Raw genomic sequence first — 243,793 nt, forward strand, 5'->3', positions numbered from 1 at the left:
ATATTAATTAACAGCTTAGATTGTAGCTTTTTCTACCATTTTCTCAATGTAGGGGTGTTAAAGTTTGACATTGACAATAATTAACTCTACTTTCTACTCAAGTGCAGGATTTGTGGACTTTTGAACCACTGTTCTGGTTTGAAGGTTCAGGCTAGAAAAAATTATGTATTACTAATGTATTGCTTTAAGGCATTATTGGTTTGTCAGCATTGACAGCACTACGGATATGATAATGATATGCCAATGTTAGAAACCTGACAATAGACTAACAAGCAATTAGCCACTATGTTACTATGCAATTTATGTGGTTTCCAGACTGTGTTAATGTTTATATGTTAATGTAATATATAACATTTTCATATGATTTATATAGTTTGTTCAGTTTCCTAGCGGTACTGACGATACTAATATACTCGGATAACCCTCTTGTAATGCATTTTGTGCCATAACGATGTCAGTGAGGATATTTCCCATCCTTTCCAAAGCAGCTTGCGCTCTAAACACAAAGCAGCTATTTCTACCTGGACCTTTAATTCGCCAGCTTATAACACACAGCATATCGGATTTCTATGCATTTTAAACGATCCTTTCTGACCAGCACATTGTCACAGCACTGATTTACCGCACAAGGAGGACGAAATGTTTGAATGATAGATTTTGATGTCAGACTGTTTCAGACTGCAATAAGGGATTTGGCCTCATTATCCTATAAGTGAGCCATGTTCCTCCATATCTCTGCACAAGTGTAGAGAAAATGAATACATGTGCATACCTCACATAATAGTCGTGCTTCTGAAGGCATATTTCACATACGCACTGTGGTAATTGCCAGTGCTCTTGAGCTGGAATGCTTCCATGTGTTTCAGATCTATGCATGTCTTTGTACATATAAGAGAGGGTAAAGAAAGAGGTATGTGTGGAGCAGCATTGTACATTGTGGAAATTCTACCTGAATGTGTTCAGATAAGTGTGTCTAAGTGTGTGTGTGTTGCAGCAGGTCTTGGAGACCTTGCACCAGTATAGAAAAACACTTACTGCTAATGCAAATAGCAGGGCAGTATAAATCAGTGGTCAGGCGTGGTCAGGAGAATATGGTGTAATAGTTATTGCGAAATGAAGTGGCGTTCAGATCAATATGCCACTATATCTCACTCTGCTGGAGAGGTGTAAGGGGCTACAGAGGGCTAGTGGAGGCAAGGGTTCTCATAGTAGCCTCCACAGGGCACCATAAATCTGCTCATGTGTGCGGGTGTGTGAATGTGTGTGCGTGTGTAATTTCTCTCAGCATCTGTAATTATCTTAAAACCCCAAAGATGCTTAGAAGCAAGCATGCAGTCTAACATGATATGTAGAGTGTGTGTGGGTGAGAAGGTGTTTTTGGTTATATGGTTTATAAGGGTTCTGGGTCTGATATTTGTCATGTACACATCTGCCGATGCCGATAAAATGTTGATATTTTAGCATAGCAGCGCAATTGCATACTATTTAGAATAAATAAACACATGATTTTCCATGTGATTTAGTGGTCATATCAAAACAGCTGTCTGATGCTGTCATTTTTTAAAGCAAATATTTCCTTTAAAATATTTCCTAGCCTACACAAAGACCTAACAATGTCAGCACCTGCACTTTTTTGGAACATACATAGTAAATCAATTTATAAAATTGTAGACCTAAAATAAAGTTTAGGTCTACAACCCACAATGATAAAGTAACTGATTACAGAGCGTTTTTAGTTCTGTTTCTCAGTTTGATCAACAATACATATTGACTAAAAAAAGTAAATGTGCTGCAGCTGAAATTGATTTGAATTTATGATCTCCTTACACTTGATGTGCGGTGTTAGACCATTGTGCCACTCCAGAGCTGTGAACGTAAAAACAGTTTTAAGTACATTTACCTTACTGTTCTTATCTTACAGATAGTTTCACAGCTCTAGAGTGGCACAACTGTCTAACTGCTCCACAGCTCTGCAGTAGGCTTAGTAGTCTGTGAATATGAAGGCCTCCCCACAATGTGAGGGGGAGTCCTAACCTGTAGATGGGAATAAACAGTAAACAAACACTCACAAGCTCACAACGTTACCATTCCTGCATTGTCTGACCCCTCATGACATAGTATAAAGCCAAATCTGTCTTTGTGGTTACACCACTGTATCGCACTTGCCATAAAGAGAATAACATTCTTTCATGTTGTGATAATATGCCCTTCAGGTGCGATGATAAACTGTTCAGCAGAGCAGTGGTGGAACCAGAATCCCGATACCTAATTAAGACTTCTTATTGTTGATCCTGAAGCCGATGAGTTTTTACCAAGCCTGTGTAATTGCATCTACCCGTTCGATACATTTTATGGTCTTAAAGGTTGCCAATTCAATATGCTCTCAATATCATTCATACATATAAGCTGTCTGTCAAGTGTGAAATAAAATGCATTGGATTTTGCACATAATCAGCGCTAAATGTCAGTCTGCAATGTCTAATGTAGTCTAATTTATCAGCTACTTTACTGCTGTATATGGGTGCGGAAAAAAGTGGACGACCATTGTTACAGTCACCGGATACACCGTCCACAATTGGCATGTGTTCGGCGAAAGGGGCCTCTTGGTATTGTATGCACCTAGTGTGTGTTTGGCTTGTTCATGTATGAATGCTTATGTTGCTCATTGCCAGGGATGTACAAAAGGAATGCAACCATGTGGTCTGCTGGCATCTGCTGCCACACGTGTTAAAGAGAATGGAATAGACTGATTGAAGGTTCCTCCATTTCTGTTTTGTGTGTCCATCAGGTCTGCGAGGAAAAGAGGAAGAGGACTCGCAGGCGGCGCTTCCGAGGCAGCTGGTAAGTCTGTGTGTGCGCGTGTGCACAAAATCCTACGAAAATGAGTTTTTCATCATTGGGTGTGAATTTCAGAAATGGGCCATCCAGAACCTTTCATTGCTTTCTTTCTTTCTTCACAGGCAGTTCTAGTCTTTTTTTTATTATTGTCCTGAGTGCATTTGGCTAGGGCAGTGAATTATCAGTACGGTATAGCGAGACTTGGGCTGGTTCAGGCCTGACAGTAGATCTAGAGGAACTCATTACGGTATTGATCTCTCACACTGCAGCCATCTGCCATATGCTTTTCCTGGGCCCTGTCACTTACTGTGAACTATGGGTAAAAAATGGGGTGTCACCGCAGGACAAAATGTCACATCTCCGCAACAAGTGAAGGAGAGAGTAGCGTCAGGGAACATTTATGGCCCAATCTGTTAGACTTGCACTGTCAACAGGATAGAGGCGTCCTAAAATACCATTCAGCGGTGCGAGCATTCTGAACTTTTGTTTTAGTTACGGAAAGCAGTTGCCACGCCTGAATGGAGCATCTTCATATAAATAAAAAGTTTCTCGCCATGCTTAAAAATACTGTGGAAAAGTTCTCCAAGACCCATATTAAGCCTAATCTAGACTTTCTAATCTACTGGCATTACTGTTTACTTCAGTAACCTGCTTAATCCAGACCTTGGGACCTGTATACACCTGTTATTAGCACCTGTCTCAAGTGGTTGTAAGTGTAAATGAGATCATATGCATCTTTAAAAATACATTTATGATCTGATAACTCACAGTTTAATTTGGAGATGATCAGAGATTATCATTGTTCATCATTGAATAACCTGGCCACTGGTTCTTCACTGGTTTTTCGCTACCTGTCTCAACTTTTAGCACAAATCCATAGCACCTGATGGGATCTTGGGGCTGTAACTCAGGCAGCTGCTAGCTGCTATCCTTAAAGAAGATTGTATTAGTGGTGTTATGAAATAACAAAAAAAGTCTTACGTCCTATAAATACCCTCTCTGCCCAGTTCATATGTCCATCTCTCATTCCTGCCTCCACTTATCAGAGAGGGAGCACTGGCTTCCTACCACAAGTAGAAGCCGCCTGAACTCCAGCCCAAAGTTCTCTAAGTTCTCTCCCCTCTCTGCATTCCCCTATCTAATCATCATATGCTGATGGCAAGGTCCGATCCAGCAAAGCTGCCTTTATCAATTTGTTCTAAGCATTTGGAAATACCTGTACTGGTAGTCGGCAAAGAGTTTGCAGAATATGCTGTCTGATATCAGAGATACTGGTATAGTAAAGCCAGCAAAGACACTGATCATGCAACAGAAGTGACTGTCCACTGCCACTTGTAAGGCTTTCCCTGTATTTAGAACATATAGAAATAGAGGCGACATCTACCTGGATAAGCATTATAGATAATAAAATGCAGATATTGTAGTGCTGTAGTCCAACACCATCTAAACTCTGCTCTATTGCAGTGAATACGTTGTTTTGTTTTAAATATCTGTTAAATGTACTATATGCAATATTGTATGTAAAAATATTTTTGCAATGTGTAGAACATTTCGAGATTCTTTCCTGAACAGCAGCATGCTATTCAGATCTATTGAATTTGATTTGAAGGATTACATTCAAGTGAAAAATCCTTCATCGAGCATTCTAACGCTGCTCAATGATCTGGCTTCACACTTGCCTTAAAAGCATATGATCCCTAAAATACAGCTGCTTTTTAATAGTTTATATCGATGCCCCACTGTTTTAATGCGTGCAAGTAATTATCGTATAAATACAAGACCTTCTTTTATGAGCATTTTCAAGACACTTTTAATGCAACAAACAGATGTTGAGGTAATCTGGCATAATTAGATATCTACATTATGTGGTTTTGCTAATCAACACCAATGAAGTGGCGTGCTATTCTTTTTTTTAATTCATTAATCCGCTCGAGTGGAGTTTTATAGCTCTGAAGTGGTATACTTGTAAACCAAAAGGCCTGCTCTCTCAAAGGAGAGCCAGATGGAGAGGGAAAAGTGTGTTGGCAGCGTGTTTCTGGAAAATGTACACACACACACACATTCGCTGAGCTGTGTGTCTTCTTGTTAAACAAATATCATCTGCATGTCTTTTTTCTTTCAGACACGCCTGTGTTTACACGCCATCATTCCTTCTTCATTAGTAGTCATTGATGCTTGGCGTCTGCAGCCATATGGCTGGTCCTGTATGGCCCTGCATGGCCTAGCCTTGAACTCTGAGCTGCTGGCTGGAGGTCAGGAGGTCGCAGGTCAGTCTGAGTGGCTGAGGTCAGCGTGGTGGCTTGGATTAAGGAGCACAGGCTTGTTTGCACCTCCAGCTAAAGAGCTCTGTTCCACTGCCCCGGCAAAGCCCTCAGCCTGTGGTGATGGTTTTACTCGGCATGTAAACCTAGTGTCTGAGGGCCACAGTTTCTGACCTCTGACCCGCATTAGTGCAGACTGTGTGACCAGTGACCGGTTCCCTAATCCCCTCCTCAAAGATTGGACAATACACACAGCTATTGATCAGGTCTGTGGCGCAACGCTGAATATCTGGGCCCCCGGGGGATAAATGATCAGACCTGCTCACCACAGGTAGAACAGTGACCTGCAAGTATGTGTGTATGGCCATTTTGGCGACCTCTGCATAATTGTCCTGCAGTCATAATCTGGTCAGAATTACATTTTCACGTACATTTTTATGTAAATTGACACATATTCTGATACAAAAAACACGAGCAAGTAATAAGCAGTGCTTGTGATAGATGCTTTTTATATTATACACACTGTTATGGTTAAACTGGCAATTAATTTACAGCCTACATGCTTCCAGAACAGGTTTTCTCATTTTGAAGAAATAAGATCCTATAAGCAAGTTTGCAGAAAAAGCTTGGTTCCAGAAAAAGCTTTATTCAGCACATGGATGTGTTCAATTCCGTCACCAGCTCACCTGATTTAGCATCTTACATCAAGCAAAAAACATTCACACAGTACAATGGAAACATCCAAGGGTGCAGTGCTGATCTGAGAAGTACCCTAGAATGAAACCAGTCTGGAATGTCTCTTGGAGCCATTGGAAGAAGACCCAAATGGTCACCCTCAGCTTAGAGGAAATTGATTTGGATGGTCGAGAACAATGCAAGAACTACCGAGGCACTGGCCAGTTATTAACTGGACGCCGCTGAAACTACAGCCATGGTTTTATATTGCCATGAGCCGAGAGGCTGCCATCCAAGAAAGAAACCCCTCCTTCACAAGTTGTTTGGCAGCAAATACCAGAGGTATGTTTGGAGGGGAGACATCAAACCCCAAGAACACTAGACCAATTGTTAAGCATGGTAAGAGTGGCATCATGCTTTGGGCTGGGTGGAGTGAATAAAAATATGAAGAAGGAAGACTACCCCAGAATTCTCCAGCATAACCTTAGATTTAGTTATAGTTTCTTTTACAATCAAGGGTATCTAAAACATTTATCCTGCTGTTGTTGGAGTAACCTTCTCATATGATTGCATTCAACAACAAGAGATTGAAGTCAGGATGGTGGACACCACCCTGCATTATGCCCAACTTCCCAATTCATCCCAAAGTATTGGATGCAGCACTATCGATATTTTATTGCCAGTACTTCTCTACACAGGCTTGACAAGCTGTGTGTGTGCATTTGCACATCTGTGTCAGCAATGGATACAACTTTAAGTAGCTGAAAGCCTTCATTAGAAGGGATATCCACAAACATTTGGACATTAAGTGCATATACCACACAATTTTCACAATAACCTCCTAAACACAGGGGTTTGACCCCACATCCTTCTGCGAGTGACTTGCACGTGGGGGCTTGGCGTCAGCTCCTGCCTTGAGACCCCTTTACACCAGCTTACACTGCTGCTGTTTCTCTGCTTCAACTAGAATTACAATAAAACTATGTGTAAAACACTGCAAGAATAACACATTAGAGCTTGTATTACTGAGTCAGGAAACAGCCTCCCTTTTCCCCCTTAAGACAGCACAAATTGCTAAAAAGTCAAGCTACGTGCTGTGCTGAATGACACTGTGGAAGGGGAGGGCTCATGCCTGTGGCTGACCAAGGTGCAGGCCTTGTCTAAGCCAGCCTGACCAAACTTAGCTTGCCCTCCGTTTCTCTTTCTCTCTCTTAAGATCTTGTTGTAGCGGTCAGAGGTACAGCAACATCTGGAGCAAGCTTTTTTTCATGTTCGTTTTTCTTCGCGTTCTTCCTCCCCCTTGCCGGGTCTCTTTTTTTGGGGGAGATCCAAGCCTGCGATAATCCCTCTCTCTCCTCATTAAAGAGAGCTGAATAAACACAGGCCTCTTCCAGTTGTTCCTGCGAATTTCCTCGTCGGCCGTCGGGAGACTGGAGTGCGGGTCTGAGCTTCAAAGGCCTGCAGGGCCAAAGAGGGGAGTGCAGAGGGGCCTGGGGCAGAACATAACACCGCCACTGAGGACGGCGAGCCAGGACCAACACTCACTCAAAGCGCTCAGGCACAGAGGGGGAGAGAGAGAGAGAGCGAGAGACACACAGCAAATGATTTTTTTTTTAAATAAATGTAAAATAATAATAATAAGTTAATGTTTTATTCCTATTATTACACAAATATGCATATGTGTATGATTTTATTCAGTAGCATGCAATTTTAAATAACATGCAAAATAAATAAAAAATAAAAGAAATACAAATTTGTAGAAGATTTTATAAGTACAGATATTCCATGTATGTATTTCGGTGCTTTTAAAACTTTTAAAAAAAGGTGCTCAGAAGAGATTCCATAAAAGAGACACACTGCAAATCCATGTAAATTAGCATAAATAATAATAAAATATAAGATTTAGTTTCCATCATATTTTTGGCTTTCATCAAGTTTTTGGTTGCAGGTTTAGGGTTAATGCTTAATTCAACTAATGCCTAATTCAGCTTTTAGAAGTGTCATTAAGAATGCAGACTGGTAAACCTATATATATATATCATCACTGTTGCACAGAAACCCGCAGTAATACGCTAAACACTGTATTTTTCTCATAATGCAAATAAGATAAGATAAGATAGTCCTTTATTAGTCCCGCAGTGGGGAAATTCACAAATATAACAGTTATTCTTTACATTGTTTCACAATTTCATGATGAACAGACCAATAGAAATGTCCTGTAATTTAGAGATACAAGATTTGGAGATACAAGGCTTTTGTTCAGCAGTGATGATCTCCACAAAAATTATTCCATCCTAATCTTTATAACTAAAAATGATAACCCGAACTTTAAGAAAGGAGCTGATTAAAACCCAATTCTTTCATCATTTCTGTCAGTTTGGGTATTTAATAAGTGGGACAAGGGAACTCTTGTAACCAGAGGCCTTATGGATGCTTCTATAAAGGATCGTATTTTTGTAAGTGAGATGTGTTAATGTGAATCACTGCTTTTAAAGTTTAAAGAACCTCTACATAATGTAAGCGATGTGTACCATTTAACGGGTTTCCTAGAAACCTTAAGTCCAAGCCAAGAACCTTAATTTTAAGGAGTGTAGAGGGCAGCACCTATCAGGCATGTTAATTTACTGTCCCTGGCATTCATATTCTTTTCCCTGCACTTCCTGCCTGTCAGCCATGAGGGGCAGTGCTTCGCTGGAGTTTTTTTTTTTGTGGAGGCAATTAAGGAAAGCTAAAATAACAAGAGCAACTTCAGAGAGAGGGAGCGAAGGAACCTGCTCTGGGATATAATTGCTTACTCGATAACTCTGTGAGATGACTAAATTGATCAAATTGTATCCCAGGGTACGGAGAACAATGTCCAATGTTATCTATTACCTCAGTTTACTGAAGGTAAATTAGCGCTGGTTGCTACATATTGCCCATGTAAGAGGATTTAAAAGGGTGTTTTTTGGAGATGTTTTGTTGAATCTGTGTTGCAACTGTATGTGTGTATATGTGTGTGTGTGTGTATGTGTGTGTGTGTGTGTCTGTGGCTCTGTGGCCATCATCAGACTCCCATCAGGTGCTCTATTAGTGGTGGAGCTGGGGGTCAGAAGCAGAGTCCACCTGCCTAGAATACTGATTAGTAGAGCGGTGGTAAAGATGGACAACACACACACACACTCACACACACACATACACACGATGCACATGCTGCAATTGACTTCTTGCGTTCTCTTCGTCTTCCATATTGTAGCCGGGCAGAAAAGATGGCGCCACACAGAGCTGGGTGTTACTCATTCTGTGTACGCAGACACAGATGCTTCACTTCACTTCATGAGGAGCGTGGACAGCTCATAGCTTACACATGCTGAACTAACGTCACACTCTGCAGAGTACACACTCGCCTGCCCACCGCACTAAGGCAAATACGGCCTCTTACTTTGCGATGTAGTCTGTAACACACACACACACACTCATTCACTCGTGCTGGGAAATATGGGGGTGGCCATTACAGCGCCCAGAGCAAACACACAGTAGCCATGCTGGGGAGAACGAAGATTTAATGTGTGCATGCTCCATGTGACACTCCATATTTAGCGGGACAGCTTATAGAGAGTACTGCAGAAATGTGTATAGACAAAAAAGATCCACCAATAAAATACAGATCATTAGCAGCTCGTTTTTAATACTGAAACTGGGCTCAGTACATAAATACATAATACATAAAGCTCAAATGCTAATACTTATATAAAGGCCATAAAAAATCATTTGTTGTTTACTTGTATTATTGTTATTAGTATTTTTTGCCCCTTTGTTATTTAAAATGTGACTATTTAGGCACCACAGAAATAGTGATTCCTGATTATGTCACATTTAATATCAGTGTTTATCCCCTGTCATAAATGCTTAATAAAAATCATCAGTCAGTCAATCATTTAAACCACCTGCTCATTGAATTATATATTACAGACTGACATAGTAAATAATTCTGGAAACATTATGGAACAAATCATGTTCTCATTGTGACCATGTATTCATACCCAGTTTAGTTTTGGAGTGACTTCATAGTTTAGGTTTTTAGATTCTGAGAGTGTTAGCAGTGCTTGATTAGCACTATGCTATGCTAGTTTCATGGAACCAAAAAAAAGCTTCATTGACTTGTAATAGCAGTGATGGAACTCGATCTGCTCTTTGGAACCCTTTTTACATGGTTCTATAAGAACCATTTTTGTTCATTTTGCCACGCAAAGAATCAATTAAATGCCCAATGTGTGTTGGCTTGTACATGTGTGTGTCTATGGAGTGTACATGGTTCTATTTGCAGTCATTGCTTTCACATGCACAAGTGTGCACTCTTAGCAAACAGGGTTCTATATGGTTTGAGGTTAAAAAAGACAATTGTAACAAAACTGGAGGCCCTACTGGTGCTAAAAGTAACCGTTTCTCAAAAGATTCTTCTCTGTCCAATGTAAAACATGTATCTCCAAAATGGGGACTTTACAGCAGAAGGCAAAAATGTTCTTAACTTTCAATGGACGTCAATGTAAAGTAATTTAGAGCATTTCTGTTGGTCCATTCATCCAGAATTATTTACACAGTGTTCAAAAAGCAGCTCCAGGCTTCCAACAATAGAGAAAACTAAAAGCGGACTAAAATGGTGGTGCATGTTTTTCATTGGACACCAGCGTAATACAGCAGGTGCTCAATCATGGTGAAGATCTGTTTCAGCATGCAAGGAATTCTGTATTCGGCATCTTTGAATATCTTCATTTTCATTATTAAGAAACCTCCTCAAAGTGGCAGTTGGAAACAGCTGGAAGTCATTGTAATAAGAGTGTGTTTCTTATATTAGTCATTTTGGAGCATTTTTATTTGTTTAGTCATCATGAAATTATGGCAGAATATAAAGGACTGATTAAAATTATGTCAACAAGTGAAAAACAGCCGAAGTAGAAATCCAAGATTTTTGCACGAGAGCAACACTATAAAAAATTGTCTGTAGGTTTAAGATTTTTTATAAAGGCACCTTCATTCCCTGACTTGACATAAGGAGTAAATGTTGACATCATTAATTTATTATTTCTTGAAAACAAATGAACAAAATTATTTTTCTCTGATTTTGTTTTGGCTAATTTTTCAGTGGACATTTTAGGTTAAGTGTTTTTTTGGCTTTGATTTTTTTTAAAAACATAAAAAAAAATATTTTGTTCCACTTGATGAGTTTATGGACCACGTTAAACTAGGTATTGGCTGATGTTGTTAGCGTTTAGATTTGTAACTCCTTAAAATCTCTATCAGTTATGATCACAAATGTGATCATGTCTTTCAGACTGCTTTGGCCTTATATACTCTTGCTTTTAACATGTAAGGAGACTGTAAGGCCTGCTGTTATGGCCTGCTGATTGGAGGACGCCTTACATCTTCCAAATGAGAACTAATTAATGAACTCAAACATATTGATTAGCTCTGTGGTCTAGCTGCTTTATAATGAGGGACTGGACTCTTGCTGAAAATGTCAAAGCCAAAAGGTTCAGTGGACGCTGCGATTATGATGGGGAAGGAGACATGGGGGAGGTGTTTGGAGGTTGAGTTCAAGGCCAGAAAGAGGTACGGTGACCCCAGAGGTCAGAAAGGAGCGTCGTCTGGCAGGAGAGAAAGGGTGAGAAGGTTCACAGGAGGAGGACAGCGGATGGTGTGATGTCCAGCTTAAAGCCAGCCTCGATGGGACTCTGGGGAGAAAAGGGTCACTAGAGCCCCCCCAGTCCCCCTGCAACTCTCCCTCCCCCTGCACATTACTGTGCCATTCAAAGCCACCCAGCACCTATTTCCTCCAATAAAAACTAATAACCTTCTCTGTCAAAAATCACGCCAGCCCTCGAGTGCTGAGCCAAAGGAAGGGGAGGGGGGGGGGAGTGGACTGTAATTGCAGAACACAAGTCCCTCCACTCTTCCCACCACCACCACTGCCTACCCCCAATCGCCACACACACGCTTTTTCGGATTTGTGTGTATTTGTTCTGTATTTTCCTCACTTTGCTGTTGATTGCTTGTGCTGCTCACCCCACACTCAGCAATCAGCCGAGACTCAAGGACATTTTATAATTGTAAGGGTTTTTTTTTCTAGATGGAAGAGGTTAGCCTTGTACTTTGGGCTCAAGCCTGAAAGGGCGTGGTCATGCGGCCATGGATGCGCGCAGTGTTGCTGACCGACTTAAGGCCCAGGCAGGCGTAATATATACGGGCCTTGAGCTCTAAGACCTCAATATGTCTTGGTAAAGTCTAGGACCTAGCACTTTCGGACCTGGCTTTAGAGGAGATCTCCACACTGATCCACATTCTGTTACGAATGTCAGACACATTACTGATGTTACGGATATTACACACATACGACCTGACCAGTTCTGTACTCAGGGCTTTGCACTCTTTTTTAACACCTCACTTCTTCATTTCATCATTTCAGAATCATTTTGAAGCATTTGGTCAAAAAGTCAGAATTTCAGTTTCTGTGCCAATTGCATTTAAAGGCTATTTTGAGGCTTTTAAAAACTTTTTGAACATTTTTCTGATCTGCATCCTAAATTACTGCTTTAAATACTTCAATGTACTGAATATTCAATACAGTGTTCTGACTGTATTCAGGCATGTATTCCCTTACAATACATAAATAGGTAACACGTTCAGAATACTTAATCTTTACTTAATTTCGGCTCATGCCAGCGGCGGCAGCTTGCTGAGCCCAGGTATTGAACCCACAACCTTGTCTTCAATAGTCACCACTGCCCCACACTCCTAATCATGTTCTAGTGCTTTTATACAACACTTTTTACAAAATAAAGAAATGGTTTTACTGTGAAAAAGCAATGCTGTTATCACAAATATCAGCACGGTTAGAACACTTCTTAACCAATCAGATTGAGGTCAGAACTAATCAAAAAAGTCATCATGCTGCCATAATTGTTGCTTAATTCACTGTCCCTCATTTTTACTGGCTGTGTTGTTTGTTTTTTTTGTCTTTTTCATACAATGTCTCTTTTAATCAGTTTAGTAAAGAATTACCTTGTCAGTTCGTCTTATCCTAATAATGCAAATTTGACTAAATGTCAAGTGGTTAGCTCACAGCACCTGGCTTTCTGTTAATGTCAGAGATAGTATGTGGCATCATGACATGACATGAATGCACATGTTCAGTAGAGTTCATACTAGGCGTATTGCTCATGAACATGTCCACTACTAAGGAGACTTCAGTTGTTGCACAACATGGTTTTTTTTAAGTAATTAAAAATTTTGTTGTTTTTGCTAGATTTCTAAGCTAACAGTAGTTTTGAGGATTACCTTTTTAAAATGCAACATGGACTGCTTCCCACTGCTTGTATTCTGTTACATCCCAACCTTCTAAGACACATCACAGATATTACATGTCTTCAGCCTGATTCATCACTGTATGTTTTTTTTTTTTTTCTTTCATTTAAAGCTTTGGCCACTGCATTGAGTTTTTCCTTGCCCTTGACTTGCTCAAAAGAGGCTCGGACCCTAATCCCTGTAAAGTTACTTTGTGACAACATTGGTTGTGAAAAGCACTGTATAAATAACATCAAATTTGACTTTGAATTTGAATGCATTTAAATAGCCACATTGCATCATTCCCTGCTTCACATGCAGGAACAGTATTTGGAAGTATGTTTCCACCTGAGTTTTAAAATGTAAACCTGTGCTCTCTGTTATTTGAGGAAAAACATCATTTACAGTAATTAAATCAGTAATGGCTAGACTAACGGGAAATGGGGAGTATTACTGTTGAAATACATGCTAATAGCTCTTGAACTCACAAAACAGAAATAGCTAATAGAATTATTTGTGTTCTGTCTTGTGGTGTTTTTTTTTTTTTTTTTTTGATTAAGGCAGGAGGAACATTGCCTGACTCTGTAACTATTTAGAGTCTACATGTACATGGGCTTCCAAGCATATAAACACTCTTAGAAAAAAGGGTTCTAAATAGTACCTAAAAAGGTTCTTTAAGATGTAGCAATAGCCATTTTCACTTGCTGGTCAACCATAACAATGAAACCACTGGCCAGTGATGTGAAAAGTATTGACTGTCTGGAAACAATGCTACTTGTCAAGGGGTGTGTTATACATATTGGGCAGCAAGTGAACAGTCAGTTTATGAAGTTGATGTGTTGAAGCAGGACAAATGGACAGGAATACGAATTTGAGACACTTTGTCAAGGTTCCTGGAATGCATTGTTCAGTACCTACCAACAGTGGTAAGGTAAAGAAAATAAGGAAGAACAGTGAACCTAGATACCCATAGCTCATTATTATGATCCATGGAGGCCCCACCTCACAACTTGCAGTTCTTTTTTAAATATATATGTAAACATAGAATTGTGTGTAGAATTATATGTATTTATATGTTTCAATACTGAACAAGCTGCTTTTTACCAGCTTTACCATGCTCACATCCTCTCCTTTTTTTATCATGTCCCCTCATCGTATCTCTCCATCTCCATCTCTCTCTCTTTCTCTCTCTCTTTCTTCCAGCTTCCTTCCTCATTTTTAATGGCAGATGAAAGAGACAAATGGCAGTGCGCTGCTGGTAGCACTCGGGGCCTAGATCAATCGGAGACCCAGCAGTAATTAACTATTTGCTAAACTTACACCATTGATTTCCATTTAATGCTGAGCGCTATGCTCTAAATGAAGACCGATACCTGGGTGTGGGGGTGTGTAAGGATGTTGCAAGCGTGGGGGCAGCTCCGGGGCGGTGGGCAAGGGGCTTGGGTGTCTGATAAATTGGGCCCTCTTTAATTGGGAGTGAAGCAGGCTGAACAGGGCCTGGTTGGGGAGAAAGGCCCAGCTGGGGCTTAATTGGGGTGGGCTGTGAGCACCGGAGGGGTCCGTGTCATTGTCTTTACCAACTGCTTTATGGCTCTGCGTGGAACAGGCCACCAGCCTGCAAAGCCGACTGGACTGATTGTGCTTGGGCACGGTGGGGATGGTCACGTGACCTAGGCACCAAGACTGTCAACGTACAGTCGGCAATGCATGATGCAAAGCCTACATGTGTTCTCTCTCTCTCTCTCTCTCTCTCTCTCTCTCTTTCACTCTCTCTCTTATCTCAGTCTGAGTGTCTCTCGCTCCAGTCTCCTTCTCTCAAAGTCTGTCTCTCCTGATCTGTATCTCTACCACCTCAGTCTTTGCATAACCGTGCTGAAGGACTTATTAAATTCTTGAGAGAGTTAATGAATAGGATGCTGTCATAGGCCTCGCCGAGCCTTTGTATTATGGCGGTCCGTCGAGGGCTGCCATTGTTTGCATGTTCTAATTGAATCTGTACAAACACTCGATCTCTTCCCCAAACTGCGCTCTCTCTCTCTCTCTCTCTCTCTCTCTCTCTGTCTCTCTCTCCCACACTGCCATACTCTTCTTCGGAGCCAGGGTGCGGCGGAAGAGAGGGAAAGAACTTCTATTTGTAGTTATTTATTTCATTTTTCCACACTGAGAACGTCAGAACTTATAGCGAAGCGAGGCACTTGATCGAACGCAGAGGGCTTGGTCGATGCATCCAGTCTGGTTCTGGGCTCTAGTCTTATTTATCTCAGATTGTGATATAGTAATAGATTATGCCCAATTTTAGTGCAGGATTCTTCAAAGATCTGCTTGTGAACTTAATCACATTTTGCATTGTGTTAAATTATCATTACTACCGTCCCTTATACTGTCTTTTTTTGTAGACACTTCATTATTCTACACTGTCGTATTGCTTTAGCGGGGGGGTGCAATGGCTGACTTAAAGTGCTGTCACATGCAAGCCAGTGAACTTGACTTTAAACTTAGGTAAACCCAATTGGAGCCTAATACACCATAATAGGCAGATCAATACCAATTATGGGGCCTCGTCGAACAAAAGATACCACAGTGCGCTCACTCTTTGGTATGTCTGATGCATGACTGGGACAGAATGAGTGAGTGTGTTTGTGTGTGCGTGTGTGTGTGCACGTGTGTGTTGGAAGTAATGTAGTCAGATTTTGGAACTTCCCAACACCCTTCCTTTAAGACTCTCCCATTACACTCCAAAAAATCTGTTTAGGACCTATAATGCAGATTCTTTAAACTTGAAAAAAAGGTTTTACCCCAGAAAGCTTTGCCCCAAGAAGGCTTTTTTTGCACCTGGATTTTTAAGAGTGTAAAGGGCTCTTTAGTATAGAAATGCCAACACTTTAGGACTGTTTGAAAGCATAATGGTTCAACAGTTAAATTGTATATGGTTCTTAAGAAATAAAATAAAGGTTGACTATAGCACAGAGAAAGGTTCCACTATTAAAGTCAGAGAACAAATAATTATTAATGGACCATGGATTCTATACAGTATACTCTATATCTTTGTTTCATTTTCAAGTGCTAAGGACCCCTGTAGCTCTCTCTTTCACACACACTTTCTCTTTGCTAATTAATACATTGCTGAGGCCTGTTCGGGTGGGATAGCAGCTTGCTAAAGCTTTTTCCTGGCTGTATGCCTGAGTGCGATGGGATGCCCCCTCGGCACACCCAAACGAATCTCCAGGAAAAATCGTCCCAGCTGAGAGGCGGGCAGAACTGGCAGAGGAACTGGGAAAGATGATGAGAAGGGGTTGGGGGGTGGGGGGGGTGGTTAAAGTTGCCTATGATGTCTCAGCCCATGAGCCAGCGGCCATCCACATGTTAAATTGGTTTAAAGAGTGTGGAGGCAGCGCATTTTTTAATGAGGCTGCCCCTGCTTCTAATTGATCGGCGAGCGCCAGTAATTGTGGATGTTGGAGTCTTTGGGCAAGAACATGGGCTGATCCAAAGCTTACAATTAATGGAGCCTCTGACTGCCCATCAGGACTTAGCAGCTTAATTTGTACGTGTTTAATGATTTTTTTTTTTCTTTTTTAATTGTGGCTTATTTACAACACTGTGAAACTGTTACTTCACGTTAGCAGTCCAGTAAAGATATGATATCAGCTGAGAATGAATGTAACAGTATGACAGTATGTTGAATAGAATGTATGCATCAAATTGTATGAGTGTTAGGATTAGCATGCTAGCTTGTTGCTAGTAGGTTAGCTTGAGGCTAACATATGAACTTGTGGCTATTATCAAACAGGGCTTTGTCATTAATGAACTACTTTGACAGTAGCTTTTCAAAGTAACTGGTCAATAAAATCAAAATAAACCCCACCAAATGGTTGTTTTTAGTCAGAGTGTCAGATTCTGAAAATTATGCTACTAAAAGTGAAGAATTCATTAGTATTTATAGCCATAAAACATTGTACTTAAACCTGATTGTTTTGCATTGTCTGTGCTGTTGCATTATCTACAAGAGTGCAAACACTGTAACCCGTAACCAGTGATACTCTGACTTGGATTGGATTGGGGCAAAAAGGCTGATTCTGGAAATCCGTAGTGGGATTTATTTTGCGGTTGCATGTGGCTACCCGCTGATGAATCCACCTCTTGTTCTGTCCTAAGTTGGATCAGGCCAGGGGTACATGTTGCCATACAAACTAACCTTTTCCGCTTTCTCTGTACCACGCTGGAGAGTGTGTATGTGTGTGTGCTCGGCTCCGTAATTTCGTTATGAGGATGACGCACTTTCTTACCCTGTTTAAGCTCACTATAATTGGCAGTGAATGGTGAGCCAGTGGACCTCAGTGTAGCGGAGAAGGCATGAAGCAGTCAGGGACATCAGTGAGACATCTTTCATAAAGCTTGGATACACCAGACTGACGGAGAAGATCCCGAATCCGCCTGGAATTCCAATCCATGTTCGGCTTTCAAGCGCTTTATTTCATAACAACTGCTAAAAGGTTGGACATGCACTGACAGAATGAGACAAACATTTGACCTCAGAAATTTAGGTTGGAGTTTAGATTCACTAATCCTGAAATTGCACTACAGAGCTGGACTTTTTGTTGTAGCTAATTAAAACTAGGCATGTCAATAAATATTTGTCAAATTATATCTGAAGAACCCCCCCCCCCCCCCCTCGCCCCCCTTAGCAAACAACAGTACAGGATTTATTGTGTATTCCTGTGATAGCGCAAATGAACTGAAATCAGCCACGAACAATAGTTAGAAACCCAGTAAAAAATAGTATGTTTCGTATAGGCCAAGCATCAGTATTCTTAACATATTTGATTGTTTCGAAACATATGATTCATCAAATTTGTTATCCCTTCAATTTCCTATCGCTAATTTTGCTCATTTGAAGTTCTCCCACATGTGATTTCTTCATTGTTTACCTTCAGTGTCTACAATGAAAGTGGTACAGTTATTGCTCTCTGAGGTGATGTGGCATGAATTTATGATGCATTTAACAAAAACAACTAAATTTGATTCATTTTTAACATTTTCCATAGCTTGACAATAACACTTTTATCTAAAGGCCTTTGCTAAGACAATATAGTGAAGCTTATGCCACTTTTTTGTAGCTTAAAACAAGCGACTTGTGTTCTACAGTATCTCATTAGGAGGAATGGATTGTTTCCAGTGTTCTGTATAGCGTAGTAGCTTATAGTCCAACCCTGCAATGAAAGAGCGCACTTGTGGGCGGAGCATAGCGAAGTTTGAAAGAAAATTGGCGCTGTCTGTTTGGAAGCTTGAGTTTCATCCATGCTCCATGCCTTTAATACCGGAGAGAAAGACACTCAGTCAGAGACAATAGCTGAGGAGGGGAACGGGCACATGGGATGAGAGAGTGAGAGAGTGATGAGAGGTAGAAAAGGAGATAAGAACAAAGGACAGAGGGAGGTAGACTAATTTGGAAAGGGAGAGACAGGAGGAGAGAGTGAAGGAGAGAAATAGAAAGACGGGGGATACCCTGGTGAATTGACACACAGTTCAGGGAAAGTGCACTGGCGAGGTGGTGTATATGTGTGTACGTGTGTGTGTGTGTGTGTGTGTGCATGCCAGTCTGCTAAGGTTGTTACTGTAGTGTGAAATTACAGAGCTTTCTGCACACAGCCCTCGGTCCAGACAAATGGAGAGGAATGGCTCGTGCATGTTTGCATAAACACCATCTATTAACCCACAGCCATGGACACAGCAGCATTATGTAAAAGGGATGTTCTCTGTGGTTCCCCCAGTTACTGCATGCATTAGGTGCCACATTTTGAAATCGCCTCGTGCTCTGGGCTCCCTTTATAAGATCAGATCTGATGATTACACCCATAGGACGAATGGAATAGGCTATGTTGTCAGTATATTCCAAAATGTAATGGACTGTAATGGAGTATAGTAAAATGTGGTATATTCGTAATCCCAGTGGCTCAAGACGCCATAAAATGCTTGAAACTTTATAAATACTCAATTCCTCATTTTGTATTGGAGGTGTATGTCGAGTATCCTGGCAGTAATAACCCAAGGAGCTCTTAAAATGGAGATTACGTTGCTCTTCTTCCTGTAGCAGCATAGCTGCATTGTTCAGGGGTACACACTTCTATGCGCCGGTCATAAAGCACATGACGTCATGCATTAGCTTAATGGTATTGTTGCGACACATTTCGGCAGAATACAATGCATAGGTAGCCCAGGCGATCCTGGTGATGTTTCTCTTCTCTCCATTGTGTCTTTTTTTTTTGTCCATACACCCCCCCCCCAACACACACACACACATACCACCCCCTTCCCCATATTCATTTTTCTTTGCCATTTCCCCCCTTCTGACTCTCCCATATGCCTTCCGTCCCTGCACCGTCTTGGACAGTAGTCTCTCTGCCCCTCTCTCTCTCTCTCACGCGCTCGCTAGCTCCCCCTCATCATTTTAATAGTGGACCTCAGAGCGGTTGCCATGTCGACCAGGCAGCATATTACTATGGCAACGGGTCTGTGCGCGGCGAGCCTGCTGATTAGGAAGAGATGTCTAGTGTAGCCTGGCCAACGGATGGATGCAGAGAGAGAGAGAAAGAGAGAGCGAAGGAAAGAAGGGGATTGGGGATAGGTGAAGTGGGGGTAGGGGGGCTATGGATGTCTGGTCATTGTGTGTGTGTGCCTGTTTATTAAAAGTGTGTGAAAGCTCCTGTTCTTGCTATAATTAGAACTGAGGATTTTTTTTACCAGCCCCCCAAAATCGCATTCTTCTAAAGCCACATATAATAATGAGCCAATGTGGTCTATTCAGTTTCATATCCCGAACGCAGATGATGCTGGTGCAAACGCCGCCTAGTCTGCCATGTTCACCTGAGGCACTCGAGCACTCCATCAGTCTGTCTGTCTGACTCTTTGTCTGTCTGATGCCTCCTTTGTGCATCCCTGTTTTATGTTTGGAAGAGTACATGCGTCTGGGCTACGCGTCTCTGTTTTTTTGATTCGCTTGGTCCGTCTTACTCGTCCTCACTCATTGTTAGGCCCTAGGCCGAACGGATAGTGCTGTAGCAGTAAGCATAGCATCTCTGTAGTAAGAAACCCTGGTAACTTCGTAGGAAAAGCATTTTTGGACAGTTTCTGATAGTCTGTGGTCATTTTAGACCACTTGTCTTGGTCCATTTATCACAGATTATTTATGCAGCAAAAAGAGCAGGTGGCATTTTAAACCATACGTAAAAAATTAAAATAATTAAAAATAGTAAAAATTCAAAATAATTCATAGTAGCTACTGCATTAATGACACGAATAATAACAAAATAATAGACTAGATCTATACCTTGTAACTTTATTATAAAAAAAAAACATTACAAATTACATTAGTGCTGGCTTAAAGTTAACAGTATGTTTTCCTTCTCTTGAGATACAAACTTTGATTATTTCATGATTAATTCATATTTAATATCAACACAGTGTCACTGATGCAAAGCACCAAACACTAATAGTACTAATAGTGGCACATTGTGGAGAATCTTTAGCTTTAGCGAAAGAAAATGTTCTAGTGTGAATTATGAAAGACAGCAGCAGCATAACTAACCAAAACTCTGACTAACCAAACTCCTCCCTGAGGATGCAGAGAGTCAACTAGCTACTGCTAATGTTGCCCTTACTAAAATCACTGAAGGTCACCATATTAAACTGATAATGATAGTCCCTGGAATATATTCTAAGCCATGACTGTTTCTGAAGCATTTAGCAAAACTAGCTAATGGCCCTACTCATACAGAGCTTGTATATTGAAATAAAAAAAAATAAAAAAACTACTAATATGTTAATATGTTAACCAGTTTTGTTTTGTTTTTTTTAGATGTGAACTTGTAACTTACTTAGTCGCTTGTGTAGCTAGATTATCCATAAGGGGCGCTGGTAACCACTGGTGCTACGCAACAATGACACTGTGTCCTCATTAAGCTAGTAGTTTGATAGACTGCTTACTCCCACACTAAATAGTATGTAAATCATAACACACTACTTTTAAAATTTACTAGTACATTTACTTGTGTAGTGTATTGAGTATAGAAGTGTGCGGATTGGGACGCAGCCTAGCTTTTTATGTTAGATTTAACATTCGTTTTATTTTAATTAAACAACAGTATGTCTTTTATTTGGTTGCAGCTCTTCACAGACCTTGCTTAAACCGATCATTTCACAATTGACATTTAGCAGTCAGGCGTCCCAACAGTGACGTATTGTTTCAAACAGAGCCACCCATGTAAGCCTTAGGTGCATGGCCACGTCGGGTGCAAGCAAGAAGGGCCGGACTGACTCCTTTGAGGTGTCCACGGCTTTCAAAGGAGCTGCGCCCAATAGCAAAGCACACTAATGAACCCCAGCACGGGGGGTCTACACAAAGTTGTCTCACCTCAAACACAGGCACACGCACTTACCAGGCCCCCCAGACCGTCCGAATCCACCAGAAAAGCTAATTACAAGATTTAATTAGAGTGAGAGAGAGAGAGGCACAGAAAGAGTAAAAGAGAGAGCGAAAGAGAGAAAGAGTGACCCATCCAGTCCATCAGCTCGTTTAGGACAGTAATTACAGCCTATTTATTATTCATCCCACAGCTAAATAAGAGCCTGACATTTCAATAACAATAATAAGGACGGAGGGGTAAAAAACCCTCCGCTAACTACCAGCTTCCTAATTGCCCGGCTCACGGATTAAACGACATAGGGAGAGAAAGAAAGAAGGTTATTTACTCGTCTGCACTTTTCATATGGGTGCGGGTTAGTGTCACCCCAGCCAAAAAAAAAAATGGAGTGCAGCAGGCGACTCGCAAACGAGGCCTGACCCTCGTCACTCTTCGCCCATTATTTTTTAGTGTCTATGCGTTTATTAGCCAGCTAGCTTTTAATGGCGTCCTCTCTTTGTTTGCACCAGTGCCTTAGAAGGAGCGGCTCTTCAGCTTGGCCTCTGCTCTCCAGCTCTTGACTGGTTTTTCAGGTGCTTTTATTTCGCACCAGTCGAGCATCACCCTCTCGGAGGGCGAGATGAAAAAAAAAGACTAATAATGTAGCCGGAAACTATGACGGATAATGTTTGGCAGTATTTATCATCTTCACGTCTTGGGCTTTATAGTTTGGTGGCCTGCCCTGAAGCTGTCCCAGTGTCCCTTCTTTTACCCCTTCGGTCGTATTCACTCTCCCTGTCTTTCCCTCTCTTTCTCTCTCGGTGTCTCTCGCCCCCTCCCTCTTCATGCCCCTCCATCCTGAACTCTATAGCACCTCATTAGGGGCCGTGTGTGGCTGCTGGTCTCATTGGCTGAGCTGGAGGTGGAGGAATAGCACATAATTATGAAGTGGAGATGGCATTACACTCATCAGGAATTATGGATGAGTCTCTGGACGCCAACCTCAGTGCAAGCTAAAGCGCAGGCCCAGGCGGCCTGGACCAGACAGGAGGGGGGGTTGGGGGCGGGGTAGGGTTACAGGTAGAGAGGTCACTCAGAGGAGCAGTGCCCCATATCAATCAGTCCACTCACATGCAGAGCTAGGTGAATGTGCTATACAGCTAACTGCTGCTCATAGCTTACCCCAGGCCTTTAATGTTGGACACTGCTGCTGAGGAAACCACCACCATCTTGCTTCAGCCGTGGCTTGGATTGACATCTCTGAAGCAGATGGTTGGAGCTGATCTATATACATGCTCTGCCAACAACTGCATGTTTCGTAATGAGTTTTTCTAGCAAGCTTTATAAACATGTAGCTTTATAAATAGCTTAAATAGCATTAGACTTGTTTGTATCCCACCAAGTAAACTCACAATCATGTTTTAGAGATCACAAAAGCATGATATAGATGTCATGTAAATAAAAAAAAAAATGATTGTAATATAAAAATATATAATTGTACTGTTGTAAGTTCTTCAGCTCTGTGAAATAAAAAAATAAGCAATTAGGTTGCAAAGTTTGACTGTTTCAAACCAGATAGAATTATAATTCAATAGATTTTTAAAATAATTTTACCAACCTGTATAGTGGCTGTTACTACTTGCCCCTGTGTGTGTTTCATTCAGCTAAATTGATCCTAAATGGTAGGTGCTAGAAACAAAGTCTACATTTTCATTTGAAGAAGACATGTATAGGTTGATTTTGTAAAAAATGATCAAGTACAATATTGTGTTATAATATAATGTTATGTGGACTTTATAGATACTTAAACACTGCAAAAAACTATATCTTGGCTAGTGAAAACATCTTAAATCTTGTCAATATCTCTAATGTTTCTCTCTTTTTCCCTGAATCCTCTCTCTCTGCATTTTAGTCATTTCCAATATCCACTAGTTAGGATTCACACAGTGATTCCAGTACTGGAGGTGGTGAAGGCTAGTACAATTTCTCATGAAGCCAGCCAACCGCAACATTTTGTCTTGCTGCTAAAGCTATGCCATTGAACAGCGGAACATGCTTGGAGGAGAGTGATAACTGTCCAATTCTTTTTTCTGGCTGGCATCAGAAAGGGAGGGCCATCCTACCCACCTAGAGAAAGTGAGGTCAATGCTCTCTAGGGCGTCTGGCAAGGAATGGTTGTAGCGATCTCCCCATGATAGGGCTAACACAGCCATTGCTATTAAATGACAGATTTGTGGACGTCACATCAATGGACCCGTTTACACCAGGTCACTTCATGTGACTAGTATCTGGATTATATGCTGATAAGATTTGAGCCACATGCATTTACTCTCGGAAGTCAAACGCGACTCCAGTTAGGCAGGCTGGAATCCGACTGCTTTGTGGGACGGAATACGCAAATCCAGGCGTTATATGGCAACCAGTTGTTTATCCCTTCAGACTCTTCCTGTGCTCTGCTAAACGATTGCTGTCTTGAAAGTCACAGTTTTACATGGAGAGGTGTTTCGATTGTACTGGGAGGAGTTTGGGTTGTCAGGTTGTCTCTTGGAGAGATGTGTTTACACTGCTGTAACGTGGCTTAAATGTGCCTAAAAATGTGTATGATCCAGATGTTATCCTGATACTCAAGACACATGAAATGACCTGGTGTAAATGAGATCACCAAGACACAGACCAATTAAATGTGTAGTAACAGTTAGTTCCACCCTGCCCAACACAGGGGAAAAAACTGTGTGACAGAAAAAATAACCAAGCAGGTGTGGTTATTATTTATTATAATAATACTTTTCAGTGGGTCATTATTAATTTGTTAAAATAAATGAATTCAGACATTTGTAGAGCACATTGCAGTTAGTGGATTGCATTGACAGTGGGATTGATTACACAGTCATTAATGTTTAATCATGACTTAATCTTCTTTGGATTTGTTTGGGTGGACAGTCTAGGGTCATGTAAACGTGTGAATTTGGCCATGAGTGGCGAAAATGACTTCCTGTAATCTGTGATTAAGAACACAGGCTCTTGTAGGAGCTCACAAGACGGGTCTCATCAGAGAGGACGGACAGAGGGAAAGAATGGAAGAAAATAAGGGCAGAAATTGCAATCAGTGTCCTGTGCTTGATTCAGCCCATTTGCAGCATGTGGCCCACTCCAGCTAGCCAAGAACCCTCACTGAGCCCACACAGTAAACATGTCCAATTAGAAACATGTCCCACCAGTGCGTGTGAACACATATACACACACATACACACATGCCCCTCTTGCTGCCTGCCACCGTACTTGGAGTAGCCCGGCTAAAGTAGCTTGATTAGATGAGTCAAGCGGATGCAGACAGCTCAGCCAGGCTGCAGCAAATGAATAGTCAATACTTGGCATTTGGGCCTTAAGTGTGCCTGTGTAAAGGGGCATTTTACTATCAGAGGACAGTGTGGGGTTGTCTGTTTGTAAGAGTAAATTTTGGGTTCTGTCACATTGTGTCAATTTTTCTTAAAAAAAACAACAACAACAGATTGATGTGTAACATCAGTCATGTTTGTAGTGTTTTAAACAGATGTCAGACGCTCATAGTTTTTAAATGAATTACTTTTGGTGCTTTCCTGCCTGTTTCAACATGTCAAACCTTAACACTAAATAATGTGATGCATATTATGTGCTGTGATATGTTTGCAATATTGGCCCCAACTAATATATCGGTTAGACATAAAAGTCTTATAAATATAAACTAAGGTAACACTTTCTTGAGGAGGTGGAAAAGGTGGGAAATGTGAGTGTTAACAGGAATATATGAAGCTATAGAGAATAAAAATCTGTTTCTGTGAATAGTTAAGTGGGTAAAAGGTCAACTGATCTCCAAAATATATCAATTAAACAAAATGGAAAGATCATGAGCATGATTATTGTATTGTTTTTATCTTGAACAGTTTTTACCTGAAAAAAGCACCAATAAAACAAAAGTTTCGGCACCCCAACAGATCAGAGCTCACACATAACTTTTACCTAGGCCCAATGACTTAAGACTCAAACCTCTCAAACAGTCTGAGCCGCCCCTTGGAGCTTTGAAAATTAAAAGAATTGATGCCCACTATGCAAGAAAAGCCTATAAGAAGATAGCAAAGCATTTCAGGTAGCTTCCCGACTTCCTCAGTTTTTAATGTAGTTAAGTAATGGCAGTTAACAGGAACGGTGGGAGTCAAGTTGAAGTGTTCAAACTTTCAGAAAAAAATGCTCATAGAATTGCTAGAAAGGCAAATAGGGCCCCTTGTTAGCCTGTAGAACCTCTATACCAAGCAATATTAGTCGATAAAAAAGCCAGTATTGGTTAGAAAATGTCTGTCTCTGTCTGTCAGTCTATCTATCCCTCTATACTAACAGAAAGCATGTATGGCAAAAAGCTTGTCACGTGAACATGCACTGAATACATGCTTGTATGCAGCATGGTCAGTGTTGTACATTAGAAGATGCACTGGTGTGCATAAAGGTGACATACATTTTACTGCATGAACTGATTCTGGAACGCTTTATGATTACTCCTCTCCTCTCCTGTGCGTATACCCACGTATAAACATACACACACACACACACACACGAACAAATTCGCACTCCAAGGAACTTGGCTGTTGACCTTGTGGATGTGAGAGGAAGGCCTGTAGCTCAGTGACCCGTAAAGACTGGAGGCCTTTTTTTCCTCTCCTTCCCCTTTATCCCTCCATTTCTCCATCCTTCCACCCCCCCCCCCCCCCCCCACCTCTCTGCAGACACCTTTCTTTCCAGTCCACTTATCAGCCTGAATGATGGTGCCGTCAGGCTGCGATTGATGGCTGTCACTGTGTGTCACCTTATTGCATTATTTAAAGAGAGATTCCTTTTTAACATCTACCATTCGCACGCCTTTGCTTTTAGGGCCGTTACACACTGGACACAATGAATAAACCGTGTCTAAATACAAAATATGCAGAAATACTCTCACAATAAAGTACACAGGCTAACACTGGGTGCATCCTATAAAAAAGCCAACAGATAAATCTTTATAAAAAGTGGTTCTGAAGTCTTGGTCTCAAGATTAAAAATTAATTAATGTAAATTAATGCTCTTGCTCTTGAGGAAGACTAGGACAATTGTGTAAGTTGTGAGGTAGGACCACATTTGTAAGCCTTGGGTACCTAGGACTCTGCTGGTTCACTGGTTGTCCTTTCTTGGATCACTTTTGGTAGGTACTGACCACTGCATAGCAGAAAAAGCCTAGTGTTTTGGAGAAGCTCTGACATCTGGCCATCACAAATTGGCCCTTGTCATAGTGGCTGACTGTTCACTTGCTGCCTAATATATCCCACACCTTGAAGATTCAATTCAATTCAAATTTATTTCTATAGCGCTTTTCACAACGAATGTTGTCACAAAGTGGCTTTACAGATATCCGGATCTGAGTCTCTTTTGAGCAAGCCAGTGGCAACAGCGTCAAGGACAAAACCCTCAGATCAAGAGAAAGAAACCTTGAGAGGAACCAAGACTCAAAAGGGGAACCCATTTTCCTCAGGTTGACACCGAATAGCACAATATAAAAGCAAAACAGGAATAAAACAATAAAACAATACTGAATTAAGAGAATATGGCAAATGTGGCGTCAAGCCATAAAAGATGGGGTGAGAATAAAATCAATCTAAAGCCCCAGAGCAGGACAGCAGGCAGCAGGGTAGTGAAGAGCCAGATCTGGCTGTACCGGGATGGAACAGCTGGAACTGGGCATCTCAATACATGGAAAGATGCCACTTTAGTTATAGATAGTCAACGTTTTTCACTTCACCTGTCAGTGGTGCTAATGTTTTAGCTGATCAGTGTAAGCTTGAATAATAATAACATAGATCACCAAATCATTCGTACGAGTAGATCCATGTTCAGTGTGTAAAGGCCTTTAGTCGTGAGGTTTTTGCTTTGATACCATGGCTGGCCCTTATTGTGTAGGTCAGGCCCACTAGCTGCTCCCCAGAGCGGAGCTGCGCCAGAGAGCTCACACACGTCTGGCAACGCACAGAGCACCAGAGAGTTATTTCTAGACGCCTCTGTGAAGCTTCTTCTTCAGCCGAGTCTATCTCCAAGGGTGTATAGCGAAAAAGGAAAGGAAACAGTTATCCTTTGACATTTGGCTACACTTTTGTTTCACAGACACCCCCAGCCATGCCTTTGAACAGACACACTCACAAGGTCTGCACATAAGCAGTGGAAAGACAGATGCACAGAGAGAGAGAGAGAGAGAGAGAGAGAGAGAGAGAGAGAAAAAGAGAGAGAAAGAGAGAGAGAGAGAGAGAGAGTCGGCTCCTCACCTCGGGGCTATGGGGCAGTACTTGAGCGATGTCTCCCTAGGGGGGTGATATTTTATAGTTTGTGTCCATCAGTGGCGTGGCCCGGGGCGCTGGGGTTGACAGTAAGTGCTCTCAACATCGCTGACACTGATTCATCTGAGCCATGACATATATGAGAGAGAGAGGAGGTGGGGTGAAGGTGGAGGAGAGCGAGAACAGAAGGAAAAAGAAAGAACAACAGAATGAGAAAGAGTGATAGAAAGAATGGAAGAATTAAAAGAACTGAAACTGAAAGAAAGGTTGACCTGTATGACAGTCCATTACTACGGATGGTCTTGGTAGACCAGAAGGCCTGACTGACAAAATCACAGTAAAACAGCAGGAAGATTTTCTTTTGGTTACTGAGGTTTGTTTTTAAATTGGGTTAAGTGAAAAGCAATGCGGAACAACATGCATTCATATGCAAAAGTTTGGGCACCCCATGGCGAATTGCATGTACTGGTATTGTTAATTCTTTAGAAAATATATAAGATTATATTATTAAATAACACAATGGCTGCCACAGTGACCCATGGATCGCTTATTCGAATCCCGGTTCGTGCTGTCTGCCATCAGCAGCCAGAGCCTGAGAGAGCACAACTGGCGTTGCTCTCTCCAGGTGGGTAGATGGCTCGCACTCTCTCTACATCACTTCAGTATGATGCTGGCCGACACGGTCGTCAGCTAGCCAATGCATCAGAGCTGGGGTCCTGCAGCTTTCGAAAAGAGGCAGTGGCTGGTGTCGGAAAAGGCTTGTGGTGGAGAGTACTCACGAGTGGGTTGGTTAATTGGCTAAAATCTGACACTGGGGAGGAAATGTGGGTAAAAATGAAAATGAATAAATAAATAAAAAATAAAAGCATACTGTAATAAAGCACATCAGTTAACACCATATGGTCACAATTCACAAAAATTCACAAAAGATGTAGCTAGCTAATTATGTGATGTTGACAGCAGTAGACAATGGACCACTGGAGTGAAGAATACATTTTTAGGGCAGCTAAAGACAAAATATGAAAGAAACCTATTACTGCATATAAATAATACAATATTCCTTTAATTATATATTTATATATAGTTAACTGTCCAAGAATGACAGTCTTTTTTTCCATCATCTCACAATGAACACGCCACAAAACCTCAGGGACCCTAACTTTAACCTCCACCTGCACATCATAGGTTAGTCCAGCCCTTACCTGGTGTGTGTGTCTGTTTGAGTATGCTTATGTGTGTGTCTGGCCTGAGAAGGGGGCCCCCCAATATAATGTGGCATTTCAATTTCTCATCTTCTCTCTACCTGCTCTGCCGCCCTGCTCCTCTTCTACATATATATAGAGGAGGAAGAGTGTGGCGGGCCGGTCGTCGGGATGCGCATACTAAACAATCAATGTGTCACCTCTTCCTGACAATGCTGCTGCTTTTTTTCCTCTCCATATGGGGACCTCGCTCATTTTTTCTTGTCAGCAGAAGGTAATTTGCTGTATTGTAATTCAGTCCGAAAGCAGCGCTGTGACGAGAAGACTTGATAGCCGCCCCCCAAGACCCCAGGACCACCCCTACCACCCCCCTCCCTCCCTCCACACCATACACACATACACAAACGCGTGCCATGTAAATTCTGCTTTGCCCCTCCCACTTTGGGCCGCAGCCCCATCTTCATCCGAGGCTAGCTGTTAAATGCGATAAGCGTGGAGTGTGGCGCCGGGGCCCCTGATTAATAAAAGATGGGGGCCGCTCCCAACTCCCATGGGGGTGGCCTTCCTTTCTAAGCACCCCCCCCCACACCTCTATCAGCCAGAGACGCTGCACACAATGGCTTCTGCACCAGCACAATGGACAGGAAATGGGGAGAAAGAAGCAATCATGGAAATATAACATTTAAAACAGCCAGTGTCCTGTGCCCTCTCGCTAGCACAACATGTGCATTATAATAGACAACAGCGGGCCGGGAGCAGGGAGGGATATGACATACTAATGTGTTTGTGAATATTGAAGGTATAGGAGCATATGCGAAGCAGGGCTTCTGGTGTCCTGCTGTTTCATAAGGATGTGAATTGGACGTTTTCGCGCAGGACACACGCTCTTAAAATGACGTGTTAATTGACAGCACACTTTTTGGGTTCTCGCTATTTTAAAGCATTTTGTGTCGGGCCACGAGAATACAAACTGTGTTAGTAGAGCACATCTTTTGGTTAGGAAACTGAACAGGCACCTCACGATTCGATTACAATTCCACTCCAATTCAGAGGGCTGTTTTTTTACCATACAGTATTTCCTTTTTTGCACTGTGTGTATCGGCCTGATACCTGATAACGTATTTGTAATGATCCATTCTGAATTTATTTCCAGTATATTTTATTAATAAAACAAATGGAAGCAATGTGGCAGGTCAACTGGAAGGGTCTTGCAGTGAGGCTTCGGTGTAAAAAAGCGTAGTAATATGTCTTACCCTCCCTAGTAGCCTAGACATTATGTCATCACTATAAGTCTTTAAATAGCCATCTTGTCTTTAACTAACATTCCGCTTAATCTCTGTACAATGTCATTGAATGTTTAGCTGAATGTAGTAAATTCTATCTAATATCTAAACCTAAGACTATCTTCAGCCTGATCTACTTCTGCAATGAGGTTTACTGGACTGTTTGCTAATCGTTTGGTGATCAATAGATTTGAAATAAAATGTGGACAAATGTAGAGGTTAGAACACATTAGAATGTTTTGAATGCATCTGTTTTGGAAATGGAATGACGTGCAGAAATGCTGAATTCGTTTAATACCAAGCTAATGAATGAGAAGAATGCGTGGGCAGGTTTTTCAGCTTAAAATGTCTGTATGCTGGGACTTTATAATAGGGATATGGTATGGATATATATTGCACATGCCTTGCATTACATTAAAAATGCATTGGTGAATCAGTAATTCGACATGGTTAAAGATTGGCCTGCATTACTTTGACCGAAATAATTTTATTGGAATACATGAATACTGTGATTAAATAAATAAATAAATAAATCACAAACACCCACACAAACACTAATCTATAACTGTGATTGGTCAAGATGCTCACAGCATACTAAATGCAATTGTGATTGGTTCTCATTCGCATTTTGAAACCTTATGTATATCAGTATTGTTATCTGTCTATCAGAATTGCCAGTGTTGCAAAGGCCAATATCATGACAACAATTAAGAAACCGTATATTGTGTGGCCCTACTGTGTGCATAGGTGTTTATGGGAGAAAGAGAGAGAGGGAGAGAGAGTGTGTGTGTGTGTTTGTGTGTGTGTGTATGTGAGAGAGACTGAGCAGTGTAGTCTGTTCCAGGAAACCCCCATGCAGACAGTCATCACCCAGACCACTCATTGCTATGTAATGGCTTTGTTACCATCAAGAGATTCTGCCATCTTCTTGTGTTTACACGAAGCGACAGCATAGCCCTGGTTTTCCTATGGAGATCAGACAGAGGATATCTCTCTCTCGCTCACTCTTTCACTCACACAGGCACCGTCTGTCTGTAACATATTTAATTTCATTTATGATTTAATTGTCATGGATAAATAAGTGCATGAAAATGAGTCTCTTTTCTAAATCAAACACAGAAAAACAAATGCTGTGTAAATGCTGGGCCATCCTTTTTGAATGCTTTTATATTTACACACACACACACACACACACACACACACACACACACACACACACACTCATATTCAGTCAGACCCCTTTGTGATTGCTGTCCTATAAAAGGACACTGTAGCATTTATTTTTCTAAAACCAATGACAGGGATTGCAAGATGTACAGATATTTGTTTGGGTGGCTGAAATGACCTGTGTTTGCTCCATCCTCAAATAGGGATAGGGTTAGGGTTAGGGTTGGACAATACACCATGAAACACAATGAGAAACGCAAAAAAATACGTATAATGCCATATTTAGCATACATTTGAAATACTGTCAGTGTTTTACCGGAGATTTCTAAGAGATTTAGATCACCTCATGAATTTCACAAGCGCCCATCGTGCACTCCCTGTGATTTCAGGCTTTAGTTTTAGGCTTTTTGTTTTTTTAGTTTTATTGTGTGATTGGTCCGAATACATCTTGTAGTAAAGGTTGTAGTGCTGTATTTCATATAAAGTCTAAAGCACTAAGGGTTCAAGAGCTATCCACAGACATAATGGCCATTAAAGGTAAAACTGTATTTACATTGGCTTAGTTGATTAATGAGAGTTCACTACATGGAAGAGACATATTGTAACCTCAAACACTGGTGTGTCCTCCTTCATAAGCAAAAAACACTTAATAATAAAAAAAGATCTGTAAAACAGCTTTATTTTTGAAGAGTTTTGTGCATTTAGATTTACGGCCCAAATTTTCATACACGGCTCTCCCTCCCGGCCATTGCATAGAAACCTGCAGTAGCTCTCCTAGTATTGCTTCACCCAGTCTGCTAGCAGTAGCTTTGATCCTTTTTAGCTTTTTATCAACCTTTTTGCCCTAAAGATGACAATGCATGTAGCCTCAAAAGGCTTTGTCAGATAGACTGGGTCTATGTAAATTTAGGGGAGAAAGCCTGCGTTTTGCACAGAAGCTGATGAATCAGGTGCTAGGTGAGTAGGTGCTAGGCTAAAAGCTAAGCCTACCAGTCACTAGCTAACCACGCACAGTGCTGACTGGACATCTGGGGAAGAATAAGGTTGTCTGAGCATTTTATCACATAGAAAATCCAATGTTCCAGCGTTCCAATGGCACCCAGCATTAAATCATGGCATTCATGTATAGAAATTGAGATACCTCTGTATCGCACCTAATCAAATTCTAAATGTATTATGTGATTAAAGGTAGGGTAATTAGGTTATATATTGTTAGTTTGGCACGTTTAGTTGCTTCATAGTAGCTCACTAAAACTAGGCTGATAAGAAACGACAGCAACAAACAATGAGGCTAATGTTAGCTTAGTTACAGGATAAAAAAAAACTACACCTAAACTATCTTAACCTGGCTGCAATCTTCCACACTCAACTAATGAACTCCTCTTTAGGTTGTATGGGATTTTTGTTAAAGCCACTGTTAGACTGAGCTAGTATGCATAGTGTACCTGCACTTACTCTGTATGTAGGCTACACACATACACACACTCATGTACTCACAGGGCCTCAGTCAGACACCTTTGTAAGGTGTTGAGTGCTGTGCCTCAGTTGGACTCTCATGTGGAGTCTGATTGCTGCTCTCTGCACGGACACTGGAGCATTTATCTTTAAATAACCTCCGCCCCCCCAGCGGGGCCAGACAATAGCGGGACGCTTCTAATTTTCAGCAGCATAATGGCAGTCATATTGAGATGAAACAGGTCAAAGGTGAGCTTGGGGGCCCGTGATTGGCTGGGGCCTCAGCTCCTCTCTTCCAGATAAAAATTGAGGCGCAGCAGCCGCCTTAATTCGATTCCCTCTGAATGCCGCCCTTTTTCTCCCAAATCAACCAGGCAGCTGAAGAATTTTCCAGTTTGTGTAATTGCTTATGAATATGGAATCACAATATCGAAGGAGACCAAAATCAAATTCGTCTCCTTGTAATTGCAGCCGATGAAATATGCATTTTCCATACAATGTGCAATATCTATATATAGCTTTATAAAATATATAGACATTTTAACCCATGATAATATTCATATAAGATTCATATTGTATATTCTTTGTATTGCCTCTGTCCCTTTTGACCCTTTAACTGGTCTCCTCCCACTTGGTCTGGACGAAATAGATTGATGTGCTTGCTGCATGAATATTAATGCTATATGCACATGGGCTTGAACTTGCCTTTGACCTTGTTTTCATAAGCAGTAAAGCACATATACACTGGAGCAGCCTGTGACATTTGTCCTGCTCTCGTCTTATTCAGTCACTGCAGCAGCGCTTCGAAACACATACATGCTAAACTGCATGCATGCTAAATTTTATTTTTGTCACACTGCGTATTAACACTGCGTATTATATGCACCGATTGTAAGGCTGCATAGGACAGGCATTTGTTTGGATGTCTGAATTGATCATCCCATGCTCTGCCTTTCATAGTAACCTTGATGAGGTTGTTCAAGCTGGCAAAAACCCAAGTTCAAGTTCTTCGAAAGTCGTAGCGCATAGGCAACCCCGTTGTAGTCAAATTGGGCAACTGCAGTGTTTGTATAGGGTCACTGCATAACATTAGGTGTCCAGTTTAAAATGCTGGTACAATATTTAAAATGACAATGACAGATTTGCCACCATGCCAACATTAGCTCAACAATGAAACGACACCCAATCTATCCTTTGACAAGCATACTTTTACAGAAGCTTTTACAGTAGCTACCAAAAAATGCTTTTGTGGGTGGAGCTTGGGCTGGTCGTTGCGTTTGATGTGTCATCGTAGCAGCACAGTACCAAACGATAAGCCTCGAGACTCCAATTCCCAGAGAGCATTGCGACAGGGGGTGTGGAGGCGGGGGTGCGGCCGCTCTGTCTCTAACAGCTGCCCTTTAAGGTCATTGCTCACAGTCATGCGAGGGGCCGGCGCAGCCCCCCTGAGCCCGATGACAAACAAGGCTGCAGTGCTGAGGTGTGTGTCAGGGGTGTTTTTCCACAAAGCATTTTCTATAAAAGTGTAACAGCCCTGTGTTTGCCCTTTCCTCCCCGTACGCGCGCACCGCTCAGCCAACAGGCCCCTAAAGATCTCTTAAAAAGTGCTGATCCATACACAAGCCAGTCCCGCCAGCGCCTCTCTAGTAATTCTCCCTTTTCTCTTCCTCTCTCTCTTTCTGTTTTTCTCCCCTCTATCCCTCCCTCCAGCACTGGAGCAGGCTTCTGCTGAATCACGCCCGGTCGTGACTGGCACGGAGCATGAGAGCGTAAGTGGGTGAGTGTGTGTGCATATGAGAGTGAGAGGGGGGCGGGGCTTGTTGTAGGCCTGGAGGTAATTATGGCGCATTAGAGCAGGACTAAATAAATCTGCAGTGCTGCTAATTGCGTGGCAGTGAAAACAATAACTCTCAGCATATGGCCTGGGGCATCTGGGTGGGGGGGCGTCAAAGGGCCCTGGCATAGGGCCAACGACAGGCACTGGCGCAATCAGTCCAACCTGCTGCGCCCCTAGTCAGCGGCGGGCAACACGTTGGTAGGTTTTACATGTCAGCTGTAGCCCTAGTAATTCACAAACACCAGCCAAGCAGGCAGTGGAGGAGTCTATGATTTGTGAAGTTAGCCCTGCAAACACCACCATAGAAAACAGTTCTTACAGGATGTTTATTTGTTTGCAGTATTTAAACATTTTTTTCAGTTTTGGATTCTAAATCCAGATTTCTTTTTAATTGGTTTGACAGATATGAATGATAACTTCTGACAGAATGTACATATATGTACATACATACATCAGCCAATAAGTCTAGGTGGGGCTTCGTAGTTAATCCAGTCTTCTCTCCTGCGATCTGGTCAGAGACTTCAGTGAGATGGCCCAGTAAACTCATTAAAATCTCCTGCCAGAAGAGTTACAGTATGTGCAAGTCCATGTTGGCTGTTAAATGTAAAATGTATTAGTGTGCAACATGCGTCACTGTGTTCCACTGTGTGTTGATTTTTTTTTGAGAAAGTGTGTGAGGCAACACTTCTTATTGGTTAGTTTAATCAGAGTAAGGATATTTTTGTGAATAAAAAATGAATGAATTATCTGGTTTGTTAGATTGCAGTCTCTTTATATGTCAAACTAATTCAACAACAGCCCAGAGATATCAGGTTATTACCACAGAAGAGCAGATATTGTGTCTGGGTTATGCAAGACAGAAACAAGTCTATGAGGACATATCTTCTCACAACCTGAGTATTATTTTGCAAGCATCTATGTTTGAATGAGTTTCAGCGTAATTCCTAGTCATCAAACTCCGCCCATTAACACGGCTAAGTGTGTGTGGCAACAGCCCCCTAACGTGACAGCAATGATCCGTCTCCATCACCTTCATACATCAGCGCGTTAATAAACATGAATTAATAATAGAGCAGTTAGACTTGGCATCAGGTAGAGTGGATGCTCGGCACGCATGCATGCTCCAGGTGAGGACCAATGACGAAAAGTTAGAAGATACACACACCCTCATAGACGAATGCAGCTCCACAGAGGCCTCTGCCACTCACATCCTAAAAGTGTATCACAGGAAACTCACTGACACGCTTCTTTCTTTCTCGATCTCTACCTCTTATGTCTGTCTGTATGTGTGTTTGTGTTTTCCAGGATCGGATCTGCTCTGTTCGAAGAGAAGTTTGAGTGGCGTGTGCTGTTGGATCTCTTGTGGCCTGCCGGTACGTACACACTCCCTCTGCACTGAGCTCACAGCAGCACATGCTGACTGAATGGGGCTAGTGTGCCTTTACACACCTCAAGCACTACAGATGAGTGACAGTGTCAAATCTAAGCTTCAGTCGAATACACGTCATATCAGAACCTGAGTTATGCTCGGGTTACATCTTGTTGATCCTCTAGAGGACAGCTCTACCAATTGAAGAACTAAGGTCATGACTGGATGAACAGCAGAGTCCTAGCATGAAATGAAAAACAGCTTGTTTTAAGAATGTGTAGAAAGTGCAAAAATGTAAAAATTTAATTTTTAATCAGCAGGGGTGAAGAACTGCAGATAATAAGCTGTGCTTTGTTAAAGTATTATGCAGATATTAGTTCTTGCTCAAAGATGTATTAGCAAAGCTGTCAGTATTTTTACACTTCTATGACTTTGGATATTCTAATCAAAACAATACATTGCAATACATCAAAATTCTACTGGTTGGCACACGAAACAGAGAATAATCACTTGGTGGTCTGTATGAAAATCTAATTTATTCAAGTATTTCATTTCATAAAAATCTTCCAAAATAATACAGTTAAGCAGGACAGTGGCTCATGTATTTTCCATTCCTTTTAATCATTGGCTTTAAAGTGACCCATCACTGTTCTGCCCACAAATGTGTTCTTTTGTAGTAGCTGTTGTGGACAACATTGGCAGTGATCACTTTGAACAAATAAGAAATTGTAACGTATTTTATTTAGATTTGCTCAACATTATATTGAGTGTCCAGCTAGACTATGCTGTGGTCGGTATGTGAAACAGGACTGATTGGAAACGACAGTGACAAATTTGCCACCATCAGTTACAGCCAACATTCAGCCGTTTCTAACATTGTGACCTTTTACACGCATACAAAATACATATAGATTAAATTTGATAACACATTCTAAACATTGCTATTTTTGGAAATCTAAGTTGTGCACGCTACGGTTTCTCATTAGGCTGAATGAGATGTTCTGTAAAGCTTGTCCAATCTCACAACAGCTGCTACAAAAGACTGCATCAGTGGGTGGAGCATGGAAAGGTCAATTGTAAGTACACTGTTTTGAGGGATGCACACATAATAATACAGACACACACACACACACACACACACACACACACACACACACATACACATTCAAACCTTTTTCAAACTCTTTCAAAATCCAGCACGTTACCAGAACACTTTCTGGTAATGTTCTGACTTTGCGTTATTCAAGCATTACAGCCCTTAACTGGTGTAGTACTGGCATGGTTGTGTTCTTAATTGCCATAATGTCCCGTAAAAGTCCTGGTAATTCCGGATAAGAGCTTCTTTATTTCTGAATTAAAATGTGTCTCCCACAAAAACAATTTGCTTTGCTAGTCATGCTGGCGGCTATGCAGGGTTGAGTGGCTACTTTTCTCAAAAAATCATGTACAAAGAACATGTTCACTTACTGAGGTTTTACTGACATAAAACAAAAATAGTCCTAAGCCCTATTCAACCGGATCAGTTTTACACAGGGAGGTGTGGTAATGTAAATTGAGTAGCCACTCCCATCTCAGTCATTTCTGCTGAGATTTCCTGCACCACACAAAATGTTTCTAGATTTTACAGACGCCCTGTAGTAAAATTACTTTATTCCATGTCCCCATGTACAACTTATCCCATCTGAATAGGGAACATTAGAAAATCCTAAATTGCTGGCTGTAATTGCTGGACTTCACTAACTTTTTCAGTGAGAGCTAGCCAGGTTAACTCTGTACAGCCTCCATATGGTGGAGAAACAATTGCCATTGCCCATAGGTCACCCAAGTAGCTTCATAATGAATTAATTAATGAATGAATAAATTGCCTGTTAATTTTCTGTTACAAACAGTCTTGGGATAGGTTGTAATGTTTGCGTACACAAACAGTCTGTACTGGAAACAAAGCTTTTTTGAAACTTTTTAGCAGAAATGTTCTGATTGGTTTATACCAAATATGTTTATGATTATTCAGAAAAACCCTAACAGTTGTACCCTGCTCTCCCCGACTGGTTATGTGCAGATAAAGGGCTGGGTTAGTCACAGTTAACCTTCTGGAGTCTACCAACGTGTCAAATTCAATGTTTCTCAGTGCTTCCATTAAAGTCTTTGCAATAACATGCAGTTCATGCATTTCCTAAATCTGCATGAACCCGCCCTTTCAACAGCATCAGATTTACCATTGCCCTTACAACTGCCAGATCATACGGGACTCACATCCTCAGTTACGAGGCTATGAAAACGAGTGGAGATACTCGTTCGGCCTCTCATCATGTCTAACGGGTGGATTTGTGTGTCCTTCATCGCCCTCTCATCTGTAATTGGTGGATCTGAACTGTCGAATGGACACCTTGTGTCCTGCCTTTCCCAAATTATGTATTATTTTATTTATACTCATCCACATGAGTAAAGGCTTTTTTTTTAAGAAATATGAAGAATTTACTTCTTTAGAAACTTTAGAACTTTTTTAGGTTTAGGATCAAGGTGCTCTGGGTCACATGGGGTCTCATTAAAGTGAGAGCTGATATTGTTCTGAACCTGTTAATATAAAATATGGGTATTATCTTATATGCAAGTGTCTTTAACAGTGAGTTTAAGGAAGAAATGCAAGGGGTAACAGTACCCGGCTTCTCAACAACTTTAAACACCGAGACTCTAAATGTTCCTTTCTAGCTATGTTTACTATACCACAGGCCAGCGCTGCGGGTCCAAATAAGAATTATAAAGCAGATGTGAGTTCAGATTATGATGGAACACACACACTCTCACACACACACACACACTCTCACACGCAAACACAGGGTCAGCCCTGCTGTCCCTCAATAGAACGAATGTGAGGTAGTGTCAACAGTACATGCACACACAGAGACACACTCATTGCAGAGTGATCTCCAGCATGATCCAGTTAGGTCATTCACAGACTCGTCCTGCTACAGGCACTTATTGATCCCTTCTCTTAAGCCTCCATCCCTGAATACGCATACACACCCACACGCTCACATGGTAGAACACAGACCTGGTGTTATTGTTTGCTTTTCAAATGAAAACTGATTTCTTTGCCGGCAGTCTTTTTTATTTTCATACAATACTTTCTCCTCTCTTTGTTCCTTACCTTTCGTCAAACCTCTCTCTCTAATTCTCTTTCTATTATTCTCTACCGAGTGGTTGTGGCATGAGCCTAGCCTGCCAGCAGCCGCTGTGTTTTGAAGCGTTTATGCGCTCGTGTCTCGAGGGAGCCTTGTGTTGTCTTCTCCTTTTTGTTCCTACTAATTGCCCTAATTTATTGACTAGTTAAGGTTTATGAAACAATTAATTGATTTCCCTGCACTCATTATTTAGCCCTTTCATAATAAATCTGGCATGTTTCCTTTTGAGCAGCGATGTTAACGGCATATCAGGAAGGAGTGAATTTAACTGACTTAGACAGCAGGAAAAAAACACAATCAAACCATTGGGTTGTTTAAAAAAATTACATTGTTAGGTAGACAGCCCTCGGCTTTTGAGGGAAAAAGCAAGTCACAAATAATATTTCAGCAAAACATGGCTCATCTTCTGATATTGTTGACGTTTGACTGATTAAGATTTAATAGTTTCTGGCCACTGTCTACCACTGTCTGCCAGCTAATAGCCAGTAATTAAAATTTCCAGTGTGATATACTAAGCATGTAGCTCCAGCTGAATTTGTTTATTGCATGAAAATAATCATCTTAGCCGCAGCAGGCCTCGCCATCCTTAATGCAGTATAATGAGAAGAAGTTAATAGACCAGAGTGAACAACTGGTCAGTGTGGTCACCACTGTAGTTAGCTCAGAATGATATGCTCTATTAAAAAAAACACAACACATGACTTTCTCTTTCATTCTAATGTAGCAAAACAAACCACACTCAGCTGAGCTGCACAGCCTTGTATGGGTTTGTATGTATGTGCATTTGAGTTCGCAGCCATGGGCCTTAGCACTGCACTCTTGCTCAGCCTCCACTTGACTGGCCTAGCCAGCTAGATCCTTTTGTTGCGATTAGTGGTTCAAAGTCTTGCATCAATTTTCCTCATTATGGCCCTTGGACCAGGCCTGGTCCCAGACTGTCCCAGAACACTTGAACTCTGTGCAAAGCGCAGTGGAGCAGGACTACGCTGAGAGCGGAATCAATATAGGCCTCCCCTGGGCTCTCCAGCATGATCCCCTTCTGCTCAGCTCACGTGATCACCGGAGTGGCAGGCCGGGCCCGATCTCCGGTCAGTTCGTCCCCGCTCGCTACATCCATTGTTCTCCACCTTTTTTCTGCCCAGCAACCCCTGCAGCCGATAGGTATCCAGCATGTCCAAATGGCACCTTTCCCTCCACGTTTCCTTCAAATATCCAAGCACACGATATGGACCCCCCAGAGTACAATACTCCAAATGCTCAGTCCAGGACGTGCTGGAATGTCCACTTGTGTTGTTGGGATTGTTATCCACTTGTAAAGTTCCATTGTGGTCCAGAGGAATGCTTGTTGTGCAGAATCCTACAAGGTGTTGCGCATATCCACAGCGGTACCCGGCACGGCAGTCCTATTAACGTGTTAACGTGGCGATATTTCGTTTTCCATATTCAAAGCCATTATAGCGAGCAGGCCTTCCCGCACGGGAGCCGTCATCGTTTGACATTTTCTGGCACGAGGCTACGTCCTCGCCGTCTGCAGGCGTTTTCCTGGAGAGAATAGATTCTAATTAAAATTACCAAGCAATCAGAATTAATCGCACCGCACCATCTCCTGTCAGAGTCGTTCGTTACGCACTTGCACCTCCCCCCATGTACACACGTTCGCGCACACACACTTACACACATGCACATATGCACGTTAACTTACCAGGCCAAACCTGTGTGCGTTTCCGTTAAGTCATACGTTGGCTCTCTCGTCCACTCTCTCTCCCTCAATTACCTCCCATACTTACGGCGAGACTCATTAGCCACCCCTCCCTCTGTCTGCTTAACGAGAAAGCGATTAGAATGCGTTTCGGGCGCGATTCGCCGATGTCTCCGGCTCATGCTCCCCAGCGTTCACGCGCTCACCTTCAGCTTCTCTCTTTCCGTCTGGCTCTCCCCTTCTCTCCCCTCTACCTCTCTCTCTCTCTCTCTATCTGTGACTACAGCCTTTCTCTCTCTCCTTTCCTTTCTCTCTCTCTCTCACTCTTTCCCTTTCTTCGTCCTCTCTGCAGCCTCTCTCTCTCTCCCTCTCTCGCTCCTCCCTCTCTCTGAGCTGCAGGCTGCTTGGGGGGGGTTTAGACGGATCACTCTCACAATGGTTGATCAATACGGCTATTGATCCGCTGGCAAAATGTTTATAAAATCATCCCGGGCAGCTGCGGAACGGCGGCGGCGGGGAGAAAGATGGGGGGGTAGGCGAGAGAGAGAGCGAAAGGGAGAGCGAGGGGAGGGCCGGGGGGCGATGCCATTCAGCCCGGGTAGAAGAGCCAGCGCGCCCCTGATTGGCTGCCTGGCTGTGCCCGCCTTGCCAAGCAGCCAGCATCGCTCCGGCTCCGGAGCCACTACGGCTAACGTTCCCGCGCCAGCGAAACCCGCACCAAACACCACAGCGAAACCTTTCCTTCTTCGCCAAACACTGTTTGGCTGCCAGCCAAAATGTTACAACACCCGCCCTCCTCCGCCTTCCCAGGAGCATGAAGCCCTCATTTGCATAAATTAGCAAACGGCAGGCAGTGCCAGATTCTTAACGAGTGTCGTTTCCTTCCTCCTGTTATTGCTCGCTGCACTCACACACACATGCGCACACTTCGGCACCGCTGCTGGCATCAGCCCACGTGCCCCTCTAGGGTTCTGCACTACAACACCCAGCAGGCCCGCTCACATTTCCCCTGGCTCTCCTTCTGGTCCCTGGGAACCTGCTCTTGCTCCCATATTCATACTTAAACAATGCCTCCCTACAGAGATCTCTGTTCTGCTGCGTGTGTATGTGCCAGGTGGTTTGAGATGCACATGCACACTGGTGAACAGTCTGGGGACACTGCCTCCCCACACACTGGAATTCCAGGCACAGGAGCCTCTTCAGTATCATTCCCTAGCCTTCTTTCCCACTCTGAGTGATGCAAACTTTGGCAGATTGCCATTTAGGTCAGCTCTTTTGACCCTAAAGACTAAACTATTCAGCACTTTTGAGAACTTTAATGTTTTTAATGAACCACTTAACGGTACAAGGCTTTTTACACACAAAGGTGTATTATTCAGTAACTACAGGGACGTCTGTACAAACTGGTTGGACTATTCTGTGGTAATAGAAGTGTGCAATGAAACTTTTAACCGGTGGCAGGCCATTGGCCATTTAACTACTATTAAATATTTGGTAACTACTCTAAACCTAATGTGGTTTTAAGAGTGAGGGTTGAAAAGTGAGTCCACACACAGGCCCTCAGAGTTTAAATACCATTACAGACAGCTAGGACTCACATAGCTGTAGCACGTACTGCACACACTGCACTCTGATCATCTGAATGTGTTTGCATTCGCAAAACAAAGCCAAACTCCAGCTCTGTAGTGGCAAGGAAACCCATTTCTTTCAAAAAGCTGCATCGTTATATTCACTGGAACTTTCTTTTAGGGAAGACTGGCTGTTAACACTCCTCCACTCCAGCACTCCAGATTCATTCAGCCCTCTTCCAGCAGCAGCAGCAGCAACAGCAGCGGCAGCAGCAGCACAACAGTGCTCCAATGCCCCGCCGGTGACCCTCTCTCCGCACAGTGTGTGTGACTGCTGTTGTCTGGCCCCCTCTGGCTCACAGCACAGACAGTGACGCCAGCCCAAACCGCAGCGAGTTCGCCAGCCGCAGGCGCGTCATGCGTCCCGGGCCGCTCCAGAGCCCATCTGATTACTGCTGTGGTTTTAATTAAGCGAGGCAGCTCCTTATCTCCCAGCCGAATATAAATGGAGCCAGCGAGTGTGCATGTTCCACAGCACTGGCTTGTGGTGATGTTAGCATGTAGCATACATTCATTTTACATTATTGGCTCTTCCGCTGCTACAACATGGAGGCTTTGGGTTGTTATAGTAGGTTTGCTAGTCTTAAACTTTCAGAATTACTGTTTAAACAGTTTTTAACACAGATACAGTGGAATCACTGTTTTAGGAGCAGTTTTCTTTTCCTGCTGCAGATACATGAGTAACTATATAATGTAGTTACATGTATAAAGTCAAGTATACCAACAGTAACAGACCAGTACTGTACAATTTCATACTGTCCAAATGCGCTATGTCAGTCATTTTTACGGACTGTGCGCTCCTGCGTCAGTAAAGATTGCAGTGTCTTTTACATTTGGTAAAACAAGGCATAATAATATAATAAGGTTATATTAATCCTGTGCAAACTGACATGTTGGTAAATCATATCATCATATCCTGTTGGAAGTTATTATTTTGAGTTTTTTTCACAAATATTGAGCCACTTGAGGAGGCATTGGCACAGATACCTTGGGTCGTTCAGGTCTAAGGATGCCTCAGAGGTGCGATGCTTTTGGCAGCTTTAGGCAAGTCACGGTGTAATGTAGCCTGTAGCCTATGTATGTGTTATGAGCATGTAGCTGCTACATTTTTTATACTAAAATGTCATCATTATATATTGGGTTATAATGTTTTAACCATGTTTTTGGGGGTGACGGCAGTGCGTGAGTCGAGTAGCCACTCCCATTTCTTCCCATTTGAAGCGGACATAATATTGCTTTACCTCCCATGAACAGCTAATCCCATCTGAAAAGGGCTTTAGAGACCAATGAAGTGCATGTTTTTAATATTTCAATTATTGAGGACAGGGGCATAGTACCACATTCTGGGCCCTATGCACAAGCAGTGCCCATGGGACCCCCTAAAACAATAACTAAAAGTAGGCTAAGACACACAATTCAATCCATCAATCAATCAATCAATCAAGTCAATTCATGTACCAAAACATTAAATTAACCGTAGTTACTTACTTAACTACTTAAGTATCTTGCAGCAACTAATAATTGGACTAGTTCAAACAAAACAAACAGATTGCCTTAAAGAACTTTATTTAATAACAGTCTGTGCTTGATGAGCTGGAAGAGCAGTTGAATTGTCTCGTTGGCATATCAGGTCATTTTTTGTGGTTCCCCACCAAACAGGAAGAGACGGATCCCTATGAACACACCCAGAACAGCTGCTAAACATCTGTGTATGACGTGTATATCTGTCTAGTTCTTTTTGACCACCAGTCAAAATCTGAGAAAGCAGTATAACATCGGGAATGATTATAAATCAACAGTGCTTCATATTTGATAGCAGTTGTCAGGTCTCACAGCGATTAGGGAGACAAGAAAAGCTATTAAACAGACAATCAGTGTATATTATTGATCATTTCATTGGTCAACTTCCGATTGTCCCCATAAAACATGGAATACCAAAAAAATGCCTTTCTTTTCCTAGTTGATGATCATGACATGTTTAGATTTAGTATCTGAAGGACACTAGAGTGTAAAAAGGGGTCTGTGATAGTCTGCCTTTTTCTCCCTTTCATCTCTGTCAGCTTGTCTGTCTCAGTCAATTCACTTCTTTTATTCTACTTTCTTCTGGCGCTCTCTCTTGCCATCCTCCTCACTCCTCTCTTTTTTTATCCGTCTCTTCCTTTTTCCCTCTTTCCCTCTTTCATAGCTGTGTTTTATTTATTTTGTCAGAGTGATGCTGGAAACGCTGGAGATGCTGGAGGTGTGCGGGCGTTCCGTGCACAAATCAATTTGAGCTCAGTCGCCGGAGCCCAAGTGCAGCGCAGCCTAGCCTGCTCACTGCGCCACCTCTTCCCTCCTCCCTCCTCCTCGGGAGACATTTTGTTCTCACTCTCCGCCATTATTGCCAATCAGCGAACGCAAGTGCTGAGGTGTGAACACAGCTGGCAAATGAGTGACAGCCAAGTGCGTGTCATTAAGAACAAAATGGAGGCAGCTCGTCTCTGTACAGAGACAATCTCTGCTTGTCTCTGTCCGGATTCCTGTGTGATTAATAAGTCTTGCTATAGTTCTAGGTATATGTGTGTGTGAGTAAGAGAGAAAGCTTTAGATGAAACAGATGACAGTGAAGATAATGATATGGTACTCTAATTTCTGCAGTAGTGTGTCTGGAGGATTGGCAGGCATGCTTTATGTTTAACCCTACGTTTTAGTTTTTTTTTATGTTGCACAATGAATTCCACTTAGAGTTCATTTGCATTCTGTATTAGAAGGATTGAGTGTTCACTTCTGTGAAACGATATTGTGTGCACGCTAAAGAAGCTAGGGATTCACTGCACTACTTTCCTGTTTTTACCTCCGTTAGCTAAATTTCAATCGATTTTCCAGGTCGGGTGTCTGGTTGGTGCTTATTGATGGCATGGACAATCTGGTACTGTAATAAAGCAAAACAAATATTTTTTCCCCTTCCAATCTATCCTCTTAGTGATCAGATGCCTTCCAATATTAACAGTAACAGTACTTAACCGGGAACGGATTAAACAGTAAATGCCAGTTAATTCGCTTCGGAAATGTTGGAAAGATGACCTGTAATGACCTGTAAACCTATCCCAGCAATGCCAGGAGTGGGAAGTTGGGAGAGTCGGGAGAGTTCCCTGTGGGTCGACCGATAGATGAAGTGAATGACGTCGTTTTTACTGTAACAGTGGTGCCTGTCGAGGTCTGGGATGTGCTGTACGTAAGACAGTCACTGAATAGTTGGTCGGGATATTGGATGCAGGAGAAATGGTCAGGTGTGAAGACCTGAGCGACTTTGAGAAGGCCCTGATTGTTCTGGTCAGGCAAGGGTGCTTCTGGTCAGCTGTGGTCCTTTGAGGGACAATGGTGTTGGTTGCCCAAAGAAAATGTGTGGAGTAACAAAGGCTCATCCCACTAACAGAAAAGCTGTTGTGTAGCCGCAGACTAGTCAGAGTGCCCATGCCTGCCCCTGTCCACCGTCAGCAGTGCCTACAATGGACTTACAGGCGTGGATGGGCTACAGGTTACCTGTGCACAATTGACATATGGGATGTACTGGATGTTCAGGGGATCCACCTCTAACAGGAGTTAAAGGATTTAAAGCTAATGTCGGTGCCAGATACCACAGGACACTTTCCTAGGGGTAGATTGAGCTGTTTTGGTGGCATGCAACTGGCCCTTAACATATGTAGCAATTTGAAGGTAAAACAAGCAGCCCTGCAACCTCAAGTGGTATGGCATCAGTTGAGTCCAGTGAGTCTCCTGCATCGTGCATAGATTAGATGATGCTGAAGTTGGGTTCAAAACATAAAATGTAACTCCAAGTGAGCAGGATTAGGAAGGATGGAGTGAAATGATCCAAATATGGGACTAAGCATGTGTACAGTGAGAAATGTGGTGAAGCACTTGGTCAGTTTTTAGCAGTGTAAGTTTTCATTTCATCACCAGGTCAGTTATATTGTGACGTATAACAACGCCCTATTAAAAAAAGGATTCCTACTCCAGCCCTGCATCTCAGTGATGCTCTTGGCCCTTGGCTGTCATAAGGCTGCTTGCTGCATTTCTACACACGTTACACAGCATGTGCATACACGTTTTGTGCATACGCTTTGTTGCTCAGAGTTTTGTTAAGCAACATCCGTATTAGCAAGCAATGGCCGCTGGCAGCCACAGCTGAGCCCAGCGCAGGCCTTTAGACAGGCCGACGGGCTCTCTGGTTAATGCAGCTCCCGCTTCAGCCTCATTCCTCGCTCCACTGTTATTGATTTCAGTGAGAAAGAGAGGGAAGAAGAAAGAAAGGGCCTTTTCAGGAAGAAGTTAAATGGTCAAGTAGCGGGTGGAGGGTGGCTTTCACCACTTATTGACGAGGTGGAAAAATGTCACTATTATGGAGGGCCTTTCAGGAGATAGCAAACTGATTGGATGAGTGGCCCCGGGGTCAGGCCGGAGTGCATTCCTGCCGCAGCCAAACAAGCCTGTATAAAAGGCCAAAGGAATCAGTTGAACTTGTAGAGGTACCTCTCCACCGGTCGCCCAGTCTATTAGAAACTGTGCCCAGGATGTTCGACAGTCACCCTCTCGCTTTCACCCTCCCTCCCGCCTTTCACTCTCTCTCTCTCGCTCTTTCTGTCTTTCTCATACAATATCTATGTCTTTCTCACTGTCTCTCTCTTTCTCTCACTCACTTTGCTTTATCTGTCTATCGGCCCTGCTAATCTTCCTGATATTCTCCTCGCTATGATCATGCTTCTTTTTTTTTGGCCTGTCTTTCTGTGGCTGAAACTTCTCTGTCTAGGCAGCTAGAGGAGGAGGCCTCTTCTGCTTTAACCCTTTAAAATACTAAAATACTAAAATTATGTGCAAAATTAGTGGGAAATTACCATATTTAAGTTTGTTTCCTGTAGAAAAAATTAGATTGAAGATCAACAACACATATTATATGCACATCACACACATATACACCACTTTACCTAAAGTAATACGATCACGTATTTTAATATGTAGTCTGGCAAAATCAAAAGAAACAGCTTCACTATCTGATGTTGAACTCCTATTCCAAAAGCCTAGAAAGTGTAGAGGACGTGTGTGTCTGCACCACATGTAAGGTGGTGGATAAAGAGAGGGAAAATATTAGAGAAAAAGGAAGTACAGTTCATCCAGGAAAAAAAAAGTGGCAGAATATGTGAGCTAATAAAGTGATTGAGTTCGGTGGGTTGTCCGTGTTCTTCAGAGAGAGAGAGGACGAGAGAGCAGCCAGGGGTTCAGTCATAAGTCCCTCTGCCTTTTGTAGTGTGACGTCAAGGCCTTTAATTAGGCCGGACCATCAGCTAAAGGTAAACCACCCAGTAAAGGTCAGCATACCAGAGCACAGACAGAGGGTGGCTCAATCCGAGGTGAAATGGTTTCTTTTCAAAACTGATTCCAGTTTGCCACAGACAAGGGCAGTCTTGTGCTCTAATTGAGCCACTTAACGGCTCGCGGGGTGTGTGGACGGGTGGGGAGCGTGCTCTTTGAGGAAGGCTTCATAAAGCAGGACAAATGAGCAAACAAACCTACTCAGCTGACATCTGGAGCAAGACGACTTCAGAGGCCAGGCTATTAAAGTCTTAAAAATAAAGATGCCAAAACACATGTCCTTATTCACCCAACCCATAAATACAATATTTAACTTTTATGGGTCAGTCTGAACTAAGATAGCGTTAACAACACTTGAAAAGAAAGCCACGTTTTGTGAGCCTTGGAGTCTTTGTGGAGCTTCATAATATTCAGATTACTATCTTCTTATAATCTGTTCATCAAATATTTGCCCGTTTTCTCTCAATTTGGTACTGCCAGTTAACCCACACCTTTGTAGCTCCTCTTAGTATTGTTGATACTCCCGACACAAGAAGGTTAAGGACCTAACATGCAAAGCCAATCACCACTTCTTTGCGGCTTCGCCTGGCAGCCAACCTGCTCAAAGGAAAGCTTTGAATCCCCAGCTCCTTCGCACCAGCTAACAGACACCTGTGCTGGCCCACATCACTTAAGAGTAAAGAGGGTAGATAGCGCCATGCATCCACCTGCAGAAAGCACAAGCAAATATGCTCTCTCGAACTCCGGCCGCTGATGGCAAAGTGGCATTGCTTGGGATTCAGACTCACAACTCCCGGGCCATAGTGGAAGCCCATTAGATCAGTGAGCCTTGTGGAGCCCCCACAGATGCTAGTTTTTGGACGCAACTTGAATTTGCATAGTTTTTGCACTAAATTAGTGAACTTATTCTTCAGCAATCCCCTGTGTGTTCTGTATTTCAGTCTCAGACTGCAGCAGAGTTTTCACCTCTGCATAATTTCTAGCTTTTCTCCTAATGAAATGATACAGGGCTGATTTGATTTCTGTACTTGTTTGATTTCTGTACCTTTCTCACTGCTCATGAGTTTAATGTCTGTCTAAAGTGATGCCATAGAATAAGCATCTTTGGCTAAAGCATGGCAAAATCTGAACCTGACTATTGCCTAAAAAAAGGTTGTCCAAACCTGACCTGAACTTGCCCACCATCAACCGGTTCACATGGAACTCAGGGCTCTCAGTCAGTTTATTTAGGGCACTTTAGGGAACTCTAGGCAGTGTTCTCACTTGTTCTAATGAACCACACAAACAGAATAACCACATCCGGAAATAAGAAAACAAACCCACTCTTTGTTACATGCACTGAAACTTCCTAGCCTGGCAGTGTCCAATCTTTATGTAGTGTGGACCCTTTACTTGCTTATTCATGAGCGGGATTCGGTGGGTTCACACTATCTGAGGTTGTACTGTAATAGGCCATACACGTCTCTATTCTAGCTCCTGTCCCAGATGAACTGAATACATTTCTAGGACTTGTCTGTCTTTCTTTGGCATTGCAGCCTTAAAAAGAAAAAAAAAAAAGAAGAAATGATCTTGCCACATGCTTGCCAAAGCTTTGGACATAGATGGAGATACTGGCTCTCTCCCACACCCACACGCACATTCACACACAACCCATGCTGGCGCTCGCTTTCATGCTGAATGCATAATATATGTAATGAAATAATGTTTCTTGTGGGGATGGCTGTGTGTTGAATCTCAATGCAGTTCCCTCTGGACCCTCTGTTTCAATTGCAGTGATGACGGGGGGTAAATGATTATGTGTGCGAGTGTGTGTATGTGTGTGTGTGAGATGGTTGAGAGGGACTTAGCATATCGCCCTGGGCTAGGCTGCACAGTCCAGAGACATGTATGAAGACCACCTCCTAACCTCCATGACATGCACACACACGCACATGTACATGTGCACACACTCCGAGGCCCAGCCTCGCTCATTAGGGCTCCTAAGGATCTTGGTGGCTAATTTGACGACTTTCCTCTCTCTTCTCACATCCTGTGGCCGAGTAAAGCGTCGGGTGCCAGCCTGAAAACCTCTGGTCCTCAGCCTCTGCGGAGCGAAATTCCTAATTGGCCCAGCTCGACCCCCAGCCATTAAAGATTTAGAGGGAACAGGGCTTGTAAAACGCTGAATTTGCGGCGCTTAGCTGCGGCGATAGCTCTCACTCAGCTGTAATGATGGGGGATGGAGGGTTGGTTAAGGCTGGTCGAAGTGGCCTATACCCAGCCTTGCTAACTGAAGCCTGCTCTCTTGGAGACTACACGGGCTAGGCTCTTCAAGATTAGAGTGTCTTTTGAGCAATTTTATAAAAGAGAACTACTTATGGTTCCCTATAGAAATCCAAAGTGGCCTAGAGAACCAGGTTCTTCAAGCGGACTCTGCTCTGGAGGAAGCTAGTTGCCGTCTGCGTTGCATGCAAGGTTGCAAGATTGGTTCATTTTATCACATGATGACTTCGACGTATCCACTGCATGGCTAAAAACCTTCTCTTACAAGAACGGCTCCTTTTTTGCAGGTGTTCCTGCACTGTTCTTCATTGTTTGACTGTTTGTATCCAAGAAAAATAAGGAAAAGCAGTATACAGATGAACCTAGGTCCTACGAAATTGCACAATCAATGTTCTTTGTGAACCAGTGATAATGAGCCCTCCCCCAAAACGAGCCCAGAATCGGCCCTGGGTGAGGACTTGTGGTGAGGACTTCTGAGTGTGAATGCTGCCCAGTGTCTCACCACAATCCACTGTGGATCACCATTTATTGTTGGATGACCCCTAATTTATCAAGCAGTGCAAAGGCATAGTTCAGATCAGTGAGCATGCGTTTTCTTATTCAGAGCATTTTCTTTGCATTCTTATGTTCTATATGTATGCAATCAAGAGACCAACAGCACTGAGAAATGGCATTAATTAAAAGAGAAGAGCATTGGCCTTAAAAGGCTATTGGATTACTATTTGTTCTTAGTTGTTCTTAGTAGAGTTATGACATAAATTAAATTTGGAAGATGGTCCACCCCTAGAACTCCTCCCACTCAGCCCTATATAAACCCTCATTCTCACTCTGTCATTGCATCAAACAACCCTCTGCCTCCCCATCTCTTCCCTTCTTTACCTTTTTCTCACCTCTCATGGGTTGGTGGGGGGGGGGTTTGGCTTCACACACCTACCTACCAAGAAGCCACTTGTACTTCATCCCAAAAAGTCCTCCAAATTTGCCCCCTCGTTCCAGTCTTTCTTTGTTTTTGTATATATGAGCATTTAAATTGCTTTTTAGTTAGTATTTAAATCATTTTAGTGTTATTTATAGAGTGTCGTTAGACATGTGTAGCACCATCTTTAGGTTGTTGAGTATAGCGTCACCGGATTCATCAACATTGTTCCATTAGCTACAATATGGACACGAATTTATAAAGACTGATGTGACACATTTCAGTCATTTGGTAAAGTCTGATTTGCTGTAGTTACTCATGTTATTTGGCATCGAGACACAGGATGATGCATGGTGAAGTTCAGAGACTGCAGTTACTGCTGTTTTCACCCATCTAATGTAAAAACACTGGCCAATCTTAGGCTCACCATCGATGTGCAATTAGTACTGATGGCCATTTTAAAAAGATCCGTTTGCAGTCCAGGTGAAGCGATTTTACTGATGTAAATAAATAAATAAATAGAAAAAAAAGATTGAAGGACAGATATCTCTGGCCCTAGCATTCATCCCAATACTAATAAAGCAGGTAGGGCCTGAGATTGTCCAGCACGCTCATCACGCGTTCAATAGAAATGCCTGTGATTTGGTATGAGTGCTTATTTGCAGAGTAGCAGCACACAAACCAGGACTGCTTGATTTTTCACTAAGCATATAGCTTAAATGAAATGCAATAATTACAGCCTTTCATGATTATCATTCAGCAGGGGCCAATACAGCTGGAGCAGTACACTGCACTCCTTCTATGTAGTGTGTGTGTGTGAGAGAGAGAGTGTGTGCTTGCATAAGAATATGTGAGAGTGTATAATGTTAGCAGTATAGTGAGTGTGGCATTCAGCAGGGCTCGGACAACTAGCTGATTTATTGTTGCGAGGCGTCAGTGCCAAATTTCCTGACCCTGCTGAGTTCTTTTTCATTCTCACTCTTTTTCGCTTTCTTTCATTTTTTCCTCTTTTTTCTTTCTTAAAACCGAGCCTTCCAACTTTGGCCTTGAAATTTGCCCTCATATTTGTCTCATCATATTGCATGTCAGTTTGCAGCGAGGTCAGAGTTTTGGGTGGACCAGCTGCAACTGCCCGTGATTCATTTCTTTCTCCTTTCTTCCTCTCAGAGCTAGTGCTTTGAACATCGCAGTGACTTCTCATGCTATTACCGGCAAAAGTCCTGTTTTGTTTTTTGAAAGAGCCTCAACTTTCCTTGCTTTCGCGCGGACAAGGGCGCCGAAGCACGCTCTGATTCCGCTCTTCTAGGTCACGATGTTAGACCCTTCTCTGATTCAAACTTGTATCCTCTGCCGGAGTGAATTTCACAGCAGCAAAATGAACTTGGCCGGCATAAGCCCTGCTTGTTTATTCTGTGTGTGGCCGTGCAGTCATGAAGGTAGATAAACTGTGAGATTTCCTCAATGTCTCTGTTCGTGTACGGTGAGAAAAGTTCGAAACCAAAATATGACGTTATTTTTGTCCTCATGGCTCTCTTAACCCTGGCACGTAATCAGAAATCCCCCTGCTCTCTCTGTGCCGTGTTTGTGTCCCTTGCTCGTTGGGGCTGTGTGATCTGTAGATAGAGTGAGGAATGTGTGAAGCATCTTAAGAAACATGAGCTGCTATTTTCCCACAAGCATGAAAAAACAGAGGCCTGGCCTGCTGGATTCCTGCTGAGGCAATATGGCCAGTGAGAGAGAGAGATATAGGGAGAGAGAGAAAAATAGAGAGAGACATTGAGAAAGAGTGTGTGATACAGAAAGATAAAAAGGATGTGAAAAGACTGAGATACTGAGAGAGAGAGAGAGAGAGAGGGAGAAAAAAAGAGAAAGTGTGAGATAGAGAGATCTCATGAAAGAGAAGGAAATGGGAACAGGAAACTAAAGAGACTGAGATACTGAGACAGAGAGGACACCAGACAAAAAAAGGACAGTAAAAGAGAAAAGGAGAGAGAGAGAGAGAGAGAGAGTAAAAGAGAGAGTGGGAAAGAAAGAGGATAATTGAGAAAAAGATGTCAGGAAAGAGAGAGAGAGACTGAGGGTCTGTCAAAAAAAAGTGCATGAAAGCGAATTTGAGCGTGTGAGAAACAAAGGGACAGCATGAGAGAGAGAGAGAAAGAGACACCCTCTGTCCCAGTGCTGGAGGTGGATCCAGAGAGAGGAGAAAAAGTGGAAAAGCGATAAGAGTGACGTCAGGAGGGAGGAGTGTTTTGAGCAAGGGATGAGCAAGAGCAGCAGCAGCTGAAAGTTCATCGTCCTCTTCTCGGGGGACGTCTCCCTGGCCCCGGCTGCTTCATTCTTCTGCCGGAACATCTGTGGGCGCGGGCCATTAATTGTTTGTTAGCCAAGCGACCATTAGAAAAGCAGACGTGCTCCCTGTTGCCTTTTACCGAGATGTGAGGGTGTAGGCAGAGGAGAGGGAGAGGGAACGGAATGAGACCGACGTTGGCTGCACTCTCCCAAAGGCCCGGGTACTCGCCCAATCAGCGGCTCTGCTTTAGCCTTTGTAATTCCTCATACGACTCTTGCTTGAAAGAAATACCCCCCCCCCCCCAACACCAAAACAGAACAAACTTCAATCACTCCCCCCCCTCCCTCTTTTTTTATTCTCTAGTCCTCTCTCTCTTTTCCTGCTCTAATTATCGTTGCCTGTGTAATCGCTGTTATATTCATCATAGCTTTCGGTATTTATAGTGTCTGTTTTCATCATAGTAATAATGTCGCTATGGAATTCCCATGCAAGGGAGCACGAAAAAGAAATAGAAAAAATATGAGGGGGCGGCGGGGAGGGGCTGATGTTTTGGCTCCGGATCTGCTCCCTCTTTCAGACATCAGAAGCATTGGGGCGGGGGGGTCAGAGGTCACCGCTAAAGGCCCAGGCAGCACCGCAGTCGAGATCTAGCCCATGACGGTCCTAGCCTGGACCTTGCTTAGATGTTTTTTTTTTTCCTCTCTTTTTTTCTTTGAGGGAAACTAAAGTCAGGTCCAAATGTAGTGAGCCAGAGCGCTCCCAGCGGGACGGCCCTAGTTCAGCCGTACTCAGTGGAGCCATTCCCTCTTCTTCTCGGCTGGGCCAAGAGCGGCTGGACTAGGCCCGTCCTGCTGGGAGCACTCTGGACGCCGACCCGACTCACTGGAATACGGAACCTGGCGTTAGATTCCTCCAGCTGGAGAAGATGTCCTCTATTCTCCTCTTTTCTCTTCTTTTCCACTGTTTTAGTTCAAGATTTTTTATGTTCTAGCTTTTAAAGCCCTTAAAGCCTCTAAAGGTCTGTATCTGGCCATAATGCACATATTGGTTTTGTAGTGGTTACTAAGTAAATCATAGTAGTAAAGGTAGGAATTTAAGCCAATTTGAATCCTCACTGTTTTTACTTGATTTCCCTCCATCTTTCTCTTCTTTCACTCAGATTAGTAGGTGGCTCATTTTTACTCAGAGCGTCATGCTCTGTAGTTTGTTCACACACCTCCATTTTTCGCTCTCTACCTCACCTTCACTTATTCAGCCCTCTTTTTTTCTGTCTTCCTTTTAATCTTTTCCCCTTCTTCTCTCTCTGTCTTTATTTCCTGCTTATCTATCTCTCTTTCTCTCCCTGTCCCCCTCTCTCTCTTTCTGTTATCTCCAATCCCAGTCTCTCTCCCTCACACCTATTTCTCTCTCTCCTCCTGTTTCCCTTCTTCAGTCATCCGTCTTTATTTTACTCTTTCTCTCCCGTCTTTTTGTGTCTCTCACTCTGTTACGGTCTCACTCTCATTTTTCTTTCAGGCTCTCCCCCTTTTCTCCTTTCTCTCTCTCTTGCTTATTTCTCTTTTTTTATCGAATTTTGCCCTTTTCCCCCTCAGTTTGGTACTGTTAATTAACCTACCCTCCCACCCTCCAAGCACTACAACGCTCCTGACACTAAGAGGGCAAGGACTAGGGTAAGGGCCAGCTAATGCCTCTTTTGGAATTGCCATCGATGCAGCATCTTCAGGCAGCTGACACGCTCGGGGAAAAGCTACGCTGCATCAGCTGGCCAACATCACTACAAGAGCCATGAGGGGAAGGAGCGCCGTCTACTCACCCAGAGGGAGCATGGACAATTGTGCACTCCTGAACTCTAGCCGCATTCGAACTTGTGACCCCCCCAGACCATAGTGGTAGTGCATTAGACTGCTGAGCCACTCAGAGCCCCCTCTCTCCCTTTCTTTACCACTCACAGATCATAGTCTTCTCTCTCTTTTTTCATTTTCTGTATATCTCCCTCTGTTCCTTTTGCTATCCTTCTCTTTCTCTCCCTTTATTCTTATTCCCACCCTACCTCTGGATCTGAGTGAATGTATGCATATATATATATATATATATATATCCCCCCACCGCCTTGCTGGTGCAGCTCTTAGTGTTAGGGTATGTATTTACTTGCCCCTGTGTGTGTGTGTGGGGCCTGGCGAGAGCGCCAGGGGAATGGAAAAGAAAACAAAGCATGCCCTCTCTCTCGGCCCTTTGGAGCAGCGCTGCTATAAATACCTGCGGGTGGCGCGCCAGTCTCATCGTCCATGGCATGGGAACCTCTCTCTCTCTCTCTCTCTCCCGTAGCTCTACCCCGGGCTCGATTGCCCGCTCTGGGAAGATTCCGGCCAGGCCATGGAGGGTAGGAAGAATTAGAAGGCACACCAGGGAGGAAGAGGGCGGAGGGCATATCTATCTATGTGCCTCTTCCTCTCTGTCTGTCTGTCTCTCTGTCTCTCTCTCTCTCTGTCTCTCTCATTTTTTGTCTCTCTCCCTTTTCTCCCTATGAGACCGTAATTGTCTTCTTTGTTGCATCTCCGTAGAGAGTCTCTCCCTGTTTCATCCCGCTCCGCCTCAGCCTCCGTGGCGCATCCCCGCCTTTTCAAAAGAGTTTATGTACACTGCATTTAGTCTGTTTTTTTGCCTTATGAAGATTGTACGAATATGTGCTTTTTCAAAGTGCGAGGAATCCGCTTCGTGGAGCTCGCGCCGTAGCGTTTGTTTTTTTTTTTCTTTCTTTCTTTCTACCCCCCTGAAAATTGATTTCGACTTTCAAAGGTTCGTTCTTCATAGCGCTGTCTTCCTCCGTCCGCTCGAGACAGGTTGAGCTCACTTTTTTTTGGAATTTTGAAGTAATAGTTTTAAACTGACAGACTAAACATCACTCTCCTCGGCTCTTCTCCCACTTCTGAATAGTAAATACATACACACTCACACACACAAACACGGGCAGGCAAGGGGAGTAAATCTCACTGTTAGTCAATGATTCTAATGTTGCAAGGATTCTTGACATGTTGGACAGGAAAGCCACAGTTAACCACAAATGGATTCGTCGCAGACGGCGTCGTAAACATCCTAAAGTCATCTGCGGTCCCTCCTTTGTGTTGGAAGGACCACAACATGTGCGGAGAGAAGCCAAAGTCTTCCTCGCATGATTATAAATGACTGCAATTATGTGACGATGACAAGATTATGAATGGCTCAAAAAGAAAGCAACAGCAGCTATTCTCAAAGCATATTGGCGGGTGTTATTATTTTTTTTTTCACATTGTTTTATTGCCATGCCATCCTTTTTCTTAAACATGGACAAGTCTGAGATCCTGACTCTATCACACTCTGCTGGCTGCACTTTTTGACATCACGGCCCATTTGTGTAACAGATTCACTTCGAGTCTGCATTTTTCTCTCTCACCCACTTCCCTGTTTAATGTCTTGATAGATTTTCAGTGCTTTCCCCTCTTCCTCTGTTTTCTTTTTTTCCCCCCACACTCCCTTACCTTTCTCTCTTTCATTCCTCCCCCCCCTCCTTCGTTTCCCCTTTCTCCTTCTCCTACAAGGCACACTTGTTATTCCTTCGTACAAGGTCCCGTAATTAAGTTTGACATAAGCGTAGGGATTAAATATGTGGTTTGGGAGGGGGGAAATGGGGCTCTGTTACAATCTCAAGGCCAGCTGCAAAATGGAACCAGATTGCGACACTTGGAGCTGGAAAGTTTGGGAAAGGTGCCGAGACTGGAGCTGTGTGTTCAAACAGCTCTGGGATCTGAATCCCTCTGCAGCCAAAGGCCTGCTACTAGCCTCCGCCAAAAGACTACCGCCCCCCTCCCCTCCGTCGTCCTGGCCAAAGCACTACTGCCCCAGGCCCAAACGCTGGGCCTGCCCACAGCCAAAAATCTACCGCTACCTCAGTAACAGTAACAACTACTGTCATTCCTTGTCCCCTTCAGCCCCGTCAACCAAAACACTAGAAGCTGTCCCACTGACCTTCGGTGAAGCTTCCGCAGCTAAATAGTCCAATAGTTGTGCAAAGAAGGGTTCTTTACAGTCCTGACAGTCTTTCTAGCTACCTTAGGAACCTTTCAGTGGATCCGATAAAGAAGAACCGTGTGAAGAACCTTTTTAGTTTGTGGTGTGCGGATGGGAATTTCTTCTGAACATTGACTGAATTGCACAATTCCACACATTTTTGCTCTGTATAGGTTCATTCCTTTACTGACAGTTGTCCATAGGCTTGTGTTATTAGTATGCTTTTATGTTATGTTCCTTTGATAGACTACTGACTCTCAAAGTAGTTACTGGATATGTGGCATAGCCTTGTGGAGGAATCTACAAACAAGCAGGTGTTCTCTCTTAGGAAGACAGCACAAGCAAGTTCCAATACTTTCTTCTTCCTCCTTTACCATTACAAAACTCAAAACACAATCAACCAGTTACATTACTTGACATGCAGTTTCAGGAGCAGATGCCTTTTCCACGCACTGCAGACTGCACCAGGGTTTGCTCATAGTAAACCGTTTTCAGGAGGACCAAGCCCTGGTACCCTGGGCTGCACCAGGCTTTAAAAAGAGCTTTTACATTTGCCGAAAAGTACTGAATTTACAGAGCATATGGAGGAAAAAAAGGTAAAAGCACCCTCTACGTAATGTAAAAGCTCTATAGCAAAAGTTTTTAGATCCTCAACATCCAGGCCAACGACCATTTAGAAAACCTTTATTTTTTGGAGAGCGCAACTGTTCCAGTCGAAAGACCACTGCTTCCCTAAACCAAAAACACATCTTTCCACACTTTTACAGCCTCTGCCATTCTCGCCAGAAGATCATAACCTCTTTCGTTAGAAAAAAAAATACTCTAATTCCAACCAAAGATATTAGCCCCTATTAGCCAAATCAATGCATAGGCTGCCAGCGCCTGCTGCACACCCAGCTGGAAAAACATTTTTTCCCTGACCCTGAAAAACACCATTTCCCTTGCTGAGAAATTATCACACAGCCTGGAGACCTCTGCTATAGCCTTCCTCTAGCCAGAAGGCCCTTCCCCAGTCTAAAGGCCTCTTCTGTGGACGCCAATAGCCTTCTCCTCTTAGATGCCTTGTCTTTTCAACCTAAAGGCTACAGCTCTTGCCAAAAAAAAAGAAGATTTGAGTCTTTCATGCCAAAGTCCTCTCGCTTCTCCAGTCAGAGGGCCATAGCCTCACAAGCCAAAACCACCACTGCAGCTCTGTTGAAGAACCCCGCATTCCTAAACAAAACACAGCTTCTCCCAGCCAAAACTCTGACACCCACCCAGTCAAAACAATGGCATCCTGCATCTTCCAACCCCCTTGTTCTCAGCCGGTTTTACTCATACACAAGGCGCTCAAGCTCCATAGCTATTTCAATTATCACAATTGGGAATGTTCTTCACAATGTCACTGCCCTTGTTATTTTTCGCCTCGAACTGCATAACGCGACCCCCACCGTAACACGCACGGATTAGCGGCAGTCGTTCTTAATGAGCGCACTGCTCTGGGAGCCATTTCACAAGCTATCACTCAATCACTGACACCCAACATGGCGATATGGGGCAGCGGTGGCCCTGTTATAAAAGGGCAGAGCGTGTCTATGAGATTTCCTCTGTTGTGAAGTCGGGGAGGTCTCAGAAGGAACTTTGCATTCTTAAATAACTCCGACGCAGCGCTCTAATCTTAATGAGTCTGAACAGCAAATCTCTCATCTGCGGCAAAAAGGGATTAGGAAAGCAAGTGGGGGGAGGCAAGAAGGCAAGAAGAAGAAAAAAACACTGCCGTTCCACTTTGATGAATTGTGTTTAGTAAATCCCTGGGCATGAAGTTCCCCCCATCGAACAAAGCACCGGAAGAGCGCGGATGCTTTTTAAACAACACAACTTATCGGAGAGAAACAGAACATGCGTTTAAGTGAAAATACAAAGGCAAAGCAGATTCGTCACTTCAGCAAATGATAAAAGTGGCTAACTCTTTTCCACAATCCACTTAGCCTGTTTTCTTGGGGAAAAAAAATCAAACCCAAAGTAGCTTTGCACAAATTAAGTGCATTGTGTTCTCTAGCACCTCATCATGCGCGTGTTTATTTATTTTTGCGTGATGCCGAGTGCCATTGTTGGCCGTAAATAAATGAACTGATAATTTTGCTCCCTGTCGCTGAGGCGCTATAAATAGTTGTCACAGTGAAGAAAGAGTTAATGAATAGGCACAAACAGGCCCATTCAGCTTTAGTTTTCCAGGAAAGTTAGATTGCTTTCTGTGCAATTTTATTTTTTTTATTTGTTGTCGTTCTTTCCATCTCCATACTTTCCTGCAATCTTTCCCAAGCTTGGGCAAAATGCGCTGTGCTGAGCTAATTAAAATGTATTTATAACATAAAGGAGTTTGAATGTAATTAATACATCATTATTGATATGTTAATGTGATTTAAAATAAAGCACATTCTGCATTTCTCCCCACCCCTGTTAAGAGAGCTATTGTTTCTAATTTGGCTGAACTACGCTCCAGACATCATACTTCAAATGACTCCGATTCCAAGTACTCAACAGTTTCAATTATTACAATGCAGAGCGTTATTTGTGATGTTCCTGGTGTTATTTCTGTTCCAGATCTTTATATTTTGTATTGGGGGACCTGCCCTTGGCTGCCCCCCCCTTCCTCACTATCACCCCCCTCCCCCCCAACCATCAGCACCACCACCACCACCATTACCACAACCTCCCCCTCCATCCTCAGGACAGTCCTCAGGAGTGGTAGACTCTTTATTTGATTCTTTGTTTTCGCCCAAAACTTTCCATCCGCCTCTTATCCCCTTGAGTCCGCACAGATACAGTGAGAACGAAAGCGCCGGAAGATATATCTGCTGCACTAATGGGAGTGGATAACGTGCCAAGTCAGGTTCAGAGCGCAGTGTGTAATGATATCACGAAAGTGTGACTTTTGCCTCTCTGGATGCGCTTGTGTGTGTGTCCGAGAGATAAACATTTTGGTGCACTTGACCCCGCCATGATGTGAACGTATGGCGGAGAACGTGCTCCAAACTCTCTGAGCCCTAACATCTGGCCACCAGAGTCTTCTCCTGAGTGACAGATAACATCTGGGAAGTCTGTAGCTATCACAGGATACAAGGAGCCTACCCTCCCCACTCACCCTGTCTCTCTCTCTCTCTCTCTCTCTCTCTCTCTATAAGCTGTCCCTCAGTCCCTCAGTCCGTTCACAAGCATATCCCTCCATTATTGATTTCCCATTAACCCCTTCCAGACTGGGACGGTGTGTGTCCGTATGTGTAACGTGTACACACCCATCTCATTGATTAGCAATGCGTCACTCATTTTGGTCTTGGCTTTAGCCGCTGCACGACTGAAATGCTTTACTTTTAGATAGGTCTGTTCACTTGGCAAAGCCCTCAGGGAGTTCCACAGCCCCGAAATGGTTCTAGGGGGGAAAAAACAATGTCAGTTGATATGGAACTTCTAGAACGACACCTATCATTTACAACAGTAACGAACGATCCATCGACAGATGGAAAAAATGTCCACATTTGTCGCTTGTTTCGTCTTGTAAAATGACAAGTTTTTACGCTCAGAGGAAACACGACCTCTAGCGATGAAGAAAAGACTACAGGTGACTTCTGTCAGAGTCGACTCACTACTGAGAATTGACTCACAGTGGACAGTCAACCCTTCAAATAAACGTTCCTGGACAGGAGCGAAAACTACAGAACTGTAAAATATAATTTTATTATCTTTATCTACTCGTAGTCTGAAGCTAACCTTAACCCACACCTTAATCTACACCGAACCTAATCTTAACCCTTATTATAAACCCTTATTCTAACCTCAACAACACTAAAATGATTCATCCAAATTCTACTCAATTCTCAACAATTACGGAGCACACGAACGAAAATACAATCATTTGTGGCATTGGACCTTTATGGTATTTGTTTATATGTAGATACATATGGTCGCTGTCAGCCAGAAAATTTTCAACGTTTCTACCGGTCCATTTATTATGAAACCTCGACACAATGTAAAGAACAACTGCCAAATTCACAATATATCAAAATTGAAAAACAGACAAAAATGGAGCCAAAAGTTTTTGGGTGTGAGAGAGAAAATAGTACATTTATCTTGGCAGTGACGTCGGTTTTCCTGTATACCACCTAAATAATGCAAATATAGATAGAAATAATGATGGAGGCAGTAAAAGTAAGACCATCTTCATTCATCCAGTGCATGAATCTATTCGAATTCACCAGCAGCACACCTGATTTAACTTAATGGTTTTTCCGCACCAATACCATCACAATACCATTACATGTCACTGCATGTGCTATACATGCTTACATGTATGTGGGGGATGTGGGCAAGCATTTGTGCTGGTGGTGTCTGTGCAAGAGAGAGCGTTTGTGCAAGGGATTGCGCTGTATGTATACGAAAGAGTCGAGAAAAAGACTGTCTTCTGGTTGTGGAGTGTATTCTTGTGTCAGACAGAATGTCGTGTGTGTTTTGCGTGTGTATTTATGCCCGCTCCGTGTGCTTGCTTGCTTGCTTGTGTGTGGAGTAGAGTGAGTGTGTTTGTGCTTCTCTGTGTGTACTGGAAGCGAGTGGGGAGGAAAAAAAACAGGAATAAAAAAAAAAACAGAGAAAGAAGCGAGAGCACGAAGGAGAGAGCTTCTTATTGAGGCATGGCGCGCCAGCACCAGCCCCAGCCCCAGTGTCTGATGTACAAAGAGCCCAGAGGAAGGCGCTTCACAGCTGTTTGTAGACTATGGGAACAGGAAAGGTCAACACAGTAACGCGGCGTCTTTTTTTGTAACGCCGTTTTCATTGCGCTCCGTTCGGCAGCGAGACAGCAGCACTCCGGCTCCCCTCAGTAGTACTAGTGCATTTAAATTACTGCTCTAGCCTGCAGAAGAATGGTTCAAGCATAACCCCATTGTATTCTTTGATAAACTCTGGAAAATGTGCAGTATAAGCTAGGGAAAGAGACACGGTTTAAGGGCACAATTGGCGTGCAAATCTACCATGGAAAGTTTTCTACCACCCCTCCTCCTCCTCCTCCTCCTCCTCTTCCACAAGTGAGAGAGGGGTACAGGCACAGAGTGACTGGGTGAGAGAGCGAGAGAGAGAGAGAGATTGAGAGAACCGAGGAGTGGGTCTGGCCGTTATCTGTAGATGCAGGGCAAAGCAAGCGCGATTGCCTGTGTGTGTGTCATCTCCGTATGGGGGCTCAGTTCTGAGGGGGACAATAGCACCCTAATCCCAGCCCTGATGCCAGATTAATACCCAAGCCCACCAAAATATTAATTCCAGCCAAGAGCAGGGAAAGCCAAATAATGCGTCAAAACACTCCACCGAATAAAGAAAGACAACAACACGAGAAAGCGCTGCGCCAAACAACTTCAACCAGCACGTTTTTTTACTGCCGTATTATTTTCAACTGCGCTGTACACAAGCTCCCCTTTTTTCCTCGTCCCAGCACAGTTTTTCGCCATTAATCTTCATAATGATTTCTTCTTAAACCAGGCTAGTTGAGGAGGCCGACGTTGTTTTTTCGCAGATTCCCGTCGCTAAGCTGGAGGTTTTATTTGCGGATTTGAATATTTACAATACGCAATAATAGAGGTTGTAAAAATAACTCTCCGCGCTTTATATGGGGTAAGTTATGGGGCTAAGCGTTGCCTTCCCACTTCAAAGAGAGTGCCGCAGTTTTTGGTTACTAATAATATAATGGGTCTATGGAATTGTCTTGTAGCTGCAAGACGTATCCGGTGTCCACAAAGTTGAATCAACCGCTGCTGCTTTCGAAGGCTCTGATGTGATGGCACATGCGGCAGGGCTGTAGACTTAACTGCCCTGCCCTCGCAGTGGCCGTTTCACAGGGTGGTGCAGAGTTGGCAGGGACAGAGCTGCTCAGTTGGTGAGAAGTTGGCAGGGTACGGGTCCTTCCCGGCCTGCAATGTGTCAGTATAGCCTTGAAGGCTGTTTTGTAGTGCTGGAGATGCTGCGTAGGCAGCAGAAATGACAGGTAGAAGGGTGTCTATGTTGCCATGCTTTGATGGGTAGGATGATGAACGACTTCTCACTGCTTTGGCATGGATGTGAGAGTTGGGCCGGGTCTGCGTTCTGCTGCTTAGTCATTGAGATGTAACACTTCCTATGAATCCTCCAGTTATAAAGCAGTATAAATGCATATCAAATGAATTAATAGCATATGCATCACCTGTGTGATTATAATCGGTTTATAAAAACATTGTAAACACATGTGTGATGTTAGGAATGTATCATGAGTGCATATATAATGCATTATATAGCAAATGTAAGGCCTGACTAAGCCGGAATAATTGCTTGTAAGTAGTTATGCTAGTACAAAATATAAAGCCAACACCTTATGAAGCATGTGTTCATTATTCAGTCAGGTTCCATAGCACATTACAATCTGTCCATTGGATCATCGTAAACACTGATATTGTAAGGAACAGGCCTGTGTTGTTGGACAGCATGTGGTCCAGGACCTCCAAATTGCATGGCTTAAGGTATTAAGGCAGCATTTGGGGCCTTCTTCTGCTTTTATGTAAGGATAACCTGTCAATCATGGCTGCGGCCCATGTGCCCAGCCATCACACACATGCATTGGGTAAGCTAGCATCTCTCACACACTAATCCAGCAGCAGCAGGGGGTCGTGCCTGTGCTCCTTGGGATGGAGGCAGAGGTCCTCAGGCCGCTGATAAGGTCTAATATGATCCGAGCCAGTTACATTTATCTGTTACACATGGCACGCTAAATACGAAAGGTCAGCTTACTTTAATCCTCAAATCTCTGCCGTACAGATGCCGGCCTCTGTTTTTACGCACCTCTGAAATAATCTCGCTTTTTAATTCCTCGCCAAAAGCTTTCATTATCTTTTGAACCCAATCAAGAAGTATTGTTAGAATGCGTTTTTTTTTTTTGATGGACCTTGGCGGCGCGCTGCAAAAGCGACAGGGATTAATACCCCGGTCGGGCCGAATATGACTCATGGTTTGAAATCCCTCTAATTTTCATCCTGAAGTCCTCAGCATTACTACAATTACGAACAATGTCGTAAATTCGCCCAGGCTCTGCGGCACCGTGCCTCCTCGCAGCTGAGGCTTGGAACTTGAATGTCAGCGATAGGCTTAGATTTTCTTTAAGTGTTTTAACAGCCTTCTCCCCGCTATCAGCTCAGTGGCATCCAAATAAGCGCCAGCGAGGCTGCTTTGCAGATGGCTCTTTAAACCGCTGTTGATATCCAGCAACTGGCATGTGACGTGCCCTTTCAAGCGAACATCATAAGGGACGTGTCCAAACTTAATTGTGTCCCATTTTCCCCCCGCGGCTTATTTTTGGGCTGTTTTTCATGTTTGTTGTTCTGATTGATTTGTTCCATAACCGGTTTAAGTCGACAAACAACAAAGCAGAAGAAGTGCCCGGCTTTTTCTTTTTCTTTTTTTTTTTTGGACGAAGTCAAGACAAATTGAGGACATAGCGGCCGTGTGATTCCCAGCCTGAAATCTCCACCGAGCCGCATGCGCTCTGCCGGGGGTCATACGGGTTACCGTCTAAAACCAAGTCTGGTTAATTTGTTATTTTGAAAGCCTTTTGTTTCACTCTGGAAGTGTGTCAGATGTAGACAGATGCTGCAATATTTATTCAGAGACTGTAGATCGTATTAGAGTGCTTTTGTTTGCTTCGTTTTGTATTGTTTACCCCCTAATTTGCCGGTGGTACAGTTTTTCCTCCCAAACTCTAACCAACACATCAATTTGAACAAAGGTAGCCTCTATTCTGTAGCCTTAATTAGAAGGAAATTGTAAACAGACGCATGCCTTTCTTTAAGGGATTATCCATACTTTATGACGGCGCGTTTGAAGTCGGAAAGTTTTCTGAATCAGCACTGCTAAAGTGGGTCTCTTATAGGACATTGTTGTCTTCAATTATTTCCCCGTTATACGCGTGTCTGTATGAAGCCGGGGTATCATTTATTATTTAAAGACACAATCGTTGCTGTTTATCTGGGATTTTTAAAACCGGGTTAGCTTTGCGCGTCACTTTTTTGATTAAAAGGAACAAAGCGTAATAAAACAAGGGGGCTGGTGGGTATGGTGGATATGGTGGAGGGGGTGGGAGGGGGGGGGTGGGAGGCTTGAGATGGCTGCTCTACTCTCCTGCTCCGCGGTTCCATGGCCTTTATTGTCAGGAGGAGGAGATCTAACAAGAATCTGGCACTACGCTGCGCTAGGTTGCAGAGATGTGTGCTAACACAAGTCCCCTTAACACTCTCTGACACACATGCATACCCACACACACACACACACTCTGAGAGATGCTCTCTTTTAAAAGTGCTCCACCCAGCCATATGTCCTGGGCGGCAGCTGAGTTGACACACGGACTGACAGCTACTTGATTCCGTGTATGGATTAACCCTGTGGGACTCAGCGAGTAACTAATACAGATTTGTAGAAATATTGATCACTTCCATGCCCCCTTTAAACTTGACTGGTTTCACAGGGAGGGATGCTGATGCAGAGGGCTTAGGACAACATCGTTGTCTTAGATAAAACAGAAGGCAGTGTGGATTCACATTTCGTTGATTGTGCATATTTTTGTAGGTGAGAGGCAGTGGGGGAGTTCATATTTCTAGTGTTTTTATTTGTATGGTATTTATGGTTATGTTTGTTTTAATTATGTAGGTAAAATTTTATTATGATTTTAGATTTTGGTACCCATCATGCAATATTTTTAACCATTTTATTCAAGGCCACTGACATGCATACAAGTTGGCCAGCAGACCCTCGTCATGTTGTATGGGTTTATCAGGGCTAAGTGTTTAGATCTGCATTTAACTAAAACAGACAGTTCCAGTTCTGAAATCACAGCCACATTCAAAGCCTATGTACAGCAGAGTGCAAAAGTCTGGACACCTCAAATGACAGGAAATATTCCTCCCCCGTTTTAGATTTGCCTATTACCCAACCCACTCGTTAGTATGCCCCCATCACATGCAATTTTCTGACACTAGGAGGCTGGCGCCTCTTTTTCAAACTGCCGCCGATGCAAGGTCTCTGGGCAACAGATGCACTTGTAGGAAAGCACTGGGTACCCAGCTCCGACACATCGGCTTGCAGACGCCCGTGCTGGCCATCATCGCACTGAGGTGATGTGAGAAGAGAGCAAGGCCGATTGTGCTCTCTCTGGCTCCGGCTGCTGAATGAATATTTAAATGTGTACTGTGTAGAGGTGGTGCACTTATTTTCATTTTGGAGACCCGATTTACCAAAGCTTTTGCACGCATATGACCACACACATCACTCACATATTCACAAGTATCTTACGGTATCACAGTTGTACAGTAGTTCTGCTACATATACACACTGCCTCACAAATGCAGACATTCATACCTGTAGACTGTAGAGTTAAACCTCAGACAGAAAAAGGCAGCAAAATTTAAGAGAATATCAGAATAGAAAATATCAGTCTGTTTATTTACTTAAGTGCTTACCATTTGGGAGATCCAACAACCTCCCAAAAACTGGTTTTCTGTGCAATTGACATTCATTTTTAATTTAACAAAAATTCTAATCTAATCTAGTGATTTAGCTGTGTATTATTTGTGTTGTTTAGATTTGAGGTAGTGGATGAGCTTGTCCTATTAAGGCACTGAGCTTTTTGACACTTTTGAGACCTCTTGTACTCTTTCATTTCAGTGATTCTCCTCATGGCCACAGTTCTCCAGACCCCAGTCACTTCTCCACTGTCACTTCCCTGTCCTCCAGGTCCTGGAACCTGTGCTTTTGCGAGATTAGTCTAGCTTTAACTGAGGTAGACGACCGCGATCAATACCTGATGTAAGTGGTCTGCCAAGGTCGCCGACCCCGCTGTACGATGACCAGGAAGGAGCCAGTCTTCTTCTGACTGATAAATTCCGGCTGATTGACCTTCCCTGACCTGGGCTGTGTGGGTCAGACTGACCGGAGAGGCACGAGAGGGTGGGGTGGGTTGGCGGACTGGTCAGTAGGCTTGTATCGTAATGAAGTGGTCAGTATTGCTTTTCTGTCACTCAGCAATTACAGGGAGAGATATGGTGCCATAGATAGGTGGTGAATGGAGAGGCAGGTCATTGGCTGCAGAATGGTAGTGAGCAGGCAGGGGAGCAGTAAAGTGACATGTAAAATACTCCAATATGAACTGATAATGACCGCCAGGAAGATGGATCTTGGAGGGCCACTGGAGACCACGGACATACGTAGATGTAGGTCAACGGACGCATATCATGGCGTGTGTTGTTATCAAGGCTAAGTATTAAAGCCTTCTTTAGAAAACAGCTCCACTCTCCACTATAATTCTTGTTATTCATTAATATGATTATGTACATAAGTTTAGGTCTGTATGACTACACAGAGTTAGGTCCACACATCAGTTCTTCACCCTAATAATTGCGGTACTCTCGTAACATCAGTTTCATAGATGCTAAAACATAGCCCTGTGGGACTCCTTAAAATATGCTAAAAACACAATTATAAAATTCGAGTTCAAAAGGTTAACTATGTTTTTAACCCCAGCATTGTAACAATGATTTGTACCAGAAGTCATTTTGTAAATATAGATATATCATGTCTCCAATCTGCCCTGATCTACAAGACATAGTTTATACAGGTAGCGAAGTGTTTTAAACAGGGAGCCCTGTCACAAACCTAAAATCCAACCCAATCTCATTGGGCTGACGGTTTTCCATTGGAAGGTAAATGTAGTCTGCAACTAGGCCTCATTCCTGTACCTGTAGAGATAAACAGCTTATCCAACCTTCCAACAATTGTTTCAAAAAAAGCACATTTATGGACGGGGCCTGGAAAGGTCAGTGGTCCATAAATCTGTGTAGTTTGTATGTTTGCTTTAGACCCAGAACCGGTGTACCTATACACTCACACATACATACATACACAAACCGAGGACTTTTCCTGTACAGGTCAGTAGTGGCCCGGGGAACCCCCATCGCCCTTTTAGTCAGCGATCCCACCAGCCGCCACCACCTGAGACCCCTGCACATTCCTCCGTCCGCTAACTATTTAGTTGTCAGTGATTTGGTTAAGTGGAATTGACTTTTATCTGTGCTGTGCTGTGGGGCTGCTACCGGCGATACACATTACTCCCCCCCGCGCGTTTCCTCTCAGCCTGCTGCCTGCTTGCGGCCCCTGTGTCACATCCAGCACATTGCTATTGGCAGGCGAGGCGCGGCTGATCAATAGCGTGGGTCAGGGATGGCCCGCGGCCCTGCCGTGCAGCAGACTGAGCTATTGATCCGGACCCCAGCCTCTCTCTGCACTGCATAGGGCCCAGTGTGCAGTCGCGTCCTGCCGTCTCCTGGGCAGGGTGCGGAGAGGGACGAAGGAAGCCCTGTGAGTGTGTTTGATATTGGTAGTTACAATTTTCTGCTGTGAATTGTCCCAAAATCACGGCTCCAGCTGTTGGTTGCCTTTGCAAAAACTTCTGATTGATCACGTGGGCCGACTTTTTCTTTGGCCCCTTTGAAGTCTAGAGTTATTACTTTCACATAATTGTACATAGATGTGCATAATTACTTATTTAGTTACATAATATATTACTTTCTCACTACCTGACATTAGAGAAAAGCCACCCATTGCCACTTGAACATGAGCTTCTGTCGGGGTTTAATAGGGAGTTTAGAAGCTGAGAGTTATTGCTTTTGTTTATACTATTAAAAATATTTGTGAAATTACATACTTAATTCTTTTTCTTAATGAATTACCTTTATGTTTGATTTACACACTGCATCAACAGGTTTTAGTCTGTTTTTCTGCTTTCTTTTCGTTTGCTGTGATTTAAAGACGTGGTGAAAACATGGTAAAAATGTATTAATTCAAATTATGAAATATTGATTCCTTTACTCACAAACACAAAGTTGACTGAACTGAAAGTTTAGAATTCCCACTTACAGCAGTGTCTCTGCTTGTTTCAGTGAACTGTAAGTATAGATAGATAGAAATAACCAAAACATGCCTGTTATTGTTATTACCGTTGATAATTATACATTCTATGGTTGAAATGAATTCTAGGGGTTAAAGGGTATAAGAGGCTTTGATTTGAAAAAATGTTTTGCTTTGGAGCTTTATAAAAGTATAACGTGTTTCCTATTATTCAAACCATTATTTTTTAGAATGCTTATTTTCTTGTATTTTGTATTTTTTTTAACCCCCTTTACCTTTTAGATACCTTAGTTTTTTGGGGGGTTACCAAAAGATAATATGGGCCACACATCAGCACTGGCAGATCATTGCTTTATTTTATTCCTTTTTATCCCAAATGTGAAAAAACACTCAATGAATATTCCAAGAGTCCATTTAACACAGTTAACTTGATTTAACTACAAGACATCTACTTACGTCTTGCATGAGAACTGGCATAAAACTGTACAGACATACTGTATAACAGCTTTTTTTTATTCTGGCATCGGACACCATTACACTTGCTGCGGTCAAATGATTTCAAAATCTAAACCTGCAGTTTTATTATGGCTGACGGGTGTTTAAATAAGCTTATGTAGGGTTATGTCTGCTGTTATATAGGCTTTAAAAATACTGCTCTTCAGTAAAGTGTTGCCATAATAATTAATAAAAATACGCTATCATTGTTGATTGTATAAAGAGAGAGGGGTATTTATTTATTTATTTATTTATTTATTTATGTACTCTCATTTGGGTCAGTAATAATAATAATAATAATAATCATAATAATAATAGTCAGGTGGAATGCACTATGGCTTTATTTACTTTTGCAGGAAAAATCTTTAGGTCAGATTACCAGACTCAGGCTGTTGATATTTAATTTGTGAATCCCTGGTAAAACTTTTTTTTTAAAGAAAGCTAAAAAAATGTCCAGTATCTTCAGGGATACAAGAAATCAATGTAGTTATGTTTTACCTTGCAGGGAATTTTCAGGAGCTAGTTAAATGAGCTAAGTTAAACAAGGATTTCTTTTTCTCTAACAGCATTTATCATATAGCATATATCTAACAGTCCATGTCCGTGGGGCATTAACATCCTGTGTGGAATCAGGTCCAGATCCTTGGAGTCAACTCTGGATTCCCAAAGATCTGAAATTGAGGAACAACCTTTTTCTGGAATACCAGCCTTACTATCTGGTATAAAACGTTTAATCCTGTACCTGGTGTAAAAGTCAGGAACTGTGTGGGCGTGCATTCAGACCTATTAAGAGTTTAACTGTGCTCTACACTGTAGAAACCCTCATATTCACACTCCTTTATATATATATTTTTCCCTAAAGCATTGCAGTTTTACCCTTTATTATGTTTTACACTTGTTGTCTGTCATTTTTAGGTGCCTACTTTTCAAGCACATGAGTGAAACCTTAGCAGTTTTATTACAAAATGGAAAACAAAAGGCAGCTTTCTTAGTGACAGCAGGTCTAAATTGTCTTCAGTTTTGTCCATGCGGTGACATCCAGCATAACGCAGACTTCAGGACGCCTCTGCCCCGCACTCTACCCCAGCTACTAGGTGCCAATGACAGATCTCAGGCCTCCGTCCGCAGCTCTGGCCCCAGCAAGGCAGCTTTTCTGCAGGGAAAAACCCTTTTCCTCTTCATCTTTTACCTCTGTCCCCCTGCCAGCGCACTCTCTCGTCTGCCTGCCTGTTTGCTTGCCTGCCTGCCTGCCTGCTTGCCCGGGCTGCTTGTTTTTGTAGCTAGTTTTAAGTGCTTCTCCCTGGAGCTCCTCATCAGCAACTTAATAAGAGCTCTTGGGAACAATTAAACACCGTCTTTAACTCTGTTCTAACCACAGAGGTAAAAATAATCGTAAAAATGTTGCCAAATAGAAGGGGCTCCGGGGGGAGCGTTCAGAAATCACAGTCTCCTGCTCTGTCCTGTATTCCCCCAACTGGAGCGCAGGCAATAGCTGACAGAGCCGCAGCCTGTGACAGACACATTTACTCAGCTTTCTGCTGCAGCCCCCTGTGGCATCCGAGCTCACTTTACCACCACCCCCCACCACCCCACTACTTTCTTTTTTTTATTTCTCTTTCAATGCAAGAACTGACATGCAAATAAATATGTATTGTCTTTGTGACTTTGTTGTTGGCTTCGAGAGATGTTCAGCAGAACGCAGAAGTATGCGCATTATTACAGGAACATGTCTTGTTCTGGTTATGGAGGAAATTAAGTTTCTCCAGAAATTTCTTCATTATTTATTTATTTATTTATGCGTTTGCTCGTGCACAGGAGAGCCCACTATGGCGCATGAAGAGAAATGACTCTTCAGATCAGTGAATTTATTGCTTGATGCAGTCTGGAAAATGAGCTTTTGTCCTGCAGCTGTAAAACAAATAATTATATATTAATTTGGCGATCGTCAAGACAGCTTATTAGAGAACTCAAAAGGCCTGATAGAAGCCATATTGTGCTGTGTCTCCTCCTCCTCCTGTAAGAGATTTACTCTACGCTGTCTCGAGGGGAACTAGAACGCAATAGCAAAAAATCTGCACTCACTTATAACACATAACTGACTTTTTTGGCTTTAACTCGTCTCGTCTCAGCTCCTTTTGTGGAAACACTCACAAAGTTGTACTTGCTGACCTCTTTTTGCTTTTGCCTATAAATGACCATTCAGCTTTCTATTGGATAATGTGATTATTTTCTAACAGTTTGTTTCTTTCTTCTCCCCCCCTCCATAGGTGGCGCTATCACTTTGAGAAGCTTTGAACATCTCCACCGACTGTGGATACTCCAAACCAAACCCAGCCCCCGCTTCAGGGCCTCATAGCTTTGACAAGCCCTGGAAATACCTGGAATTCTAGGGCTGCATCATTTGAAGCCCTTGCCAAGGGACTTCCTTTTAGTGCCCAGGCACTGGATCTGAAAGCTTTATCTTCTTCTTTTAGACTTTCTGCATATACCAATAGAAAAAAAACACACACAAAAAAAACCCCAAACACAATAGCTTTAAAGATAGTGATAGCCTCCGCTGGCCTCCTGCACCAAAAACCCACCGCCACCACGAGGGTTGTGACCTTTTCTGGCGCCTGGCTTCAAACGGACACTTGAAACGAGGGACACGGTCAGAGAGGGGCTTCCGAGCAGCAGCGAATCGAACCGAAAACCACATCAGGTAAGGCTGCGAAATAACCTCTGCTCCCTGCTGGCTAGCTCTCCTACAAAGCCCTCTAGTTCCTCTGAGGCTTCTGAGGTCCAGCAGGGCTCCATGCTGGGCCCACTGTCGAGGCTGCAGATAAAGCGAGTGGGCTTCCAGGCTCCACAGTCTGTTTGTCCCTATGGGATTAGGGAGGTGTAATAGGTTGTTTGGTCAGTAGATGCTTGTGTAGGGCTGCTTTCAGAGACCCCACAGCTGCTGGCAATGTCTACAGAGATAGAGCGTGAAGATGAGCACTGGAATGTTCACGGCTGAGGACAGGACGTGACAGCATGTGTTGCACGTTCTTGCACATGCAGATGCACCTCTCTTAGGCCGTATGGTTCTAAAGCTTTTCATCCTTGGTGTGGACTCCAGATAGTAGCTTGCTGCATGATATTGTGTAGTAATGGCAAAGTAACAACACACTCTCAGCTCTCTTTATGCAACATTAGCTCATTCTCCTGTAATGCGCGATAAGCTGACATGCTATATTTTTGGTGTTTTTGCAACATGGCTGGCATGCTAGCACCCCCATCAACCCCTCACACCCCCCCCACCTTGAACCCTGTGTAATCCTGACTGAAAGTAAATGGTGTTTATGGAATTAAGCGAATAAAAAGAAAACAGGCAGAACGCAGGAGTGGCTCTGTATCAGGCGGGCTCTGAGGCGAGCTCGGGCCTTTTGTTTGAAAAGTTCAAAGTAATTTCGCCAAATTTAGGTCACTGCAAATTATAAGTACGCAGCGGGGCGCTGTCATTTTTTGCCAGGGAAGGAGAAAGCAAATAAATAAATAACCTAACAGGCTGGGTTCCAAGCTTTACCTCACATACATGAGGGCTGCGTTTGTTATTATTTTTATATATATATATATTTTTTTTTTTTACTTTTTTTTTTACTGCAGAAAAGAAAGTATTCGGAAGCATTAACCTAAAATGGTATGCATCACTGCTAATTGAGGGCATGGTCAGCAAAGAGCTCTGCGCGAAGTTTGTACAGTAAAAGGCTGGGCCCGAAGGGGCGGCCTGCGTACAATGGGCCAGAGATAATGCTCCAGGAGTCGTGGTCAGTGAACGCCCCCGTCAGGAGGACGAGTTGTCCCCCCACCTCCCCTCCTCTGTGCCTTTTCCTTTCCCTTTCCACCCTCCCTCCCTTGCTCCGTCCGGGAGTGCTAATGGAATAGTGCTCGTAGCCCTGGGCTCCGGCACCAGGCCCTGCTCTGCATGTGGGATGCACTTTGTGCTGCAGCCCGGGTCGCTCCCTTTGTGCCAGCCCTCTTTGGCCTGGCGGAAAAAAAGAGCCATGCATGATTTCATACATGAAAGATATATGTAATTGGACAGCAGCGCCTATACGCTGAATTTACAATTCTAAACAGATACGGTGGAAAGCAAATCTCTCTTACTCTCTCTCTTTTCCTCTTTTCCTCTCTCTCTCTCTCTCTCTCTCTCTCGGTCTTGGCTGCCCTTCTTGTTTGTTTTTTTTATATATGTATTTGCACAAATTTGGGTAGTGTTTAATGCACGGAAATGCACAAATCAGAGATTAGCACTTTTCTTTTTTTTTTATTTACATGCATTATGGATCTGCCTTTGAGCATCCCAAACGCTTGTTCGGATTCATTCGGATTTGTGCCCTCTGAGCTGTGGGCTGGTGGTTAAAAACAGCTCTCCCTTAGACCCCATGAGGTGCTATTGATGAAAACGTCTGCCTTTAATGGGGAATTGTGCGTGTTCATTAGTGGTCAGTTACTACTAGTGGTTGTTTTAGTGACCTTTATAGTCAAAGCACCAGTGTTTAAGTCATTTGCTAAGACAGTGATTGACTTGAACCTGCTCTGTTTTTTTCCCCTCGCTTAATATTACGGACAACCAGGTGATTAGGCATCCCGTCTTTGCCATCAGAGCATTAATATGTATGCAAAGCTGTGACCTGTGTTAACCTGGTCATTCTGTTAACCTGAAATGCTTCCAGCAGAATCCGTTCCGCTTGTTTGATGTTGGACTGTGTGCATGTGTGTGTGTGTGTGTACGAGCTGCTGATTGAAAGTGCGTGAGTGTGTGCAGGGTCGGACACACACACATACACACACAGGTCTCTTGTTTGGTGGCTTTTCCTTTGCGGCCCCTTCACACACACCCTCCTGCAGAGTTTATATAGTGCCAGGGTAAACACCTATCCTGTTAATTGCTGTAACGAGCTCACACTTTTGCTGGGCACTGCCTCTCTAACGGACTGCTTTTATGGGCACGCCAGACCTCAGACCAGCCTCTTCCGGTCTCTGCGGGGCCACAGACCACATGCCGGGGGGACCCGGCACGCTCCCCCAAACCCCCACCCCACTCCACACTCCCCCTCTATCCCTCTGCAGCCCACCTGCTTCGGAGCCCCAGAGGTCAAGGTTAAGCGTCCCATAACTCTGCTCCAGCCGCCCCAGTCCCCAGCAATTACGCCACAGCCACGTCACCCGTGCCGCTCGGTGCAGGACAAGGGCTTAGGGCCTGGCCGCAGTAGCCGGTCAGTGTGGGATAGGCGTGGGAAAAGGCTGTTCACCCCCGCAAAGCAGTTTCTGCTGTCTGGTAATAAGCAAGGTCGCTGTGCCTGAGCACAGTGCAAGCCAGTGAGTGACATAGCAGCTTTACACTTAGTGTCCACTCTGCTGTCCTCTTTAATACTGGTGTTCACCTTAGCAAGAGATTAAGAGCTACTGCTCATGTAAATAATGAGGTACTAACTATTATCATTAACAGCCCACTTCAATAGTCATCCATAAATAAGCTTTTAAATAGTTTGTTTCTTGGAAATTAGTCCCAAATAAATGCAGCTGGCTAAAACATCCAACATTAAATATCCTTTTCTGAGGTGGGTCATTAATAATTCATAATTAAAACTTCATTTAAAATGTCTGCATATATGTAATACGTATATGTACCTTTTAAATAGGGAATATATATGTTTAAATCAATATTTAGAGTTATACTTTTTATTTAAAAAATAATTCCATGTAATTCCATTATTTTATGGCTTAATCATTTGCATAATTTGTTTAAATGTTTCCTCTAAATTTGGATTGCAAAATATTATATATGAAATAATTATTTTTCATGTTAATAAACGCGGTACTTAATTAAAGCTTAATTATGTTATTACCTTAATTAATATCCTGGAATTGCATGGCTATCGTTTACAAGATAAATAACTGCAAATAATATCGGTGTATTAACAGTATAATCTAAAAGTAGATTATAATGTTTACCTAAATTAGAGCTTGTGGCATATATATATATATATATATATATTCATCTTTATTTCAGTACAGTATTCTTGTATTGTATTCCTTGTGCTTTAGCATGCCAGTATTATGTATATATACATGAATACGTCTGGAATTATTATTAGGATTTGTCGTGTGTGTGAGTGTGTGTCCCGTCCCTCTAACCTTCTCCACCCCGTCCAGGACATGTCTTTAAAAATCCCTAAAGCTCCTTAAACTAAATGCACCCTGTTCGCATAAAACGGCGCTGAACGCGTGAAAAACACAGACACACACAATACAAACAAAGCTGCGTTGCGTTTGTGTGTGTGTGTGTGTGTGTGTGTTTGTGTGTGTGTTTTATTGCTGCTTCTGGACACGCACGCACCTCTACAGTGTGTGGCGGGCTGTTTGGCCTCAGTGGGTGTGGTACTCAGGTCTGGTCTGGTCTGGATGGATTCTGCTGCTTTTTTTCTTGAACGCGCCTTTTAGCGCGCGCTGGTGTGGCTCAGAGCGCGCGCTGGTACCTGTGTGCGTCTGCAGCTGAGTTTAAACCCAAAGCAGCGCGCCTTTATTTCACCGCTGCACTCGTGGGACTTTTAAATTGTGTCTCTTTGTGTTCCTGTCTTACCTGAAGAGAGCTGGACTGCACACGCACATAGACACAAACCCGGGCGCGGGCGCGCGCGCACACACACACACACACACACACACATGCACGCACATTGCAGCGCGCTCTGGACTAAGGCTCGCTCCAGGCGGCTCTCCTCTCTCTCTGGTTTCCCCTCATCTTTCCTGCACAGGTTGAAATAAGCCCGTTGTGTTTAGTTGAGGCTGAGGCTCTGATCCGCGCTTTGGAGCCGCGCGGGAAATTCACTGTGTTTTAGGAGCGTTCATAAAGCAGTCATAGCAAAGGCGCGCGCCTGTAATAGAGCTGAATGACATGGCAGTAACGCACAGAGCCACAGGCTCAAGTACACAGTGCAGGGAGGTCACACACACACACACACACACACACACACACACACTGAAGTGACAGCATAGCAGGCGCATGCTAGCTGTGTCTATACACCATCAAATGTCATTCGTCAGTCGTGCTCGTTCTGAAGTCGTCTGATCGTCTCTCAGACTGGATACAACAGAGCCAAATCCAAAATCCACGTAGAAAAATGTAAAGAATCCAAGTGTAAATATTTAGCTTGGATTTTACCACACTGCTGAAATACATAAAATAATACCAAAAATATTTCATTCGTAAATTCTCCAGGCTGCCCGTTTCCGCAGCTGGCGTTTTTTCCCCTTTCATAAATTACGCCCGTGGGTTTTGGTGATTCTCCATATTCTTGTCTTTTATTCTGAATTAGAATCGTTTAGAATAAATCCAACAGGAAACAAACACACGCGAATATGATGGGTTTTCATTTTAGCGGCGTCAATAACAACAAGTACACTTCATTTGCATAATTAATTGAAGCGTAAAAAGCGTGCGTAATGAGCGGAATTTGGGGGGAAAAACGCCTCGTTAGGCTTTAATTAATTATTCACTAATTCATTCAGATTAAAATAGAGTTTACTGGATTTTGCTTTGAACGAATGTGTGAGATCGTCGTGTCACAAGACAGCACTTTGTTTAAAATCCTTAATTAATTTTAATTAATGAGGTTAATTAGCGAGTCAACAAAGGTGAGTTCGTCACAAAATGTATTTATTAAACAGATGCAAACATCACGGCACGTGCTTTTTATTTGTTAAAATAATAAATAAACATGAGACGACAATAAGAAAACGAGCAAAACAACATCATGAGCATAATCAGCACACCGTGGATATTAATAAGTCTTAATTTCGTCCTTAAATATTTAAACACATGTTATGTGTATACACGTATCTTCGTAAGCTTACGTTTAGGGGTCATCAAACAGGAAATATAGGAATATGTGCATAATTAGTGAAAAGTTCCATTTTCTGCTACAGTTTTTTAATGCACACCTTTACAATTAAGCATTAATCATACAGTATTCCCAAACATTACACAGAGCTCAGTGTAAAACAGCACCTTCCCACACACACCTACATTAACAAGGCAAATACACAGGGGTTTTTTTTTTTTTTTTTTTTGGCTGCACATTGGACAACAAGTACAGGTGTTTATAATCTGTAAATAAAATATTAATAAAGCAGGTTGATTAGTACAGTTTGGAAAACATGTTTTGTAGGGCAGATATTTCTCGTAAGCTTCGTAAAAATGGATCAAATAGACACACTGTTCAGCACGAGCACAGTCACTTTTCTCCTGCTTCCCTTTTCAGCATCATAAATAAAATACAGTCCATTTCGATTATTATTATTATTATTATTTATTTGAAGTATATTTCTAAAAGAGGACAAAAGTTTGCGAACTTCGTGATCATCAATTTCCGAAACATTTCACGAAGCATGTTCAGCTGCGCTCTTTATATCTATCTAACAGCATTTTAAGGCAGCCTGGTCGTGTCTGGAGTCTCTACATATGAAAGTTTGTATGGGAGCCTGTATTTGGCACGACATTTTGCAGGCTGGAAAATCTCATATTCCACTGAATGTACCTTTAGCGAAAAGCTCCAGATTTGCTGAAGGTGCAGATTGGTAAAGCATGACAACCCTGTATCTGCTATAACGAATTATGGTTATCTTAACGTGTAGACTGTCATTAGGTCTATCGGTTGGTGCGCGTTGGACCGAAGGGGGTCTAAAACTTGTGCACGTCTCTGTAAAGTGTTAGAAGTGAAGGAAGTGATCCTGAACCCGGAGCGTTGGCTTTTGGGTGAATTCGTGGATAAACGGGTTTGCGAACCGCGAGCTTGTGGAGAGTTTAGCCGCACGTTTGTGGCTGGCGTGAAGAGGTAGAGAGGTGTGCGTGTGTGTGAGAGAGAGGTACAGCTCATCGTGCAGGCAGCCCCCCGGGGCAGAGAGCAGCCCTTGGCCGGAGTGAACATAAGAGGGCGCTGCCATTGCACCTGGGAACCCGTCCTGCCCCAGCCAGCCCCGGGCCCACGGCCGGACAGTGCTGCTCCGCTGCCTGACAGAAGCTCCAACTGTTGCCCATCAGCGGCTGCCCGGCGCTGCCAGGCCCGTTCCTTATTAGCCCGGTGCTTCTTAACCAGCATCTATACCTCGCTTATCCTGCCATGTGCGTAAGATGCTAATTATGCCAGAGTTGCTTCACAGGTACTGAATAAAATAAGATTAAACAAATAAAACTAATAAAATCAGAAAAAAATCAATATACATTAAAACAGGTTGGAGGTTCATATTTTTATAGTACTGCCAGCGGTAGACTTGCGTGCTTTCTGTATTAACGCAGCTCCCCCTCAAATCCTTCGACCTAAAATGCTCGTCGCTTTAATAAAGTTAGGAGACTGTTGGCAGACAGCTGCTTTTTATCTTAAAATGCTTTCACCCGTTCTCATTTCCTCACCGGTCGCTTTTGGAGCTTTATTATTCAAGGATGGCACGCGCGGTGCACGAGGTTAAACACACACAGACACACACACACACACACACACAGAGACGCACACAAAGCATTGGATCCAACACTGGAAAGTCCGCGATCCTACAACACCATCGTAAAGCAGTGCATATGCACTTGTTTATTTTCTCTATTAAATCTAAGAAAATAAGAAAGGCCCCCTCACAGGGCTCGCTTAGTGAATGAATGAGTGCACTGATGTGTTGGTTTGTTTAGCATAGCTTCTGAGGCTAGCTCAGTATTTTTAACCAGTACGACTAAAGCCTTACAGATCCACACACATTCACTACTTCTGTTCAACATAGCGACCTAAAGTGCTGCCCCCGGCTGTATGCTGGCCCACTATGCTGTTCCATAAATCCACGGAAAAAAAAATGAAGTGCTCCACACAGGGATGATATCAGTCCAGAGTTAATGAGTGGATTTGATTTGTTTAACATACGAGTTTCTCAGACCTAGCTTAGATCCCACTAAAATAAAATATTCAAATAGTTTTCCCAGCTACATTAGTGACTAAGGACTAAGTGCTGCTGGTCCATTCTCATGTCAGACAACGAAAGGGGTAAAAATAATGACTTGTGAATGAACGCAGTGAACGAGTGCATTTGGGTTGTTGACTTGTTTAGCACACCAGCTTCTCAGACTAGCTTACAGCAGACTAGTCTAAACCAATATGGCTAGAGTCTTACAGATTTAATCTGTAAAAAAAAAACAACAACACAATTTTAACCACACACTGACCCAAAGTGCTGCTAATGGGTATATGTACAGGTGTGTGTGTGAGAGACACTACATGGACCCTCAGCTCCCATACACAGACTAGGCTATCAGTAGCATAGCACATAGCCTTCACGTTCCGAGAGCTCCACTGTTTTCACAGAAAGTGTCCCCATTGGGCCACGGTAGGTCTAGCTAACCTCAGCACGGTTAGCTCCAAAAAACCTCCACTGCGCTCCCACAGAAAGCCTCGGCGAGCACCCCGGTCTCGCTTTATTATCTCACCGACCTTCTCTTCTCTCCTCGTACTCTATTTTCTATCCATTCATTTTTACAATCTCTCCTTGTCTCCCACCCCTGCGTTTTCCCAAGAGAGCAGCACAGCAGCGCTCGCCCCAGCGTTTCCCCCCCGTCTGCCTCTCTCTCTCCCCCGGCCTCAGCCAGAGCATCTCCGCGCGCCTCGCGCGTTTACCGTCCGTCACTCCACCTTTTTTCTTTTCTTTTTCTTTCCTTCTTTCTCTCTTTTCGTTTTTTTTTTATTATTATATATCTCCTCTTACTGAGCCGTTACCGGTCCTCACGCTCGCGGATGACAGATGGCCCGTGCTAATGTATGTAAAGTCTATTATTTCGCGTAAATATGAACCAAAGCGCACTGCTAAATCGAATATGGTAGTGTAGCAATAAAAAAGCATGCGTTGTAATCACACACACACACACACATACACACGCCAGCTCGTGCCACTTTCAAGCTCTGGACGACTCTTTTGAGGGGTCAGAGTGTTGCATATTGTCATTGTTTGCATTATGGCTCTGGACCCCCCTCCCTTTCTCCTTTTTTTGTGGTCATAGACAAGCACGTGCATGTCTGGAAAAAGCTGCAAAAGTCCATCATGCATATGGAGATGCGTTTCTTTGTGTTTCTTTGCAACACGAGACTGCTGTCCCTTCATGCCATGGCATACCCCAAACGAAGACGGACACTGTTGTACACAAAGAATATATATATATTATACAGCAAACATACCATACAAATAATATTTAAAATAAATATAAAATTAAAATATACAACATGCGATTAAACGTGCACGCATTATATATGTATATATGTTATTTTACTTTTCACAGACATTGAGGTTGTATGCTTTTGTTTGGAGCCATGCAATAGCTGCAATACTATTGTTATTAATTGTTTATTAATAGAACTTCCAAGATGCGCAAAGAGATGAAACACATGCACTGTTTATTTATTGTTATATTTTTTGCTTTAATAAAATTGCATCAGTGCATTAACACATGCATTTAAAAACACAACACTCACATTCAGCATGCAGCACACAGTTTACAACATGGATATGCATATTCTTGTTGTACTTATAAGAGGAGAATATTTCTTAAAATTTGTGCTACTTTTCCAGTAAGCGTTATGTAATGAGTGGAGGTAAGCCGGTTAGCTGTGTTTGGGGGGATTAGGGCCCCTTGGAGCTGTTAGCAGGCAAAGTGTGCATATTGAGGGTAAAGGAACTGTGCTGTTTTTTGGGATTTTTTTTTAAGAGAATCCACAATGGTATTATCATGACAAAGGGCTCCGAGGTCCGGGGCCCTGGACGCACGCTTTGGTTTTAGCAAAGGAGGCGCTTTAAGTGACCATCAAGAGGAGGCGAGATGTTGAGGAGCGAAACCTGTGGAGGAGAAGTGCTCCCTTCAGTCGCTCCTACAGATGCTCCTATTGAGCACAGGGCACCTCTGAGCACAAAGTTACTGCACTACTGATCAGCCATTATTCTAGAAAACAAAGTCTCGAGATGTTCAATCCTGTAATGGTTTGATTCAAACTTTTAAACATGTAAACGATCTGCAGCCTGCTCTCAATCTCACGTGCATTTAAGCATGCATTAAAATATGAAGCTCATGCTGAAAACACACAGAAAAGGAGGGATGCAGGAGATTTTTCTGCCCAGGTCTAAGCTGATATAGGCTCGTGATAATAAACACGTTGAAACTTTCCGATTTCAGAACACACTGTTCTTCCTCTTGTCTCACTCTATCTGCTGATGGTGAATAAGTGTGTGTGTGTGCGCGCGCTATTTTTGGATACAACGTGCAATTTCACAAAATTAGCAAAATATACATTAACCTCTGTATTCTTTCGCGTATTCCGAATTTAGAGAAAATCCTCCATGAGGTTGCCTGACATCTGAACAAGTTTAAAGGAAGTGTTGCTTTGCTGGAACAACCCTAGACAGCTGTCGCGTCTCTGTTTTGGAGTTATTCGGATTGTATTCATTTATTTTTTCTTGTCAGGACGATTTTGCATTGAATCGGTTGTAATGGCTCCCGTTTTCTCCTCTCTATCATCTCCACATCAGCTCAAAAATCTACAGTCGCTCACATACAATCTGCTTTGACAATTTAGCCGGCTTTGACTCCACGGATGTCTACGACCCTGCAGTAAAAGCGATCTGTGTTACTACTGAAAAAGGGGAGATGTGTATCTCACGCACGCGGGCAGAGTTCAGACTAAAGACACAAGACGTGTAAAATAGTGGCAAAACTCGACAAAAGAGACAGCCTCTAATTTGAAGCATGCTTGATTAAAAGAGTAGAGAGCGAAAACGTGAGGGCTCCCCGCCTGTCACGCTCCCTGTTCTCTGTTCTCTTTACACAGCTGTACAAATCTCCCCCTGCTCTCGTTTCGCCGTCTCTGAAAAGTGCCCAAAGAGTTGAATATCTCGCACACGGTGCTCAGTCTTACATTCAGCCCCGCGCTGCTAACTCGCCCTCACTTCTCCAAAGTATCCGTGCAGCCCGGGCTGCGTTATGTGGTGTGTTTTCTACCCCATGATCAGAGAGAGAGACAGAGACAGAGAGAGATCAGTGCATCCAGACTAAACACGGTAATGTATTATTGGGTTTAAGACCAGGCTAAAGAGCCGCTGCTCGGCTACTGGTGAGAGCACGCGCTTTCGTAACAACAGCCCTCCTAAACTGGGATAAGAGAGGAACACACACCGGCGCTGCTTTATTTTTTACCGTCCGAGTTAAAGTGTGTGAAAGTATGGCGAACTTGTTCGTGTAAAAACTCGGAGAACTCACAGACAAACACACACACACACACACACACACACTCACGCTCTCGGTTGATAAAGTTAGTAAAGCAACGAAGCTCTGATATTTCAATTCATAAAGCACGCGCTCTCATAAACATACTTAAAGCATTTTGTTTTAAAAGAGAGAGAGAGAGAGAGAGAGAGAGAGAGGGAGAGATGAGGAGAGAAGGAATGGAGAAAACACCGTCCTCGAAACTGCTCTGCCCTCTTCTTTTTTCCCGCGGACTTTCTCTGCCTTTCCCCTCTTCTTTCTAATCAAACTCTTTTACTTCGCGCCGCCGCTTAATTCCATATTTTCAATTCCTGATCATTACTTTCCTCTTTCTCCCTTCCTCCGTCCATCCATCCATCCCTCCCTCCCTCCCTCTCCTCTCTCTCTCTCTCCCTCCCTCCCTCCCTCCCTCTCTCTCTCTCTCCCTCTCTCTCTCTCCTTTGCTGAATCTTATTGATCCAGAAGGTGGCTAATTAGCCCTTCCCGTCGTGCCTGTGTAATGAAGCACATGCGCACTGAATTAATCACAGCCATTTTTTTTTGCAGGAAACTAATTAGCAGGAATAAAGATCCAAAGAGTTTTTTTTCCCTTTTCAATCATCAGATCTCACTTTCACCTCTTCCTCTCTCCCTCTAACACGAGACGCATCGCCCGCTTTGCATCCAAATTATTTTTTATATCGCCTTTAACGACTAATACTTCGGGTGTGTGTGTGTGTTTTTTTCTCCCCCTCTCTCTCTTCTCTCTCTCTCTCCTTTTACTCTCCGCAACAACAATGATCTTTCTTTTACCGTCCTAAACGCAAACTGACCGAAAAGGGATCTGCCTTGATGGGATCTTTAGCCAAACCGTCTCGATACTGGATTAAAAAGCGAGGATCTCAAAGCGGCAGCAAAAAATTGTAAGTTTCAACTTTGCTTTCTCTCTCTCTCCCTCTCCTCTCCTCTCCGCTCTCTTTTTCTAGCTTTACGGCGAGGCTACGCTGCTTTTCTACTTTCAATAGCAGGCGAAAGGCTTTTTCGTCCTCTTTCTGCCCCTCCGCCGATGTTTAAAGCGGACTAGTCTGTGAAACTGTGAGAAAGAGCAGGCGATCTCGACTTATTTTCATGCAAGTTGGCTTTTATTCAGTGCTTTTCTCCTCGTATCGTTACCTGTGTTTACATCTGGGCTCGTCCTCGTTCTTCTCGCCAGTGGAAGAGAAGAAAAGGGGGGCAAAGACAGCGATTCCTGTTTTCCGAACAGTTGGTTACCGCAAAAAAATGGCTTTTCTCAAACACATTTCTGCCTTCCGAGGCGTTCACAGTGCTCAAAGGGGGTGTAGCGTTGTGCTGGCGGGCGTTCACTCGGGAGCTTGGTCGCGAGGAAGCGGCTCCGCAGAGCTCTCGGAGGGCCAGCGGACGCCGTCAGCGCTCGTAGCCGGCGGAGGAGCGCGGTAGTCCGGCCTGGGGCTCCGGCTGCGGCCGCTGCGCGGGGAAGCGTAGACCACGGTCTCGTTTTCTCCGCGGCAGAAAGCAGCGGCTCTGCTCCTCCGGTCCGCTCGCCTCCCCTCTCCCCGTGTTTTTCGCCACCTTCTCCCGTGCTGAGCCTCCTTTTCATTCGCCCACATCTTTACTTTTCCAGTCGCTTTTTTAGCAGCGGTCTCCCTCCGCCCTGCTTTGCATTTCAGTTTCCTCTCTACTTTTCGCCCGCTGTCACTCGGATCGTCTTAGCTTTGCTTTTTTCCGTCTTTTTCACCCGCGTTTTGCTTTTTTCCCGAGCGTTGTTAAAGTCGATTTAGATTTTTTTGCTGCTGATTCCCAGACGGAGTCACATACAAATCGATCGCGTGTGTGTGTGTGTGTCGGTGTGTGTATGTGTGCGTGTGTGTGTGTGTGTGTGAGAGAGAGAGAGAGGGTGTATGGTATAAAGCCAGAGCCCCGGCTCTCCTTCATGCCATGAAGCCGATAGCAGAGCAGCAGGAGCCGGTCCACACTCACTCAGGGCGGGGGAAGAACTTAGAAACGAGCCGCGGGTCACTTTTAGCGGTTTCGGGGCAAAAAATAAGCAGCGTGTGCCAAATTCAAATCAATGCAATTCAGTCAAAACACGAGCACAAACAACGATGGTTTAAAAATCCTATGTTTTTTAGTTTTTAGGGAAAAAATGACAGAATTTGAACTTTTTTGCACTTTTCCTCCAGTTTGGTAGAGTGACCCAAAATAAAAAAGAGGTGAATGGAGAGGAAGGACAAGGCTGTAGAGACAAGTTGGTGTAAACTTAAATGAAGAGCGCAGGTGTGGAATAGATGCAGAAGAAGGGGGGTAAAAAAAAAAAAGGTGAAGGAAAAGGAAAGGTGAGATGGCAAAGCGACATTGGGGTGAAGCAGGACGTGGCTTGAGCTCCCTCCGAGCCAGGTGCACAGGTGGTGGTCGAAGGAAGGCTGTGGACGAAGCAGTGGAGGAGAGGACAAGATCCAGAAAGCGTGGCGGCCGAGGGGAGGACGGGTGCGGGGAAGGAAGAGGGGAGCGGAGCCGTGGGTTTTTTCCCTCTCGCGGCGGAGAGGCACAGGGCGAAGAAGCCGTTTTTTTTTAGGCGAGCCAAGCTGAGGAGGGGGGTGGTGGTGGTGGAGGTCGGGAGAGAGGCTTGGGGGTCAGGCGGCGAGAAAGAGGGGAGCAAGGGTCACCAAGCGAGTGTAAGAGAGATAAAAAAGCAAAGGAAAGGGGAAAGCCCTGGCGTTAGCAGCCGAGAGAAAGCGAGAGGGGGATAGCGGTGGGGTGGGTGTGCGTGAGCGTGCGTGTGTGTGTGTGCGTGTGCTTGTGCTTGTGCTTGTGTTGCGGGGTCACACAAAGCCTAGCACTGTAGATTGTGTGGGGGTCAGCAAGAGAAGCAGCTGAAGGTTGGCAAAAGGGAAGAAAAGGGCAGTGTGTTGTGTTTAGCTGAGGAAAAATCCATAGTTTTAAAAGTGATGTGGTTTTTGTGTGTGTGTGTGTTTTTAGACAGATTGTGGGGGAAGGCACGCATGCAGAGCAGAAGAGAGAGAGAGAGAGAGAGAAAGTGAGAGAAAGAAAGACATAGTAAGAGACACAGACAGAGAGAGAGAGAGAGAGAGGATAGAAAAGGTCAAACAGCCACAGGCCGTATCGGTGGAATCAGGGAAGAGGTCAGAAAAACATGAATCCCGAGACCTTTCATCCTTTTCCGACTTGTCCCAGGTAGAGGAGCTCACGAGAGGACGGCCGCTGACTCCTCCGTGATAACACCATGCAAGAGCAAGGAAAGTCAGCAGTGGGGTGTGTGTGTGTGTGTGTGTGTTCATTTCATTTCATTTCATTTCTTTTCTTTTGCGCTTCGGTCGGCAATGCTAATTTAAATTTTAAAGGAAGCGAAAGAACAATCTCGTCAGCTGTTGTAAACATTTCAAGTTACGTGCCACATCTGGTTAAGATAAACTGGACAGCAGCATCCGTGTGTGTGTGTGTGTGTGTGCTTCTTTTCTTTTATTTGTCTCTTTTTTTTCCCTTTCCTTGACGGTTTTCATAGGGGGCATGGTGGGCAATGGCGCTCACACTGCCTCCTCCTTTTTTTTTTTTCTTTTTTTTTTGAGAGAGAGAAGAGAGGGAGGGAGGGAGGAGAAGGACAGATAAGTCAGGATTTTTGTGTCTCGGCTGCACGGTGGAGGGGTGGCAATAATTACACGCGTCACACAGAAAAGGATCTATAGCATATTACAGGTGCTGTGCACGCTCTACCTCTCTCTCTCACTCTCTTTCTCTCTGTCCCTGTCCATCTCTCTCTCTCTCTCTTTCCTATCTTTCACCAATGCAAAACAAAGACAGCAGGCATGCTCTCTGCCATCTTTTCTCACTCCTGAGACGTCTGTGGACGTGATGCTCGTCATTCACACTGTGCACACTGTTTGCGGACAATGGCAGCGACACTTATCTTGAGAAACCGCCTCCTCCTCCTCCTCCTCCAGTGTTTGATATCAGTTGCGGCTCTTTTTGGAATTTCTTTTTTTGTGCATATTCGAACACGCCTATTTGAACATCCGAGGCCCCCGATCAGTTAAAGCCAGAGTCTGATTCTGTTCTGCCTGAGCCTCAGCCACCCCGCGGTGGGGTGTAAAAAAAAATCTCAGCCTGAGATGTGGCCGTGTTAGCATTGTGGTTTCAGAGGGCGTCACTAGCTCTCCCTCCCTCTTCGCTCTGTCTGTCTCGTTGAAAAGATGGTAGGGAGAAGGTTTTTTTTTTTAATATTAATGCTCTACATTGTATAGATCTGGACCTGGTTGGTAGCGGCGGGGCTCGGGTGTTGCTGTTTTTCTCAAGTATTAACTTCACTTGATCCTTCACAGGTGGAGGGCGAAGCACTCGAGGCACCTTGCTCTATCTGCATAATTGTGTGCGCTTTCCTCCGTACACATAGTGTATTGAATATTATGCACATTTTTGTATGTGGTTTTGTTTCGAAAAGAAATATCCGGGCACAGCTAAAAGCCAGGGGTTTTCTATATTTTCACACCGCTGTCCTTTTAAAGCAGCAACTTCAGCATATTGGAAGGGTTTTTATAGGTGCTTGATTCTGTAGTTGCATTTAATTCTGCAAATGACACATTTAGCCTGTTTGGGCGTTTTTTTGTGCACAAGGATCCATAAGGTTGCCGTAACATAAAAGTGCAGTTATAATGTAATATCAGCATAATATCTAACATATATTTTATCTAATTGCATTGGAAATTATTAATAGGCATGCAAAAGCAGTAAGGTAATTATTGGAAATAATAATAATAATAATAATAATAATAATAATAGTAATCGTAATAATACACATCATGTATTTTAAAAGTACATTAAAATAATGGGAGTTATTATTACTTTATTACTACTACTACTATTATCAGTAATAGCATTAGTAATAGAGATACTGTATAGTAAGTGTGCAAACACCATCCATTTGTTTGGCTTTGGCTTTCCCAGCCTGGATATTAGCTTGCTTTTCTAGGATGTCAGCATGCATAGGTGATGGTTTGAGTGATGAGTTTGTGTATGAGCGGCGTTAGACGTGCCCGCTGTCTCGTTTCATCGTCTACCTGAGGCCTTTTCTGCAGCTTCGCTCCTCACCTCTCCCTCCTATCAAAACACTCCGACTCTATATCGAGGGCCAAGGCCTTTCGTCTCGGTTATGCACGGCGTGTGACCAAAGACGATGCCGTGATGAGGCGGCATGCCGAGCGGCGTGTGTGTGTGAGAGCGTGGAAGTGTAGCTATATGCGTGTGTGAATGGACATGGGGAGCTGGTGTGTGTCTCTATACCCCTCCCTGTCCCCTCTCTATCTCTTGTACTCGCTTTCTCTGTCTCTCTGTCTCCCTCTCTCTCTTTCCCTTCCTCCCTGTCTGTCTGTTTCTATGTCTCTCGCTCTCTGGAGGCTGGCACCCTCGGGGAAAACTCCAGTAATGTCTTCAGTGGTAGAGAGCCCTCTTTGGGCCGATATCAGTGGCAGGCCATTGAGCTTGCTCACTTGTAGTAGCACACGTGTGCTGCTTTGTTATACTGTGTTTTTGCTAACAGTGGGAATTAATGTCTTTGCAGTTCTACTAGGCTGTTAGTAATTGCTTATTAAATGTACTGTAATAATTGTAGCGCTATAGAGCAAATATCAGCATATATACTTACATTTTTAAATCTGTTGGCTTCAGGCAGATTATGTGTATTTTGGCCACAGTTTTTTTTTTTTTTTTACAGCGAAGATGGTGTTGGTGGGCAGCGAATATGGGAGCAGTGTGTGTGTGTGTGTGTGTGTGTGTGTGGGGATAAGTCGATCTCCTGTCATGAGTTTCCCATTAATCCAGTCGTGCTGAGGGGCCGGGGGAGGAAAGCGTAGCGCCACCTCCATTTGCTGAAGGGCTGTGTGTGTGTGTGTGTGTGTGTAAATTAGGTTAGCAGGAGCAGTGGGTCCGATTACACATGATGGTTTTGAATATGCAAGCCCGTGCAGTCAGGACCAGTTCTTCCAGTCCCGCCACGCTGAGCCGGAGGACAATGGCGGACGTGTCGGTGGCATCATTAAACGGCCGGTCGATGGGAGGTGGGAAGGGGGGGAGGAACAGTGGTGGGTTTTAAGGCCGCAGATACTCAGGTGTTGCCCTACCTGTGTAAGCACAGCCCAGACCGCAATCATTGGCGCTGTAAGCCAGCTGGGTACACACTTTCCAGCCCCCTTTCTCTTCTTTTCCTCCCCCTCTCTCGTGCTATTCCGCCCTGTCTTTCTGTTTTTCTGCCTTGCTGTCATCGTCACCTTTTTTTTTTTTTTTCTTCATCTATCTCCAAGCGAAGTTGGCAGCGTTTTCTGCGGTTTGTTGTTCCGCAATATGTTATCATGTTAACAATCTTCGAATCATTGTGGTGGAGGTTAGATTTACGATAGGGAAGGTGTTTGTGCGCGTGCGTCTTTTAGCTGTACTGTACATCTATATTACAACTGAATTTCACTCTTAGATTATAATTAAAGGCCCTTTTTAGTTCTGGTGCCAGGATAGCCAGAACAGTATGTGCGCGCGCACACACACACACACACACACACACACACACACACACACACACACACACACAGGATTCCTGTTCTTGCAATAAAAAAGGAATTCTTGACTCTCTCCATTCCACCAAAGTGCACACAGACACACACACTGACTCACTCATACAGACAAAGTATATGAGCTGATGAGTTTTATCTGTCATATCTCCAAAACACTGAGCGACGTTGTCTGCCTCATAATATGCGTGAGAAGTGAAGAGGGAGGGAGAGAACAGAAAAAAAGGAAAAAATATATATGATGTGTTGAACTGTACACACATTCAAAACCCAGTATATATATATATATATATATATATATATATATATATATTTAATTGAGCTTCTATACATGTTTATGATTGTAGGTAATATATATTTAATGACACATATGTAGTACAGCATGCGTGTACAGCTATTATAGATATAATTGGTCTCATAGTCTCATGCATATGTAATGTACATGTTTACATAATATATACGTGTGTGTGTGTATATATATATATATATATATATATATATATATATATATATATATATACATATATATATATATAGAGAGAGAGATAGATATAGTGCAGCATAGAACAATGTTGGCAGCCTAAGCCCGGACACACTGGTGCTGCTGTAGCACTGAGCATGTCTGATCAAGTGTTTTGTAACGGCCAAGCCCCATAGTGCCGGCGTCTGGTCGATGGAGGTTGTGGCGGCGTCCGGCTGCTCTGGCTGGCGTAAACCACCCCCCTTCCCTCCCTACTGGCCTGCGCTGTTCACCCTCAGCAGCCCAGCGTCCAGCCCACGGCGCTACCGCTTATCATCACAAAGGGACAGAATGCATAAAAAATGGACGCCGATGGCCTGGGTCTTCTTTCCCTGCCTGCGCCCAGCACGCCAGACAATGCATGGGGGCCCTGTGGCCTGTGACTTTGACCTGAGCCCTGCTGCTCGCTAACTCTCTCTATCTCTCTCTCTCTCTCTGTCTCGCTCTCTCTCTCTCTCTCATGGTCGCCATTTTCAGCATGTGTTTTTGGTTTTTGAATCAGGCATGCCACGACCCTACCGGTAATACTGAAAATGGGCATTATGTAACCAAACCAGTGCTATTCTGCATGCAGGGAATGGGAATCTGTGTGTCTGTGGGTGTGTGTGTGTGTACATGCAAGAGCTTGCAATTTTCATACGCAAATCAACAGTCCCTCCAGACATACTACAGTAGACTTTGTCATAAGGCATGCCCCACATTCCTAGGTTGTTATTGAAAAGGAGAATGTGCTCTCAATTACAGTCACAGCCCTTTTTTTTTTTGCTAAAACAAACTGAATTAATGCCTGCATCAGTTAATCTGGTCGTAAATACCTATAAATATTTAAAACGCAGTCGAAAAAACCCAGCACTTTTGTAGTATGTTTTGGCACGTTGTGAAAAATTAATACAGTATATGAATATCTACATTTTAACTAAAAAAAATGAATAATTGAATGGGAATCTAGCAAAAATATTAGGCAAGATTTTGTTATTAATACAGGGGAAATGTAGGCTACAGGCTATAGCAGTTAGCATGTGGAAGCAGTGCTTTGTGTGTGTGTGTGTGTGTGTGTGTGTGTCTTTTGAGAACAGAACAAGGCTTCACCGGAGCTGCTTCTTGTTTAGAGCTGATCGTTTGGGCCCAAAATCATCTGCAGATGTCATTTTTCCAGCACATTTTACGCTTAGCACGCCATGTGATGCAGTGGCAGGGTCAGCATCGATGAGAACGAGCACCACCATGCGAAAACGGCCTGTGTGTGTATGTGTGTGTGTGTGTATGAGAGAGACTGCAATTCTGGGCACTTATTTATTGGACACTGAGCTGGCTCAGACAATTGTGTAATAGGTGTAAGTTTGAGTGTGTGGCTGCATCTTGCTGACTAGGCCTCCTCCATTTCCTTTTCCCTCTCCTTTTTTTTTTTTTTTTTTTTGTACTGATATAAGATCATCCTACATTACCTTTGGATATTGAATTATTTTGCAGCTCCTGTTGATTTTGTTGTAGCTGCTAAGCCAGAACTAAGCGAAGTATTATTTCACCAAGAGCTTTGATTTGATTTGTCGAACATTATCAGAGAGAACTGTGCTAATATAGAGGAGAGGTTTAATGTGTTTAATCATATAGCCGACAGTGTAGCTTTATTTACTGCTGTTTTTTTTTTTTTTTTTTCCCATCATTCACACATACTGAATATTTTACTGCAGTCAGAGTGGGTAACATGGAAAAAATATCACATCATAATATGTCAAGACATTTTAGCAATGCACAGTCCATATCACAATTTTATTTCATTTTTAAAACGTAACAGAAAAACATGTAACACTTAACACTTCAGCTCAGCTTAAAAACACTACCACAACGAGCACAGTGGCCTTTACTCTGTGATTTACAAACTGTGCTGCACTAAATCCAGTGAAACGGGTCTAATTGCATTGAGCTTTGTTGAAAACAGGCAGTATCTTCAGTAGACTCGGAAAAGCTTGTTGTGACATAATTGTTCGCGATAATCGCCAGTATCGTCGTATTATCCCCCCTTACAGTCCCATACCTTAAACTGTACTTAGGAGGCTCTTAAGGGTTGTTTAGAAAGGCAATGGCTATATACACACTCTAGGCAAAAGGGCTCTATATAGTACTAGGAAAGGGGTCTTTGACTTAGTGGCACAATAGTGGAACCTTTGTTACTGCTTGTAAAACCATTTCTGAAAAAACACGAGAGAGAGTTGTATTTATATGAAGAGCCTATTTAATAACCTTTTACCAGGCAAACATCAATTACAGCAGTCACTAAATATAGAAGCATTGCCTTTAGTAAAGTACCCTCAAAGAACTTGCAGTGTAGAACCGTGACAACACACAGAACTATTTAAATATGTAAGTGGTTCTTTTCCTGGTAAAATTGTGCTGGAAAGTCAGAGAACCAATAGAACACTAGCCTATGTGCTAAGAGTGTGTATGAACGTTAAGTGCATCATTGTAAAATGGAAGGTGACTATGCGTTCCGTCGAACTGAATGTCTCTTTATATATAAATGCCATAGTGTGTGTGTGTGTGTGTGTGTGTGTATGTGTTTGTTGAGGCTGCAGGAATGCCGAGCAGGGATGGGTTAGACCCTGGCACTTCCTCTCTGTGTACGGCACAGCTTATCCTCCTCAGGATTAAAGGCAGAAGAAAAGAAAAGAGGGATGGCAGGAGCCCCCCCCCCCGTCCGCCCTTCCCTCGCTCCCCCCACCCCCCATCCTTCTGCTTTCCATGTTTTTTAGAAAGGGTAGGGGGGCAAAGGGGGATCCAAATAATAAAAAAAAAAAAAGAAAAAAGGTGGGGGGGGGATTAATTTGCAAATGCACAAGGTCCCCCACGGCGGATGGAGGGAGAAAAAAGAGAGGTGATGGAGAGGAGTGGAAGAGAAGAGAAGAGAGCGACGCATCCATTGCCGTTCGATGCGCTCCTACTAGTGGTGAGGCCTAGGCGCTGGCTCAGACCGCTCCGACTCTGGGATCTATTGCTTCAGTCTGAAACGTTACATGGGCTTTCTGAAGTGTGCCATCGAGCAGGGCAGCGTGTGTGCGAGAGGGAACGAGAGCGCCTATTACTGATGTAGGTCGTGCGGCCGAGCGTGGGTGCGCGCGCCGGCAGCGAAGGGGTTAAGAGGCAGGGATAGCCCCCCTTTGTCTCGGCGGTCCTCTTTGCCATTGTTCCGCTGGAATTGAGCTCGGTGCACCTCACTTGACCACAGCAAAGCAATAAAATGGCCTCTAAGTGCTATAGCCTCTCTCTCGCTCCCTCTCTCCCTTTGACAACACCTCTCCTCTGGGCTTTCTCTCTCTCTCTTCACACACACGCCGCAATACACACCTGAATGAAGCATGGTTGTTGTTTTTTTGTTTTTTTTTGTTTTTCTTTATCCAGTGCTGTTTTATCTGCTTTACAGTTTGGTTAAACAGTGTGTTATTGTATAGAGGATATGTGCATTTTAATAAAAATGTTTTTTTGCCCTTCTAATTTTCCTCGTACACACCCAAGCATGACATTTGTGTTCTGACTGGTGGTAATAAAAGCCAGTCGGTAAGACAAAATTAATAGACATTTTCCCCATTTATTAATTCATTCATTTATTCTTATTTTTTTTTTCCTATTTCAAGATCATGTCTTTTGTCTGACACAGGCACTGAGAAAAAGACTGTGTAGTTTGTTACTTCAGGATAATTGAATGTGTAATTAAGTGTAATATATATATATATATATATATATATATATATATATATATATATATATAAATACACATATAATTATTTTTCTCCGTGTGCACATTTGCATAGATGATTACATTTTCATTTGCAGCTGAATTTAATTAAATAATTCAGTGTTTAAGATGTACATAGTCATTCCAAAGTGCTTTGGCATCTACATTTTTTTTTAGGTTTTTCCACTTTTTAGCCTGTCTGAATTTCATGATAAATGGGCTGAGATAAATGTTCCATAATGACCTGGAATAAAATCTGTTTATGTTGACTTCCATTGAAAGTTAAGAAGGTTTTTTTTCCTTCTCCTGCAAAGCCATATTGGATATACAAGGTTTTTGCACTGGCAAATGTACTTTTAGAAACAACTAATGATCCCACAAAAAAAAAAAACATAGTAAATCTAAATTTATGCCATACAACACCATGCAGATGTCTATCTCTGCCTTGAACAATATCAGACTGTAAACATATTGCAAATTAGTGTCTCAGCATATATAGCTATTGCATATATGACTTTCTGTGAGGGAGCTTATAGAGGCGCTATGCATTTTGGTCGTCTGGTTCCTATTACAAGCTCTGTGAACAGTTCTAGCTGTTAGGTTTCTGTAGAATGGAGCATTTCACAATAAACCCAATAAACCACTCTGACTGACTTTGTTGACATCATGATTTAATTATGCAGGGGTTTTGACAAATCTGTGGATCCCCCCTTAAATGTAATATGTTGGTACTGCACCTCATTAAGGTCTAGCCAATGTATTATTTGTATGTGTTTGAATGTCAAGGCCCATATCGCTCAGCGTGTGTCCAAGTGTGGACACAGATTTGACTCTCAGCGTTTTAGATTACATAATGCACAGCGGCTTCTCCCTCATTATTTTCTAAGACCAGTAACAAGCTTCTCTTTTTAGTTGTAAATGTATGATTAGTATTCTAAGCTTATATTATATAATTATAATATTTTTTTATTTTATTTTTTTTTAAGAGTGACTTCATCACGCCTGTTGGAACAGTATTGTCCTGGTTGTTAAGTGATGTGGCTCTGTCAGTAACGTATGTGCGGGGAGGTGAGCCAGAATGGTGTTTATTAGGGAGATATAATGAGTATAACAACAGTGGTAGAGATTTAATGGCTTCAGTGCCTGTGTCTCCTGCCTCGGCGTAGGTGGCATTGTTCTTGATTGTAACGATGATTGTTTACCTCACGGTGTTCTCTTCCTCCCAGACATTATAATTAAAAAGGAAAAAAAATCCCCCTCTCTCTCTCTCTCTCTCTCTCTCTCTCTATTTCTCCCTATCTCTGTCCGTCGTCCCTTCCCATCGCAAACGCACCTAATGAGCTGCGAGAGGGACAGCGCCGATTGGCCTGCAAACAGGGTGAGTCCTGAGAGAGGCCGGACGATTGGCTGAGGTGTTTAATTGGCACCGTCACCCACCCCCACCCCCCCATGGGTGTAACCTGTTTTTGCCAGGTGCTCTACACTTGGTATTAAGTGTTATATAGGACCACAATTAAATCAGCCCTGCCTCCGTCTAGTTATTACACCTTCCTAGTCTATAGAGAGGCGTCTGACTGTTTGTCTGTCAAATACAGACGCTTTTAAATAAGAGCTTTTGTTTCCTTTTGTAAAGTGGGCCTGTTTTTTTTTGGATCTGAGATCCTTGATTAAAGTGATATCAGCTGCATGGATCCGGGTCGAGGAGTTGATGTGTATGCTCACGTACACACACAAATACACACAAACCTAGAGCAGGACTTGCGTCCGTTATACCGGTTGTGTCTTGCTTGAGCACATTTGCACATTTTGCATCTTTAAAACTGCTGGCTGAGAGGTCAAGGCTTGAAATGCAACAGCTACTACAGGTATATCCAGTAGATTGGGCACCCCTGTTCAGGAGACATGTGTTGTTGATTTTAGGAGTGAAAATATGAGGGTAAATCCAGTACAGAGAACACACTTATTTCATCATAGCATATATCGTCTATTCCTGCTCATTTTCTTTTATTATTTAACCTTTAACCTTAACACATAATGGATGAGATGTGTTAGTTATGCAAACAGACTATTCTAGTGCACTAGAATGTGTAGAAGTGTGTTTTCTGATTTGACCAGGAGTGGCCAAACTTTTGCACATGACTGTATATATTATATTATATTATATTATTTATATTATCCAACTCCTGTGAAAGTCATCTTGTTATCTATGCAGTTCTAAGGTTTTAGGGTTTAAGAGGTCAACCCATGTTGAGGGGGCGTGAGTCAGTTACCCCTCAAAGCAGACGGGAAAGGGGGGCTGGGGTAGAGTGGGGGATCATGCCTCTAGGGATCGATTGAAGCCAGACAACCACAACAGATCAGTGACCCCCAAACCCTGACGTGACGTACGCTATTCGGCCCTCCCTGCCAGGCTTATCCGATGGAGTCGCCACTCGGACACTGCCCCCCTCCTCCCCACTCGTCCATAACCTAATGTTAAAAGGAAAAGCCTGACCCAGCATGTTTGAAGATGTGACATTGTGGTTTTCCATTTGCATAAATTCTAATGGGTGGCCATTTGCTTCCATTGTATTTGTTAGCATTTATAATCTTTTTTTATTATTGTTATTTATTTTTTTGGTCAGAACTGTTCCTTTAACCCAACAAGCCAACAAAAGAGGCCTCACTGAACTGACCCCGGGTCAGCATGCAGCATGGCCGGGCTTCTTGTTTACCGTGTCCACAGCTTCCTCTTGTTTTGACAGTACACACCTTGACGAACGCTGAATCGCTTGTTTGTACTGTGCCTAATCCTTTCTGCTAGGCCCTTTGTCTCGCAGATTCTAAACTAAACACACCGAGCTGCGTTTCAGAAAGTAGCCGTTTAGGACTCTCAGTGCTTTGACCAGACAAACCTCAAGTAAGCACAAGAGCAGCAGAACGAGAGGCCAAGTGTGCTTGTAAGTGTGAGCACATGTGTGTGGGTGAGGGGTCGTCGAGAGGTGAAAGAAAGGCTGGGTGCTGCTCATATGCGACATTCACGGTTTGGTTACTTTGTCAGGTGCCGGTCTTTTGTTTCTCTGTGTTCTCTTCCCCTTTTTTTCTGCCCTTTGTTGCAAGTATAGAACGGAACAAATTGGCAAGATAATATTCTCTCTCTCTCTCTCTCTCTCTCTCTCTCGCTCCCTCTCTGTCTCTCTCTCTAACCTAAGGCCTGTAATGAACCTGGCTTGTAAGAGCGCTAGCTCTTAACTGCCTGCGGTTGCTGGAAGTCGCTGTGGATCTAAAGCTTAATTTGTACAATGCTGCATCTGAGGCATTAAGTTGGCAGGAGAAGGCTGAAGTCTTAAAAGCTTGCATGACAGGGTGTCAGATTTTTGTCTGCAAACTTGTAGGTGGAAGTGCGTGTTGCGCAAGGAGCCAAGTTTACCTGTCGAATCATAGCGAGAGGAGTTTAAGCATGTCAGTCCCGGCGCGGAGCACAGGAGACGCAGTGGAAGAGTGTGTGTCCGCTCAGAGTCCCCTGCCAGACTGGAACTTCCCCAGCCAAGCTTAGCAGGGTAAGCCTTTGTTTTTGTGTGTGTGTGTGTCTGTGGGGATGTGGGTGTATGTGTGTGGGTGTGTACTCTGATTCCTGTCTCCGGGCCTGTCTCTTATGTAGGTGACACACACAGAGGTTTCTTTTTGTTGTTTGTTTGTTTTTTTTTTTTTTTTTACAGATTATAACTGAGCTTTGTTGGCGATACCGATACCAAGCATAGTGTCACAGCACTCAGTGTCCTCTTGGATGTTAATTAAGCCAAGTGTTATACTATATTTGGGTGTCAGTTTTGAATCAGAATTTGCTTGAGGCCTAATGTTTGATCTGGGTTTGGGAAATTGGCTTCAGTATACCGAATTGAATATTTCGTAGTTTAAATTGTGTACAGAATCAACATTTTTAAATTTACTCTTTAAGCTTATTTATATTAATAAAATATTGCATTTTAAGTGGGGGTGCACTGATCCGATACTGGCCAAAAAAGTATAATCCAATTTAAAACTTAATTCCAGGCTTCATAACTCAACAAGCAAACAAGCAGCAATACTGACCCCATATAACCATGTTTCTATAGTCTTTACAAACAGCAACTTCACGTGCAGGCATGAAGTAAATTTATAATCAAAACATATGATTAGATTTGTACAGAAATCTAAATTCTGTTAATATTTACATCTCAACCTCAGACATATTTACGTAGTGAATTCATTATGTGAAAATATCAGGGCGTGTGTGACTGTCTCTTATAAATTCTTTGGAATGTTTAGGCTAATAAAGTTCAAATTCTCAAAAAATCACACAGACCTGGCCTAGGGGTATAAAAGTTCAAAGAGGGATAATTATGGTATCGACAGATACTTAAAGTTGCAATATCAGTGACAATATCGGGCGTGGTATCGTGCCACCCCTAGGTTTAACTAAAGGAATTCTTTGTTTGGAAAGTTGCTGCATAATTCAGTCATTATTTCAGTGTAAGCACAGTCATTCAGAGGGGTTCGATGTGAACTGGTGTACTGTAACTAAACTAACCACCAACACTTTTTTTTTTTCACAGTGGTGGTGATAGGAACCAGAGGCCACAATGTCTACTGCACAAATACAGCCATTTTATTGACTACCTTAAAAAGCCAGTGAACCTACACATGTCTTTTGAGTTTTTTGCAGAATGCTAATGCTGGTAAAACAGTGCTGAATCTGTAAACAAAATGTTCATTAGGGACTATTTTGCCTTACAACCTCTCCACAACTGCTGTATTTTTTACATTTAAATTTTAGGCCTAAACCTTTTCTGAACTATCGGAAAGCAATGCCTCAGGCAGTCTATTCACAACTGTTTAGTGTAACAACCTTCTTTGAGGTAGCTTTAGGAGACATTTAACTTTTCCGATGTCTGGTTCCACCACTGTAAACAATAGAAACTCTGTACGCTTTCTCCAGAATGGAAAAATCTGTGGTATTCCCCTTTAAAAGTTGGACTATTGAACTTGTAATACTTTGTGCAACTGTAGCCAGGACATGTAGTCAGACATGCGGCCCATTTGTGTTGCATACATGTAATTATCTATATATAAAGAAGTGTAAGCCTATTGTTAAGTAACCAAAACCACCCCAGTAACCAGCTCAGTTCCCTTTCAGTTCGACTAAAAAAAAAAAGAACTGATATTTTGATATTTTAATACGCAAGTCCATTTTGTTGACCCTAGCCAGTTTCCCCTCTGCTTTTCCTACACCGTCAGGACATTTGTGTCCTGAAATTTTGGTACGAAGAGCACTCATGCACAGAGTGTTTACAATGAAGAGGATGGGGGAAGGGGCGGCACAGACACTTGGTTCATAGCTTCCTTCCGTTCCTCAGTTTTTATGAATCGCCTCTGTCATAACAACTGCCAGGACCATGGAGGAAACAGAGAGGGTAAGAGAGAGAGATAGAGAGAGAGAGAGAGAGAGAGAGAGAGAGAGAGAAAAGAAATATGCAATGAAAAAAAACACTCACACACACACTGTTATATGTACAGAAGCAGGACAATAGCTGCTATCCCAAGGCCAGACCAAGTGCTCATGTTGCATGTAATGGGTCAGGGGGTATTTGTGAGGTGGTTTTATTTTGGAGCTCCGTGGCTGTGATAGGACAGTGTCAGGCGGCGCTCATTATCATTCCTGACTGAAGGCTAAAGCCCCACTATCACCACTCTGTGCCTCCAGTGCAGGCCAGTCTTTATAGCAAGAGAGCAGAGAAGCTTTTCTCACACTCTGACTTCCTGAGGACAGCGCATGTGTGTGTGTGTGTGTGTGTGTCAGGGGTTGTTTTAATATATTTTCAGGACAAAAATGCCTGGCTTTGTAGTAAAAGCAGAGAAAAAACAGGAATAACCTACAATGAGATGGTTATTGAAATTGTATTTTAAAATGTTTATGTTTAAACAGCAATGAGGATATATTATACACACAATAAATATGACATGTGCATGTACGTGTGTATGTGGCTGAATATCAGTGCAGTTCGTGCCAGTGCTGGATCCTTGTTTCAGAAGGCCAGATAAACGCTCTCGTGACATAAGCTGAGCAACAGGAAGCCTGCCCTTGCTTCTTTCACAATCTCCCTCGAAACAGGAACTGAGAGAGTCAGGGCTGTGCGCAGCAGCTAGCAGGTGGGTGGCAGCCTGTTGAGCGCGGTGGGCACAAGGAGGGGCCCGACACAAGGCCCCTCAGAAGCCCCCCAGAGCCCCTCGTGCCCTTTGGAAGTGTGGTATCCGTCTGTTTTGGGGGTACGGCTCGTGTCTGGGCGTTTAGCACTTGCCAGGGAGAGCATTTATATGCAAATGCCAAACGAGCGGCAGCAGGGGCTAATTGCGGTGGGGGCCATTGTGCCCCGTGCCAAGCCCGGAGAGAGCCGGGGAGTTTCCTACACAGAGGGAGTGGGCTTCCCTCAGCTTGTTTACTCATTGTCTTCCCTTATTACCCTCATTGACACTCCCCCTCTGTTTAGAGGTGGGATTTTGGGGGGGGGGGGGGTGGCTTGTTTGTAGCGCGCTCTCCGCCCCGCGTCGAGCTGCCTCTTAATGGGCTTGATTAAAGAGGGAGCATCCTGGGGTCCTCTCCAGTCCCTGCTGTTTCATCTCTCTCTCGCTCTCTCTCTGTCTCTCTCCTCTTCTTCTTCTTCTCCGTCCAGCTCTCACTCAGGTCACGCACCCCTTTTAGCTAGCACCCTCCTCCAAAGAATGCTCCACTAATTACTCAGGGTGTTCAAAATGCATTTAGGTCAGCTTTTTTTTTTTTTTTTTAATGGCATGCAAATTTATGAGCAGGCAAGAGAGGCAAATATTAACTTGTGGAGCCGGCGCTTGCCATTGGCTGGGGACAAAGGTAGTGCACTCCACTCTGGAGGATTCCAGAGGATTCCCACCAGCTTGAGGGGTCTCTGGGGTTCCAGCAGGGAGAAAGCAGAGATGACCAAGGCGCCTCAGGACCTGCTAGTCCGGACATGCTTTCAAATCCTTGCCCAGGCTGCTTTTTGTTGGCCTTCTGATCTGCGTGGAAGGTCAGAAGGGGTTATCAGAGGGCATGCTTCCTTGGCATGCTCCAATGTAGTGTAAACACCATGATACGCTTCTTCTTATGTTTTAGTTCACCATTTCTATGGCTGTCATGGATTGTTAAATTTTAGAAGATGCCTCCGTTCTGTTCATAAGTAGGAGAGATATTCATATTCACCTGATGAATAAAGGTTCTACAAGGTTACCGATTTAAAGATTTTTTTTATATATATATGTTAATTCTAGGTGCAAACTGGCCCTTTGAAGAGCTTTTATTTTTAAGAGTGCATTCTGTAAGTAAATGCAATATTGAATTTACTTCTCAGATTAATCCTAAAAATAATTCTACAGTAGTGTAGAATTACTGGAGCCAAAGTGTAGGTTTTGTTCATTTACAGCGTATTTTTGAGTTAACAACGTTATTGTGTAATTGCCTTTAATAGACTATCAAAGAGTGATCAGAGTCTGGGTCAGATACCGCATGCTGTAACTCTCATCTCAAAGCTTCATTTCAGCGTGAATTTAGCTACTCCAGATGCCTTTGCTGGTCAGCTGCTCCGACCGAGCCCGATGCTCCGTGGACTAAGCGGCCCGCTTGATTGAGAAGTGTCTCTGGTAGAAATGACAGCAGTGCTGGAAGTAATTAGCATTGATAGAATTATGACAGAGGCAAACAACACTGAGAGAGAGAGTGAGAGAGAGAGAGAGAGAGAGAGAGATAAAGCAGCACCTCCATTTTGAGTGGGGAGGCTTTTGATATGGAGGAAATGGCTTGTGACAGCGGCTGAGACTAGCCAGATCCCCACAGTTTGGAGTTTAGGTTTGACCTCTATTAAGATAAAGCAGCTGGCTGGGGCTTGCTAGCTTTTGCTCCGTGTCCACTTATCCCCCCCCCCCCCCCCCTCCCTCTTCCTCTCAGCGCAGGTCATCCCTCAGCAGTTGTTTCTCCTGCAGTAAAACTAATTAGTTGTGGTGCCTCTTTAGTTATCATGGATAAGCAAGTATTGTATGTGTGTGTGTGTGTGTGTGTGTGTGTGCGCGTGTGCATGTTTATGCTCCTGTGTGTTGCCATGATTGAATGCCTGTGACTTTGTGCTGCTGCGTTCTTTTCGCCATCCATCAGCGCGGAGATAGACGTTTGCGAACAATCCCACCGCATTCCAGCCTAATGATTCTGTCCGGCTAAGACAAAGGCTAGAGTGAGTGAGAGATATAGAGAACGTGTGTGTGTATGTGTGTGTGTGTGTGTGTGTGTGTGTTTGAGTGTATGGAGGAGAGAAGAGAAAGAGAGCTGCCATGCCAGGTCAGGTTCACCCCCTAATGAACATACACATGGTAAATATATTCAAAACACACACCCACACCCACACACACACACAATCCACATGCAAACTTCAGCAGGGAATGAAATGGGGGTCGTCCTGCATGGGCCGAAGCAGATGGATCAAAAAGCTGTGTGTGTGTGTGTGTGTGTGTGTGTGTGTGTGTGTGTGTGTGTGTGTGTAGAGGCACCTCGTAGAAACAGCTGCTCGGCACTGTCTCTCCAGCAGCCCTGGCTGACAGCACAGAGAAATACGAGGCCCCCCTTAGACCTCTGTCCTGGGAAAGGGGACAAGCCAGAGACGTGCGCACACACACACAGAAGCTCACACAGATGCCCACAGATACAATAGACGTATGGTATGCATAATTTCTCATTCTTCCCCCTATTTACAACAGCACTCTTTATTTACTGCTTAATTCCATTTGCCCCCATTTTCCCGTCACTCTCTCCAGCTCTGTCTCCTATTCTCTCTCTCTTTCTCTCTCGCTCTCGCTCTCACTGCCAGTCCACCTCTCCTGGTCCTCTCCTTTCACATGTCTGTCTTTTAACTCTGTCTCAAGGTGCTTTTCTTCTGCTTCTCCTATCCTTTTTTCATCCCGTCAACATGCTTTTCTCTCCCCCTACCTCTCTCGCCCTCTCTCTCTCGCTCTCTCTCTTTGGTGTGTGCAAACTCCAGTGGAGTTGAGAAAGGCATTCAGCACCCTTAATCCCGACTCCCTCCATCAGGAATGCAAATGCGTGTGATTGTGTGACCCGCAGGGGCCTGGCAACATCTGCAGGAGGAGCCCCCCTAACATACACAACCCACACACACACACGCTGTCCTTCTGTCTTTTCGGCACTCCCCGGCTCTCACTGGCTGTTGTGATTTCATTGTTTCACTTCATGGCATGGTTAACCCTGTGCTGCTACGGAGCCTGAGCCGGGCATTTTTTTTTTTTTTTTTCCCTTTCTTTCCCAGGCCTGGCCACTACTCCACGCCTGTCCATCTGGGCCTGCAGGCAGACATAACACTTTCAATATGTATGTGGGCTTGTTTCTGTGCATTTCGTGGACACAGGCACCTACAATAGAGAATATGGTAGCACTTGACTGAAGGGCAGGGTATACATAAGACTTCCATTACAACTGACACCGACCAATAAATGGGCATTTATAAAGGCATACTGCAGCTGTTGTCAGTTTTCATAGCCCTTGTTGAGGTGAAATTACGGCAAAATTGAAAAAAGCCAAAAAAAACGCCTGCCATGTAACTTATATAGGTATAGAAGTATTTTAGAGAAGTATTGCCATTAGAAATCAACACTCTGGAATAGAGAACATGAACCTATTGGCACCATGCCTAATGCATGAATGGGCTAGAGGGGTATAATGTCCCCCAGCATTGAGCTATGAAGCAGTGGAACTATGTTCTTTGGAATGATAGGGCTCCACCCAATACTCTTGGGATGAGTTAGGGCGTTGGAGATGAGGTAGGGTGGTGATCATCTAACATCCTGACCTCACTAGCACTGAACATTGCTGAATGCAATCAAATCATCACATCAGTGCTCCAAAAGCAGGTTCCCCAATCCTTTCGTCCATATAGATACTGACCAAATGGCCAAACAAGCCTCTTTTTGAGGGACAGACCATGGCCAAAGAACACATAGACAAAAGTGTAGGAACCCTAATACAGGAATTCCCCATGTCCTGTACTGTACAACTTACCCCACTCCGTTTAAATACATTCAAGCTAAAGCTAATGTGACACGCCATGATATATATCATTGCTACCCAGAAGAGAAAAGAGAGATGCCTGCTGAGGCCTACTGTTGGTTCTCACAGGCTAATTCAGATCTGAGGTCGTAATTGGACGATTTATCCTCTGTGTCCCACTCGGGCACACACTGGTATATGGGCCGAGGTCTAGGCGCCGTCCAAGGAAAGGGGTGGGATACGGAGGGTGGCAGTGGTGTTAGCCAATAAAATCTGGTGATTAAATTTGCACCCGCCCCCGCCTCAGTGCCAGGTATGGCAGTTGAAAGAAGCGATTGTTTTGCTTGTCTCCGTTTTCCAAATGATAAATTAAATGTAAAGCTGGACTGACAAAGTGAATCTGCGTCAAAGCCACAGTGGCGCTGATTGAATTACAGTTTCCAAGCCCTCCACTCGGGCCACATTTCTGCATACACGCTGCCAATGCGCACACCAGATATACACACAGACACAAGCAAAACATGGCTCTTTATCCTGCTCCTCTATGTTTTGTAGAGCTGGTCTGCAGGTCAAGTGTACAGACGTACTGTATAAGATAGTGTCCTTGAACTCATGGAGACGGGTAGATTACGTTGTGAGCCATTCTCTCCGCATGCAGTCGTAGGCCTGCATAAGAGGGAAATAATAATGAGCGTATTGTTGATGGCGATCTGTTGATATTCGTGGCAAAATAGAGGGAAATAATTTATTTAAAAAATGATGAGAAAGGCTACTTGACTCTGAGGACTATACATACAAAGACGATTAGCATGTCATATGCGGAAAGTCGTTTGTATCACAGTGTTCGTTCGGTGCATTTTGCAGCTGTGCATTGATATCTGTTTGTGTGTGTGTGTGTGTGTGTGTGTGTATGTGTGTGTCCACGTGTCCTCTCCTGGAGCCATGCCAAGCTCCCTGCCATGCTTTTGAAACTTGTGCATTAGTTGTCCATGTGACAGTTGTGTGTATGTGTGTGTATGTGTGTGTTTGTGTGAAACATATGAGAACAGCTTTTATGCACGTATGTATATGTGTGTGTGCAGCCACTTATGGACCCCTAACCCCCCCCCTTAAAATGCACGCTTTCTTCCTCATACCGTTTATGTAGGAACACCATCGCTGGCCATTGTTAGGAAAAGCACGATTAATCATTACATTTGTGCAAAGCAGGGGCGCTGTTGCCATGGGGACCCAAATGATCCGCACTGCTTTGCATATCAACAGAAAAGTTTACAATCGTGGCAGGGAGGGGGCGGAGACTTCAACCGAAACCAGCAGATCCGCCCCTAAAGAGAATGCACTCTTTTGCACTCTCTCTCTCTCTCTTTGAATGTAGTGGACAAATAGTCCTCTAACAAAGCCCTCCACCGCTAATCAAGATTGCTCCTAATGATCAAGCCCTGGATAAAAGCTGTGTTCAAGCATTAAAAAAAAAGTAATTAATGTCTGTTAAGTGGCCCTAAACTCCCTAGAGACTCGCCTACATATCATTTTTAGTGCGGGCAGATATTATTTTGGGCCTGGAAGATATCTTGGATTGGATGAATATTGACTCTTTTTTTTTCAGCTACCTCAGTTCTTTTATTTGAGGAAAAGCAGCACATCTGTTTGGTTATTACTCAGTTGCATGACATCACTTAATGCTAGACTGCTGTAGTAATCTGGGAAGACTGTGTGTGTAAGAAATAGAAAGAAAGAGAGAGAGAGGGAGCGAGATGGCCATGTCTGGTAATAACTGGCGGCTTTACGCAGTGTCTGATGTTTGGTTCCAGCCGTGGCTGTGTTGTCTGCCAAAGCCTCTGGAATGTTCTCTCTGATGGGCTTAGACCTCGTGCCTTGACCTGCCTAAGGAGGCCCCACTGACTCCTAACACATCTGGATGGGCATGTCTGCTGTGGAGTTATTACCCCTCAGTGTATGTTAGATGTTTGCGAAGTCATAGCAGTCATACCAGAACATTATGACCACCTTCCTAACAGTGAGAATAACCAGCCATGGCTCGAATGTCATGGCATGGACTGTATCAGTCAATGGATCATTATAGAGGTTAGCTGGTCCACAGTGGTGTGTCGATTGCTCTCTACCACTCACTGGAGTCATCTTTCCCCTCTGGCATCAATGGCCCGTGTTAAGGTGTTAGAAGGCACTCAGTGTGCGAGAAGTCCATTCTCGGTACACCTTCACTACGGTGGCCCAAAGGCCATGGATGCCACAGGGGGTAGAGCCTGCCTCCATTCCACAACGTCTTGCTAGTGTCATCCGAGCCAAGGGGGGTCAGTCCCACTATTAGGTAGATGATCATAATATTCTGATGTATGTACAATATACAGTGTGTGTTTTCATTCAATGATAGGTGGGGGTGGTTGGAAAAAATGCTATGATATTATTGGTTAGAGGTGGTCAGTAGGAACTACGGCTCAGTCCGAGATTCCAGAGCGATAGAAGCTTTGTCCCTGGAATGGTTTGAGCCGACAAATGTCTGCTTAACTGTGCTCAGTATGACCAATGACAACGACATCATGCATAAATACATTTCAGTTGTACAGCAGAACCTATACGACTGAGCTCAGCTTTTCTACCTGCTTTCCTTACTGCAGCCTATTGGCTGCTAAATGGGATCTGTGTTTGTAAATACCATTTGAGTATGGCGGCAAGAAACAAGGTTGGCTAAATATAGCAGCTCCGAGAAATATGAGCAGGACAGTAGAAAGCAGTCCCCATTAGAGCTCCCTCTCTCTCTCTCTCTCTCTCTCTCTCTTGCTCTCTCTCTGCCCAGTCATATCCGCAAGGAGAGAGTGGCTTTCAGGCACAGCAGAGGAAGCTGTGCTTTTCTACTGATCTGAGGGCAGTTTTTGGCCCCCGGATTCCAACTTTAAGCATTTTGAAAAGTGCAAAAGTAAGCAGTTCAGCTGGACAGGCTAGTTAAGGGAGCATGAGTGGGGTAGACTCAGATAAACCGCTCATTATCACTTGCTTGTGGCTAGGAAAGGTCTCTCTTTCTCTCAGCAACACACACACACACACCTCTGATGGCCCAGCTCACATGATTTGAATGTCAAGGCCAGATTTGGCCCTTTCTCCGTTCTCTGCTACAGCAGTAGAGTCTGCCATGTGACTGTATAGATTAGCTGCTGTTAGCTGTTTTCCTCAGTTTCTCAACAGTTGGATAACAGCTTATTAGAGCAGCAGTGGGTAATATGGCTGCCTCACGACGGTTCATCTTTTAGGTATGTATAGCAGGGAGGTGGGGGGGAGGGGACTAATCTCCGCCTGTACACACGCACACTCACCAGGCTGAGAGGTGATTCATACGCGCAGTATGAGAGGAAGTTTTTCTGCTGTAATTACATGCAGTTCTGACACATGTTTATGCTGGGCTCTGGCAGAGCTGAGCTCGCTCTGTGACAAAGTAGCACTTAAAATTCCTCCCAAAACATTTATCAGCGCATTATTTTTCTCTCCCCCCGTCTTTTTTCCGGTCACTCACTGTCAGAAACGGTTGGTGAAAGAACCCGGTGTGTGTGTGTGTGTGTGTGTGCTGTCCACGTCTACCCGCTGCATGAATTTTGAAGCTGGGAGGATAAATGTCCTGCACAGTCACTGCCTAATACAGCCCAGCTTGCGCTTTCTTTCATTTATTATCTCGGAGAGGAAGAAGAAGAAGAAAAAAAGATCTGTTTACTTTGTCTGCCGTTTAATACCTTGAACTCCTCTAAATGGCTGGGTATAAATGTCAGGAGAGCAAGAGTGTGTTAGCTCGGTGCCAGGGCGCGATCACGGTGGCTGCGGATGGAGGGAAAGCAGCGGAATCCCATTTGGATCCTAGCTGGCTGGCTGGCTGGCAGCGAGCGGCACACTGATATTGAGGTCAGCTGTCCGAAATGATCTCATGTTAAGGAATGGACGAGTCAGCAGGGTCACCGCAGAAACGCCATGACAACACTTTCTCCCGGCCGATAAGGACTTGCCCTCCTTCCTTTTCCCTGCCTGGGAAAATAGTGGGGGTAGGGGGATAGCAGGATACTGGCTTCTACACGAGCTAGACAGGGTGGACAGGGGGATAGCGCCACTAAGTTACATATCGTCACTGTTACACAAAAAACCCTGAAAAAAAAACTTTCATGATGATTTGGATAAATAGAAATGCTCCACAATGGATGGGAATCAAAGTACTGTTCATACGTATTGATGTAAGCCCATGTTTAGATGCTCCTTATAAGTGCTGCCATTACAACCAGCTCTTCTTTTAAAGCTACAGTCAATTTTGGTTTTCAGTTTTCACATTTCATGTACCATAATAGAAATGCACTGAATTCAGTACATTCTTTTGCCACTATCTCACTCACATACCCAGGCGCACTGGCTTTCATATGCACTCACACTCACACACATAGACACACACCAAGCTGCAAACCCCAAACTTCCAAACAAACATTAGAAAGTCCTAAAATAGCCACTAGGCCGTTTCCTGGATGTCACGGTGGTGCTAGCCGGTGCCTGAACAATCCCTGCCTGTGTTTCCCAGCTGCCGCTGCCACCGCACGCGGGCGTCGGAACTGCGTTCAGGAATTCGGCGCAGGGCAGCAGCAGCCGGGGCCGAGTCCTCTTCGAGAGTTCCGTTGGGAAAGAGAGGAAACGTAAACAGATAATGCTGCTTGTGCAGAACGGGGCCGGAAGTGGGAGGGCTCAGATCAGAGAAGGGGTTTAGAATGTGTGTGTGTGTGTGTGTGTGTAAAAGTGTGTGTGTGTGTGCTCACATTTGAATGTCCTTAGGTTGGGTCTGAATCCGGTTACCTTTATACCGGGACTGATAATTATCTGTTAGTTCTGCAGAGGGTAAATTTGAACAGACACACACACACCATACTTCATTCCTGTATTCCTGTGTAGGCGGTGTTAGCAGATGGAGTCTTAGCCAGTGGCATAACTACTGCCAGTGCAGGTGGGGCAGTTGCACTGGGACCCCTTGTATGACTATCTTAAGCAGTTTTATACTCCCGATTTATGTGTAACTATAAAAACACAAAATGGAATTCCATGGCATTCATTTTAATAATAATTTGATTATCAGAGTGTAAACAGAGTCATTCCGAGTGGTTTAACGTGAAAAGCTCTGCTCTAGAGAAACTTACAGGGTCTGATCTAGTCCCCGAAAGAAAATGGATTTAACACTATTTTACCATCACCAGCTTTAAAGAAATTGACAAAGAAATGTATATTCACTGGACAGTTTGTGAAGTAACTATAAGGTCTGTATTTGTGTTAGACCACCATGCCAAAACCAAGAGGGACTTTGGTTCCGTCTCAGTTATGTAGATAATTGAAGAAGTTCGCAGAATTCTTATTTAAACTCTATTAGAGACGCTGAATAGTGAGTAAACAAGTGAATCACATTGTGAATTTGGAACCAATTGGAGATTATTTTTATATAAGGCTGACCATTCATTGTTTTTGCCTTGGGTCCATAAGATCCCAGTTATGTAGTGGTCCTGGCTCTTTCAGCTCAACTGGGTGGGGGGTATTCATGAGTCGCCCATGTCCAAAAGTTACCCCGCTGTTGTGTTTTCAGCTCAAAAATACCTCCAGCACAGCCCTGAAGTAGTACCACACACACTCTCTCCCACATACACACGTATAATTTATGGCTGCCGGGTCCTTGATCAATTGATAGCAGGGAATCCTTTGGTAAATAGAGTTTTAGACACATTGCCAATAGACCTGGGCTATTGATTGGAATGTAAATTAAAAACTTAATCAGGTCTCCGAGATAAGATTTATCTCCGCCCCTAGCAAATTGCAGGGCGGCCACGGAGGCAGCCGGAGCCGGGGGACACCGCTGAGGGAGCGCTGCCCCCTGAGTGCGTGCCAGGCCGGGGTACGAGCCGGTACAAACAGCCGCACAGTCGCCCCTCGCTGTTGCTCCATAAATGCATGATGTGGAGGCTGGTTCCAGTCTCGCACACGAACACACTGGCTCTGGACAGTAGACCTTGGAGTGAGTGTGGAAAGAGTATTTGTGATAGTGGATTACATTGTCAGACAGTTGAGAAATCCAGATTGGCTTTAAAAAGATTGATTGTATTCCACCACCACCACCCCCCCCCTCCCCCCTCCACCAGGCCCCTTCTAGATTAAGCTGTTTTGCAATCTTCACCCCTTCAACTAAATTTTCACACACTCCCGAAGCCTGCTTTGTGGGCTCTGATGAAATATGTAAATCGTTAAACTTTTGCCCCATTTCTTCAGCATAAATCCTACACTGGTCATTTTTGCAGGAGAAATTCCATGTCCATTTATGTACACTATCATCATGTACATATGCTCGGCGCTCTATATTTTATGTGTATTAAGACAATCCCTTTGAATTGCACATTGATTAGATTATGGATTTTCACCTTAATTGCTGTGGGGAAATTTTCTCCGTCTCGACCCGTCTTCATTATTAATATCGGGAAATGGGAAATGCATCCGAATGAAATATCTCGCCGCATAAGCGAAGCCCAGGCGTCCTGCTTTTCTACTCGGAGGAGGAGGGACGGTTCGGTGGTGGTATCTCGCCCGTGAGCCGGCACGATAACAGGCGTTTAGTGCGATTTTAAGCCTGGCTAGCTTCAGTAGCACCGTGCTCCTCAGATCTCTCCCCTTCTCTGTAATTAAAACCAACATTTAGTCTGTGATTAGAGGATGAATTAGGCTCCTCTGTGGGATTATACCGCTCTCATTATCTTTCCTTCATTCTGTTGCACATATTGAAGAGAGAGCGAGAGAGAGAGAGTAGGGTCTTAGTGGTGACGCTAGCTCACCTGGAGTTAATCTGCAGGTGAGAGACACAGGACGGCGCTCCTCAGAAGAGCGGATTCAAGAGGAAAAGGTGGCAGCCATAATTAGCGACCCACACAAATCATAACGCATGGCTGATCATACGTCTAGGCGCTGGGGTTAGCGTTATGCTAACGATCAGTTTCCGTGCACAGCAGAAGTGCGACCAGCCCCAAAGCTAACAGGCCGGCCACACTGGCCCCCCGTCCTGCCAGCTGTAGGGCAGGTTGTAGAGGGAGTCCGTAATAGGCTCTTTGTCAGATAAGCTGCAGAAAGACTCGTTTAGTTAGTAAAAGTGCAGGGGGGATCCTGGCCTGATAAACCCACTGTTTCCCTCTGTAATACCCAACAGCTAAAATCAATAGGCGGGATAATGCTGCCGCTAGTCGTCCAGTCTCCTTTATCTTGCCTTGCTTCAGCTCACATACATAGGGTCGGGCGTATGTGTGCGTATGTGTGCTGGGTGGGTGTAAATTGGCAGGACACAATTACTAAAAGGCCTGATAGATACTTTAGAATGTGTACTGATAAGTATTCTAGGTAAAATAGTTTGTTTTTGTCCTTATATATTTTATTTAATTTTATTTTTTTGGAAGGGAGTCATTGTACAAGGGTGCCTGACCATGAGCCCCTGATTTTGAATGAAAGTGGGGGAGCAAGAGTGATCAAGACCTGATCATAAGAACTGGGGGGCTACATGCTCCACTTGCTCCACTGCTCAGACAGCCATGCGCCTGGCATGGAGTAGTAAGCACAGATAGAGCCTGGCACCAGGCTGATGACCTGGGTGGAACTCCCTAGGAAGAAGGATTAGATACGTGTGTGAGTGTGTGTGTGTATGCTGTGGTGTGTATGTTTGTATTCTCAGGTCAGGTAGGTAAGTAAATCTGAGTAAAAGAAGCCCTGTCAGCACTTCGACCAGACTCTGTGGCCAAGGGTGTGTGTGTGTGTGTGTGTGTGTGTGTGTGTGTGTTCATATACTTACGCATTTCCATTTTTTCCCCATTCGTTTACCTTTTTTTGGTGTTCCATCACTGTAGGGATACTGTAAGCATTCTGACCAATCACAGATTATTTTTGTTGAATGTTTTAGAAGACAAACAAATAAATGTGGATAATATCTGCATGGTCAGTCTCCGATACACATCACACATCCGATACACATCACACATCACACATCACCGATACACTTCACAAATATGTATTTATCACATTGCAAGGGATATCACAGCATCCCGCAGTATAAAGCTAAGGTGGTGCCGGGTCCACATCGCACATCCCTAGTCTTAATGCTAACATGGCCCTTAGAGGAGCGGTGTGGAAGTAGACTCTCAGTGTGGCTTTGAAATACAGCCTCAGGTGCTAGCCCAGGCGGAGGGGTTAGCGAGCGACACCCTCACCCAAAGTGCAGTGTATTAAAAAGCAGCCGAGCCCCAGATCTCAGTATATCACGGCGAGAGAGAGCCGGCGATAAGGCCCGCCTGGCCGCCTGTGGATCAATGAAGGTTACTGACATCATATCACAAAGTGAAAACCAGAGCTTTACCCCCGGCTATTTATCAGCCAAGCATCGAAGGGGGGCGGGGGGTGGGTTGTGGGGGCGTGTGACATTTTCTCTGTCCCTCTCTCTCTCTCTTTCTCTCTTTCTTTCGCTACCTACCTCCCTCCCTCCATGAGACCATGGCTCCCTGATGGTGTGTGCGTGTGAGATCTCTGTACATCTCTGGGAGGAGGTCTGGGCGATCGACATTGACGTTCCCCTCAGATACCACAGTGTGAGAGAGAGGCGGCCGCTGGGATAGTTTCCCCTCTCCTCTTTCGTCAATACTGACAATGTGTTTGGGCTTCGAGAGCTATTTCCAAGGCCCTTAATTGGCTATTGAATGGTTTCATTTTTTTTTTTTAATCAACTATTTTGATCATGGTTGAAGATATCGAGCGAAAGGTTTGCGCACTGTAATTTCCCATCCTGTAATCTTGTGCCACTCGAAAAGGCGAACGCGCAATGATTGCCAAGCCGAGCTACAGGAGTGAAAGTCAAGGCGTGGTTTTAAAAACGTCCGTCTCCACTGGAACGTTGATGACCTTAACCTCTCGACTGACCTTTTAAACCCTCTAGCAGTTTCCTCTGTTTTCTCCATCTCTCTCGCTCCCTCTTTCTCTCTCTCTCTCTTTTTCTCTGTGTCTTCCTCTCTCTCTCTCTCTATCTCTCTCTCTCTCTTTCTCTCTCTCCATCTACCTCTTCTCATCAGTAACATTAGCATAAGGCTCCTCCTGCTAGGCTGCATCTGAGCTTCTTCTCATGTTAGATTCTGTACCACAATGTGTGTGTATGTGTGTAGGTATGTAAGAGTGTGTGTGTGTTTCTGTGTGTGAATGTGCACAGGCCCATGCACTCTCAGGTAGCATATGAGTTCCATTTATCAGCTGCCTGGGGCACAATGTGGAGGATTTCCCCCAATGGGCGAGTGTGTAACTGCTCTGTCAATAGCTGCTTGTCAAGGCTGGGGAGAGCGCAGGGAAAAAGGCCCCTCATTCCGTGCACTGGAGCCACTTATTGAGCAGCCAATAGCTATTTACCTCCTGACAAGAGGAGGAAGAGAAGGCCCCAGCTCAGTCAGTGAGTCTCTCCCTCTCTCTCTCTTTCTTTCCCTCTCTCGCTGTTTCTGTCTCTCTCTCTAGGCTCGCCCTAATAAGCGTGGTCCTAAGCAAAGTTAGGCATACCTATTGAAAGCAAACTGGCTCTGTTGTTGTTGTGTTAGGCTGTGATAGCTAGCAAGCTCTGTGCAGCCTGTAGTCAGGAGAAGTGTAGGTAAACACCTCACTGTGATAAAAGGACCACATGTAGTTCAAGCAGTACATTTGTAATAACACATCTGGGCTTCGTTTTAGGCTAATCCACACAGTGATTTTGTAAGACTTCATATATGTGTGAGGGCTCATGGGCTAGCTACCTGCGGCCTGAAGATCTCCAGGGACTGTGTGCGCGTGTGTGTGTATGCGAGCCAGGTAGGTCCACGTAGTTGGGAGCGTCCAGTGGCGAGTCCAAGCCTGGGCTTTGTGTGCCGCTTGCTGCTGTAAAGCCTTGCTTCCTCTCTGGAATCTCTGTGTTGACAGAGAGCATCTGGCCTTTGGGAGACCTTCCAACGCGCTGCTTCTCTCCACACAAACACACACACACCCTTCATACACACACACACACACACACCGGTAAGGATTTTCTGATCTGATCCGAAAGATCGGTCGCAAAGCTGATCAAAGGGATGTTTTAATGGATCAGTATCGGCTATAATGCCGGACTCTCTCTATTCGGCTATGTAAAGGCAATTCCAGCAAACTTAAATGATCTGAATGTGACATGTTCTGCAGAATTTGATGTAAGATAAGATGTAAAGCCATTCAGAGTTTACTGGGGTTACTGAGTCAGAATTGGTGGGAGCAGTGGTGGTGATAGGAACCAGACGTCTGAAGCGTTTAAAAGCTTGAAAAGCTAAGCTTGTGTATGGGCTGCCAGTGACATTTTTGAGGGATAGTTTTGGGGCTAAATCAGACTTATTAAATCCATTCAGTGCAGAAAAATACAAGTAGGCCGTTGTATTGCAAAGTAGTACCGAAAGTAGTTCCTATTAACACCACCGTAAAGAAGCCGGCAAGCTTCTCTACAATGAGCTGATGCTCATGATCCACAACATGCTACTTTTTTGTGTTTAAGTCTTTAAAATGCATACAGTCCAAAGCCCTTTTGTGGTATCTGCTGGGGTAGTGTTTCAAAGCCAGCCCCCTTTCATGAATACTCAGTTAAACACGTCAGATTGGTAGGGGTGTAGTCATAAGCTAATACACTAGCCACAAGCTAACATTCTAGTCACAGTAATACCAGTGGTAATGATGCACCGGGCTATTGATAACAGGGTTGTGGGTTCGATTCCCGGGCTTGGCAAGCTGCCACTGTTGGGCCCTTGAGCAAGGCCCTTTACCTTCTCTGCCCCCCGGGCTGGAGTTGGCTGCCCACCGCTCTGGGTGTGTGTGTACTCACTGCCCCTAATACGTGTGTGTGTGTGTGTTCACTACCAGATGGGTTAAATGCGGAGGACACATTTTGCTGTACAGTGTACACTGTACAGTGACAAATACATGCACCTTTACCTTTAATACTTAGAGGGGATTTAGGCCAATATATGTTGCAGGGGATGTCCAGTGACATCCTCTCACTGTCAACCCAACCCATGTAGGTCACACCCTAAGGAAAAAAAGGAGGGGGGGGGGGAGCTGAACTCCCACCCAGCGGAGCCCCTCCACCCCCCTGCTCCGGCTCCTCACACCTCTCCTCCGCTGTCGCAGCACCCGCACCCCTCGGTGAATGCCTGTTTTGATGGGTATTTCATTTAAGCTGATCTGCTTTGATTCAACAAACAAAAGGGGCTTTCTCTGTGATGTGTGCTTTTTTTTCCTCCCTCGCCTTTCCGTCCGCTTTTGTTTTCTTTAAACTCTCTCAACACTCTCTCTCTCTCTCTCTCTTGCTCTCTCTCTTTTTCTGTGTGTGGAGTGTACTTTGGGCCTGTTGGGACACGTCTGCTGCTCCCGAATCAGAGAGAGAGATTAACCCGCGCTGGCCTGCTCCGTAGACATGCATGTGCACGCACACACGTGCGCACGCACACAACTTCCAAGCCAATCAGAGGGCACCTCCTGGCCCTATCAGCTCACATCATCGGGATACGACAAAGAACGTTCTGCACATTAAAGGGAGAAGAATGAGAGCTTGCACACCTCCTGACTGAGCATACCACACACGAAACGAAAGGGGCTGGGGTTCTGGTGGGGGGTCGGCAAACTGGAAATGTATTTCATGTTTATTAAGTTGAAATGAGACGTTAATTCCGTGTTCGGGAGGGAAAAAAAGAAGGGAACAAATGGCACTGAGTCATGCTAGAGCAGCATCTTTAAGACATCCCGCCGCTAAAGGACAGCTGTCCAAACAACGGGCCAGAGGGGAAAAAAGGACTAGAAAAACACATTATAGAAACGTTTGACAACAGTTGCTCTGTAATCTGGTATTACTTCCACAAGCGGAGGGGAAGGACCGGGGTTCTGTCCCAGGCCGGTCTGTGGGGAGATGCCTGGTGGTGGGGTTTGAGGGGAGGTTTCGGGGCAGATCAGAGAGGATGAGTGTAATCATGTGAAGGATAAGGGCTGGAATGGTAGGTCATGAAAGGACTTTGTGTATTCTGTTTGAATATTATATAAGAAAATCATATACTGGAAGACTTTGGCTGACATCATTTATTGGAATTAATGCATTGGTAAGTGATGCATATTTCAGATCAGGCAGGCCCTAGTAAAGACCCCCTTTTCTTGTTGTGCCTGGATTCCTGGGTCGAAACTTCCTGGTTGGGTGCAAGGAATGACCGTCACTCGATTCCTCTACTTGGCTTCTGATATTTTAGTAGCCTTTCATTTTTGGTCTGTGAAAGCCTGAGGCCACTGACTGCCCCCTCGCTCTAAAATATGACGCACTCTCACCCTGCTCCTTCATGTTGCCTTTTTCTTCCCAAGCCTGCATATCACTGTGGGCTCCCTGTGTGTGTGTGTGTGTTTGTTTTTATGCATATTCAGGACCAGTTCAGTTTCAGTTTCCTGAGAAGCCCAAAACAATTGTCCAGACTTTTATAAGTTCTGTGACTAACAGGGCAAAAACACTCATTTGTAGACAGAGATTTGGGGTTTGGTTTAGGGATAGACTTACAAATGTGGTAAGAAAACCAGGTAACTCCACAATGTTATAGGAGAATTATTAAATAATAATAATAATAATCATCATCATCTATAATGTAATATAATAAACAATTCTAGTGATCCGTTACCAGACAAGGACAATATGTATGACCACACATCCTGACATTGTATAAAAACAAGTTTGTGTGTGTCTCTGTGTGTGTGTGTGTGTGTGTGTGTGTGTGTGTAAACAGAGAGGAGGAGAGAGTTGTAAGGGGGTTTCCAGTGTAAGTTAGCTGGGGAACAGAGGGAGGTCTGTGTCCTGGGCTTGCTAGTGGGTGGCATCTCTACATTCCCACATACACTAAAGCTATCTGTGAGACAGACAGGGCAAGAAATGTGTTTCCTGCTATCGGGTGTCCATGGTGACTTCCCAGGAACTTTTGAGACATCCGTCTCCTTTTGTCTTTAAAGGCCGACTCAGGCGAAATTAACACATGTGTAGTTAGTTTTTTATAGGCTTCAAGAGAACGGCTCATTTGTCCTGTTTGTCTTTCCTCAGCTGTCCATTCATTCGTCATTCAGTCTAAATATCATATATTAGATTCTAGGACAGATATCAGGATATTCATTTTGGTACTACTGAATCTATCAGCTAAATATCAGTTAGTCAGAACTGTTCACTAGGAACAAGGTATCTGAAGAAAATCAGAAGGGCTGTAAATATGTTGCTTAATGTCCGGGACATTGTTTTATGAAAGCTTTGAGATAAAGATTTGGCCAAACAATTTGCTTTAATGCATTCATGCTGGAGATGTACATGCAGCAAATTGTAAGGCAAAATAGCACCCAAAGAAAACAACCTTTTCAGAGGCCCGCTGGTGACATCCCGCACAAATAAGTCGTGGGAATAAGATAACTAAGTCGTGGCCACAACATAGTAAGTTGTGGGAACAAGATACTTCAGCTGTGGCCACAACTTAGTAAGGTGTGGGAATGAGATCATGTTCTTGTGGCAGCAACTTAGTAAGGCTTGGGAACAAGATAATTAAGTTGTGACCACAATTTAGTAAGACATGGGAACAAGATAAATCAGTCGTGGCCAAGACTGCTACCCAGGTACTGAGGCGGCCGCCCACTGTTCTAGGTCTGCTAGAGGTCCTTAACCTTTATGCTAAATAGGCTTTGTTGTTGTTATAAGTGGGATGCCAAGTTGTATGGAGCGCAACGTGGTGTGGAGTCATGTATGTTTGATATTTGCTGTTGAAAAATGTGTGCTTGTGAGGTTGAGAGAGGGTGCAAATCAAGCAGCCTTAGTGAACGTCAGGAAAGAGCAGGAGTGAGGGAAGATTGCTGCCTAACTGAGTGAGTGTGTGTGTGTGTGTGTGTGTGTGTGTATGTGCACGCATGTGGGATTAAGAAGTGAATCAGCTGTAGTTGATGAGCCCAGCTCACAAACTACAGGCCCATACAAACTGACGCACACACACACACACACACACACACACACACACACACACATACGCTCTGCACCCAGGCCCTGGCTGTTGTCTTATTGAGAGTTCAGGTGTGGTTAGCATTGGCAGCAGAACCCGGAGCCTGGGGCAATAAACAGGGGAGTGTAGGCCTGATGCCAGATACAACTCCACAAACTTTTAACCTCCCCTTCTTCTAATCCTTCTCTCTCTCTCTCTCTCTCTCTCTCTCTCTCCTCCCTTTTAAGTTAGCTTGACCTTTTAAACAAGGCCTGGAACACTACAGCTGTTACCGACTTCAAACAGAACACAACCCAAAGCTCAGAGAGGGGGAAAAATAATGTGTCTATTAAAACACACTTAAAGCCCCTCTTTGCTCCCGTGACTCTGCACTGCATTTATCGGCTCGAGGCCCAATGCGCAAGAGACAAAAAGACCTTCTTCACTCACTGGTCAGCTTTAGCCCTTTAGAAACTGCAGTTCTAAACAGAGAGAAAGACGTACACCCCCGTCACAACTCTCGCAAGTGACTCTGGTACTCCTCGCACTGCCTTAGCTTTGTTGTAAAAATGAAGACACGGAGCTAGATCGGTTCAAGCTGAATGAGTTTCGCTTGGGCTTTGAGGCTAGCGGCTCATCGTGGCCTGGGTAAGTGTGCTTTGTCACAGGACGCCACAGGTTGGAAAACCCTGAACATGATCCCAGCAGCACATAGCAATCTGACCACTCAGGTTTGATTCATTAGTGAATCACACGTCCCATCGCTGCTGTTTCTGGCTGCTTTTAAAATAAAGCCCCCTCGTTTCTTAACTGCAGCTTGTGGAGCGCCGCATAAGGGATGCATTTGGTAACTGGTTTTGGATGTCGCTGGCCTTACGCAATCTAGAACACAGGAGCCCCAGCAGATTAGGCTAGTGCTCCTTAGTTAATACCCCTGTAGTAGATGCCAGGAAAAATCCCAGCCTCTTGTCGCTGCATTTGCTATGCAGCATCCCTGAGACTGAAAGGCAGTAAACTCAGGCCTGGGAGCGGGGCCTATAACTCAGCGCATGCCAGGTTTTACAGGGGCGAAAGCTCGGAGGAGGCCCGCTCGGACCGAGGGGCTTTTAGCACCCACGGCTTTACTGAGGTCAGTTTTATGGACAGCCCAAACATAATCCATTTTTAAAAGGACGCATCGCACAGGCTCATCTGTGTGTCTTTGGTGTCTGGTATGTGAGCGTTGTACAATTGCAGCCGGTTAAAAATGCACACACACCCAGGGAGGCACGTAGCCGGACTAACAGTGAGAAATTACGAGAGGCCAGTGCAGGGAGGGTCACGGGACAACAGGGAGGTGGAACAACTTAATAAATTCATTTTGGGCCGGAATAAGATGAAATGCACGCCGTTGCGGAAGTGTGAAGCGTATACATTGAATTAGCTCTCGTTAGGGAGGTAGGCCAAGAGAATTCTGGAGCTTTGAGGAACAGTTCCGGTCTTGTTGTGACCTGTGGGGGCAATTATTCCTGACCATTAGCATACCGAGAAAATGCTGGATAGTTATTTTCTTCATCTAGACCCTGGGAAAGTGTGAGTGGCCTCAAAGGGGTCAGGGAGACCACTCCATTACTTGTGGAACATGGCCTGTTTAGTCCCTGAAGTTGATAGGCTCCCACACAGCTTGTGTCCGCGTGTTTAAGCACTTTAACATATGTGTATATGATTATTAGCGTGGTAGCCAGCCCATGTGTATTTTTTTGTTTGTCTCTGGCTACAGCAGTAATTAGGAGCCATAGGGGCTGCTTGCTAGTCTTTTCTTCGGCTGCCTGGGCTAAGCTGTCATTACAGAAATGGCCGTCCACTCCTCCTCCCTATCCATACCTTGCTGCTGCTTTTGTGTGGAGAGCTGTGCTTTAATTACAGGTCTGAGAGTGATGTCAGCGCTGTGGCGTCTGCTGCCATTCACCCTGCCCCTCCCCTGCTCCCCACACAGACACACACACACACACACACACACACACATAAGCTTGGCCCTAAGACCTACCTCAAGCTCACTTCCCTGACCCCTCCTTCCTCTTTCTGGCCAACCACCCCCTTTGCCCAAAAAAAAAAAAAAAAAAGGGTTCAGTGAGGGCCTGACATCACGTTTGATTGTTTGCTTGAGGAAAACGAAGCTATTTAGCTTTCCTCTCCGAGCAGCAGATAAGAAGGCCCGACAAGAAGGAACTTGTGCCAAAAAGAATCAGAGGGGAAGGCGGGAGGGAGGGAGAAAAAGTGTACACATACATGTGCCTGTGTCCTTTTCGCCAAGCACTTAAATTCCCAGTTTGCGCCGCCGTTGTTTAGAGCTTCTTGAGCATGGTTAGCGTGTCCCAGGCTAGCAGAGGAAAATGAGGATGGTCCAGGCCTCCAGGGCGGAACGGGCCGAGGAGACCAGAGCCCACATTCCAGAGTGAAGGAGGCGAAGGAGGGAGGGAATTCCGCATCAAGAAGCACCTGAGAGGTGGGACCGGGGGCGGCCACCAGGAGGATCATCAGAGGTGTACTTGATGCCCTTCCGCTGCGATCTTACAGTCTGTCCCGGGGAACATGTTACCTAACAGTCCGTGGAGCACTTATCCTAGCAATTAGATGACCCTGCATGAGCAAGAGAAGGCAAACTAGTAAACAAAACAAAAAAGAAGAAGAAGCCATCATGAGGAAAACAGGATTGCAGGCTCTGTGGGTGTGTGTCTGTGTGTGGAAAGCGAGGGGGGGAAAAAAAGAATGGTAGGTAATGTTATCTTGTTCACAGTTACAAGAATCCAGCTCGCAGAGGTCTATGGGGTTTCACATTTCTAATATGTATATAAAGTTTCATTGGCACAAAGGAGCTTTTGTTGTAGTGCAAAATGAATGCCCCCCTCCCGCCTCCCTCAATGTCTCCCGCCCCTTGCTGAAAAAAAAAAAAGCATTCATGTGTGAGCGGTGGTAGCGCGCGGCGACTCAGGTTTCTGCTATCTTTGTGTGTCGTGTCGTCACCGAGCCCCTGCCAGCTAAAATGCCTCTCTTCTTTGCCAGTGTTTTGCTAGTGGCCCGCTAGCGTTGCTTCAGCCATGGATTATCTGGCGAATCCTGGAAACAATGGGATCCTGACATACACACTCACTCAAAAAAAAAAGAAATGCCGGCATGACAGGTAACCCAACTCGCAACTGAGTGAGAGGGAAAGAGAGAGACACAGAGAGAGAGGGAGAAAGAGGAGGCAGGCGATAATTACAGAGCTTTTTGCTTTCAGGGCCACTTTTAGCTAGCTACTTAAGTGCCTGATCCCAAATCTCTGCCTTGTAATTACAGTAGTGGGCCCCATTAGGTCAGAGGTCTTTGGGGGGATTATGCTCCCTCTGTGTGCGTGTACAATGATGATGGCACTGGTCTGTCAGTGTTTGCGATTGGCCGTAGCCGCCTGGGTCCTCCAGCGATTGGCTGAGTCGAGGCTGCTGTTTGTCATCATGAGGGCAGTGTGTCACTCACTTCCTGGTTTTTAGCTCAGGCTGCTGTGAGTGTGTGAGTGTGTCACTGTGTGAGCTGCCTGCTCTCTCAGCGCACTCAACCCAGGCATGCAACCTAATCTACATTCTCCCTCGCCTCTCTCTCTGATGCTCCCACTTTCCAGTTCTCCTCCCCCTTCACTCTCTTCATCATACTGTTATCCTCTCTCATTCTGTATGTGTGTGTATGTGTGTGTGTGTGTCTGCTGATGCTGGGAGATTTATGATGATTATGACTGGGCTGTCTTAGTGATGACTGGCTAACGTGGCGTGTGTCGTGTTGAGTTGACAAGGGCTTTTTTGGCGCCCCTGCAGCCCCACCAGAGGCACCACCAGGTCCTGAGTGCCACCAGACTGATGGAGCCCTGCCAAGCCCTGATTACCGAGGGATTTCCAGCCTGCAGTGCCTTTCCTGAGCCCTGCCGTTGTCTTAACCATGTTAGATTAGCTTGCTGATAAACAAAAGCTCCAAAGTGGGGTTGCAACGATTAGTCGGCAAAGTTGATTAGTCATCTGCAACGTGAGTTGTGCAGAAAGGATGACATGTCAAAATCACAAGTGCTCTTATGACTGTGACAGATTGCCGTACACCACAGCACAGGTTCCCAGGCCTGGTCCTGGGGTACCCCCTGTCCCAGCTTTAGCACTCCCACCACAACTCAGGGAGGGGTTTGTTCATGAGCTGGTAGAACAAGAACATGCTTATTGCAGCGGTGGAACCATGAACAGGGCCCTGTTCCAGCGGCTTACTGGCACAAACCGAAGCTCACAACAGGACCCGCTGGACTGAAAGAGTGGATAAGCGTAGGACTCCAGTGATTCTTCTCTAAAGAGAGTAAGACAAGGAAGGGTTGGATGGAGCTTCTCTGGGCTTTGCCTTGAGCCAGAGGCATGTGTGTGTTTGTGTGTGTGTGTATATGTGTGTTAGTGTGTGGAATACATTGCAAGGCCAACCTGAGAGCGAGCGAGAGCGATCTGCCCCTTTAAGCTGTTAGCTTTCCTAATAGATTCTTAAGCACTGGCTTTAGTGCATGTTAAACCAGGATTACCCAATCAATTATGGCCAGTACAAACAGGGATTACTTAAAACACTACATTTTTCTTGTGGCCGGGCTAAAAGCAGGGCAAACGGAGGGAGTGGCGCGGCCTGTGATAAGAGGAAAGTGACTGACCCCAGGTCATGGTGACCCCGGGCACAAGTTGCCACCGGTGTGTTAAGGGTTTAAGATAAGACGGACAGTGGGGCGGGTCTTCCCTTTTTGAGAAAGCTGATTTAGGCGCATCTGAACCAGTGAGCTCTCGGAGCGATGGTGTTTTTGTTCTAGTCACTGTCTCCTATTCCCTGCAGGTCGGCGTATTTGCACAGATTGGATCCTTTATTGAAATGAGCCCCAAAGAAAATACACTTTAATGGTAAATTGTGTTGTGATAGTGTTATTACATTTGCCGTGGGTAAACGAAGAGAAAGGGAGTGTGTTACAGGTGGCCCGCATGAGGCGTCATGTGAGCGCTTGACGTTTTCAGGGAAAAGAGTGTTGGCAGCTGGAAACAGCTGGGAGCTGCCCGTCCCTCCATACATGTGTGTTTAGAGATGGTTCTGTCTTTGACCTTCCCGGAACCTGATCTGAAGGGTGTGCGTGTGTGTGTGTGTGTGTGTGTGTGTGTATGTGTGCTGATCCACCCCCACCACTGAAAATATACAAAGCCGGCCTAACACTGTGTCTGTTTACTTTTTTAATCTCAATTAGCAGCCGGAGCCCTGCCGCACAATGTGGAGCAAGTATGGACACATACTTGCCAAACCGGCTCTGTGCGTGTGTGTACGTGTGTGTGTGTGTGTGTGTGTTTAATTGAACTCACCTCTCTGTGAACCATCACATACTCAGTACATGTTGTAAGCACATGATCGTTGGAGCTTGCCTGCCTTTTTCCCCTCTTTTGCCCTTCTCCCTCCCCTCCACATCTCTCTCTCTCTCTTTCTCGTGCTTTCGCTCTCTCGCTAATAGATATGTGGCAGCCCTAGCTGTCATGGCAGTGTGTGAGCCTCTTTCATGCGGTATTTGACTCAGGCCTGCAGTGGAAGATTCCTCCCTTTGAGACGATGTGTAGGGCCTTTCAAAAAGAACCCGTGTGTCATCTTAACCTAGAGAGCAGGGTCAGCCACTGTTGAAAAGAGTGCTCCGCTCCAGGCCAAGAAGAGACAGAGAACCTCTCTGGATGTCTCTCAGAAAACCTCTCACCCCTCACATTCCTGCACTATCCCTCTCCACTCCTTGTAACTCTCTCTCTCTGTCTCTCTCTCACTCTCTCTCTTTTTCTGATGAGTGACTGGTAACTAGGGGCCATCTCTGCCTCTCTACCTGTCTTCTTTTTCCTGTCAGTTTCTCTCTCTCTCTCTGTCTCTCTCTCTCACTGGACCAGCCTAGTAGGAAATAAGAGTGGCCTAATCAGCCCTAATAAGAATGTGTTATTGATGGTGGGGCTGGTGAGAGGCCCTGAGCTCTGTGCAGACACAAAGAGGCAGCAGACAGGCCTGGTGTTCTGTTACCCTGTCTGGCCTGAGAACTGCGCTCAGTCCTGGCACTGAGCACTCTCACTGTCTGCCTCATATCCTAATGACCGCCACGGCTAATCCCATCAGCAGTGTAGCGATGTGCTCTTCCTATGCGTTAGCAGGTAGTGTTGTGAAGGTAGTTCATCCTCGATGCCTTATCATCTCCTCTTTTTACGGTACCCTCATTACGTTAAAGATTAATGTAGCTGCGTGGAACGTGCTTGTCAGATCTGTGAAGTTTCCACCTCGTGAATATGTAAATGACGTCCTTTTTTCCACTTCCTTGTTGTCAAGCCTTATAACTTCGAGAACTTTCAAGCGCCAGCCTGAAAACAGGGAAGGAAAAAAAGTGACTCTGTCCCTGTTTTTTGAAATGAATCCTACTTAATTAAGAAGCAATGAGAAGTCCGCAGATAGCATTCCGTAATTAGCTTAAGCAGAGGCTGCTGTAACCAGATCCACTGCCTTAATGGCAACACAAGGCCCTGTGAAAAGCATCATTGTTCTCCGGATAATTGTGCATTTAGTTAACGCGGGGCGGAGGGGAAGGCGCTCCTTGTTAGAGGAGCTTGGCTGGGGCTGTCGACAGCTGAAGGCGGAGATGAGGATGGGTACCAGGGGGACGGGGGCTGCTGTTGGCCCCATGCCCGCCGTGACAAGCCCACTTGTGCCCTCTGCTGAAATCCCTGTGGCATGCAGAGGAATTAGCCTTCCCCTGGGCAAGGGGGGGTGGGGGGCACACATGTTAATTATATACCCCTGAATGTTAATGAATGAAGAGGGATCAATAAAATAAGGCAGATGTATGCAAACAGCCTGCTGATTATGCTGCCTAATGATGCCTGCTGGAGTGGGCCTTGGCTCAGATGGGGAAAGGAGGATCTGTGTGTGTTGACGAGAATCACCCAGAGTATCTGTTGCATTCTACACACACACACACGCACACACACTCACACATAAACAAAGTTAAATGGGTTCTGTGACTTAAATAGTTCATACTACAGAGATATCCTGACATATCAGAAGGTGATTTGTGGCTTTAATAACCTCCACTTAATCTGTTTATTATCATTTTAGGGTGGCGCTAAGCAGCAGAATGGCAGCTGGCAGTCTAGGGAGTCTCCGTCTCAGGGATGGAAGTAGGCACAGGCTTCGTAGAAGTGGGTAGTATGTGGTGGCCAGGTTCACCTGCTTGGAGCTCAGCCTGCTCTCTGAGCCCTCCATTGTATCCAGCCAGCCGGAGCTGTTAGAAACCCTATACCTGCCTTTAAGCAGAGAGGGAGGGTAGCCAAGAATTAACTGCTGCCTCATCCTGGCAGCCACAGAGGATGCTGTCTGCCCCCATTGATGGGGACTTGGAGAGACAGCAGGGAAGAAAAGAAGAAGGAAAAGGAGCAGGGGGAAGAAAGACGGTGATCCCCTCCTTCAATACCCACCCACTTGGGTTCACGGATCGTTTTTTATAGACGTGTCTAGATCATGCTTGTATACCCCAGGCTGCCAGTATTATACACGAGTCTGTTTCAACATATAAAGCCCCAGCTCTGTACTTCCTGCAGCAGGATGTTGCTGGTGTCGGGTGTCAGTGTCAGGTGACCGGGCATTTCAGACTTGGAGCTCTGCTCTCTAGGTGCCCTGTGCCTTGGCCACTCTTAAAAGATACAAGCAAAATGATGCTTTGAGGCTTCCCGGGAAGTGCCGCCCCCTTTGCATGGCTCCTTGCCAGGGTTGGAGAGTATCTGACACTTGCTGGTGTGCTCGCAGGGAGATAGTGTGCGGAATTGTCTGCCGGAATGAGAAACGGCCTGGGACCAGCAGAAGCTGACAGTGGACCTGACTTTGTGAGCCACATTATTGTAATGAAAACGGAGATCCAGGCAAGACACGCTTTCCGTAAGGCATGGTGTGTTTTTATTGCGCCTGGACGGAGCAGGACCAAGGATATGATTACAGCCCCAGCTTGGCCCCGGTGTGGGGGGGGTGGGGGTGAAAGTGAAACCCTAGTCCACCTTCGGAGGCCAGGACTTTCCAAGGAGAGGCCAAAGAACAGGTGGTGACCCCCACGGCCCCGGAGTATATTATTGACCAGGGTCCAGCACCCCGATTGATTGCTTTATTGTATTGCCATGAACCTCAGTAGCCAGGAGACCTCGGGTTGACCCACAGCCGGACAGAGCATCACAGTGATCCTCACCTTCTTGGAAGAGTTATGTGGCTTTGACCTGCTCTTTGATGAACATAGGCTTGACCCGGTGGGCCGTTGGCCGCCTGGTACCTCTCTCCGTCACCTTCCCTCTGTCTCAGGCTGTAATTTAAAGGCTGCCGAGCCATTTGAGACTGCAGCGTCCGTCCTGGGCGGGACCCGGTCCTGACTCTAGACCCCGTGCAGTGTTTATCATGTCAGCTAGTGAGGAGGATGAGCCGAATCCCAATTAATCTTCTTCAAATTACAGCTCCATAGGAGTGGATTTGTAATATTGGTTACCCAACCATGTGTTCTACATGCTATTTATCATGGAGAGCAGTGGTGAAGGCTGTCAGCAGCTCAGCCCGTGTACCAGTCTAAAAAAAGGCTGTCTAGCAAAAATGGTGTGCATGTCCATTTCTCTAGCTAGGAGTATGTAAGGAATCATTGTCTTAACTTAATGGTGTCCCCTAAAAACAAACACGGAGGGTGCGGCACTGGTGATCTCTGTTTTCCCTTCCCTTTTTTGTTTGACTCTTTGGGTAAGACAGACATATCTCCTCCCTCTGGGGTTGTGACTGACAGGCAGGTTTGCTGGATCTCTTGTGCTCTACATACGCTTAGCTGTCACTCCATCACCCTGATCAAGGCTTGCTAGACAAGCAGCTAGCAGGAGAACAACATGCTCCGAACAATAAGCGCAAAAACACAAGCATCTCTCTCTCGCGCGCTCTCTCTCTCTCTCTCTCTCTCTCTACCCGCAGTATTACCTTTGTTTTATTTGCTCATGTCTTAAGTGGCAGCTTCCCCAGGTTTCCATCAAAGCTCCTGATGTAAGGGAGGGGTGCTTTAAATGTTTGAATAACGAAATCTCACTTTAACGATCTGAGGCTACGAGATCTAAGCCTCTCTACTTTGCAATATGGTAACGTTGCGCATACACGAAGACACGCCGCAGATTCCTCACATTCACCCCTCTTCCCGAGCAGTGTGAAGGTGGCTACCATGGCGAGAGGGGGACTCAGCGGGTTATGTTTTTTGAAGTGGACGCTGTTGTCGTCTTCAAAGCTATGCTCCAAGGCCACCGTTCCTTCGAAAGGTGCGGAGGAGCAGTGTACGGCAAGAAGGCAGCGTTTGATGAGCTTTGCCTAGCCTCGTGCTGTCCCTCCTGGGACTGCTCTTTTCAGAGTCCTTGGAGACCCCACTCAGTCTAGGCCATCATTAGCCCTCAGTGTGCCCTCAGACTGCAATGAATGACGCATCATAGAAAATCATTCATATTGGCCAGTCATCTGATCTCTGACACTCTCTCGGGTAGAAAGGGTAGTAGATGTGCTGTTTCTTTAGAAACAGGTATGCAGTAGAAGTAGAGTGTGTGTGTGTGTGTGTGTGTGTGTGCCATTCGCATGTTTTACTGGTGCTCCAAACATACCTGCCCAGGGAAGGGAATGTACGGCCACGCCCCCTCACCGGCACTCTGCTCTGTCCCTAATTACAGCTAGCCTAATGATAGGGTGGTGACAAGGCCAACAGGTGTTGCTTATGCTTGCTGTGACTCAAAACAATCCCCCCCCTCTGAACACACACACACACACACACACACACACACACACATGCATACCTCTCTCGTTTTCACACTTTCTGACTGTTTCTCTTTTTCTCTCTGTCATTATCATTTTTCTTCAGGAGGACACTGCACAGACAAGAAGCACACCACTCATAGGCCTTGTGTTTGACTGCTGACAGTAGCCAGCCATGATTTATGTGGTAGCTGATGTATGTGTTACTTCTAGCCTTTTTTGTGCCTGGCCCAAATCGCAAACAAGCGCAGATACACAAGAGAAAGCAAGCAAGTACAACCGTTTGGGCAGAGGTTGAGTTTTTCTCTTGTCCAAGAGTCTGCTACTTTCAGATGGTTGTCATTGGTCGCCTTTCGGTAGTCTTTGTCCTTGTCCAGCCACTGAGCTTCCCTGCCCCCTTCAAAAAAAAGAACGCACCTGCCATCCCAGAGTCCATTCCAATTAGACCTCCCCAATTACAGGTCCTAAGCCAATTAGGTGCCCTCTCATCTTACACGACTCCTCCCCCCAGCACGGGGCATCTGTTAGTGGTGGACACAGGGTGGAGCCAAGCTTAGATGCGATTTAGGAGTGGGGGGTTGGAGTTGACACCTTTGCCCTACTCTGCACAGCCTATGCAAATATATGCCTCTGCCGGCCAGTGCTTGCTGCGTTTGAAAGCACTATTTGCATAGCAGATTTAATAGCTCAGCTAATCCCTGAAACCTTCCTCCCCCCCAAACCTGCCAGCTGGAAGTCCTGTAGCGATCACTGTTTGGATGAATTGATAATCAAGTAGTCCGCTAATCAGTTTTTTTTTGATGATTCATCAAAAATAATGATACAAAGACTGGGGCAAGTAGTCTGTGAGCATTTCTGCTGGGCTTTGGTTGTTATTTTACTAATAACGCCAGGATCTTTGGCAATTCATCAAAAAGGTAAAGTGTACTCTCAAGGGATCAATATTAACTGATTAATTTTGAGACTCCTCGACTGAACACAAGATCTTTATTCCGTTGGAGCATTGCAGCCTGCATAACCCCTAACATCAGTTCAAAAATACAGACTTTGGTATGAGAGGGATGTTGTGTGTGTGTGTGTGTGTGTGTGTGTGTGTGTGGTACTGCAGTGCTGTATGTGTGTGCGTGTGTGTACACACTAAGCCATGTGGCCTGTTTCCCATGTTGTCTTGGCATATATCTGACCCCCCCCACCATGTGCCCACAGTACTGGCACTCACGCTGGAGTTAGAAACTCAGCGATTTCATTCACACTATAGCACTATATCTGGCTTCACTCCATCAGCTCACACACTTAAACACATGCAAACACACACGCACACACACACACACACACACACACATAGACAGCTGGCATGGGGGGAGATCTAGTGAAGTGGCGTAAAGGCCTAAGGTTGAGATTTTGTTGAGATTTTCTTTGCTTGTGATCTGCTGGCGGGCCTGCTGTTTCCTTCCAGCGCTGGAAGCGCCCTCGTCCCAGGCCCCGGCTTGTTTATCTAGCTCGCTGGCATGCTTTCTCAATGTCAAAACAATGACATCATTAATTAAGCTCCCATTTAATGCAGGGCTCCCAGCTCCGTCAGCCCTCCGTGCAGATTCCAGCGCTTCTTGGCAGCCTGCGCACTGCTGCTACGTTCTGAGAAGAATTTCTCGTAGTCGCAGTGGTTAAGTTGCACCAATGCCAGCGACATACTGGAGAATACGTAGATTTTTGGTTTCCTAGCTGTGGTCGAGAAATGCTGTTTTGGCACCTCTCTAGGCTGGTCTGCACTGGAATTGACATCGGGACAGATATCTGAATGGACATTGGAAGAGAGAAAAAAAATGTCGGTGCATCCTTAGTGTTGGGCAGGAGCGAACACAGTCTAGACACTCGCTGATGTAAATGCTGTGCTTCCTTTTTTCTCGCTATAGGCCCATATGCAAGCCCCCACTAAACTCTTATCAGCCCGCCTTGGCTGCAGCCTCGTCCACAAGTGTCGCAAGAGCGGCTGTGTGTGCACTGCAGATAGGCAAACAGGAGCACCCCCCACACACACCCCTCCCACCGCCTCCCAGTTTGCTCACTGTGCCTTGAACAATACAACACGCTCACGTACACAACGCAGCGTTTTGCAACATTGTTTGAGCTCTGCTAACTCTCAGCTAGCTGGTCTGATTCATTTTGCATGACACAAGAGGAGAAACTCGCAGCTCCCGAATGTTTCTTCAAACCCGTTGTTACTTTTTTCTTTTTTCTTTTTTTTTATATATTTCTTCGTAATCCACCTGGTTTCCAGGCTGGAAGAGAAATGATGGACAGGAGTTTATCCTTTGCTCGCTGTGCGCTGAATGGGCCTAGTCTTTACAACACAAGGCATCTGCTCTGAAGGCTCTGTGTGTGTGTGTATGTGTTACTCCATTATGCCAAAGATAACTTGGCGGGTGTGATCCTGATTTGTCTGTACTCGACCCTTGTAGCTGTTGGCATGTCCCATAGGTCTGCCTTACACACTGTACATTCCCTGGCCCCTGGACAAGGCCGTGGGAGACCCTGGGCTTGTTTTAGGAGGTAGGTGTGGGGGTGTGTGTATGCTTGTATGTGTGTGTGTGTGTGTGTGTGTGTGTGTGTGTGTGTCTAATCCCCACAGTCCTCTTCTCTGACCCGTGCTTCCAGAGAGAGGCTTCTTTCATTGGTTTGGAGCCCCTGATCCTGCAGATAATTACACAGCAATGTAAATTACAGCGAGGCAGTGCCGGGCCATGGCTCATGCTACAACCCCCCCCCCCCCCCCCCCCCTCCTCAAGCCCTCCTGCTTCATCCAAGCCTGCAGTTCACAGCTAAACACAACACACCACATCTTAGCATGAGCCTCGGACTTTGGTCCCCCCTGGATAAATCCGTAGCAGATGATACTTTCTTCAGTTTCTTTCTCTCTCTCTCCCTCTGTTTCTGTTCCTCTCTCTATCTTTCCCATCCCCTGCTACACAGCATGCGAAGTTCAGAGAGAAAACATCTCTGGTTAATAATTAACTGCCGGGTCCTGGGGTAAAGGGGTGGAGCAGAGAGCACTGGGCATCTGAAACTAATAGGCACACATACACACACACACACACACACACACACACACATACACACACAGTACACACATACACACACAGAATACATGTTTCTATGTTTCTGTCCTCTAAGGAATGCGTGAGTTCTCATCCAGGCTCTGACCTTTTGACCTGTCTCTGACATGTGATGGAGATTCCTCAGAGTGGTAGAGGGATGCAGTGACCTCTCTCTCTCTCTCTCACTCACTCTCTCTCTGTCTCAGGCCTCTCAGTCTGTCTGTAGTCTCATACACATGCACACAGGTTGGTATTGACATCAACTTGGTCAGTCCTGTCTTTCTCTGAAAACCATACAAACGCATACAGACACACACACACACACACACACTGTCACCAGTGGGCGCAGCTCCCGGACCCACTTGCTGCCAAATGACCTGGCCAGACGGAGGCTGCTTCATAGCTAGGTGGAGAGGACAGTCCAAAGACTGCATCGTCTGTCTCTTTTTCTCTCCTTTTCCCGTCTCGTTTTCCTCCGTTAGCTGGATGCTCGGCACAGCTGGGCTCCAGATGTGAGGTACATGCGATGCAAGGCAGCACAAGGAGGCTGCAGATAAGAGTCGGGGCTTGCAGCTCCGAGCGCGCTCTGTGGCGGTTCAGCGAGATGTTGCGGTCGGCGCGATCTGAACTTTGACAGCCCGTGTCATGCTTAATGCCTCACTTCCCAAACACGGCTCTGTGGGCCTGATTTATATCTAGCAGGTGCTGCTGCAGAGCGCCGGATTGGGGCCGGGACCTAGGGGCCGCAGACTGTGTCGTGGCCCTTTCATTGAAGCGGGGGGCACCTACAAGGAACAAGAGGCTCGGTGTTGTAGGTCTAGGTGTTAAAGATGTACAGACATGTCAGCCTCTGGAACAAAATGGAATAGTTCAATGGAAGAAACTCAATGGTACAGGAATTAGAGGGGTTAAAAATGGTGGAAAAGATGATTCCTTTGCTGCCCTGCTTTGGCACATTCAGATAGCTGCAGTGACTCATCAGCGCGACCCTGTAACTGCTTGATAACTCAGTCATGACTCGGTGGCGTAAAATAGCCATAAACAGCTTACCAGCAGTTACTTTTTAGCATATCAGACCATATTGCCCGGCTTTGCCGGCCTTTATGCCTTTTCTTCTCTGCTATCGATGGACTGAAGTCTCTGAGCACATTTCCAGGCATGGTCTCTTCTCAGCTAAGCCCTGGCACACACCACAATGCAAGGATTGTCTTGAAGCGTTGATGTGCCAGCAACTTTGATGGGCTTATGTTAGCAATGTGGTGACGTTTTTCTGCCTGTCTCTCTCTCTGCCTTGCATTTTGCTGCCTTTCTCTCTCACTCACATTCTCTTTGCCTCTGTCATGCTTTCTTTTTCTCTCTTTCTCGATCTCCCTGTCACTCTCACTCTCTCGACTTAAGTTTGTGGTTTATTCCTGGTCATGTGATGAGGGAGGACAGATATCCTTCGGATGCGTCCTCATCCCTTTAAATCTGGGCCCTTCAGGAGCTTAGGGGGCTTCTGTTTCCAAACAGCCGGGGCCAGGTAGGCCAGTGCTACCCCATCATCTTCTAATCAGAGGAGTTGTTCGGACGGTAAACTTGGCAATGCTAGCAAGTTGGTTTTTTTTTGTTGTTGTTGGTTTTTTTTCTCTTCCTTTCCCTCCTCAGCTGAGCGTGGTTCGCCTTATGTCTGCCTGGACTTGCTCACTTTGGGAAAGGAGCGTTTGATGTTTGTCGTCACTCGCTTACGCCCAACGCCTGGGCATCTTTCAGCATCGCCCTCTGGGCCACCTTGTTACACTCCTTAACAACTTGTTTTCTCTTTGTGTTTTTCTTCCCCTCTTCCGCTGTTGACAGTTTCTGGTTGCGGAGACACTCCATAGGAACGTGTGTCACCTCGCTGACTTTGCCTTGGCTCGACTACCCAAAACAACCGCAGGCACAAACAGCAGACTCCTACAGATATTATTTGACCAAGCCATCTACATAAACTGCCATAGTGAGATTTCAGACCCATAATATCATGCCTTATCCTTCGCAGAAAAAGCTCCCACGAATTTTCAAAACGAGGAAACTGCATTGATAAATGAAAACAACAAACTACAAAATCTGCTTCTCTCTCAGGCCTGTCCAGTTTGATAATACGCTATCCGAAAATTGAAAGGAAAACACTGGATGGAGTTCTATAATTTGCTGCTGAAAATGGGAGAAGGGCGGATATGACCAGTGTCATTACAGCTGTCAGCTCCTCTTTTGTTTATGTTCCCATTGAGAGGGAGCCTGGTTAGCCTGGCATATGCGGCTGCAGAAATAGCCTGTCAGTAAGTGTGAGCACGGGTACCTAATTGGAGATGTACTCCACTGTTGTACAAGAATAGCCAGGCATTAAGAGTTAGTGCCATCAGCAGGAATCCCTTTAATTCTCCCTGGCAGTGCTGCTAACTCCCACTTCTGGGTTATTCTTTAAAAAGAAGCGGGCCACAAAAAGGACTGGGTTTTGGCCTTGTCCCTTCCCCTTCTCTCTCCCTCTCGCTCTCTCTCTTTCACTCTCCTCCCACCACTCCACATTTGCTTCCTTCTTTTTATACACGGGGTACATTATTCCCTTTACTTTATTAACGCTTCATAATTCTTTAAAAGAGTTTGGGGGGGGCGGTGGGCAGCAGAAAGCAGTCCTCCCTAGAGGTTTATTGTTTAAAGCACTACACGGCTCTTTCCCAGGATAAGGGCTTCAACTAAGCAGAGAGGAATTCAGGCCAGGGCTCATAAAAGAAGTATTTGTGTACCAGAAAGATTTTCGCTTTTTCTTTCCAAATCTTTGTCATTAATGACTTTAGCAAAAGTGTAGCGGGGAGTGAATGGCGAGGCAGCGCTGGGTCTTCAAAGGAGCCCACTAATTATTTATCCAGGATATCCCCTGCTCTAGAATTAGAGGCTGGGTCACTATTGGCTTTCATGCTTCTGTCTCACTCCCTCTTTTTTTTTTTCCTCCTGCTGTAAAGAAATCATTTCAACAGAATGGTTTCACTGGGACACCCTCTAATCCCTTGTGTGTGAGGGAGTAAGAATGAGTATGTGTGCAAGAACGCGTGCCTTGGTGTTCTCCTAGGCCGTGTTTACTCATACAGAAGTGTGTGTCGAGCTTGCACACGTTCTTTACCCGCTTTATCACACAGCTCTCGGGTCCCGAAGCTAGGACAGCTGTCACTAGCCATGCTCACATTTCCCGCCTTCCAGAGGGATCTTATCTCCCTCCTCAGGTTTAAACGCTCAACAAAACACTAGGCTTCACCCTTTCTCCTCTTCCTGGCAGACCTGAGGTCTCTCAATGCCACTTCAACCACCTTTCCAGCACAAGTGCACTTCTGTTACCGTAGAACTTCCCAACCCTGATCCTGGAGCACCCGGGTCTCACTACTAGATGTCTTGAGTTCCGCAAAGACATTGTTAACTTTGGAATTGAACAATGTGCTACCTGGCTGTGTGTGCAATGACTTCCATTCATGGTGGATCTGAACTATGTGGTAGATCACCAGGACCAGGATTGGACACCCCTGGTCCAAAAGGAGGGCCGAGGCCATGTGGCTGCCTTTGAGAGTTCAGGGGATGTTATACTGTATTGCCTGGAATTTGAGGCTGGGAGTACCCTCCTGTTTTCCCTGCTCGGATCCAACTGCCTAGCCAACTATCAAGTTAAGTGAGTGTATTTAAATGTACAGGACAAAGGTAATCTGGGACCAAGATGCACCAATGGTCCGCACCTAGACAACGTCTACTCTTCTCATGTACCCGACTTCACTGGGTTAATGGGGCTGGCTGTGCATTCTATACTCTTTGACGTGCCCTTTTACTTGACTCTGAAACTTGTCCTCTCTTGTGTTATGACTTGCCCACACCTACATTCTCACAACCTGTTAGTGGTTGCCTGTGGGCACAATAAAACAGGCAGAAAAGGTACCTATGGCTTTAAGAACATGCTTCCCGGGTAATTTGGCTAATTTCAGGTGCTCTCTCCCTCTCTCTTCCTCAGCTGTGTTTTACCAGGTGTGGGCCTGGGTCATACCTGAGGTATTTGTTTTCCAGATTAGTTAAAAAGGGTGGGGATTAAAGACAGGTTTTCCCAGGCCCTGTTCGGCCTGCCTGACCCTGATCCCAGAAAATGTCCTGGGCCTCCCAGCATGAGCGACTCTTGCTTTTGAAATAAGGAAGTTATTTAAGACTTCAGCTTGCTCTAAATGGCTCTGCCTCTTTCTCTATGAAGAGTAGCCTGTGACTGCTGAGCAAGCAGTGTTAGGTGTTCCACACTTCATTTTCAGCAGTTCTATTATCATCTAGCTATTGGGGTAATTTGGGGTGATTTTCATCCCTTAATGTTTCCTAGCATTAGCAGACTACTTGTTGAAAGAGGCTGGTACCCTACAGAGATAGACAGTAACTACATTGACATGCATGCCAGGGGCTCAGTATTAGTCTGACTATCATAGTGTGACTGAGGTCTTAGTCAAGCTAAACTAAGCCAGCTTAAAACAGGTGGTCCAGGCCAATATTAGCCAGACTATTCGAGGTACATTTAAACACGTGAATGCGTGTATCGGTTCACGACACTCTCTGAGAGAGCTTTTCTGGCCATAATACCTTCTTGGCCTTGGTAACACATGTGTACTGACAGCTTTGGTACCAAAACAAAGGTCTCACCACTTCTGAAGTATGTTGTCTTCATGTTATACAGACCACCACTCGCAGCTTATGGGGAGGTGGGAACAACAGGGAATTGTAACACACTCAAACACAAAAGTGAAGGAAGCCGGACGAGACCCACTTTTTTGTTGGAGCAGATGAATGTCAGTGTGTCATGAAGGGGACTGTTAATCATTCCAAAGTCGGACCACGCTGGCATGCATATAAATGGGACTATAAATGGACTAGTCTTTTATGCAGCTCTTGTAAACGTCTCGGTTCAGTCCAAGTTCTGAGATGGGCCGAGGGATGAATTAGCCAGGCTACTGTGTGAAGGTAAACAGCAGTTCAGTTTACAGCAGGGGGAGAAGATGCGGAAGAAGGTGCAGCGGCAGCGGGCCTGTGGCATCAAGCACAGGGCATGGCTGAAGTCCCTCTCTCCACACAAAACCCTGGCGATTATGATAATAAACAGTTTTATCATCGGCCTGGCAATCAATAATGCGGCTTCTTAAGGTTTAATATTTCAATGGTATTGATCATCTTAACAAGCGTGTTTGCGGTCGACTTGCCTTAACTGCAGGCTAGCAAAAGAGAGAGCGGACGGGAGGGAGAGCGAGCGAGCGAATGAGAGAAAGAGAAAAAGAGAGAGAGCAAGGTTGGGGGGGGGGGGGGGGGGTGTGAGAAGTGATTGAGTTGAGGAGGGAGAGGGAGGTCGAGGCTAGATTGGCTGCGTTAGCAGGCCTAAACTTTTATTGCAGATGAAACCTGATATTTCATCTAATAAGTCTCCCTCGCTGTCATGAGGGAGGGAGATTATACGAAGATATGAAGAACAGAAACCGCGCTCTGTCTTTCTTTAATTGTCCATTGTTTCTGGTTGTTTACAAGTCAGCAGAGGCCATTTTCCCGCTCTGACCTGTTCTACCTTGGCTCGGCTTGCATTGCAAGCAGAAAGGGAAAAATGAACACATAACTGGCAAAAATCCCTGTAGTCTGCATATTTCACTTCTATCTCTCTCTCCCTCTCTCCCCCACTTTCTCGCTCGCTCTCTCCGGAGAGTGGGGAGGGCTGCTTCCTTGAGCTATTTATAGAGGAGATTTGATAATTAATGAAAATGAAAGCCTTTGGGCCCGACTGGTGTAGCACACATGCACACCACTACCCTTAACCTTTTAGCAAAGGTGTCTGCTGGGCTACTGAGCCGCATGTTTTTGAGATGCACCTGTTCAGGCCTACCTGCGCTTCACCTGGCAAGGTTGGCGTAGCCAACACCTTTTTTCGGTTTCTGTTGACGAATGCATGTGTTGACCAAACCGCTCTTAAAGTGCCTACATTCGGATTTGAAAGGTTTCAGATCGTTGCAAAATTGGAATTTACAGAAAAAAGGTAAGGAAGATCAGCGGCATCCTTGGAACCAGACACAGACAGGCATGTGCCTCATCTCCCTTTCTCGAATACATACACACACACACACACACACACTCTCCTGCAGCCTCCCCGCTGTGCTCTGGCACATGCTGTGTGCACTCTGCGAGCCTGCTAGCCTGAGGGCGAATGGAGGGGTTTTAGCAATGCGAGCATGATCACCCATCTCTGATTATACGTCAATACCTTTATCCAAGCCCTAATTTATGCATTTACAAAACACAAAGCTTTGTCTAGCCAAACCACCAGAGACAGTGCAGGGAAATAACAGTACGTGGTGTGTGTGTGTGTTTGTGTGTGTGTTGGGGGGGTGTTAGCTGGCGTAACAAGAAGTTATTTTTGCCCTTCTAGAAACTGCACCTTCTCCTTTTTCATTTTTAATCTGACACTTTTTGCAGAAACGTTTGTTTTCTTCCACGTTCACATGACCAAGGTCACCCTGGGTTGTTGTGTGCACAGTAAAACTTAAAAAAACAAGGGGGGAGAAATAGTGTAATTTTAACAGGGAGGAAAAAGTGGCTTTTGGGCAAATGGAATCGCTTAGCAATAACAACAGTGAGCTGTGAATCCCTAATAGAATGCATTTTTAATGGGCGGATGCGGCCGTGTTGAGTGCAGTATTAGTTCTGCGGGCTGCGAGCTGAGCTGATACCAAGCCCCGCGCTTCATTTGTACTCCCAACCTTGCTCCTCCGTTGGCCCCCCATGCTGCTTGCTAATTGGCAGGAGAGCGGGAGCTTCCTGCTGTGCGTTCGCCCCGTTCCCAGCGCCCCTTTACCACCCTGCATTCTCTCCCTCTGTCTCTCTCTCTCGCTCTCTCTCTCTCTTTGCCAGCTCTCCCTCTTCAGAACTGAGTAATTAACCCACAGCTAATTAACTACTTCTAATTACACCGAGGAGGCTGTTTCTATCGCACTCTCCAAAAGTGAGGAGACACTCTGCCTCCACGTGCGAATTCCCCCTTGGCTGCCTTTGAACCTACCCGCTCCCTTTCGGAGCCTGGATAAGCTCCATCTCCTGTTAGCAAGGAGCTAATGCAGCGTCAGAAGCTCCTCGCTGCTGCTGTGAAAGCGTTTTCATGTGCTCCCCTCGTCTCGCCCCCTGCTTTGTTTTGCTACATTGATTATATTTACGGGTCTTATGATATTACCCATGAGTGCAAGAATCACCCAGACTCCGTTTCATGTCCTAAAAGAGAGAAAAAGCTATTGATACCGGCAAATCAATTCATCTGTTTACAGGCCCGAAAGCAATTAGTAACAGATGAGCTTGCAGATGGTTACGGTTATAGGAAAGTTGCAGAGGAGTAACTCATTTCCACAACAAACAAAATCCATAAAACAGTCCCAGAGTAGATGTGGCCTGCTGTGCGCACACCAGTCTGGTGATAGTGGCGCTGAAAAACGGAGGCTGAGACAGGTGCACTATGGGTAGCGTAGTTCCCCAGCCCAGGTTTACTGTAATAGTACACTGAGCATGAGGCTGGTGATGTCACGGCAGCGGTAGCAAAAGCATGCTACGGATAGCAGCGGTATCTCTTCTCTAATGTACTCCAAGGCACACTACACTGATCCCACTTTCCCCACCACCACCCCCCCTCCCTCGCTCGCTCCCTCGCTCTCCCTCCCTCGCTCTCCCTCCATGCACCAGCCTCGTCACAGCCGCTGCTATTTCTGTAGCTCAGACTGATAGCTAGAACTGAAGATCATTGATTTTACGGGAAGCCATGTTTACAGCCTGAGTGCCATCGACCTGAGGTGACTTTTTTCTCCTCCTGAAGCGGCGGCAGCACTGAAGCGTCCCTGTGTCTACATTAAACACTCAGGAGGAGGAGGAGGAGGAGGAGGAAGAGTTCAGTCTACTCTGTTTACCTCTCATATTAATGAACCCGATATTGAATGGATTTTACTGCGTAAAGCTGCTAGATTGCCACAGTGCAGCTGAAGTATAAACGTGTTGCCGTGTTCTCTTGCAGCCGCCGAAGCGATTATTAATCATTTAGCAATTAAGCTATTTTGAGCTCCTTGCTAAAAAAAAAGAGTGGATTTAAGATCACACACGAGACATAGTTGTTAAGGGTGTGTAGGGCTTTAGAGGGGTAGCGTGTGGTCCTGGACCACACTAGCAACCACAGTGGTCCCCCTAAAGGACCATAGGAAGGTCTTAGATATGAAGCTGGATGAGCCATGCTCATTACGCCGCTCTCTGTGCAAAGGCCCTGAATGCGGCGCGTCAGCATCCGGGTAAGAAGCCGGGATTAGGGCAGGCGAGAGGACTTGTCTAGCATTAGAACAGACTTAAGGTTAAGGAGTGGAAGCAGTCTCTCTACATATATGTGTGATTAATTGGGCCGAGCTTAGCCAACGTAGCCCTCCTTGCTGCAGCCCGAGGAGTACAATGCTTGCTCCATCAATGAACACGTCCCCAGTGCAGCATCAAAGGCCCTGCCTGCTTTATCAATAGGAGCCCTTCCTTCCCACATCTTCCGGTAACTTGCTTAGCATTTACACCATTGATTTTTCAATAAGCGCCCTAACCCTGCGGTGGCCAGCCTCTGTGATGGCTAGATCTGGCAGGCTTGGGGAGAGGAGGCCCCGCCAAAGATTGCTAGAAGGTTGTGTTGAAGCCTTTTTTTGCTTTTGGTGGAGGGGTGGGGTGGGGTGGGAGGGGGGTTTGGGTTGCTGGGACAAAAGATGGTGGAGCGTGCAAGGTGCTGGGGGGTTGGGGGGGTGCAGGATCAGGGTTGTTACCCTCTAGGGGTTCCCAGCTGGGACTGAGCGCGAGTTAATTCCCCAGGAGAGCGTGGAGGGTGCCGGGCCTCTAGAGGCTTGGCCCCAGGCAGGTGAATGCGCATGCTTCTAATCAGATGGCTCCTTAGCCTTTAATTCCCATCTCGCTCGGCCGGTAAATCCCACCTAATGAAAGATCCCATAAATAAAAACTTTATCTCATTTTCCATCCTCTCCAAATGACAACCAGACCCCACTCTCTGACAGTGTTCATTAGGTACCGGGCTCTTTTTTTCTGTAGGCAAAGCCTTATCTGCTTTGTTAGACTGGAAAAAAGGAGGAGGGAATGCTTCTTTGCTAATGCAAGTGGAGAAGAGAGGCATGCACCTCTGTTTTTATGTCTGTCTCGGAGAACTGCTGAGAGTTTGGTCTCTTATGGTGTTCTGTTGAGAAGATGCAATTTGATAGACCTTCAGTGCCTAGACAATGAAACTGATGACTGGAATGGGCGTTTGCAGACAGACTCACAGACTGACACTAGTTTGAAAGCATCAGACTTTATCTGAATTTGTTTTGATTGGAAAAAAGTTCCTGGCCCAGTGGATTGTGTGAAACGTAGCCTGTTTTGATCCTCTAAGATCAAGGCTCATCAAGGCTTATCTGAGAGGAAACCTCCCTGAGCATGTCACCATATCCATTAACAGAGCTCCAAAATCCAGTCGTCTTCATCTGCTTGATTATGACTTAATTATGAGTTCAGACTTGTTTTGGGTGACTTTTCTATCGACCTCTCTTTTAGTCTGAGGCACTAGTCCTGTCGTTACATTTGAAAGACAAAAATGCACCTCCTTCTGTTCTTCTGCCCTGTACCCTCCACAGAGTGACTAATCATAGTGTAAAGGCATGGCAACGTGCTCGCTCAGACATTACTGTAATTCATGGTTTATGGTGCTTGGTCGATTGCTAGTGTACAGTGTGAGCAGGGAGACTAATATGCATGCACTTCCCCTGCCTAAGAGTGTCTGCACGTCTGTCTGGGCCCTCGTTAGTGCTGGACAAAGATTAAAGCCTCCACTGCTTCAAACAGGTGTCGCTGAGGAAGCAGACCTCCAGCGGACAAACAGCATTATATCTGCCCGCCCATCTGCGACTGGCAGACTCCAGACAATCCCATTGCACATCAGTAACCACCCCAGGTTATTGAATTAGACCTTCTCCATTTTAAAGCCCGGTCCCGTCTTCTGTAAGCGGTGCAGGCAGCCAGCTAACCAAGGCCCTGTTGGATCGACGTCCGGCTCTGCGGGAGAAGCCATCTGAAATGTTTGCCACTTCTAATCAAATGGGTATTATGGCAGATCCTCAAGTTGGATGTAGCTGAGGGACCAGGAGCTGGATTGTGTTGAGGTGCTAAGGCTGCTTTACATTCGGAGACTTTCACAGGTCTTAAATGTTTGTGTTAAATAGCTGCTCTGTACAAATGAAAGGATGTTCATCACTGAGTATTCATAATAGCTGTTGTTTTTCCCAGTCAGTGCGTATTTACTCCTCCACGGTTTACTTTGGGCTGGAGTTGTTGTTTATTGCAGCCACATTTTTTTCTCTTTTTATTCAATTAGAAAATATATGCATACTTTATTTAATTGCAAAATTAAATATATGGAAATGTATGCAAAAATGGCTGCATAAAAACATTGTAATTAGCTTTTATTTGGGGGAAAAACAAAGACAGCATATGCTAAAAATCATCAGCAGTATTTGAGGTCTGTGTATAAGCCTTGTGACTTTTGTGGTGGGGGTTGAAAGGGTACTGGTGGATGAAGGTGGAGGGGAGGGGGGTATATTTTCATCAGACATTCATGAACAGGGAGTCAGACATTATCAATCTCCCCAGCTAAGCCCTCTCCTGTTAATATCATTGGGGGTTGGGGGGCTGCAGACACAGTGTCTGATCAGCACTGAAATTTGCATCCCTAAGTAAATAAGTAAATAAATCAAGTGCAGGCAGTGAATGTGCTAATCAGGCAGGACATGGCGGTTAGCGCGCTGCCGGGAAAGTTTGCTCATGTAATATTCAGCATGGGAGGGTGAAAGGGCAGGCCAGAGTTATTGGTTTCAGCCCGGTCGCCCCTTTAATCAATGCTGCCTGCATCCCTTTAATAAAATTATTAGCTCAGCAGTATCTCTCGCTATCATTTTATCTCCTCAGCCTGCTCTAAATTGTGGCCTGTGCTAGGGCCTCTCCGGTGCTCGGGGCAGCGCTAGCCCCTGAAAGTGCCGCTCCCATTTGTTATGGGAGAGGTGGAGGATTGCTGGAGTGTGTTTGAAACCAGACTGAGCGTGGAGCTTATTGCATGCCAGATCTAAACACAGCTGCATTTGGAGTTCCAGCCCAGCTGGTGTATTTTAGCTCTCAGATTTATTGCCACCACCCACCCCCTTCATTTTCTCATCTCTCTCTGTATGTTGTGTATACAGACTGGCATACAAATAATTACCGGAAAAAGCATATACCATCCATGTGAGTGGATCTGACAAGGTCGTTCCTTCTCGCTGTGTGTTTTTGCGTGTGTGCTTTCTCTGATGTGGAGGTCCTAAAACAGTCTGGCTGATATATTCAGCAACCTTCAGCTCACTCTCTCTGGGTGTGGGAGATGGATCATGTGCTGATGGCTGGTTTCACTGTGTCTAATTAGCGGCACAATGGAGCTTCTTTATCCATTAAGTTATTCTGTTACTGTTTCTCAGACTGTGCGTTAATTAAAAACGGATGTATGCGGGAATTCGGAACTTAGTAGACTCTGAGTGTTGTTTGGAAGGTGAAGATAAAAGATGGTAACTCGCTGATATGACAGGAAGAGCTATCTGAGTTGGCTTATTAATGCATGTCTGAGGTATTGTGTTTAAGTACCTAATCTAACCTAATGAGCAGTCTGTCATTTTCTACCATTAGATCTTGCACTTTTGTCTCTCATCTAATGCACTATACATCAAGCCTGCTCACGGCTCTCTATACATAGATTTTTCAGTTAGCAAGACTCTTTGTATCTCTCGCTGAATGTTTAGCATTAGAGGCCCAGGATTTCGTTTGAATAGAAACAATGTAGTGAAAGCATGAAAGGAACCTTGTCTTTTGTGCTGCGCCTTTAATAGTATTGCAATTTCTCTGGCTATCAGCAGTTCTCTAACCTTATCCATTTGCCTTTTTTTTCTGTGTGTCTATCTCTCAGGCCTGGATGCGATGAACGCCTCATGTAGGCATCAGCATGGAAAGCTGTGAGTCTCCCGTGGTTTCTGGGACAGACGATGGGCTCAGCTCCTCCACCACCCCCCAGCAGCAGCAGCAGCAGCACCCTCCTCAGCCCTGGAACGATCGCCCTAGTGCACAGGTCACTCCTTGCAACCAGCCCACTTCCCTGGAGCCCTTGTCTCTCTCTGTACCCTACTCAGCCCAGCTCCAGAACCTCAGCGCGCCTCGTGAGGCCGTGAGAGAGCAGCAGCAGAAACAGCAGCAGCAGCAAACACGGACCCCACCCCAGGCTCCCAACGACAGCTCTGCCAGCGGCCAACTGCCCTCCAGAAGAGTGGGATTGGAGGAAGAGGAGCAGGAGGCAGTGAGCTGTGGAGAGGACGACGAAGATTTGGAGGACTTGGACGAGATGGAGATTGACAGCTGTTTCCCATCTCTGCAGCCCTTCCCAGGTATGCCCATGGCTACAGTTGGAGGGGGCATGCCCACTCTCCTGCGGCAGCAGCCCACTCGGCGGAGGGATGCTACGGAGAGTGCAAGTGAAGAAGGAGAGGAGGAGGAGGAGGAAGAGAGCAGTGACGTGGAGAACCTAGCTGGGGAGATAGTCTACCAGCCCGATGGCTCGGCCTACATTGTGGAAAGCCTCAGCCAGCTGATCCAAAGTGATGGGGGCATGGCCTCTGGCCTGCTTCCATCAAATTCTCTCCCCAGCGGGGGTAAGCCAGGGGAACCTTCTGGTACCTCCTCGTCGGTGTACCCTCAGATCATCAATACGTTCCACATAGCCTCATCTTTTGGGAAGTGGTTCGGCCCCTCAGACCAAGGTTTCCCCAATACCTCATCCCCGGCAGGCCTCAGTCCTGTCCTGCACAGTTTCCGCGTCTTCGATGTGCGGCACAAAAGCAACAAGGATTACCTAAACAGTGACGGGTCTGCCAAGAAGTCTTGTGTATCCAAAGATGTTCCCAACAACGTGGATTTCTCCAAATTTGATGGGCTAGCCCTTTATGGTAAAGGCAAGCCCATCCTCATGTGTTTTCTCTGCAAACTGTCCTTTGGTTACGCTCGTTCCTTTGCCACTCATGCCGTCCATGACCATCGCATGACCCTGTGTGAGGACGAGCGTCGGCTTTTGGGCCACAAGCACGCATCGGCCATCATCCAGGGCATTGGCAAGGACAAAGAGCCCCTCATTAGCTTCCTGGAACCAAAAAACAAGAGCTCTCCCCCACCACCCACCTTAGTGCCCATGAACTCAGGCCAGAGCTTCTATGGCACGTTCAGTGGAGTCCATTTAGAGGGGGGGAGCAGTAGTGGAGGAAGTGAAGGCCTCCTCAACAAAGACTCTGATTCGGGTCTCCAGCAGCAAGCCCTCCTCGCCCTAGGAGGCCTTGGAGGTCCCAAGCCACCCTCTCTTACCTCAACCCCCGGCCCTGCCAAAGACTCCAGCACCCTGCCCAAGGGAGGGAGAACAGAGGGGCCTGCGGGGAAAGAGGGGACTCACAGAGGGGAGCATGGGGGCATGGAGGCCCGTGAAAGCAAGGCTCTCCTTCACGGCGAGGAGGTGGCCTCAGAGGAAGAGGAGGAACTTCTTTTAGAAGAAGAGGATGATGAGGTGGAGGACGAAGGCACTGCGGTGGCCTGTGGCGGCAGTAGTAGTAGCAGCAGCGGCGGACAAGTGGCTGAACCGGCTGTCTCAAACCAAAGCATTTCCAAATCTCCTTTATTAATGCCTAGTAGCGCTCTCCAGCCTTCTGCCTGTCCCTCTGCAGCCAGCCCCACACTGAACAGCAAAGCCCCGACTTCCATGTCCTCTTCCTCCATCAGGGGGTCAGAAGAGGGGATGGCTGCAGACGGTGGGGGGAGGACATCGGAGCTCCCTCTGAGCTTTAACTGCCAGGGGCCCACTGTCCCCATGGCGATGGCGGCAGCCGCCAGCAGAGGGGGTGAAGAGGACGGGGCAGGGACTTCCTCCCCTCTTGCCTCCAATGCCGCCGCTGACGAAAGTGCCAATCGAGATAGTGCCACAGCTCCTGAACCAAATGAATGCCCGGCAGAAGGGGACGAGGACAACAGTACCCTCCTGCACCACCACCACCTCCACCATCATCACCACCACCCACACCCTTCGCCTCACTCCCACCCCCACTCCCACCACACGGGGTCCTGCGACTTGACTGGGGCGGGTGAGTGCACACAGAACCACGGTGCTGGGGCCAGTGGAGGCAGTGGGGTCGAATGCCCCAAGTGCGACACCGTCCTAGGCTCATCACGTTCCCTGGGCGGACACATGACCATGATGCACTCACGCAACTCATGTAAGACGCTCAAGTGTCCAAAGTGCAACTGGCACTACAAGTACCAGCAGACCTTGGAGGCTCACATGAAGGAGAAGCACCCAGACTCTGGGAGCTCCTGTGTGTACTGCAGTAGCGGGCAGAGCCACCCGCGCCTGGCTCGTGGTGAGAGCTACACCTGTGGCTACAAGCCCTTCCGCTGTGAGGTCTGCAACTACTCCACCACCACCAAGGGCAACCTGAGCATTCACATGCAGTCAGACAAGCACCTCAACAACATGCAGACGTTGCAGAACGGAGGCTCCATCCCCACGGCCAGCGAGCAGGTGTTTGGGCATGCGCCTGGCAGTGTGGTGGCCGTGCCATCGGCCACTCAGGCAAGCAGTCACCACCCCAGCCACCACCACCACCCAGCCCAGTCCTCCGCCCACATGGCTGGGCCTTGTGGTGCCCCCTCCCCCACCAAGCCCAAGAGTAAGCCAACTTGGCGCTGCGAGGTGTGCGACTACGAGACCAACGTGGCCCGCAATCTGCGCATCCACATGACCAGTGAGAAACACATGCACAACATGATGCTTCTCCAGCAAAACGTCACCCAGATGCAACATGGCCGTCTGGGTCTGGGGGCTATGCCCTCACCCTCTGAAGCAGAGCTTTACCAGTACTACCTGACTCAGAACATGAGCCTCCCTGCCGGCCTAAAGATAGATCCTGCTGGAACCGATGCCCAGTTCCTGCTTGGAGGATTTCACCTGGACCCCAATATGGCTGCCCTGGCTCCAGCACTAGGTGAGTTAAGGAGGCCTTTGCAGGCCCACTATCTTTGAGGGTGATCTGACCCTTTATAGAAAGAGCTTTTTGGGTTATTTTATCGATCCTGAAAATAACTTATAAAAACTGAAAGGCCTGTGTGTACATTTGCTTTCACTATAGAGGGTCCGTTTTAACCGCAGTGTACACCAGCCTCATTTAACGTGTCCATATTTTCCCCTGTAAGTAGCTGTAGAAATTGTGAGAGAAAAGCATGAGTGAAAGAAAAGAGGCTTGACTGAAACGTACTTGAAAAGCTATGTATGATGGTACACAGTGAGATAAGGACCACTCAACCTAAAATAAAATAAATGATCTTAGTAGGCATATTTCTCATCTCTGAAAGCCCAGTGCCTTGAAAAGGAGAGGCACGCCGTGCTGTGCTTTCTCTACAGTTTTGTGGATATAACATGTGACTGAATTGGTGTGTAGTAATGATGCAAGCAAAGAAGGAAACTCTTCACTGGGTTCCTTTCCTGATAGAACAGGATGTTGCGATAATTCAGTGGCAGAGAACGGCCTCTAACGCCGTAGAGCTCGAGAAGCCGTGCCTCCAGTCAGACGGAGCTTTTGTGCAGGTTAGTGTGAAGGTTGACGTGCTTTAAAAAAAAGGGTTGTTAAAAGGTGGTACTTCCATTAGATTGATGAGAGAGGGCTTTTTTTCAGAGTTTCTGAGTGCGCTGGGAGTGGATACTGTATCTTCATGAGCCCTCAGCTCCCACGCAAACACGCGCACACAAAGCCAGTAAAAGAGGGAAAAGAGACAAGCACACACATCTTCCTAACACTCGAGCCTCCACTGTGTCTCAATCTATCTGGGTCATTTTGTCTGGGAAATTCCCCTTTTGCTGTCCCCTCCATGTACAAGCACTAAAAAGCGCATGTATCTGAGTGCTTTGTTACTCCAGCCTCCCTCTGCACATCAGCGTTTTCGGGTCATTGTTCTACAATTGCTGGTGCACTCACCAAGCCAAGTTTTGCCTTATTTTTTCCTCAAACTTTGTAATTGCTGGTATAAAATTTTATCTTGGCCAAAAAGGGATGATAAAAGAGCCCTGGGGGGGGGGGATGCAGCAGCAGAACACAGGCTTCCCGTCTCTCGGCTCTTGCCTTCTTGTTGTTTTTTCTACAGGAACGCAATGTGGCATTATCCTTCACATAAGTAGAATGCACTTTATCACCCAGACAAAAAGATAAACTTTTTAAAGAGACACTTCTCAAAAGGCTGTTATGGATTGCGGTCGAAAACTAGTTTCCCAGCTCCAGTATCCTGTCTCCGTTCTCTTTTTGTTTTGCCCAAATAGAAATGACAAATCATGACCTCAAGTGGTCTTACTATCTCACCCCACCCCTTGTAGTGCTCATCCTCAGAATCCAAGCTAGGAGAGAGGGAGACTGTATGCCTTTAGTGATACAGATAATGCATCACATACAGTTTAGTTTAATTGAGCGCTTTTAAAAAACTCAAGAAAAAAACATCTAATAAAATGATCTTCTTGAAAGCTTTTGTTGTGCAAACCAGTTTCCCAAAAGCTCCCCTAGATGTGTTTAGCCCAGCACTGTGTTATTGGAAAATGAAACTGCTTCCAGAGCTCCCTCGCTCGCTTTGGCCCAAAAAGCTTATATGGTCTGACACAGTTGCAGTCAAAATATTGTGATGGTTTTATTATGGCACAACTTCCTATATGAACTGCATGTAGAATTTGTTGCCCAATAGATGTATAGATCAGATGTTGAGAAAGTGGCTGTTACAACGAAAGCAACGATAGAAGGGAGGAGATCAAGAAGGGAAAGATGAAGCAGGTGGCCTAAAGAGTGGGAAATGTGAGAGATGCAAGAGAGATGAAGAAGAGAGAAAGAAAGAGAGAGAGAGAGAGAGAGAGAGAGAGAGAGAGCTCTACCCTGAGCAGCGGATCTGTGAATGATTTCAGGGGGATTCAGGAGGTCTCACTCTCCCTGCTGTAAAAGTGCAGGTAATGGAGGAAAGTCAGAGAAAGGCTGCATTCTTCTGCAATAAATAAAAAAATAGAGGCTCCTGGAATTAATTTAGTGTAAAGCCATGCGGGGCCAGCCAGTGCGCTCAGTCTGGGCAGTGATAGATTAAAGATCAGTGAGCAAAGGCAAAAACTCCTGCTCTTGCCTCTCTCCTCCTTTTTCTTTTTTTTCTCCTCCCTTGCCGCTCTTCATCGTGTTTGTTATCCTGTTGTCGAATCCTTTGGAGTTCCTCTGCATCTCTACTTAGACTCACCCAGAAGGTACCCTAATTGATTTCACCAGCATTCCAGGGTAAAAATGCTTGAAGGGAGGGGAGGGAAGGTGGACTATTAGAACACGATTCAATGAACAGGGAGGCTGCAGTTGATTTACAGTATCGTGGGCTCCGGATCCCTTTAGTTCTCCTGTAATGATAGAATAACTTTTCTTTTTGCTCCGTAGCTCGGCCTGCGGAGTTGATTTAGTGACGAACTGTGAAAGTGCAGAAGTCCAAACAGGGCTCCACGTAAATCCATTACTCTGCAAGTCTGCAGCTAGACACCAGGGCCTGCTCCCTGCCAGACTGGCCCGGCTCGTTTTCTTTCTTTCTCTCGCTTTCACTCAGACATTGGGAAAGCATGATCTAGGTTTAATAGAATTAGATATCCAAATATGCACTTGGACATGGTCCTCTAAAGGGGCTTCACAGCAAATTCACTTTGATAGCGTGGACAAACATGGTTCTTTGCTGAACAGCGAACCCAGGGACCTTTTCCAAGTCCCTGGGCTTTCTTTGTCACCTTCAGGCACAGCAGTGTAAATCAGGAAGCTCTAGGTTTGTGCCAAGCTCATTTGTTAAATTTTCCTCTGTGTCCTGTGTCCTTCAGTAGGCGGAGACATCCCCATGGATGTGCGTCTCGGAGGAGGGCAGCTTGTGTCCGAGGAGCTCATGACCCTGGGTGAGAGCCTGTCGCAGACCAGTGACCCTTCGCTCAAGCTCTTCCAGTGCGCCGTGTGCAACCGCTTCACCACCGACAACTTGGACGTGCTGGGCCTGCACATGGGCGCTGAGCGCACACTGCCCGAGGATGAGTGGAAGGCAGTGGTGGGCGACTCTCACCAGTGCAAGCTCTGCCGCTATACGACACAGCTGAAGGCCAACTTCCAGCTGCACTGCAAAACCGACAAGCACGTGCAGAAGTACCAGCTGGTGGCCCACATCAAGGAGGGCGGCAAGGGCAACGAGTGGCGCCTCAAGTGCGTGGCCATCGGGAACCCCGTGCACCTGAAGTGCAACGCCTGCGACTACTACACTAACAGCCTGGAGAAGCTGCGCATGCACACCGTCAACTCGCGCCACGAGGCCAGCCTCAAGTTGTACAAGGTTAGTGATCACCGTGGGACAGTTGGTTACATGCAGTTAGTGTCTTAGGCTCTGTAGCGCCTCCCCTCCTAATCTCTGCTCAGTTTTTGAGGTGTACTGATGCTGTTCATCCTAATTGTTGTTATATTAACATATTTCCTCAAGAGCATTTTAGTCATTATTTTGAGGAAACAAGGTTTTGGTGCATCAATGACATAAATTGTATCTAGATGAATATCATATCCTAGTGAATTTGCCCCTGGATCCCTAGCTGGACTCCCAAGCTGTAAGTGATCAGCCTGTTTGGTTTAGGAAACCTACTGCTGAGACAGTGGAGACAGAAGAGGCAGGAGCAGTTAGAGGCAAGAAGGACATAGCAGGTCAGCAGAGTGGGAAGGAGGGTGCAGGGTGAAATTGCTGGAAGAGAGGATGAAGAAGTGTGAAGTGAGAGAGAGGAGAGAGAGGTTTGGTCCTAATACTCCTCGGAGCGGTAAAGGCAGAATCGTTCTCGACAGCCGTATTGATTTTCGCCGGACTTGGAGCTTCACCTTCTCCTCTAATCATTCCATAATAGCCAATGGATGAACACTCTCTGAACAAATGGCTATAAATCTAACAGGCCTGAATCCACTTAGGCACCTATCCTGTGTGTCTACAGCCCAGGCTCACGCCATGGTTAACCCAAACTGGCATTGCAGTACATGGGAACTCCTCTCTTTCACTCACTCTCTCCCTCACTCTCACTGTATCTCTCCTCATCTCTTCCTCGCCGTCTTTCTCCCACACATAAACACACCCTCATTGACTGCCAGAGTTTGCACACATACACATACGCACTCTCATATATTTACACACACGCATTCTCAGACGATCCCTCCACCCGACAGACCACTGTGCACTCTGCCCCCTCTCCCTGCTTACTTGGCCTTTATTTACACAAAGACTCCACTCCATTTTCGAGTGTTATGCTCTTGGAAAGTTAATGGGCGAAAACAAACAATATATATTACTGGGTTTTATTCAAGGAAAGTTTACAAGAGCGTAACTCTTGTTCCTTCGCGTGGCTGCGCCAGGACTACTTTTGGCAAAGGGCTTTGTAAAGGACTGAAAAAGCGGGCAGTCTTTTTACAGTGCGCTTTAATCACATTAGAAAGCTGCGGTAAAACAGAACAATTTAGAATAACATCCAGCGCTTTTGTCAGAGAGCTGTGGGCCTCGCCGTTTTATGAATGGGTTCCTTCCAGCCCGCTGATGGCTTTATTGCAGGCTTCCTGTCTACGAGCTCTTTACACCCCAAGAGCGTCCAGTGCGCTAACGGAGAGAAATCGTTTCTCAACACTCCATTAAAGAGGAAGGTGTGAGATGAAGCTCCCAGGTTGACCATAATCCTGGCCCAGGAGGGGTAATGGTCAGCAGCAGTGCTGAGAAAGTGGACACATTGACGGTCAGGGGCAGAGCTTGCTTGCCAGTCTCCTCAGGCCTCCTCAGGGCTTACAGGAGACTCTCTTCAATTGACCCCCCCCCCCTGTTCAAGCCTGGACACGCAGTCAGGATATTTACAAATACCACAACAACTCAAATATGTAGCACAAGCCACATGACTGGCCTGTAGAGGCAGAGAGACTCATGTAGCTCCAGGCAAGATTTTAGACCTGGAGAATCAGGTTAAGATTACCTTTAGCATCTGGGTATGTAAATTACCATTCAGTTTCAGTTGGAATGTTAGGAATTGTTATTAATCTTTAAGATGCGCTCAAGGGGTGCTGCCGTTACAAGATTATTTTAGAGGCATGGCCACTCTCTCTCTCTCTCTCTCTCTCTCTGTTCGTCTCCCTGTGAGTCGCGTGGAAGCAACTGAGATGAGTCGAGCCTGTCTGACTTTAAATGCCTGATGTTCTAAGGGGGCTTAGAGATGTTCGACACATCGGAGCGTGCTCGTTTTTAAGCTGTAAGCTGCTTAAAATGGTTCCTCAGGCCTCAAAGCCCTGCGGATCTTAAGAGCGAACGAGGAGGCCGTGGCTGACCTGAGCACAGTTAACCCAGTGAGTGGCCAGCTTCTGTCAGCTCCACCAGCCCACCCGCAAACGAAGACGTTTGCGACTTGACAAGAGCTATTACCACTTCTCATGACCTACAAATGTGATTAGTAGACGATAAGTACGTGGTGGTGCTGAGGCCGCACGGTAGCAATGGCTTCCCTCTCCGCAGTGTCACAGGCATGATGTCGCATTGGATTTATGGCTCTGGTTGAGCGGCTGACGGGCCAGGCAGCCTGCAGCTGGGCTGGGCTCAGCCTACGAAAAGAGTTAGAGAAAGTCTTTATGCCTCACGAGGCGAAATCTGATGCAAAAAATGCAACATTTTTGGACCTCACTTTGGGGAGAAAATAAATCATCAAGTCAGCATAAACAGGGCTGTAAGATGTGGGAGATCCTTGGGACACTTCACCCAAATCAAACTGGTTTGCATTAAACAGGCCCTTTGTGTGCACGGCTCCGTATAAATTGGAGCCTGTAATTACTGGAATTAAAAAGGAAGGTTTAAACTGAGGGCTAAGCTGGATGGGATAATTTGAGAGTCTGTGGTATGCGGCCCATATTAGGACTTTCTAAAAATACGCCTCCCCCCACCACTCTGCATATTGGAATGTTCCGAAAGCCCATGGAAAGCTTGGGCGAGTTGTCCTGACCGCACGGACCACCGCAGAGCCTGGTCCAGGGATGAGATCAAGTCACTTGAGTTTCAGATGCACCTCTCGAGTCGGTTTCTCTCTTTCCTCACTAGTGAACTTTCACCTTCCCTCGCTCCCTGCGAGTTCCCGCTCGTCGGCCACTTTGTAGTGGTGAGGATGATGTCATGATGGTCACCCCTAAGCACTTGCAGATGGGCCACGAAACAATATACAGGTCATCCTAAAATTTAGTCTCTTTTTTTCTAGAAAAGGTTCACACTACACTACGTTAATGTTCTGGCTTATCTGTAAAATTACAAGTAGGTCCCCAAACGTCACGTGAATTTCTTTACATTTATTCCTCATCTTTTTAGTGAATGTTGAATTTAGAGACATTCCTATGAATGGAAGTTGCAGGGCAGTCCTGTTCAGTAATAATAAAAAGTTTTAGTGAGAAAATGTAGTAAAATTATATTCAGGCAGAAAAGTTGGTAATCTTAAATAAGATTACAAAAGACTTCATCTCAAAATCCTCTTCAGTAAAGAGGGTTGGTGTGCAGTGAAATGTCACTGTGTTGGGAAATACGTGAAGGAAAAGTGGAGCAAAAGGCAGAACAAAAAGCACTAGACTGTTTCATCACACTGAAGTAGAAGTGATGCTGTTTTAAAAATACCTCTCAAGTACACAGACATAACTCCACTCATGTTCCACCCCAGCAGGTCTCTCAGGTGTTAGCTTTGCTGGAGTTGGCCTGAAGCTGGACCGTGGCTGTCCACTCCAGACAGTGCGTGGTGGTGGTGGTGGTGGGGAGGGGGGGCAGGGCCAGGCCTGAGCTTCCAGGCAGACCTTTCAGGGGAGCGGGAGGAGCAAGGGGGTTAGCTGGCTACCGTCCTCGTCTCGGGGGCCACTGCGATCTGCAGTAATTGAGATTGATTGGATGTTATTTTTCCTCTTGCAAATGTAGTCCATTAGCTTGGCACATGCATAATCAGTTTAGGCCGCAGTTAACTGAATGTAATCATGTTCCTCGGTGTCTGCTCGCACAAAATCCACTCCAGATGCCGCTTGGCCGTGGAAAGAGAGGAAGAAAGTGCCGTCACTATCACATGGGGAATCTTTAACCGAGAAACCCCCTCATACACAGCCCCGTCATCCACTCCCACCCCCCCTTATACACCCGCACACACCAAAATCCCTTTTTCTCTGTCCTGGCCTTGGTCTATTAAACCCACACGCGCACTTTCGGCCACTAGTTCGTGCAAATGGGCCTCTGGATCACATGTTGACGCGTCTCAGCTATGCTAACGTTGCACTGAGCACAGTCCAAGTCCTTCCCACCTTGTGTGTGTGTGTTTTGTGTGTGTGTGTGTGTGTGTGTGTGTGTGTGTGTGTGTGTTTTGGATGCTTTCCCCTCTCCTTATTTTCCCCTCCAGTGCAATCCAACTGGAGCAGCTCAGCGGCGTGGAGGGAAAATGTCCGCGCTCAGCGGAGAACAGAGGTGAAATACAGTAAAACAAAACAGACAGTAATGCGAGGGAAGGGATTAAGCATGACCGCCACAACGAAGCACATTAACATGCTCCTCAATTACAGCCCTACCCTGCACTGTGTAGGCCCATCACCACCACCACCCCCTCCTACACACCCAGTTGGCCGGACTGACCTCCGCCATTAATGATTATGATTAGCATTATGATTTGTCCTCGTCAGGCCGAGGGAGCTCGACTCATCAAAACAAATAGACTGCGGTCGTGCCGGCTCCAGTGAGATTGTTTTTGTTTTATTATTGAATAAAAAGTGCAGAGCAATTTGGAATTAAAGTCGCCAGGGAGCGTTTTACCACTATTGGTATGGGGGCCGTAGCTGTATCTTTCATCTGTGGAGAAAGGAATTCAACCTCAGAAAGAGAGAGAGAAGGAAAGAGAGAGAGGGAGAGAGAGAGAGAGAGAGAGAGAGAGACAGCCACACCCAAAACTGTACAAGCTAACCCTCCAGACATCAGTCAGAAGTAGGGATTGAGAGACGGATGGGGTGGGAGTTGAAGGGGGGAGGGCGGTGGGCAGCAGGTCTGAGAGTTGAGAGTGGTAGAGAGAGAGAGGGAGAGAGACGTTTAGACGGAGATACTCTGCTAATTATCATGGCTAGCCTGTGATTGTTCAGTAATAGTGCTCAGTGGGGAAAAAAAGGTTGCCGCTCTTCCAGGAAGAGCACAGCTCTGATTTACTGGTAGTACCGCGCTAATAAAGAGCTCGCGCCGTATCTGCACCACCGCCACTCAGACATCCTGCCCAGACCCCCCCATACCGTTAAAGACAGCACAGTCTACCCACCTCATAGGCCACAGAACAACAAAAAAAAATCAACCAACAGGTTTTTTTTTTATTTCACTGCTGAACATACAGAAAATGCTCAATATGCTCCATAAACCCATAGGCTTCCTATTTCCATGTTCTTCTGAAGGCTTGTTATGCAGGACCTACTATAAGTTATTCAGCAACCACTAATATGTAAGGCATGTAGACACAAGACTGAGTAACAGACTTCTGGACCTACCAGTGGGATCGACACTGCTTGTCAACATTCAGAAGATGCCTTCTGACATGGTAACGTTCTTGCTGCTGCTTTTCAGGGAGAAGACAGCCTTACCTGCAGTGGTTTTGCAAACACAGAATACCAATTTGAGTGTTTTTATACCACGCTTCTCCATGTTCATCAAAGTCAGGAAAACCAGGCATTGTCTAAATAATGATTTGACAGTTTTCCTTTCCAAACTATTGTTAAAAGCACATATTGAAACTCTTTTGGCCCAAAGGTGGTTTTAAACACCTGAAAGGTTTGCATGCTGTAAGAGCAGACATCACAACAAGGGGACAGAATGTGTGGGGTATGTCATTATTCCCCAGGTAGTACTTTCATCAGTTGCTCCTTCAGTTCCGCGGCTTTGGTGAAGACAATGGCAAGATTTAAACAGCCGAAATGAAGAAAACAAGGTTATTTGTATTTTATGCATTTTTGAAAACATTTTTTCTTTCTCTCTCTCATTCCAGTCCATGTAAATATCCGTGAACCTCTGAATTTAGTATGCGTGGGCGAACATATTAGCTTCTAGTTAGTGCATTATTACACAAGATTGTACTTTTCTAACATTGAATGCTGTAATAAACGGAAAGTGTCAAGAACATAAGCCTCAGCAGAAATCAAGAATTTTCAGACCAGGCTATGTCTTTCAGCTCCATCTGTCCAGTTTTCGCTGCAACCTCAGCTTTGTGTTCTTGGCTGACAGAATAAAAAACCCTGGACATTGGAAACGCCACAACTGTAGTGGTTATCTGAGTCAGTGTAGCCTTTCTATCAGTAGGAACCAGTCTGGCCTTCCACTGTTGACCTCTTTCATCAGAGCATTTCTGTCTTCAGACCTGCTGCTCACTGGATGTTTTTTTCTTTATTGCCCCATTCTGGGTCCCTAGGCACTGTTGTGCATGAAAATCCCAGGAGGAATAGAATAGAGCAGTTATAGGAATACTCAAACCAGAGCATCTGGCACTGACTATCAGGTCACACTCTTAAAGTATGGTAGCCTCTGAGACCATCCCATTTCTTTTTATTTTATACTCATTATAATGTTATAATGCCCTTATTTAATGTTATAATGCCTTTTACAGGCAAAACACACACTACTGAAAACTATAATTTGATGTTTTGGCAGTTTAATAGTTTCCATCACTGCTGAAGACCTTGGCACAGTGCGGTAACTGTGTGTGTAGTAGGTAAGCTTCTGAAGCTGTGTTTAGGTTCGCGACTGGACCTCCACTGTCAGCGCCAGTGTGAACTACCACCCTTATCTGAACCTCATCTGGCCTTGCCTGCCTGCAGGCCACTGAACTCAGCCTCACTGAAACCAAACAGAGAACAGCCCAGTTGGAGTGGGAGGGGGCGCAGGGCTTTCCCCTAGACAAGCACAGAGAGGTTGGTGGGGAGGCATGTCGGTCAGACGTTGCGAGGCGTGGGCAGGCGCGCTGTTGGTCAGGCGCTGAGTGGGCGGACCCAGAGCTGTGTGTGTCTGGCAGTCTGCTGGAATTTCACAACTCCTGCAGCTCCCACCTCGGAAAAGGCCAGCCGCTGACCCGTGGCCCAGCTGCAGCGGCCCTGCTGCTGGTTAGCAGTGCTTCTGCCCCTCCGTATGTGTTTGTGAGAGAGAACGTGTGTGTGTGTAGACCAGCAGCAAGCCATGCACACATTGCAGGCCTCCATTTTTTTCTTCCTTTTTTCCCCATCTGCTCGGACTGTGAAAGTTAGAGGAGCAGATATTACTGTGTTACTAAGCATTTGTTTTGACTCCGCCCCCATTCTTTTTTCTTTCTTTGCTAAAGGAGCAACTGAGCTCTCTCCTGCCTCTGGTGAAGCTGTTGATCCTATTATCTGCTGCCTGATCAGCACAAACAGGGGATTGGAGTGACTGGTGTCTGTGTGTGTGTGTGTGTGTGTGTGTGTGTGTGTGTGTGTGTGTGTGTGTGTAGGCTAGTATGAACTGAACTGTGGAGCAAACAAAGTAGGTGTGTGCCCACAGTGAAAAAGTATATATTAATAATGCTTTATATTTAAATATACATTTAATTATATAGCAAACCACTGGTTTACTCTTCCTTCATCTGTCCAGTGTAGGTGTCTGTTCTTCTCTTTCTCAGCCTCTCTTTCCATAGACTGGACTTGCCTCACTCTTTCCTTCTTTCTCTCGCTTCCCCGCCCATCGTCCGTTCCCCCTCATCCATTCTCTGCCTCCTCGAAAATTAATAAACAAGGCAAATACCCGTCACACAGCAAACGGAGCAGCGTGGCTCGCAGGCCGGTGGGTGGTCCAGCGCTCTGCTCTGCTTAAGGTTAAATATCTTTAATCCAACCAGCTTGGAAAACTAAACATTCTCCCCCGCCAAATCCTCCCTCTGCCTTTTCTCTCTCTCTCTCTCTCTCTCTCTCTCTCTCTCTCTCTGTCTGTGTTTCGGTCTCTTGCTCTCTTTCTTTCTTTCTTTCTTTCTCTACTTTTCTCTCTCTCTTCCTGTCAAATGTGATCCCTCTCTTTTCCCCTCCTTCTTCCTTTTCTCTACGACTCTCCACCACCTCTCCGTACTTTCTCTTTCTGACTTCACGTATTACCTGACCAGTCTTTCTCTCTATCTCTCTCTACTTCTTTGTCGTCATCCTCTTTTCTCCTCAAGGCCAAATTTTGCTCTTTCCGTGTCAGATAATTTACTCTACTTTGCCGGGATCCGAGTTTCATAAAACACCTTATAAAGGATAAACAGAGGAACTGGCCATAAAAAAGCACAGCAAACAAACAAAGTCCTTCTCTCCGAGGCCAAACACGCTGGCTAGACGCTCATCTTTTCTTTAACCCAAAGAGGGGCGAGTTGTGGAATTGAGTGTGGAATTACGCCTCCCTACACCCTCAGTAACCGCAGGCTCTTTTTCTTTTTTGCCCTAATCAGGGTGTTATCTGAGCAGGGCCAGCCTCAATCTTGTAAAGATGATATTATTGCCATATCAGTCATATTGCTATCTGTGCCCTCCTCCCCATGAATCCCCCCTCCTCCTTTTTTCCCAGCTTAACTGCAAGATTGCATGCTTGCCCTGTGTTCAAAAAGCCCTGATAAGGGCCGCGTTTAATCAGCCCTGCTCAATGATTTAGTGTTACGTTTGCATTTATTTGTCAGTCAAATTTCAAGGCAAATCAACTTGAGGACTTGACTTAACTGGCTGGCAGCGCTTTATTCCTGGCCTCTCCTGGTAGGTCACCGTGGAGACAGAGCGGCCTGTTGGTAAATGTCCCTTTGAAGAGGTAAAGGGTCGCCTACGCACAGAGCAAGAGGTGGGACGACCAGAGAGAGAGAGGCCAGTGTACTGGCTCATCCGGCATCAATACATCAGTGGCTGAGCGGTCAGATTAACGGCCTGCGAGTGGCCGGGGCCTCTCTGCTGTTCTGCTCATGGTGCTCAGTGGAGGGAAGAGGGCCGGAAAGTGTGCGCTGTTTGGGTTTGGGCAGCTGAGGAGTGTCCTGGGACAGATAAATCCAGGCCAGAAAATGAGGCTGTGAACCCCACTGTCTCACTCGCTCCCCACCCAGAGCTTCTTATATGAGTGCATTTAAAACAGGACTGGTTTCTGGTCTTGAGCTGATGTACCCCTCAAACTGTTCCCCTTTAAAAGACACTAAAGCACGACTTTTAAATAGTTACCTCTTACCTCCATGTCTAATTAAAAAAACACAAACAGTAGTTGACTAGAGGTCTGAAGATAAAGTGAAAAACGGGGTCATTCCTGACCGCTTGGCCCACGGAGCCATCCTGGGAGATGAAGCTCTGTTCTGGCTGAAGCTCAGTTTAAGAACTGGGGGCTTCCCTGGACTTCTGTGAGCGAAGAGTTGAAAAAGTTAAGTCCAGCCTCCCCTGCTGAGATGGACGCCCACTGAAGCGTCTTATGTACGGCCTAATTGCTGTGCACCGGAGTCCAGGGTTAGGACTGGGAGCTGTAAATCTATCAGCGTTATGGGGGCAATGTTCTCACCAGATGTAGAGTGCAGATTTTCATCCCTTTGTAATTAAGCAGTTCAGCCTGGGGTGTCATATGGTTTTTATTGGGGCCCCTCTGGAAAAAATCATTTCGCACCTTGTTTTCTCATCATGCTTTTTCATTCTTATATTAAAGAGGGATAAAACGGAGAAAAAAGGAGAAAAAAGAGAGAGCAAAAGGCGATACAAAGCACCCATGCGAGTTCCTGTTATGAAAATGATGAGTTATTGATTTAAAGGGTGGAGGTGTGAGGGCACGGGTGGGTCATACTGCTCGGAGGAGCTTGGTCAAAGTCAGGAGGCTCAGGCAAACAATAGGTTTCAATTAGTGTCCAGCACTGTTTCCTTTTTAACCAAATGCTTGTGTTGATGTGCTCACCCAAGACTTCTGATGTACCAGTAGTGGCAGTGTTTATAATTAGGCTAGTTGAAAAAAATGTTAAACAAAATTATAACAAACAATGAAGCTGTTAACTATTTCAGTTGCCAAGTCTATCTTAACATCACTTAATATCACCTCATAGTGTGTAATACCGGTCTGACGGAAGTGTAACAAACAATGATGAGTGACGCTCAGACTGGTAGAAGAGTGCAAGTGGAATTTGTGAAGACAAGGTGACGGACAGGTCAGGTTAGGTAGGTCAGTCTTGACCCCTTTGCAAGTGGTATCTGGGTCATCCTTGCAGATGGAGCAACGTTCTTAGCATTGCTAGCTAATGTTATTTCACATATCACCTCATAGGTTGTGGCTTAAGCTGACCTGACTGAATCTGAGTGGCTGGTAAGCTGTCAAGACTGCTGATTAGTAGCAACACTAACAGCCTTTTTTAAATTAGGCTAATAGAAAAGTAACGTTACTTTACACCCATGCTTTTCTTTCTGTCTGTCTCTCTGTTTTTCTTTCCACCATTGTTCTACTTAACGCTTATTAAGTTGATGAGAGAGTAAATGAGAGATGGTGCAAGGTTGAGAGACAAGGGCTATAAGCTTTTCAAGGGCAGGCATTTACTGCAACTTTATAGCTCTCTCATTCTCCCACTGCAAACTCTGACTCCCCCAAAACTCAGACACACATTTACACACACACATACACACTGTCATACCAGGCTCATCCCCCCTCCCAATGATGTGCTGAACTCTGAGGTCGACCTCTCTGAGGTGCTTTTTTTACTAGTTACAGCTGCTGAAATAAGAGGAAGGCCTTTTGTTCTGTTTTTAAGCGCTTTAACACATTGGTGTTTTATGAAGCATTTTTCAAATGGCGGCGCGTGATTTATGGAATCGAGCGCACGGCGAGAGAGGGAAAGAGAGACAGCAGAGGAAGTCTTTGACACACTCCTCCTCCCTCGCCTTTACACCATCCACCACACGCACTCTTCTATCCCTCTCATCACCATAGCAGCGTCACCACATTTGGTCAACACCAGGCCCTGAATGCGACTCGCGCAGCTTTGGATCATTCGCGTGAGCGGCGCTATCTCTGTCACTGCTCAGGAATTTCCTTAATTTATACTTGTTAGGTTGGAGTGGTCTTGTTCTGCTAATTTGAACCAGAAGGCCTGTCTGTGCTACTGTATAAATGAAGTCTCTGGGAGGCGTGTTTTTTTTTCCATTCCGGTAGATTGTGAGATCTGGTATGCAAATGATTATTCAAATGATCATTATATTAAATTAAGCACTGAAAGAGGAGAGGGAGAGCCTTATTAATGAGTTATATGAAGCAGACTTTATTAAATATTTGTTGATGTTGCACACGGGGGGAAGTGGTGTGTGTATATTAATTCTGCCGTGACGGGTCCCAGTGGGTCCAGATCCCTGCACACACACAGACATGCTAACAAACACAGAACCAGGCTTTTGTTCTGTCTGAGCGGATCTCCAGTGCGCTGGCCTGTGCTTCCATAGCGCTGCCTGACTGATTTATGAGTTATGAGGCCGGTTTTGAGACACGTATCCACCCCCCTCCCAGTCTTTCAATGGCGATCTTGTTACCCAGCTAGCAGGGTAATGGCCGCATGGCCCACCTGCCCTTTAGTACTCTCTATGAATAAAAACACAGTCCCATCTTCTGTTTTGTCTATTTGGCATTTTCTTGATTTGGACTCTCACGTTTCATTTCACTACCAGTGGAACCTTTAAACGTTTAGTGTAAAACTGACTGGAGCTCATGGACTATCAATTGAACGAGGCTAGGAGGATTACAGGAGTGCAAACTGAATTATCGAAAATCCCCTAAGACATGATCCAAACCAGCCCACATAGTCAGACTGTTCTCAGAGCACAGCACAGATGCCCCCGAAAGTTCTTTTTGTCAGGCTCATTTTCAAACAGTCCTGAATCGTGGCTTATCGGTCCATTTTCCTCCATTTCCAACCGTTCCTTTCTCCCGGGGTGCTTTTCACTTAAGCCCAAGCCGAGGTGGACAGTCTTATAACAGCCCCTAAGACCAGAGTGAAACTGAAAAGGCTCGTCTTTCATCGTGCACACTTATGGCTGGTCATTTGAACTAATTCGGAGTCCGGGAGACGGCGGGTGCCGACGCGCTCGTTTCGGCGTCGAGTGCGTAGCGGGCAGAAACTTGATGCGGGTCATTTAAAAGTCACCTGATTAGCTTCTTCAACTTTATGCTCAGTTGATAGAGTTGCGGTTTCTTCGGAGGAGAGCGCTGTCTGTGCTCTTGGACAGGAGTCAAGTGCTTTCGATGCTTGAACTCCTCCTTGGCCTGCGTGTGCTGGAGAATTCCCAGTATTCGACTTAACTTTTAAATCATTAAACATGATGAAGCCATCTCCGCAAAGTCAGGGCTTTATGTACGAAAATCAAACGCCAACTGCCATCTCTGATCAGAGGCAACAGCCATCAGAGCGAGGTTACGAAGGCAGAACAGGAAAAGCCATTAACTGCCAATCACTGCATCGATCGACAAGCCAGTGCACCACTACCATCACCACTAACCCCTCCCTTCACTTGCTCACACACTTACACACTCCCTTATTTGTCTGTGATGATGTCAGGGAGGGACAGTCTAAACCCGGGATCGGCTCTGCTTCTCGGACAGGTCGTCTTAACAGAACTGCGCTCGAAATCTAAAGCAGATGGTCATTGTCTTTTAGTTTAAGGTAGAGCAACCAAGCTTAACCTTACAGTGTCTGCTTTTATCTTTTAATGCGTCTACAGATTGGTTTCTGGCACTGGCGCAGTCTGCAGGACGAGGATTTCTCCTCTTTCTTCTCCTCTGTAGCCAGACCTCATAAACATTGTTTTCTATGCCAGCCCTCCCTGTGCACAGGTTGAAGATTCATAATTTTATAATCAATGGCCTAAAAATTCCAACCAAACCAAACCTTGTTACATTAACTTACATTAAAGGTTAAGGACGCTTCTTCTGGAAAGCCTATTTTGTCAGGACAATAATGATATATCCCCTCCTTCTGCACTTGAGAGGCTGTCCTCAAAATATTAGAATGACATTTTAATTAAACAGGCACACTTACACTTCCATCATAGGGGGCAGGCCCGTGATACGTAGCACTTAAACGATTACTAAACCCACCGCTGCTCTCTTCTCGTTTTCCCCTTGCTCTCCCTCTCCATCCATGTTTTTGGATCTCCACATCAGATAAAAAAGGGAAACTAATAGAGTTGGCGAAGGACAAAAGAAAAAGATGGCAATTGATTTTTTTTTTCCTTCTCCCTGTCTTATTTTCGGCTGCGTCGTTAGGACTGAGGGGTCATTAGAAGAATATTTACCTACTTCCCAGCTTAATAGAGACGCTGTATATCAGAAGGAGATCGGGAGCAGAGGTCAGGGCTGGGGGGAGCAATTAAAGAGGATAGATCTGCCCGAGGCGGGCCGTCCCATTGTGCACGTTGCGAGCGGGAATGGCTAGGTGAGCAGAAAGGGAGCAGAAGGCGATGCATATTGAACGCGGCCTCTTAATAAATTTATCAAGCTAGAGTACACTGCATGCAAACGAATAGGGAGTCCTAACCTTGATCTACCAGGTTCTAGCCTAAGTGTGTTTTATGGTGCCTGTGTTGAACAAGAAACCAACTGTAGATCATTTAGGACTCAGTATGTGTAAAAAGTGCATGTAGCATGTTAAGCTTCAGGTGAAGCAACATGCCTCTAAACCAGAAAACACAGCTGTAAACCAGCAAATTACCAAACTACACACATTCTAGAGGCTATAAATGCCTCGAGAGATATACATGGAATACAGTGCCCCTCACAACATCAAAGAAAAGACCACCTTTGTGGTTCACCAGTGACCACACTATATAAACAGCTAACAGAGGTGTGAGATAATGTGGCCCCGGGCCTCTACTTCTCCACCCCACTTCTGCAGTGGCCTTATCCATGCATAGGCCAGCAGGAGGAGCATGGGGAGCCATAGAGAGAATGAGGGAGGGGAAAAGAAGGCCAGAGAGATACAATCCAGACCAGCCGTCCTGACCCCACCACCCCGCCCCTCTTCCCCCCCAATCCCATCGTCCAACTCGTAAATATTTGCGTGGCTGATTTATAAACAGCCTTGGCTTAAGACAAGATCAAAGTGAACTGTATCAGTTATAGGAGACCAGAGCTTTCTCGCAACACTGCTCTACATGCCGCACTTATGCCTATTAAAGACTAGGCCATATATCACCAGGCGTATTGGCAGGGTCTTAGAATGGCCCTCTCCTGATGAAAACCTAATAGTGCTCCTGCTGCGGCTGTGAGGGGTCTCAGGGCGCACAGGGAGAGCACCATGGATTAGTTAAAGCCTACGCACCCGTGATAATGTAAGTACAAGGCCCTCTCGGGCTCTCTGCGGTGACTGGCAGAGTGCAGGTGGCTGTGTGTTTGGTGGTGTAATGTTAGGTATGTCTGTGGTGAAGGCTTGCGGGAGCCAGCGTGTCGCAGCCAGGAAGACAACAGACAGCTGCACAGGCTGCTTCAGTCAGCCAGCCGGTCAGCCTGCACAAAGGCCAGCCTGGTTGGAGGGAGGGTAAGGGGTGGGGAGGGTTCAGGGTCACTGCTGGCGTGGGATTGCTTCATAGGGAGGCGGTTGAGCAGGGGCTTGCACATACACTTATGCATACACAAATATACACAGCTTAGTTTTTATACAATGTGAGGACATATCATGTCCTGTACAATATTATTATTTTATATATAAGAATATTATAATTATATCATATTATAATTATTACATAGTATATAAGTAACTTTTTAAGCATATATAAGCCCAACTAAATCAAATATATATTTGTGACCATTTTATGGGTGCTGATATCGTAGATTAGCACCACTTCTTCTGGCCAGGACGTTTCTGTTCTGAAACTGCACTAAAACAAACATACACACTGCTGCCCATTCAACACAACTGGTATTTCACTCCCACCCTGCATTTTCTAAGGGAGTGGGTGGGCAGTGGACCTCCCTTGGCCTGCCCTGGCCCACTCTCACATTAATAAGAACCCATGAGTCCAGGCTGGCAGATGTGGGGAGGGGGAGAGGGTGGTCCAGGGAGGATGGCTGTTTGCTGACCCCTGTGGGAGACTTACCACTGTGGGGAAGGAGAGAAGGGAGTGGAGATCCCCACTGCTTTTGTCCTAAAAATAGCTGTATAAACAGGGGATCCATCACTAGGACATGGTAAGCCCAGGGTGAGGTCGCGGGGAGACTCTAAAACGCTAAACAGCTTGCGTTGGGACATCTGTCCCAGTGGAACTTACAACCAGGGCTACACAGTCTGTTAGGTGCCTACTCCATTCCTTGCCTGTTAGGAAATGTTGTCACCTGTACTGATGCCAGTTTTATTAGAGCTAGACATTTGGATGATTGCTAAAAGGCCTGTATTATGAAACATGCTTGAGGAGCTTGACATTTCAGAATGTGCCATTGACCCCACAGTCTGTTTAGTCCATATATATATATATATATATATATATATATATATATATATATATTGTGTTTTTATGATGTCACTAAAACCAACACATCATTTACATAAATCTACCTATTCAGCCTACAGCAGTTCAGCCCCTCCCATTCACACAAATGAACTGGTGAAGTTATAAGGCGTCTTTGAGCCCAGACTGCTGTATTTAGCGTGAGGCAAAATACAGGGCAAGCCATCACACCAGTGGCCATTTGCTCAGTCGTAAAAAGCACCGTAGTAAAAACGAGCTGTTTAATTCTAGGGCATAAAGACAAGTCACATGAAAAAAATGGACTACAACTGTTTTTGTGTAGGATTTGAGCGCACCTCGGGACTTACAGTCAGCGAGGGCCGCGGCTTTTCCGACTTTCTATCACATTCTACCTCTACATAGCACACCATTCTCATTGTCAGAAGATGGAAAATTCTCTGCATGACTGTACACCCCTATCATAGTTTGACACCCCTATCATACCCCTACCTGTACAGAAAGGCTCTACCTTTCTATAGCTGCTTGCTTAAAGCTCATGTTTCCTGGCAGTATTCCACATTTGTCTAGCATGTTTGCATTTGACACATATAGCATAATGACACGATGACAAATTAGCTCTCACCTCGACCAACCAGTTTTTAGTCCAAAGCTGCAAGGAGGTGCAGTTGTTGAATGCAAAACCAACTGAAAGCTGTGGGAATGCTCTGTAATGTTAGAGAGTTCAAGGTTTTTTTTTTTAACACTTGTCTCTGTCCGAAACCACAGAGGTGAGCTTTTTTTTCTGTCTGGCCCGGTCAGCTGGTGAGCTCCTCTTGCAGGATTTGGTGAACAGCATGCGGAGCAGAGAGGGGTTTGTTATTCACTTACTTCAAAGCCACTCAGCGCGGTGCAGAGTGAGGCAGACGCGGCTTTGGTCTGGCAAGGGTTACTGAATTATTACTGATGCTTTCGGGGTAACTGTCCGACCGGCTGGTCTGGAGAATATTAATCATTTATTTGATTGTCCGCATGTGCTGATTAATCAATTTGAGGGAGATCTGCAGGATTAACTACCCTATTATTCCCTTGTAAGAACAGATAAGAGATAAGGCTTTAAAATATCATGTTCCATTTATCATTTATTTTTAGTCCCCTGCTGATGAGGGCGAAATAAAAACTGGAGGTGAGATTAGCACCGAACAGAAAAAGAGAGAGGGAAAGAGCTGGGCTAGGTGTATTGAGAGCAGGAGAGAGAGAGAGAGAGAGAGAGAGAGAGGGAGAGGAAAGGAGAGGAGAGGGGGGGGAGAAGGGCTTCAGATCTAGACCGGGACGGAGCACAACAGATTTAACTACTGTACTTTTGCAGAAGGTGCAGCTTGGGAAGGGCGGGCGAGCAAGCTTACATAACTGCGAGGGAGAAAGAGAGAGAGAGCAGTGTAGCGTTTGATTTGCTGAAAAGATAAAGAAGGAGCTGGCGAGAGAGATTGAGCAAGTAGAGTTACAACAGGAAGTGGAGAGATGTCGTAGAGGGGGGGGGTTGGGTAGTTAGGGGGCGGGCGCTCCACACCTGGCTTGGGGAGGGAGGTGCTCGGAGCGTGCTGGAGGTGGCAGCAGTGGATTCCTGCATTCACACCGGCCATAGGTGAGTGAGTTCTACCTGCTTGCGGCTGTGCGTGATGGAACAGTGGCTTGCTGTGGTTCTCCAGGGCCCCACCCTTCGCCAGCTCCGCTCTATAAATTCTCCGTCCGCCGTCTGGTTAATGTGTTATGTCATGTGGTAATTCCTTTGATTCCGACATACCTCCGTTTGTAAATACACGCCACACTCAAAGGGCTGTGGTTACTTTTACAAGCATGGCGCCCCCGGCGCTTTGGTGGAGAATGCAAGAGGATAGGAAGAGAGAGAGAGAGAGAGAGAGAGAGAGGGAGAGAGAGAGAGAGAGAGAGAGAGAGAGAGAGAGAGAGACAGAGGTAAATCTGGTTGTTAACTGTATACACTCCTATCTTGGTTCATGTGCCAAGTCTGGTTGTGCTGATAGTCTTGCACTCATTACTGTTAACCCTTGTATCTCCTAAACAGCACCTTTACAGGATGAAGGGGGGGGGGAATCACAGGCTTACAGTAATACAGGTTTGGTGTCTGAAATGTGCTTACGTTCAGAACCAGAAATGCTAGGCTAACATTGCTAACAAACACTAAACTGTCCCCAATCGCAGTTTCCTAATACATGACCAGAAACGGCATGTATTTCATAAACTTCTCCCCATTGCTGAATGGTGGGGAAGATTTTTTGGATCATTCTTATTGGCCTGATGCCATTTTCCAATGAGCTAAAACAAACCGGCACAAACAGGGCTAAGGAAAGTGACACAGAAACCTGAGCCGAAGGAAGAGAGTAGCCCTTCTGGTAGCAGCGCACATCGGCTCAATTATGCCCTTTTCAGCACTTTGCACCTTTAACACGTTCCTCTCAGCGCTAGCGTAGCTACTGTGCTTTAGCACAAAGCTACAGGAATTTGGACTGCGGCTGATTATGGACACTGGTGTGATGAAAGCGCCACTGGTCGAGGCAGTTCAGCTGTGGCTTTTGTCGCAGTCTTTCACTGCCTTTTCTCCCTGCTGTGCTGGACTCTCCTTGGCAACACTTTACCGAAGGGCAGCAGTTGTACGGCTACATGGCACCTACATAAGCCTTTCATGACAACTGATATTAACCTACATAAACATTTACATTAACATTCTGACGCATGGCGTCAGTTGTCCAAAAGGCTGCATTTGTCAGGTTATCTCAACAAGTCTAAGTTTAAAAAAAACCTGATGCTAGTTGGTATAAACCTTAAAGCATGTCTGTGTAAGTCTATGCCAGTTGTCGTGCAAGGCTTCTGTAGGTGTCTAATGAACCTTATGAACCCTATAAACCTTATTACGAATGCTGCCATTCATTAAAGTGCAACGCTTTTCTCCCTGCTAGGACAGTGATTCTAGTGGATTACTTTTTACTGATACGTTAGCCGGAGAGGTCAGCCCACAGCAAATCACTTAAGAAGGGCACCCTTCCAAAACATTAATAAATTAAAATCACAAGTTGTCCTATAAAAAGTGGCTTAATGCGATCTCATAAGCTATGTACGTAATTTACATTAAAAGGCATACAAAGCTTTGCCTAGCGTCTGAGGTTGCTGTGCCCAGTATTAAATGTCCCCAAATGGGCAGCCAGCGCTGTGACCTCCGTGATGACATGGCGACTAATGGCGTGAGCAAGTTATTTTAGGACGCTCTTATGCCTGGCTAGCAGGGCTCTTTCAGAGAGCTGGAAAGCGCTTCTTTTTCTTTCTTTCTTTTTTTTTTGCTCGGCGTGACTAAAGTAATGGAGCTGCCTCCAATTAGCCCACACTGTGTTTGATTTTTGTGATGACGACCATATCTCAGCTGTAATTATGCTACGCTTGGAATGATGAGGGTTTAGGTTATTGATCTGCAATCGATCTTGCTGATCAATGAGCACTTTGTTTCCCTTTTTTTATGGAAAAGCGAAGTTCTGTTTTTATTTATTTTTTTTTTTCCTGGCGGCTAATGAGCAAGCCTGGCTGAACGACCCCTATAAAGCGGCTTGTGTTTGCGAGCCCCGTGTGGTTCGAGTGGCTGGGGAGATGGGTGTGTCATTTTGGGCTGGGGGTGAATCTTTCCGAGAGAACTTCACTTTTCAGCACAAGTGCACATGCTCCGCTGGGCATAGGGTAGAGGCCAAAGCTTGAAAAGAGCCCATTTCAAATTCATGTCTTGCTGAAGGGCAAAACAGGCAAGCCTTCAGGGCAAAGCTTTTTCTTCTTCCAAATACTGATTGGACACTCTGCAAATCCAGGGTCTTCAAATATTACTCTGAACTAAACTCTTTATTGTTATTATAATGCGATATATACTCGTAAATTGTGCTGAGTTTCATATCATAGTTATCTATCAGTGCCATTGCTTTTCAGTACCAGTGATATATGTAATGTATATCTGCAATATTTCAGCTGATATTCCCTGCATCAGTTATGGCGAGAATTTCAATTGGGCCCCATGTGAAGAGGCTCAGTCAGAGCACCTACGCTCTGCGGTACGTGCTTGAAAAGCTCGTTGAGTTAAGACGTACGCTTTAAAGTGTATAGCGATAGGATGGTGAAGAGGGCCGCAGTCAGGTGGGAGTCTAAAGTCACTTTGAACGCCAGCACCCTCCAAAACCCTAGCGCCCGTAACGTGCGAACGTGCCCACGGTGTGTCCGCCCCCTCCACGCCCCCACCTGCTCATTTGCATGTTAAGAAGCAGGGCACTCCGAGAGCCCTGTTGCTCTTTTGTTGGCACGGCAGAGCTAATAAAAGCTTGGACCCTTTAAGCTCAGCTTAAATATTTACGCTGGCACACAACCCTGTGCTCCTGGTCTCTCGTTTGGCCGAGCTTCTGGGTGGAGGTGGAGGAGAGGGAGAAGAGGCGAGGGGGCTGAGCTTGGCAGCTTGAACGCTTCCTCATCTGAGACCAGTTCAAACGCGGCGCACTCCCAACTTCAGCTTTGGCTTTGTGAATTTTATATAGAAAAGAAGAACAAGGCTTAAAAAAAACCCCAACAACATTACTTTCTCGCCCGCCTTATTGCCTAGCCTGAAGCAGCAACCAATTATGTGCTAATGAAATATTTACGCAGCCAAACGGGGGAGCGCCAGAGGTGAAAGCTAGATAATACATGCCTGAGGAGCCAGCGTTGTGAAGCCTCTTCCTCCTTTTTACATAGGGGCCTGGCTGAGCATGAGGAATGAATTTATGCTGCCTTCACATCACCTACTTAAACTTCCTATTTTCCATCTGAGAAGTCATTACTGCAAAGTCTTAGCTGCAAATGCTATGCTAACATTACATAGCCTGATCTAATACTGTATCTTTCTAACATTTACATTCCGATGCTGAAGGTGACATTAAAGACAAGTAACCAACCCTGGTCCAGAAGAAACCCTTGCTCTGCTCATTTGTGGTGTACTCCTCCTATAACACACCTACTCCAACCCAGGAGGAACTTGTTAATTAACTGGGTCCAGTTTCCCAAAAGCTTCTAGGTGTTAAGTGTGTGCTCTGTGTGATGCTCACTCGACCATTTAAGACTCTTTCTGGGGCTTTTAGAAAACCCAGCCCTGATTAGCTGGATCGCGACAGTTCAGACCAGGAAGAGCCCCAAAATGAGAGGGTCAGGGAGGTACTTCAGGTCCAGGCTTGTGAACCACTGCCATAAAAGAACCACTTTTGAAGGATTGCTCTTCAAAAAAAACTGTTGAATTGTTCTGTAGGGAAGAAACTGTGTCTCGTATCTTCTGTGGCATCACTCCAAAGATGTCTTTTTGGCGTCTTATCAGTGGCCGCTTTAAGTAAGCTGCTGTGAGAAACATAAAGGCTTACCTACCGTGCCTTTGTCCTTTCCCCAGACATGGAGAAAGGGTCAGCGAGAAGTCAGGGACTCTGATATCAAGATACTTTCTTTGTCTAATTAAATCTGGAAGTGACACTGCTGTGCATCTGTTTGGTTGGGAGCTCATATTTGTGACCACATGAACACAGCTAGATGAGGTGGTAGCTCAGTCTGTGGGGTCTCTGGACTCTACTATATGTCTAGATTCCCGACATCCTGGTTCACGTCTCAGCCCCACTCCTGCTGCTTCTGCTGACTCCGCACACTTCGGTCGCAGGCCGGGCTGGGGGGCTATGGGCTCGAGTGCTCTGGAGCAGATGTCATCTGTTCCGTCACAAAAGCGGCTCCCATGAGGAGTGCAGGGGGAGAGTGGGATGTTTGTTGTCAGAGACTAATGACATTTTTGGTAATGTTCCCTTGCTGAATTTAATTTTCCTCGGCCATATTAATCATCACAAGTGCAGTTTGTCTTGGAAGCCCCCTCCCAGCTACCGCATGCTCTTCGCTGCTCGTCCCCTCTCCCTGTGGCATTCCCAGCCCCCTTCAGCTACACAAGCTGGGGCTCGCTTTGCCATCCCACAAGGCCTGTGCTGCAGTTGTCACACTGGCAAATGCTAAATTGCGAGTAGTGAGCGGAGGGTTTCTGTAATACTCAGCGCTGTCAAATGGCTTTGACTTTATTTAGAACCTGTAAACATGCACTGCTTTTTTATTATTAGTGTTTAAGCAGGGCATTAGCATGACAGTTTAAGGGAGTGCTGTAGGTGTTTCAGTCAGTCGAGTGACCTGAACTTGGCCTTAAACACAGTTCTGAACAGTTTATTCCTCCATACAGTATACAGTTACTGATTCCAACATATTCCATAACTGTAACGTAATGCCGTATCTGCTGAGTTTAACAGCAGCACGTTCTTTCTAAACCAGCAAGAGCTACATTGGCACCACCTTTGGTCTTGCAATAGGCCGTTTCAGCAAGGCGGCTCCCTAATGCCCAGCTTTTACTCAGACCAAGATAAGACATCATTAAACGCTCCAGGGGCATCCGAACGTCTCTGCATTGATCGCATCTGTCTCCTGTCTGCTCGCCATGAGACGTACAGTGCATTCCTCCACTGTCCCGTCCCAATAATTACCACCACCGTCCCGAGCCGAAATGGAAGGGTTTGCTGCTTGGAGGCAGGCGGGAGCACTGGTGCAGGTTCTGAACTGCCCTCTTAAACTTCCAGATGGCACAGGACAGCTGCAGATGTCTGGGGGACGGTTAGAACAGCTGCCTGCCATGCCCCCGTAGCTCCACACAGCTGTCGCCTCCTGCAGGCAGGAGTATTGTACTGCGGTGCTCTGGCACCACAGGGCCCGCATTCATAAAACCACCAGGAGGCTAAGCTGTTAATTAGCTGCTCAGAGCGGAGGGCGACGTCTAGCGATTAATATGTTTTCCTTCCCTCCTCTCTCTCTCTCTCTCTTTCTTCCTCTCCACCCCTTGTCCCGGGCTTGACATCATTTCCTGCCTGCTTTCAGAGTCATTTGCCGTGCACTGTGAGCAGAGGCCCAGCTCATTAAAAGGGGGGAAATGTGTTTATCTGGCTGCGATTAGTGCCTCGCATTATGCATGTATGGCCATGCTTAGTCAAATATGCCTAATGAGTGGGTGGGGGGGTGGAGGGTGTAAGAGGGAGGGAGCTAAGAGGGCCCAAATAAAACTCCGGTGGCCATAGGCACTCTACTTTGCTACAAACTCCACTTGCCATTGATCTCCACCTTGCTTCATGCGCTCTCTCCTTCCCTCCCTCGCCCTCGGAACTGGCTTGCCACATGAATTATGTGGAGGCATTGATCAGCTGATCGAGGGCTGTTGTTTGTGAGCGCGGGGGCATTATCAGAGGAGGGATTACCCGGCCCTTGTTTTGCTGTGTTGTACGTAAGAAGGTATTATTTACCTTCTTGTCACTACACCCTCCCCATCGCCGCAAGCCCCGGTTACTTCACCGCCCAAAGAAACGTACACAAACGACTGCGTACATAATCAACAAGGGCCAAATGACTGCCGGCATTGATTGCCTTCTCTCTGCAATTATGTTCCTATTGTTTACTTTCTAGCAGCTTATTTATTCCAAAGGAATTCAATAATTATTGCTTTATTTAGTGCTAAAGTGAGGTGGAGTGGTATAGGCTGCAACAGGGGAGGAGAATTGCTATCAGGGTCTCTCTACATCTTTCTTTGCCTCCCTCTCTGCTTCTTTCTCTTGCTCTCTGCCTCTTATGCCTGTACCTATAGGCATATGTAGTTATCCACCACCACCTCAATGTTTTAAACTGTGAGGTTAAATTAAGGGTAAATCACAAAGATCTTACACTTTTGTTTTTTTCAGTGTACTTAAAGTTCAGTTGTCCATCTAATGTACGTAATTTACCACACGCATGTATGGCAGGGCTGGGGAGCTGAGGACCAGAGTCTGTCAGAGTTTGCTGATTTCCCTGTTTTAACACACCTACCTAACCTAGCAATTAACAGCTAGTTGAAGCAGGTGTACTTAAGAAGGAAAAGCACCAAACTGTGCAGAAATCCAGAATATACCCCTATTCAACTTACATCATGTTAACTGCATGCTTAGATTATCACAGATGCCTCAAACCCCATCATGCTATTAAGTAATCAGGTCAATTCAAATTCTCACACTTAATGACAGACTGTTATCAATGTAAAAAAGGAAGTATTGTCCCAGAACAACAGCAGGTCATGTATTATTAGCATTAATCAATGGAATATGAGCGCTGATACTTGTTAGCTACGTTAGCCTTGTAGCTAATGTAAATGTTGGGTAAAACTATCAAGGGGGTCAAGGGGAGATGGGATAGCAGCTAGAGATGCAGCTAGTTTCTCCAGCCACAGCACTGCGTCTGGGCATGTCGCCGCTCACAGTGGCTAATTTGAACCAGCCGGAGCACTTGGCATCCAGCACGGCTTCTGTGGTCGCGGCTTCTGGTCGTACCGCTGCTGCTGTTGCTGCTGCTGCTGCTTTTGCTTCTGCTCGGAGCGAGAGAGAAAGAAAAAGAGGGAAAAAAGGGAAAGCCAGATAAGGGGTAAAAGAAAGGCCAAGATGTAAACGCACTCTTTCGCTGCTAGTGGCTAACCCACATTCCCAAATGCTTTACCCACCCCGGAGGGAGAAATGTACACACCCTGTACCCAATCTCTGCTCTCTTAAACAAAAAAAAAAAACGTAAACCCACACTCACTCACTCACTCACACTCACTCACACACACACACACACACACACACACATATGCTGAGATATGAGACAAGGCTTCAGTTCTCTCCTCACTCTCCAGCCACACATTTTCTGCCCATTAGGCGAATCCCTTTGTCTCTTTTCAGGATGCAAAGCAGTGACCTCATTGGCTATAATTTCAGCCATGACATCACCAGGGCCTGTGTAACAAAGGTGCTACACTTGACATTATCCATCAAAATGATGCGTTGGGCCTGAACTAGATCGTTGTTTGCTCTTTAGACACCACCGAAGTTTCAGGCTTCCATGATATCAGAGGATATATGGGCCTGGTTGTTGCTACAGGCATCAAGGCTGGTAATTGTTGGCAAGGTTCTGGGCTGGGAGATATTCTTGCATGAGTTTGGGGTTTTACTGGCTCCTGTTCCAGGCTCACATCCTTCCCCTCTCGCTGTTAGGCACTGTATGTGAGGACGTCCATGTGTGTGTGTGTGTGTGTACGGAAAGCACCCGGCTTCACCACTTAGTGTGGAGAATCATCGGGATAATTACAAAGCAATACACATCCAGACACTCTCTGGCTCCCCCTCTGTGGGAATTGGCCAGCTCTGGGAGAAATTGATAGCTATTTAGCCACTGGATAGTCATCTGTTTTCATGCATTAATTGTGTATTAACAGCACTGCCAGATTTAATAGTGGAAATTGGGGTAGGCCCGAAAAAGGCTTGCGCAAGTGCTGGGGCGTTTGGTGGTTTTGTGCCGTCCTTGCCCTTAGAGCAGCGTGCCTCCACTCTGTATTCGGAGCGCTCTCCGGCAGCTGAAGCGCTGCCCAGTGTGAAAGGTGCGTTTTTACAGCCCATTAAAGTGGATGCTAATGCAGATCTGTGCACAGGAGCAGGTAGGTGTGGAAAGTGATACCTGCGGATAATGTGTGTGGAGCCATGCCCGGGGGTCAGGGTTGAGTTGCAGCGGAGTGGATGAGGTGGCGCCCACACCTCTCCTCACCTACACCATCGCGGGACGTTGATTCATCCCCCTCTAGTGTGTGCTTGTGTGCTTACTTTGCGTGTGTAATACGGGAGTTAAACTTTCAGTCCTTTCCCAATACTTAGATCAGTGATGTAAAGCTCACAAGGACTCAGTATGATTACGTTTTTTTCCAGAACTGGTTTAACTCAATTCCATGTGATTTTAAATTATTTTTACAATATAAATACACAGACTTCACAAATGGGCCCTGAGAAACTGTAAACAGTAGGTCCTAAAAGTCTGAGACTGCTTGAAAATGCTTACAAAGGTCATTTCTTAGCATTTTTTTAGTATCATTAGTGTGTCCTCTTTTTGCTAGCATGCACTTGCGCTGCATGGACTCCATGTACAAGTCAGTGGTGAACAGATCAGATCCACCTTATAGTCATCTAACCATGAGCTTCAATGAAAATAGTTTTTTCAAGGACAAATTTGCTTATATTTTAATATTTCATTAGAAATCGTGAAGAATCTGAGGCTCCAAGTGGCTCAGCGGTCTAATGTGCTACCACTATGGCCTTGGGATTGTGAGTTTGCATTCCAAGCAATGCTGCTTTGCCATCAGCTGCTGGAGTCTGAGAGAGCACAATAACCTGCACTCTATCCGGGTAGGTAGATGGTGCTCTTTCCCCTTGTCACTCTTAGGCAGTGTTGGCCGGCACAGGCGTCTGGTAGCTGATACGGTGGATGTGTTGGATGCACTCTCCTTCCGGGCTGCTATAAGGGCTTAGTTAACAATGTAAAGGAAAAAGAAAGAGCACTTGAGGCCCTACCGGCTCTAGGGGCCTGGGTGCGCCTGCTCAGGGGCCCTGATGCAGGGGAGGCTCCTCACCAGCACCCTGGTCAAAGCACCCCCCCCCTCCTTTACACACTCTCCAAACATGACTTTTTCATTAAGCCGCTGAATTCCTGCGCTCCAGTTGGAGGTGATTTATCAGCACTGAGCTTCATTTCAGGATCATATGAAACAGACACAGCGCACACACACACACACACACACACACACACACACACACACACACACACACACAGCCCATCTCTCTCATGCATTATTGTGTTTCACATCCAGGCCCAAGGGTGTGTGTGTGTGTGTTTAGGGTTGGGTAGGAGATTAAGAGGAGATAGTATCTCCAGGGGTCCCTCGTGTGGATAGCTTTAGAAGAAACGTTGTGTGAAAAGTGTATGTGTGTGTGTGTGTGTATGGAAACTGGAGAGAGAAGAAGGGAGCCTCCCCACTCATGGGACGTGTCTAATGAACCTTATTAAGGCCTCTAGTGTCATGTTATATTCCCTTATGTGGACTTGCGCTTGAATCTCCTCACCCGTGTGTGAGACCTGGTGTGTGTGCTGTATGATTCTTCGTAAAGAGTTGAACAGGTGGTCATTTCATCAGTGTTTACCACTTTGCAATGATTTCCTGGGACATTTTTCGACTTTATGAAGGAGTTTGAGCTACACCTCAACTGTATTAAATAAGACGGTTTTAGGGAGGTCATTTTTTAGCGTTAGTCCACAGCCACCTTCCAGTCCAGTCCAGTGATTTGCTCCTTGCCAGCACGTGCAGCTTCAGCTCCAGATCAGCGGCGGTGTGCTTCTACATAGACAGTCTCAGCCAGGCCGGGCCCTGTCTGCAGCCTGCCCAGGGTTGCTGTGAAATATGGCTCTTGCCTGGACCAGGCTAGCTCAGGTTCACCCCTTAGTAAATCCTGCCCTTTTTATAGGAGCTATAAAACTCGTAGCTGTTCTTTGACGCGCCTGACTGGGCTTTGAAGTTCCGCTTACGTATCATCCGATTTCGTTTCGGTTTGCGTGTTTTTTGCTCTGTCTTTTCCCTGGCCCAAGCCACGCTGAAGCTGAATTTTGCCGCTCTGACTACTTGCGATGCGGTTAAGAATCATTGATCGTTTCATCCTCCTTTTTTTTAGCTTGTGCTTGGGACATCTGTTCTGACTAAACCCAGTGTGCCGTTTCCCAAGATTGATCTGGTGTTTTATACGAGTAAATCTGCTGCCCGAGCCCCGTATGTGTGTGTGTAAAGGAGGGAAAGGGGCAGGAACTGAAGCCCTGATCATCCAGCAGCACCTACTCGATGACCTCACTCCTCCGCTTCCAGCAGGAAGGAGGGAAAAGAAGAGAGGGAGAGAGCATGCAAGGAAAGAGTCGAAGCCTTTTACAATCACCTAATAACTTCATTACACGAAGCTGTAGGGCATGCCGAAAAAGCAAAAGCCCATTCCTGAAAGCTGTGGCCCTAATGTGCAGCTGAGGTGTACAATTGAGACATACGATACCCGAGCCAATGGAACACGATTGCCCTGAAAAAAAACCCTTATAATATTAGGATATTACCTTCGAAAATTAAATATTACCAGAGTAGGGTGAGAGCATTTTGGGGAACGTAATATTTCCACCCCTCCACCCTCCCACTCTCTGCTGTCAACACGGGATGTGTCATTAATTGGGTTAAAAATCTAATGTTTCTCCAGCTCTTTGCATCCAACACTTGGAGGGGGTAGGATGCATCTCTTCTATGTGCTGCTGGACAAAGTGGACTTGGCCTCATCTGTAGGAATCAATTCATTTTCCTGGGCTTTTGTCTGGGTTTGGAGGTGGTCGGCAGAGGTGGACTTACAAAGTCGAATGCTAACTATGGCCTGCCATGGCCCATTTTTGTTTGAGGGAAATTCCATTGGTAATAGCTTGACTGGCTGATCGTAATGAAGCATTAATGACTGGCGGCGCGTGTTATTTTTTTGCCACTGGACATATCATTGGACTCCGGTCCCCCAGCTGTGGAGCAATGTTTGTTGCTCTTCAGTTAATATGCACTACAAACATTAAAATCTCAGCAGAGAGGCAGCGGCCGTGAAGATTAAGAGAGGAGAGAGAATTACCTGTGATTGGCATTGATTGCAGCTACAGAAATCCATCGAAAGGCCTTCAAGTGGTATATGAAACACCTATGGCAGGGCTGCATGAGAGTGCATACGGTAATAGTATGCATGAGCGCAGAGCTTTCAGGCAACATGCAGAGATGCTGATGAGGTGGCGGTCAGACACGTGTAAAGCCAGGGCTATCCAATGTTGGCCTTGTCTCATTGATTGAGGCTAGTGCGCTCGGTGATCGGCGTGTGGGAGCGTGTTGTGTCACTATAGGGTGTGCAGTGTGGTCAGGGCTTGATGTGGCTTTGCGGATTGTCAGACATGCCCCCCCTAAGGATCTTCTCCCCTGTTGAGGAATGTTCTGGATGCTTTCAGAGTGTGGTTTTGTCTCTGTCTGTCTCTCTCTCTCTCTCTTTCTCTCTCGAAGTCTCTCTCTCTCTCTTGCTGTGTGAGGGAGGGTTTGACTCACTGGAGATCAATATTTAGCATCCCATGCGTGAAACAGGCAGATGTTTGGAGTTTCCTTTTCAGAGACGAGAGGGCTTCTCCTGAGCGAAGGAGATCAATGCTTCCTTCCCTCAGTGTCTCCATGCTCTCGCTCATCCTCTGGGAGGATTTTCAGTTGTGTGTGCACTCCTATGGACCTCCCAGGGTGTGGGGACTATTGACCTATCCATGGTCCGCCCACAGATGTTTTCTTCGGGAGCAGTTGTTGTCATTACGTTGGCCAAAATCACTTAAGTGAGATATCACACTGTGGCCGGACAGATCCCGGCCAGCGGTTGCCTAATTTTGGACGTCTCCTCATCTTCTCATTTTGCAATAGTTGCCACAAAAGTACATGTTTGTGGGTGAAACATGGATAGGTCAACTGACATGGTGTTACGCACACTCCAGCTCCAGGTCCTAAAGAAAGAAAGAGTAGGCAGATGCCAGTGAGAAAGCAGACGGAAGAGGTTCTGGTGTTAAACAACAGGAGTCTGATTTGCAATTGATTTGTTCATTTGCAAGCAGTGTGATTGAAAGTGAGGAGGCAGTGTCAGTCTAAAGCCTAATGCTAACATCTTTCTCTCTCTCTCTTACACTCTCTCTCCACAGCACTTGCAGCAGCATGAGAGTGCGGTAGAGGGAGAGGCGTGCTACTACCACTGCGTGCTGTGCAACTACTCTACCAAGGCCAAGCTGAACCTGATTCAGCACGTGCGCTCCATGAAGCACCAGCGTAGCGAGAGCCTGCGCAAGCTGCAGCGTCTGCAGAAGGGCCTGCCTGAGGAAGAGGAGGACCTGAGCACCATCTTCACCATCCGCAAGTGTCCCTCGGGCGACACAGGTAGGCAGCTTGAAGTCGGTCGTACACGAACATGGACATGCACATGCGATACACGCTTAAGACCAAAGGTTCCTGGAAGGTTCTTGCCTCGGACATATGATTCTAAGAATTAATAATTGGCATACTGAGGAGCATCCATAGAAAAGTCCTTTGCGGAACTAAAAGTGGTTCTTCTATGGCATAAAAACCCTTTATTTTTGGAACCTTTATTTTTAAAAGTGTATCCTCAACTCCGCTGCTCTGCCCAGTTAGAACTGTAGCTGGTGGGATTTCCGTGGTGTGTCATAGGGAGTGGTGCATTTTAGTCATGTTTTTTGGTTGTGATTTGATGAATCTCCTACTTTTATTATACAACATAACAACGGAAGCCATATTGCCCAGACCTGTCCTGTAGTGTACTGCGATCTCTCAGGATAACACACAGATCAAATGACCACAGAGTGTATTGGAATTAGACACTAAGCTCCCCTGACAAAACTTAGTCACATACATCACTTCTTATCTTGATTATACAGCTTGATAGTTGTCCCCTTGCCTTAAAAGGCCCATATCCCAAAATTCTCTTTCCTTTTTTTGGAGTAAAACAGTTTGATTGACATATGAACATAGTTTTAAAGCATATGTTTAAATCCATTCTTCAACTCATTTAAACTACATCTGAACCTGTTTCTGATTTCTGTTTATTCCGATTTAAGCAGTTCAGCTTAGCCCTGCGTTGCAGCCAGGACTGAAATTTTGAATGTAATAAAATACAGCAGTACAAAACAGCTCATTTAGTCTTAAAGGCACAGTAGCCAACACAGCCTGTTTACTCTCTTTACTAGAATAAAGAAGGGTTTTAAAAAGAATGGTCATGTACAAATTAATTATGACTGTTTTTGGTACATAAAACCACACAAACCTCATAAGTAGCCCTTGGGGAGAGCAAAGAAATGACATACAAATAATAAGAGCACCATTCCTGTCAGGAAAGAATTACACCAGCTTCTTGAGATCCTGCCCATTTAGTACGCTTGGACTATCGTCATGTCCATGCAGAACGCAACATTGACATTAGGGTTTTTGGTTGAAATATAATACATATAATATAAGTATATACCATCAATGCGATGTCAACGTACTGTTAAAACCATCCCAATATTACAAGCATATTTTCTTGTTTCCTGAAACCTAGTCTTTATGCTCATAAATGAGGCAGCATGCAGGCTTGCACTGAGGCAAAAGCATCTTCCTGCTCCCAGCACATTCTCTGAACGGGCTTTGAACCCTGTTCCAGAAAGTGTACCCAATATCCTTAACAAGAGCTCTGACTCCTCATTCAGTGTCTCTTTATGCTCAAAGCACATTAACCACTTTCAGAGAGCTGAAAGTTTCTCAGTGACTTTTTTCTTGCCCCACGATATCGAGCACTGATATTCAAAGAGACCCGGCAGACAGCCGTCTGCTCCTGGGTTGCGTCTTTGACATGAAAGGGATGGGAAAGAGAAGCGCGACTGTGTGGTTTATAGATCACTGATCAGATGGGGGGACGTCCTGAGGAGTAGGCGGAGCCAGGAACTGCAAGCTTATTAAACCCAGTGGTTCCAAACTCCCAACTGGTTCTGGAGACCCCATACTTGCATAGGGTTTAGTGTTTTTTTTGCTGCTTAATACGCTTAACCCACTTAGGGAAAATTCTTGTTAATTAGCTGATTAGCTGAATCAAGTGTGTTGGAGCAAGGAAAGAAAAGAGAGTGCAAGGCAAGGGTGCTCCAAGACCAGGCTTGGGACCCACTATGGTTAGCATACACTGGCAAGTAATGTTGGCCATTTGAGGCGTCACGACAAAAACAAAGCAAGTGGGGGTCGTTGCGTTACTCAGCGATTAAGGAAGAAAGAACTGTGGTCAATTAACACTGTCTCAGAGCAGATTTGGTTTTCTAATCACTTGACTCCTGCACCCTAACAAAGGGGCTCTATTGTACGTCCAGCCTCCCCTCCTTTTCTGCCAGTGAGGCGGGCCAGCCAGCGCACAGCTACCCTCTGTACTAGAGGCGGTTGGTAGGGGGGGGGGGGGGGGGGGGGGGGAAGAAAGAGAAGGAAAGCGGGGGGAGAAAAAACGAGTTAGCCTCTGAAGACGCTTTGTTCCGAGGAGGCAGGGATAATGAAGCCAGCGGCCGGGAAATTGCGCAAAAGGCAGTCACAGATCTGAGGCAAATCATTAGAGAACATATTTAGCCGAGCAATTAAGGACAATTAAGCTTTCTGCTCGCTGCACTCCAAATATGTTAATGACTACAGTACAGTGGACAAGTGAACATGCAAAGGCAAGAGGAAGGCCCACTTAGGTTAAAAGGGTGGGGGGTTGGGGATTTTAGTGAGTGTGTTGTGTGTTGCTGGGGAGGGAGGTGTGGAGGTGGTGGTGGTGGTGGTTGGAGGGGGGTTATGGTGGAGTTCACAAACAAGTCTGATTTTTTTTCCCTCACTCTCCCTCTCTTGCGTTTTTTTGGTTGATGTATTTATTTATATATTTTCTCGGCTAACCTTTGATGTGCGTTAATGGATTCCCTTGTTTGTTAGGCTGGCTGGAGGTTAGGTAATGGCTCCTGCAGTGGGGTTGTGTGGGCAGAGCGGCATAAACACTCACGCAACACAAAGATGCACACACACACATGCACACATTTGCACAGTTGGACATCTTCCTTCTGCCACCTTTCCTCCGAGTTGCGCCAAAGCCAAGGACTTTTCCGTGTGAAATGTGCAAGCATATAAATTGCGCAAATCCTGGTTGCATTGTCATCATTTTTCCATGTTGCCATTACTGAATTAAGAATAGCATTCTGAGTGGGGAAGATAGGGGGGCACGAGGAATGCCCACATGCTTTGATGATGGCAGGTTGCGCTCTGTAGCTTAGCAAGCTTTTGATGTCTTTAATTACGGCCCTTCTTTACAGACTCCGGTATTATTGAATTTCTGTACTTTTCTGTCAGGAGTATATAGGTGATTAAGATTTCCTAGGCTTGGCTTGTGTTGATTGGGAAATTCTGATGAAGGACAAGGTGAGTGTGAATCGAACTGCAGCGGCTCAAAGGGAGGCTGGGTAGGTCTTATTATCAGCTATTATTTCATGCACACGTGCAACAGAAAGAAACAGAGGGAGAGCTAGAGAGTGAGGGAGCGAGCCGATACCTGCTAACTGACGTCACGGTCATGGTGAGTAGCAGTCAGTCAGGGCCCTTCCAGAGGAACTGCTCTGTTAATAGCCTGTGACGCGCTGTTTACCGAGCTGGGCCGGCTGCAGCACAAGCGCTGAAGGCCTGATTGATTGCCCTACAGATGCAGGATCAGGCTCAGGCTCCCGCCATCCAAGCCAGCTCTCTTTCTCTCACTCGCTCGCTCAGTGCCAGGAACAGCCTGGGCCTGGGCCTGCTGCTCTTCTGCAGCCAGCCAAGTCCCTTTAAAGAGCACGGGGTGAGCATACCGCTCCCCTTGGTCTGGCTTGAGCTCACTTTCTTACCCCCCCTTACTTCCCCTACCTCTTATATATATTTTTAGAGGTCCGTTAAACGAGACGAAGTGTGTAATAAAGAATGTCTGCCTTTTTTTGCTTGCCTCAATCCCCCCTTCGCTTCGTTTGAGCATCTTGATCAAATTTCACTGATAATGAATCCATCTCTTCCTCGGACTGCTTCAAATAGTTGCAAATTCATCACTTTCTGTCTGCCATCGCTTCCCAAAAAGGCCTTGTTCCACACCTTATAACCACCGTTACTCCCTCAAACCACCCCTCCCCCTTTTCTTTGGAGCTCAACCATTCCATTCCCTTCTGGTGTAACATTTAATTTCCTCGTTGCTAGCTCTTCTGAGGCACTGCACTCTTTCTTGTGGTCAAGGCGCAGTCGCTAAAGTGGTGGAAGGTTCCCCTGCTTGTTAAAACAAAGCTGGCCCTAGATTTCCGGGTCAACTAGCCAGGAACTCCCCTGGCTCCTGCTGGTCAGCATGCGCAGCCTGGTTGGCGTTAGGTGTCGGGCCAATTCTCTAGGCCGAACTGGGTTCCCCCGTCCCCATCCACCCCCTGCTAGCCTTCCTTTGAACTTCAAACAACAACACCAAACTCAACGCGAGCTCAGGATATGGCAGTACCCTCAGAAGAGAGGCAGGAGGAGGTATGTGAAGGGCCCTGGCTACTAGCCAGTGCTGCCCCCCTCTCCATGTTTTCAATAGCCACTCTACTCCCTCACGTCTCTTTACTCTGCACTGTATGAAGTCTAATGCATCCAGAGCTTTGTGAAGTGACACCTAGAAACCTGGGTGTGCGGTGGCACCTCTCAACCCGACGTTCTTTACTAAACAATTAGTACGGAAGGAGCAGAGAATCCCGGCAGCACACATTAATGCACATTAACCATCAGCTACAGCGCTGTAAAAGCCCTGCATTAAGGCTGGCCGGCCACCCCTCAGGGAGGGCTAGCGTGGCTCTTTCTGAACAGCCTCCGCAACTGTCAGATCCCATTTTGTGGTCATTTGTTAGCAACACCAATGAGGATCATTTTAAAAGAAAAAAGATCCATACCTCTAATTCGGAGAAAGTGTGTCATAGCAGATGCTGCTGATGAAAACAATCGATTGTGGAAATATTGATTGCTTTGTTTTCAGTTTGATCCATATTTTCTGCCTTGCTTTGTTATTTTTTTCCTCTCTCTCTCTCAATAATAACCAACTCCCTGCTGTGATTAATATAACAGTTATTAATGAGTACTCAAGCTGGGCCTATATTCTAAGTCTGAAACAGTGCAGTATGTGAGAACCTGCTGAAGAGGAAACACACACATACACACGCAGATGCTGAAGTGTGGGGACAGTTCCATGGGCAAAGAGTTTGGATGCCATGTGTCTTTGCCCTTCTCCACTGCCCACAGAGTGCTGGAGTGGCAGAGATGAGTCTTCTATCCAATTAGAGTCATGCAAGGATAAAAAGCAGCTATGGTTTCATTCCTACGCTCAGAAAATGTGCTGCTTAAGCGTGCTGCCCTCTAGCTTGCACCTTGTCTTTCTTGCTTAACCCCTTCAGCGTCCAGCAAGATAAAGGAGGAGATGTCTGAGGCATTCCCACACCTTACAGAGCAGGCACCAACCACACAACTCAAACTTTCTGCATGGAAACGTGTGTGATGAGTGGTTAGTGACACTCCAGCACTGGATGACAGAAGTTCTTCCGTGAGTGGCATTCACCAGGGCATACGGCTGGTTGACACATTGGGGTCTCTCACATCATAAGAGTTAATGGATTCAGTTTTTTTTTTTAATTCTGCAGAATGAGGTGCACAAGAGAAAAGCTAAAAGCAGTTGTGAGGTAGTTGAGAGGAATGAGAGGTAGTTAGGTTCTTCTCAAGGCTGAGGAGCGATGACTGACAGCTGTGTGAGTCGATGACTGTGCTGCTGAGCTCATGCTCCGGCCATGTGGATTTGTTGCTTTTGTAAAGCTGCCTTAGTTGCAGGCTCTTGATCGCTGAGCTGTGTCCTAGAGGAAATGCCTTGCCGTGGGTCCAGCACTGGACCTTGCCTGGCGTGCCGTGCCCATAGCGATCCCATTTTCTCTGGGTCCAGACACCACAGGGAGAGCTAAGAGTAACTTACCGGATACATCATAGTCCTTCAAATTGGATGCACAATTCAGTACTCATAGGCTGACCAGGAACTTGGCCGGTTCTGTTAAAAGGGGGGTCCCCCCTGAAAAACTTGCTTAGAAATGCACCCAGACCAGAATGTAAACAGGCCTGCGTTCCTTTTCCCTCCATTCCTGCTTCTTCCCTCTTAAGTCAAACTACTGGGAATGGATGTCCTATATTTGCTAAGGCACATATAGGATATATGCTCATTTCTGGACTCTGACCAAGGGCTTGGACAGAAGAAAGGATGTGTCTACGCAGAGAGAAAGGGTCAGTTTATACAACCTTCAGTCCTTTCTTTAAGCCAGAATGGAACATACTTATACTGAGCAGTATGTGTAAATGTGTGTTTGCATAAGCTATTTATCTGTCTGAAAGGAGCATACACTGCGTATATGCAGTAAATGCTTGAGGGTAAGAACCCATCACATGGCAAATGATAGGATGAACCAATCCAGGTTAGCACCCCCAGGCCTCTTTGGGGCATGTAGACAGAAGCCATGCCTGGAATGTCCTCTCCTCTTTACATGCTTGTTAAAATGCAGGGTAAACCTTCCCAGAAACAGGATATTATAACTGGTGCCCACTGGCCCCTTTGCTCCCCAGTTGTCTACTCCAGCTCCCTGCTTCACGTTAGGCCTGGGAAGACGCATGGCAACGGCAGACTTAGAGAGAAGCAAAGCTTCTTTTTAATAAACTCTGGAATTGGCGTGAGATGGGGGGACATCAGAGGCAGGAGAGGGCCCCGGGGCCCTAGGCCGGCTCCTGTCGGCCGGCCTTCTCTTAATCTCTGGCCGAAGCGTGCAGCCAAGCAAAGGAAATTGTTTGCAGTCCACGGAACGTGGCACGAATTTCATAAATACATTAACTTTCATTTTGAAAGATATTAAAAAGAAAATAGGCCTTTTATTAAAAAGTCTGAGCGATGGCCTTATAGATTTTCCACTCTGCGCATGTTAAGGCAGGGTCTTGCACGGCCGTCTTATCCAAACGCACACAAGGAAGTCTTTTCTTTGCCTCTTGGTTTATGGACAGGCCGCTGTTTAAATTCCTCCGCTGGCTCATCCTGCTGCTGCAAATTGAGCGAGAAGGCCGGCTGCTATTCCTGGATTGTCTGTGAATCAGAGTGGTTTGTGTCTAGATTTCTCCGACCTTTTTTTATAGGGTAGTCCTGGGTGCCGGTGACCACTGGCTGCACCAGCAGGAAGGTGAGAAAGGCTGGAGTCATATGCCGGGCTTCACAGGATAGTGTGCATGTGTGTTTTTGATGGGGTGAACAGAGGGGCCCAGGTGGATCCGAGTATCTCTGCTCTGAGGGTGGTGCATACTGCACGTGTGGCTTACGCTATTGTCCACACACTCTAACATACAGTTAACAAGTGAGTGTTCGCACCCTTACCAAATGCAAATGCATGCATGGGAGTGAGAGAGGCCTCCTCTGTCATCAAGTTCCTTCATTTGAGCTCTGCTGAGGTGTGCTGCCCTAGTAAGACAAGAGAGATGGGGCATTATAATATTAGTTTCCTCCCCTGCCCCCACTTCAGTCCACCTCCCGTCATTACAAGACACTCTCCTTGAAAGCTGATCCAAAAGATAGACAGGCCATCAGGAGGCAGTCATCTCATTTGTACTTACCAAACGTGCTAATGAGTTCTATTCCGGGGGTGCGTCAGGCTGTGGTGGGGAATTTCAGAGCGCAAATGGGACGCCAGGGTTTCAGGTGGCAGTTTGCAGCTTCACGCCCACCCCCTCCCACCTCCGCTCCAGCTCTTGTGTCCGGTAGGAGTTTAGCAGCTATACAGGACAGGAGCTGTCACTCACCACTGCCATGTTAAATGATCAGCAGAAACTTATGAGGCTGCATGGCATATTTGCATTATCCATCCATCTGCTCATCTGCTTCTTTCTGGTCAAAGAAAGCATTGCAGGAATACCCCTAGGCACCAGTTAATTAATTAATAAATTAATAAAATTCTTCCAAAACCAAAACAGACATGAATTCTATTTAAATTTGATATTTTCTGCTTATTGTCGCATTTGATTGAAACACAATTGGAAACAGATTCCAGGTGATGAAATTATAGGATTTTAATAGGACATTTTCCTGAGTTACTGAGAACTGAGTAATAGGGTTTGACCAACCGTGTGATCAGTACAGCAGATCAAAATTATCATCAAAAAACGATTTGTAAAGTGTTGTGTTCGGACTCTCGGGCCCTTTCAGGCATATTCATTCTAACCAATGGGAACACTGCAACACTTTCTAAAACCTAAAAGTGGCCAACAACTAAGGCACATCCCTGCTTTACTAATGCAGGACTTTTCCTTAATGCATGCCTGGCCACCTTGTGCCCCATGTTCTCACCAACCTGCAAGAGCTGTACAGTTTGTTCTTACATAAGCAAGTAGTACCCTTCACAGCTGACTTGGAGCCTTCCCAAGTCCTGCATTACGATCTCACCGTGCGTACAGTACATTGTGATAGATTTGCTATTGATTGGATGTTTGTGGATGTATTCTGGCAACAAAAGCCAGCACATTCCCAAGCACTCTCGGAATGCATCGTTTGATGCTACATTGCCTCTGAAGGGGAGACAAGCCTAGTTCTCGCGCTTTCAGAATCAAGGCTGCTCCATTTGACCATAGGCAAAAAGCAGATTGAGGGAGAGAGCAATGGAGAAGTTTTTTTTTCTCCCTAACTTCGATTGCAGGCAAAGTTTTGATTTCAGTCTTTTCTCTCTTTTTTTTTTAATAAGATGGGTTCTTTCCCCGCAGAGAGAAAGAGAGGAGATCAAAGGCCGTGATCTCTGCTCTGGATGAGTTGAGCGTGTGCGCGGCAGCTTTGACAGCCGCGTTGAACTCGAGTAAAGAATGTCCTCTCTCCTGCAGCACACACGCCTGCCTGCCCCCTCACTCACACTCTGAAGGCTCCATTCAAACGCTGGCACATGAAACAAACCCTCTCTGAAAGGCGAGCTACGCCTTTCATTATAGCCCGCGCACTGATTTGACTGACTGGCATTGAGAGAGGCTGCCTGTCATTTTGCAGCTTCAGTGTGCAAGATGAGCCCAGGCACACACACACACACACACACTGACATACACATACACACACACTGGCACACAAACACCGAAGAAACCCGGCCTGTCCCTCTACTCTGTCAATTAGAGGCAGCCAGGCAGATGGCCCTGATGAGGAGAGCAGGAATAATTCAATAGTCAACCCTCCTAACCTTTACCTGTGGACCTGCTCGGCTGCCATTGATTCGTCCTGCGCTTGCTTATTCACACGTGGCCCAGAGGAGAGAGGGAGCGAAAAGGCGTGCAGAAAGAGGCGGAGATGGAGGGATGCAGGGCGAAACGCTGGCTCCTGATCAATGTGACATTAGTGTATTCTCTCAGGCCTCGCTAGGGGGGTGGGGGGGGTGGGGGGGTGAACGTAGGGGTCCCACATGCAGACGGCGTCATGTTCTTCTCTCCTTGTATATGCAGGAGAAGAATGCTACCCGAGTTTTTCAACCAAGTACAGTGGTTCTCTCACTTTGCCAGCTTCACCTGTGGCCCGCCAGCTCTGCTACTCATCGATCAGCCACACGGAAAGGTGCGACCACAGCAGTGCGGAGTGGCTACTGGCAGTGCAGGCAGGGCAGTCACACTGGGGCCTGGAACGCAGGCATCTTTTTTGGATCCTATGTCTGTCTACTTACACAACTTTATGCACAAGTAGCTACAGAATCATTGAGTACATCAACTTGATTGAAACATATCGACAGACAGTAAAAATACTAATTACACTGTACACTGTGTACACTGGGACGCAGACGATCCTACCTACGTCACTAGGCTCCTGCTCTGCAGGTGCTTTCTAATAAGTCTGGGGTGGCTGCACTAAGCCTCAGTGGCCTGCAGGCGCAGCATGGAGCTCAGTCCTACTTGGGCCCTGTTTGTCCAGACTGAGCTTCCTGAAGGAGGGCAAGCTCTGTTTAACCAGATGTTAGGGTTCCTCTGGCCAGTGACGGTCAGAGACAAGCTGCTGTTTGTTTTTGACAAACCGGGACATTCCTGCTGTTTGACCGAAGCCAGATTTATGACGTCTCTCCCGCTCGGGTGGACAGCCCAAGCCTTCACACTGTCTCTTTTGTCTGCCTGGACCCTGCCTCCGTGTCACTGCTATTTTATTAGCCGCTAGCAGACACATTCTCCCTCCAGCCTGTTTAGACGGAGCTGAGTGATATGGCCCGGCACCGCTGATTGACGGCTTTAAAGTACAGTCTCAGCAAAGAAGTGACTGTTGCATATTTATCCAAGAGGTGCACGTTGTATCCAGGCAGGAATATTAAACAGGAGTGTGGTGTGATTCTCCGCTCATTATAGCTAAAGTGCTACATCAAAGGCACCAGCTTTTATCGGATGGATTAGACCTGCTTTTGCATATGTTGCATTATGTGCCTTGGCAATTGCTCGCTGTGGCGTCTTGTTTGCCGTCACGTTTGCCAACGAGTGGCCGACTTCAACAAAGGAGCCATTCCGAAAGAGGGGGGCTTGTCCTGAAGGAGGAAGAGGATGCCGTTCTCAGTTGTGTCGAACGTAGGTCTCTTGGTAGCACTTCGTACCCATAAAGGGTGGAGGGAGTAGTTTTAAGTCAGAGAGACATGACAAAAGCCGATGCTGAACTTGCTATTGTCTTTGCCTGTGAAATGCTTACTGCATAGGGAATCATTACCTGTCAATTCTCAATCCCTGCTGCAGTTTATGGGCTTTTCTTTTGGAGTTCGTTATCGTCCTGGGACTCTTGCCATGCTTGTTTGCCTCTGAGCTTGTAAAGCATATTTTTTCGGTTAAAAAAGAACCTTTAAAGCCACCGGGAGGAAAAGAGTAGGGGAGGGTAGATGGCAAATATAGTGGAAGGTTCCAGAGAAACCCAGCCTGACCAATTGAAAGCATTAAGATGAATAATCCACTGTTTAGAAAGCAAGCAAAGGTCGATTTTCACGCTAACCTGCTCGGTAAGCGTACAGGAGAGGCCTGCGTATCCAGTCGATTCGGCTGCGCTGTACAGTCAAGAGGAAAGGACACGCGATTCAGGCCCCACTTTACAGCTGTGTACCGCTACATTAGAGCAAGTGCTGCTATAAAAAGACTCCCTCTACCCTTTCACTTTGACCAAGGGCTTTGTGCACTTGATTGAAGTTTTAGTGAGCTTTTCTCGATGCGATACATGAAGAAGGATCATCAACCACTGTGTTAAAAAAAAAAGTGATCCAGGCTCTCGAACAACATTAGTTTTTAGCTCTAGATGTTAACAGTTTTATAATGTCTGCATAAATATACCTCATAATTCTCATTCGAGTGGTCTCTTGATGCCAAAGACACCATAAAAGATCTCTCGCTCATGCTCTCTTGCTCGCACTCTCTCTACTGTATCCCACATGTAAGAAGTGCAGATGGAGCCCGGCAAGAGGCCTAAAGCAGAATAAAGGGATTTTGGTCTCCCGTCTCTGGTCACTGGTCATCTGAATATTCAAACAGACACTAATAGCATCTCCAAAGGACGGCAGAGCTGTTGGAGTAGGTGGGGGGAGAGCAGAAATTAGCAGGGAGTTTCAGTGTCACTTCACTGTACGGCCTTAATGAGCCAGCACTGGGAAGCTGAGGCTGAGACGACAAATTAGCCCATGCCTGTTAAAGAGTACATACTGTACGTGCATGCATGCATACAGAGACACACAAGGGACCTCTGCGTCTGTGTGGTCATGTACTTGTCCTTATAAAGTCACAAACACATGAGCCATGCATCTGGGCCAATAGCGATCCTCTTAGAGGAAGAGTTCTGATCTGGGATCAGCTTATGCTTTTCATATAACCCTGTAACCCCGAATCACAGAGACTGGTGAGACCTGTATCTGAAAGTATAGCAAGTATAGCCCTTGATCTCAATTAATGTTGTTGTATTTCTATGAGTTTAATTCAAAACTCCAGACACTACAATAAACCACTGTATGTCCTGCTCTTCACACAGGTTAGAAAGCATGATTAGTGCCTTTCTGTGAGATATTATTAATACTCTTCATTTCACGAGAGCTAGCAAACGACAGAGCGAAACAGCCCTGGGATTTTTTTAAACGTGTCTTTCTCATGTATTTGTTGAATATCTCAGGCGCTTGTAAAGGAGGAGGCTGGCTGTGGAGGGAGGAGGGGTGGGGGGTGATAGGATGTCAGAGGTAGAATGGAGTTACAGCAGAAGTGTCCAAACTGTGTGTGCAGGTCGTTGTCAATCAGGCTCTGCCCACCGCTAATCTGCCACTTGTTTAGTTTCTGAGGTGCCGGTGTCAAGGGGGCACAATGCGGCAGGGCGGAATTAGGGGAAAACTGGCTTCTTTTTATTTTATTTTATTTTTTGTCATGTAAAACGGGGTGAGAAAATCTAATTGGGAGGGGGAAGAAAGCGAGCGATGTCTCTTTTGTTTAAGGGTCTTCCGCAGTCACTTTGCAGGCCCCATTGTGCATGGAGCCACAATAGCATTAATTTGTGCCCCTGGCCCAGGCTCTTCCTTTCTCGGCCTCTCCGTGCAGTCAGCTCCTGTCCGTTCCACTCTGTCTCCACGCTTCACCTCCACGCTCCAGCAGAGCCCAGGGGAGGGGGGGGGGCCCAAAGAGAAGCCCTATTTCTCCCAATGCTATATGGCCCCCGCCCCTGCCCGTTCATTTCTTATTCCACCCCATTAAAAAAAGGGAGAAAAAAATCAAATTCTTTCATGCTTTGCATGCTTTGTCTGCCTTCCATTTCCCACCTCCAGAAAAGTATCTCCCCCCCCCCCTTCTCTTTCTCTCTCCTTCTGGCTTGTTCTCTATCTCTCTCTCATGTACTGAAATCCATTTCTCTTACCAAGCTTTTACGTACTATCACCAAATGCTATCTGATTTCAGCGTTTTGGTATTTTAATGGGGAACTTATTGAGTTTTGATTGCTCCCAAAGTTAAGCACCCTCTTCGCTTTTTGACGTCAAGCAAATCCCAGCTAAGAGAGATTTGTTCTACGAGAGATCTGTTCAAGAACGGAAACTGCTGGCTTCACATTTAAGCGACATAAGGGAGTAGGGCTAGAACTTGTGATAACTTTGATTGAGTGATAGCTGAACGCACCACACGCCTGATTTTATGAGGCTTTAAGATGAAGGGGGGGCAGTTCTCTACAAGCACCGTTGTGAGGACCCTTCCAGCACAACAGCAGCTCCTCAGAGGCCCACCATATCTTGTTTGTACTGACGACTGAGCTCGGAGAAGTCGTAGCTGTTAGGTGCTAATCATCCAGAGAGGTGCGGCATTGTGCTCTGTTTCAAGCAGACAAGCCTTGGTGAGCGCCTGCTCTCGAGCGTGGCGGCCGCTCAAGCTCCCTGTCTTTCATCTCTGCGTTGGAGCCATCTTTAAATTAGCGCCACTAGAGCAGGAGAGCACTCTAGGCGTATGAGATCCACTCCTGGGCGCATGCAGATCTGCTGTGCCGCTTTAGCGTGGCGTTTAGCGTGCATGCCACTCGAGATGCCATGCCGTTCACGTAATAAGAAAACAATGGCTGTGAGAGGCAGCACAATCAGTGCAGTATGGTATTCCTATTCGCAGAGGTGCCTGCACTCAGCGGACGGTTGCAGTACATGTGTAAAAGGATTCAGCCAAGTGAATGAAATTGCCTGGTTATTTGCGAATAAAGAGGAGCTATTGTGAGGCGAATGACAGCCGGACATCCACGCTGTGTAAGAGTGGCATCCCCCCCCCCCCCCCACACACACACACTTTTCCTTCTCCCTGGCCTGTCCCGAGAGCACACAGGTCCCCTCCCCACGTGCCAACTGAATAACGACTAACCTCGTCATATTTAGAGCACTATTAATGGCCCCCGTGCCTTGTGCGAGTGTAATCGTGCGTGATGAAAACCGAGCCGGAGTTACTAAGCTATGCACAGTCTTCTGCACATTAAAGTGTCCTTTTCTTTTTTGTTCGAAAGGTCATTCATAACTTGGTTGCGCCCGTTGATGTACAGTGAGAGATATTGATTGATTAATGCATAAAGTGCTCGGAATCCATTTGGCTCCAGCGAGAGGGAATGGAGAGAAGGCCTGCACTCGTCGTCGCACAACCACCCCCCCCCACACACACATACACCCCCGACACCCCCCCCCACACACACACACACACACACACTCTCTTTCTCTCTCTCTCACTCTCTCATTCTCTATATTTTCACCTCTCCCCCATTGTTCGATGGGCATCATTTTTCGCCGGCTGGGTTTAAGGGACAAAAGGCCTGTTTCTGCCAAGTAATGCATTCAAAGGAACATTGATTCTCATCAGTGTCAGTTGAATTACTCTCAAAGCCTTGACAAGGAGTTGCTCTTATATTAACCTCCTGCTTTTTCCCTTGCCTTGAAAAGAATTTGGACTCACTTCTAGAAGAAGGTAGAAGGTTCTGTACTAAACCCCCCCTCTCCCCACACTCCACCTCCCTTAAAACAAGGCCTCCGTTTTCAGCCAAGGCGCAAAGGTGTTCTTTTTCCCCCTCTTCTCCATGCAGTTTTTAGACATTTTGAATATTTTATCTTACATTAGCAGTGAATATTTCATTTTGCATTAGCTTAGAATTCCCAATGAAGGACTGTTGGTGGTGGTGCTTATGTGTGTATGTGTGTGTGAGAGTGTGTGCACGCACCTATTAGGATCCTCCCGCAATGCCAGTGTGGCGTCCTCATTTGCGATGCGGTGGTGCAATCATTGCTCATGTGTTGTTAATATAGATTGTGTTGTGGGGTCTGTGTGTGTGTGTGTGTGTTTGGAGGGGGTTAAGCTCTGCCACCGCTGTGCCTCCATTGTGAGTGGGCAGATTGATTTGAGGAGGACATGGATCTGCACTCCTTCGAGCACAGTGTGTCTCCCAGGCTGGAGCAGGAGGGCTTTTAGGCCAGGGTCAGGGGTCAGTACCTTTGCGCTCCGAGACAAGGCTAGAGAGGGCTCGGCGGGCCAGCTCCGCAGCAGGGGGCTACGTGAAGCAGGCCGCTGAAAAGCAGCCGCCGCCTCAGAAACAGAGAGAGACGCTGGGCTTGGGAACTCACCCTAGCCCTCCACTTTTCATCTCTATTCAGTCAGAACCCTCCACTACATGCCCACTGTCTTTCTGCTTATTAGCGCTATTGATAATGCCCACACACATGCACTGAAACCACTGAAAAGACTGGAAAAGTGGTAATCCTTCTGTTGTTTCTTATACAGCATAGATTGTAATGTGTATATTAAAACACAAAAATATCAAAAGTTAATTCATAAATAATAGAATAAATAAAATATTTTTTTATTTTTTATTATTCTTTTGACTATTACCTCCTGTCTTACTGGCCACTTCTTTATGTTGTACCCATTGCTGACACAGATGTGCAAATGCACACACACACAGCTTGAGCAGATAAATATGGACCCATGGCACCATGCCTAATACCAGGTGTGGGCTAGAGGGGTATAAAGCCCCTCAGCATTGAGCTGTGGAGCAATGTCTAGAATGATGGTGCTCTGTCCAGTACTTTTGATCATCCAATCATAAGCAGGATCAACTCTTTATTATTAACCTTGATTGAGCAGGTCTCCCAATACTTCTGTCCATTTCTTTCACAAACATAATTGTTTATTTGTTGCACCTTGTCTGAGAGACCAGTTCCTACAGTTCTAGCGTTTTACATGTATTTATGTGTAACAAAATATAGACCCTCATAGTGTTGTAAACCGAGACCAACATGCATGCGCACACATGCTTTTACACATGCTTTTTGTGGTTTTCTGGACTGAGGCGCTGAGCTGCTGAGTCCAGAAGCACTGATTGCTAACGCTGACAGCATCCCTATTGATAGACACACTCTTCTATTTATTTATTTCTATTTATGGAGAACATACACAGCCCTCACACGTAGCATCCAAACATGTAGCCTATTTGTGTGTCCGGTTAAATGCGGTGCCAAACGACATATCACCGTTCCATGCAGCCCAGCCAGGGGAAACAATATCTGAATTAGCTCACTTATGCGCCGAGTAAAATTACATTAATGCTCCTCGGAACTGTCATTCCCCCCCAAAAGCCCATCTTCAAGAACTTAGCTTTGGGGGAAGAAAACACAATCGCATAATGGTATAGTAATTCACGCTGGCCAATGTTTTTCAAATGTTATAGTAATTATGAGGAATACTCTTACTTTCCTCCCCGCACAGGCACAGTGAGGCAAATCTCATTTCCCAGGAAAAAAGCGGGGAAAGGAACACACTGAATAATCATTGTGTTTAATGCTCTAGTCATAATCCCAGGTTTTATGATGGTTTTCTAATGATTTTCTAATGATGTTAAATATTAGTAGAGAGTGCAGCCATAATTTGAACGCAGCAGTCGTTTTTTGCGACGCTCTATCAGCGCGCCCAATTGCAACAGCAATGAATATTGCGGCGGGGGGAATGAGATTTAAGGGCCATCCCTTTTGGAGTTTTATTTTGCCATCTCCCTGTCTGCCATAAATCCTCATCAGCTCTCTTGTTCTCTCTGTTTCTCTCTCTCTCTCTGTATATATATATATATATATATATATATATATATATATATATATATATATATATATATCGCTCTCTGTCTCTCTTCTAGCCTCTGCCCCCACCCCCCCTTCCACTCCCCAGGTGGGAATACAATTAGGTGCAGGGGCCATTTTGTTCGGCCGCTAGCCACTGCAGACCATGGTTAAAAATGCCTCCCTCAAACAGGGGTGGCGGCGGCGGTGCTCCCGGAGGAGCAAACACCTTAGCAGCCTCCTGGGAAATCATAAAAAAAAAACATGCTCAGAAAAAGAAAGAGATGGAGAAAAAAATGGAATGAGAGAGAGAGAGAGAGAGAGAGAGACTGAGACATAGAGAGAGAGAGAGAGAGAGAGAGAGAGAGAGCCCTGAATGGCTATCAAAAGAGCTGCAGCAAGGCCTAGTCCCTGATGAGTGACAACATAGAGCAAAATATGTATTGGAGACAAAGCCTTTGTCTCCTTCCTTGGTCTCTTCAATGAATTACGCTGCGTCCCTTCTCTCTACCCCCCCCCCCCCCCCACACACACACACACACACACACAACCCACCCTCCTCCCCAGCTTTTTAATTAAATGGCTGCTGCTCCATCTCTCTATCCGTAGCTCCCCATTACAGAGGCTAGATAAGGGATTGCTATCTGTAGCATGTTAAGAAAGGCTGCTGGGCAGTCAAGCCTCATGAAATTTGTCACAAGATCTCATTTTCCTCATTGCCAGACGTGATGCTTATAATTGATGTGGAGGCAGCAGTAATTTATTGGCCTTCCGCAATTATCATCCCCTACAAGCTGGGGGATGTGACTGCAATTTATATGGTGGACTGTTCGCGGGGTGGGGGTGGGGGGGTTATGGGGGTGACCAGTGGAGGGGGCAACCAAGGGTGTTTGTATGTATGCATGTGTGCTAACATGCATTAATGCAAGACTCTTGATTGTTCTTCATCTGCTTCAATGCCACAATCACCTCTTGTGTGTTAAAGGCAGGGATCTATCATAAACAATATGCCGTGTTCAAGAGAGACAAGGTGCAGCTGGACGGTCACACACCCGGTGGGGGGCCAGGGGGGCCAGGGGGGGATGGTGAATGTCCACTAGCATTCTGCCGCACCCTGCTCTGACCATCTGACCTGTTCCCCGAGTTCCTCCTAATGAAGATCACTCTAAAGGGGCGGTTCCTCACAATGTGAACACAGTCGGTCGTGCATTTGGCCGGCCAATGAAGACCCAGATAACGTGAGCATTTGGATGAAGATATGAAAATGTATCAGTGCAATAACATAAAAAAAATAACATAAGAAATCACTGTGAAAGCCTTTCTGACTGTAATGTCCACCAGCAACCGCAGCCTGATTTGCCCTTATGTCTCAGGTCCACTAATTTCCCCTCTTCTGGTCATAACATTAAACACGAACTAAATAAATCCTCTGATTGCCAGTGTGAGCCAGGCAGCTGCTGCATTAAAAACAGGCAGTCATTAACACAAAAATATCATTAGCGAACCGGAGACAGCACTTTAGAGCACAATGAGTGGATATATGGGGCACATGAACTGTCTGGTGCGGGGACGCTTTTTCCTGAGCTTGTCTGTTCATTAGTGTGCTCTGTTGTGTGTGGGTCTATATTTTGTTCTTATGCTTCGTCCTTTCAGTATCCCCTTCATTTGTATCGACATACGGAATATAGTGCGCATTAACGGCAACTCAATACACGCTATTCAAGCCGTTAGCAACTGAATCACTTCTCTGTAGAAATGAACTCATTTTAATGACTGCTTAGCAGCTAGCTTCACTTAATCCAGACGCATGGAGATTCACAGGGAGGTTCGGATACCCCCGAGTTTCGCTGCTTTGTGTGTACAAGCTTTTTTTTTTTTTTTTTTGATACAACCGTTTTTATTGTCAGTTCGGAGCAATACGCTATCATGGGAGAGCGGTTAGCTCCCTGCCTCCAGCCCTTTTTTTTTTTCTCTGCCTTTGATGTACACCACTTACGTAGAATATTATAGTGCGCGTGATCGATGGTAGCAAGTATCATGGCGGTTAGCAGCGCAGCATAGCTGCTGCTGAAAGCTGTCACGTCACGTAGCAGTCCTCTGCAGCAAAGGATGATGGGACTGTCACCACCTCTGCACGGAGCATGCTCAGTGCGTCAGGGGAACAGAAGCTGTTTGTTTTGTTCGACCTGCACGCCTGTTGTGTTGTCACCAAATTAGACTTTCAAATCACCGAAACCAGTGGGAGACAGAGTCTCATCATGTTTTATTTTTTTTCCCCGCCTCTACCTTCTGTAATAATCATACCTGTTTACTCTTCAGGGAGCCTTTTCTCTATCTTTCTTAAACGCGCCTTGTAAGCGGAGAGGGGCAGTAATGAAGGCAGCGGGCGGCGCAGAGAGAGCATGATGTATTGAGAATGTGAGCCACGCAGGAGAAGGCTTGAGGAATTGAGCCAATGGGGAATACCGTGGCGAGGGAAGGTGGTGGTGTGTGTGTGTGTGGGGGGGGGGCTGCGGGATGCTGCGCCTTTCATGCTATTATCTTTATGGCATAGCAAAACATGCTTCAGGCAATCAGCATGAAATTGTTAATTGCTCAGCCCTCTTGTGCGTCGCCCAGGGGACGGAGCCTTCGAGAGCAGCCCGTAGGACCCAGAACGAGTAACTGGGTGCCCGCCAAGCTGCCTGCCTGTCTGCCTGCCTGCCTTCGTGTGTGGCTGGTTTCACAGCCAAGCCACTTTTTGCAATTTACTACGCTTACACTTCCTCCGTCTCTGAGTTCAAATTCCTGACCTTTGTCGTCTTCAAACAGTTGCTTTCTCTGCTGATGTGCGCTGCAGAGCCATCTCAGAGAGTTTTGACTCTGCCTTTACAAATGGCACAGCATAAACGCTTCCTACGCTGTGTCTGTAATCCTGTAATCAGGTTGATAAGAAACCAGGCTGTCCATGGAAGTGCCTGGTTACTGTATCAGCCTTAAATGTAACGGCAAGTTTAACTTCTGATTTTTTTTTTGGGGGGGTGCATGTATATGTGAGAGTGTGTTACTGTGAGGAGAGTCCGGACCACAGTGAGCTGGTGCCTGTGGGGTGATGGACTACTGGATAGAGGTATAGAGAAGCATGCCAGTATGGTTGAATTGGTCTGAATGACCATGCTGAGTAGACCTATGCTGGTGCCTAAGGGCGTTTTCACACCTATAGTTAGTTTTGCTGTGGCCGGAATCAGTTGAGTTTCTAAACTTGGAGCGTTTTCCCTTTGGGAATGTTCTCTCTGTTTATTGGTCAGACCTGTCCTGGGGCAGGAGCAAGTAAGCAGATACAGGAAGAAGGTCCTGTGTGCTAGACTAGTGCATATTTCTGTGCAATTTAGCATGGTGTAATGGCAGAGATGACATTTGTTTACAGCTGTAGTAATGATCTGGTGAGGATACCAGGTTAACAGCTGGCTGTGGGAGCCATTTATCTCTCGAAGCTGCAGGTTTTAAGATGTAAATAAAAACCTCCTTTTCCAAAGGCACACCGATCACCTCTTTACCACCATGGCTAGATCCTTACAAATCAAGGTTCCTAAATTCCTCAACATCATGTACAGGTTCAACTCCACAAAAGTGGCTCTTCACTCCAAAGAATCTGTTTAGCTACCTCCATTTTTAAGAGTGTACCGTCACGCCGTTAAAGCCCCTCCAGACTAAGACACTTTTGTGCCTATTTTGGGCCGAACGCAGGCAAAACACTGAGTTTACATGCAGCATCAAGCTAATATAGCCCGTCAGCCACGCTTATCGTCTTAGACGTGGCGGTGGATGAGCGTGCATAAGGTGTTGTCTTCAAATGGGATTGCTGCGCACAAGCCGTCTTCCGAGGCTGATATCCCCTCGTCACGGCCCCCCGCTCTCCTCCAAATGATCTGTTATTAAGCAAATGAAGTGCTCTGGGCCCGACGTTAAATCCCTCCACTTTGTCATGGTGCACTTTGACTTATCACGGCCCTGTAGTCCTGGTTTGGGTGCCTGAGTCCTTGCATGCCTCCGCTGCCGTTTAGCAGGACAAGTTTTTTTTTTTGTGTGTGTGAGTGTGTGTGTGTGTGTGTAATGTTTAAAGTCAGCCTTCTTTTCAAAACACTCTGTGGCACAGAGAGGATTTCTAAGTGCTAATCAATGGGTCTTAAAATGCAGCATTGATCTCAATTAGAAAACCAGGAAGGCGAACTTTGAGAAGTGTGGGGTAGAATCGGCTGTGTGTGGCTGTGAGGCGAGCGGAGGGGCTATAGGACAGAGGCCTGAAATGTGTGCCATTTGGTATGCTATGGCGTGGAGTTAATCCTATTGAACTTTCCGAGGAGCCTCGCGAAGTCTGGAATCGGTGTGTAGAATTTCCTCCAGCAGACTCAGTTTTGAGTGCCTTGTCTGCCTGTCAGGAATACTCCTGTGCGCTGGTCTCTTTCAGCCATGTGCTTCTTAAGGAAAGTTAAAGCTGACGCTGGTTCTTGACTTGTGGGGAATAACACCAGAGCGTGACATAGCCAAGACTTCAACACAAACCAGAGTCTCTTGTTTGCTCACTCTCTCTCGCCCTCTCTCCCCCATCGCCTCTCTCTTTCTACCCCCCCCCACTCTCTCTCCCTCCTGATTAGAATCTCTTAGCCATGCAAGCCTGTACCTCCGTTTAAAGCAGGAATTAGAAGGCCTCTCATTAAAGTGTTGGATGACATCAATCTGTTGTCTGGTGCGTCCAGAGGAATGATGGGGGCAGTGTGGGGAAGAGCAGTGGGCCAGCAAGGGGGGACTGGCAGCTGCTAGGCAGGAATTGATTGCATTAATTGATATGCCAATATGTAAGCTTGTTACATCCACCATTGCTTAGGATGATGGCTAACAAGTCCTGCTGATCAATGGAACCAATAAAGGCTTCATCCATTAATGAGCAATGTGGTAATTAATGTTATCCCTAAACCAATTAGAGTGGGTACTGCATCGGCTGGCTAGCGCAGCAAGCGGCCCTGACCATTTTATCTCTTTTCCTATCCCTCCCTGTTCTGCACACGGCCGAGCTCTTTGATTAGAGCAGGCTGCATGGCAGGAGCTGTGGATCACTGTGTTGACTTAAATGTAAATTTGTTTTTGCATGGAAAAGAAAGTGGTGCCATCGCAGGAAATTACACAGCCTAAAGCAGAGTCGGTATTTACATTTCTGAACAGATTGAAGAGAAGTGATGGGTTCTATTATCGGCTTCTTGCTATTAAGTCACCTCTGCTGTCTTGTCCTTCCCTATTTCACCGCCGAAGAGTGTAATCGCTCCTAAATGACTGTTGTGGCTTCCTGTCCATGCCGTGGTGTTCGACCGTGAGCAGGCTATGTCTCTCCCCTCGCAGGGATTTAGTTACCGTGCTTAATGTGGTTTGCATTCCACTGTTATGACATCACCTCTCACCTGCCCGGCTTGTTGGGTGATGGGTAATATTTGGTTAGCGACGTCTCCGGCTACTCCTTCTTCTCTCTCTCTCTCTCTCTCTCTCTCTCTCTCTCTCTCTCTCTCTCGCTCCTTTGCTCCCTTGCTCTTCCTCCCTGTCTCTGTAACCCTCTCCGTCACTCCTGGGCCACAGCTGTGTAGACTCAGCTCTTTATAAGCTGGAGTAGAGACCGAGAACGCAGTGACAAGCCCAAGCACTCCATCAAATGGCCTCTGATAGACACCCAGACTGTACAGGAAATACAACACGCTTATAAATCAATACTATTGTTTTCACATTGAAGAGCAGGACCAGGCCTGCCTGGAATCCATTACCTCGCTTATCAGACAACACCATTTTAACAGAGGACATTTTTTTTTCTCTCCTACATCCACCCCCCTTCTAGTCTTGACAGATGTGGAGAAAGCAGTCTTCTAGTTTTCAGTGGAAAGGGTTTTTTTGTTTTTGTTTTTTCAGCCCAGGAATAGATAGCGTAGATATGGCGAGTTTTGGTAAAGCACAGTGGAAAATTGCAGTTTTGGTAAATCCGGTTTGGGAGGAGGTGAAATAAAGGGAGAAAGGCACTTCTCAGAACTGACTCTAATCCTGCTTTATTTGCCGTCCGTGGTGGTGCGGTCTCCCTTTTACTGGTAATGAATTTGTGTGCTTTAAGCGAATGTGAGAACAGGCAGGATGATGGGGCTGGCTATGTAATTGTGTTTCATAAATTATGGAGGTCATCCTTAATTATGTATTTGTTTTGCTGTTGTGAGGCCTGTGCGAGATTATGAGATGGGTGTAAAATGCCTGATTTCTTGCATATTTATAGGGGTGCCAGGGGACACAGAGTGAGCGCCTGACTCACTGATGTGGTTGCACTTGTCAAATGGCAGATAAATGAAGTCCTCTATGAATAGATCCTGTATCAGATGACAGCTGCATACACCTCAGAAACTCTTTACCCCTGAAAGTGGACCCAAATGAGAGGAGAAATGAGGGCAAGCGACAGGGGGGAAAAAAGCAGCCGCAAAAGGCACGGAAATCTTTTCGAAATCCTGCGCGAGAAAGGGAGCAGGAAAGATGGAGTGAAAGAGGAAAGAGCTCCATCCATCTCTCTAGCTGAAACCCATAGCCCTAATGAGTGCTTACAGCAGGGCCAAGCTAAATAAACAGTAAGTAAGTTGTCTTGGTGGTAGAGGAACGTCAATGCCTGCAACTTGCTCAAGCCTGCGCTCTGAATGGTAGCGTATTGACCCCAGCAGGACCCAAGAGGGTTCCCTAATTGAAAATTAATATTGAATCGATGCCGCGGGCCATTTGCATATTGATTATAAACATCCAGGAAGGCACCAAGTATGCGAGATCAATAGGGCCCTTCTGCAGCGGGCCGAGCACGGCGCGTCACGTGGCAACCGACTGCTCCGGAGGTTAATGACTGCCGCTCGTTAAGGAGCTCTTGTCAGGTGGAATCCAGCCGCAGGGGCTTCAGCAGCCTAACCCTGAGCTGGCAGCTGCAGGAGGGAGGTAGAGAGGAGGGGGCAGAGGAGAGAAGGGGAGTGGTACCCGGTTCTCAGCGGCAAGTGATGGACTTGTGCAAGAATTGACCTATCCATAGCCGAGTACATTCACTCACAGATGCCAATGCAGAGCTAGACGGACGTTAGGGAATGTCGGCAACGATGTAATAAGAACTTTTGGTGAAGACGGATAAATTTAGGGCTGGTTTCTCAGATTAAGCCTAATCCTAGACATTTTTGCACTGAAATGTAATCCAAAGCTATGCTTACTTAATATGGTTACTACTTTGAATCCACTACAGTAGTGTGCACTACAGCTTTCTTTTTTTTTACCAACTTGACCAGCCTCAGTACTAGTTACAAAAGAATACCTTCGTTGATAGGTCAATTTAATGGCAAGTCTGAATTGCAGGTGGTTTAGATGTGTGTAGATCTAAGATCCAACTTGCTTTCTGAGTCCTGCTGTGGCAGTGAAGATGCTGATGAGGAGTTTTTCCCCCCTACATCTTGTCCTTCTTGGACCTTACCTTGAAGGAAGAACATTGCAGCTATTCTGCATTGTATCACCATTGTATCACTATCAGCTGTGAAGAGTCTTTGAATGACAGCAGTATTGTTATAGCCTTTGCATATGGTATATGTCACAGGAACAGATTAGCGGTCAGTAAGACTTTAAACAATGCTGGAAAACGGTTGTGGTGCACTGCCTTGAACCTTGGACGTAATGAAAATACACAAATAGCGCATGGGTCGCTGAAGGGACATCCTTTTTGTGTGTGTGTTTTTCATAGAGGGAGACAGCACAATAACCTTGGCTTTCTTCGTCTCCCGAGCAGAAGAGTGCAATATTGGGCTAATCAGACAGGCCCTTTTTTAATTTAGGTGGAGCATTCACAGCATTAGTAGAGAAAAGTGGAGTCGATTCCAGCACTTTAAGGCCCAGATTAGGATTCAACACATGCATTCCTCTCCCAGACTCCCTGTAATGCCTTCCACATGTTGGACAGGGACATGAGTGGTCGAGGAGGAGAAGGGAAGAGGCGCAACAAATGAACTTGAGAGAAGGAAAAAGAGAAATGAAGGAATATTCTTTCAGCCATAAAGCCTCTCTAGCAGTCCAAGGCACCGCAGGTGGGTGAGTGAGAAAAGCCTTCAGTGTTCCTTTAGCTTACAGTTTAACACTGGATTCACCTCGGTATTCCAACCGTAGGGCATCATCAAACTTCTCACAGCCCTCTGGAGGCATTGGATCTAGAGTTCTAACCTATAGGAGATCAGCTTATCGCCTGGTCTGTAGGAGCAAGGCCATGAATTAATGCCACTGTTCAGCTGCTCTCAGACCAAACCCCCCCTCCCTTTACAAAACACACACACACACACACCCCATCAGCAGTACCCGCATAGGGAGCCTTGCTCAGAGAGTGGGGAGCCGAGAGCAGGGCCCCGGGAGCCAGGCTGCATCTGATTGCTTCATTACAGGGCCTTTCATTGACTTGGCTGCACTGAACTGATGAACTGAGGCAGTGGACAAGAGCCCATAATTGGGAGAAATGAATTCTTATCACAACCTCCTCATGAGGCCGCCGGTCCGGGCCAGACTGCCTGTGCTGGAGCTACTGGAGGAAGAAGAAGGTGGAGAGATAGAGAAAGAGGGAGACAGAGAGACAGAAGATAGGCCTGGCTTGAAATCCGGATTCAGATACAGTAGGGGGCACCAACATCTAGGCACGTTTTTTCGGCTTCTCTAGTGACCATGAGTTTAAGTTTGCACTAAGACCAAAAAAAAAATGCCTGGTTAATACCTCTCCTTCCCTTGGTGGCCTTAGAGGAGCTGTTGTGTTTTAGGTGAGCTTGGCGAGGATTCTCAGGCATCTAAGCCCCTCTGTTTGTTTTCCTCGTAGTAGCCCCCCGGGGGAGAAGCCCGCATTAGTTAGTGTCTTCACCCAGCTCATTTTTTTTCAGTCCCCTCATCAGGCATGGCCGCCCGAATGTTTACCTGGGGGATGAATAATTAATGCGCGCTACCTGCTCCCTCGTCTCAATGAGACGGACCTCTGGCTAATTAGAGAGAAGCCTTTCCTCTCCCGGCCTCAGCAGCAGACGACTATAGCGGGAACAACAATAACAACAACAACAACGACGGCAGCAGCGAAAAAAACAAAAAAGCTGAGTAAATAAAGGCGGGCCCGGACGCACTGCCGGCCTAACGGTGTAGTTGTGTGTTTGTTGCTGGTGGGGGAACTGTGGAACCAATTTAGGCCCAGGAAAGGTCTCGAAGGGGCCAGACGATTATTAATCCTAGGCCTCCCCAAGAGAGGCCAATGACTAAAAAGCACTCTCTCCTTCTCTCTCTCTCTCTCTCTCTCTCTCTCTCTCTCTCTCTTTTTCTCCTTCTTACTCTTTCTCTCTCATCCTCTTTTCCCACTCGCTCATTTCCATGCTTGCCCCTGCATAGTCAGCACAAAAGAACACGCTCATATACACAAGTGTGTACACACACACACACACTTAGATTCACACACACACACACACACACACACACACACACATACTCAAGCTAACCTTTCATTCCACCAAATGCTGCTGATGTGCTCCTGAGCCCATTAGCCTAACAGTTTCCTCTGAAACTTGGAGAGTAATATTAAATTATGTGATAGTGCATTCCCCTCACACTGCATAAATTAATAAGGCTGTTTAGTGAGCCTGGCTGATTGGCTGATTGGCCTCAGCATTTGATCTACTTTCCCAAATGCGTAATGGAAAGTGCTAGAATTCCACCTTCCACAGCTCCTGTCTGCTTTCCTCTTTGGTAAACATGGGGCATTACATCAATGTTATTGTTGATTTATTTTTTGTCATTTTCTTTTAAAGACCTGATGTATTTGGTCAGCCTTTTAAAGCACCAGTTCAGCCTGCTTTACTCCTGGTGTATTTAACCCAAAGCTTTGGCTCACAGTTCAAGCGGTTTTTAAGCATGTGCTGATGGAACAGGCTCTATGACCTATTGATGGACATAGGAGCAGCGGGCGGCTCTAGCTTTTATGCGGTGGGGTAAATCCAACACGAGCAGGGCCGGTGGTGGGAGGGGTGGTATTTTTACTCCCCGTTATTTTAAGACAGCTGCTGCGTGTCCTGGCAGCGGTGCTGCAATGTCTCACGCCTTGCCTCTCGCCCTGTGTACTGAGCCAAAGACAACTAGCCAGGGAGAGATGAGGGCTGAAGCGAGCTTACGGTGTCCCCTCAGTGGGAGTGCATCACAGTGCGTCCCTCAAACCCCGCTCCACTTCTTAAAACCGGCTCATGGACCCGGGCCAGGGGAGTTGAGATATCTGTGAGCTTTAGAGGCTAACTCGGCCTGACCCTGGCCAGATAGTTCCGTCTACAAGACAAAATAAAGATCGATTTGTAATAATATTAACTATGGTAGCAAGAATCACTGTCTCTGATATGAACAGCCTGAATATGAAAAGTATAACATTGAAATTCACTGTAATAAACTCCTAAATTTGATTAGTCAGGTCTAGATTTTCACAAATACGTCAAGCTCCAGTGTGCACATTTAAGGTACTGGGCCCCCGACTTGCAGAGTCCTTGAAGAACATGGAAGCCAAACTGATACGCTAAGACATAATTAGAGCTGTCAACGTCTGCAAAAGCACAGACATGATCCTGCTTGGGACACCAAAGTCTCCAAGTCTCAGACACCATAAGACTGTAGTTAAAAGTGCATGAAATGAAAAGATTGAAAAGTAGTTGGCTCATCTGACCCACACTGGTAGATCTGAACGGAGCCACACTGGACAAGGTAATTCAGTCTGCAAACATCAGAATGCCCTGCAGATGGTGAAGAGAGAAGGGGCGGGAGGAGGGAAAGCATAGAGCAAAAGCTAGAGACAGGGGCTGGGGAAAACAGCAGGGCCACATTTTGCCTACATTGACAGGATTATCTTCTTCGAAGAGCATTTTTCAGTCTCTTCCCCTCCAATGAGCTGGCCTCCATACAGCAAATTGGTAAACTGATTAGATTGAGATTAGTGCACGCTGATAAGAGATTGGATGGATATACTATTGAGATTAAATGGATAACGAGATCGACTGATAGATGAGTTGGAGCGTTGCATCTCTTCCTCTGGCTCTCTAGTCCCTATTGTAATTAAGGCTTTAAGGTGTGTGCATAATCAAATAAATAAATAATGGTGGAATTATGCGATAATGAATTAATACATTACAAGGAGAGAATAAATAAGCTCCAGCTAATTGCACGAGATGACTCTTTTTCATTAGGTTTTTTGAGAGGAAATCTCATTATATGCATCACAAACTATAATCCTCCTTTAGAAATATGTAAATTTGCGAAGAGTGGAAAAATAAAGCGCACGTAGGAGCAGAGATGCTTCCGAATAGCATTTTGTCATGTTCACATTTTGCTTCCCCAGCACCTCATTTGTCTGAGACGTGACAAAAATTTCACAGGCTCTTTCGTAATGTTGGCGAATGGAGTGGTATGGAGACACCTTTTTTTAGAGAATATAGAAATCTGCCTTTTCTGGGATTAGCAAGTTCAGACTTAGTTGTTGAAGGCCTTGTAAGTGTAGACTGACCCAACACTGCCCCCCTCCCCACAAAGTGTATTTACTGCAGTGAATATCTTCAGGCACTAAAGTCCTACGGACGCGTCGAATGCTAGATTATCTTGAGCCTTTAAAATTGCCATTGCTCTGTTTGTATATTTTACCACATCATTTCCCAGATTAAATGTGCTCTACAACCCTGTAATGGAAATGCGGGAGAGCAACGATGAAGATTTTAATTATGGAAAAATTGGCTTGTCTGTTCATTTGGCATGAGCTCCGTAGTACAGCAGGTTCACCATGGCTGTCAGAGTGCATATAGATACTGGGGGGATATACTCATGCAAATAAACAAATATTAATTGTTAGCCAGATAAACACATCTATAGTAATTACATCAGAAAACAGAGATGGGGGCTGATCATGTTGTGCATAATTACTGCGGAGATACAACGCATGTCTATTAAGCCTCATTATAGACCTTCCACGGCTAGCAATCCAATTACTACTAGTTTGTATATCACTGTAGATAGGCGGATCTGAAGCTGGGAGCTTTTTCCGTGGCTGGGATTCTCAGTGAGAGTGGTATAGTGCATTGACGAAAAATAAGGGTTCTTGGCTTGGACATTTGGATCTGGGAACCACCTTTTATTGGTGTGGAACCTTGACGTTACATGGACGTAAAGGATGATGCATCGGAGGCTTCTTTGGGGCCATACATACCCTAGAAGTCCTCTAGCTTCTCTTTACCACATTACATTACTCTTATTACTCTTTGTAGAGTTGGGATGTTTCTCAGCTGACCTCCTTAATTTCAAGCTGAGATGGACTGTGGGTGGGTCATGGGATTCTGGGGGGGTTTAGAGGGGTGATTGCCATGTTTCAGGCGCATCTGATGGCTGCTGAATTATTTATTCGAGCCTGTAGGACAGTAGCCACAGAGACTCCGGCCCCAGTGTGGTGGGGGACATTAACAGAACAGCATGAAGATGGTTCCTTTTGGTAAAGAGTATGTGTAATCATGTGAAAGGAGGAGTTTAGGTTTTGCCCCCCCCCCCTTTCAAAGTCCCTGCCGCCCCCACTCAATTACTACTCTCTGTCAACCCAGGCAAGCCCCTGCCACAACAGAGTAAGCGAGAAGCCAGCCAGATTTATCCTGATCAAATTGAAGAACTTTCTTTCTTTCTTTTTTTTAATTAAGAATGAGCAAAGGGGTTTTTCTGTAAAGAAAAAGATAGAAACAACCACCCGTTTTTTCCTATTAAGGAGAAATGTCAAGCGCGGTGTTGGCGCGATAGTCTAAGCGTGTCCCTTTGTTGTTCCCCCTGACATTGCAGGCTAATTTTTCATGGTTATTTGAACTGGAAAATGAAAGAGAGGTTTGCGATTATTTCCTATAAATGACAACACAATCGCATTACGCTTCAATACAAACAGGGAGAGGATATTGCCTTTTCATATTTCATGTGAAAGTAATGGATGGGTTATGCAAAGAAGGCCAGAAAGAAAAGACAAATGCAGAAAGAGAGCAGCGACTGTTTGATTTGTATTAGAAAGTTCCCTGAGAGCAAGTCACCCCCCTCTCCAACCTTTTTTTTTTTTTTTTTTTTTCAATAACTGGTGGCGATGGCGAGGATGCTTTAGAGTGCCTGCACAATGTAATCATTGGATTTCCGTAGTGGATTGCTATTAGTGGCAGCCAGGGGTGGAACTGTAATGATGGGCTGCGTGTGTGCAGAAGGAAGCTTTTCAGTGAGGCCACTTTGCAGCGCTGTGTACCATGGTCACAAGTTCTGCTTGTAGTTGCAAGGTGCACTATTATTTGTGGCCACTTGCTGGAGAGTTTCAAACAGCTTATTGTTGCTTGTGTGTGCATTTTTTCACAATATTCAGATTATGGCCTACAATAGGCCTACAGTATCCAAACCAGCTAACTTAGTTATGTTTGGTTACTCAGGTTAGGGTTTCTTGTCCATTTGATACATTTTTGATAGAAAATCTGATCTGCCTTTTTTATTATGTTACTGTTTTCCTTTGTACTTCACTGGGAGATCTAACATCTATGCAGACCAGACTGTTAGACCAAAGCTAACACACTAGCCACAGGTTAAAGTGCTAATCATGACAAGACAATGCAATATGATATAATACATAACTCAAATGCAAAGGTTTGGACACCAAACCTATTGAAATAGGGGTTTTCGTAGAAGAGTCATTAGACAATTTCCTGCGTCCTTGTTCTGTGAACAAAACTCCAAGAAACTTCTAAACAAGCATGACTTGTTTTAGTTAGTGCTGTGGACTGACGAGGTCAAAATAGAACTCTTTGGGCACACTGAGCAAAGGCACGCCAAGATAAAATAGATGTTAAGATAAAAATGCATTATGAATATATGAAGCGAACACCTTGCCAACTGTGAACATGCATGGATGTGAACCTGTAATGCTGTGGGGTTGTGTTGCTGCCAGTGGCATTGGCAGTATTGTTTGGTTGGAGGGATGAGTGGATTCCTATACTAATATAAAATACTAATATTACCCAAATACTGTTCTCATGCAGGGCCTGTATTGTTAGCCCAACTGTGAAGGAGAAATAATCCCACCAGGGTCAGTGTTAGGACCGGGAGGGGTTAAACATGAGCCCCTTCTGGGTTGTACACTGAGATCAGGGTGGGCTATAACGATGGGGTCCAGTATCATTATGGGGCCCAGTATTAACACATGTACAAACCCACTCAGAGGCCATGCCCATCTGGAACCCACCTAGCCCACATTCCACCCATGTGAGCCCTAAATGAGTAGGTGGCTGGGCAAAAGCCTGAAGACTGGATCATCTTTAATTTTTGCAGTGTAAAAAAAGTAATACATATGGGGCAAGTATTTATAACTCCAAATCACATAAAAAAAAATTTTTTTAAAACTTTGCATGTCAGTTAAGCTGTCATAGATTCCAGAGATGAGGCACCTTCTTGAGTGCCTAGCCCTCCCCCTCCAAACCGCTTACACACGGAGCTGCTGTGCGCTCCCTGGTTTGGGTTTGAGCGAACATCAGTTCACAAACACATCAATACCAGCTCCTGTCTTAGATTCCTTAAAATGAAATTGATTAACCAATCTGATATTCATAGCCCCTGGAAATTCTGTTTTATCTGCCGGCGCGCTCTCATAAACAAGCAGGCAGCAGGGCAGGGGCATAACTGGCTGCAGAAACACCGGGCACAGCATGGGTCATCACCACGGGGAGGGCAGCCCTGTTTGTGTATGTGAGTGTTCATTTCGCAGCATAGGGACCCAGCTTGGGTTGGCCTCATGGGACCTATGAATTGCAACACACTCGCATAAGCGTACGCACACACACACACACACAAACTCATCACACATCCCCACTCATACACGCTACATACATTCAGCCATGGCCACATTGATTTTCTGAGCTAACACCTCCAGTGAGCGGTTCACGGCCAGATGGATGCACTACAAAGATATGCAAATACCTGCACTCGATAAATCGACGGCCGGGGGATCTTTTTCAGACGGCGCACTGTACGGGCCCGCGCTGTCCGAAGAGAAATGTAAACAGATAAAGAGCCGTTAATGGACAGGCTCTGCCTTATACGTGCATACCTGCCTGCTGCAGAAGTCTTAACTTTTACTTGTAGTTATCAATCAGAACTCTTGATGCGTGCAGATCAATGGAGGTCACTCAAGCAGAGATGCAGTGTTTTCACTGCAGTATAGATTCTCCGAGAGGCAAAGTAGCTTAAATATGATTATGTACCAGATTGATCTGTGCGTGCTCCGCCCACAAACACATTCTTTCGTGACTTCTGTTGCCAGATTAGGCAAGCTTTATAGGCCGTCAAAATCCCAGTCAACCTAGAGAGAAATTATAGGTTTATGTTAGGTTTTTTGGATCAAATATGAAACTTGTAGCTCATATTTTGATAGAATATGGAAAATTGTATTGTGTTGTTAATGTCAATTGATATTTAGTGTTTACAGTCCTCTTCCGATTATCCACAGATGCTCAAACTAGGCTTAAATTAGGTTTACAGAATAACTATACAACAACTTAGAACTCAATTACATTCAATAGGTATTTAGTTGAACCTTAGTTGAACCTCTAAACCCTTGCAACTCCATATGTAAGCCCACACTTCATTACTGCCATAATTTGCATTGATTTTAAAGGACCTAAAATGGAACCCTGTGGGACTCCACAAAATCTGATAAGGTGAAAAAGACTATACGATAGTTTCGCTTTAGGATTAATGACTGAATTGTTAACCTGTGGTTTAAGGGGTTAAAAAATTACTGGCGTTGAAACAGCTACAGTAGACCTTATAAAAATGTCTTGAAAGTGTCTGTTTATAAAATGATTTATTGTGTGTGTGTATAAAAGGTCACGTTACTTAGGATAGACTGAGCGTAGCTCCTTTGTCGTGTAAGGGAGCTAACCTTATTATGGTGGCAAATTTGTTGTCGTTTCCAGCCCAGTATAGCTACAGGATTGGAGCATAGTCATTTCAACTGGAAATTAAACGTTATACAGCCAGTCTGAACTCCCACCTTAATTCATTAGAGTGAATCGAATGTCCTGTAAAGCTTGCATTGTACGTGGTATTTGGGTTTTTGGCATTTGGTTGAGTATCTGGAGTTGTATTTCTGTTTATTTTTAACATATGCACATGTAGGTATGTTTGGATGTGCTGTCATTGCGAGCTTTAGTGTGCGTGTGTTTGTGTGAAGCCGGGCTGTGCACGCTCTACCTGCTGATTAAAAGCAGTTGCATGTCCGAAGCCAAACACGGGAGAAATGAGCTATGAACAAAAGAGCTGTGACAGTTTCAGGTTATGTGATTTTTATGCATCTTTTTTTTTTTTTTTTTCAAATGAGAAATCAATATGTTTTTCTACATATTCAGAGTGCCAAAGCGCTTCCGCATCTCATGGGGAGGTGGGGTTGGGATGAAGAGGGAGCGGGGTTGTGATGGTGGTTGGGTGGGTGGGGGGGTGTAGGGGGTTGGGGCTCACTCGGCTGTCACAACTGTACCATCGCATTTTCCAAGCCACTGGTGAATATTTCAGACTTGATGTGATTGCCCTTCATGACAACGGTGATGCTCCCCCCCACACACACTCGCACCCCTCCTTTCCTTTGCCTTTTATCCTCCCCTTCCTCTTGCACACTCTACCCCCCCCCCTTACTTAATATCTCGAAAGTCAGTGATGTGTATGAGAGAGAGAGAGAGAGAGAGAGAGACAGAGAGAGTGGGGAGCGTCATAGATATATAACAAATATCTCAAAAACCAAGTGAGCACTATGTTATATTTCCCAGGTAACGTCTACAGTGCGTTCTGTTAAGAATGGGAGGAGGACTGTGAGAGAGCAGTGCATTGTGGGCGACAAAGGCTTGGTACATCTGGTCCATTGCTTTGTGCAGGGACATGTCCTCCAGGCATTAGGGCGCCCTTGTGGAGCAGGACAGCGAAAAGCACAGCCATACAAAAACGCCACTAATGTGTGTGTTGGGGTTGGAAGGCTGCTGGCAAACACGGCCTAATGGCCCTTGTGTGTTTGTGTATATGTGTGTGTGTGTTAGCTATGGAAGAGTGTTCTGACACTAACCCATTTCTCTGCAGCAACCTATTCACTTCTAACTTTGCTAATGACAGTAATTTGTTATGATTTATTAATTAGCAGGTGCGTGTATGTGTGTGTGTGTGGGGGGGGGCTAGTATCTTGAGTGATGTCCCAGGACAAGTCCTGTTTTCTGAGCAGGATATATTAGTGATGAAGAAGCAGGAAACAGGGAAAGAACATGATAATCCTGGGGTGAGGCTGATTGTATGCCATATATTTTTAACATGATTCCAGACTTCATGCGTTTAATTAGCTTAGTGTGTTCTGTAATGGAGTTCTATTCTACTGTGTTAAAGACACATTTTGTAGCATTTGTACCTTACAGCAGCTTTAAGCTTCATGTTGATGCTCTACTGAATTGTGATTGGGAGATAGTCTGTCTCTGTCATTGCTAATTTAGACTCAGCATGCAAGAACTCGTAACGCTGTGAAACCCAAGTAATATTTGTGTAAAAACATGCTTCTGTCGCTTTCAGGGACGGTTTTGTATCTCTCAGCTTGTCCAGAAATGCAAAAGCTTGTCCTGTAGCATTGACTACAAAGTGTGAATTACGCTTCCCGACTGCAGGGGGAGTCCAAGAGCAAGAAAGAGCAGTTTCACCTAATGTCGCTTTAAAGCTCTTCATTTTGTTTGTAGGAAACATAGCGTGGTTTTGAGTTGGTAGTATCTCTGTTGTCTTGTGGCTGAAGACAAGGCTAAAGAGTTTGCAGGTGGGGTATGTCCAAATTAAAGGGCTTCTTAAGGTTTAATGTAGGTAGTGTAAGGTAATGTAACAAGATAGATTGTTTTTTATTTTGGACCATTCTGTTGGCCCTTTTGTTATGATTTGACCACACAATGTAAAGGAGCATCATATGAGATACCTTGCTTTCTTCAGCAATATGTAAATTGGCTTAGCAGGAATTGCTACCCACAGTCCGAACTGACCACTGAAATGGCCAGTGACTTTGAAAGGCTCGGGGGATTAAATTAAGTGTTGCGCCAGGCCAGGGAGGGGGTGTGTCTTCTGGGGGTTGAGTTGTGGTGAATATGGGGCAGCGGTGGGAGCCAAAGGGACAGGGGAGGGGGCTCTGCTTAGCCAAATTGTTCTAGGGCAGCGTGAGCTTTCCCTGCTGTTTGTGATTAACTTGCTGTTTAAAGTTTTTTAGTTATTAGCCTCCTACCCCCCGCTCCACCTCTCCGTCCTTTGGCTCTCCCTCCTCCTGCCTCTATCTCTCCTCCTCTACGTGCCTCCTGCCTCCTCCTCCTCCTCCTCCCCCTTCTGCCCGCAGCCCTGCGGAGACACAAAGTATTCATTCACATTTAGATGCAGGGGTCACGCTAGGGCCAGGTCGGAACGGGCTGCATGGCTTCTGCAAGCCGGCTCAGAAATCCAGCACACAACGCAGCCCTCAGGACCAGAAAGGTAGTCTTCTTTCCTTGCTCCATGTGAGAGGTGTGTGTGTGTGCCTGTGTATTTGTATGTGTGTGTGTGGTAGAGAGATTACGCGATGGTGCCGTAGAGAGGGGAACATGAAGCCATAATGGTTGTCGGAGTGTGCGCGTGCGTGCGTGTGTGTGTAAGAGGTGCAGTGGGAGGGGTGTATGCGTGTGTGTTGTGAGGCAGTGTGGTCAGCATGTGGACTGTGTTGTTGCTCTGTGACGTTGAAGTCTCTAAGCGTGACTCATGCGCTGTGTTTATGGTGGCAGAGGGCTTTACCCAGTCTGCACCACACTGCTCTGTGTGTGAACTCCATCCGACTCCATTTACAAGCAGCACTAGAGAACAGCATAAATAGTTTGTGGGGAACTTATTTACATGTGTATGTTGTGTCCATTACAAATGCAGCCTTTGGTTCTTTGGTGTGATTCCACAGAGAAAGCTCTTGAGCTTCATTAGAAAAGGACCACTTTTGTGCACGTGTGAAGAAGCTTTTGCAGTGTTTTACAGAACCTCAGAACATGACACAAAGGCTCTATTCCAATTAGCAGTTTTCCTAGAACCTAATATTTAGTACCAGAATCCTCTGGTACTCAGGAACCTCTCTCTTTAAACAAGGTGCTGCAGCCTATTAGCTAATAACAACTGCTGGGGCTAACTGGTGTTTGGCTTGTCAGACACTCTTCTGGTGGGGACAGGCTGTGGTTTGCTTTACCTGGCTGCACCGACTGGCTGCTGGCCGTCTGCCAGGGGTTCTTCCTGAGACTAGCATGGGACTGCATTGAAGAGCAAGTGTTATTCTGTGTGTTGGTTTTGATTTTGAAGGGGTCCTGTGCAGAGTTTGTGTGTGTGTATTTGTCTATTTGTGTATATGTGTGTGTGTGTGTGTTTAGGGGGGCAGTCATGCGGATGGGGCGCAGGGGTGCTGATATGAGGAGCGGCCAAATGCATGAAATCCCCCAGCATGGGGGCCTGTGCCCCCATTGTCCCGCGGACCCCTTCTGTCACTTTCATTTTCCAGCGGCCGGTCCGGAGTCAGGCCAGCTTTGATATGGGGGAAAGGGGTGCAGGAGTGGATAGGGTGGAAAGGAGGGTGTGATGGGGTGTGGAGGGTGATTGAGGGGTTTGGGGGGGGAGTATTTATCCCAAAAAAAAAGAAGAAGTGGGAAAAAAAGGTAGGAGTAGGCGAGAGAGATAGAGTCTGTGAGGTGTGAAATACGATTGCTTTTCTATCCGACAGCGTGGCCTTAAAGAAAAAGGAAGCTGTCCGGAGCGGGACACCAAAAAAAAAAAAAAAAAAAGAAGAGTGAGAAAGGAAAAGAGGGGTTAAATAAAAAATGGTTGAGGTGGGGGTGGTCAAGCTCCACAAATTTGCAGTGGAGTGCACAGTGACACCTGGTTGAAACGATAACTATTGCTTCAATAATCCTAATGAGAGGAGCTAGCGCCTCCACGTAGACTCCAGAAAGCTGAGGCTCAAGTTCCATGCTGGGCTAGCAGAGGAGAGATAGAGAGAAGGAAAGACGGGATGAGGCGCAGGGAAAAGCATGGCCAGGCTGAAGAAGTCACTCAGACATCCTCTCAGTGCTATGCTAAAAGCTTCAGATGAGTTGGCGGACGACAGAGGTACTTTACAGGTACGGTTACCTTTTTGCGCACACTCGCTTCAGGAGCTTCTCTGAAGGTTTTGTGAATTTCCGGTAGAGACAGGCGAAGTGTTGTTGCGTGAAAACACACACGCCTGGTGGTTCGACCGAGCTACCGAGGGATGGGAAGAGCGGAGCAGTGGGTAGCATGTATTATTTATTTGGCGGTTTGTGCCTGTCAGTGTGATTAGTATGTGTGTAATCACTGTTCTTCTGGGGAAAAGACTGAAGGCTGCTGGGCCTCATCTGAAGGTAATCGCACTGTCTTCTGAGCCTCATCTCCAGCAGTTCACTTCCTGCCCAGCATCTGCTTTTGTCATCTCCACATTTTTCTCTGGCTTTTTTTTTCTTTCCTCTCCTCAGCCATGTACTGTATCTGTCTATGCCTTTCTAACCCTCCCTCCATCCATTACTAGTGTATGTGTGTAAATGTGTGTGCCTTGCTTCTTCCCAGCTTGTATAGGGTGACACCTATAGGTCTGTTTAAGCCCCTACACCCTGCGAAAAGGGAATGGATAAAGGTAGCATGGAGGGGGAGGTTGTGTATGTGTGTGTGTGTGTGTGTGTGTGTGAGTGAGCGCTGAGGATATTTTTCCTCCTGCCTCAGTCTGCTCTTCATGCTGAGCCTTCCTGCACAGGTTTCTTACTCTACAGGGGCTTCCATGTTTTATGTCCTTTGTGAAAAAAATGACACTACGTTTTCATTAGTGTCTGTTAAAATGCTGGGCTAATTTTTTTTCTTTTGCTGCTATCACTGGGTTTATTCAACTTGCATGATTAGATTAAAGCTAAAAGTTTAATATCATTGCATGAAGAGGGTTAATAAGGATGATTAATTAGAAAAGCTAACCTTCAGGCTATTGTCCTTTACGTTTTCTTTTTTTTTTTTTTTCCCTTCAGGATTTGGGCTAGAGAATGACCCGCTTGCCATAGCTCTGAGTGCTTCCTCCCAATCTATTTCCAGTCCTAATCTGTGGCTGCATGTGGGCGCGTCCCTCCGTTTCACAGCCTTACTCTAAGGCCACTTGTGACCTTTCATTAATTATGGCTGGCCCGAGTTTAATCATTGTGTAGTACGGTGGCAGATGAGATGAGGGATAGGCGCAGCCATTTGCCACTTAAAGATGTAGTGCGCGGCTGGAATTAAATGTCTACATTTCTGCATATATTATGGGGGTTTAGCGGGCGAGGTGCGGCTGGAGAGTGTCATATATCTTGATTAAAAAACTAAATGAAGAAGTGGTGTGGGGGGTGGGTGGAGGACAAGAGAAGAGAAGAAAATGAGAAGGAGAGCAGTGCGCCCCAATAGAGACTGGTCTGGGGAACGGTTAACCTCTTAGACCCTGTAGGTACCTCACCTACAAAACACATAATATTATTACACATTATTATCTCTCTCAAAACTACATTACAGTGACCAGTTATTAACGTCTGTTTCATAGGCCCTAAACTAGAACCCTGAGGGACCCCTAAGAAATGCTAAACTGAACAGCTACCAAATAATTTACAATAGTTTATGCATTAGGGTTAATAACTGCGTAATAAACCTGAGGTTAATGGGATTTAAGAGCTTAATCATTATAATTATTTGCTAAGAAATTTTAGGTGATTTTGGTCCCTTCATTTGTCATGAAATGTCTACATGAAGCTATATATAAAGGACAGCCAGCATTTTCAAGTAGTGTAAATAAATCAACGAAATTATGAGATTCTCATATGACAGCCACAATACAGTATGTGGGTGCAATCTCTCTTTTTTTGCAGAGAAAGAGAGCGAGAGAGTGTCCGTGGCTGTGCGGAAAGGTAGGAATTAAACATTCAGGCAGATCGTCCAGATGTAGGATTATTGTGTAATCTGGGTTCTTCTCCTTCTGTAGTATATGCTAATGCCGCACCCAGCTGAGGTGGATTTCTGCAGGCGCTAGTTAGCTAGGGCTTGTGCTGAAGCTCCCTGCTTTCCCCCAGTCAGTCCATGGCTTAGACCCACCTCGCTAGCCGAGGACAGCCAGCGTAGAACAGGCGGAAATCACCGGTTGCCTTGGAAACATAATAGAAACATGCACGTTTATGAAAGAATAAAAGCCATATATATAGCATAAGCTATTGGGATCTGGGGAACACTTAAATGGGCGCTTTTACTGGAGAGCCAGTCATTCCACTTAAATACCTTCGTTTAAACACAGGATCAGTCCGCCCCGAGCAATAAGGCCTAACAACATAATCCATATCGGCATCGTTTGCCGAGCCGAAGGTGCTTCCTCCGCGCAGAACAGGAGAGGAGCAAGTGGAGCAGAGTATTGAACCCAACTTTGCTAGCGCTGCCTAGCTGTTAGCTATTGAACCACTTTGTTTTAGACCAACACAAATCGACTCTGGAACAAGAGCGGGCAACAGCATTTATAGAACACAGCCGATCTGTTTAGCGGCCCACTGTCCGACGGTGTAAGAACGTGTAGGCCATCGCGTTCGAGAATTGGGTCTGTTTCACACTACTTTTCAGCGGGGAAAAGAAGGATGGTCTTGTTAACGTGCAGGAAGAGATGCCGGGTTGGGAGAGGAGCGTAGGCAATCTCGCAACCTTGTAGCCTGAGGATGGCTCGCTCTTTGTTGTAGCATTAGTCTTATCATCTTTAATTACTCTTTCCCCTAGAAGAAACGCTCCAGTTTAAAAAGCACAGTGATTGCGGGCTTTGGGAAGCGATTGCCAGGGCCGTGCTTGCCTAGTGCATCAGTAATTTAAACAGCCGAACAAATCACAGATTAGCGCGCTTTTTATGGCGTTCCACACAAAGCCATACAGATGCTAAAGGCCTGTTACTTTGCTTTCCCAGAGGACACACTGATAGCCCAGTGGATGGCGTCACAATAAAGGACATTTTTTGTCAAATGAATGTTTATGAGCACATACACAAACGCTAAACATTCTTTTAAGAACATGGAAATACAAGTGAATGAACTAGCTTACCCATGTGAAGAAAGTTGTGAACAGAACATTCACCAAATACTGTTGGGGGGGCAAAAAAGGTGTGTTCACATTGACTGTTGTTGAAGGCCTATCCAAATGAAGCTCAGGAGTGCAAAGTTTAATGGCTTTATGTAGGGAGCTTTGGAGCCAAGGCTTGTGGGATTTCAGGTTGCGTGCGGGGTCTTTAAGTGGCTGGAACATTATTGGACAGTAAAAACTGTTTTAAGTTTTGGGGTTTGAGTGCAGCGATGGAGCGGTGATCTCACACAGCCTTTTGTGCTGGCTGCGCTAACCACAGGGGATGAATATTTGAGCAGGAGATTTCAGGAGCCGTTGTTGCCCCGTCGATATATCAATAGCCCACCTGATAGAGTGGAGCGAGCAGGGGGGGGCTTTTTCAAAAGAACATTTTAAGTACATTTGCTGAGAATTAGCTGACTTGTGTAATAACTGATAAGGTGTATTGACTGGCCCAGACTTTAGTGTTGTCAGATCAATGGTGCTAGTGTGCTCACTAGGCTACTTTTAAACAAACACAGTCCTGGAAAGGGGGTGCTGGAGGCATTGTGTGTGTGTGGGGGGGGTTGTGTAGGGGGGCACGGGGGAGGAATAAAAAAAGATTGATGCCCATTTTATTATCTGTTTTTCAGCATCTTCTCTCTTACTTACACATGGCATTATTGGAGATCCATTGTTGGGAGTTTGCCGCTTTTAAATGGCCTGATATATTGAACAGAGGGCTTTTAAGATGGTTACAAGGGATTTCTGCATTTGACTTGGCAAAACATAATGTATTGTGGGCTTGGTTTTAAATATTTATGATTTATATATATATATATATATATATATATATATATATATATATAAATCATATATATAATAAACGGAGCCCAATATTGGTGAGGAGCCCCATGGACAGCAGCTTGGGACTGCAATTATGATTGTGGCAAGAGGTACTAAAGAGAGAGAGAACGAGAGAGAAAGGGAGAGATAGAAACCCGCCTCTGTTGAAGCGCACTCTCACACAGTTACTTTTCCTGTCTGCATACTTTGGACCGCTTTGGAAAATGTGTGTATGTCTCTACCACATGTGTGCGGTTTTTCTGCAGTTTTATGTACGTATTAAACAGAGGAAGCCATAAAGATATTTGTGTCATGGTCCTGCATAAATGAAGAATTATAACCCTGGAGTTGAGGGTCATTGAAAAAAATAAAAAAGAAGACGAAGAAGAAGAGCTGTAAAACTGATGGCAGTAACAATGACTATAATCACAAAAGCAACAAAAAAATAATCAAGGTATGCTTTCATTCGGAAAAGTGAAGCCTAATAATCCATATGTGATTTTAATTTACTACAAAAACAAATAACAGAAATAAGACCTGTTCAAATACAGAAGTAAATGAAATGCAGTTCAGTTCCTGGGTGTTAATTATGCAGCACAGGCGGGGAGAGAGCTGAGCCCGCCCCCTTTGTCTCACAGCCTAGTAAATGCGTGCCTGGCAAGCGTAATTGTTGTGTGCTCCTATAGAAAAAAACGGCACCGTCCCTTTAAGTGCTTCCACCAATTCTGATGGAGTGCTGATTTACATATCCCCGTCCTCTCCTCCCCCTTCAGGAGAGCTGAGTGAGGATGTGGAGGCTGCCAGCGAGACCACCACAGACCAGGAGGACCAAACCAAAGACAGAGAGAGTGGGGGGGAGAAGGAGCTTGCCAAAGGCGCAGGTAAGGCCTATCTTTCCAGCTCAGTCAGAAGGGGGAGGGAGGGGTTGGAAGAAGGAGATGGAGGTGGTAGGGGGGGTGGGGGAGGGGGGGGGGTTAGGAGGGGGGAGAAGGGGGGAGGTGTGTATATATATATAGCAGGAGGAGAGGTGTTTATTCCTCTAGAGTACTGAAGAACCATTTTTTATTCCTGGACTCCATTCCTATGTTGCTGCTCATTAACTAATTACACCTTTTTTTACCAGCAAGTATTTTAGAGTCCTTTAACTAAAAGTGCCTTTTTTTTTTCTTCTTCACCCAGCATCAAACTTTTAATTTAATAGCTTTTTCACTTTCTCACTCTGGAGGGTTTAAAATTTCGCTGGAATTCCCTGATAAATTAGCCCTGATTTGGCTAATCTGGTCAAGTGACAAAAACACAAGTTGGGTCTCTACTGGGCCTGTGGGCAGAGTTACAACACTGCCATGTGTCTTAGCACATGTGACCATGCCCACACACACACACACTGAAGAATGCTATCAGATAGGGCTATTTTTCAAGCAGTGGAGAAAGGGGGTGGGGGTGGGCTGGCAGGTGCAGGTGTCAGGTTGCTTGGAGAGGTGTGGCAACTGAGTAAAGGGGCAAGTCAGGCAGTAAATCAGTTTTTGCCCTGTTTGCGGTGGCTGGGCTGGAGAGAGGTCTGGGGATTGAATAGAGACACTAGGGTGGTTGGACCTTGGGCCTGGGGCTTGGGGCCGGAAAAGGCATGTGGAGGTGTGAACTTGGCTCTGTAGGGCTTTGCTCTCAGTCTGCTGCCATGCTAATGATGCGTGCTGAAGGCAGCGTGGGCCTGGAGCACATGGGCTGATACAAGACAGAGAGTACATCTGATAGGCGGACTTTGCTTCTTCGCCCATGTGGCCTACTGGAGCAGACTTCTTGTAACTTCTCGTACGTCACTGTAGGAATGTGACGGAACATATCTTTGTTGTCGGAACGAAACTGGATATCTCCAAAATCCAGGAGTTTATACAGGGGAAATAAAGTTTACACAGGAAGGAAAACCTGTCTTAGCTTTCAGTAGAAGTAAACATTAAAAAAATAAACTATTTTAGTAGTTTATTACTCCATAAATGCATGAAACTTTATGAACTATGAAAGTTTAATACATAGTGTATTGACAGTTCTATTACTTGTCCACAAGAACTTAGCCTGTATTATCACTATTCCTTCTGCAGTTTACTGTTGTCAATTATGGCTAATTCCTGCATTTCTGATTTCATTTCTGCTAAGCTAACACTTTCTCTGGAGAGCTTTGAGAAGATTCTGTATTCTGAGCCAGTGAAGAGTAGTGACGTTCTGTCAGGTAGCACAGGCCACATTACCCCCCTCTTCATCTCTGTAATATTTTCATACAGTTTTGACTGTGTTGCATCAGCCGTGCCTCCACACAGGTACAGTACAGGCTAGCTACTGGTGCTGAATGTAAAGCCACTATAAGTTAGGTGAACTCACGTAAGTAGGGTAGTTTATCCAGATACTTAAGAACATGGAAAAGTTGCTGTTTAAACGTCTCTCCACCCAACAAGCTCTAGAGGACAGCCCTGCTCCCTACAATCTGTTCCTACAGCGAAGACCCGAGGAAAGAAAATTTTAAAAAGCAGCAATCCAGATCTTTTGCATGGGCTTGGTTTGCATGAGCGTTGCAGAAAGCAAAAAAAAAAAAAAGTTCATTGCCATGTTTGAAGCCAAATCTTTGTAAAATGTCTTTGATATTCCAACTTTTATTTTAAATGAGGCTGAGTTGTTTGTGCGCTTTGAACGGGTGGCACTCCTCCTTTGATGGGGGAGAAATAATGATATGCATGCCTGCCTGAAAATGGCTAAAAGTATATTTTAACACATCAAAATAAAGCACTTTAAAAAGCATTAAAATGAGCTGGGCGATTAATAATTCAATCGTACCTGTGGTGCCGGGGAAGACGCATTAGGATCCCTGCGTCTGTTTCTGAAAGGCATGCAATTTGATACAAGAATATTCAATTCCTTTTTCCTCCCCCCTGTCAGTCGCTAATCACCAAATAAGTGTGTTTCTGTGTTTCCACAAAAGAAAGATGTGCTTGCGTATGAAAAATTCACAGGCTTCCCAGCAGCTTATTAGAAACACTTAGTTAAAAATAGCATGTGCATTAGGGAGCCAGGTCTAGGGTGCTGTTTGATGTCTGAAGAAAGGTGGAAGGGGTAGGAACAGGAAGGTGGGGAGTGGTGGGGGTGGCGGGGAGGTGGAGGTGAGAAACCTGCCTGCGTTGTGATCTCACATGCCGGCACTGTTTAATGGATGCCCGGTCTATGTTCCATGAGCTTTTTTTTCCCTCCACCCTGTTCATTTTTCTATTCATAGCCTAGACCTTTTTTTGCATGATTGACAGACAGCGCGGCCTGCCTCGTGGAAAGGTCTTTCTCGGTCCTCGGACAGGAGGACAGGAAGAGCGGCGGGGAGCACGTATAGTAAACAGAGGCGCTCTTGTTTTGGCTGGAGCCACGTCTGAGAATGTGCCGGGGCAGAAAAAAAAGTCTGCTCTCGGACTGCGGCCGCGTTAGAGACGGGCCTAACCTGTCATTTAGGGCTGATTTTTGAGCCGCCACGTCTGAGGCTCACTGTCATTAAGGTCTGTCATTAAGATTATTGAAGTTTTTTGTTCCCTCCTCCCATCGTTTTCGCAAAGGAAAAAAAAAAAAAGAAAGCACCACAACCTGGCTGTTGAGACGTGAGGCTGCTTCGCAAAATGACAGTCACTGTCAGGTAGCGAGCATTAGCATTAGGCGGCCTGGGAGGGGGGTGAGGAGAGGAGAGAGGGAAAAAAAAAAGAAAAAAGAAAGAAAGAAATGCAGCGTCTTCCTATTTAAAGCTACTGTCAATCTGATAGCTCTCTTTTCATCTGACAGTGCTCCTCACAATTCATTAAAAGCATTTAGAAAGACATGAGAGAGCCTGTGTAGAATGTGCATGTGTTAAGCGTGTCATCTGCTAAGAGACTGCGTTTGTTTGTCTTCAAACACACCAGACACTTTCCAATGTGCGCACACAGAGAGGGGAAGAAGGAGGGGAGGAAGAAAAAGACAGAGAGGGGCTTTGTAATTATTTGCTGTTAGAGAGCAAGACAGACAGACAGACGGAAGAAAGGAAAGACACTGGATTAGCTCGCGTGCTGGAATCATTACTTATTTAAGCAATAAACACAGATGTCAGCAGATGTTGCAGTTTAGCCACATTCGGAATGAGCGTTGTAGGGCTAGCGTCCAGCGCCAGGTCTGAAATATTTATAAAAGGCCAGGCCTGAGCCCACCCAAGACAGCCTCTCACTCAGCTAGCAAGGACAGCATTAGCAAAATGGAGGGGACCCTACCTTTATTAATGGCAAGAGGGGTGCTAACAATCCAGCAAAACCTGGGAGGACTTTAGAGAAAGGGAAGATGGGGAGTGGGATTGTTAATACACTTAAGGGCTAGGAGGAACTGCCACAATCTGATCTGACGTGTTTAACATAAATGTATGGACAGGGCAGCTGTAGAGGTGCTTCTATATAGGGGCGAAAAAATATGGAGTGCGGGAGGGGTAGGGAGCAGGGGTGGGTTTGCGGTCCTCAGCAATTGAGGTTTATGAATAATTCCTACCCCTAAATCCCCCCCCCACTCACACACACATTTGTCCCTGACTTTCAAATTACAGAAGCTGAAGCGAGGGAGGAAAAATAATATTACAGCGCGGGTCATCCGCATCCTGACACCCGCTGCAGCAGCCAGCCAAATTGGTCTCATCTCTTTTCTCTTATATATTTACTTAAACGTATGAGTCCCTCTGATTGGATACACAGGGGACTGTGTGGGCGAGCAAGGGAGAAAGAGAGCACAGAGCACATAGGACAGGAGAAATGAAGGGGTAGAGAAGGGCAAATATGCACAGGCTGCTTCACCGATTCAACTCATGCACATTAGCACCCCCTGGACACGGAGGGCTGGTACTGCAGAGCTGCATCAAATTCACTTCCCAGCTCTGATGCCCATCACTAGATTTTATGGGCACTGTTGTACGGGCGTGTGTCCTCAAGTAGTGGTGAGTTATAATCACAGTAAATGTACTTGCTGTCAGAGTAGTCTCTTGACTATTTCACTATGGCTTTGTAAATGGCTAATATACTGTAAGCAGAGGAAGCTGTCAGTTCAGTCGTGTTTCTTTCATTGTATCACGCCAGTGTTTTAAGCTTAGCTTAAATTGGAAAGAGGTGTGAACCTACTATTCAGGATCCTTCTACTGCTGTATGAAAAAAAAGCATACGTTTGCACATTTTTCCACAAGTGGTGTTCTTGAAGGCTGTCATCCATCTGACTGAAATGATATTTGTCTTTGAATGTAATAGAGCATACTGAGAACTGTCAGCAGTGTCTCCGGAAGACCTACAGTTTTCGGTCTCTTGCAAAAACCACACTCAGATCATACGCAGTGTCTGTGTGTGTGTGTCCTCCAAAGGTGAAGTCACTCTTAGACTAGCTGTAGACATCAGCAGATTAATAACACGTTCCCTAATTAATATCACCTTTTAATTCCTTCGTTTTAAATTCGACTTTGCAGCGATTGTGCCTGTAGGCCTGCGCGAGCTGTTCTTTTACCAAGCCATGGAGGTGGTTCTTTCATTTAATAGGGGCTTATACACCAAGGATAGCGCGCTATGATGAGCCTCAATGTGGAGTTGCTTTGGCGTGAGGCTTTGGTTGTAATTTTCTTTATTTGAAATTAATTGATGCAGAGTAATTACCTGAGAAATATGAGGTGAAATGGAATATAGCCCTCCGTCGCTCAGGGCACCGGAGCGGCCTGTAGATTAAAAAAGACGAGGAGAGAAAAGAGAGGGAGGGTCGGTGGAGAGTGAGATAATATTCTTTTTTTTTTTCTTTTTTTTTTTTTGTCAGTATGCGTATTAAAAGTGAATGACTGGTACTGGTGGGGAGCTAAACCCTGCTCCTCCATATTAATGGTTAAATTGCCAGGGGACTGAGAGCTGGTCTGCCCTTTGTTGTAAAAGAGCAGAGGGGAGGTGTGGAGGGAGACGCTGAGGAAGAGTCTTGGTGATGGAACAGAACGGAACAAGGCAAGAAAAAGGATGTGTCCAAAGCCACATACAGACGTACTTAATAGTGCACCATCATTAGAAGTGCGTTGTTCATGTGGGATAGTGTGTGTGTGTGTGTGTACGAGTCCAGCTTGGACTGACAGTACTGTAGTGTGCTGTACTGTACTGTACTGTAGCAGCAGTGTTGGTCCTAATGCCTGACAGGACCCTGTGTTTGATAACAGCTTGCTTTCCTTTGTGACCAGAGGCTGCTGAGGCAGGCATTGGTGTTCTTAAATATATATTTATACAGCAAACTTTAAGACAACTTATACATACAGTTTTTTTAAAAATACAATGTAATTTGTTATGTACAATGTAATTTAGTTATAAATAAATTAGGATCAAAATAAGCCAGAGTTAAACCAGTGGAATAATCAAAATAATCTAAAAGTAACTTGATGCCAGTTTCCCAGGCCTTCTTGTTCCTGGAACAGCACCCACACTGGGTCAGCTAGATCTAAACAAGTGGCCTTTTTCGGTCTTCACCCGAAGACCTTCCTTCACCCACTATTTTTTTATTCTTTTTTTTTGCAGCAGCAGCAGTACCCACTTCCCCTGGTTCTCACAATATGGTTTCCCAAGGACGTGTGGTTTAGTGACACTTGAGCAGCTGTGCATTCCTGGATGATCTCCAGTAGCACAGGCGGCGTTGTGTTAACATGTCAGTCGGTCAGTCTTTTATGTCGCAGTGTCTCGGTTCACCCTGTTCTGCTCTCCCTCAAAGTATAACACACTTTTTAAAATTGCTACAGTGAAGCAAGTCTCCGTGCTGACAGTCTACCCCTCCACACCCCTCCGCCCCAACACCGCCATCCTCCTCTTGTCTTGGCTGAGAAATACAGCCCAGCTCCAGGAGGTGAGAGAAGGTGCCAAAGTCCAATTCACTTACGGGACTCGCCAGCACAAAGGCCTCCCGTTTACGGAAAAGGCCCATGAATTAATAATCACCTAATTGACTCTTAAGACTTTCTTTCTTTCTGTTTTTTTTTTTCCCCTTGGCACAGCTTTTGCGCTGTCAGAGGAAAGTCCTGGCCTTGTTGTTGCTCTCCGGATGGGTCTAGGTGTGAAGAGAGGCTAGTGTTTAGTGGTGGAGCAAGGATCAGAGCAGCACGTCATTGAACCATGAAAGGATTTGGAAGGCCTCTGTGGAATAAGGGCCACATGCAGAAGTGAAGCTATGAGGATCCAGTCATGGGGTGTCCTTAGCCACAGCTTCAGATATGTTGTTCTTCTGAATAAATAAAAAATGCCCACAGCAGTGGAAGCAAATTGTGGACACTACCTTCTGCACTCTTAAAATAAAAGGGGGCTTTAGTATGGGCATATGTTCTCTTGTAAAGGCAGTGGTTATAAACAGGAGGAGCTTCAATGCATATGTGGTTCTTTGCTTGGTTAAATGGTTCTAGGTAGCACCAAAAAAGAGTTCTGCTATTGTTTAACATCAGAGAACCCATTTATGTCTAAACCTTTACTTTATTATGCATAGGTTTTTCAAAATATAAAAGTAGGCCTTTGAAGAACCATCACATGAAATGTTCCTCAGAGATCAGAAAATGCTTCTTCTCCAAAGCACCTTTCTTTTTCAGAGTGCCAATGAACAGACCACAGTCAAAAAGTTGCTTTTCCCTTCAACAGATCAATACATCATTTGAACAGGGTGTCCAAGCTTTTGCATAACACTGCATGTTTGGATGCAGCCGGGATGCTCTCAAACATTTCCAGGCCCTCTTTGTGCTTGTGTTTAGCCCTGTCCTGAACCCAGCACACACTCACACCCTCAGTCCTGAGGGAGGGAGAAGAGAGAAATCCTTCTGTTATAAGCTTATCTTTTGGTCATGGTCTTAGTTAATGGATCTGACCTGCTCAGCCATGTTGTTGTGCCAGCCCAACCGTGCTGCACACACACACACACACACAAATACACACATACACATACACCTCATGATCCAGCAATCACCTCTTCTCCTGTTTATCTGTAGCCCTTTTGTTCCAGTGGACTCCATATGATGGTATTTTTTTCTGTCTCTTGACAAGAGAAAACAGGACACGGTAGCTGGACTTTAGTCACGGAACAGTGTCTACAGGCTGGGTTTTTTATTTTTTTATTTTTTTAAGCGAGTGATTTAACAGATTTCAGCCCCACCTTTCTTCCCTCCACCTACTGTACAAAGCCTTGAGCAGGGAGTTTCTTCAGAGGTCCCACTGACCTGCATAACCAAACTCTCTCCATTATAAACATGACACACGTCATATACAGATACAAGGTTGCGTTACAACAGCAGTGACACATTTCTCACCCTGCTGCCCAGACTCTGGTTCCGTTCTAGGCCTTTTTTTGTTGGTCCCACAAATTCTAACTCTTCTTATCTGCCCTCAGTAGCCTGCCCTAGCCCCGCTGCCTCTTAATAGCATTTACTAGCTCTGAACTACTGCCAACTTCTCACATATGTGCTGCTTTATGAGTGTCTCTGTATGGGTGAGAATTTCCACCTGGTCAAAGAGGGGGCAGGCTAGGATTTCACACAGGGGCTAGCATGGCAGGGGCTATAGCATCTGAAAGGGAATCTCCAGAAGACACCCTGCGAACACGGAGGAAACCCACACGGACCGCAGGCAGAGGAGGGGCATATAAAGAGGCAGACAGTGCAGCTTATCAGTTTAGGTGGGAGAAAGAGAGAGAGAGAGGCGGGGCGGACTGGAGTCGATGGGGAAGTGACAAGGACAGTGCGGCGAGAGAGTGAGGAGGTTAATGGTGGCGAATGGGAGGTTCCTTTGTTTAACATTTCCTTTGTGTATTGGTGGACGTGTCTAATGGGATTGGCAGTGACTGGACGCTAATAAGGCCACGCTGGCTGGTGTGGCGACTCTGTGGGAGCTGCGGCAGGCCGCTCTGCCCAAAGCAGGGGGCCCCCACTGCGCCCGGTGCTCAGCTGCCCCTGCCCTGATTGGACCTGACACTTTAATGTCTGCAGAAGGAGCGTGGTCAGCCCTGCTTAACCTGACCCCCCCCCCCTCCCCATACACACACACCAACTCACGCACACATACACACTCTACCCCTGCTCTCAATTTGCCCTTCCAGGACTGGACAAATCAGGCCAAATTTAACTCTTTATGGCCTTGTTAAGGGGGCCAGAGAGAGAGAGGGCGTCTTAAGTTTCACAGTGGATTCTTTCCACTGGAGGCTACTCCATGCGGTTCTTCTCGGGCTCGGGGTGGATTTAGCTCTTTTACAAGCCTTAGCTTAACCAAGTATTTTTAATCAGCTTTCTCATGCCCCTCTGTTGTGCCGCACCTCTCTCTCTCTCTTTCTTTCTCTCTCTCTCTCTCTCTCTATTTCCCCCCCCCTCCTTGGAATAGCTTACTGGTTAGCTGAGCTATGAACCTCTTGTTATTTGGCCTCGCTCTGTGGAGATGGAGAGGAGGAAGAGGGTGCAGTGCATTGTTAATGGCTGCGCAGGTTGCATTAAAAGGATTAGCCGCTTGTAATGTTCTGCCAAGCTAGGAGAGCACATTAGAGACTTCGGTGACAGTCCGTGGCTAGCACAATGAGGGATTTCTGTTTAAGATGAGCAAGCACCTGCCAATTACTGCCCTTTCTACTCTCCCTCATCCTTTGTTCAACAATGCATGCCGTAGGCTTGTGCCTCCATGGCCAGGCTGCTGCATGCTGATGGTAATGGGTTATATCTGGCCTTTTAGCATAGTAGTTTTTTGCTGAAAGTGCACAGGCCATGTCTGCACTCTTAAAAAAGGGGGTTCTTTGGGACAATACTTGGGATTCCATAAAGAACAGTTTTGTGAAGTATTAAAGAGAAATTCCACCAATCTTCTTCATAGCTCCGTGGTTGTGATATAAACAAAGTCATTCAAAGTGGTTTGCTGAGAAATACTTCATTCTAGAGATACTTGAAGACCTTTATCCCTAGAGCCATATGTCCATGCCGTAGGAACCTTGATTTGTGTAGGGGCCTTTCAATTCAAGTGCATGTGTATGTATCTTTGCTGAATTCATCCCCTTCTCTGACAGTTAGTAAAGCTGCAGAAAGGACCATGCTGAAGTCCAGATTAAGGAGATTTATTTAGCCAAGAATCAGAAAAAGGCAAATCGAAGGGTGTGTGAGAGGGGAGGGTCTTATAACCTGATTTGATAAAAGAACTTGCATCTTCCCTACCTTAAAAGTCGACGAGGCTGCACGTGAGTGAGTGTGTCTGCCTCATCCAGAGTTGGGCGAATCCGTCAGCCGAAGCCGTACTTCAAACGTCCATGCCGGAGAGAGCATGGAAGCCAAAGCTGCTCGCCGTGGCAAACTAATGTTTTGATTAGATGTCTGTGCTACCGTCTGATGTCCTAATGATCTTACATTGGTGGAGACAGGCAGTCAGACCGCCCGCGTCGTTTCTGTCTTCAGTGGCATGGGCGGAGCAGTGGAAATGGTGCTGGGTCGGAAGGGGGGAGCAGAGTGTTCCCTGATCAGTCGCTGGCCTACTCAGCTACTGATAAATATGGCCGTATCATGGTTGAAAAAGACCTTGTAAAGCCCTTCATTCACTCTGATATTGACTGCCAACTCTCTGCCTTGTCCTGACTCACGTGTGGTTTCTCTTTCCTCTGTGTGTGTGTGTATGTGTAGCTGCAGCAGCCAGCCAGTCAGAGAGGGATCAGACGGAGTCGCCGATCCCCTCCAAGCGGCCTTCCTCAAGGTCCGGGGCTTCAGAGAGCCCCCTCTCTTCCAAACGTCCCAGGACGTCCGAGAAGAGCGCTGGCGAGCAGGTGAGGGAGACGCCCAGATATATTTAAGACATGAAGAAGGACTGCGCAGTTTGGATTAGTCTCAAGTTCTTGAAGTCATTCTTCATGTGACATTTCAAGGCGCACAACAGCTTGTTATTCTTCACTGTTAATTAAGAAAAAATGCTAGAACTTAGCTCTTGGGATTTTTTTTTGCCATTTCAGAATAAAACTGGCCTTTTTGCATTATGCATGCTTTTTTTCCTGAAGATTATATTTCTCCCTCTTTTTCCCCCTGCTCTTGCATCGCTAATTGTGCAAAAGGTGGAAAATCAATATGATATTTGACAGATGAGAGGCCTTTGAAGTGTGTGCCAGGCCTCTCTGGCTAACCCTCAGCTCCCTGCACACGATGGGAGGGTTTTTACTCTAGTTTAGCTGCTCTGTTTGAGAGGCTAATATCTCTCTCTCCCCCCCCCCTTCTCCTTTGCTCTCTCTCTCTCTCTCTCTCTCTCTCTTTGGCAGATGTACCAGTGCCCTTACTGTAAGTTCACGAACACAGATCTGAACCGGCTGAGGATGCACGTGATGACCCAGCACTCTGTGCAGCCCATGCTGCGGTGCCCACTGTGCCAGGACATGCTCAACAACAAGATCCACCTGCAGTTCCACCTAACGCACCTGCACAGCGTGGCCCCGGACTGCGTCGACAAGCTAATAGCCACTGTGAGTGCCCACTTGCCTGCTGGAAGAGTTTACTTGGTGGTGTGTGTGTGTGTGTATGTGTCAGGTGCTATAGATATCACACTTCCTGAAGTTTTCCAGAAACCATAGGGTGCCTTTCTTTTATGGCCTATGGTGATATAGCATATAGCACATCTATTAGGAAATTCATGTATGTTTGCAGTCACAAATTGAGCGTATATGCAAAGTAAAAGACTTGAAACTATCCTTAACAATTTTTTAAGGCTTCGTTAGATAAAGTACCAAAGGTAAAGGCAGTACATATATATGTAGCAGCCTTTCTTTATTTAGGTTCTGGAATTGAAACTCTGACTGACAGCACTGACCAATACTGTGCCCCCAACCACTACTTTCAGCCCCACTATTTCAGCTTAAAGCATTAAAAAAACAGAAATTGCTGGTATTCCGCAAAAGCATCTTAGCACAGAGACAGCTCTTAAGTCACATGAACACTCTCTCTACCAGTTCATATAATCTGAACACTACAAGGCTTTTAGGAAATCGGGCCTTTTTCTGTCCTTGTGTTCACTGATGGTGTTCTAATACAACATAATTACCATTGTACTGCAAGAACATGCCTATTAGTTTCCCTCACTTAAACAGCATTGTAGAACCCAATCTTGTCCTTCTGTGGAGTGGCTGAAGTATTTCAAGCCTCAAGTCTTCTGATGCATGAGGTGAATGTTTTTGCTTTTAACCTCCTGCTCCAAATGTAACCTCAAAATACGGACACGTATGATTTTTCGTAGCGCCCAAGTAGACTAGCTTCACAGTGCCGGGCCAAATGTCACGGCATTAGTTCTTTTCTAACTCTCATCCCATCAACAGCAGGAGCAGTCTTTAATTAAAAAAACCTCAGTGTCCTGACAGACTCCTGTGTGGGCGAGGCATCAATGGCTAAAGAAGAGCACAAGGCCTCCTTAGTCCAGTCTTTTGTCTACCTGTTTGTAAGAAAGCTGTGTGCTTGTACACAAAGGCCCACTGTGGCCTGTCCCCCTGTGGCCATAGCGTAAGGGGCCGAGCCCATCTGTGTGAGGGCGAGTGAGTCATTGCTTTTCACGAGCCGCGCCTTAACAGAGAGGAGACTGGTTTCTTCCTTTTAATTGATGACAGTTGAGGCTTAATCAAAACATAAATGGAAACTGTTAATCGGGAAACGGCCCCCGGGCGTCCTGTTGACTCACTGCGAGTCAGTTATGAAATGGGCGAAAAGGTTCGGGACAGCCACCTGATTCTCCGCTCCAGCAGATGTACTGACATGCCTATTGTTGATTAGCCTTATTCTTCAGTTTCATTCATGCTCATGTTATCTCAGTCAGTGTGGGTGTGTGGGTGGGTGTGTGTGTGTGTGTGTGTGTGTGTGTGTGGGGGGGGGGGGGTTGGGGGGTCAGGCCAAGTCTGATAAATCTGATGGCAGTTTGACCCCCCCCCCCCTTCCTCCCCTCTTCCTAGGTTTCCTTGACATTCTTCCTGTTTGGGTGATCACAAAAAAACACGCTCCAGTCATTAATATATTCAAGTAATTGGGACACAGCTGAATTGGAATTGAATGAATAGCATTTTTTTCACCCTCTAATGAAACGCAAGTCCAGACAATGCAAATATTATTCTCTTGACGTACTCGCCGACTTGCCAGCTTTGTTGTTCTCAGGTGTATATCGAAGGCAGTAATACTACAGTGAACTAATGAACACAGGGTGCATTCTTATGATATTGAACCCCCTACCTCCAGCCCCTGCTGCTGGAATATGAATCAAGCTGTATCTCTCAGAGATCATAAGATACACAGGGCCCTCGCCGTTGTATAATTACAAGAGCTATGTACATCTTTCCAGTCTGATCTGAAAAATGTCAGAGATTGCCGCCGAAAAACACTGGGATATTTGTGCTTCTTTTTTTCTTTTTTTCGTTTTAAGACGATTTCAAAAAGGATTGCGTGGTTGTCAGGGTTATTCCTATCCTGGACATTCTTTCATATGGAGCAGTAACACTTACATCATCCGCTTTAACTTATTTGCCACTAGCTCTGTAATCCTGCAGCACAGAGGCCTCCATCAGCCGCCTCCTCTTAATTCCTTTGAGGCTGCTCACCTTGTTCTATTGCATTGCCCATCAACACTACAAAAGAGCCATTATTGCACTGCCTTTATGGCTCTGCCTTTTTCAAATTTGTGGCGGTGAAATAATTATGTTGATGTTTGCACGTGAAGCCCAATCGCTGGCTGCCCAAGAAACAATGCTCTTAAACCATCTCTGCTCCTTAGCCGAGACACAAACGAGGAATGCGTTATTAGAGAGCTGGTAGCCATATTTTTTCTTTTATAGAGATGATAATGCACTGGGCTCCCTACAAGAGTGGCAGATGATGGAAACACACCTAATACAATGCACATTAAAACCAGCACCTTTTTTTACAAGACCAAAGAGATCCTCCATCCCTCTGCATGTGTCAGACAGGCACTATTAATGAATTCTGAAATAGGTGACTTTAATTTCCTGCACTCGCTGCATGAAGATGCACATCCTCTTTTTTTTCTTTGGCTGCTCTTCCTATTTTTCCCTCCTCTGTATGTATGTGTGTATGTGCGTGTGTGTGTGTGTATGTGTCTCCCTCCCTCTCTCTCTCTGTCTCTCTCTCTCTTTCTCCCTTTCTCTTTCTCTCAATCCATCCCTCCCTCCCTCTCTCACTCTGTGTCTCATTTTCTGTCTGTCTTAGATAGGGGTAATGAAAATAATTGTGCTTCATTAATTCTCAGTCTGGCTAGATGATAGCCATTTGGAACTATGTTTGCCAATTAGGCGGTCCAAATTAAAAGTGACCTTGGGATACTCTCCATGCTTGGCTCTCGTCTCCTAATGAAGCACTTGTCTAGAAACAGTCCACTTTGTAATGTAAATCACTGGCGTGTTTTTGCTTTTGCAACTCTCCATACTGGTCACACTCATTTACTGCTTTCAGTGCAGGGGGCGACTGTGAGAGAAATAAAAGTAAGAAATCAAATAACTGCAGTTTTTTTTTTTACTTCTTCTCCTTCTTCTTGTTCCCGGTGTGAGTCTGAATGCGCTAATCAGATTGTGATGGACAAGGCTATCTTAACAGCTCCACTTAACCTCAAGTCTGACTAACTAGCTCTTGCTGGAGGACTGTGTCCTTCACGCACTGTGGTTCAGGCTGACGACTGCGCTTTTATGTGGCAGTTGTTGTTTAGGAGCATCCCTTTAATGCACTGTATTCGTGCGTTTTACTGCCTCTGGCAGACTCGGAGTATAATTACATTTTACAGAGGCACTGGAAGAAAGCGCTCTCCTCCATGTGATTTAATAGAAGAGTTACTGTAATTAGCGTTTTGCGTTTTGCTAATTATTTCTTATCTTTGTCCAGAAAAAAAGTCTGTTTATGTAATGGATAAAAAACTAAAGGAGCACAATACCTTTTAATGCAGCAGTGTAAAAATATCAATCAAGAAAAAAATAATCAAGCATGCAGGTGTAAGATGAAGATGATGGTGTAAGGTGTGGTTGAGTCACAGGGATATAAACATAGAGTAAGAGTAGGAATCAGACATGGTAGAGTGAGGAAGAGGAGGTGGAGGGCGATCGGAAGGATGGAAGAATTGAAATGCTGCATGGGTAGTGAGGCTGATTGTTCTGTTTGGGGAGTTAATTGAAGGAAGGTGAAGCAGACTGTGCCTCATCTCCCGACCTCTTCCAATCTCAATCACTGATTATTGTTAAATAGGAGCCGATTAATGAGAGCATTTGATGAATTGTTATCTTTTTTTTTCCTTTTTTTTTTTGCTGAGTGAGTGAGAGAGCGAGAGAGAGAGAAAGAGAGAGGGAGGCGGATAGGAGGGAGGGGGTTATCAAGATGCAAGTACAGAGGAAGAAGAGAAGCGGCTTAAAAGACAGGGACTGCTGCTGTCATTCACGCATGATTGACTTCAACCTTTCTGCAGCGGTGCAAACCTGGTTGCAGTTGTGCACATTTGAATCAATATTCACTGCACTTTCAAATGCTGAAATTCAATCAGTTTTAAGAGGATTTGACTGGTTATACACAAGTACACTTCATTTCATGCCTTTACCATTTATGGCTCTGCATGTTATATGCCTTTTGTCTGGGAATATCTTACATTACACTTTTAAAATATGTAAAAAATAATGAATGTTCTGGCTTGAAAAGGCTGTAATGAGGACCACAAATTAAGCAGAATGTAGTAATGCATTTTTTCATTGACAGTAGTCGAATTACCCGGAATTCCAGGGCCAGTGACGCCATTTTCTTTTTGTAACAGTTTGAGCTTGCACTGGAATGAGCTGCACTTTTCATGAGGAGGAGGAATTATTTAATTAGGCCCCCTAATAAGCTTTTCAGCTGGCCAAGGTAGGCTTCTCAGCCCCATCACACTAATTGGCTGCAGCAGAACTTTCCCAGCTTGTGACAAAACACCACCAGTGATCAAAGTGCAAATTCCTGCAATGGCAAACAAAGTAAAATAGAAGTAATATGATCGGTGCTGATATGAGAGTAGATGTCTTGGAGTGCAGTTGTGTTTGAGTGAAAATAATATATGTCAAACCCTTTATATGTGGTGTATCCCTTTACTTGGATGGTCCATTATAAATGCCTCGTCGATGCTCGCCTGACAATACACTAACATTTACCTGAATATATTAAATGCAACCGACCTGACTGTCTGTTAATTCTAACTCTGACCTTAACCCTGAATCTGCCCTAAACCCTAACTCTAACCTTAACATAAAACATAAATCCTAACTCTAATCCTAACTCTAAAAAGGGGTTACAATGCAGGCCATCTGCAATGGACCATACAAAGAAAAAGTATTTGTATAAGTATGTTAACTTAGTATTCTTGCATTCCTCAACAGAGGCTGCTGTTGAAGACCTTTAATTAACACATGACACGCCTTGTGTTTTATTTTTCAGGTGGCAGCGTCTGAGGTGCTGCCAGCAAGCATGTTCATACCAGTCCCTGGACCGGAGAGAGAGGCTCAAAATACAACTTTGCCCAACTCAACCTCTGATGACACAAAGAAACAAACAGGTAAGAATGATTCGTATATTTAAATTGTGCACGCATGTCCATTATTATGTGTATGAAGTGATTAGAAACAACCTAGCTTATGAATACTGAGACGTATGATTTTTTTCCAATTATAGAGACTCCAGATGTTGAGCCTGACAAAGGAATTTCGATGACCCCAGATATAATTGAAGCTCGCAAGTCACCTCTGGAAGATCAACAGCCTGCAAGAGAAGACCCTACTGGATTCCTCTGCTGGAAGAAAGGCTGCAACCAAGTATTCAAATCATCCAATGCCCTACAGATGCACTTCAATGAGGTCCACAACAAAAGGCCACAGCTGCCAGTCTCTGATCGCCATGTCTACAAGTACCGTTGCAACCAGTGCAGTCTAGCGTTCAAGACGATAGAGAAACTGCAGCTGCATTCCCAGTATCACGTTATCCGAGCAGCCACCATGTGTTGTCTCTGCCAGCGGAGCTTCAGGACCTTACAGGCCTTGAAGAAACACCTGGAGACTAGTCACCTCGAACTGAGCGAAGCTGACATTCAGCAGCTCTACGGAGGCTTGCTAATGAATGGAGACCTAATGGTTATGGGAGACCCGTCACTTGGAGAAGACCAAGGAGGTCTGATTGAGGATGAGAAAGAAGGAGAGGAAAGTGATCCTGAGGAGAAACAGAGCCCAACCGGCAGTGACTCGGGATCTTTGCTAGAGGATTCTGGATCAGAGCCCAAACGAGCACTGCCATTTAGAAAAGGCCCCAATTTCACCATGGAAAAGTTCTTAGATCCTTCTCGCCCTTTCAAGTGTACAGTCTGCAAAGAGTCTTTCACCCAAAAGAATATTCTTCTGGTACATTATAATTCTGTATCGCACTTGCACAAGGTCAAGCGTGCCCTGCAAGAATCCACCACAGGTCAGCCAGAGCCAACCAGCAGCCCTGATAATAAGCCTTTCAAGTGCAGCACTTGCAACGTCGCATATAGCCAGAGCTCCACACTGGAGATTCACATGCGCTCTGTCCTCCACCAGACCAAAGCCAGGGCAGCCAAACTTGAAGCCGCCGGTGGCAGCTCCAGCTCCGTCAGCAGTGGCAGTGGAAGTGGAGGCACCTCTAACAGCACTTCTACCCCAAGCCCTATCCCACCCACTAACTCAACTACCAGCTCCAGCAACAACAGCTGTTCTCCAGCAAGTGTTCAGACAGCACACAGCATTCTGGGAGGAAACCACCTGAGCCAGTCTCACAGCCTTGAGAGCATGTCTAATTCAGCTTGTCATCCTTCTCCCTCTGAAAACCAGGATGTAAAGAAGAAGAAATTTGCAGACATGCTGTCCTCAAGAGGCCACCAGCAGCAGCTCCAACAACAGCAGCAGTTGGCTCAGGCTCAAGCACAAGCCCAGGCCCAGCTCCAGCAGGAGCTCCAGCAGCAAGCTGCCCTACTTCAGTCCCAGCTCTTCAACCCCCTCCTGCAGCACTTCCCAATGACAACAGATGCTCTTCTACCACTGCAGCAGCAGCAGCTGCTGTTTCCTTTCTATATTCCGGGGGCTGAATTTCAGCTGAATGCAGAAATGAACCTGAACAGTTCTTCATTGAACTTAAGTGGCTCTGCTGCATCACTTTTGGAGGAGCAGAAGAACCAGGCTCAGCAGGCCCAACAGAGCTGCCTACAACAGCAGTTGATGCACCACCACCTTCAGCAACAGCACCAAGCTCATTCCCACTCCCAGGCCTCAAGCCAAATGGCTTTACTTCAGCAGAGTGCATCTCTCTCGCACTCAGTAGATAAAAAACCAAAGCCACTTGTTCCTCACAGCGAGAAGGACAGAGAGCTGCCAAAGGATAAAGAAATGAATGATAAAACAGAGGATCATGTTCCAAAGGATATCTCAGACAATTCAAAGTCCAAAGAGAAGAAAGATATTCAGCAGGCTGTAGCTAATGTGAATCAGGACCCTGGATTCCCGCCACCACGAATTGCATCAGATGCTCGTGGTAATGCCACCAAAGTGCTATTGGAGAATTTTGGATTTGAACTGGTCATTCAGTACAATGAGAACAAACAGAAAGCTCAACGAAAGCCTACAGGATCTGTGTCTGGATCAGCTGCGCCAGGTGGCATCACCAGAGTTGTTGACCCTGTTGAGGGACTGGAGAAATTGGAGTGCGAGGCCTGTGGTAAGCTCTTCTCCAACATTTTGATTCTCAAAAGTCACCAGGAGCACATCCATCAGGCCTTCTTCCCATTTAGATCACTAGAGAGATTTGCCAAGGAGTACAGGGAACAGTACGACAAGCTGTACCCACTAAGGCCACAAACACCCGAGGCTGCTCCTGCTCCACCACCCCCTCCTCCCCCGCCACCTCCGCCACCGCCACCTCCACAGAGAGCACCGACACCAAATATACCAGTCACTGCACCTGCACTCACTCCACCTTCTGCTCCAACCCCACAGCCTCCAGGTCCACTTGCGCAAATTCCAATGCCGATGGATCTTCCTCTCTTCTCTCCACTCATGATGCAGCCTATGTCACTCCAGTCGCTACCCTCTCAAATTCCTGCCCAGTTGCCATCCGTTGAACCTGGTCTGGCCACTGACCTTGCACAACTGTATCAGCAGCAGCTTACACCGGCAATGCTGCAGCAACAGAATAAAAGGCCTCGCACTCGTATCACCGATGACCAGCTAAGAGTTCTGCGACAGTACTTTGACATCAACAATTCCCCAAATGAGGAGCAAATAAAGGAAATGGCAGACAAGTCCGGACTTCCGCAGAAAGTCATCAAGCACTGGTTTCGGAATACTCTTTTCAAAGAGCGACAACGCAACAAAGACTCGCCCTATAATTTCAACAATCCACCTATTACCACTTTGGAGGATGCCAAAATTGATTCTAAGCCACCGTCCCCTGAACCCCTGAGGCACGAATCCTGTGGCAGTAAGAGATCCTCGAGAACACGGTTCACAGACTACCAGCTTAGAGTTCTGCAAGATTTCTTTGACGCCAATGCTTACCCTAAAGATGATGAATTTGAGCAGCTATCTAATCTTCTGAGCCTACCAACTCGAGTCATCGTTGTATGGTTCCAAAATGCCAGACAGAAAGCTCGTAAAAATTATGAGAACCAGGGAGAAGGAGCAAAGGACGGCGAGCGGCGAGAGCTGTCCAATGACCGATACATTCGCACTAACAACTTGAACTATCAGTGCAAGAAATGCAGCCTGGTTTTCCAGCGCATATTTGACCTCATTAAACATCAAAAGAAGCTTTGCTATAAAGATGAGGATGAAGAAGGGCAATATGACAGTCAAAATGAAGACTCTGTTGATCTCTCACACGAGTACTATACGCCTTCTGGGTCATCAGGCCACACACCAATGCCGTCGTCTTCAAGCCTCTGCCCTCTTCCACCTTCGTCTTCGTCTTTCTCTCACATGACATCATCTGAGAAGGTTGAAGCTGCCCCTGCTAGCACATCAAACACTTTTGATGAGAAATCCAAAAACTCTGCAGAAACATCCCTGGCTCAAAGAGAGCAGTCATCAGTCAAACAGGAAAGCAGTCATCCACCTGAGACCCCACAGCAGAGACCACCACGAGAGGAAAAGGTTCATATAGCACCAAAGAACACCAAACTTTCTTCGCCTTCCCTCTCTCAGCAGCAACAGCACAGCAGTGCTTCAGCCTCAGCCTCTCACACTAGCCAGACTCCCTCCCAAAGTTCCCTCATGGCCCTCAATTCACATTTAGCTACTGCATCACAGCAGCAGCTGGCCCAGCAGATGATTCCTTACCAGTGTGAGCAGTGCAAGCTCGCCTTTCCTTCTTTCGAGCACTGGCAAGAACACCAGCAGCTTCATTTCCTGAGTGTTCAGAACCAATTTATTCACCCCCAGTTCTTGGATCGCCCAATGGACATGCCTTTTATGTTATTTGACCCTAGTAATCCTCTGCTGGCTAGCCAGCTTCTGGCTGGAGCTTTGCCACAAATACCCAGCAGCTCTGCCACTTCTCCATCGACACCTACATCTACCATGAACTCTCTGAAGAGGAAGCTGGAGGAGAAAGCAGGCACTAGTCCGGGTGAAAATGACAGTACTAATAGTGGGGAGGAGCCACAAAGAGACAAACGTCTTCGAACCACTATTACTCCTGAGCAACTTGAGATTCTTTACCAGAAATATTTACTGGACTCTAACCCAACCCGAAAAATGCTTGACCACATTGCTCATGAGGTAGGGCTCAAAAAACGAGTGGTACAGGTATGGTTTCAGAACACCAGGGCCAGGGAGAGAAAAGGGCAGTTTCGGGCTGTTGGGCCAGCTCAAGCACATCGGCGATGCCCCTTTTGCAGGGCACTCTTTAAGGCTAAAACTGCTCTAGAAGCCCACATCCGTTCGCGCCACTGGCACGAGGCGAAGCGTGCTGGTTACAACTTGACACTTACTGGTTTAGTATCTGACCACGAGGGCATACACTTGAAGATGGATCCCCAGGACATTGCTAGCTACACCCATATTGCCACTTCCAACAATGATGCCCAGTGCTCATCCTTGTCGCCTGTCAGTAAAAACATGGATTTGTCTCCAAGAGCACTCTTGAGTCCAACATCTATCAAGGTTGAGGGAATGGAGGAGTTCGAAAGCCCAACCATGTCCTCTGTAAACATGAGTTTTGACCAGAGCAAGCTTGATAATGATGATTGTTCTTCTGTGAACACTGCAATCACTGATACCACCACAGGTGATGAGGCTAATGCTGACAATGACAGCGCTGACACAAAGCATGGCCACATCAGCGGAGATTACTTGTCCAAGACTGGAGGAACAGTACCATCTCTAGAAAACGATGACCAGATGTCCTCGGGACTAGTTAGCCCTGCAACAAGTTATTACGCGAAAGACTTTGAAAATGAAAACATGGTGGATTACAGTGAAACGTCTAGTTTGGCAGACCCTTGCTCACCAAGCCCTGGGGCATCTGGTAGTAGAAGCATTGACAGTGGTGATAGGCCTGGTCAAAAGCGCTTCCGAACTCAGATGACTAACCTCCAGCTGAAAGTGCTCAAGTCCTGCTTCAGTGATTACAGGACTCCTACCATGTTGGAGTGTGAGGTGCTCGGCAATGACATCGGACTTCCAAAAAGAGTCGTACAGGTCTGGTTCCAGAATGCCCGAGCTAAGGAGAAGAAGGCTAAACTCAGCATGGCTAAACACTTTGGCATCAACCAGACCTCTTATGAGGGACCTAAGACAGAGTGCACGTTGTGTGGTGTTAAATACAGTGCACGTCTCTCAGTGCGGGACCACATCTTCTCCCAGCAACACATATCCAAGGTCAAGGATACCATCGGGAGCCAGCTTGACAAAGAGAAGGAGTACTTTGACCCAGCCACTGTTCGCCAGCTCATGGCCCAGCAAGAGATGGACCGCATCAAGAAGGCCAATGAGGTCCTTGGACTGGCACAACAACAAGCCATGCAGCAGCAAGGGATGTTTGACAGCCCTGCCTTGCAAGCCCTGAATCTGCAGTCAGCCTATTCAAATCTGCAAGGAATACCCCCTGTCCTCTTGCCCGGTGTTGGAAGTCCTTCCCTTCCAGGCTTTAACTCGTCCAATTCAGGTATGTTAGTAACTGTGTAATTACACATTATTATTATGTATACGCAGTAAATATGCAGTAAATCTATGTACTGTTTCTATGAGGTTCGTAATTATTTTGCTCATTTTCATTCATTCATGCAATTCTTTGGGTCTTTTGTTTTTTTCAGCTTTAACCCCTCCAAAACCTCCAAACATTCTGAACATGCCTGGTGCCAGTGTACCTTCACCTAGTCTCCCCACATCTGGTTTACCCAACAAGATCCCCTCCTCTTCCTCCTTGGCCTCACCTAGCCCAGCTCAGGCCAGCACTTCTGTTGCCCACTCAAGTTCTACAACCACATCCACATCAAACTCCCTGACCACCCAACCAGGCCCACGGGCTGATCCTCCCAAAGAGCGTGAAACTGAAAGGGCCAGGGAAAAGGAGAAGTCCAAGGAGAAGACTGAGAAGTCCACAACACCATTGTCAACTGGAGGAACTCCCGCTCCCTCCACTTCTGCTGCCAGTGCCAAGAAAGAAAAACCCGACACAGCAGTCCCAGCCACCTCTATGCCCACTCCTGGTATGGAGTATGTGGTCGACCCTGCTCAGCTCCAAGCTCTGCAGGCTGCTTTAGCGTCAGATCCAACTGCTCTGCTTACCAGCCAGTTCCTGCCCTATTTTATGCCAGGGTTTTCTCCATATTATGCCCCCCAGATTCCTGGCGCTCTTCAAGGCGGCTACCTTCAGCCTATGTATGGCATGGAAAGTCTTTTCCCCTACAACCCAGCTTTATCACAGGCCCTGATGGGGCTGTCACCAGGATCCCTGCTCCAGCATTACCAGCAATATCAGCAGAGCCTGCAGGAGGCACTTCAGCAGCAACAGCGGCAGCTTCAGCAAATCCAGCAACCCAAATCGAGCCAAACTCCAGCCCCTTCTCAGCCCTCGGTGGACCGTAAAGATTCTGCCAAAGATTCAGTAAAGACAGAGGAGCAGAAAGGCACTCCCCCAGTTGATACCTCTTCTTCTCACAATAACCTACCCCCTGAGCAGCATGAAGTGGACGGTAAAGGTGCAGACCCCCTTCTCGACCAATTCATCGTCCCCAAAGTTCAGTACCGGCTGGCGTGCCGCAAATGTCAAGCTGTTTTTAGCAAGGAGGAAGCAGCTATCAGCCACCTCAAGTCTATCTGCTTTTTCGGTCAGTCTGTGGCAAACCTGCAAGAGATGTTGCTTCGGGTCCCCAGCAGTGGCAGTACAGCTGAGGGTGGCCTCTACGACTGCCTGGCCTGTAACACCACCCTGGATGGGGACAAAGCACTCAGTCAACACCTGGATTCAGCCTTGCACAAACACAGAACAATCACGCGATCAGCCAGAAATGCCAAAGAGCACGCTACTAGTTTATTACCTCACTCTTCAGCCTGCTTCCCCGATCCTAACACCGCATCTACCTCGCAGTCTGTCACTCACCCAAACAACACCCCATCTCCCCCACCAACAACGTCAAACGCCACGCCGTCCTCATCTGTGTCTGCATCTTCGTGCTCCTCCTCCTCGTCCTCCTCCTCCACAGCTGCCCTCCTGAACACCACAGCTGCCAGCAAACCCTGGCCCCAGGCCCCTTTCTCTAGAGCTTTAGCTGGGAAGCCCAATGCCACTCCTTCTACATCGTCTTCTTTTCCTCCAGTATCCTCACCTTCAACGGTTACCTCAAGTTCATTGAGCACCTCAGGGGTTCAGACCTCGATACCAACAGACGTCTTTACCGACGAATCTGACTCTGATAGCAGTCAGAAGTCAGCGGACAGGCTGGGCAGGTCGGCAGAAGAGCCGCAACAGCCCGGCTGTCTCAAAGACAGTGATAGTTGTAGTAGTAATATGGCTAGTGTAGGAACAGACTCCATCAGATTGTAAAAGAGCTTTCAGTGATGGACAATATGTAAAACACACAAAAGACAAAAAAAAACAAATAAAACACAGAAGTAAAAAAAAAAGCAGCAATGTTTAAAATATGTTTAAAAGTATACAAACCAATTTCAGAAAAAGATGTGTAAAGACTAACTGCAATTCCAAAGCTTGTAACCAAAAATTTAAATGTTAATGGATTGTTTTCCCATATCAACATGCTGGTTTTCATTTATTTCAATTATATATATATATATATATATATATATATATATATATATATATATATATATATATATATATATATATATATATGTACACACCACAGTGAACATGTGGATATTACTAGGGGAATGCTGTATTGCAGTGGACTGCCTCAAGGTCAAATAGCCCCAGAATCTGTCCATACAAAGAATGAGATAACAAGCTTGTCCCTTGTTGTTTGCATAAGTATTTTCACCTAATAGCACAGTTACACAAAGCCAGTATGTACTGTATGGGAGAATAGTCTTACAGTTTTCTTGCTGTCTAAGCATTCAAATACCAATGGCTTGCTAAAGAAAAAAAAGAATAATGTAATGTCTATTTTATTCTCAGGTCAACAGCTCACAACCTTTTTTATGTTACAAAAATCATTATTTTACTCATTTTGTTCCTTAAAAACGAGAAACGTTTCTGTTTTTGTATTACTTTTACTGACAGAAAGTATTTGGATGTGATACTAACTTAAAGACATAGCTTTCTGGGCATTCAAATGGGTAGCTGAACTGCTGGTTGGA

The 243,793-nt window shown here is 45.4% G+C and overlaps 1 protein-coding gene across 4 annotated transcripts; it reads left to right on the top strand.

Moving 5' to 3' along the window:
- Positions 1 to 72,359: 72,359 nt before the first annotated feature.
- zfhx3b (zinc finger homeobox 3b) lies at positions 72,360 to 243,306 on the top strand. Of its 4 annotated transcripts, none has more exons than XM_072660800.1 (10): positions 72,360 to 72,644; positions 143,155 to 146,260; positions 149,143 to 149,639; positions 178,433 to 178,664; positions 219,733 to 219,840; positions 229,623 to 229,762; positions 230,246 to 230,446; positions 235,413 to 235,530; positions 235,647 to 241,142; positions 241,291 to 243,306. In XM_072660800.1, the coding sequence occupies exons 2-10, from the start codon at positions 143,191 to 143,193 to the stop codon at positions 243,021 to 243,023; spliced, it is 11,595 nt and encodes a 3,864-aa protein (XP_072516901.1). In that variant the 5' UTR covers positions 72,360 to 72,644; positions 143,155 to 143,190; the 3' UTR covers positions 243,024 to 243,306. The 4 variants fall into 4 exon arrangements, with proteins under 4 accessions (XP_072516901.1, XP_072516900.1, XP_072516903.1 ...); XM_072660799.1 differs by lacking the exon at positions 72,360 to 72,644 and adding an exon at positions 83,701 to 84,148; XM_072660801.1 differs by lacking the exon at positions 72,360 to 72,644 and adding an exon at positions 107,378 to 107,406.
- The last annotated feature ends 487 nt before the right edge of the window (positions 243,307 to 243,793 follow it).

Source organism: Salminus brasiliensis, chromosome 17 (assembly GCF_030463535.1).
Source record: "Salminus brasiliensis chromosome 17, fSalBra1.hap2, whole genome shotgun sequence".
Taxonomy (NCBI): domain Eukaryota; kingdom Metazoa; phylum Chordata; class Actinopteri; order Characiformes; family Bryconidae; genus Salminus; species Salminus brasiliensis.

What these genes read in the sequence shown, in the direction of transcription:
- zfhx3b (XM_072660800.1), top strand. Translation starts at nt 143,191, where the DNA reads ATGGAAAGCTGTGAGTCTCCCGTGGTTTCTGGGACAGACGATGGGCTC. An exon ending in CCAGCCTCAAGTTGTACAAG is followed by an intron (nt 149,640 to 178,432) that starts GTTAGTGATCAC and finishes CTCTCTCCACAG; the next exon opens with CACTTGCAGCAGCATGAGAG. An exon ending in TGACACAAAGAAACAAACAG is followed by an intron (nt 235,531 to 235,646) that starts GTAAGAATGATT and finishes TTCCAATTATAG; the next exon opens with AGACTCCAGATGTTGAGCCT.